The sequence below is a fragment of the Lipophrys pholis genome (genome assembly GCF_963383615.2).
Source record: "Lipophrys pholis genome assembly, chromosome: 9".
Lineage (NCBI taxonomy): Eukaryota > Metazoa > Chordata > Actinopteri > Blenniiformes > Blenniidae > Lipophrys > Lipophrys pholis.
In genome coordinates, this window is record NC_137639.1 from 25,875,488 (window position 1) to 26,137,269 (window position 261,782).

The window sequence follows — 261,782 nt, forward strand, 5'->3', positions numbered from 1 at the left end:
CAAACATTTTGATAATTCCCAATGATCTTAAAGTTTAATGTCAAAAAGGACACTCAGTTTCTCCCTTGCTAAATATTCATTTTTCATCCTTCGATCTACTGACTTTACTGGAGCGGTGCTGCAACAAGAAAAACATTACATTTATCACATTGCTTAGTAATGAAAAGTACAGAAGCTATACGAACCACATGGTTATTGAGCTTAATTTCCCAAATGTTTTGTGTGTTTGAGTGTAACTGTGCGGCAGGCTGAGAGATCAAACTCTACAATCACACCGGAGAAGCCAAAAGGCTTCAGAACCCAACAAGGGAAAAAAATATCTTTGCACATGAAATCGGTAGCAAACTTCTCTGCACGCACGCACCCGAGCACCTTTTGAAGGTTTGATTCTTCATTTTTGTCATTTTGCGCCCTTCTATTTAGACTTTTTGTGTTGTCGCACAATTTGTGAAGCACTTGGAACTTGATTGATTGAACCTGATTCCTGAGTATGATGACGACGAGCATCAACTCTTCCAACAGAAGTAGAAACTGAAGTGATTATAGGGCAGCTAAAGTTGAAATTGTTGTTTTGAGTCTTTTTCCTGCATGACATTTTGAGACTGTGTAGGTGGTGGATGCAGAGTAACAATCCTGTCGATCTTCCATCCTCCAGACAGACGCATCATTGGTGATGGAATAAAGGAATTAAAGTGTATTGATACCATCATCAATGAGGAAGTTTAAGGCTCACACTTATAGTAAGTCATTCATACACGTCAGAGACGAATCAAACTATTTTTATTGAAGAAGTTGTCAGTAGATTTTATTGTTTACCTGTTTTATTGGTTAATTTACTTTCATATACCTATTTTATGACAAAGGTTTTGCTTCAGTGTTTTATAAAAGAGAAGTTTGAGTAGGTTGAGTAAAGGTACATAAGTAAAAGTAAATTGGTGACAACTTAATTTGTCACTTGGCTTTATTAAAATCATCAAAAGGACATTTGGGAGCGCAGATTGAATCGTGAGGGCCTGGTAGATAACAGGAGATGAACATTTGATGTCTCATCATGTGAGTGTAGAGACATCCTGAAGGTTTCCGTGTGTGGATTTAGTGTCGCGTGTCCTGAAATCAAAGCTTTACATTGACGCTCAAAGTATTGTGTCACCTCTTAAATCTTTAATGCATTTATTCCCGCACCACTCACAAACACATCACTCAATTAATAATCCAGATTAAAAACTTTGTCCACCAATAGTTCAGGATGAATTGAAAGTTAAAATCTTCCATTCAGAAGCGCAAGGTGGCGCTATAAAGCTGTATATGAAACATCGGCTTAACAGAACTTTGAAACGATAAGACGATTTCCCCCCCTGAGACTAGAACGAAAAGAAGATAAAAAAGTGTTTTTAGCACTCGACCGTGTAGATGTTTTCACCGTGTGGGATTTTTCTGAAATGGTTTAAGTGTGAATGATGAAAAGAGCTCAGACTGTCTTATAAATTCAAACTCCGTGTGAATTTTACGCGCGACACACGTAGAAAACTGAGCTTTTCAAATCTGAAACAGGATTATACGAGTTTAACTCTGTTATCGAAATTGAAAAATAAAATAAAATACTGACCTCTCTACGATATGAAGAAACAGGCGATGTGTATACCGAGTATTTCAACATAAACAAACACATTTACAGAGGATAAAGGAAAATAAATACATAAAGCTTTCTTATATTGAATTGAGTTTGTGTAAAGTTTCACATAATCTTCAAGTAACCGACAGACATATTAACTAAGTTCAGTGTGAGGAAAACTATTAACGTCTATAGTTTCTTCGATTCCTCCAATAATATTTTTCCTTTATTTAAGGACGAGTGAACAAAAAAAAAACCTAAACATTTATTTGGAAACATAAAAATTGCCTCGTGTTTTAAACAGTCTATTTAAAGTGTAAAACTATATAAAACCAGTGTGTTTATGAACACATCGGCTGAACGCAAGAAAGTTTTGATTACAAAAAAAAAAGCTATCTTTTGGGGGGAAATTCCGTTGGAAAAAATAGACATAAAGTTACATTAAACCAGTTGGACCAACTAAATTACATGCACAAACAGTGATTTCTGTATAGCCGTGTTGGAATATTAACAAAAGTAAGAGATAAACCCTAGAAATTAGAAGCTCGAAATTAGATGTTAGTTTTACGCAAATAGAGAGATTTTGAATATTGCTTAAAAAAAGTCAAACTATCTATTCTTATACCGCTTGATCCTGTTTCCAGCTGAGGCTGAGGGCAGAAAACCAGTTTCCAGTCCTTAACAGGACAAACACACACTCACATTAACACGTATGGGTTATTTAGGATCACCAATTCACCCCACATGAAAAAAATAAGACATGGAAAATAAACTGTATCCTGAATGTATATTAAATGTTGATCATTATTTATCATTACGGCTTTTTTTTTCCTTTTTTTTAAATCAAGTGTCATTATTTGTTGTTAAATCAGGAAATAAGTTGTGGGTTCAGGCCCCGCTGTGGCTCAGGCCTCATGCGCTCTGATCTGAAAACCATAAAAACCACCAATTGAATATTAAGAAACACCGTTTTTTACCGCATTTATCAGTAATAATATAAATTCATGAAACATATTTATAAATTAAACTTTAGGCTACCCGTAATTTCAAAAAAAGGAATTTCATCGACTCAAAAAAAAAAATGAAGAAACTGAGTCGATCAGCTGCTTCTGAATTCATACTGACTTTATTGAGTGGCTTAAATAAAAAGCCAGTCTCGGAGAAGAGGAGAAAAAAATATCATTGTAAAATTAAAATCACTTTACAACATGCTTACTTAAATTAAACGAGTGGGTAAAACAGTAAATGATTCCAAAAAAACCAAACAAAAAAAAACGTACAAATAAATTCAAAGTGCGCCTAATGATAGACCCCTAAATACAAGAAAACTCGTGGTTAAATATAACTCCCCACAATACATTTCATATCATGTCAAAGGAAAAATCCAAGTACATATTCCGTATATTTTCCAAATATTTACTAGAGTCCATATACAACTAGAAATACCTATACAAAAATCGTCTCCTGGACAAATACATTGCTCACCTTTACATTGGGCTGTAATTATTCTAACCTACATTTTTCTTATTATATACAACACATTTTGCAGCGAAGGCGAGAGTAAGTAACCTCGATTGGCCTTTTACTTACAAACTTGGCGCACGTACTGTAGGCTGTGTGGCGTGAATATCAATATGTGATGATAATCTCCAACTTGCTCTCTCATCATCAGACGGATACAAAGAAGAAGGAAAGAAAAACACCACGTCCCTTATCTGGTCTCACTAAAACCGTCCTACAGGTATTTGTTCATATCGAGCGGTTCATCCACACTCAGTGACAGAAAGAGAGAGAGAGAGAGAGAAAAACAAAAAAACAATTCCTCCTGCTCGACAATAAAGTGCCAGTGTTTGGTTTTTTTGTTGTTATTTTTTTTAAACAAAATGTACGATATGACAGGAGTTTGCACAACTTTAGCAGGCCCTCGTGTTTTCTTTTTGTAATTGGGAATAAAAGGTCAGGTTGGTGGGGTTGGGGGGGGGGGGGGGGGGGGGGTGCAGGACCGGGCTGTGGAAAACTTTCCCTTGTGTCCTGCTCCAGTGTGTCACACAAGAAATTGATTACACTTACACACTGTAGATGTATTATTGAGAAGTTCCCCATGATACAGCTATGAAATAATGCAATTAGTAGTCTTAAACACTTAGGGAGGGGGGAAATAAAATGTCAAAGAAACGTTTAGGCCTATTTTCTCATTAGGTGACAACACTCAGTGCGAAGTTACGTCGCGTAAACCAAAGTGTGTCCACTTTCTTGTCCTCGCGGACGATTCCGTCATCACACTTTGCTGTTTAACAGTTTGAACTTCACTGAGGAGTTTTTTTTTTAGTTTGTTTGTTTTTTTAGAGGCCATTCATGCCTACTCCCTGGGCTGACTCGGGTGGGTGCAACAGGTCAGGGGAATGGCACTGAGGGCTCCCCGGCGCGCTGTGCTCGCTGTCGGTGTCACTCCCCCGCTTCCCTCCGCTGCCCCCGGAGCCAGAACCGGCGGACCCCCCGGCGCTGTGAGTCTTTACGTGTTTACTCAGGTGGTCACTGCGCATAAATCTCTTGTTGCACACCGGACACGCGAACCGTTTCTCCCCGGTGTGCGTGCGTAAATGTCGCTGCAGCTCGTCGGAGCGCGTGAATCTCTTGCCACAAAAGAGCCAGTTGCACACGAACGGCCTCTCGCCCGTGTGCCACCTCAAGTGCGCCTTTAGGTGCGACGTTTTCCCGTAAACCTTCCCACAGCCGGGGATGTGACAGCTGTGGAGACCTTTCCTCCGGAGGCTGGCGCCCGCCGGTCCCAGTCTCTCCGCCTCCTGGCAGTTCGGACAGTCGCATGTGGCTCTGCCCGAGTACCGGCGGGCGGATGACCTCGGAGACCCCGCTAAAGAGGCAGGCGGACCCCCGGAGAGCATCGTGCCCCCCGCCCCTGCTAATGGAGAAGGGCTTGTGTCCGGATAGGAGGATAACACCGGCTTGAAACCGTCCATCAGGTGCTGGCCGGTTGTCAACAGGTGCGGAGAGGGACTCGTACTGAACGCAGAGTGACTTAAACTCGAGTAATCAGAATTATATCCGCCCAGAGGAGAGTGCAAGGAGGTCTGGAGTCCACCGGAATGTAAGGATGTTTGTAGTGCTGCTCCATTAGAGTTCTGAACGTCTATCCATCCCGCTCCCACGTCCCACCACGCAGAGGCTCCCGTGGTACCGACGTCTCCCGTGGGGATGCCCGGGTGGGACGACTTGAACCAGGAATCGTAGGGATGCGCCACGCTCATCCTGGGGTAGATGCCCTGCAGACTGTCCACGGAGGTGTGCACCTTGGAGATGAACACCGGCTGGTGGCTGGACTCCTGGGAGCTGCTCGAAACGGAGGCAGGGAAAACAGAATAATCGTTTCCAAAGTGGGAACTGGACGAGGTACCAGACGTGAGGGAAAAAGCGCTGGATCCGGGGGAGCTGTTGGTGCCGAAAGAGTCCGAGATGCCAGATCCGTTCCGGGACACCCCGAATCCGGACAGGCCAGATCCGAGGCTGCAGCTGCTGGCGGCGGCTCTCTTCCACGGGTGGAAACCTTTTCCAAACGACGAATTATCCGAAATTGTTGAGGGTGAAGGGCTCGGACTCCCTATTTTATTACATGTTGCAGCTAACATGGCTAAAGGAGTCGATCCTAACCTCGGCTCCTCCTGAAAGCACAAGAAAAACTGTAAGTCAACATTCAAGACATTTTCTTTTCACAGCGGAATAAAAAGGATTTTTGAGGATGTAATATTTATCTCAGCTTTTGCTATTTCCCAAGTTCTTTTTTTTTTTTTTTTTCAATCATCGCAGTAGATCAGAATCACTTCCTACCTGGACGAAAAGAAAAGCAGACACGTGAAATGCGACACACGGAGCTTTACAAATGCATGCCAAACAAGGAAAACATGCGTGTTTCGAGCACCACAACAAACTTCTGTCCCATCTACGGGGCTGCAACTTTTCTCACACGAACCGCTTCCTGTAAATATGCGCAAGGCACTGGCGCAGCGGAGACTTTGCGAGCGCCCTAAGTTTAATCCCCCTCCGCGGGACAATGAGGAGAACTAATTAAACCCGTAAGAAAGTCCTTTCGACTCACCCCTAGAAGTGAAGTTGCCATCACACAAAAAAACACTGCCCTCCTCAGAGGATCTTTTTATATTTATGAATCAGAGCACTGTTTTTTTAGAGGTGTGCAATACAATGATGTGTTCCGCCCATTCTTCCACAATTGTAGGCTCCTCTCCGGCTTTGAAGTGCCGCTGTGACACGGGCGACCAATCAGGGGCCGCGTCCCGCCGCAGCGCCGCGAAGCACCGTGAGGTCATCCATAGCGCGCCTCAGACAGCCCCCCCCCCCCCCCCCCCCCCCCACCCATCCGACCCCCCCATCCCATCCCGTCCCACCGCCCCCGCCGTCATAAAAGACAGCGGAAGGAAGGTAAATGAGAGTGAATTAGGAAGGAGGAATTAGGAGGCTACTTATTGAAATTTTACAGAACATCACTTTCCATAAATTTAAAGAAAGGCGAAGAGGAGACCTGGTGATGCTGGAATACTTCTGGATATATTTATATATATATATGAATATAAAAAAAGGTCGGCAAATTACAGGCTTTACACCTCCACCACTACCAAAAAGCAAGAGTTGCTGTGATACTGTAAATAAAACCAAAAGTCCTCTAAAAGCTCCATTTGTTGTTTTCTCTGATCTCAAAGTTTTTACGCACGCGTTTTTCCTCTTAAAGCAAAGTTTTAACGAGTACACTTTGTTTGTGCTTCACTGTTAAATCGTAAATATGTCCGCGTGTCCAAGAACTTCTCTCTTTTTTTCTCTCTTTTCTTTGCATCTCCCTCATTTCAGAAAATGAACAATCTACTCAGAGATAAAAACATTTTTTTTTACATGTTTCAACTTCTTAAGAGTTAATATACACAAACTATTACACAAGATATAAAGGCTGCTTTGTTCTGGCCGAGGACCTTCTATTACATCGTCTCAAACTTTCACATTACTGTAATTGTTTTCAATTATCTTGACAGTTTTGATTAAAACGGCTACATGCTGCATTCCGCGGGGAGATTATTCATTTTATTATAGGCTGTATCAGTCTTAAACCAGCAGATGAAGATGATGAGGGGTCGATGTAGTTGACTTTAGAAAATTTACTGCCTCGAAATTACAAAATTCAAAAATGTAGATTTTTTTTTTTTCCCCCCTCTCCAGGGGTGATTGCCAATTTATTTAATGTTGGAGCCGTATGTTAATTTGAATTATTTAACAAAGTGATTGATTGCTCTCAGTGTCTGAAAATAAAATGATAAGCTTGTTTTATTGAATTGGTTCATCACTTTGTCCTCTGACATTTAGTAAAATCCACATTGAAAGAAGCTCTTGTTACATAATAAGAAGTTGTAGGCAAACCGCGTGTTGAACCCTGAAGACTCTTGCTGGATCCATTAGCATGCAGTCTGCACTGGAAGCATAAATTTCATTTGAATTTCAAATTTAATAACGCAGGAGGTTTTTAATCATCCGCAGTTTTATTTGTTTGATATTAACATGCTTATTGACCGGGTCTGTTGACCAGCTTGGTCATTACAGGACAGGGAAAAGTTAATTAAAACGACCAGGGATTATTCATCACATCATCTGCCTAACCCATGTCGCTTCCTTTATTACACAGCGTGATAGATGGACTAACTGATTAATTCTTGTGTTTCTACGATTGGACAACAGCTTTTTGGATTTACGCCGCTTTACCTTCACATGTAAATAATGGAGTGGGGGGTAAAAAAGATAACAGAAATTATAACAGAATATCACACCATGTTAAACACCGCAAAGGAGCTGCAGCAACATTATCCTTGGCGCTTTTGTGTTGCAGGTTAATCATTATTCCTACAGCGCATTATATAGCGTCAAATTTGTACAAATAATTTGGAACAATTACAACAAATTTCTAACATTTACTACGCGTGTAATTAGTATTCTCTCATGCTTGAATTGGGTTTGTTAACGCTTGTTCTCAAACTTCAACTTTAATGCGTCAGTTAAATGATTTCAATGAAAAATAACGCGTCACCATAAATAGTCTTTAAAGTATTCATGCAAAATAACAGATTTTTAGGAAGAAAAAAAAATACACGTGCATCCCCCCTGAGGTAAATCATCTCTATCAATTTGCTGCAAAAATAACCAATCACAGGAGAGTCACAATGTCACGCCAAGCTGCTAATATCGCTCGTATGAAGCGAATAAAATGTGCCGAAGTAATAAAAACCTACCGTGCGTCTCAGCTGCGCGGTGCATTGATTGACCCTCGACGTTTGCTCTCAGCAGAGGAAAACACCGCATCTCCTGCTGCCGGTGAGCCTGTGGACCAAGCAGGATAAATGTTACACTGGCAATTCAATTAGGAATAACTTAGGGAAAAGCCCAGTTTAAGCCTTGTGTACCCTCACCCCTTAACATATACAGGTGTAAACACCAGGATTGAACTCAATTTATCTTTATAATTTAATAGAAAAACAGAATTAAACGTAGATATCGATACTGCATTCCCCCTTGTTATTCTCTGAAAATGTTGCCATTCTGTCGTACGCAACAGGGATTTTACGCATATGGAGTACGCGGTGGGGACACAGCTACAGGGGACATGTTGGCCTCTGGTGACAAATTACCAAGTGATCATACCAGCAAAGACTGATGTCAGAGGTCAGTGTGATAACTCCCCGACAGGAAACACCTTGTTCCTCAAGCAACAGTGCCACAGGAGAGGTTTAATCACGTCTGAATCAATCGTCTAATTTATTATTGGCTCAGTATTTTTGAAAGAGGAGAAAAAAAAAAAAAAAAAGGTTTTGTTGCCTGTTGCGTTCAGTAAGAGTTAAAGGGTCGGTCCTGGTTCACATTGTGCGCACAGGTTGTCCCCATCGGCGCGGCTGTAACTGTAAGCCGCATTGAACAGATGTCCCCATTGAAGGCTTTCTTCTCCTGCACACATGGGCTATATTACCATCATGAAATCAAACTCAAAACCTGTCCCTTTCGCCACCATAATGACCGAGTTATTCTGGGCCGCTGAGCACGAACAAAGTGCGTTCGATATTGCGTGCTTCAGAATCACTCTGCGTAGAGAACAGGGGAGAAAAGATTCAGGCCGGAGATGTAGAAGTATATGCTCAGGTTTTATGAAGCACTTCAATAACCTGGAGACCTTCTAATCAAAGATATTTTTTTTTCCTACAGGGAAAGGGAAGGTAATCACTTGTAGCTCACCCAGTATTTAGATGGCTTAGATCTCTGGGGCATTTTAGTATTAATATTATAATCTTTTTACGTTTTTAAATGGTTGTGGTTTTAGGACACCACTTTTCTTTTCTTTTGAACAATTTTCAAAATCAGTATTTTTATTTGAAAGGATAGATGGATAGCACAGCGTAACAGCAGTGCACAATAAAGCGCACAAAGTATAGTGTAGGGGAGCAGGGTCTGTTGGTTGTTGTTTTCTCTATTCACCGGGAGGTTGGAAAGAGCAGATGTCTGTCTGCACTGTGGCTGCCAAGTGGGTCCGGAGGAGCAGGGCAGTCACAGACACAAGGGCCCAAATGGTGTGACAAAAGATGTGCAGGAAGCCCCTCTCCGCCTGGGTGAGCCACAGAGAGGGTCTCCCCTCTCTGCCAGCCTGCAGGGGCACTCGCAACACGAGCCAGAGGGGTGGCAGCAGAGCCATGTGTTGTCGGCTGGTGTGCAGGCTACACCAACACTCTAGTTCACACAAACATAAATACAGATTGCATTTGCAGGAATGCACACTTGTAGTCCAATTACGGCCAGTATACTGAAAGTACACTATCTTATCCATTTTACTTATGTTATTTATCTTACTAATGTTATCTATATCTATCTATCTATCTATCAATCTATCTCATGAGGTCATGGTGACGGGCTCAAGAGGCCCTGAAAGTGTTCCAAGCACAGGTGTGCAGCATGGCCCGTACTGAACGGGTGCGCTGAACCATAAACAATGATATAAATGTCTGGCAAATAAAATGGCTAGTTAACAATCTTTTGACTGCTCTAACCTCCGAGCCTTTGTCGGGTATCGATCAGCCAGCTGTTCCTGTCTTTGTCTGGCAGGACGGGAGCCTCTGGTTCCTCCGTTGGATGAATGGGCACGACCAGAGGAGGAAAAAAAGAACTTTTTTCTCTCCCGTTCAAGGTTTGTGGGGCTGAAACCAAAATCAAAACAAAAAGCTGCCCGTTGCCCTCCTCGTAAGTCAAAATGTGTGCATTTACTACAGTCACGTAAAATGAAATCATGAATCGGCCCTGTCTCCTCATTCGATTCAAACTAATGTCTTATAGATGACTGGCAGTGGCTCCTTTGTTCAGCATGTTGACGGTTTGCATGGAGACCATGTAAATGGTAACTTGGGTGGGCATAATTTGTCCCCCCCTATATTAAGATAATTGTATGTTAAATAACGAATATCCTCAGAATTACAGTGGGTGTCATGTGATGGGTCTGTCATACAAATATGTCAGCAGCGGGTGCTAATGATCCGCCTCAGCACCTGTCAGTCAAAGCATGCCTGAGAGCAGCAGCGGTGAATTTCTGTAGCCAGGACTTTATAGATCAGGTTATATAGTGGCTGTCAGTGCTGCCCTCCTTCTACTGTTAGCTCTCCGCCATCTATCTATACTCTTCGTGCTCTCTCCTCTCTCTAAAAGACTGCCTATCTATCAAAATGAAACGAGTCGAGCAATTTATTTGGGGATTTGTTGCATAGACTTATTGGACGCTATGATCTGTATGTCCCAGATCACTTGTTTTCGTGCCCCGGGGTGATAGATTACAGTGTTTCAAACAGCGGCTGTTTATGATAAACAGTGATAACAGTGTATTTTGCCACCATTTGGCTTGACTGCTACTTCTGTGGGCCATGAGGTCTTCTTATTGACTTTCACTGAGCCCAACATTGCACTTTGTCAGTGTGAGCGGCAGTCTAAGAGACAGGCGGGCGAGGCAGTCATACAAAGTGAAGTACTTAGGATTAGCCCTGGCTCTTCAAGTTTCAGTAATTATCCTCCTGGAGGCATTCTTGCTGTGTTGGATAATAATGGAAGTCCGGGTGTACGCCTGTCACCTCTCAAGTGTGGGTGGAGGAAGCCAACGAGAGGCACAGGACAGAGAAATGTTTGCTTTTCTGTTATGTCATCCGAGGAGCACAAGAGTAAGGCAAACTTGCATTGTTTGCCGAGTGCAGACGAAGCCGAATAACAATAGTGATTTTCTCCTGCAGCACATGAGGCACAAAACTCGGAGTCCCTTCAGTTCTGCATGTGATAATGAAACATGTTTTCCGAGGGTGCTAATGTGTCTTGAGATCAGGTGTAATTGTAAAGTGTCAGGTATTTGTTTTGATAATCAAATCTGTGAAAAACAGTTGCATTATTTGTTTAGAATATTTCCTGATTGGCACTGATTCCATTTGCAAGCAATACTAATAGAGATTTCTATTTCTTCCGTCCCCCACATGTCAGATCTAACACAGGAAGAATAACTGCGCAAATTGTTAGATTTAAAAAAAAAAAAAAAAAAAAATCCTGGCTTGTTGTGTCTGTTTACCTATCACTGTCTTCTTAAAGTTTCCGATCAAGTGCATGTCAGTATAATGGAAAGGCTTTTCTGTCCAGCAGAGAAAACACAATGCTTTAATTAAGAGTCAGTCCGATTTCCCAGAGGGGAGATTGTCTTCTTCCATTAACTTAGTTTATCATATAATAAAGAGGTTGCCTTGTCCTTCCCTACCCAGACAATTGGTTTTAATCAGCCAGCAGGCCTTTCATGGCTGATAATTTATGCTAAATTGACAAGGGTGGAGGATATCACTGAAAATCATTATGACAGGGCTCAGGTCACAGCCTGTCACCGTCTTGTTTTAGTCCGTCCACTGGGCTTGACGACACCAAGAAAATTCAGAATTGGCAGAATTGGCATGACCACACACCTCACACATCGTAAAAAATAATCATTGGACATGTTTTACAGAACATTTAGACATTGTTTGGGGAAATATTAGCTAGTTTTAAGCTAAATGAAAATTTTTTTATGTAGTAAAAACTCAGCAGCTGGCTGTAAACCATCTATCTGTTTTTAAATGTGAGTTCACACAATCTGCTGTTCGGAAGTGGAGAACCACAACAATCAGTGTAACGGTGATTACGGTTTTGACTTTGAATTTGAAGAACAGTCTACAAGTGTGAAAGTACAAATTGTGATTTGAAGTAAAGGGGGGGTGGGGGTGAAGAGAGAGAGAAGCAGGATGAGCACGAGGAGGAAGCCGGGACACACTTCTCGCCTGGCAATTTAATCACTGTATACCCAGGGAAGTATTGACAGTTGTCCTGTGGAAGCTATTAAAGTTGCTGTCCAAGGTTAAATGAAATTGCAGTTTATCAAGGCAGCATTGAGAAAATAAGGGAATCTGTTCATGGCTGTTGATTAATGTGGAGCGTGATCAACACAAGGGGTTCATTAAGCCATACATCACCGGGGTAATTTAACATGTCATCGTGCCTGCTGTCGCTCTCCTTCACACGTTTGTGCATTGTGTATGTTTGGTGTATGTATAAGTGTTTGTGTGTTGAAACCGGAGCTGTGACCTCACATTTTTAGACGTGTCTGTACTGGCATGCCTTTGTTTTTTGTTTTTGTTTTTTTTGTTTTGCTTGATTAAACTTCAAAACGAGACACGTTATTATTCTAAACTACACAGACTACAATCAAATGAGTCACTTACGTGTAAGTGCATGATATACTTTATGAAACATGGCACATTTCAATTCGTGTTCCAATATTGCATCAAACCACAGCTTTGAAAACGGATGATTTGTGTAAATCCATTTGCGAAATCATCATAAAACCTTATAAAAATGTGATGATTTAAACTCGTATTAGACCTCAACAAAGCCCAGTTTTTTTTCCCCCCCTGATCAATCGGGTCTTCATATCATTTTTCACCTTGCTGTTCATCACATCAGATCCCTGGTTTGATCACCTCTTGCTGCCTGCTGTAGCTGACAAGCATACATAGAGGTATGCTAATCAGGCCTGGGACCTGGAGCTGTTCTCTTTTTCTTTTTTTTCTTTTTTTTTTTGCCTGGTGTTTTGTTTACTGGTGGATAATTGATGGTGCTTGAGGGACAGGCGCGAGTCGGACATGAATCACAGGCGACATGGCTTCTGATAAGGAGCTGAAAGTCGCCTGTAATTAAGCCGGGCACTAGAGACCAATTGTTTGTAGAATGATTTGGTCGGGGCTAATTGACACTAATTGTTTAATCAGATTTTCTTCCCCTTCCTAGTGCAAGCAAGTGTGTTCTACCACCACTTCAACCAACGAGGCAGTGAAGGGAGGCCACACACTTGACATGAGATTTCTGAGGGGTCCGGGAGGGCGGGAGAGCTCGAGGTTTGCTCGAAATGTCCTCCCACACATCGCAGAACTATTCACATTAGTCATGCACCCCAGTGCTTAACGAAACCCACATGCATTAAATGCATTATTTGTTCCTTTAAAGAAGGTGTTCACCTTTTAAGACGAGCGTCATCAGATCAGCACATGATTGACAGGTCTGCAGCAGTAACGTCACACTAAAAGTATTTTTGGATGAAGACAAATTGATTTATCTTGCATGCATACCTCGCAGGAAGTATTCTGTAGTAGCAACGGTTCTGATGAGAACAGAAGAGATTTATGGCATTCGGGGGAAACTCATAAATTAGTGCAGTAACACCTGAGATCATCTCGTACCAACAAGAGGCAGTGTTCCTACTCGTGTGCCAAGTTTCACAATCAGATGCTAAAATATAACACAAAACACCAAGATTATGTTTTGAATAATGACACAACTGTCTTCTTTTCCTCCTAAATAATTTCACCAACACCGAGGCCTTTCATTTATTGTTCATTAACTAAAACTGTTGCAGTGCGATGATTTACGAGAGCAGGTTCTCCTTTATGATCCCTCAATTATGATACTGTGAGGTGTGAAACAAATTAGAGTTTTAGTACTCCCATACCCTTTATATTGGATACACCTACAAGTTTTAGTTTTAAAATATGCACCTGAGTCGACAACAGAAAAATAGATATTTTTTTGGGTGGGTTGTCACTGAATAAATTCTTAAAATGCTGATATGTACTGACTAATTTTCAGAGATTTCAAAAGTACCTGAATCCTTTATTTAAGTAGAACACTAATATCAAAAAGGGCTCTTATAAAAGTAAAATAAAGAAGTATTTGAGTCCAAAAGCCATCTTGAACCTTTTATTAATGTTTCAGTCACACACAGACAAGTTATAACTATTGTGATTGTCTCTTCTGTCTAGATACACCAGCTTCATCGACAATAACACAGATCACAAAGTGTCATAGTTTGAATCAGGGGCATTTTAGTTCAGAGGCCACAAACAGTCCACCTCGAGTGGGCAAGACTGATAAAATAGTGACATAACAACCTTTAAGCTTAAACTTTGAAGCTTTTCTTTGTCGTGGTGGAGAGTATACGCGATTTTTCCCCAAAAAACTATCAAAAATTACTGCAATCTCAACATAAAGCTAATTTTAATGATTTTTTTTCGAAATTCAAACAACAAGACCAAAGTAGACATAATATAAAACACCATGAATCACATTTAAAACTCATTTTGAAAGGAAATGTATAGATTTCCGCATCTTTTGCATGAATAACTAAATTAGGTAGGTGGTAATTATTACCTTTGCCAGCAAATGATGGAGAAAAGTTACGTTTTTGTCTGTGTGTATTCATTTATTCATTTATGTTTTATTCATATTTATACTATTCGCAAAAACTATTCACCCGAATTGCATGAAATCTTCAGTGATGATTTGTTATCATCCAGGGACCAGTCAGTTAGATTTTGTCACTTTAGCGGCTAACCGTTTCCAAATAAATCCCCAAAAACTGCGGCAGAAATGTCCAAACTGATGGGAGAGGCACCTCATGGAGGAGATCAGCGTCTGTTGCCATGGAGACGCTTCTTGGTCAGAGTTTCACAGTGATGTAGCTACCTGACAGGCTAGTTAGCAATGATATGAGCTAAGGGCTAACATGCTAGCGATGCTAACTCAGTTCCGCAGATAAATGTGGTGTTAGTGAAGATCTGCGCTCCACCAAGTGCCCGTTCTAGTATTAATACATGAAATAAATTGAATATGAGAAAGTCGGGCGTAGAACAGAGATATATTTATGTATAGATGTAAGAGCACCTGAAAGTCCTCTTAAGTCAATGAGTACAGATACTTTACTTACAACCTCTACTGATTTACACTGTACTCTCTGTGCCAAACAAGTGGTTGAGTTTTTTTTCTTCACGGCTTGATAAAACAAAGCACACAGTTCCCTCCGTGTGCAGCCGTACATATGAAGTGTTGCTCTCGTAAGATTAAATGATGAAGCGGAGCAGATAATTGGAGACAAGTCTTCCTTCTCTATCTGATTAAAACCAACAAGTCTGAGTAACGAGCTGCTGATGGGTGGAGCCGAACACATGAACGTGAGATCTAACATCATTACATTTAACGGCAATTAAACCTGTAGCTTTTTTTAATTAACACAAACTATGATGGGAAATTAATGGATATTACCCTGAGGCCAGCAGAGGGGAACATTGAACGTCCTTAAAAGTAATGGAAACCACATTGATGACTGGTGGAAGCCTGCACTGTCCTCGGGCTTAGGAAAAAAAAAAAGCTCTTCACAATGTCAAGTCTTGATTACAACACTCGTCTGATTAGAAGTGTGTTTGTAGTTTCATGGGATATATGGACGTCATATCGTGACACTGATGATGGAAAATATGAGATATTGTTCGCCTCAAATGGTTTATAGCTTTTAACTTGTTTGTTTTCAGGTCTCTAAAATGGGACTTCTGCAATAGAAATGCATAGAATTTCAATTTAGTTCATTTGTTTGTTTTACAACATAAAACGACATAAAAGCACAATAAAAAAAATAGAAGCATAAAGTCATTAGGATGGTCCTGATTTTGACAGGATCACACTGGAAACAGCATGAACTGAAGGAAATTAATGGACAGATTGTTTCCACTCTATTTGTAGATGATTGATGCCAAATGGAATTTCCTGGGTTTCCCTTTTCAATGCTGTTTGCACCACTGACGACATTTCAATCAGCTTCTTAGAAAATCTCAGTTATCGTTGATAATTTAGGGAAGGGATTTGTGCAAAGTAATTCTTGAATAAACCAATTGAAACATCCCACACCAAGGTGTGATGCAATGAGTTATGATCAGAAGTGGAAGATAACAAAGTGATTGAGTCAAATATTTAGGTAAGAAATCCTTTTATAGGAAATTATTTGAAAGATGATGATCATTTCAATTCTGTGGTTACGTTGAAAAGGATTTTAGGCATTTTCTTTTATATCATGACACTTTCAAAGGTCCAAATAGTACAGCATAAGCACCATTATATTTCATAACTCTTGTGAAGTAAGTGTTAAACACACAGTTTCAGAAATTACCATAATCGGATCAACAGTTTGAAAGAAATGTGAAGGATGAAGCGGCCAACTATGGGAACTTTCCTGATAAACGACTAAAAGTTTAGTTTTTTCCATGCTGCGTTAACCTCTGGAGTATTGGAACTTCAGATATTTCTATATTTCATGTTACACTTTGTTACTTTGACAGCTGCTGTCAAGACTTACTTTTCATATTAAGATTTTACACCAATGGTCAATAATATATTTCTAATCCAATATGCAAAGAAGTACATATAGTATTGCAAGAATAAATACACACAAAAAAACCCCATCTGTCATTACTCATGAGAAACTACACTGTTTGTGTGAATTCAGCTTAATATGCTTTTAATCCACAATTTGGTGAAAAAAGTTGCCCTCGTGCAGACGATCAAAGTACCATTTCAATCTAAAGAAATAAAACAAAACTCGGAAACATAGCTGGACATTTCAATAGCATTGTTTTAGTATTGCACATTAGTCACATTCCAATTAGCATTTATCTTGTCTGTGTCGCTTTTCAATAAAGTTTTCTGATTTATCGTGGAAGGCTGCCTTTACTTTGTGCTAATAATTGGATGCTATTGAAAGGATGGGTTTCATTGATTTTGTGGATGACTGGGAGCATTACTGGCTCAGACCATAGATTGTCAGCAAGGTCTGTGTTGAGCCGGGATCGATGCCGGTGAATCTTCCCCTCTGGTTTTTATTTACTTCTGTCTCCATTGATTGAAACATGCAATAGTTCAGGGGCTATTATCACACTGACGCTAAGTTTCTCTGTCTCCCTCTGTTGAAATAGCTCCCTCTGTTCCTGGGCAATATCTCACTCCAGCAAGTGCTCCCATCTTTCCCTTTCTAACTAATGAGTTAAGAGTATTGCTATGACCTGTAAACATCAATCATGGAGAAAGAGGGAGACAGTGACTAACTGCACCGGCAAGAGGGGCTAAAATGAAATGAAAGTATATAATAAAAGAAACATCCATGTTGATACTTGCAGAGGAAACTAAACAAATAATACCTGGAAGAGATTTAGGCGATCACTAAATGATTGCTTCAGTGAAAATGACGAAAAAAAATGGATTTGTATGATCAGTTTATTGGGGATAGATAATGATGCTCCCAGACTTTTGCTGTATCTAAACAGGAGACAAAGAAAATGAAACTTTTTTTTTTTTGTTCACCCATTGTGAATTCAGTGGTGTGCTCTTAATCCAATTTAGTGCTCTCTGAGTCTGGGGGTGGAAAAAAAAAAAAAAGCCATGGATTTCTATTCAACTGTTAAAATTAAACTTCTTTTCAAACGGATAACTTGCACTATTTGCTTTGTAGTGGCTGCCGTGCCTGATTGTTTCCACCATACAACACAGACACGGTCCTGTGCGAGTGGCCCATCCTGCGTTTACATATCTTATTTTCTGACGAGACGGCAGAAAGGTCAGTGTCCTATCCAACTGGGACTCTCATGATTGAATGTAATCAGTATGTACTTGTTATTCTGAGTGCCGGGCCTTTCTTTTATTTGCTGGCCCAGAAGTTAATTTCCCTGGTGACCTTTGTGTAATAAAACAGTATTATCTGTTTCTGGAGCCACAACAAGGAAGCAAATTAGCTTCCTCAGCAGTGTTTTGTCACCGAGGAGATCAGTTATAAGTTTATTTACTTTAATTAGATTAAGGGTGCAGTAAAGGCATGCGTCTGTGTGGGCATCGTCCCTCGTCTCGTTGCATTATCTGATTGTCCCAGTCACTGAATTGGACAATGGTTACGCATTCTAATGATTGTTCGCTCCACACATCAATAGAGACACTTGCATATATTGGATGGAATGTTTTTTTGTTTTTTTTTTTCTCTTTTAGTAAAATAAATTCAATTAAATTTCAATTCAAACAGCTCAACATAGTGTTTTCAAGTTAGCCTTGGCAAAAGTACTCGGCTCCTTTGAACTGTGCACAAACGTAAAAGAAAGTGATCTAGCTGTTGATTTCTCACACGTTTGCACGAACATTTGTCACCTGATACGGTGGAATTCTTCTAATCCTTGCCTCTACTTTTCGTGGGAGTGATGCTGGACGCAGATCTTTTTTTTTCTTTTAAGTGCACTCAAACACGCTCAGTTGAACACCTTGAGTCTTTCCTCTTAAGTGTATTATGTTCAATACACACCCGTGCGTGTACGAAGGCTGTTAATTGGTTCAAAGATATCACAAAGTAACATAATAAATCCACAAGTTGTGAAATTCTATTTGCTTAAAAAGCTGATATATATAATATAAGTGATGGCTATAAACTTCTTTAATGCTGATGTTCTTTTTTTTTTTTTTTTTCGGTTTATTTGGCGACAATAGAACAAGTCCTGCACTTCACAGGTTTGTTTGCTATTTTCAATTTTTCCAATAGCTGTTGCAGTTTAAGACTTAAGGTGAATGAACGAGAAGAAACTGTGAGCTGTGGAGGCCAGAGTGAATGCAATGCTTTACTGACCCGAGGAATCTCTTTTATTACGGGCTCTTTGTGCCTCTCCCTCTGCTGCTCTGTCAGGCCATTCAGACCCAGTGGCAGCCACCTACATTATATCCTGGATAGGCAGGACATTCATGCCTTTTTAACCCATTGTCCTTCCCCCTGGGGTGAGGGCCCAGAGCGGGATGTGAGAACCCCAGGCTGGGTATTGTGTCCCTCTGCGCTCTTCACACACCCGGCGGGGGACTTCCTTTCTGGTGTCACCGAAACCTGTGTGGTGTAATCCGCAGCTCCCTGCTGAGCAGGATGGGAAGGTTATTAAAAGTGCCTCTAATGTCTCGTTAATAAATCGCTTCCATTTTCCGCTTCATTTCTAAGTAATCGTGTTGGGAGTGTGGAATAGGAAGGAATGTGTACTAGTTCCCGTGTTTTCAGTATCAAAGCAGCATAAAAAATTAGCATTTCTTTTTATTGTCAGCTACACATATCGCAGACACATGAGTACAGATCCATTAGAGATGTGACCTTCGCATTAAAGGTCCGGTATCTGCGCCGCCGTGTGACAAGGTCAACCTACAAGGTGTTGATGCTGCTGTGATTGCTGGAGGAGAGATTTTTAAACATATTGAGTCCAGTCTAAAGGTTTGGGGTTAATGGTGTTTTATACTGTGACCCGATGGATGCAGCATTTAGGTCTGTTCTCCGGGTAGCTCCATAAAGCAGCAGAGGTCACTTCAGTTAGAGTGCCGCTGTGTTAAAAGGTTAGAGAGCAGAGGTCCCCGCAGCGTGGTAACACAAGCACTCTCCATGATGCGTTAAGGATGCTGATGCCTCTGATTGCCACAGTGGGACCTGGAGGTGAGGTTAGGGATGGCTCAGGACTGCTGGGGTAATCCCATTAACTGTGACTCCTATAGCCCTCTCCCTTAGTGTGTGTGTGTGCATGTGTATGTGTGTGTGTGTATGCATGTGTGTTTCAGAGAGAATGAAGGAGAGCGTGTCTGTGTGTGCTCGGCCAGGGGGGGTGACCCAAAAGACATTAGCTTGCCCTGAAGGTCAAAGGACACACGAAATTAAAATACATGCGAATCATTCATCAAATATGAGCGTCTCTCCTGTTCTCAGAAATCGCTTAGCGTGAGTAATTACCTGTCACAAGTTGCAAACCATCAAGCTCCAAGTTTGTTAGCGGTGACCATGTTCTCTCTACTTTTATCTTCTCACTAACTTGTTCGTCTTACTTTTAATGTGTGTTTTTTTTTTTTTTTTACTTTGCGATCTTTCATGCTCCACTTCATCACAAATAGGAACATAATTGTGCATAAGAAAACGCCTCAAGTGTTTTGTATTGTACAGAATATTTATCTGATGCAGGTATGTGACGTTTGACAGTTGGAAGTAAGAGTGACTCAGTCAGCGTGCGGGAGAAGTGGCAGACCCTTTGCACCGAACAGTGTTTGTCAGTTTCATGTGGTGGTACACATCTCAGTCATTAGTTGAGGCACAAATAATCACGAGAAATAAAAAGCAACGTGTTCAGCATGGCTTGTGAGGACAATACTTGTCATTGGTTAATCAGAATCAATTATCACGTGTGTCTTGACAACAATTAGCTTGGATTCTGCCTTGACATGCACAAAATATATATTGACATCCTTGACAGCTGCTGAGATGTCACCATTGAGCTGATTTTAACAGCATGCTAAAAGCTAAAAGATCATGGCTATTATGGGCTACACACGCCACTGGGCCGTATGCATAGCTTCCAGGCAGCCGGTCAATGCCGGGCTACGTCTGTGGAAATATAAGTGGGGCAGTTATGGCAAACAAAAAGCTATCAGTGATTCTGAATAGAGAAAAAAATACAGAGGGGGTCAAACGCCAAAACGTCAATGGCAGGGAGCAGGAGAGTGTTTGGTATTGTCAATAATGGATTCTCTGTTCGAGGGTGGGATATTCACAGTGAAAAGCTTTTGGTGGGCGGGATGTAGTGGGCCAAAGTCATTCATGCAGGGACACTATATCATGTACATACTGATAAAGCAGTGCAAACACATGATTAAGATGAACTGTGGAGTATCTTCCTTCCTCCTGTAGGAATAGATGAGATGCTCGAGAAATTTGAGCCTGGCTCAACAAAACCAACAGTTTCATTCTCGTGTCGAATATTTATCAGATAAACTAAAGAATCTGATTCCTCATCTCTAGTAATGTTTTCACTTGTTCATGTGTCATGACACAATGCATTGTTATATTTATTTATATATATATATATATACATATATATATATAATGCAAAAATGTATCTTCTGTTCAATTACATTGGCACATAGGATTGTCCATACTTGAAAGGATACTTTTAATTATTTGCCTTTAACTAATGCAGCTAAGACAGATATTCGCAGTTATCGGTATTTGGAACAATATGGTGAATGTGTGTATTGATTAGAGCTGAATCTTGTCACGTCTGTCAATAACAGTAGATGAATCTAATTATGGTACCTCTCTGTCTACTCAGTTAACTGTCAGCTTGGGAGCCCTTAAGTCTGAGGCCTGTACACACACACACACACACACACACACACACACACACACACACACACACACACACACACACACACACACACACACACACACACACACACACACACACCACACACACACACACACACACACACACACACACACACACTGGGCTTAGTGTCCCACCTCTTTAACATCCTGTCATAAAGCTTTAGATCAGGTGCAAAAGTGTGTAATAGTAGGAGTGCTGTAATGTCCGTATGTGTAATTGATTACAAGGTTTTATTGTGTTATTTTATTATTTTATCTTTTGTGTTTTTCTACGATTCTTTGTCTATAGTTTTTAAACTTTTTTGAAAAAATATTTCACATAATTTTTTTTTAATTGAACGTCACACAATAGATAGTTGTTTTCTCTTAAAAACTTTGCCGTGTGTGCTTTTTTTTTTTTTTTCCTTTTCTCCTTTATATGGCAACATAGCAATACAATGACAGGGTGAGCTGCTTGTAACATCTAACATGCTATGTAAACATCAAGCGCCCCCATCTTCACACTTTCTCACATAAAAAAAAAAAGGTTACACACACACACACACACACACACACACACACACACACACACACACACACACACACACACACACACACACACACACACACACACACACACACACACACACACACACACACACACACACACACACACACACAGAGACCAGCCCGTGTCTTTGTTTGCTCAGTTTGTCACTTGGCTCGGCCGCGTGTGGCCGTCCAGGGACTCCCCCTATCTCCACAGGTTTTTGAGGGAAAGTCATTCGAGTTCGAAATCTTCTCTGGCAAGTGCAACACTTCATCAAGGGTGAAGACTCCCTGGCTATCAGAGATGTATCGGTTGGTCTGATAAAGTCCTTGCTCTGGTCCCCACACAGCAACATCCCATCATAAATAAAAGCAGAAGAAAAGAGGCCTTTGTCACTGTTTATCTGCACTGCTTTTCTTCCTCGCCCTTGATTTCCTCTTCAGAAAATTGATGCACCCTTAAATTGAAGCAGAGGGCTTGACAGGTAATGGTTAGTGTGATAACTGCTCAGATTTCATCAGCTGGGGCCTTTTTTTCCCCTCCGTTTGCAATTGTTGGAACTTTCAGCTGGATTACTAGATTACCTGTCACCACAGTGCATCAGATAAAAATGCAGAGTTGAGGAGATGCGGACAACAGTGGAGCAGATAGGAAGAAAAAGATTTGGATGGAGACTGTGAAACATGTGAAAGGAACAGTGAGGACATAAATTTACATTTATCTGATAGTGAGGCAAATAGCACATATTACCATCACAATCACAGGCGCTCTCCTCCTGGCAAAGAGATTTGTGATTTATATGATGTGATTTAAATGGTGAACATGTCACATATGCATATAATTATCACTTTTCAGGAACAAACACGATGCTGTCTTGCCTGAATTGGTCTGGAAAGTATCAAACAATATAGAGTGATACATTTCAAAAATGTTTTGTTGCATCTTGTAATTTAAAATGGCATATGCCTGCACATCTAAAAATGCTTTAAAAAAACCCCGCGTTAAATTATATTTCAAATGGAATCTTTTCTGACGAGTGACAGTTTACTGAGTATTTGTCAACGAATCAGAGAATGGAAAAAAAAAAAAAAAAAAAACACCTCTCAAATCTGCATTTGGTCTTTTGCACTATCGATGTTGTGGTAACCAGTAGAGCTGAAATCTTTGGCAGATGTGTGGCAGCAATTTTTCTCAGCTATTATAGCATTATAAACACTCGGTTAGAGTTACATAAAACATGCATATTTTTGACTGGGAAATTTTCAGACGAGAGAAACAGCTGTGCTGGCCTTACAATGCATTAAGTATTTCATCCCTTTTAGATGGTTAAATTGTGCATGAAATGTTGCTGGCGCAGGGTTCCTCCGAGCTGGACTGATTAGGCAACATCTGTTACATTGGGAGAAATCCGTGTCGTTTCTAATTAGCTGTCAGGCTGCGGATACGTTGTGCCTGATGGTGCCGAGGATCTGCCACAGGTTCCTCTCCTCGTCCTGTCACCTGCTCGTGTGCACCCCCTCGTCCTTCCTCTCCACCTCCCCCACTCCAGTTTCCCTTCTCCTCCTGCCCCCCACCCACCCACCCCCCTCACTCTCGCTCACACACACACACACACACACACACACACACACACACACACACACACACACACACACACACACACACACACACACACACACACACACACACACACACACACACACACACACTCATCAGCTGTAATTAGAGAGCAGGGTCCATACAAAGGAGTGAGCTGGGAGCCAGGCTCCAGCCCATCTGTGCAGCCCCATCATCAGCAAGCCCACAAACTCCTCCAACGCTGGGGGCCGCTCCCGAGCCGGGCCCCTGCATGCTGATCGCCTGAAACTTTCCTCCTCCTGCCTGCCTGCCTGCCTCCTCCCTGTCTCTATCTTTCCTCTCCACTTCGCTCTCTTTCATTCTGCGCTGAAAGGAAATCTATCGGCGTTGAGCTAATTCATCTTGCTTTAATAAGGCTCAGATGCTGCAAATATTAAATACACTACAGTGAGGAACAGACAACACTCCGACCAGCTATTGACAAAACACAGCATTAGAGGGATGGAAGGGGTAGAAATCCATATGGACAAATTAACAAACACAGGAAAGTGTCAAAGAGACAGCCACAACTGATGTTGTTTTCATTCACACAGTTGCATAGTTGTTTTAACAGCACATATCTTTAAAACATCAGATTAACCATCTTTAAACCGGTTGTTGTTTGTGTTTGACCTGAAAGAAGATGGAATTTAACTTCTCGACAATTTATGTTATGTTTTGTTCATTAGACCATACACACTGTATGCCATTGCCATAGGTCAACTCCAGCACCATGTAACACAATATCTGTCAGGCAATTTGTTTCAACAGCTAATCAATAATTCTTGTTTATGTGTTCCCAAGAAGAAGAAAAAATGTCCATGCCAGTATGGATAAAAGCTTTCCCTGATTTTTGAAGGTTCATGTTTATTTGGCCATGAAAAGGTGTTCATGGACATTTTTATGACTGGCGTTGCCAAATTTAAAAATAAATAGAAGCAAAACTTTTTTAACATGAATATTAAGAACTCAAGAACACAAAGAAAGTGGTAGTTCCCGCCAAATTAGATCTTCAACCATGTTTATTTCCAATACAATATTATTCTTAGCATGTGTATTCATCCATAGGCAATAAAAAGTACAACTCTTCAGATGCTTTTTGTTAATTTCTCTATTATGGCTTTGCACTAAAGACCATTTTTTTAATTGTATTGTCAAACACTTCACTAAATTCAGTCCTATGAAGATGTCATTTAACAAATTAATAATGATTACCTTTCTTTTACTTATTTTTAATCACAAATTCTTCTCAAACATTGAACATAAAAAAAATGTTGAGAAAAAGTATTCCTCTGTTCCCCAGATTTGCACCGATTTGCACCAGTAAAAACAAGCAAATTCATCAAGACTGACTGTTTTTTGTGCCTTGTAGAATAATCAAATCAACTACACTTTGTATTTAGGCTTGAATTAGCTCGTTATCTCGCATAAAGATACGTATACAATTAGAGGACTCCTTGCCATTCATCCTGACACAGTATATAAACCCTTTTGTATGAATCATTAAAGCATACTCCTGCTTCCTTTTCCCATTCTTGAACCTCGCCGTCTGCCTGTTGCTCAGTCATGACGGAGTCAGACAGCATACACATCTGTCCCCTTTGGCTGTTCCTGACAAGTTCAACTGGAGAGGCTGTGAGACGAGGGGAGGAGCTGCCGGGCAAAGCCAAAACTTCTGCTGGAGTTCTGCCTCCGGGCAGCAGACGAGACACAAAGACGACGTGTCGCGGTTCTCGCCGGCCACAGCGGTTGTGGCTTCCTGACCATGCCTCCTTGAAACCTGCAGGTTTAGTTGACGGGCAGGATTTGTCGAGAGCGACAGAGTGTTTAGTAACTGGAGTAACGTCCAGGTGTCAGAAAGCTCAGATCTGCTCTTAAAACAGACACTCAAGCACTCAGCCGCCACGTCACTGATGAGACGGATTTGCTGATTGACTAATCCAATCATGTTCACTCAACATTATACGCTGAGTGAGTGTGAAACACGTCGTAGAGTTTTGATTGAGATTTAGAATATTAGCTTGTTTCACATGTCATGTATTCAGGAGGAAATTTGTAATTCCTGGAATTTATTAAAGACATTATTCAGGTGTAGCATTCACTACTCATCATGAGAAGGTCCCCGGGTTGAGTCCAGGATTAGAAGCCTATCTAAGTTGAGTTTGCATGTTCTCCCTGAGATGGATTGATATTGTCTTATGCTGCACTGTTAAAGATAGGAGGAACACATTCATTTTTTTATGATTTCATACTGCTTTCATACTACTTCATCATCAGCTTCAGTGAAGCTTCCTGATAATCCAGATTTCCTTTGATAATGATCACTTTTATCAAGGTAAAACACGAAACTTGTGATATATGACTCATACTTTTTTTTAAGCAGGTACATGTAGCAGTGCTGAAGTCAGAGACAAAATGTTTTATCTTATTCAAACACAAACATCCTACACTATCCACAGTTTTGACCAAGTCTTGTCAGCATTTTATTTGCCAAATTTGTCAGCCATTGAAATAAAAAAATAAAAAAAACAACAACAAAAGAACGAAAGAAAAACAGCCCTACATCCTGACTCGGAGATACGCAATAGTCACCTCCAGAGTGGAGAATGATGATGAAGAAAAATTTAAAAGGAAAAAAAAAAAAAAAAAGACTTTGGAGGAGAACCAAAGCTGTTGCAATTCTGCTGCAAGCAAATCAAGACCAAGAGAGAAAGAAAAAAAAGAAGAAAAAAAACAGTCTGTGACCGAGAATGACAGGCCTGAGAGAATGTCACAGCAATTGTGGGGCCATCACTGGCAAGAGATGATGGGTGATTGCTTCGCGTTCCACGGCAAGTCCATCCTGGAGGACATTGCGCACCCTTGCTCATCTGTGGCCCAACCTTTGGCGCTGACATTTAAAGTGTTGATTTTGGAGCACTTATGCTAATTGTTGTAATTTTCCTGATGAAGCGCCATTCTGATACCTTGATGTGGCCAAGATAGTTTTACATTTTCTATGTGGTCCTCTTTGCCATTTGCACCGTGTAGTGTCAGCGCAGAGTGCTACTGAAAGCAGACAAAATTGCAAGCAAATTGCATCAGATTGCCAACATTGTGAAAAGGTAAATTGCTTGCAAATCTATTTAAACCACTGGCCTATTTTCATCAGCTATGGTACTTGGTATTCATGATTGCTTAATTGGCGACCTTTTCTATTGTGTAGTGCTTTATGGTGCGATGGAAAACGATCTTTACCAAACCAATTACCCTTTTTTTCCCCCTCCGCACTACTACATTAGAGCTGTGATTGCTACAGCTAGTCCTTTGTAAATGAACTTTCTGGTTTCAGAGGAAAAAGTGTCATTTGTTTGATATGATGTTGTTGAGCGCGTCTTTATTTATTTATTTATTTTGTTTTTGTAGAAAGTGCTTCTAAAAGATAGTTATACCCTGTAGACTTTTGACAGTAATAAGCCTATAATAACCTTGTCCATGTGAGAGATTTGTTAAATACAGAAATATTTTGTCATACCGTCAATCATGGGCATTTACCTACTGCTTAGGCTTTTTGAAGCTTTGGATGACGCCGTTACAACATTTTTGTCAGCGAGACTTCTGTATTGCAGCAGGAGCCTGCTGACTTATTAGAGAATTGAGATGAAATACGTTTTTTTTTTTTTTGTTGCTATTCTTTTAAAATCTTCAATCACTGACGTATCTGCACTCTGACACTCGCTGAAATTTTAAAATCAAAATAATTTCATCAATCTGATCATAAACTCCAAACTTTCAGTTTCATTCTTTTTTTTTTTTTTTTAAAAAGTCTCATGAAATCACTCTTTCTAAGACGATCCCTGGGCGGACTTAGTATTCCAGTATTGACTGTAGTCAAGTACGGTCAGTCTGCTCGCTTCTCCTCTGCCAGACAGGCCAATAGAATTAACCCTGGATTAACCCACCAGGCCCGAGTGCAAGGTAATGGCCTTGGCTAATGGCTGCGGTCGTCCGGTGCCAGGTACCATTGACTCTCGCTGGCACACTTTGCACCATCTGAGGGGCAGTATGACAGCATGGCCATCTCAGTACAGCTGGCGTGCGCGGCCCCTGCCAGGCGGGTGTAATATTCGACCATGCGATTCAGCTGCGATCATAAGAAGCTGTGCTCTTTGGCCTCGCCGCCGTCTTGACAAGCATGGGAGAAGATCCTTGAGGAGAACATGAGTCTTTTTCTTTTTTTTTTTTCTTCCCTGTTTGCGTCTGTTCCAAGACACACAGTGTTACTCTTCAAAAGGTTATGTAGTGTAAACCCAAATAGTCAGAGACATTTATTTACCAGATTGATTCTCCACTCGAAGGACTTTGAGATTTTATAGTCGTCTAAAACATAAACTGGACACTTTCGAGGTTTTATTTCTGTCCAGTCATATTCTACTCTGGGGGCTTTGTGTGTGCAGTCACTCTTGTATATAAACAGCTCTCATCCTCAGTTCTTTTGTGCTCATGTCTTTGCCCGAGGCGAGGGAGTGTGATGCAGGCAGGGGGAATAAGAAACAGGACTCAAATCAGTCTGAACAAGGAAGCAGTCTCCTCCTTTCCTGTAGATTAGCTTGTTTTAACTGCAGCCAGGCTTTAACACCGACACGGGATGGGTTTAATGTGTGTATATGTGGGTGTAGGTGAGAAGAAGGGGGGGGGTCATAACCCCCCCCCCCCCCCCCCAGACCCGAGCTCTGAAAGAGAACTGGGAGGCTGGGAAGGGGGCTGTAAATTTTCTCTGAGTCAGGGCAAAGCTGATTGATCTCTGAGTGTAAAATCGATAAGAAGACACTGTCATTTTTGTAAAGGATGAGTTGGAAACGGGAAATAAATTAAGACTCCCCAGATCGGACTGGATGTGCACACACTGACGCACTGGCCTCATTAATTCAGTGCCGTCGGTATTTTGGTAATCCTGTGTCCATAGCTTCAATCTCACAGGTGCCTCGCCATGGCAGGCTGTGCTGCCAGCAGCAGACCCTTTATTAAACTATGTATATTTCATCGCAGTCATGCAGGGAAATCAGACACTTGCCCTTGCACCCCCACCATGTCTTGATTCCTGATTAATCTGTGTTGTTATTTTCAGAAGTACATCATGCCAGGGGTTGATTAAATCAGGAATTGAAAGCCATTGTCTTTCTTGCATGTCCCTTATCAGAACTAATGTACCGGCGGTGGTCATTTGTCTTGAGTTGTTATAAGGAATAAAGACCGGTGCACTTTTCTCTTCTGCAAGATATTGCACGAAGATTAATTTACTACTTCTCATCTCTTTGCTCCTCAGTTTACTGTCTGCAGTGTCTCCCGTGATATTTTTCATGCTTAGATATGCTGTTTTCACTTATTCATTCCTGTTTCACCTTGATCTTCTCATCTATTATATTACACTTCTTCCCAGCACTGAGAGAATATAGTCCTTGTGCCTTATTGGATTGATGGCTACAGAAACCATTGCATAATATCAACTTTCAGTGGGCCATTTTTCACTATGTTCCCACCTATGTTTTATTTGATCAGCGTTCATGATTTGCTCTGTGCTCACATCTCCAGCAAGTGTCTTTGTTTATACCCTTGTGTTTTGTGTCATGTAGGACATCCGTGTGTGTGTGTGTGTGTGTGTGTGTGTGTGTGTGTGTGTGTGTGTGTGTGTGTGTGTGTGTGTGTGTGTGTGTGTGTGTGTGTGTGTGTGTGTGTGTGTGTGTGTGTGTGTGTGTGTGTATGTGTGTGTGTTCGCCCAGTAGCTTTTTTCAGTCGGTCTCTAATGTGTCAGATGTTACTGAGGAGCCACTCATCATGCTGCTGTCTCCACAGTTCAGTGGGACCATTAAGGACACATTGGGCTATTAGGAGGCAACTCTCAGGGTATAGCAAGCATAAAACACCCCTTTGGCCTTAGTCTGAATAATCTACAGGTCAGGAGGGTTGTGCATATAGCTGCAGGGATTTGAAACAAGTGCTTTGGGACAGAAAGCTGACAATTGGAGACTAAAACTGCTCCATGTCATTTGTCTGGATCGATTTTCCTATAGTTTGCAATTCTATTGGATTTTGTTGGGGGAAAAAAACAGATGACCTTGTCCACAGACACTGTACACACAGACAGTAGTACTTTTTTCTTCTTCATATCTTCTTTGAAAAGACTCGAGAAAGCCGCGACTAACTAGGCCAGATTTATCTGGATGTTTAAAACAAAGCAGATCGGGGAAAAAAACCAAGAGGTTGAGAGACACGTGTTTTGCAAACCAAAAGAGTAATTCTTTGAACCTTGGTGGTGAAAGAAGATAATTTGTATGTGAAATACTCATTTAATTCACATTCACTAAGCAGGTTATCAAATTAAATCAGAGCTGTGTTAGGCCTGCCACTTCGGCTTTTGGGCTTGGCTTCATGTGTAAAATTGGCCAACAAGAGATTTGGGGGAGCGCTTTGCACACTCCTGTCACGTCATCTCTTGGCTCCCCTCAGGAGGCTGATCCCAGGGTCAGCGCTTGTGGAGAGATGCCTCTATGGACTGCCACAGGGCGACAGGGCCACAACACCATCTCCAGCTGGGCAACTTATTACAGCCCCGGTCTTTCTCAACCCCTCCTCACCTGCCCCAGCCATTCACAACATCATCAAGCCATCACATATTCATGAAGCTGGGGGCTGGTGGAGTGTGTGTGTTTGTGAGCAATGGTTGGGGGTGTTGGGGGGTGGTGGTGGTGGTGGGGTACCAGTGCGGTGACACTGTGCAGTGGTTGTGGCAATGGTGCGGTGGTTGGGAGAGTGCAGTTGAAGCCAATAGGGGGGTGAATCTGCAGGTGGCTGTCACATCCGTAATTGCCTCATACTTCCCTCTGCAGCGTAAAATTGTTTTCATTATGTGTCATGCACACAGTGCCAGGCAAGGGCCCCTTGAGAGCATTCCCAAGAGCCAGAGGGAGGAGGCACTCCACTTAAACAGCCGCTTAGCTTCAAATAAGAAAGGAGAAAAGGAGCGGAGAGAGGAGGTGGAGGAGGAGGAGGACAGGAGAGAGGGAAGGGGTGTGGAAAAAACAGAGGAAGCTCATCATTAACTGTGTTCGAACAACAGCAGACAAGTGTGAGCTCATGCACAAAACCCAGGCAGAGCTTATCCTAAACATCTCAGTTACCAGGGGGGAGTTGTGTGGCTTCAACCATACTGTGAGCTCCTGGAGGGCTTCCGTGGTCGGAGGGGGAGAAAAACAAGGAGCGGGAAAAGAAAAGGAGAAAAAGTTTCCACCTGACTGGAGTTCCCATGGTTTGCCATGCAGGAGGATAAGCAGGTTTCAGCAATAAACTCAGGCATTGTCAGGCAATAATGCTCAGTCAGGTCCCTCCATTGGGATTCAAGGGTGTCTTTTTCTCTGCTCCCTGCGCTGCACTAATCACAGGCCTACTTTGTTTAATTGCAGCAAAAGGGAGAAAATGTGTTCAAGAAGTCATCCTAATCCCTCCCCTTTACCCCCTGCTCCCTCACAACAGCCCCTAGCCAAATTTGCCTCTCCATACTCTGCCCGTCTCTTTTGCTCCCCACCCCCTTTTTCCTGTTTTAATGAATTGTGGGACTTTAAAGAGACAACAAACAGCAGAACTGTGATAAATAAAGAATGGACCCAAGGGGCAGTGCGATAGGTAAAAGCCCGAGGTGTTGGCTGGTTATCTGTGAAAAAAAAAAAATCACTTCCGCTGGTTCTAAGTGCTTGCAACAAGTGCCATTACAGTAGTTTTTGGATGAGCCTGATGCACAGGAGGTGGCGGGGTAGAAGGATTTAGATGGATGCAGCTAGCTGCTGGTAGCCCAGTAGGCACGCAGACTCAGAATTGCTGTAAAAGCACGTCAATGCTCCCTCATTTGACACAAATTCGCTTTTTTCTATTTTTCCATTGCAGATTTAGAAACTTAAGGTGCCGTGCATTGTACTTGATGACTCCGGGGTCACAGGCACCAGGGGGGCAAGGGAGGGGATTTATCAATCAGGACTCCTCGTCTTTCTAAAGCTGAATAAAAAGCGACTCACGAAGAGACAAACCAGTCCCCTTTTAACTAAAGGCTTTTCTTATTCATTAGATCCGGATTCTGGCTTCTCCCTTTACCTCCTTTTCGAGAAGCGGGGTATCTCATGCAAAGAAAACCTCTCAATGGAAGGACACAAAATTATTCAAAAACATTTCTGATCTAAGGTTCAGGAAAACATCATGGACTGCCTATTGCTTTGACAAACTTTGATTCATTTATTTAAAATGTGTTGACAAATAAAGTGCTTGATTTAAAATTCCGGAAATCAGAGACTATCCCAAAGAAAAAAAAATAGTGGCACACATAAGAAATAAAGACTTGATTGCGAAGAAATTACCTCTATTAGCTAATCAGTGACTTTAATTTGTTATATATTTTGTTAACAAAGACAAAAATCCACATTTTTACCATTATCTCACCAAAATAATGATAAAACTCATTTGGCTAAAATGAAGCACACTTTTTATTTTAATCTGCTATAAAAGGCTCATATCAAGTAAAGTTTAATACTTTGTGGTTATTCCATCAGTCCCACACTCATAGTTTCTCATGATTTAGGCAAATCACGTTGAAGTTTTCCCAAATTGGTGTAAATGAAAACAAAAAACAACTCCATAATTATACAAAAAAGCTTAGATTTTGATTTTAAAAAAACAAAAAAACCAAACCTCAGTTTCATTGAGGTTCTTTTGAACTACAGGGAGGACATACACTATAAAATCACATTATAAGTACATCATTTTGTGTGAATTCAATGAAACTATGTAAAGAGAAACGTGGTAGAAAACCCTTCTCTTCTAAGTGGATGAGGGTTCAGATGAGAAAATCCACCCTAAGTAAACGACTTCCCATGTGACCCGGGGCAAGTCACTTAACCTCTGCCTTCATGCCCGCCGCCCAAGTTTAAACAAGAGGATTGCTCAGTTCCATCCCCATACACTCCTCGAGTCCCCTTCGACCGAATCATTTTGCTCAGGGTGAAAAGCCCTCAGCACACAGCTCACACAGCAAACACTCTTAGGACAACACCCCCAAACATAAAGAAACCCTCTGACATTGCTAGAGTTACTAATTTATTTGTTTTGTATTTTATTAAATCAACTCTAAAATTACGCAAATTTCAATCACAAGCTGATTAATGTTTTTCTACTGATGTCTGGTGATCAGTTTGGGAATTTTTACTCCCATAAAAAAAAAGTGAGCCCTAATGCAGCAGTGATCTTATAATATTATTATAAGAAAATCACTTGATCATCTTATAATATTGACATTATATTTTTTATTTGTTCCTCGGTTTGTCCTATAAACTAAATCTACTAGAGACTGTTGCAAGCCAACCAGGGCCACTGCTGCATGTGAATGTAGCACTATGGCCCAATCTCTTTCTCACTCCCTGAAAGACTGTTTAAATGGTTTGGTTTATTATTGCCCGAGGAAGGCTAAAGGCTTCTGTCAGCATTTGGGAGAGGGAATCACTGCCTCTTTACTGGACAGCTGTTCCGGCCTTACCCCACTTTTCATATGGATATGTATGTTAATGACAGGCAATGGACTGGAGATGAAGAGGCCTGAGCGCTAGGCCCTCTCTTCAGCGCACTTCTAAAGCCTTCACAAAAGGAGCAGTAAAAGAGGCTGCAATGGTGAAGCTCCCACTTTTGTGCCCTGAATTAGTTCTGCAAGCAATGAAAGTGATCTTTTCTGGACGACAGGGGAAGTCTGCCGATGGCTGGACCAACTCATTAGCACAAAAGTCTGTTGGGACGTATAATTGACTGACAGAGATCCCCCGCCTGTCACAACACGACACAGACTGTGGGACGAAGCGCATGCAGAAACATACCTATCCTCTTCAAAACTCACCTCACAGTTTACATTAGAGCGGCCCTCCCCCGCCATTAGGTGCTGTTGTGTTTACTTCCTTCATGCAAATGTTGCGTCCCGCGGCCTGCCGACAGCTATGAAGCACAGCTTCCTGTTGCTGTCAACGGTGTTGATATCACAGCTTTCGACTTTCCTCAATGGGATATCACAGTGTTTGGGTGTGTGTCGCGCTGTATTTTAAGTGTTATACCTTTACGAATCTGATGAGATTGGCTGCAAAATGTAGTTGTAAAATGCGATCCTTCATCATTCGCTTGGACACAAATGATAATGAGTCACTGTTTAATTCATCTCATCAAACCCAGTTTCAGCAACAAATTGCTTGAAGTAAATTTTGTTGCAATGTTTGTTTTTTTTTTGTTTTGTTTTTTTCTCAACGTGCCTGTTAACTTTGCACCATTTTAGAGTGAAATAAATAAACTAATATGTGCACTCACCGGAATATCCGAATCATTTTCAGGATACGCAGCAGAAATCTTCCTTTTTCTCTTTCACAGACTGGAGTAACAAACATGTTCATTACAGCAGAAACCCCTAATGGCTGCATCATGGTTAAATTGACTGGAAAATGCTGTTTTAATTTCCATGTTAATTGAAATGGACTAATTGTTAATATATTCCGAGTGCAAAGTACCAAAATGGAATAATTTTCCCAAAATTTACTCCCTTTAGAAATGGTTTTGGAAATGATTGCCATTTTGGGGTGTTTGTCTGGCCACGCATTAGAACTGATTTGCGAATAACTAAATCATTCGAGTCTCCTCTGGAGTCATTCTAACTTTTTTGCGCTCCACACAAGAATACAATTTTTTTAAATTCAGTTTAGATTCAGAGACTTGGACAGTGCAAAAGAGTCCACTTGAAAACAATTGCCATTGTTTTTCCATTTTTAGGCAGGAGAATTTTGTCAAGCAGCTAAATAGGGTATTCTTCATGGTCTCCCTTCTTCACAGGCAACTATAGAAATTAGCCCTACGTTTCTCGGCTCTCACACATGGATACACACGCTTGCATGGACACAAGAAAAATTTCTTTTCTTCTGTCAGCATTCCTAGCCAACAATGGCTAGATTAGTGGACGTGAGGGCCCCCTCGGGGGCACGTATTGTGGCACAGAATACCCTCGGCAGGAACAGCTGGTAGGGGTTAATGGCTACTGAACCTCTCAGCCGGAGCCCTTTCTCTATTGTGTGTTCCGCTCATGGGAAGGAAGGAGGCCACTGACAGCTTCTGGGGTGTGAGGAACCCTTAGAACAGCACCCGGGTCACCCCAAATGGGGAGCAGGGCAGAGGGTGGGGGAAGGAGTAAGGGGGAGGAGGGGGCGTTGATGCTGAAGGTTGGTAGGATGATGGCAACAGGGGAGTCTCGGTGGGCCCGGGACCAAAAGCTGCACATCCACACAGGCAGCGCTGGAATTAGCATCAGTGTATATTCAGCAGGAGACAATTGGGGCTGGACAATGGGAGTGGCGAACTGTACACCGGCGGGGAAGGGGGCTGAAGATGACGGCGGGGAGGAGCTCTGCAGAGTGATATCACTTCCTCGTGTGACCTAATGTTTACATTCAATAAAACGGTTTCATTTATATCAATTCAGCTCCGCAGTCACTCGGCTTCTCAAAGTTCAGTAACCTCTTGACTGGAGCAAGTTGCCATACTGTGAATCTGTTCGCCCCAGTCCTCCTGGTGTGTGTGTGTGTGTGTGTGTGTGTGTGTGTGTGTGTGTGTGTGTGTGTGTGTGTGTGTGTGTGTGTGTGTGTGTGTGTGTGTGTGTGTGTGTGTGTGTGTGTGTGTGTGTGTGTGTGGCCTGTGTCGCCTTGTCTTGTCAGCATCAGGGAGCTTTAGCCTCACCACCCGGCGGCACCCCTCTGTCAGGCCCGGAGGAGCCACATCGATTTAATCCCTCTCTGACTCACCCCCCGCTGGGCAGCGTGGAGAAGCCCTTCTTCCTGATCCATCCAAGCCTCTCACACCAGCGGCCACACTCATTAGACGGCTGATTATGATAGTGCGCCGGTGTAATGTTTAATCGAGTCTGACACCTGATTTGCCATGTTACAAATCCTGTCATGCAAATTGAGCCATTTGTGTTGTTTGATATGGAGAGATGGGCTATGAAATGAAAGATTAGCCCTGAAATGAGGCACAGGGGACATGTGCCCTCTGCTCCTGACGCTGTGATTACATAGATGAGAACAAGCATCTTTTTTTCCCTCCGTTTTTGTGTGTGTGTGTGTGTGTGCGGATGTATCACGCCGGACCAGGACGCATTAAATTAACATGGTGTTTTTCACCCTACAGGAATCAGTAAAGCAGCCTATCACTGAGAAAATGTCTCATCTCCCCTGGCAAACAAGGGCAGGATAATGGGCCTCTGGGAGCATGTTTTGAAATCACACCAGCCGGTGACAACTGGTATAAATAATTCAAATGTCTCCAGCCTCTCAGGTTTGGAGTCTCTGCGTAAGAGAAGCAAGGTGGCGTCTCATGTGGCTGCAGCTAAATCAGTATAGAGATGAAATCTTTCTATAGCAAAGCAAATGTAATTCCAGTCTTTTAGGTGGTGGGGAAAGAGTCATTGGCATGCTGTCAGGAAGTATTTCAATTTCACTGTAAAGACAAAACAAATTGCCAGTATGGGTGCAGCGCTGAATTGAAATTGTTGGGGGTTGGTTGACATACAGACGGGGTAAATTAAATGGGGGAGCTCACAACTTGCCATTTTTCACTGCCCCCCTAATGACACCTGTTTTAAGAATGACCGCTCCGCATGTGTAGCAAAAAGTGACGCTCCAAACAAGTGCTCTCGAATGTCTTATGTGGCCTCACTTATCAGTCCCCTCACTGTAAACATTTCATTTCCTCATCCTGTCAGAAACGTCTTTGTTGCCGGTTGTTGCTCGGGCTTTAATCTGAAAGACAAAGTCAGCCCGATGGCTCCCCCGCTTTCTATTTGTCTCTTGCTTCCTCCTCTCTCATCTCTTGTGACAACCTTGTCTTTAGAGGCCTTTAAGTTCATGTACCAGTATTCCTTGGCCTTTATTGCGAGTGCAAAGGTCCTTTAAAATATGCTCTTTTAAGTGCTTGACTGCTTGTCTCTCCGTCAGTCTGAGATTAGAGCGCTGATGTTTATCTCCCGATCAACAACGGATGACATTACCACAAACACTGTCAGATGCTTTTAGCTGTATGGGGACTCCCCCCCCCCCTCTCTTATAAGCACTCCTGTGAAGATATTTGTGCAAATTAAACACTGCTCTGATTTCAGTGTCTCTGGGCAGACAGCCAGGGCTCGGTTGTGAGTTATTGCAGCAGCAGAGGCCTTTTATGTGAGTCACTTCACGTCTCATTGGAAATCTACCTGTTTTTACAAGTCATCTCCTCTGAGAAACACCTGTACTGAGAAACAGACTCATTGTTTTTCTCTCTGCTACATCGTAAAAGATTGAAAGACCAGAGAGACAACATCGGGCAGGTTTGCTGAATCACTCATCCTTCCTGGCGCCACTCGGCTGACTGAAGAGTTCCTGTCAGAAACACTCCATCATGACTGATGCTGGATTACAGATCCTGTAACTTGTTACTACCATTATATTGAACTGTCGTATTTCCTGTGAAACAGGCTCATTTTTTTAGGAAACCGTTACAATTAACAGATATTTGATTTATGACTGTCTCATACTTTTTGGGGCAAAATATAACTGATTTATTAGTGTATTGAAAGCTTTAATAAATTGGATTTTAACAGATTGACACACCACTTTAATATAAACACACAAAAAAAAAACCCACCAAATAAATGTGAATTTTGTAGTCCATTAACTGTTTTAGACAGAGTTTGTTTTCTTGGAAGTCATTGTGAAGGACAACAATTTCTCTGCCAGTGCAAACACAGCCTGACGTATTGTTCAGCTCAAGTTACAGTCAAGCTCCTCTTATCTGTGGTTTGTTCAACATAAGAGAGTGACTTGCTCTTTTCTGTTAAATATAAATGTTAGTGTTTTCCCAAACTGCCCAGAATATTGTAAAGTTATTGATTAGTTGTCATGTTTGGCGGCTCTTATTGATGGCACAAGAATGTGAAAGTAGCTAGCAACCTGGATGTAAAGATCAGGATTTATTGCCCTGAATCTCTTGAACAATTTTATCAAAAGCCCATTCCACTGTGACATTTTTTTTCTCCCATAAATCAGTGAGAGGAAATCTATCAGTGGACAGTAGTGAGAGATAGATGAGCGGAGGGATGAGAGGGTCAGCAGAGATTTTTCACTGGTCCTCCCCATCACAGGCGCAGCCCCACTTTTTCACCTTTATGAATTGGTCTTTTACTGACTGGCTCGGCTTTTAATTTGTTCCACACACTTAAGGGAAGAAAAAAGGAAATCTGAGCATTCAGACTTTGCACATAGGATAATGTATTGATTGTTAAAGCAGTGGTGCACTGGGTCCCTGTCTCGTATTTAGATAGCACAAACTTTAGATAAATGGTTCTTGGATGATGGATCAACCCCGATATTAATAATATCCCAGATAAATTCAATTTTGGCTACAAAGATATGAAGAATCAGGGGTCCTAACGCAATTAATTTGTGTGAGTGGGCTCGGTCCACTTTCAAAAAGGTTACAGAAAATAGCAGAAATGTCTCGTGTGAGAGTTAGCATTTTGCAGTAATCCCTAACCTGTAAGCCATGGTAATGTTTGTGAGGAAACATAACTGAGAGGTCATGTAAGCATCACTCATGTTTCCGTTTTATTTTTGTCCATAAGAGACTATACAAAAACAGATTCTATCAATTAGATGAATACGAGGAAAGAAAAAGCATGCCACATGCCTACTTGTTTTATTAAAATAATATATTTGGTTGTTTATTTAGAAACGATATTGACCCTTCTTTTTTATTTTTTATTTGATGGATTTATTCCTTCGTCATTACTCTTACAGCGTGTTGGTGCACCTACAGTCCATCCACCCAATCGGACTTGATTGAAGGCCTTCATTTGCTATGCGGTCATGTAAAGTAGAAGCCTTGAAATATCACACTGACCTTGGTGTTCCTTTCTGATTCATTTTTCCTTGACGTCTTCTCCTCGGATGTGATTCCTCAAGAGTTTGACACCCAGCAGATATACTTGCACCCTATTTCTTTTATTTTTAATTCGCTAATGAAATGCAGCCAAAGTTGTTGTGCATCTTCACAGTGTAGTTTTCACCTTGACAGATGATGAAGTCAAGATTTTGGATATGCCAATTACGTCTATGTGCAAAAATACAACTATGCTGATAAATTCACCTTGAGAGCGGAACTATAATAAACTATTATTTTCTTATATCTATAACAAATTCTTGACATTGGACAATTCTGACTTATTTTTTCTGTTTGTTATATCATATCTTATTCATCATGCATGATGTTTAGAAAGAACTAGAAAGCCTCCAGATTTGACTGACTTTTTCATAATTCTGAGAATTAGTCCAATACATTAACTTATACATGCGCTTGTGAACAGGATGATGGACATATAAACAAAAGAGATGAATAAAAGTTGTAAAATGAGGTTGATTTAAAAAATGTAATAAAAAAACATTTATTTGTACTTTTTTTCCACTTAATCCTTAATTGCTCTTAACCAGCTTTGATTTGTCTTCAAGCTTTGAATTTTCAACACTTGTCAGCTTTTTTTTTTATCATTTTGAATTTACACACATTTTTCTTCTACGATATATTAACAGTTTTCTTGTCCTCACCTATTATCACTTATTATCACCTTGTTGGAAATCTGTAAAGCATTTTAAATTGCATTTGCCTGCATGAAACATGCTACTGTATATAGATAAAGTTTGATGGATGCAAGCAAACCCACAAGTAATAGTTACGACGGCTCCTAACTATATATTTTAGAGTTTACGAATTAAAAGTGTCTAACTTAGCATGAGATGAATTCTGTTTTCTATTGCCTATGAATCCCAATCGCTGTTTGCCTATAATTCCCACTTTGAAAAGCTGTGGTTTATCATATAAACGGTAGAATATTGGTTTTGTCCACCTCTGTATATAAATCAAATATTTCTGATGCAAAGCTTTTTTTTTTTTTCCAGCAGAGAATCACGACTTGACAGCCCTCATCCTCAGCAGCCCTTTAAAATAGTTCTGCAGCAAAATGGCTCCATGATGTTGTCCGGTGACATTGTTGGCATACCTGCTTCCTGTGCCTCGGGGATCCCGCGCGGTTAACGCGGGAGATTGGAAAGCCGCCTGGTGTCGTCTACCTGTCTGATTTACTGTCCCGCTGCTTTTGAAGTAGGACAGGCGGAATTCACTTCACTCAGCTTCTTTGTGATCAGTCGTCACAGATTACAGCCCAGGTGAGGCCCCCTCGCCATCAACCACAGGATATAGGAAGTGCCTGTCTACCATAGCCTGTGGACATTGTCCCTGAACTAGCTTTCCAACAAAACACAGTGAAACTCCAATGTTTCGCTACACCACACCTTCTACTAATAAACGGATGACATGCAAATGATTGAACCAACTTTAAAAACAATGATTACAAATCAATAACTTGATTTAAATTTGCATGTAGCGTGAGAATAGCCCGGAGCTGGTGCAGACCCAGACGGCACAGCATCAGCTTGGCGTCAACAATGTTTTCTTTTTTTTTCTTTTTTGTTAGACCTGTTCAGCTTGTCGAAATACAAGCCAATACATGCGATGCGTTTCACTTTCCTGACAACACGCATCTCAACGACTGCACACACACACACAGGCACGGCGATGTGTTCAGCCTGCTGTTTACTGTAAAATGTTGACTGTTGGCAGCAGAATCTAAACCTCTAATGACCAATTCATCATTTTTAAACACTTTATCGACATTCACTCCCTATGGGCCCCCGCACGTTACATGTATGTTTTTATAAAGCGCCACGACGTGATAAATATTTATGTATTTTTCTGCTCTTCAGTCTTCCCACCTAATCAGTTGCTGGAGCATTCGGCTTTCAGGACGGAGCGATGCTGGCTTGGTGTGGTTGATTAGACTCAATCAGAGCGGGGCGAAACCAACATTTCTTTCAAAGCAACCAGAGAGGCAGAGGTCTGGAATTTCTCCTCTCGGCACATCAGCTAATGGCGCGGCCAAATTTTCATAGACTAAATGACAGCTTGATTGTGAGGCACCTGTTTTTGTGCTATTGGGACACTGATTTGGCGCCGTTAGAGGGGATCCGGGAAGGCAAAACACAGAATATAATCAACACCTCTAAAAGTTAAACGGACCACCGGTATCAAAGACATTGATTGGGGAAGATGTTGTAAGGGAGCTGATCTTTCCCAGGAACAAAAGCAGCCTTAAATCTGACATTTCAAAGTGCAGCAGGACAATCAGGCTGTGGAATCAACAGCATCTTGCAATTGTCATTATAGAAATTTGAAGCATTGGCAGAAGTTGATATTCTGATTGGGTTGAACCAGGTGCAGGGAAGTCAGTAACGCTGCAAGCTTGGAAATCCAGGGAAAGTACTTGAGAAGTCAAGAGAGGGACTTCTTAAAAATCTTATTTATGTAGCTTTTTGTACATTGTAGTAAGAATGAAATTGAATTGTATTTAAAATAAAACCCTAAATATTGAAGGATCTTAACTGATGTTAACATTTAACCAGATGTGGAAGAGTACTGAAAATGTTGAGCTTTGATTCTATTGGATAAATGTTAGAAGCTCATTTCTCTGACTAAAATAAAGCATACAAACTACTGCTATTAGTTTTTTTTATAAATAAATGTAAATATAACACAGTAATGTCCATAGTTAAAGGATTAAAGGTTACTGGAGGAGAAAATGCTGATCAAAGCATTTAAATAATATTTTAATGTCGTGGGCGTACTGAGGAGTGACTTAGAAGTAGTGAAGTTGATTACATGGTGTGTATGAGTGAAATTATAGACTAAATACCCCAAAGTGCACCAAATATTGCTTAATGACAGTAATGTGAGTACTTGTAATTCATAACTTTCACTCCAGCATGTATTTTAGTGATAAACACACCGACGCAGTAAGATCAACAGACTAAAACACTATTTACAGAATCGGAACGTTTATGCACTGAAATTTTCCTTTGATATACCTTAAGACAATCATTCATCCCGCCAGTTGGCTAAACGGCAGTAATGAGCCATAATAGTGTTTGAATGGGATAATAAGCTCTTGTAAAATAAAGTGTAACAACAATATTTTCTCTTCTCGGAGCGATGAGGTCAAAGGTTAAAGTCACAGTGGAAAACAATGCTTCAGAAGCTTAAAAACAAAGCAACAGCTTTTCATTTGACAGCCAAGTGGATGACTGCTGTGAAATAAACATCATTACAGTGACTTGCATTAGCATGTGTCAGATAAGAGACTTTTCAAGAGTCTTTAAATAACTAAATAACAGCCACTGGTATCTTAGCACTTCAATGGCGACCTCAGCTCTCCAAGCTGTCATTGTTTTTATTTAAGGCTTTTGTGATGGTATCAGTTAAGTTTGTCATTGAAGAGGAAATGTGAAGAAACCAACATTTAAATGACGGATAAAAGGCCTCTGCGTTTCAAGAGGCTGCCTTCTCTCCCGGCGTTGACAACAAAGTAGCAGAGGTTGCCTTCACGCACTGCTGCCAATGAATATCATAACCTCACAATAAAAGAAGAGACCATATGAGAAGATCTGCCTCTTGATGTTTTGACAGATTTGTTCTTTATCTTTCAGAAGAAAAAAAAAATGGCCACGATAATCAGTTTAAACGGACTTTAAATTGCACTTTACATTACTCGAGATTTTCTTATTGTGTTCTATTTAAAATCATTTAGTTTCAGATCAACTATCAAAGGTGAAATGCTAAACAGTAAACTTAATCAGAATTTATTGATGGGTGATTCATATTTTTTTATACTGAAAATGAAGAAAATATAACAAAAACACTCATATCTATGGTTAGAACAAATAAATCCAAGCTATTCTGTGCACGTCGGAGCGGTCTGCTTCTTCGGTATCATCTGTCCTGACTGCATGTGAACTTCCGGTGGCTCAACCGTGTGAGGGCTTGTGTGGGCTTCTTGAGGCAGCAGTAGATCCCAAATTGAATTACATGCACATTTCTCAGCCACAAAGGGGAGCCATCACTAATTAAAACCATGTGATTGATGACACTGACGCTTCACGTCAAAGGCGGATAAATCACACTCACAGTCACTTTGCTGCATTGGCTTCTGCCTCCACACTGTAAGCTACTGTAAGTCCAACACTTCCTCAGCAGCGGCGGGGAATAAACTACCCATCCAACACAGCTGTGTTTTTCCCCACTGTAATGTTTTGTTGAGCAATAAGCGTTTAATGCTGCAGCTTCTTTGCTGCATATGTGAAATAATCTGAGGAAACAAAGTCACCTGTGAAGGCCAACATCCTCATTTGAATCCGTTTCTAATGTATATCCTTCTATGAGCATACAGTACATGCTCCTAATTATGTAAAGCCGAGTGCTGCTTTGACCCGACTAAAAGGGAAGCTGTCAACCTATCCATCCAGGGACAGCACTTTGTGAGTAATCATTGTCTAATGGGTTTTCACGTAGTCGGTGTAATACACACACATAAACCTATATGCTTCTTCTAATGCACACACACTTAAAAGGCATCTGCTTCTTTCTGCTTGTAGCTTTATTCTCACATCAGAAGTAATGCGATGCTACCCAACTATAGTCAGCTATACACATTTATAACACAAAATAAGCATTGAATTATCGTTTATTTGTTTTGAATATAATCCTAAAGACAGGTGCTGGACGCTTGTCAGAGACACAAACATTTCATACTGTCATCAAGACGGCCAGATTGTGAACACATGTGTAAAAGGTTAAATATGTTTCATACATAGGCTAATCACATGCTGATTACATTTTTAATTTAATTCAGTCAAGTTGAAATGTTTCAATTCTATAACTTGGAAGGTCAATATCTATTTTCAGAAAAAGGCTCGTCACCCAACAAGAATACGGAACATGTTGCCTACAGCAGCCTCAGATTTTTGACCTATATTTTCCTCCGCAGCTTCATCTGCCAACACTCATATTCTAATTGTTTTCACATTCAATAAAAATGTTCCTCTGCTTATAGACTTGAAAGATCGTCAATTTCATGCTGGTAAAATGTTTGTAATTTTACAAGACAAAAGTAAAGCGCATCAATCATATTTTCAAGCTGAACATAAAACTGAACTCGCTACGAGCCGGCACATGTAATATTAACACCATTCCTCCTTGTTGTGTAATAAAAGAGTAAAAAAAGAGCCCCCCCCCCCCCCAACATTGTCAGCAGCTTGTTTCCTCTCTCTCTCTCTCTCTGGACTATTACAGTGGTTTAAAACGGCTGTCTTTGGCTTGGGAACAATTTTGCACTCTTAAGCTGCATACAAGTCAGATCCTGTCAGTGGGTTAGTTTTGTTCAAAGGACCAATTAGTGGGTCCTACCTTAGCCTGCAGCTAAAAGGCCTAATGGTGGGGGCATCCACCTGAGAGGTGCAGAGCTCTCCCCACTGGGCTTTAATTTGAGAGAGGGGTGGGTGGCAGCTTCTGAGGCTTTTACCATTACACAGGACTTCATTGTGGCTGCTGACCGTTTGATCTTAAAATAATTTACTTAATGATCTCACCACGGGAGCAATTGGTGCTGCTCGATTAGTCTGCAAGGTCTAATGGACATGGGAAAGAAAGAGGGGGAGTAAGGAGATGCGGGAGAGGGAGAGGGAGAGGGAGGCACAATAAGAATTAAATGAATCTGCTGTGCAACCTTGGGGAGGTAAATTTTTTACTATAAATCCAGAGGTGAAATTTTTACAGTGCCAAAGAAATTATGGAACTGGAACAGTTTGCAAAAGTTTAACAAGCACCTGGTAATTGAATAAGATTGACAAAAGCTTTCACATTTATAAAATATTTTCAATCCAAATTGTCATAATGTTTCGCAATTTATGTTTGTAATTTTGCTTCAATCTATACAGTAAAAAAGGTAACAAATTTAATACTATACTGAACATCCATATCAAAGTATATCAAAGCAATGATATTGACTTAATTCATAATTACATCAATATAATAAGTATTTCTTAGACTGTGCATTTCAGAAAAGCCTCGTGAAGGCAGCCATCATTCTGAAGAGGCATTTTTCTTAATGAATAAAAATGATCTTTTAACTGTTAATTAAGGAAATTATGATCAATATTTGTAAATCCTTTCAAAACAAACAACTAGTTGCAATAAAACAACCACAATTAAGACCCGTGTGCCCCCGGAAAAAAAAGGCAATTCACAACAGTTTCATGGATTCTCTGTGAAGAGTTGAAAAGGTCATTCCACCTCTAGCACACTCAGCTACATAACTGAAAGGCCTTTCTGACCTCTGCACCGAGATAACAAGTTAAAGTAAGAGGATGGGGGATGGTGATGGGGGTCTAATGCTGCTATTAGAAGATAAGGCGGTTGCAGTCAGGTAAGTTGCTGCAGTTTGCGGCGGCAGTCACTTTGGCAAAGTAAAGAAACCGGAAAAGGGAGGGTGGATGATTAACACAGATCACTATTATTAAATCATGCGGGAAGATTGTTAGTGCACATGAAGTTGTCTGCGACTTGTCATGACAAAATCTGGAGCCCTGGCAGGAAGAACCCGAATAAATCTCTAAATGGAATTTCTTTATGATGGGAAGACACAGCGTAATTAGTGTCATCACATTTAATGATGATCTACATCTGTTTCTGTTGTCAACATCATAACCTTTATTCAGAACGGTGCAAGATTATAGTAATAGTCCATCGGCGGTTCCCTGAGCCTATGGAGATTGGCACTGATACCACACGCTAAATCTCCCTAAGACCGATATAAAAGAAATATAGCATAACTGGACTGACTGCAGTGCAAATTGTCACACAAGCAATCATTAGCCTGACAGCAGCACCAGTGGGGAGTAATCTACACCCCCCCCCCCCCTTTTTTTCCCCTCCTCTTTAGTCTCCAACCAATACCATTGTAACTTTAAAATAAACCTTTAATGTCACAACACTCTGCATGACAAAAGGATGACCTCCCAAAACTTCAATTAAAATCAAATAAAGTAGAATGATGTGATGACCACAGAGACGACAAACACTTGAGCGTTCACTCAAGGCAATTCAGTTTTGCAGTCTTGATTTTATGCCGGGGCTTTTACTGTGGCATGAGCAAAGGTCGACCTCTTCACTTTTAAAGTAGGCATTTACTACACAATGCAGTAATTAACAACCACTACAGCTGGTGGCCAATTACTCAAGTTAGTAGTAGTTGTTTTAGAGATTTAATAATATGCTTTTTTTTTTTCCCTCTCAAAATTTTTGCCTTAACGGACAATCAAAAATGTGTTTCAATCAATCCACTGTAAAATAAACCAGACTAATAATGATCTACTGCGATACTGTACCTCTGCTTGAAGAAAACATACATGATGTTTATATAATGGGCATCAGACTGTAAGGCCTCAGATGAATTTTAAACATTTATTGACCCATCCAACCCCCCCCTCCCCCACTGAATGGCAGTAATCCTTGCCAGCGACCACGAGGTGTGCATATTAAAAGTTTTTACTGAGGCGCCACAACACCTGTGATCCTCTCACCATTGAGCCTTGCACCACACCAACATAAATCACGGCCTGTGAGTGGAATATCTCATGGAGAGCCAGCTTTCCACAGCTCGTGCTGGGATTAGGAAATCAAAAGGGCACGCGCTCTGCAAATGCTCCACAAGGCCCCTAGGAAGCCGGAGTGTTGAGAAACAGCCAAGGAGGCTCACACGGCTCTGCCATTTATAATGGTGCCGGACTGACAGAAGCCCCTGGGACATTACCGCGACAAACCCCAAACCACTGACTGTATGTGCCATCCAAACAAGTACAAATTATGGTCTGAGCGAAGCGGAAGAGCTACTGCGAATTGCAGAAAGCATTCTCCTGTGTCGTCATTATCTTGTTTTTTTTTTAGATGAATGTGTTTTCAACAGCATTGCAGGGCTGATGATCAGCATAACGGTTTATCTGCTTGACACAACAAGTAGAAATCACTTTAACATGATATATGCAAAATAACTTTAGAGCGTATGAATGTTTGCTTGTCTTGGTGGAGAAGCTATAATCTCACAACTGCAACAGGTGTATGTGTGATTGGCGTTGCACAGAGGACGTCTGCTGTGATTTGCCCTTCTGATAGTCCTATTATGCAGCCTCAAGGAAAGGAAACTGTACAGCGAGAAATTCAAGCATTTGATATGCAAAAACTCTCTCTGTGTATCCATGCCCTGTGTTAGTCAAAACATTGATGAGATTAATTTGCATTTATGGAGTGAATGATTACACAAGTACACTATATGAGGAATAAAAGGCCCAGCTCAGGTTAAGACTGATTGACGGCAGCATTGTCTGGTGGGGCTTCACTTCATTTTGAGAAGCCCAGAGTGACCCCGTGCATTATGGCCATGGGGGCAGTGCCAATCTCTCAGGATGCTGATTAAGTGGGATAAACCAGCCTCTCAGACACAAGTGGCCCGGCCATCCTCAGGGGAGCCCTACCCAACCGCCTGGACCCAGATTCACCCCGCTCTGCAGACATGCACAGATGCCACAGACATGAGGACAGCCGTGCATTAAAAAGGCCCCTATTTGTCTAACCTCTGCGATAACAATTTTTATTTTATTTTAGTGAACTTTAGATCCACAGCTTGGAGGTGAGAGTTTCATCCATGCAGCCACTCAAAGCAGTGGGAAAGCCTAATACATGACATATGTTCTAATACCTATGTGTGTGTGAACTGTCTGAACAATGGGGGATTGTACAACAATTGTAAGGTAATGGGGGCCCTTAAAGCTTTTGTTTCTCAGCCGGGGAACACTTAAAACAAGCCTTTCAAGATAAACGGCCGGCTGTTGTGCTGAGGCTTCCCAGGTCCCCCAGGACCACATATCCATCACCAGATACCCTCGGGTGTGGGCTAACAAATTTGTTCATTCCGGGGCTTACATAACACCCGAAGAGCTTTAAGCACTATCTGGTCGGATTTGGAGTGATCTGCCAGCAGAGATCAACTCAGTCAGGGCGAGAGGCGCGCAGCGGTCTCACTTTTTAACATTCATTACATGGGCGTTAATTCACTACGGGGCAAAAACCAGAACACGTGTTGCAGGCTGTTATTTGCCACCGCACATCTAAACTAGAGTTGATCCTCCCGGAGGCAGGTGGAGAAATAACTTGCGACGGGATGATTGACAAGATATCATTATTTAGTCAATGCGATCAATTATTATCTGGACGGGAGGTCAGCAAACAACAGACGCACGCTGCGCGCTCCCGTCCTGACACGTCTGTGTTTTTAAATATGGGTCGCAGATTAATTTCTGGACATTTATAAACCTAAAACATGCACTTTCAGTCTATCAACTCAAACAAATTCTGTTTTTCCACTTTAAAATCGAGTGCATACAATCTATCTATCTATCTATCTATCTATCTATCTATCTATCTATCTATCTATCTATCTATCTATCTATCTATCTATCTATCTATCTATCTATCTATCTATCTATCTATCTATCTATCTATCTATCTATCTATCTATCTAGCATATCATTTAAATACGTTTCTGAACTGAGTGTCACGTTAGTATATTCAGCTCTGTTGCTTCTGTATGGAGCTCAGTGAAAAGAGAAAAGCCAGTGCCCTCTACAGGACGCCATGGGGAGTGTCACTAAAAACACATCAACTTCTCAACCTTTGATAATCATGACTTCTAGGTTTATTGTAAACTGCTAAAAAAATCAATCAATCAATAGATAAAAATATTTCGCAGTTAATTTCTTATGTGTTCATTCAGCAGGAAATGTAGTACACAACTTTTTGAACCTTATTTAAAATCAAGGATGCCCGTTGTGTAATCTATTAAATCATAGAATCAAACATGAAATAAACAATACATGAAGATGTTGAAACAGCCCAGATGTAACCCAGTCCTGTAGAGGGCGACCTTGAGATGTGCACTCTCTGCCTGGTGGGGGGGCGTTAAACGTTAGATTCCCACAGCAGGTACCCTGGATTCATATTAAGCCTCCTTTGCCTGAAAAATTCAAGCACGTTCCTGTCTCCACTGAACGCACGCTTGCAGTGGCATTTACTGAAAACAAAATCTCTGTGAGAAGCTTCAAATAGCTGAAAAATATCCAGCAATTTGATACATTGACTACAGCCATCATTATATCATATGCAACATGTGTCTTATAAGAAAACCTCCAATTTAAGAACTTAAACATAATGTATGTAATGATCCTTATGGTATTCATTTAAAAACTAAATTATATGGCATTAGATGTCATGTAAGCATGTATATGCTAAAAAGATGAAAAGATTGAACAGCTGAAGCAGACGTCTGATTGCTCATTTTACTGATACCTTATTGTTGTCATACTGCACATTGCTCGCTTCAGAATTGCCACAGTGGGTCACGCTATCCACATGTTGAATTTGGAATAGTTGGGGGCGGGGGGGGGGTTCCCTCTTGACATTGGGACTCAAATCAGCAAGCTTTCAATTTCAATCTTGCTTCTCTAACCTGTTGGCCAACGTCAGACATAGAGAGTCACAATTACATTTGTTCATTTCAGAAGTACTCACATCTTTGTAAGATACCATGCAGCATCTTACAACTGTAAATCGTGAAGCTTTTTAGAACCCTTCGTGTGATACGTCATACAAAAAGAGAGCTCTATACAGATATAGATACAACTATACAGAGTTATAAGTGTTATTAAAATGAGGTACTATTAACAATGTATGCACAGGAGCAGAACACCAGTTTTGGAAGCAGGTGCAAGTGAATAATGAAAGTACTGACAGCAAGGTTGCAGCACATACTTTGTGGTGGCAGACTGCACAACAAGCACTGGATAGAGATATTTGGGACGCTAACTCAGCAGTGTAACAAGCCTTGGCAGGAAAATTGTTGAGGTGGCAGGTACAGTGCCAGGTCTGAACAGCGTTGTTTTCCTAAGGAATCTTTTTCTTGTTTGCTTGAGAGAACACAGTTGGCCCCAGTTTACACTGCAGCTCGGGGATCAGAGACAGATTTTCTACATAGACGGTTGGGTTCCGCCACCATGAAGGAATAAGTAACTAAACATGGATTTGATTGCAACATGTTGACTTTTGCATTCCTCTCTTTTGGTGATAAAGGTATGATCACATCCTATTTGAGGCAATTAGAGTTTTTTGGTCTTCAGCAAAACTGAGTGACTCATTTTCCCAACCATGTTAACATCTGTGCTGATTTTCTCAGTGAAATGTGTGTGTGTGGATTACATCAGAAGCCATCTCCATCTTAACTGCTTGAATGCATTGCTCCCAACTTGTTATTAGCACCATGGCAACAGGCAGGCAATCTCGTTCCCGTAGGTGGTCTCATCATTGTTAGTGATGAGGTCCAAAACGGTAGAGCCACCTGCGAATCTGAAGAGTTTGTCTCACTTTGCTTTCCCTCAATCACCCGAAAGAGGTCTGTTTGCAGGAGCAGCATGAAGTGTTATCAATGCTGTTCTCAAGTTGTCCTTAATGTTTAATACACTTTAAAAATACTAAACTTTAACTATCCACTATTCAATCTAATTGAATCACCAAACTACCCCAAAAGTGCAATTTGCTCTTTATTTAAAGCCATTTCACAACCACAGGACCCACAGGCTGCTCTGAAGTGGGGCGCTGTAAAATTCCTTGTAAATGGCAGTTGCTGGGTACAGTGCAGCGGTGCCAGGACAACACAGTCGCCACACACACATCTCACATATTTTACTACGGCCTTTACTCTAACACACATTCCTGCTGTCCATTCCTGCCATAAAAGTGGGCCACAGAGTTTCACATATTTAAATCAAGAATGTTTGCGGTTGCCCAAGTGACTGTATTATTAAAATGGAATATTTTCACTTCTAAGTTCATACCAGGTGAATCATTCCACTAGCCAACAAAATAAGTAGGGTTTTCCCAATGACCAAAATTACGTTTTAATTATATTTAATTATAGAATCACAATAGAAAGACAAGCTGGCGAAAACATAGCTGGATTTGTTTGATCTTGACCTATCTTGATTTCTATTCCAAGCACAAATCTGTATATTCTATATTATAGTCAGTGAATAAAATAAGATAACATAGGATTAGGTGGAATCACTCCAGCTTAATTACGACAAATATCAATGTGTGACATGAATTTTAAGCAGCTTATTTTCAAAAGATAATAAATGGAGACTGTCCTTGATTATACAACAGTCTCATAGAATATCCAGTTAGCTCATATAGTGTCTATGACTACTAGCATACAAGCATCAAAACACAAGCTATCATTGGATCACTGAATAGAGACTGGCTGTAAGACCACCATACGTAAGCAAGGTCTTCATGCTGATCTATGTTGGGTTTTTTTTCCAGCATTGCTGTTAATCACATTGATGAATAATGAATGGAATAATTTATACAATGTCCAGAAAACACAATTCAAACACCACAAATCAATGTTTTCTTTGAAATTTGTGGTGTTCGACGGCATAATATGATAACTTCTGTCTCATCTGAGTTGAGTAGCAGAAACATGCAGCTCATTCAGGCCTTAAATGTCTTTAAGGCAGGGCTGTCAAACACATTTTAGTTCAGGGGCCACACATAGCACAGTTTTACCTTGAGTGGGCCGGACCGGTAAAATAGTGCAATAATAATCCTTTAATTTAGACTTTAAAATGTCTTTTTGTTCTGGCGCAAAGTATACGTAGTAAAAATGTCTATATTTCTGCAGGACCAAACAATTACTACTGAAAATTACAACAATCTCAACATAAAGCCTATTTTAATGATACCTTCTGGTGCAAAATATGAAATGCCCAATAAACGTTTCCCATAACTATTTTTGCATTTTGCGTGTTTTTACAAACTCACTGTGACAGCATGACTTTGAGGTTAGTGTGTTTTCAAGAGGCTTTCTTGTCAGCATCACTGATATCTCAGCTCTGGTCTCAGTGTTGTATTGTGTCCACTGTTCTCAGGAAATCTATTAAAAAAATACATAATTGTTTTCTTTCAGCTGTGCAGTGTTCACTGTTCTTGCCTCACATTGAGAAGGGTCGGGTTCAAATACCAGCCAGGGCCTTTCTATGTGGAGTTTGCATGTTCTCCTCACGTTTCCTCCCACAATCCAAAAACATGTGAGGTTAATTGATGACATAAATTACACCTAATGGGAGGGTGAGTGTGTGTAGTTGCCTGTCTCTGTGTTTGTCCTGTGATATACTGGTTGCCTGTCCAGGGTGTAACCTGTCTTCACTTATAGTAAGCTCCAGCGTTCTGCAACCCTGCACAGAATAAAGTGGCATAGAAGAGTGATAGATGTTTTCTTTAAAATTTAAAACAATTTCCTTGGTGATGCGGTGCGCTGGAATGGAGCCTCTTGGGGGCCGGTTTTGTTCCACGAGCCTTATGTTTGCCAACCTTGCTTTCTTGTTTTTATTCCAATCGGATTGCATACTGTACAAAAGCTCAGAGTTATAAAAAAAACCCCTGTAAAAACACTAAAACATGTGATTCTCTTATGTATTAAAAACAGAAATTAAACAATCCCCCCCACCCCCCAATCCGGGTACTTCACAAAATGGGACACTGCGCGTGACACAGTAACAAAAATACCGTAAAGTCGATAATACTCGATAAATTCGCGACCCAAATAAATGCGTTGCAATAATAACTTTGACTTAAACGTAAAATAAAAGTGATTCAACGTGATATTGTGACGTCAAAGGCCCACCCGGTAGTGATTGATTAGTCTGTCTGTTGCTTAGCAACAGAACGCGGAAACGCCTCCCGGACAGAGCAGCTCAGGAAAATCTTTTACAAAAAAACTTTGAAAAAAAAAATACTGTATTTACCAGCGTGTAATTCACAGACAGATACCTGTCGCTGCGTTTTTTTCATTTTTTTTTCTTTTCCAGTCTTTCCTGGACCGCAGCGGTGCCCGTCATGGTCGCAGCGCCGTCATGTCCGACGAAGAAGAAGAGAGTGTTCCCTGCTTTCTAGACGACGTCCGAGTGAAGTTCGTGGAGGAGAAAGTTTGTGAGCTCCTGAGACTGCAGCGTCCGACGTGGGAGAAGAGTGCCGCCAGTGAACAGTTCCAAACATCTCTGAGGGACTTCTTGGAGAAAGAGGCAGTGGTGTTTTTCTCTTCGTCTAAAAAAGAGAGTCTGCTTGCTTCTACTGAGGTATGGTTGATTCAGACACCCTATGTGCTGCTTTCTACACACAAACATAAACTCTTGCAGTGTGGTTGCTTTAACATATCTCTATTAATAATAATAATAAAAAAAAATCTTTTTATTTCACATGCAGGTACCATCTGTGGCCTCACAAAAGCAAATTTACATCCTTAAGAAGAGAGTTGTTCCCATCAACCATGAGAACTACAGGGAGCTTCTCCTTTTTGGCCTGTTGTCTCCACCACCATTCCTGCAGCTGTCCTGCACGGTGGAGCAGGTGATGGGTGCATCCTCTCTCAGATGCATACATCACAAATATATGTGTTATTTTACATGAACCTTGCAATTATGTGTTTTCAAGGTATGGGTTCCTCTGTTATCGAACCATCAAAACCACCCGATGTGGCCAAATCTGATGTCTGCAGACATCATCCGTCATGTTGAGAGCATGTGCAGCAAGACGTTGGTTGTACGAGGACAGGTTTTTGGGGAAACCGTCCTCCCTCTCCCAGCTGCAACAGATTGGTTGGAAAAATCATACCATGCATTAGATATGTGAGATTACTCACAATGTTCTTGTGCCTTTTGAAAACGGTGCTGTTTGTTTTAGTGTCAGCTTATTTTATTTATTTGTTTTTTCACCCACTCAGGTATGAAAACTATGACAGGACACTGGCCCATGCCATAGAAACCCAGGTCATCAACTGGACAAATCTCATACAGAAAATCTTAAAGGAGGATCCATCAGACCTGCTTATGACCGGCAGTAATCCAGGTCCCAATGCAGAGCTCAAATTCTGGGCTTCCAGAAAGAGCAACATAGGGAGCATTTACCACCAGGTAGACCAATCCATCCTGCTTGCGATTTCTTTTATTTGTATTTGCTTTTATCGTGGTCTTTGTAAAGTGTCTGAACCTTTAATTTGTAGCTTCAGAGTCCTGCTGTTCAAATGATGTCAAAGATGTTAGAGGTAATGAATAGCAGCTATAGTCCAACAATCGGGACCCTCACTGAAAATGTGTTTAATGGTGAGTACAAGTGCTGTCTATTTAAGAAAAAGAAAGACTTGCTATACTATGTAGATTACTTGATCTTTAATGCAGAGCATATTGCCTTTGTTAAAACAATTCATCTTCATCGCCATTATATTTTCTGCATCATTCTGGAAAAACAAAAAGCACTTCAGGAAGCCCGGGATATTGACATTCATCTGCAGCCGTTACATGCACATCTGTCTCAGCTGGAGAAGCAAGGGTTTCCCTCAATGGAAACCAAAACAGCTGCACTCTTCCACTTGCTTTTCCTCATCTGGACCAACTGCCAGGCTTATCAAAGGCCGGCACGCATCGTGGTGCTACTGCAAGAACTTTGCAACATGCTTATTGAACAGGTAATAAATAATCATCACCCGAAACACTTAGGGATTGTTCAATGTTGCTTTTGTATTAATTCGATTACAGAAATATTTCAACACAGTTCACACTTGATGTTAGTCCCCAGCAAATGCTGATTTATTTTTTTCGGCTGTCTGCTCGGTCAACTTCAAAAATATAAAACCTTTGTACGCCGTAGGCCTCTGCATACCTGTCTGATGATCTGCTACTCCGAGACGATTCAAAGGAAAGTTTACAAATGGTGGAGAGAGCGATAAAAGTCTTCAGATGTTTTCAAGACAGTTACCAGACGCAGAGGGAGAAGCTGGCGAACCAAGTGAAACACGCACCCTGGGATTTCCCTTCTGCCATGATCTTTTCACGTTTCCACCAATTCTTAAACCGTTTGCTGCAGCTGGAGGTCAGAACAGTTTGTATTTTCAAAAGCTTTAAAAGTTTTATCATAATGTATTATATTTTATATGAGGCTTTTAACAGTGTTTATATTGCAGGACTTGTTTAAAACTGTGTTGTACTTTGAGCGCCTGGAAAAGCTTGAATTTGGTGGAATCAAAGGGAAACTCCACAGTGAGCAAGCTGCTAAGATGAACAAGGAGTTCGGTGACTGCTGCCAAGCACTGAAGCAAAGTAAAAACAATGCACTTGACCTCAACTCTCAGGTGTGTCAGATTGTTTTGGCAGTCACATTGCTCCCGCCTGAAATTCCATCAGAGATATTAATGTTTCACTACTATGGCTTTTCATTGAATAATGTTTGACTGTTGTTTTTGTCATCAGGGTTTTGAAAATGAGTTCCTGGATTTCAAGCGAAGGGTTGTGGACCTCGATTTCCGCCTAGCCAACCTTCTGTGCCTGGTTTTTAAGGATTGCTCAGGACTGGAATCAGCTTTGAAAGTGAGTTGGTGCATGTCCTAGTTTGGCGTTTATTGCATTTTTGATGTACTGAATCACGAGTGAGACTTCGACTTGTTTCGGTTGGTGGGGTTCGTTTCAGATGCTAATTGTTTTTGGACCATTTCTGGAGAAGAGACAAATTAGAGAGACATTCAGCCCCAACTTGGTTCTGCTTCAGCATCATTTCAAAGAGGAGTTGGAGCACTGCAAATCTCTGTTCAGATCCCAACTTGATCAGGTACTGACATATAACCAAATCTTGGCCAAATGCATTGAATGCACAAATATTGGTGAATTTTGTCACTGTACATAATTTCTTTCCCCTCGTTTTATCTACAGAGGGAAAGTGGTCTGATTAAGAATATGACACAGACATCTGGAGCTTTGAAATGGGCAAAAATGCTTAGAGATCGCCTACAGTCATCGTGGGAAAAGCTCAGATTGCTACTTGACATGTCTGTAAAACTAAGGAATCAATGGAGAAGTAGTTATTACAAAGACAAGATATTGATTTTCAAGAAATGTATACTCTCTTTCTAGGTCTGCTGAAGGCGTTGAGATGGCGAATGAGAGCCACGTCCACACAGAAGTGTTAAGTCTCCTGGACCAGTATGAGGAGGACATTTACTCTGATTGGTGTAATGGTTTGGAACAAGCCTGTCTGATCAACCTGAATCAACCCCTGATGTCCAGAACTTCATCATCTGGATTGATCTCAGTCAACTTCAATCCGAAGGTAACTAATGCATTGAAACAGGATTGCAGGTTTTTACTGCAGGCACCTTTCAGATTCCACCGATTTATGATTTTACTATTTACGAAACACTCATATGCTGCTGATTTACTTTCTTATTCAAAAAAATAAAAGGGGGGGGGGGGGTTAACGAGTACATTCATTTAATACCTTATGCTAAAGTAACAGCTGCTGCAATTCCAGTTGTATTTTTCATTATTTACTTGGAGGGTTTTTCAGTACAAACACTTTTCCCAGCACCTCACTGTAACTTTAAGGGTAAATCTCTTCACTTCTCAGCTCACTGAGGTCTTGAAAGACGTCAAGTGTATTCAGACGCTCAGGCAGATCAACATCCCTGCGGCTGCTCAGACCGTTTTTGACAAGCGTGACATGCTCACGAAGGTAAGAAACAAACATTTCATCACGCGAGACTCAAACCCACCTGTCTGAGTCAAACATGTCTTCCTCATTTTGTTCTTTTCTCCACACTTGTGATTTCCAGTATGTGAGCAATTTGCAGATGGTGGTAGAATGGTACAACCAGCTCAAACAGAGAGTGTTAGAGGTAGAGCTTCCACTTATCAGAGCTGAGCTGGAGTCCGTTGATGTGCAGCTCACCAGAGCAGAGACCGACCTCACCTGGCAGCACCAGGACTGCTGGAGCTTCATCAGCACCGCCAAACCGCTTGTCCAGGACCTTGCATGTCGTGTTAGTCGAGCCAAGGAAAACTGTGAGGCCATCCAGTCTGTGATAAAGCAATGGAGCAAACAGGTGATGTTCTCCAGAAAGGAAAACAAGAAAGGCTCACTCATCCAGCTGGAGGAAAAGGAAGACTCTGTAAGCAGGAAGTACAGCTCCATGCAGAAAGATGGAGACTCGATACACAAACTGGTTCAGGTGTGTATGGCTGTATTTATGATAATCAGCATTCTTATAATCATAGAGTTTCTTTTCTAATCTACTCTTTTGTTTATGAACATTTATTCAGGATAATCTGGCATTTTTCCGTGCGGATCCTGATTCAGAAGAATGGCTGTCTTACCTAGAACATGTGGATGAGATGGTGTTGGAGGGGCTCTTCAGCTACATCAGCCACTCACTTCAGTTCTTTGTAGACAACATGGAGTCACGGCCAAACCAGGCACCTCTGTTTGAGTCTCAGCTGATGCTGAATGGCTCGGAGTTAACCTTCTATCCTTCAATGGAGCGAGATGCAGCGGATGGCCTCTATGAGCTGGTTGAAGGACTGATCGGAGATGTATTCAAGACCTCGTTGAACATCAGGAGAGTGGCTGCGCATCTTGGCTTTGAGAACTATCAGGTACACGTTAAGCGAAACATGTTAAGCCTTTAAAATGACGCTAACCCAGCTTCTCGAAGTTTCATATGTACTGTAGCATTGAACAAGGTACAAAAACAGTTTCTTATGTTGCATTTGAGACGTTTCAATTACAATTCAGGATGGCGAACATTTCTATACATTTTCATCTGTTTTTAACCTGATTTTAGCAGTTTCATCCTTCCTTTTCAGCATTGTTCACACAGTTTTGACATTTTGAAATAGAAAATAAAATAAATATATTAATCGCTGAAGGAAATTCCTGTAAGCGTCGCTCCATACAGAATAAATAGAAGAAATTTGAATCCAAAATAAGACAGGACAAGAATTAAATATTATTTTGCACAATGCTTAACAGTGACTAATATCAGCACAGAAAGGATGAAATTAACTTAAACACAGAAACACTTTTTAGTCAGATCACCTCTTAGTTATAATTCCTAGTGGTTGTTTGTTTTATATAATAATGATTCGTGCATGATGTTATGAACAGAGACCATAGAATTGTCATTACAAGAGGGATTCTCTAGCTTCTCAGTCTTAAAGTGCCTAAGCAGATGCCTTGCAGAGTCTTAAAATGACCAGCCTGAGTTGAGGTTTTTTTTTAATTCACTGACTTCCTGGGCACTGCAACAGATAATACAGCATCATCTTTAATTAGGCATCACAGCACTTCTGGCCTTTGTTGGAGCCTTCAAGAAATAATCTTGTGGTTTAGATTGTTATATTTCTGTATTTGATCTGAAATAATCCCAAAAGAAGCATTTGATTTTGACACCCCAACAATGAAAGCTTGTCTCCCACTTGACTAAACTTGGCACAGTCATTATTCTTCATTCTTCTGCAAATAGTAGACACTCCTTATATTTATGTCATGTGATATAATATTACAGGATGTGATGGATGACATGGTGGATTTGTTGGACCTCAGACAAGAGATAATGGACCGAGTTGAGAATGTTCTGATGAAAGCAATAAATTACCAGAGGAAGTTTGACTGCTACACCCATCTTTGGCAAGATGACAGGGCCGAGCTTCTCAGCCAGTTTCTCCTGTATGGACGTAAACTCACAGAAGAGGAGATGGAGTCTTATAATACACTCCCCGAGAGCCCGCCTTCAATCAATAACTTCAAAGAAAAGGTAAAGTTTTTTAAACTTGTGAATCATATTTTTCCAGTACATTGTTTTCCCCCCCCCCCCCCCCCCCCCAACTGTAATATCTACCGTTGTCTCGCAGATTGATTGTTATGAAGATCTGTATGCTGAAATTTGTCAGCTTGAAGACTACAGAGTGTTTGATGGGTGGTTTCGGGTAGACATCAAGTTATACAAAGTGCGCCTTCTTAACACCATCAAAAAGTGGAGCTGGCTTTTCAAGGAGCACCTCTTGACTTATGTCACCAACAGGTACACTACATTTCTTCTTGGTTTTTCAATTCAGCCCAAGTCGGAGCAACAGATGTTCTGACTGTCACTTTTTACATTCAGCCTCGATGAACTTCAGAAGTTCATCCAGGCCACTGTTGGAGGGCTAAGTCATCCGATGACTAAGCTGGACCACCACCACTTTGTGGAAGTCATGAGTCATCTCCTGGCTGTTAAGGACAGACAACAAGCCACTGACAAGATGTTTGAACCTCTTCGAGAAATAATAACTCTTCTGGAACGATATGACGTGAACATACCAGACCAGTTCTACTCTCAAATGGAGGTAAAGAAGAGAACAAGAGAATAATTTTATATTTTGATAAATGTATTTTCTACACATTTAAGTTAAAAATACTAAGTCGGTTATCTTTACAGGAGCTTCCCGAGAAATGGAGTGAGGCTAAAAAGTTGGCCTTGAAAGTAAGGCATGAGGTGGCACCGATGCAGAGCGGAGAAGTCATGGTTTTACGCAGGAAATGTGTGGATTTTGAGGTGACGGATCATTTTTATCGGTATACTTCTGTTATATTATATTCTCTGGATTGAAGAATAATAAACAGATTTGTTTTTCAGGTAAAACAAACTGAATTCAGGGAGATGTTCAGAACAGTGGCACCTTTCAGTTACAATGCAGAGCATCCGTATGTTAGTCTGGAGAAAGTAAGATTTTATCTCTTGCTGGATTCTTTTTTTTTTTTTTTTCCAAGTATCGTTGTGCTCTACTGTGGGGGAATAACTGTTTGTTGTCTTTTCCAGTCTGAAAAAGCAATCCAGGATATGGAGAGAGAAGTGGCAGAACTGCAAGAATCCACAAATCTGTTTGATGTCATTATTCCTGAGTACAAAGACATCAAGCTGTGCAGACGGGAAATCACAATCCTCAAAGAATTATGGGACATTGTGGTTTACGTCCAAGTAAGAAAGTTAACATATTGTGCACTTAAATGTCTTTCTTCAATAAAATAGATGTACAGATGAGGTATTGTCACATACTCCCACAAAACTGCAATAGCTAAATGACTTGAGCCCCTTCAGGCTGTCGATGACTCTTTGAATACCCTGTAGCCCTTAAATGCCCCCGTTAGACCCCTTCAGCCCATTGACCCCTCTGTATGTGTCTTTATCTATACAGAGCAGTGTGGAAAACTGGACAATGACCAAATGGAGACAGATAAACGTTGACCAGATGGATGCAGAATTGAGGAGGTTTGCCAAGGTGAGGTCACCAACAGTGCTACATCACACCAGCTCATCTCTCCTGCTGTCTTACTGTCATGCACCATTGCTGTGTGTAACAGATGCCCCTAATAACTAATTCTGTTTACCTACCTTCTGTTTGTGTAGGACATACAGAAACTTGACAAAGAGGCTCGTGTGTGGGATGTGTATTCTGGATTAGACCTTTATGTAAAGAACTTGTTGACGTCACTGCGGGCTGTGAGTCAACTACAGAACCTGGCAATACGAGAGCGCCACTGGGTGCAGTTAATTAGGACAACGCAGGTGGATAACTCGACACAGCAGTGGTCTTTTTTTTTTTTTGCTTGTATGATAGAAATCTAACATTTTGTGTCCTGACTAGAGTTTTCTTTTAATAGATGAACTTCACGGTGACAGACAACACCACAATGGAAGACCTCTTGGCTTTGCATCTCCATCTGTTTGAAGACGAAGTTTGCAATATCGTGGATAAGGCAGTCAAAGAAATGGCCATTGAGAAGGTTGTTGATTTCAGTAGATCGTCCTGAAACATGCCTACATTGGGAGGGTTTTCTTTCCGACACACAGGCAGGGTTTGCGCTGAACTTCTTAGTCAGAAAGGTTCTGGGTCCTTCTATGCTAAAATAAACACACAAAGTACACTTAACCAGATGTTGTATGCATTTATAAACTTTGTGTGAAATACTGACCTCTATTAACAGGATGGGCCATAGTTTACTTCAAAGTGAGCACAATCAGTGAAACCCTGTGTGTGTGTCTGGATTGTGCTCAGTGTTAAAAATGTTTGAAATTCCATTTACTCTACTTGACCACAAGACAGCTCTGAAACTAAAGTAATCTATAAAACGTCTAATTAAGATTTAATATCCTATGGAAGAAAAAAAAAAAAGAAAGAAAATATAATGTTTTAATTTTTCTAAAATTCTAAATATAATAAGCCTTTAGAAATGGTAAACAGCATAAGTTCTCAACAGGATCCTTAAAGCAAACATTAAGCTTGAACTTCTTTATTTACCATGAAAAGGACCAATGCATACATTCAGTACAAACAGCAAAAACTGTGATTAGTCATTTTTTCTTTAAAAAAAAGAACAAGAGTATTTGCAAAGTAAAAAATACAACCCTTTAAAGATTAGGAAAATCAAAATCAAAAATAAAGTATCGATTATAAATTCAGCCTCATAGCAGCTGCAGCTCCAACAGCTGCTTAACAGGCCTATTATAGTGTCATTTGAATACAGCAAGACCTCTCTCTATTTTATCGATTCACAGTAAAGTGAAGTATAGTTAAAATCCAGATTGACTTAAAAAAACTCGGAAAATGAAGAAATAGTTTTTAAATAACAATGTACTTCTTTCATAACTCCTCTAAAATGAAGAGGCGCACTGGTTCTGTGCGTCATTAATGTATCATCAGTAATCTACAACGAGAGCCTAAAGGAGCTCCTTCAATCATAGAAGGTAGGATAACAAAAGTAGGATTTTACCTCTCTGTAACGACATCAAGCTATAAGATAACTTGAACATGGTTTAGTAGTAAATGTGTTTCTCTACACATTCATCAAGTAATGCTGTTTATTTTGTCCAAACCCATTCATTAAGATATGCTGTTCTTTTTTTTTTCATTTTAGGTTGTAACAGAGATAAATAAAACATGGGCATCAATGGAGCTTTCATACGAAGAACATTACCAAACCTCGGTACCCCTGCTTAAATGTGATGAAGAACTCATTGAAACTCTTGAGGATCATCAGGTAGATAACTACTTTCCTGAACGAGATTTTATTGTAAATCGCATGAAACTCTTTACAAGCATTGTTGTCTGAAAGAGGCACTGCGAACGAGTTGGCGATAAAAATGGAGGAAGGCCTTCCCCTGTCTGGGTGTCTAACAGCACAGCTGAGACTGGAGAGGTTCCTATTGAGTCCTCAGATTTATAGCCGTCGGAGGGACACGGGGTATTGTTGTGCCATGGCAGTCTAAACATTTACACCAGATGTATAGGGGGTGCAGTATTACAGCCAGCAATTAGAAGTCGTGCTACTTCTGGGTTCTATCCCCCACACTTTCGTCACTTGGCATGCTGATTTGGTGGAATATATTTAAATATATCACAACTTCTGAATGTCAAAGTGCAACAGTCTCGCATCATGGATTTGGTGGTAATCTCTTTGTACCTGAACAGATTCTTCCAATGGATTCTACTCATTTCTGTCCATTGTCTTCCTCAAGGTTCAGCTCCAGAGCGTCTTTCAGAGCAAGCATGTCAATCACTTCCTGTCGCAGGTCGTGGATCTACAGAAGCAGCTGATGGTCGCCGACTCTGTGCTGATGGTCTGGATCGAGGTCCAGAGGACATGGGCCTACCTTGAAAGCATTTTCAAAGGCTGTGACGACATTTGTCAACAGTTGCCCGCAGACTCACTGAGGTTCCAAGCTATAGATGCAGATTTTCAGGTCGGGATTCAAATATCTGTCACGGAGCTATTAATAATCCTTTACTGCCATCACTTTGTCATATTCTGGGATTTTATTTTCAGAAGTTAATGTTGGAAAGTGCCAAAACTAAGAATGTGATTGAGGCCACCAACAAAGCAAATCTTTTTGAGACGTTAGAGGATCTGCAAACAAGGTTCATGGTTTTTTCTACTAACGTTTTTTTGTTTGATGTTTCCTGCTCACCATTCCAATGTTTTATTCATTAGGTTGGCCTTATGTGAGAAAGCCCTTGCTGAATATTTGGAGACGAAGAGACTTGCCTTTCCACGATTTTACTTTGTCTCATCAGCAGACCTGTTGGACATCCTCTCTAAGGGGAATCGTCCCAGAGAGGTAAATTCATTTACAAGTTTTCTTCACTTTTGTTCTTATCAGATTTTGCTACACTTGGTATATTTTTCATGACAACGTGCTTCTTGTGTTTGGCAGGTGACTGTCCATCTGTCAAAACTTTTTGACAGCATGTCAGATCTGGAGTTTGCCAGAAATGAGCAGTCGGACAATCCTAAACGTGCTGTAGGCATTTACAGCAAAGAGAGGGAATATGTCCCCTTCCAAGCGGAGTGTTGTTGTTCTGGCCCGGTAAGATCTTATGCAAAAGAATGCAACCAATATGCATAGTCAGAAATTTACAAACAACATTTACTTGACATCAGGTGGAGGTATGGCTTTCTTGTCTGGAGGAAACCATGAAGGAATGCATCAGAGGTCACCTGTTTGAATCTGTGAGTGTGTACGAGGACAGACCCAGAGAGCAGTGGATTATGGAATTCCCTGCCCAGGTTGCACTCACAGGATCACAGATCTGGTGGGGAAATGATATGGAGCTTGTGTTTAAAAGACTGGAAGAAGGATTTGACTCGGCACTAAAGGACTACAACAAGAAACAGGTACATGTTTTATTGTTTACTTTTTAATGTTTCATGTGTATGTGGCTGTCGCTTCAAAGATCATTATTGTAATGACAGTTCACAAACTAAACTCAGAATTTTTTTTTAAGTAAATGGTTTATCTGTTCCATAGTAGGGCAAATCCATTTCACCATTCCATCACTGTTTTCACATTTCACATCTGAGCTTGTAGAGTCTCATTGTGTGATATACTCACTATTGTATTATTACTCTCGTCAGTTTCATCAGCACTATTAAAGGTTAACATGTCCTTGGCTGCTGTTTGTATAATCTCTCTTTGCCTTCAACCCACTGCACTGATTGGATCTGCTGTCATACAGGACAGGGGACAAATGGCACTCGGTGACGTTTCAGTCAAAACAAGAACTAAGGACCCTTTGTGATTGTCTTTAAAGCGCACATTCGCATTCTGCCCGTTTATGATGTTTGGCATGGATTAACTTTTCAATGACAGAAAAGTTGAATGGAGTCGGTTTGAAGTTTGATTTGACTTTTTTTGTATGTATTTTCCACAGCAATGCATGACATTTTGTATGTATTGAATGTATGTATTTTTGTTCCTGACAGATTTTTCAACTCAACCTGTTGATCGGGATGCTGCTGGGCGAGCTCAGCCCGGGCGACAGACAGAAGATCATGACTATATGCACCATTGACGTCCATGCTAGAGACGTTGTTGCCAGCCTGATTGCTCAAAAGGTTGACACAGTGACAATTTTTCTTGATAGATATCTTAAGATATATTAAGTCTGATTTAGCTAAAATTAGGAACATTTTGTATAGTTTAATATCACTTTGAGTCTTTTTAATGAAAAGATTATTAGAATTTTTTTGTTATTATTATTATTATTATTATTATTATTATTATTATTATTATTATTATTATTATTGGTGTTGGTGTTATTATTATTATACAGAGATTGTAATGTAATGTATAGGCTTATTAAAGAGTACAATTAGCTCCCTGTTTTACAATAATATGAAACATGCAAAATAATATATTATCATACTGTGCTTCTGTCTACTTCTTGTAACATAAAATCTGTCCATATTGTCTTATGATTGCTGTTTGTGCACACAGGTTACAAACTCGCAGGCCTTTCAATGGCTTTCTCAGCTTCGACATTCTTGGGATGAGCAGCTTCACCACTGCATGGTCAAGATCTGTGACGCTCATTTCCGTTACTCTTACGAGTATCTTGGTAACACTCCACGTCTGGTCATCACCCCACTGACTGACCGGTAAAGCAATGCCTCAGCAGTTATCATTTGAGTGTAATAAGTTCATGTCATACAATATTGCTAAGAATAAATGTGTGTTATCTTTGTGTTTTCACCAAGTACAGGTGCTACATCACCTTAACTCAATCACTCCACCTGATCATGGGCGGAGCCCCCGCAGGGCCTGCGGGAACGGGGAAGACGGAGACCACTAAGGACTTGGGCAAGGCCATGGGCGTCATGGTTTACATCTTCAACTGTTCTGAGCAGATGGACTATAAGGTGACCTTCAACAGATCAGAGTTTATCATTCCCTGACATCTATCAGTGTCCATGTTAAAAATGTGCGCTGTAATGCAAAATTATATATTTTTCTGTTTACTTGAAGTCTATGGGAAACATCTATAAGGGGCTGGCTCAGACTGGAGCGTGGGGTTGCTTTGATGAATTCAACCGTATCCCTGTGGACGTTTTGTCAGTTGTCGCAGTGCAGGTCAAAACCATTCAGGACGCCATTCGCTCTAAAAAGAAAAGGTGAGCAGCTGAAGCTGAAAACTTGCACCGTTCATCATATAACTGTGAAACTTTCAATAATAATTGTCGGGCACCTCGAAGGTTCTTTTTCCTCGATAAGGACATTGTCTTAAAAGACTCAATGGGGATTTTCATCACCATGAACCCCGGCTACGCAGGAAGAACAGAACTGCCGGAGAACCTCAAGGCTCTTTTCAGGTTAGAATAACACAGTGCTCTTCTCCATAATATGTTAAAGCATTTATTTACCACACACGGCATTTACTCACCACGGATATATGTTTTCCTGCTGTCTTTGTCCCTCTGAAGACCCTGTGCCATGGTGGTGCCTGACACTGAGCTTATTTGTGAGATAATGTTGGTGGCGGAGGGCTTCAGGAGTGCCAAGCTTTTAGCCAGGAAGTTTATCACTCTGTACACTCTCTGCAAAAAACTACTCTCCAAACAGGTAGGAGTAGCTTTGTGATTTCAGAACAAAGGGTATCACTAAAAAATAATTTGAAAAATACCATGGCATGAAATTATCTAACAAGTCTCATTGCTTTGAGTCATCAATTTCAGGCTAAAAGCAAAAACAAGAATGTTAATCTTCACTGTCTTCTCTTGTTTTTCTTCAAGGGCCACTACGATTGGGGTTTGCGTGCTGTCAAATCTGTTCTGGTTCTGGCAGGATCCCTGAGAAGAAGAGACAAGATGAGGCCGGAGGAGCAGGTGAGATCTGCATGTCACCTCACAGGCAAAGAAGAGAGAAGTTTCTGATTAAAAAGTGGGAATTTATTCCTAGGTGCTTATGCGTGCACTCCGAGACTTCAACTTGCCTAAGATTGTGACCGAGGATGTCGCCATCTTCTTGGGTGTGCTGGGAGACCTGCTACCTGGCCTTGAGGTGGATAGAGAGAGAGACTGCGACTTCGAAAAGGCAATCCGGAATACAACGCTGGAGCTCCAACTGCAGCCCGAGGAGGCCTTTATCCTCAAGGTTCTAAATTAACTGGTGTAAATTGACCTGAAAAGGATTAATGAAGAAATAAAACCACGACTTGTGATTCTCTTTACTTTTTTCAGGTGGTTCAGCTGGAGGAGCTCATGGCGGTACGTCACTCTGTCTTTGTTGTTGGAAATGCAGGAACTGGGAAAAGTCAGGTGAGACAATTCATGCCTCAAAAAACCAAAGATTCTTAATTTGTAATGTAGCTGACGCACGTGACAAACTGGCCTGTTTCCCAGATATTGAGAGTTCTCCATAAAACCTATGTGAACCTGAAGAGGAAGCCTGTTTGGAATGACCTCAATCCAAAGGCGATAGACAGAGATGAACTATTTGGCTTCATTCATCCTGCAACTCGAGAGTGGAAAGATGGTAAACGGCTAAAATTAAACGAGGAACACTTGATTATTGCTGCTACTTCTGTTTGTACTATCTGACCCCATGCGTAGTTAAAACTTACACCTTTTCTGTTTTTCCCTTGCTTTCCTCAATCTCGCTGTAAGGTTTACTTTCATCACTGATGCGAGAGCAGGCAAACATCTCCCACCTTGGGCCTAAGTGGATTGTGTTGGATGGAGACATTGATCCGATGTGGATTGAATCACTCAACACAGTGATGGATGATAACAAGGTACCTCCCTCCGGTTCACCCATACACTATTGTACAACACATACCAACCAAGGTGGTATACACAGAAAAAGATGTTTACTTCTCCCTCCTTTAGCAATCACTTCCTCGAGTCTGAGCACTTGGCGGCCTTTTTCCCTGAGTGATGAAACATGTCACAGCGATCTTGTCCCCTTTGAAATATTCTAAAGTAAATATGTCAAACCCGATGAGATGTGGACAGAGGTTTCCTTATCGTTTGGGTAGAGTCTAGTCCGTCTTACTGACTATACCGATGTCTTGATAGTTTGAAAACTTAATGCCTTATAATTTCAGGTTCTGACTCTTGCCAGTAATGAACGTGTGTCGCTTACTCCATCCATGAGACTGGTGTTTGAAATCAGTCATCTGAGGATGGCAACTCCTGCCACCGTGTCCAGAGCAGGCATCCTTTATGTCAACCAGCAGGACCTGGGCTGGAACCCGTGAGTTTCACAGAGATGTACTTAATCGGCTTTTACACTGCTGCTGAGTAACTAACTTGTGCAAGAAAGCAATGAAATAGCACCTGTTAAAGCTTTCTTAACTTAGTTTAATTAAGAATGCATTTTAAAATCCTTATATTTGTCTTTAAATTCGTCAATGGATAAAAACCTTTATGGGTTTCTGAATGTCTGATTAAATTTTAGTTTCAAATACTTCAACAAGAGCTGACAGAACTTGTGAACTTGGCTTCCGTTTTTGTGCACTGGAGATTTTTCCTTATTTGCCAGTCAATATTCAGTATCATCTTTTAGTGATTCTAAAAAGCATTTTGAATGTGTCCACTTTTTTTTGTTTGTCTCATTTTAAATGTTTTTGTTTTATTGTGTCATTTTGTTTTTGTGTTTGTTTAAATTTCTTATACTTTAAGTTGCACTTTATATTTAATCCAGATTAATAGATAATGATATTGTAGATGGTATTAAAGATTATTATTCTTATTCTTATTATGATTATGTGTAGGAGTAATTATACTAGTATGTATAAAAGGAGCTATGCAAATGACATAAAGATTATGTCATTACAGTAGTACTGGTCGTAGGACTAGTTGGTTCAGGTATTGGTAATTCATGTACTTAATACTTTTTGTTGCTTAGATTTGTTGCCAGCTGGGTCGACCAACGACGATGCCAGACAGAACGGGCCCACCTCACCATTCTGTTTGAGAAATACGTTCCGCGCTGTCTAGAACGGATGAAACACAACTTCAAGACCGTCACTCCCATCACAGAAAACTGCATGGTTCAGGTAAATAACACATACTCTTGAACGGTGTGGTTTTATTCCATTCATATAATTCAACACTAACAAAATTGTGATCTAATAATACATCTTTTCCTTTTTAGACGCTCTGCACTTTTCTTGATTGCCTTCTAACGCCAGAAAATATTTCTTCTGATTCCCCTCGTGAGATCTATGAGACGTATTTTGTCTTTGCCTGCATTTGGGCTTTTGGCGGGGCCTTGTCTCAAGATCAGGTAATTGTTTGGTTTGACATTAATTGTATTTATTTTTCAATTGTACATATTAGGGTAAGTATAGCTGATGCAAGTGCCTTTGGGTTTAATGTGATTATGGAGCTATTGTTATGATGGAATACTTCAATGTAAATCAAAAATCAAATCAAAATGTTGTGAATTTGTGGTTTTATTAAAGTGGGATTGTTTTTAGTTAATCATTAATGAGGCAAGTATGTATTCAAAAAACTGGTTTGCTGTAGTGTTGAAATCATTATAGAGGTCCAAGCACAGAAAGACAGGAAAGATGGTTAAGTAAGACTTATCAAGTAATAGAGTATATGTGTCACACAGAACTTAGGGCCCTTTCCTATATAAATTAGGGATAGGTGGGCTACAATTATCTTTAAAAGTTCCCTTATTATCTCTTAGTTAAATTTTACATTGTATACTACTGTTTTCAACAACAAAACAGGACAATGCAAGACATTGTTGAGTGTATCATGAAGAGTGACATGAGACCAAGTAGAATATATGCTCAACTGTGTGTCATTTGTGGTGATGGTGGGGTTGTCCATTTGAAATGATAGGAATTAATGCAGATTATGTGTGATGATCCGTACAGCTCTATGATTATCGGGTGGAGTTCAGTCGGTGGTGGTCCAAGGAAATGAAGACAGTGAAGCTTCCAGCACAAGGGACGGTGTTCGACTACTACCTCGACCATCAGACACGACGATTCCTACCCTGGAGTGAAGCTTTACCTCCATTTGAAATGGAACCTTATACACCATTACAGGTGAGGACTTATAAATGACTATAATATAAATGATGAATAGGACCCTTGAGAAAAGAAAAAAAAAAACCACAAACTTTTTAAAGTGATTTTGCAAATAATCACATTCACAAACACAACAATCTTTCTTCAGGAAAAATAACCAAAATGAACAATACAGTCATATTAAAAATGTATGCATGCCTCAGTACACATAATAAGAGAGGGTAAAGTCACATCGTGAGGTTATGGCAGGAGTGCTAGAATGGATGATAGGCTTGCCACTGTGTCTGATTACCATCTACTACTCTGTATACCAGACTGCGTGGGGGTGAAGGCACGAGCAACAAGGCTTGAGCTATCACCCACGCTCTTTTGTCTTTCTTTATGCTCTTGCGTACAGCTGTGAATGCTCCAAAGGCTCTTGCTGAGCCATAATTAGTGGGGTTTTGTTCTGAGCAAATGATGCTATTATGACAGAATAGTTGTGGTGTTCTGGGGAAATACAAGAAATTATAAATCACATACAATTCACTGAACACATGTCTGTCAATAAATCACCCTCAAAGAAAGCCATAATAACCATGTATGTTTCTGTTCTGTGTTGTCCTGCTGTTTTTATGATTGCAGGCTGTTCTGGTGCACACAGCAGAGACTCTGCGTCTTCGCTACTTCATGGACTTGTTGCTCAAGAGGAGACAGCCCGTGATGCTTGTGGGGAATGCAGGAGTGGGAAAGACTGCACTCGTCAGGGAGAAGTTAGACTGTCTGCCAGAGGGCTTTATCACCGCAAAAGTACCCTTCAACTATTACACGACCTCTCTAATGCTGCAGGGTGAGAGCACTCTTTGATTTGTGCTGTGGTGGAGTGAAACACATCAAGTACACTGTAGCACCATCTGCTGGCTTTGTTGAAAGTCAGAACAGTTGAAGAAGCAAAAAAAAAAACAAAAAAAAAACCAATCCCAAACTTGCTCTTCTTTATACATTTTCAATCACTTTCATGATATATTCCGATTTCTAAAGCAGATTTGACATTTCTATCATTGAGTTTTCTTTATCAAAGTTGTAGTTTGGTTTCTTCTTTGCCTTGCAATTTGTTTTAGTGAACCTTGAGCAGCCGTTAGAGAAGAAAGCTGGCAGGAGCTACTCCCCTGCTGGCAACAGACGGCTGGTCTACTTCATTGATGACATGAACATGCCAGCTGTCGACTGTTATGGAACATCGCAGCCTCACACACTCATACGACAACACCTGGATTATGGGCACTGGTGAGAAGATTTCACTTGTAGCAAGACAATCTGAGCAAGTTAATCTGCATAAGGAAGGCAGTAATTGTCATCATAGCATTTCACGGTACACCACATTTGTTTTTCCAGTATGTTTTTTGTTTATGAATTAAACTTTTAATCTCTACGCTCACTGTAGGTATGACAGGCAGAAACTGACCGTAAAGGAAATACACAATACGCAGTATGTTGCCTGTATGAATCCAACAGCTGGGAGCTTCATTATCAACCCTCGATTACAGGTATGGTACTTAAATCACTCAAAAAAAGTTTATTTTACAATGGTGTTATCTACCTGTGCGTTCATAGTCATGCCACGGACCAATCATTAAATCATATTTCAGATTTGAAGTTTTATGCTTAAAATTCACTGTGATAATGTCACAATCACTGCTTTTACAACCATGACTACTGCCCAAAATAATTTAGTGGCATGGAGTTATGAATAATTTTATGCCTGGTATTTCTGGATTTAAAATTTTTGGGAATAAGAAGAAAGTTTCCGGTAAGGTAATTTAATATGGTGTGCTTTCACTTTTGTGATCTCTGATTTTGTCTTTGTTCTTCACAGCGACATTTCTCAGTGTTGGCAGTGAATTTCCCGTCATTTGAGGCTCAGACGTTCATCTTCAGTCAGATCATGTGTGGCCATTTCAGAGAGCAGCACTTCAGTCCAACAGTTCAGAGGAGCGCTGCGTCTGTGGTCCAAGCTGCCACAACTCTTCATCACAAGATCCTTCACAACTTCCTTCCCACAGCCATCAAGTTCCACTATACATTTAATCTTCGAGATATAGCGAATGTCTTTCAGGTACTGCTCATGGTAATCGAATTTCATAGGTGGATTTGGAATTTGCAAATTCATTTATTAAATTTTTTTTTCTGTTAAGGGGATTCTCTTCTGTGGGCCTGAGAATGTAACAAACAGCACTGACCTGGCTCTGCTTTGGGCACATGAATCCTGCAGAGTGTACGCAGACAGACTGGTAGATGTCAGTGACCTGAAGCTTTTCCAGAAGCTACAGATGGACACTGTGCATGAGTGTTTTGAGGTGAGAAGCAAATGCTGATGATCAGAATGAAATGTTCAGATAAACTGCAGTGACCAAGTGATTGATTCTTTTGTTCGGCCTCTTTCAGGGAATAGAGAAAATCCAGATACAAACGCTGCCTCTCTATTGTCACTTTTCCTCCATGGGTGAGGAACCTTCTTATGCGCCGGTCAGAGACTGGTCTGCACTCAGGACCATCCTCACAGATGCTCTGGGAAACTACAATGAGCTTCATCCAGCCATGAATCTAGTCCTGTTCGAAGACGCCATCCAACATGTGTGAGTGTAGCTATTTTTGGTTCAAAGTCCACTTAATAAACTGGTAATAAACATTTTGTCAACGTCAGTAATGATGCTTGATTGTCTTGTTATTAGCTGTCGTATCAGTCGCATCCTGGAGGCTCCAAGATGCCATGCTTTACTCGTTGGGGTTGGCGGCAGTGGGAAGCAGAGTCTGACTCGCCTGGCTGCCTACATGTCCTCTGTGGAAGTCTTCCAGATTACTCTGAAGAAAGCTTACAGCATCCAAGACCTCAAGGTAAAAGTTGTGTTTTAAAAGAATAAACTATGACTTTCTGAAAATACACTGTTATAATTACAATAATTTTTTGTTTTGTTTTGTTTTGTTTTTTTATTATACAAAATGTGAATAAATTCCTAAGTGGGATCTTTGTGGGAAAAAAATGGATCAGTCATTATTCTGTGTGGATGCAGATTATTTCTGTAATTTAAATTTGGTCAGCTTCTTCAGTGATGCAGAGCACAATTGTCAGATACTATTAAAAGACACTGGGAAATAATTCAATGTCCCATTGATTTGGCAAGTTTAGTAATTCAATCATTTAACCATGCCTCAAAAATTAAGGGGGTACCATTGGACTTTGGATTTCAATTGATTGTCACTATATTACTGAGATCACAACGGCATCCATTCACAGCAGGAATCAGTTTATTTTTGTTTGTTTGTTTTGCTTTTGTTTTGTTTTTTTAGATGGATCTGGCCAGTTTGTTCATAAAGGCTGGAGTGAAGAACCAACGTGTGGCTTTGCTGCTGACTGATGCACAGATTCCCGACGAGCGGTTCCTCGTCATTATCAATGACTTACTGGCATCAGGTCAGAAATGATCTAGTTAGCAGTCAGGCTGTGTTGCACTTGTGTATGTTCCTTATAAACATACATTATTATACAAAAGTCCTTCTCATATTCAGTCTTTATGTATTACTCGTTGAGATTTGCAGTCTCTCTCTCCAGGGGAGATTCCTGAGCTTTTCAGCGAAGAGGAGATTGAAGGCATCGTGTTTGGTGTGAGAGCTGAGGTCCGAGGCCTCGGACTGTTGGACAACAGAGAAAACTGCTGGAGATTCTTTACAGATCGGGTTCGACTGCAGCTCACGGTGGAGTATTTAGAATTCTTCGACTAATGTTTTGTCCACCATTTTTTATTTGTGCTTTAATAATAAACTTGCTTTTGTTACACTTGAGGCATTACTTTGTTGCACTTGATGGTCTTCTTCAAAATCAGTTAGAACCATGTTCTCCAAAAAGATATCGTCTAAATGTTCTGAATTGGTTTTGCTAATTCAAGAGCAAAACAGAAAATTTGGAAACTCTTCTCAGCACTAAGTTACACACACATACACACACACACACTAACAGTTTTCAGCAAACTTTTGAAGCGAAGCTGCTCGTTAATGGTATAAATGAACATGTTGGATGAGCTGAACCGAAGCAGCCGGATGAACTATGGGGTCATAAGGAAGGAAACTCTTCTCAGGACACATGTATCCCATCCAGCTCAGTCTCAGTCTTTGTGCCAGGGCCTCTGGTCGTGTCACCGTCTGCTCCAGCCAACTGGGAATGTAGCGACTGTCCACATGCCAGGGGGATGAAAGCAGGGGATCAGAAAGCTGGCAGTTGTGTGTTTTCTTTTGGAAAAACATCACTTTGGTGTCTGTGACCTGTGTCTATTTTTCCGACATGAATTCAACATTATATTGAGTGGAACATCATGCTAAAGTTTACTATTTCACATGATTTTGTATCCCTGTTTTTTTTTTTTTTTTGTAGGTCGTGCTGTGTTTTTCTCCTGTGGGCAGCACCCTGCGTGTCAGAGCCCGTCAGTTCCCAGCCCTCGTCAACTGCACCACGATTGACTGGTTTCATCCGTGGACATTTGAAGCTCTGCAGTCGGTCAGCTACAGGTTCATCCAAGATATTGAAGGCATTCAGGTCAGTCCTTGGAAACTGCTTACCTTATTTCAGCGTAACTCACAATAACCGAGCTTTTCTCTGCCTTTGAAAATATTTAACATTACTGTAAATAACTGTGAGCTGTCTACAGTGTGTTTGAAGTCAGCAGTGTCTTGCAGAGGTTTGTCACAAACCCAAGTTTTCCAGATTGGGTTTGACTTTAATGAGTACCTTGCAATTATCGCAGTGCAGCTGGATTAACTTTTCCACAAATCCTTCATCATTAGTTCTCTGCTGAGGTTCTGACAAATTGCCGAACACATGCCTGGAGACTCACAGTGAGTGCAGGCATATCATTGTTTTCCATCATAGCAGTGGAATGATCACAACCCAGCATCATTTATGTTAATGAGAGAAGAGTGATTAAGCACATAACGACCCTCTAAGGTGGCACAGCTGTCACAACCAGGAAGTGTCACCACATATGTGAACATGAGCCAGCCTGTGCCTTTCTACTGTGTGTGTACATCTGTCCCTGTTGTTCATGTGCAGTGCTCACAGTGTAAAAGCTTAGAGGTTGTGTTATTATACGGCAACTTTAACCTTTAACATGAGGTGCAAAATTCAGTGATGGTTGCAGTTACAGTGATAGAATATATTCAAAATTTAAATATTATAACATAAAGAAGATAGTAAAATTTGGTGGGTGGGCAGGGCTTATCGTGGATTTTAAAAGTTGATATAAAGCAATATCAGACATTACAAATAAATACGTTAATGATTGTTTATCTTTTTGAAGAGGCTGGAGTGCAAGAAATGAAATGATCATTTATTTAAAGTTAACAAATCTGCTAATAGTTTCCGCACAAGGCCAATCAATGAGCTTCTTTCGCAACGCAACAGAACACGGCACGCTTTGTCAAAATACGTTATGTCAGGTCTTAATTAATAATGATTTTTTTTTTCTGCCCTACCAGCTCTATGATCATTAACAATGGCTTTTTGTGAGTTATGATCAGGTTTGATCCTTACATTCTCTGCTCATTTGTTTTTGCTTTAATTGATTGCTAACTGTGTGATTAATCGTGACAGTGAGTCATTGTACGCCACATGATGAATACCTAGTTTTAATGTAGCGTCACAGCAGCTGTAGACAGTGTTCAGAAAGTTGGAGGACGCCAGATGTAATGTAAAGAGTATGCATGTTTTACACGCTTCACGTCAGTGGTGCAAATGCATTATTTTCGCAGAGGTTTCAAAGCATAATCATTTCTGCTTGCTGCACCTAAATTTCAGATTGAGTAAGTCAGGGCCAGCCAAGTAAGATGGCAAAACTTGTAGATGAATTCAAAATTTATGAAGATAATATTTCAGTTCCCATCAGGTTGGGGATGTTAAACTCCACTCAATCCAGCTCGCCCTGTTCTGCTCTCTCCCCCCCTTGTCTGCTTATTTTTACAGCCTGCCGTCCAGGAATCCATCAGTCTTTTCATGGCCTACGCTCACACCAGTGTCAACCAGGCAAGTGAAAAATACCAGCGCAATGAGAAGCGGTACAATTACACCACCCCCAAGAGCTTTCTCCAGCAAATCACCCTGTACAGAAACCTGCTGGAGAAGAGCCGTTCTCAGCTTCGGCAGAAAATGAACCGGCTTGACAGCGGCCTTCAGAAACTCCAAACCACTGCTGCTCAGGTGAAGAAGAAAAAAAAGTCTTTATTCTGTGTTGTTATGGCCTAATATAAAAACTGAAAGAGGACAATCAAACGCGACAAATCAGTAATTGCTCGCCATGTTTTATTTGGGGAGATCAAGTCAATACAGATTACATTATTAAGTATTTAATTCCCACTTTTATTTTCCCATTTCAGGTTGAAGATCTTCAAACTAAACTTGCATCCCAAGAAGCGGAGCTGACCTTTAAAAACAAGAACATTGAAGCTATCATTACCAAGATTGGACTGCAGACTGAGAGGGTTAGCAACAAGAAAGAGGCGGCAGATATCGAGGCACAAAAGGTGAACTCCCCCTCTGTTTCAGATGGGGTTTTTTTGTGTTTTACTCTGCATGTAGTTAATGTGTTTCTCATTATGGTTACTTTTGCACAGGTTGCTGTCATCCAGGCAGAAATTGCTGTCAAGCAGAAGGACTGTGAAAATGATCTAGCCAAGGCAGAGCCATCACTGACAGCGGCCACAGCAGCTCTTGACACCCTTAATAAAGTGCCTCATTTTGTCAAACTAGACAAAATTCTACTGAATCTACTCTTTATAATTATGTAACACTATACAATTGTTTCTAGGTGAATCTCACTGAGCTGAAGGCCTTCCCGAACCCTCCGGCGGCGGTAATAAATGTAGCAGCAGCTGTGATGGTCCTCCTAGCGCCCTGGGGTCGAGTGCCTAAGGATCGGAGCTGGAAGGCGGCGCGGGCCTTCATGGGCAAGGTTAAGCTGTCATCATGTCAATCACATCTGCCTGATTAATGTCAGTCTAATTTGTGACTGGGCCTTGACCCTGGCCCTGCCCAACATCTCTCTGGCGCTCACATTACAGCTGGATGAATCCATGAATATGCTTCCTCCAGAGAATTGAGCGTGTATCTACTTCTTGCTGCAATCAGACCACAAATTACTTTAAATCCATGGGACATGTTTGAAAGGGTGTCGAATTTTGAATAGAGGCACGCTAAATCTTTTTCAAAAGTGAGAGATAGTAGAATGTAATATCACACAACAATTCAAAAGCATGAATCCATAATTAAGGAGCCATAAGAGGTTCAATTTCACAGATGTGTTCAGCTGGGTAAATTGTAGTAAGAAGGAGAGAAAAGGAAGGAAAATATCACTGATTTATTATATATACAGGATGTATTGTTGTTATTATATATTTTTTAGTTATTTCTTTACTAGTATTTTTATGCAGAGCCTGTGAAGCTGTCCGGAGTATAATTAAAATCAATCTGCTTTTCAACAAATTAAATAAAAGATAATGTATAATTTTCTCAAGTTAACTGAGGACAAAAATATTTTTTGCGTTTTAAAAGATTGCTTCTGTTTTTTAATGAATTTGTGTGAAGTGGCTTTGATAAGTTCTTGCTTTCAGACTGTACTGCAATGTACTGTGACGTTCACTAACATCTTGTTTTCTTTCTTGTATATTTTTATGCCTCGTCAGGTGGATGTTTTCCTGCAGGCCCTGGTGTCATATGACAAGGAGCACATCCCTGAGTCCTGTCTGGCTGTGGTGAAACAACAATATCTGAGAAACCCGGACTTCCACCCAGATCTAGTTTGGACCAAGTCTACAGCTGCAGCTGGACTTTGTGCCTGGATTATTAATATCGTCAGATACTATGAGGTCAGACGTTGACTTAAGAAAAGTTACCATTCTGATTCACGAGAGACTATTTTTTTCAACTGAAGTATGTCTTATTTTTGACAGATTTATTGTGAAATCATTCCAAAACGACATGCGTTGTTACAAGCTAATGCTGAACTAGAAATGGCAACAGTCAAACTCCAGGCAGTTCAGAAGAAATTGTTGGTGAGTGCAGTGTTTTTATTGTGCATATTTAATTCACTTTTTTAACTGTCTTATTTGCATGGCTTCCTTTGCTTTGTTTCACCAGGATCTGGATGCCAGTCTGCAGAGTCTAACAGCTCAGTTTGGGAAGGCGACAGCCGAGAAAATCAGCTGTCAAGAGGAGGTGGCACGCACCACCCAGACGATAGAGCTCGCCAACCGACTAGTCAAGGGCTTGATGGTAAACAAGGAGAAATAGAGGAGTTTGGTAGTGTCATTGAGGCTGGCCTGGATCAAAATCAACTGTCGGTTTGTTGGAGGGAGGCATGCTGGAGTGATGCTGGTAATCGAACTGCATGAGTAATCTGGACTAGAAGTTGTTATATCTTGGCAGGACAGGCTGACAGTTGTATGAGCAGATCAAGCAAAGAGAGATTTTACAGCCTTGCCCAGCAGCATACCGGGGACTTGTGAGACAGGTAGAGAGGGCTGGACCACAGAAAACGCTTGGCTGAACTGGGCAACTGGCAACTGGCAACAGTCGTAGTGAGCAGTTTCCAATATGACAAAGGGAAGAGGGATGGCAAGAAGGCTACAGTAACACTGCTCCTATTGCTCTGCTACAGAAAGGGTGTGGTTTTATTTTTACTCTACATTTGGTAAAATTATTAAAGTACCAATGAGGGAGTTATGATGTGCTATGGGTGCTGCATGTTTGCATCATAGATTATATTCCTTAGTTTGGTATTCTATTATTTTGTCTACAAACAATTCAGATATTTGTGGGAGCTAATAGATTATAAAAGATGATCATTTCAGTGGCCATTTTGCTGGTTCGACTTTCCGATTCCAGAAAATAAATGTGGTTTGCATGGAACAGCTTGGCTTTTAAGCATATCAAGATAAATGTTTTGTCTTTATGGCATTGACCTGGAAGCAATAGTGTACAGACTAATAAATCAGGCCGTCTATATTTAATCATTAACTTACCTCAAAGCCTCAACAGCTGTTGGAAATTAACAATGTCTCACCCCAGACTGAGTGATATTACAGGCAATCCATAATACATTAGAGTAAAATTATAGTGATTTTTAACTGTCTGAGAATTTATTATGTGACATATTCTAGATCCACAGCCCCTTGTAAGAAAATGCCGTACATGATTTATTGTTGTGGGCTGTCACAGTCATAGTATTGAAGGTTCAAATGAATGCTAAATTGATGCAGAGCAAACATGCAGGCAAACTTCCAGAGCTATTAGAATGGAATTGTACTTGCACGCTTTACTGTTTACGTATTCTTAGTTTTTGCTCAGATGAAGTAGGAAAGTTTCCAGTGTGTATGTTTTCCAGTAGCACTGATTCCATCATTTCTGGTTTAATAGGTCGTTAACTTCTTTGTGGGTTGCTTAATGTTTTACAGTCAGAGAAGGATCGCTGGTCCCATGCGCTGGTTCAGTATGAGAAGCAACAGAACACCCTTTGTGGTGACATCCTCCTCACTTCAGCATTTGTCTCTTACATGGGTTACTTCACCAGCCAGTATCGTGTGGAGCTTTATACTAACACATGGATACCCTTCCTAAAGTCTCAGAAGGTGAGCTCAAACCTGCAGAACAAATTAGACTGTGGATATTTCTGTAAATAAATAAATAGAAACACTAAGCCGTGTGAAGAGGAGGACTTTCACCGAAGCATCAGCATGAATGACATCACTTTTCTGTTTTTCTTCCAGGTCTCTGTACCCCTGACAGACGGCCTGGATCCAATACTCATGCTTACAGATGATGCCACTGTGGCTGCCTGGCATAACCAGGACTTGCCAAATGATAGGATGTCTACTGAGAATGCTGCCATCCTGACCACCAGTGAGCGTTGGCCTCTCATCATCGACCCACAACAGCAGGGCATCAAGTGGATGAGAAACCGACTGGGGTCAGAACTGAGGCTTGTCCGGCTGGAACAAAAAGGGTGAGCAGAGGCTGATTGTACTTTCTAATATATCATGAAGTGCTAAAATATTTTAAATTGTGCCTAAACCAGCCTCAATTATTTTTCTCCTTGTTTCTATTTTTCTACTTTCTTTTGTCCCAGGTATCTGGAAGTGATTGAACAAGCTCTTGTATGCGGTGGAACAGTATTGATAGAGAATCTGCCAGAGAGGGTAGACCCAGTCCTAGAGCCACTTCTCAGCAAAAAAACAATTAAGAGAGGAAGGTTAGTACAAAATCACCAAGGTATTTTCACTTTTATGTCAATGACCCCACATAAAAGGAAAGATACCACCAGGAAACATTTTGCTGTGCAGAAACGTGTTAGCATGGAGTGTTTACCTAACAAAAACATTTGAAATCAATGAACGGTTTTATATCCTTGTTCATATTTAAGTCAATATGACCACAACCTGTGTCTGTGTGTCTGTGGTGTTTGTAGTGTGAGACATAGAGGACAGATTTGCCAGATGGCTGAATCTCACAGAGCATTGAAACACCAGTAAGACATGACTGAATGCATTGTTATTGCTCACTCTTTAGATTATAAATGTATTTGCAGGACGTGTTCTGAATCCCTGACGCCGCCATATTGATTGACCCCTCAAGAAGGGTGATAGATGTATATTTGTGTGTTCATATTCTTTGGGTGTGATGAATATTGAACAGTTGAGCTTCCATAGAAAAGCTGAAATGAGGACAGTCATGGTTATGTATAAGGACTCCTGTCTTCCGCAGAAAGCTGGCAAGAATTAAGTGGTCCTCCATCATTATCAATGACTCCATTTAGCTTTAATAATTTCAAAACTGATAGGTGATTTTTTTGACGTGGTCCAGCATACCTTCAGCCTAACATCACTGAATCGAGTTTAGATTAAATGAAAAGGGCTTGTTGCATCCAGATTGTCTTAGGTGCCGTGTTATTATGTGCCATTCACTGGAAGGTTTTACCTTACCATAATTCTTTTTTTTTTCAATATATACGAATAAGTCACATCTGCCTTCAAAAATGACATTTGTTCGACACAAACCTCGCTGAATTTAAACACGTCTGCTTCACTCCCCACAGTGTAATCCACTTCACAAATATAACAGTACCACCAAAATATCTACTCCATAAAAACCACTTCCACTTATCCTCAAAAAGAAAGAAATCATGTAAATTTCATAAACTGCACAACTAACAGCGGAATAAATAGAACATACCACATATTGACATTCTGCTTTGATTTCTCCCTCAGAGATGTTTACATCTTGCTCGGTCTGATCCATGTATGACCATGAATATTGAGTGTCTTGTATGTTCATTGAGCTTTTTTTTGAAGTCCTGTCCATCCAGACCTAACTATTTATCTTTGTAAATCTGATTATAAGTTTATCCCTTGTAGATGACCCACACACTTGTTTCTGTCGATGATTAATACAACCTGCTGGGGCAGCCTTGATGGATCTGGTAGGGCTTCTTAGCTGAAGTTCATTAATAATTGGAATGTTGTAGAGTGTGAAGTAATGAATACTAATTATTCCTTTCATGGCTGACGGAAGACTACAAGCCAATCCATCAGGAAGGACTTTAATTTGGTGGAGTAATGGTTCTATCAATAGTACATTAATTCTGGCTTGTGAAGATATAGAGTTGAACCAGACCCAGGCCACAAGGAACCTGTGCCATAAAAATTGGGGCCTTGCCTGACACCCAAGGGGTAATTAGAGATAAATGAAAAGCCACCAGGTTCGTCAAGCCACTGCTAATTTAATTGAAATGCAGGAAGAGATAAATATTGGCTGGTGTGGTGATAATCTTTCATACTCACTCAAGAATATTTGTCTACAGTACAGGTGGTATTTGGAGCCCGTCTGAAGTTGGAGTGCAGGAAAGGTGTGATGCTGAGCTCAAATAGGATCGAGAAGTTTTTAGGAAAAGTTTTCTTCAAGAACAAAATGTTTAGCGGTTCGAGGCGGCAGTCTAAGAACAAGATAAAGAATGAGTGCGGGGCGGTTTGTTTGTGATGTGCGCTGCCATCCAATTAGTGATATTTCTAATCATATACTCATACATTTGCCACTTTATCACCTTGTAACTTGACGTGATAACTTACAAAAGAGAAGACATCACCGTCTCGGGAATATTTACTCTGGATTTTGTGTTGACATTGAGATGTTTTCTGTTCCAGTCAAGATTGAAAAAAATAATCATGTTTTCAACAAAGTGAGAGATTACAAACAATCCCTCAAACCATTCAGTTTGAGTCAGGGTTGTCTCTCGAAGAGAAGTTATGGCTTTTGCACCTGAATTGCTCTTCCAGTACTGTCAGGAGTGATGTTGGACATTTTGTTGTTTGTCAAATACTTTTTTTTTATTGATAAATTAATTCCTTTTATCCAGGTACATTCTGATTGCGGGAAAGGAGTGTGAATACAACAGTGACTTTCAACTCATTCTCCACACCAAGCTGGCCAACCCACATTTCCCCCCTGAGCTCCAGGCCCAGACCACTCTTATCAACTTCACAGTGACTCCTGTGGGGCTGGAGGAGCAGCTGCTGGGACAGGTGGTGGCCCGAGAGAGGCCCGACCTGGAGGCCCTGAAGGTGATTCAAGCATATTATTGCTAAACTTATGTAGACTTTGCAAAGCATTTCATTGTCATGATATAGTGTGGGTTTTTTTTTTTGTTTGTTTTTTTTAATTCTACCACATTTAAAAAAAAATAAATCTAAACTTTGATGTGTACTTTTTCATTGAAAGATGCAATTAACCACCCAGCAGAACCACTTCAGAATTGAGCTCAAGAGGTTTGAAGACGACCTGCTGAGTCGGCTCTCTGCGGCTCATGGTAATTTTCTGGGTGATATTTCTCTGGTGGAGCAGCTTGAGAACACCAAAACTACAGCTGCTCAAATCCAGCACAAGGTAAGGTTATTATGCCAAAAGAGAGCAATGCTGTTACTTTTTTGTCTCTCAGGTGTTTTTTGGGGCTTTTTTTTTAATGTCACACAACAGTAAGTGCCTAATTTTATTGCATCTTGCTGTAAATGACATGTAGTTAGGGATATGTGTAATGAGAGGGTTTTGGAGCATGACTGAGAGCCTAATAGCTCATTTTGTGCAATTGGAACACACAGGTGGTGGAGGCCAGAGAGAACGAGACAAAGATCAACGAGGCTCGAGAACTATACCGCCCCGCAGCTGAGAGAGCGTCACTCCTCTTCTTCATCATCAATGACCTCAGCAAGATTAATCCCATGTACCAGTTTTCTCTCAAGGTGAAACCTTTAGCCCCAAGCGATACATGTTGTTTTGGGCTGTTTTCCACTATGTGATCAAATGTAACTTTTTGGTGCTTTCTGCAAACTCTGTATATTAAAATAACCAATTTTGTTGCCTGTTTGTTCTGTGTGTTTGCAGTCATTATCAATTTGTCCTCATTTTATTTACTTTTCAGACCTTCAACTCGGTGTTCCACAAAGCAATGGAGCATGCAGAATGGGACGAGGATGTGAAAACCCGAGTGCACACCCTCACCGAGGCCATCACCTACTCTGTATTCCTCTACGTGAGCCAGGGCTTGTTTGAGAGAGACAAGTTAACCTTCTTGTCACACACTGCCTTCCAGGTGAGGGACTCAGGACCGCCTCAGAGGTGGGGCCTGCTGTCATCCTCATCAATCAAACTACTTTTCTGCCCCCACATTAACTTCAATTAAAAGCAGTCCGCAATACCATACGCTGCTATTGATTACCTCTCACACCTTGCTTCATGGCTGCTGTTCACACAGTTGGTTCTGACAAGGGGGTTGGTTCTGATGGCATAATGCAATTATCTGTCATTGTGCCAACTGTTTTCATCTTAGAAATTGTGCCACTCTGAAGGCTGCCCTTCATGTGACTATTTTACATGCGGAAACACTTATTCAGCCCGTGCAAGTTCACCTGATTGTTTTGGCAGTTTTCTTGCACTTTTTTTGGAAGTGACTGAACAGAGATCAATACTTCATAGATCTCTACAAACTACTTTTGATCCTTCGCCCTCAGATTCTGCTCAAACAAGGTTTGATTGATGTTCAGGAATTTGGCTTCCTTCTGCACTTCCCTGTGGAGGCCAACAAAGTTAGTCCAGTGTCCTTCCTCTCTCCACACGCCTGGGCGGCCATTAAGGTACCGTGTGTAGAGCATAAACTCCACATGTAACAGGTGAAAGGGTCATGTGATGGATCAGTACTTGTTGTTTCGTGACAGATGATTTCCACACTGGATGACTTCAGTGGACTTGATCGAGAAATCGAGAGCTCGCCGAAGCGCTGGAAGAAGATCGTTGAGTCCAGTTGTCCTGAAAACGAAAGGCTTCCCCAGGACTGGAAAAATAAGAGTTCCCTCCAGAAGCTCATCATCCTTAGAGCTCTGCGTCCTGATCGGGTGACCTACACACTCCGGTCAGTGAGTGACTGAGTTATATGCGTATTTCCACTTAATTTACGTCACTGAGCTTCTTCACGTCTCCCGGCAGGAAATTTGTGGAGGAGAACATGGGAAGCAAGTATGTGGAAGCTGCACAATTAGAGTTTGAAAAGTTGTACGAGCACAGTGGCACTTCTACTCCTGTGTTCTTCATCCTCTCTCCTGGAGTGGATCCACTCAGAGATGTAGAGAAAATTGGTACAACTCAAACCGTTTGTTCATAATAAAGTCTTCATTATGTGGCTTTTCTTAAATCTACTAACTACTGTGTCTGTGCAGGCCTGAAGCTGGGATTCTCTATTGAGCAGGGCACTTTGCACAATGTGTCCCTGGGACAGGGGCAGGAGGAGGTCGCTGAACGGGTCCTCAGGACTGCATCTAAACAGGGACACTGGGTCATTTTACAGGTAGAGAATATTATTCAACGAGAAGGTAACTGTAGAGATGTCCGGCTGCATTTCCAGCCTTCCTGTAATGATATTATCTGACTTCCAGAGCAGGGCAATAAACTCAATTTGGTTCAATAAAAGCTGTAATTGGCTACATGAGCTCTTTTATAGAGAAGTGTACCGCCAAGTGACTCGGGAAGGATTTCTTTTTTTTTTTTTTTTTTTTTTTTTACTAATGCAGAACATAATTCCTTTTTTTTTTTTTTAATGAAGCTTCCACATTTGAATACAAGCCTAGTAATAAACTACAATAATTAATATATTCTTGATCCTGTTTCATAATAAATTTTGTACATGTCTCTTTTTTCTCAGAATGTACACCTATTGGCTCGCTGGCTGCCTTCTCTGGACGCCCTCCTGGAGACGGCAGCCATCGACAGTCATCCCACCTTCAGGGTTTTTATGACGGGAGAGCCGGCACCGAGCCCCGAGCAGCATGTAATCCCCAGAGGCATCCTGGAAAACTCCATCAAAATCACCAATGAGCCACCCACTGGCATGAATGCCAGTTTGCACTCAGCTCTTAATAACTTCAGTCAGGTTTGCATCTTTCTAAATGTTATGAGGAAAAGAAAAAAAGAAAAAAAAAAAGCGCCTTACATTTAACATTTGGCATGTTTTGTCTTCTGCTTTCACTGCAGCCTCTGTTTCTTGTTTTGTCTCCTTGCAGGACACGCTGGATATGTGCTCCAGAGAACAAGAGTTCAACTCCATGTTCTTCTCCCTTTGCTTCTTTCATGCTTGTGTTACCGAGCGCCGCAGATTTGGTCCCCAAGGGTGGAACCACAACTATCCCTTCAGCACCGGAGACCTCACCATCTCAGTCAATGTGTTGTACAACTACTTGGAGGCCAACACTAAAGTACAGCATTTCAAATACAAAAATACATCTATTTCTTTTTATTCTTTCGCTTCACTTCACTTCTTTTTTTTTTTTTTTTATATAAATGGAAAAAAACTTTTAATCTGTTTTCAGTACTTCCTTCTCAGTTGTGAATATTTATAATGATAATGGTATTTGTAGTGGCATTATTGTCAGACAGCGATGTTGAATTACTATGCAGTGTTTCCAGTTACTTATTGAAATCTTTTGTTCCACTGTTATTTGTGAAAAATGTTCAGTCCCTTCTTTTTTACCGCAATTCTTCTCTTATAACTATGAACACGCAACATATAATTTAGCTTTATTTCATGAAGACAAAAAATCCATTCTTGGGGTTGCTGCACCCCTCACAACTCCTAATGCTTTTCTCCTGGAACTCCTATTACTCTGGTCATAACCAATTATGTCTCCTAGGTATTCTGCCCTCCAAAAACGAATGTCCTTCATTATGTTAACCAAACAGTAACCTGTATGTGCGTATACAGAGAATTCATTAGGAGGGCAATGAAGCGTTATCCTAAATGTAATTACATGCAGCCAATGTGACAGTTCACAACGCTACATAAGTGATCACTGCAATTAGAGCTGATGAAGGAAGCAATTTGCAAAACAATACAGGTACAAATGATTGTGAACCTACAGCTTTTGTAATTTGTTATGAATCACAGGTTCTTTTCTTCCTCCCTCACCCTCACGGATCATAATCTCCTGCTGAGGAAAAAAGGCTCTTCTGTCATACATGAGTTCAGTGCGTGTAAAGAAACATAATTCTGTTATATTTCCTTTCTCGCGTCATTATCAGAGGCGCTAACATGGAAAGTGATCCAAATGTTATTTCTTGACGTTTGAAAGGAAGGAAAAATGTCAATAATTGCTTAAACTTTCCGTGAGATGACTTGAAATTTTTAGATGATTCTTTCTGTAGGATTTGTCTAAACAAAGTGTCTCTCAGTCCATGCAGGTGCCTTGGGAGGACTTGTGCTATCTTTTTGGAGAGATCATGTATGGAGGACACATTACCGATACCTGGGATAGAAAACTATGTCAAACCTATCTGCAGGAGTTCATGCATCCAAAAATGGTAAGTCGGTTGCCATGTTAGCGGGATCTCTTCACTCATATATGTTTGGTTTGGTTTCAACATAGCTTTTAATTTTTTTGTCATTATTTGATTTACTTAAACAGTTTTAGCATTTAATAATAAAAAAAAAAGAATTGCAGATATATTTTATAAAATTTTATGATCCCACAAAGTGAAAAATAAATGGAGAGTTGCTCAGTTTCTTTGTATTGTTGTCAAGGTAAACGGTGCCCTCTTGGGATAAAAAACTAAACTGCAATTTCACTCTTAAATAGAGACATTGTTGTTGCCCATTGTAACGCTACATATTTGACTGCTTGCAGCAGCATGACACTCGACTGCATGGATAGTTTGGGAATTGTTTTTCATCCTGAGCGTGTGTTGAAGTGGTTTATCTGTTTCACTGTCAGTAGAGATTGATAGGCCTTCTGCCACTTCCCCCCCATTAGAGCAGATTGGATGATGAGATGGGAATCAATGTTTCACTGTCAGTGCTGCACAAAGCGTATGCATGTAGTGTTATCATACTGAAATAATTATTTTTACCACAAATAATTTTTTTAGTTTTCAGCAAAAGTCACATCAAACGAGGCAAACGGCAACAACAGTGATTCAGTGATGCGTGATATCTGTGTGTGATGATAATGGAGAGGGGGAAAAAACTGAACAGTGTATTTCCCATATTTGATATTACTGGCTATTGTCATGATTTAAGAAGATGATATAATAATTGGGAGAGGTATATGAACGCTGCAACCCCATGTGGACTCAGCAGGGGATGGATGGATGGATGGATGGATGGATGGATGGATGGATGGATGGGTTTTAAAAGATACTCGTTAGTCATTAATGAGTGTGAATAATAAAGCAATACTAAATAGCAAGCTGGAGAAATACAATGAATACACCCAACAGTTACACAAGAAATGAGCATAAAGTGATCTGAGGAGCTGATGGGGGTCAAGGGTCTTGCTCACTGGTGACCCGTCCACTGTGGGAATTGAACCTGTGAACTTCCGATCCCACCACTGCCCAAATCTGTGCACCACCCGGGAATTGAACCCGGGTCACAAAGATGGGAATCATGCATGATACCACTACACCAGTGGCACTGATGCAAAGACTTGGTAATTGTCAAATGAATTCCAAAAGTAACAGACCAAGTTCGCCTGCATCTGATTTTCATCCACAGTTTGAATCGGAGCTCCTCCTGTGCCCGGGCTTCCTGGCTCCTCCATTCTTGGACTACATCGGTTACCACAGTTATATAGACAGACATCTCCCACCTGAGAACCCGACTCTGTACGGACTGCATCCAAACGCCGAGCTGGAGTGCCTCACCGTCACCTCAGACAGCCTCTTGAAGACTCTGCTGGAGCTGCAGCCGCAGGACTCGTCCAGAGGAGAGGGGGCCACCCAGACCACAGATGAAAAGGTAATGGAGGTGGGGACCGGCAGAGATTACCTCCACATTACTTTGACACGCCCCTAACATGCCTGTTGTGTTTGTCAGGTGACGTCTATAATTGAAGACATCCTTGACAGGCTTCCTGAGGAATATAACATGATAGAGATGATGACAAAGACAGCAGAGCGAAGCCCCTACACCTTAGTGTGCTTTCAGGAGTGTGAACGCATGAATCTTCTGCTGGCAGAAATCAGGAGGTCACTCACCGAGCTGGATCTGGGCCTGAAGGTAGTTTATTGTGGGGGTGTATCGTAAACCCTCCTCTGTCTTGTGTTTTTTTTTTTTTTCCTGAAACTGTGTCTGTTCACAGGGTGAACTCACCATCTCCTCCAGCATGGAGGCTCTTCAGTCTGCACTTTTCACAGATTCGGTTCCAGACTCCTGGGCCAGATTGGGTTATCCTTCGACTAAAACACTGGCACAATGGTAAATTCTAAATTGGCCTTGTTTTAGTATTTTGATGATGTTTTCCATAACATATTTTCAAGTAAAAGGAATTTAAACAAATGAATAAATATCTTCAGTCATGATGATCTTCTGCTAATACAAAATAAAGAAATAAAAAAAATCTTCATTTTACAGGGTGAATGATCTAATAAGTAGCTGTCATGAGCTGGACAGCTGGACTCAAGATTTTGTTCTTCCTGCTGTTGTTTGGCTCTCGGGGCTTTTTAATCCTCAGACTTTCCTCACTGGTGAGCTTCAAGTTTGCTTTAAGTTTTTAAAACTAAAATTTCTACTTACTCGCACACCTGCTTGCTTGTAGCCGTGCTGCAGAGTATCGCTCGTAAGAATCAGTGGGCCCTGGACAGGATGACTCTGACTGTGGATGTGACGAAGAAGATGAAGGACGATTTTGGACACCCCCCACGGGAGGGAGCCTACATCCATGGACTCTTTATGGAAGGTCAGAAATCAATAATATAAGTTTTCATAGTGATGCGTTGGTGGAATAATAATCTCTCTGAGCGTCACCAGTCATGTCCGTCATCCTCTCAGGAGCGCGCTGGGATACTCAGTCAGGAGTCATCGCCGAGGCGGTTCTGAGAGATCTGACCCCCGCCATGCCGGTGCTGTACGTTCGAGCCGTGCCCGCGGAGGAGCAGGAGCTCAAGAGCACGTTCGAGTGTCCAGTGTACCGCACCAAGCAGCGTGGGCCCACATACGTGTGGAGCCTCCACCTCCGCACCAAACAGCCTCCCGCCAAGTGGATTGTAGCAGGAGTCGCACTGCTGCTGTCCGTGTAAGGCGACGCGTCACCGGCGATTTAGAATGTCAGTATTTGTAATATCAGTATTGCAAACATTTTATATTTATTCAGAACACTATTATGTTAGATAAGACACAATAACAATGTTGTATTTCTGTGATTGTTTGTGACCCGGGATTTGTTCAGGAGCGTTCCATGGTGACCTATAGCAGTGAGTGGCTCCGTTGTAGATCTGAAGTGGTGATACACGTTCAGCCGCTGTTGAACCTGTTGTGTCTGTGTCCGACGCTGTTGAACCTCTCCCCCGAGTCTGGCCATGATTTGTTGGGAGCTTATGTCTCCATTTTAGACCATGTAATTCTGGATAGGGAGCATATTTTATTGGAAGGTCAGGATTAAAAAAGCTCTCTGGCTGCCCTCTACTAACTGAATGATACACAATGCTGTCTGGAGGGTTCCCGGACAGAATTCCCAGGAGATGATGTGCATGGCCGCTATTGACTTTTAAATGAGGTGCATTTGACATTGACCTTTTTGTGCGGCGGAGGCAGAATACTAACAGACTAGTGTAATTCATTCAGCCGAGCCTGTTGGAAAAACCTATTCAAAGGCACTGATAGCTTTGTATGAGAAAGCAACACATTAGATTACCCATCCTTTATCTGTCTGCACTCTCTGTTAGCATCTGATTAAGTTAATACGAACCAAATAAAACCTATAACTTTGAATAAGTGTAAAAATGCTGATATCCTGCCAAAAGTGTTATCTTTTAGGACAGACTTCATTGAAGTTGATTGAAAACTGACCAGAGGGTCTGATTAGACTTTAGAGTTGTGAATATAATAGATTTGTCTTGAAGTCTTGTGCATTAAGAGGAGATGCAAAGTCAAGGTTAAGATTATGTTGCGCAGTATTACGCTCAGTAAGATACATTTGAGCAGCTAAAAATGTTTAGAGATGTTTTTTTGCAGATGTTGTCCTGGAACTATTTGAATCGAAACTCAATATACTCGCAGAAAAACAAAACAGGTGCGATGTAGTCTGCTAACTTAAACAAATGACATTATCATGTAGAAATTAGAGGCAGTAAGTTGCAGTTTTGTTTTTTGTTTTTTTTTTATTAGAGAGGGGTTTAAATCATCCCTCTTATCCGCTCAAATAAGATTTTCTCCAACGCTAATAACTGTTGTGTTGCTCTTAATTTCTCCCTGCAGACAGACAAATGGAGGATAGAGAATTGATTCGATGCATTGTGTCGCACAGGGGAAATGAAGAAGCAGTCTTCCTGTACTTTCTCTTCATCTGCCTTCTCTTCCTCTCATTAGTGTGACACAGCAGCCAGCCAGTCATTTGGTGACAGGGAAATGATACAGTGCCGGCGGTGTTTGGGAGGAAATTTCAGGGTACGGGGCCAAGCTCAGCGGGGGTCGTGACACAGATAGTCATGTTAAAAGGCCAAGCAGGACACCTGGTTAAAGTCAGAGAGGGCATCAGGGTCACACCTCCGCTACTTTTCACTGAGAGAGGACATTGTGTCTTTGCACAAAAAGCTCTTAAAACATACACAGAGAAGTATAGCCAGGGAGAAATATGATCATCTCTGCACAGTGTTATGTTCATATTCAACAAAGGGCGTTGATTAAAGACAAAACCCACAAGGGGGCGCCATTGCAGGCCGTAGAAGAGCAACTCCTCCATTTGACATTAATTTTGTGAAGTAAAGGCCATGTGAACAGTGTATACTGAAAAATGATTCTGTACCGTGTTTAGTGCCATAGCATCACTCCAGCAATATAGTTATAGTTTATATAATAAAGACTAAAATACTTTTTCACAAAGAAATGTGTCTTAACTGAATGTAGAACAGTATTCTTAGCAGATTATATTCTATTGTTTGTTTTTCAGTTAACCCTAACGCCTCCCCAGCAGTCCCAACAAGGAACAGGACATTGAGCCTGTTTGAGCCATTCTATCAGTTTGTGGACATTTCTCCTCATTTTTGGGTCATTTTATTACACGTTAAGCCCGGAGTGTCAAACATAAGGTCTGTGGGTCCAAACTTGCCTGCAAGAGGCTTCAAACTGGCCAAACCACCAAATGTTCAAAATTTCAAAGAAAACTTTTTTTGCACTATTTTACCAGCGTGGCTCTCTCCAGATGAAATTGGACCGTATGTGGCCTCTGAACTAAGATGTGTTTGACACCCCCGTATTAAGCAGTATTAAGTTTTCCATCTCTGCTCATTCAGGTCACATTTTGCCTTGAACATTTATTTGAAGTCTGCTTAGAGATCATTTTTTTTGTTGTTTTTTATCAAATCTGCACATTTCATGAGCAACTTTGTGGCAAATCTCTTTAATTAGTGTTTTATCAGTTTTCTTTTTTCAACTGTGACTGTAGCACTTTGAAAACTTTTAAATATATTTTCAAGAAAGGATGTTATCTATACATCTTTATCACACACACGCATTCGGCACACACACACACACACACACAGCAACTTGTAATAACAAGCTCACGCTGATGAAATATATTTTTATTGCATGCACAGTTGACACTGTGGTCCGTCCATGGTTTAACACGTCATGCAGACCAGCGGTAACGGTGCGTACAAAAAAACATTCAACACAACTTTTGAGAGGTCAAAAGGCAAATAAATAATTCTAAAATAAATAAATATCCATTTCCAGAATCTCAACATATATACACAGTATAAATAGGAGCAACTCTACACAGTTGATGACACGAGTCATTTGAAATAAGATACTGCATTCATGGTGACTGTAAGCTCAAAAATCAGAACTATACACATGAAAAGTAAAGAAAATAATGTACATTTCCATTTACAACACCTCGTGATGCCTACTTACTCTGTTGGCATGACACACAGAGTGAGTTTTCACCGATAGGAGAATAAATACTGCATCCTCTAAGACCACACACTACAAAACGGAATACAGCAGTGTCACTACACACTGCACATGAGCAGATGGCTTTTATTCTTCTTCTTCCGCTTTTTGTACTTCATCCAGAAGGTGCTGGAATATTGAAGTTTGCTATTGCTCTAATTATAGGGAAAGTTCAGCCAATACAATATATTTATCCTCACGTTTCCGAGAATAGTGGCTCTCAAGCTTCTTTTTTTTTCTTATACGGCCTCTGAAAAAGGCAACCAATGTGTTATTTGAAATGTTAATGTCTGTTACTGTAACTCTGCATTCAACTGATTGTCCACTGCTTTCCTCCATGGAGACGCTTTATCCGTGCTTCATAAAAAGATGATCTGTTCACACTGTTTTCGCGGTATTCAGCTCCAACATATGTAATTATATCTCACATGTCTGTAAACTACAGCACACTGGATGTTTTCTTTTTCTCTAGTTCTGCACTAATACAACATGGAGTAAAGCCTCACCTAGTACACTGCAATCAATGGGGAAAGAACAAAACGATGTACGGTTTTTCTATCGTGGAAAAATAATTTAGGTAAATATTCTACAATCACTTTGATGAATTCTTTCACTTAGTAAGACATCAGTTTGTTGTGCATCGACTGGACCGATTCACTTGAGACACTTTTCTGGCAAAAGACAACAGTTTGGTGGCGTTGAGATATTCTTTGGTCAGATCTGATGACACAACTTCTGCAGATAGATATCTAAATATCTTAATATAGAGCCGACATGGTGCATGGACAGGTTTTGAGAAGGTTCACCACAACGCAAAAGCCATGACACAAAAACACGAGTATACCAGAGAGCTTGTGTCGGCTTGTAGTTATGACAAATATGTTGTTAAAGGTGCAGTCGATGCATTTTGTGAATTCAGTAGCTGAAACAATCCTTCTGCTCCCTGGTTTATTATCAAAACTGCCTTTTTTTTCTCTGTTTAGTTGTGGCTTTTATAGTTGTTTTGTCTGCTTTAAGCATTTGTGTTGTGGCTTTTTAATTAGGTGACCCTCCTGTGCCACTATAGAAACCATTATGACTGAGATGGATACATTGGCTTCTTCTAAATGGAACCACTCTTACTGTATCTGCTCTCCATATTGTGGCCTGCTGGACTGACTGCAGGGTGCTGCTGCTGCCCTCAGATCAGTTCCTATACGGTCTAACTTCTGCCATCTGCTGGACAGGAAAAGAACAACAGCAGCATGTTTGGTTCTGACTTCACTCGCACGGTTTTGGGCCTTTTCTAACATTCATGCGTTCAACCATAGAGGTGCCTCTTTTTGCTGCTTTTGCTGACTAGTCTCCTGATTAAATGGCTCCCTCCTGTGGTGGGACAGGGCCGTGCAGCTTTCCTGTGAGTCCTGAGAGATAGATGACACAGCAGCAGGGTGTTTCCTTGGCAATCCAACAGAGAGGGAAGAACAGGGCGAGCCGCTCTCTAAGCTCGAGGCTCCAGCCGGTGCGACAGGTCAAACAAAGTCTGCTGATTGTCAATAATATGCAGATAGTCGATGTAGGCTCGCACTTCTGAGCTGCTCTTCTGGCTGATTGTGTTTCCTGGAAGAGAAAATCAATCGTTACTTACTGAACTAGGACAAGCGTGTCACAAAAACTTGTCTGTCTGATTAACGACAGTGGTTAAAGAATTATATTGTAAGCTCAATAAGGTAAATAAAGGATGAATTGACAATACTGAGAGTCCGATGCAAGTAATACTTTAGTTACTTGTCTTCTTCATTTACTTACTGTAAAATGTTACAGTAACTGTGCTTTCCAGGGACATATACCGGCACCGTCAAACATAACCAAAACCTTAACACACAGAACCAAATCTTTTTCCTCCACTAATGAAAATGCATCGCAAAAATCAGCAATGTGGAAGTTCCCACCAGGACATTTTTTTGCCACTAAGCAATTTTTACCTTGAATTTTTCCTTGATTATTTCTGTGTGCTCATATGTGTTTATATATTATGTAACAGTTAAATATTGATGTTAAAGGCGATCCACCATCAACAGCAGATATATTATTTCAAAAATGGTATCTGTCTCGATTAATCCGATATAGGTATTGGTATCTGTGTATAACTCGATATGATGTGCATTTTTATAGATTTAAAATTTTTATTTAACAGAATTAGTTAATTTCAATATGGAAGTTAAACACGAAGCTTCATCTGTTCCTAAAATGCCTTAATACATCAGATTATGGCCAAATTATAAAAATCTTTGACTATATTGTGCCTTTAAAAAGAGAAATCAGGGAAGTAAACACTGACCCATGTAATCTTTCTGACACTGTCGGATGAGCCGAGCCATATCCGCTATCATGTGCTGGAGAAACAGAACAACAAAACAATTCAGTCAGCTCCCTTCAGTGCAGTAACATACCTGTGCACCAACAACACAAACTTACCAGCTTTTGAAAATTGACCAGGTTGTCGTGAAACGTCTTGTTCCCTTCATGGATGAATGTAATATCTAAGAGAGGACGACATGATGTTAGCCTTCATCAGCGGGGATCAGAGGTAAAAGGCCACGTCGTTTTCTGCGAGTCAAACCCAACTGATAGAGACATCTCACAATAGTCTTTCCTCCGAGCCGTGCGGCCTGGAAGTGACAGAATAATGAGCGCACCTTTCAGCAGCAGAGGAAGAAAGGGAATCTTTGGAGCCTTCATCTTCCTGAAGGAGTCCCTGTAGGCCTTGTGGTTCAGCGACGGATCCTGTGAAGACATTCTCAGAATGAATGAGTGTATTCCTCGTGGGGGTGAACAAGTGTCTGTGCATGCTTGCTTTGTTTGAGCTGAATTATGACACCATTAGAGAGTAATGATCATCTGAAACCCCCGATGTTTTTTGTTTCCCTGGTTTCCAGATTAAAAAACATCTGTTTGGTTCAGCCATTCAACTGTTGTTTGTATTTCCTGTTATCTTGTGGATTAATGTCAGTCTTTAATGTTTTTATTCTAACTTTGTGTGCACGGGTTACACAATGTTGTTTATTAAGTGCACTTACTGTTAGCGTCTCCAGCTCCGAAAACAGCTTTTTGAATTTTCCAGGAATTTTCTGCAGGGACAGTGAAAGGATTTTATCTTATATTATTTTTTTCCTGAAACTCTAAAAAGATGTAAAAGTGGCACAGCTGAAAAGGGATTGCTCAAAAATTCTCCTACCTCCCACGTCTGGCTGAGGCGGCTCACAGCTGCAGTGTTCAGGCCCATTATAATGGCAAAGAAGCAGTTGAGGTTCCTCTGTGCTTTACAACTATAAAAGATCAATGGAGCGCACATTGCGGTTACTTGCACAGGCGCAGCACTTCATTGATTTGCCACTGGAGGGGGCAGCCCTCCCATGCAAGCCTGGCCTGAGCTGTTGACCCATCATTGTGTGATGACAAACATCTGTTATGACTGTGGAGTGGGGGTGTGAGTACTGACTGGGCTGCAATCTTGATGAACTTCTTGATGAGCTGGACTCTTTTGCAGAGCGTTGGGCAGAGCAGCACCTCAGTCGTCACCCAGAGCTGCACGTCGTTGCAGCGCTGCAGCAGCATCTCCAGCGCCATGGTGTTGCTGCTGCTGCTGCTGTGGCGGTTGAAGGTGAAGTAGACCAGCTCTTGCTGTCAAAGCACAACATGGGTGATTGAAATTGACTGATTCTCGCCGACGCGCTGTTTTATGCATGAGCTTTCTAGGTGTGAGGCCAACCTCGTGCATTGAGTCAAGAAGCATCTGGTCAAAGTCGGTGAGAGCAACAGCCACGTCCCACGTGTTCAAACTCAGCATGCGGACCGTTCTCTGTTGCAGCTCCGAGTTGTCAGTGAATGGATTCTGCAGAGGGAAAAATACACAAAGATTGATACTTCCTGTATTTAAAGGGACTTGTGTGAATCTGAGGGTTATGCCTTCGTTGTACATCGGGTGGCAGTGTTGAGACCCTGAGCACCAGTCTATCCTTTGCTTGGCTTGTAGAGTTTTTATTCTTTAGCTCTTTTTGGTTGATTGTTGCAGTCCAGATTGAGTCCAGTGTGTAACTGATGTATACTTGGTTATCACAGACTAAATGGGAAAGCACATCAGCCATTATTGTAAAAAAAACTAACAAAAAAATTATTTCTCCTGCTACTTCTTGGACTGACTAAATAAATTATCTTGTAGTGCATCTGTGAGATTAAACTGGTTGGGTAAGCTTGGAAAACTTCACATAATTAGTTTTGAGATGACATCGTCGCTGTTGTATTTTCTGATCCAGCTGATTATTTAATTTCCGACAAACTCAAATATCACACACTGTCCTTTTGGCAGTGCTCTATGTGACAATAGTCCTGTAATATCACATCATAACTCAGGATCTTGTAGTAAATAATTCTATCAATCCTCTCTCCTTCACACATGAAGCAGGAGAATCAGACGTTGAAGCAGAAAATAACAGTAACTCGCTAAAACACTGAAGGATATTGTCTCACTGCCGCCACCCAGAGTACAAGAATTGTATTACTTCAATTTGAAATATATTGTCTATTTCTCCACAAGAGCAAATGTGTGTTTATGTTAAACAGCAAATTCCAATTATCTTCTCACCAGGACTTCTCCGAGGTCCTTCTTGAATACGTGCAGCCTCCCCACAGGCCGTAACGAATTGGAGAGAACTCTGTCCTGAGGCTGCAGGAGGAGTCTTCCTACATTGATGAAAACATATCACAAAACAGCAGAATGCCATTAAAAACCTGTCGGGGCGGCGTGCGAGCGGCTATCAGTGGTCACAGATAAGAGCGTGCGCCAGGCTCCACTCTGAGGGAGCCAGTCACTACAGACACTGATAACAGATACCGACTTTATACATCACTGCCTTTGAACCGGGGAGACATTTCAACCCCGTTATGTGGATTGCAATCTCATATTTTATTATCAATCCAAGCATCTGACTCGGACTGTTATTGTCACGGTTATATATACTGTGTTTCTCGATACACACGGCGACTCGTTTATTGTCAAACGCCATCAGAAGACAAATAGCCTGTGTAGTTCTGGAAGCAGAAAGCAGACCGCAGCTGTTGTGTTTGCAGCTCGAGTTGGTTTGTGTAAAATGCTTCTTACCTCCAGGATAAGTGATGGCCACAAGTACCAGTTCCCCGTGGGGGACATCCATCCTCTCGGCTATCGCTTGCAGCAGCTCCTGGGCCAGGACCCCTGAATGGGCCCTCATACTCAGGTAGGAGTCCATGGTGATGTACACGTGACACAGCACTGGCAACGAGAAAAATGAATGGTCAGGAAAGGATGACTGAAAGCTGTGGCGCCTCCTGTTGACCTACACAAGTGGTCTTTGCTGCTATTACTCTACAGATACACAACTATGCAGGACTGTAACCCAGAACTTTTATTATTCACAAAACTCTAAAGTAAGCTCTAAAACCTTGTAATCAGGTGACACCTTTGCACTTGTAGTTATTTCAGTCTGCAATCACAAATAACATGGTTGGATGCCATTTTGGAGCAGTTGGCAGAGCAGGAAATAGTTCAGTCCTTGGGTTCATTTTCCCATCGTGCCCTTACTGTGTGTCAAAATGTCAGAAAAAAACATTTTTGAACTCCAAGTTCAATTGATCAGATCATGTAAAGCAAGTTTAGACTGATCGCCGTTCATGTTTTTGAATGAATATGTCATTTTTAAGCTTTTGGATGGCTTGAAAAGCGATCGATTATAAGAAGCTAAATGATGTTTTCCCTTTTCGATTATCAATGCTCAAAAGTTTTACATTACATTTTAGGAGAAAGGAGAACAACAGGGTAACTTGCAATACTTGCAAAGTGTTAATTTCATCAAAGGGAGGAAATGCGACCAATATGGGGAAACATTTTCACACACAGGAGCGATAACTGAATGAATGTTGTGTTTCACCCCAGCAGCAGCCTAACGTTAGCAGCTGATGATACTGCAGGTTTCATTTCCAAATGAGAACCGGTAAGAGAATTGATAAAAGAACCAGCGGAATTGAAAACGGAAGCAAAATCATACGGATCTTCCATGGCTGGGGTGAAGAGTTTATGTAGGTTTTATTCCACACACTCAATCTCTGACATGTAAAATTTCCATAACCTTTAGTATTTTAACAGAAGGTGATTCATATGAGGCAACTCAAACTCGTGAGTCATCCGCCAGGAACATGCATTCCCACACATTCCCTCTCTTTCCCTGGAAAGATTCTCATTGTTCTCCAGTTCAGACCAAACGTCTCCTTTCGGTGACTTTAGAAACGACGTGTGATGAGAGGAATGTAATACAGCTCACCTTCCTTGGTCTCCCTCTGCGTGCCTCTGGACTGGAGCCCGTTCTCCTTCAAGCTCAATTGGTGGAAAAGTGCTTTGCTCTATGAGAAAAGGGGAAATTGCGTGGGTTTTTGACACACATTTGTGCTGCCTGAGAACATCGGCCGTTTCGGTACGACTGAACAATGTCTGTCGGGAGGAAATGTGACGACAATAGACCGAAGGCCTGACATGCTGCAGAGGAGAAGCTGCTCAGCTTGATATTAACAAACAAGATATTTTTTGACTGACCTTTCGCTGAGGGGAATATTCATCCACAGTACTGGGAATAAAAAGGAAAAAACATTCAGTGATTATCATGTGCCTACACTGTCATGAAGACTGTGTAAAATGTTCTGCAGGCTGTGGTTAAACTATTTCCCTGCAGCCTCAAAGTCTATAATCAAGCTAAAGTGACCGTTTTTTTATGTATTCATCAGTTGTGCTGAGTCCATTATTTAGGCTCGGTGTCAAGGAGAGATTAGAGTGGCTGTAGATTTTAGACCTTCCAACGTGATCCCTTCATTTAATCACCCTTTTCTCATCGGTTAGTTCTGGATAGCATGATGGATAGGCCCATGTCCATTATCATCCCTCAGCTTTTACTGGGCTCTGCATCACAATAGGCATGTTGGCACAGAGCCTGTCCTGAGGGATCCCCCCCCACCCACCCCCACCTCAGTGGCCGCCAGCAATCCAGCACTAATGAAAAACCTGATTCCTGCCGTCATGTCAGAACAGAGCTTGTGATCTAAAGTCGCTCCTCTGTGCCTCGGAAGGCAGAATCGCAGTGAAGTCAGTGAGTTAAAGTGCTGCACAAACGGAGCTGTGTGCTCAAGCGACCAGGATCATACGGGTGGAGCTTCCTTTTCTGCATGAAGGCCAGATGGAAGTTGATGGGAGGCTTCTTTCCATAAAAAAAAAAAAAAAATGACACCTTTTCCCTCTGCAGCAGATTGCTCCAAAGCAGTCAACCTTGTCCTCCCCTGGGGTGGGACTGATTGTGAAAAGCTCATAAATAGCGGAGCATGTCAGTCAGTAACACCCACTCCCAGGTCCACTCCTCTAAAGGAGTGGCTGTTTGTGAGTTTCCCTCCCTGAAAATAAACACGAATAAAGCCAAGTCAGATAACAGTGGCAGAGTCAGGTTGAATTATTTCCACTGGGGGGGGGGGGGACTGGTCGAAGCATCCTCGAGGGGGAAAGAATCTGATGGGAGGCTTGGGGGGGCTGAGGGTGTGGCATTGTGTCTGGTGGTTCAGGACTGTTGAGGCTTAAACAACAACTAAAGGAAGAAGTGCAGTTAAATTAACTAATGCGAAAAGACGACAAGATCATTTTTGGATCAATTTTGAAAATAAATTACAGATGTATTTTAATTTTAAACAGAGATATTGAATTAGATCCGATATATACAAAAACAGATCAAAGTGTGTGTATATGAGAGTGAATAAGTGCGTGGTGGTAGAGGATGCTGCTGAACCATACACAGCTATGAAAAACTGGAACGACCTCCCCACGGTCATCTGCCTCCTCACACACTGCGGCCAAGTTAACCTGCGTCTGTCAGACAACATTGTTTTGTTGTTGACTGATCCTGATTCAATGGAGTTGCGGTCATGAGATATGGGGTTGGATGCGGAAACTCTGCTGCTGATCAAAATACAACTGTAGTACGATTTAAAGGGAAAATAACTTATTCCAAAGACGCATCGTAATCTACAAAACACACATTTTCTAACATATTGTGTTCAGTTTAAATGATGCACATGAAGAATCTGTTTGATTGTTGACATGTGTACATACATGAATATGTATTCTAGATGTATTTCTACATTGTCTTTTATTATTTGCTTATATGCTTACAAAGTGTGCGTGCAGCCGGCAGCACTGTATGTCCCCTGCGTGTCTTATCATGCGGAACTGGAGACACTAACACCGTATTTTGTATTCACATTAGGGAGTGTATTGCATAATGACTTGACGATGCCTCGTCTGTGGCGATACTGATGTGTGTTCTGTGTTTGGCACCTCTCATAGTCTGCTGGCGTGAAATAGAATCTTGTAAACAAGTGGTGACGCAGCAAATGGTACAGTATGTGCTTGTTCTTGTTTAATATTTGAAATCCTTTGTTTCTCACAGCGGGTCAACCACTTCTGACACTTGCCATTCACTCTCCGAACCAATGTGTTTGCCCAGTTTGGGGGAATACAGATAAAGAGCTCAGTGAACTTCATATGTTCGGGGCAGAAATCTCCAGAACACGGCGATGTTCTTTAATTTTCTCAATAGATTCATTGAGGAAGAGCTAAAGAAAGACAGCGAGCAGAGAAGAAGGTCTTCCTTTGTGTTCTGACACCATTCAGTAGAGTGTCTGCTTCCTTCCAGACCTCCAGCAGTTCTCGCTGCTCAGTTTTGAAGTACTCACTGTCTGCGATGCAGCTGGTACACCCTCTGCAGTTCCCCCACATCCTTCTCCAGGGCCGGGTGCTCGTAAACATCGTCCAACACGTAACGGTACAGAGTCTGGAAGGAAACGTCCGTTTTCACCACTCCCGTATTTCAAGTTCGCCTTCACACCCAGTTCCACCACCCTTTTCCCGTATACACCGCGTTCCTTACCTTCAGGAAGACTTTGACGTGCTCGTCCTCCCTCAGGAAGTCTCTGCACAGAGACATCCACTGTGACACCAGGTGCAGCAGCTTCTGCTTCCTCTCCAGAGTCTCCTTCTGCTCCTCCTTCCCCCTCTGTCTCTTGGTGCAATAGGTGGGATTCAGTCAAGGCTTCAGCACAGACCAGCATGTTTGCTGATATCAAATAAAGCTCACAATCCAACATGAGGACTGGAAAGTGGAGCCGCACAGAGTCGAGATGTGTTTTCATATAAGGCATCTATTTATATCTGTAGAATTATGAGGGAAAGGAAGGATATTGTCCCAGCAGAGCTTGACATAAATCACTGGTGGACATGAATACTGGGTAGGTGAGCAGAAAGTCATCCAGGAGTGTATCTGCAAAAGACAAAACAGTGAATTCTTCAAGTGATTCCACCACTATATCAAACTTGAGGAGAGAAATTCAAATACAAGCTGCACTTTGCGCACACAGAGCTCATTAGGTCCATGCTGGAGGGCAGGTGGACGAGTGACCTTGACAATCGCATGATGGATGTCTGCTGCGCTCCACATATTGTATGGTGCTCCAGTTTTTTTTGTTTTTTTTCCCCCCACTTTAATAATAGGAGCTAATTTGTTAATGTCAAAATGTCAGTTAACAAGCATTAAGCAGAGCCAAACAACGATTTGTGATGGACAAAAAAAAAAAAAAAAGTGGAATTTTCGATTCTATTTTTTTTTTTTTTCTTTTCCCCAGTAGGTTCAGACGAGCCTTTGCTGGCATTATCTTCAAGCTCACACGTTGGCCAACGCGGGCTGTATCAGTGGAGATAAGCCAATAATGTTAATGTGTCAGTTGCTTCACGGTGACCTCTGATGAAGTCTGTGTTTTCATCGGTATTATCTGGCTCACACAAAAGCAATCTGATATTGCTTAGCCATCTTCCTAATGTGTTTACAGGCCCACACTTTTTCCTCTTCCAACGTTGCACACAGAAAAAAAAAATGTTTTATGTAAAATGGAGTTTCAAATCGAGTGCAAACATGCTCTATCATCACCACATATTTGTTTGTTTTTTTTTTATCTCGTGGATGTTTAAAGAATGAGTTAAAAGAATTAGCCCAACACATTTTCCCTTCTTCATCCTTTCACAGAATATCATATTTAAAATAAAAGTTCATCTGACATTAAAAGGAAATTCAGAGAAGTCCCTAACAGAAATCTTCTAATAGTGTAACGATACAAGGAAGGACAGTGACTCTCAGACATAAAGCCCAGACACAAGCGGAAAGCTTTATAAATCCTATTACGTCCAGCCTCCACTCAAGCCTTCTGTGTGCTTCACACCCCACAATTGTAAATTCTTCCTTTTTAATTTCACACTGGCTTCCCAAGGCCTTTGTGTGCGTTCTGGTCCATGGGACTCCCTGACATCATTATGTTAATCCCTGCACAGCAGCTGGGGATACATCACTCACTCCTTATGAGACGTCACACATTGTACAGTCGCGGCTTCGGTGCTGAATGAGTTCAACTTCCCCAAACAAAACACAACAGGAGAGGTCAGGTCACACTGTATCTACCTGCACACTGCTCGCTCACAATGCTGTGTTTCTGCAGTCCTTTCTCTGAGCTATCAGAAGCATTTTCTCACGAGTAACAGCTTGCATTTGGCTCCACGGGCTCTACAGTTTTTTGAGGTTGAAAAACAGAATAAATATTTAATTTTTAGGACCTAAAGTTGTATTCTTGAGTTTTTTTTAGTTGCAAGGCAGCAAAAAAAGTTGTCCTGCTGGATAAAGAAGGAAAAAACTGGCTTCCCTCATAAACACACACACACACATTCATGCATAGCGTCAAGAGATAAAAGAAAGATCAAACAGATTGAATGATTCTCATTTTCTAAATGGAAATATTGGTTGTTTCTTTTGTATTTTATGCTCATAAAATTATCAATATATTTTGGTTGTGAACTGCTTGTTGGGACTAACAAAAATAATTTTAAGTAGTGAAATCATGATTCAGGAATTTACTGTTTTTTACATTTCAATGGCTAAACAATAGCTTCATTAAAAACAACTGAGAAGTTATTCAACAATGAAAATGATTGTACCTAATCAGCCTGATTTCTAGCAGGATGACCTGTAATGGGTGTACAGCAACTTAGTGGCTTTTTGAAAAAAACATATTAGGGGAAACTTTGGGCATTCTGAGAATAAAGAACAAAAAATATAATGACATTAAAATTTCAAGTATGAGGCAAAAATACAGAATACAGTTTAAAAAAAATAGCTTTCCTGTCCACATTTGACAATAACATCGTTTTAGCTATGGCGCAGACACAACATCTTGGATATTTGTTGTTATAAAACAGAACGTGTGACAAACGAAGTATCTGATATATGTGACGATTAACCCAAAAATCTTAAAGAAGCCTAAAAATGACCCCAAAAAATGCTTTGCTTAAACAGATAAAAGAAGTTACTGATGATAAAATTTGAATTTTAGTTTGAATTGTAAAGCAAGTTCTTTTTTTTCTTCTTTTTTTTTTTTAAGTAAAACGATGGCAGAGTAGAGGCTTCACATATTATCACTGAAAGATGAACTCTAAAACCGACAGAGGACCTCACATGCAGAATCCCGCTGCCTCAATAAGCATCCATACACCAAACTTCTCCAAGTGACTAGGTGGGTTGTTTTTGTGCTTTATTCCCACAGCCTGATCAATTTTTACTCTTTTATTTGTTCGGGATGTGGAGCTGTTTTAGATGTTGTCCAGATCTCAGGCTTGTCTTTCAGTGTTATTTTGGGCTGTTTGCTATTCTAGGCGCAAAAGCCAGACGTTTGTGTTGAGTTAGGCGCGTGATAAGTCTGCGAGAGAACCAGAGTGGTTTGGAAAAGGCAGATTATTTTCATTCAGTAAGCCTTGTTCATATTGAGTATGTGCGTGCATGTTTGTGTGTGTGCGTGTGTGTGTGTGTGTGTGTGTGTGTGTGTGTGTGTCAGGTGCAGGTGTGTAATGCACGTTGCCTGCTTCCTCTATGAATTCAACTACCAGCTGCGAACGATGCAAGGCAGTATCAAAGGAGTCTATGTCTTCTTTTTAATACTTTAAAAACACATAAGTCTCCTTCCAGGCATGGCGAGCAAAACAATAATTTCATTTCAAGAGGAATTATACAATTTTTTCATCCCTCTAGCCTGCCAATGCACCGTGACATCAATCAACATGCCAATCAAGTCGCCACCAAAGCAGCCTTTGAAATGGATGTGATAAAGTGTCTCATACTTGCTCAATAACCACAAGAAGTCATCATCCCGGCTTCCCGAAGAGCTGGAATATGTTGCTATTCACCATAAATGAGCATCAGCGTCCCTCCACATGGTGCGGCGCTAAAAGCGCTGGGAAATCCTTACATTAGGAACACAAATGTTCCATTACTTGTTTTTTTTTTTCCAGTGCTGTCAGAGTGCACTGTGATCTGTGCAGGCCATGAATCAATAGCTGTAGTCAGAGACTGGGAACAGGAAAGAATTGCAATACTGAACACCTGCGAGTGCTACCAGCACGTCAGGCATATACATACTCTGCACAGCCTACTGCAGTGGTTCATGATCGCTTTAAATCAAACACGCCTGTGGTGCTTTCTGAAAAGTGCCATCTCTTGCAGAAAGACCGAAAGCCCCTCTGCATTCTTAATGTTTTCTTCTGGCAAATATGGAAGTCAATGCAGCCATAATGAGATAAATTTAGACCTTTATTGTGCGGTATATACGTTGTAAGTGCATCATTAACCTGCTGCTATAAAATTCAAGAGGCATTCCTGAAATACAGACCAAATAGCCACTTCCTGGATGTTTGGACTTTTTTTTTTTTTTTTTAAAGAAATCTTGGATCATATAATATCATGCTTCTGCAGAGCTGAACCTCCAAGGACATGCTCAGTAGCAGAACCACAGCCTGCAGCTCTGCATTGACACACAGGGACTCAAGGCCAACAGGAGTCAGACAATTAAACATCACTGAGTGCAGATCAATTACTGCTCAAGACTCCAGCTCGTTGACCCTGGGATGTTGTTCAACTACATGCTCTGGTCGTCAGCTCCACATGAACCATCTACTTCAGTGCACTTATTGTAGGATGCAGTAACAACTAATGTATTGCCCTCCTGAACCCAAAGAAAATTAGCTGACTGCTTTAATGTGAATGCGGGAATAATGCAATATTTAACTGCCTTACCCAGTATTCCACTCCCCTTTACAAAAATATATGGCTCAACATAAAATATAACATTCTTGCGTATGTTATTCCACCATCTCACAACCCTGGGAGGACTTTCCATTGACTTCTTCCTCGTTATGAATAATCGTCTGCCTCCATTCTAATGAGAAATCGCCTGCATCCTCCTGCCATGAAAAATAATCTACATCTCCTCGCTTGTTTCCGCTCTCGTGCCTCCTTGTTTCTTGCATCATTCCCGTCCTCGCCTGACTGCGCTGCTGCTCTAAATCATCAATTCTCATAGTGCAATCTTCCTTCCCGGCTTCAGCAACGGAGGGTCTCCTCTGCCTTGGCAACAGTGTCACATTATCATGTACCTGCTGGGAAGAGAGGAACTCTGTTGATTTGTTGTTGCTGTGCGGCTGGACTTGCATGTCACGCAGTCCTTTACCGCCTCATTTTAAATGATTCAAGTGGCTTGTTTGTCTGTCGGATTCGTTTAAATGAAGGAGCTCAAACTTAGTAGCACTGTTGCCATCAGAGCGCATGACTAGCAGTGTAATACTGCCCAGAGGGGGCTGCTGTCCCAGCTGATCTGGAGAATACACAGCAACGGGGAGGGGATGATGAGAAAAGGAAAGGGAAGGCAGTTCTTTCACTTTCCCTTCTTCTCTTCTACACAGTAAGATGGGCGTTAACAAAGAAACAAAGTTATGTAATGTCAAAAACCCCACAAACTTGTGCTGACAAACAAGATGAGGACGGAAGGCTATTAAAGTGAGTGACTGACCTGAATCGTTGCCCTGTGTTGTCCCCTGTTCGTCATCCAGAGTCAAGTCATTCAGCAAGTGTTCCAGGATCTTCTCTGGAGTCCCTGACACGACCACGTACCTGTCGGACACAACAGAGTCAGTGGACGAGTCCTCCTCGATAGAGGACAGGGAGCGACTGCTGCTCCATTCCTCCTCGCCCTCCGTCCCCTCGTCATCTATGTAGCGGAAGTAGGGGACGTCAAAGGTGGGCATGGTCACCGGCTCTGCCCGGCTGGTGCTGTCGGCGCTGCTCTCCTCAGAGCCCTCCTCGTCCTCCTCGTCCTCCTCCTGCTCCACCAAGGCGGCGTGCAGCAGCCTGCCCTCCTCCCGCCGCAGGTTCGGGGGCTGCGGCTGAGATCCCATCCTTGCAGAGTCCCCGAGCCCTCACACCGGCGGCGCCGCTCCAGTTACTGCTGCATGACCCTCTTTACCCACGCACCCATCAATCCATCCATCCACCTGCAGCTGCCACGGCCGGTAGTCCACCGGCGACCGTCCCTTGGGCACGCTGAAGTATGTTCACCACTGACAGACCTCCTGAATGACTTGAATGGAAAGGCTGCGGGCAGAGCTCGGCTTTACAGTCCCATACTCCTCCACTTACTGTGTGTACTCAATACAGTCATATATGTGTAGGGAGTTGTGATGCATGCATGCCCGAGCGAAAGAGTGTGTGATCCGCAGAGACAGAGAAGGAGAATGATGAGAGGGAGAGTGCTGAGGGAGAGAAACAGATAGTGTAGAGAGGGAGGCAGGGAGGGAAACAGTAAAGGGAGGGGGCGAGTGGAGAGGCTTACCTCCCGTTCCTCGCCTCCTCCCTCCCTCCTCCTCTTGCCGAGGCAGCGAGGACTGGCAGCTGTGACGACACTCTCTGGAGAACCAGCACATCGCGGCCCCCCTCTCGCAGACACAAGCGGACTGCCTCGTCACTCTGGGGCTGGAGGGAGAAAAGGAGGGAGGGAGGGAGGGAGGGAGAGAGAGTGTTATCACCAAGGAGATTCCCCTGTATTTTCTCCCGCTCGCACAAATCGCCACTGATTTACATCATAATACTCGGTCAAAGCCAGCACTGTAAATGAAAGAGAATTTCCATATCATTATTCAGTCCTTATCTGCCCAAACCCATTCAGGGATTAACATAAAAGTCTCACACATTTTAATTACTGATTTATGTGTGGAAGCCTATTAAATTATGGGTGGTGTCCAGAGGCGGTCTATTTTCAAGCTGTCAAATGGTTAAAACCTCAAACGACGCTGTCTCATACCACAATGAGGGAACAGTGAATAACATGCCTCCTAATATCTGTGTCACTTTATGTTTCTTTGTTCCACAGTCATATCATCAAATCATTATGTTATTAAATAAAACAACACATTGTCTTCTAAATCCACATTAAAACAGGATATAATGGATTTTTTTTTGTTGCATATAGTCACTTGATATCATAAATTCTAGTTTTAAGGAAAAGCTGAATTTCTTCCAAAGTCTGCATTTAAACAAAGAGGTTTCTTGCATTGTTTTCATAGCATGAAAACAGCTGTTACTCTTTGACAGTGGAGGGTCTGGATCAGAGATATTGGTCCTAATGAGGAGTTGACTCTATGCTGCACACTCATGCATCCTGCATCAGTTACCCCCCCGGTCACCCCTCCTCCTCTGCTCAGCCATCAGTCAATGCAACACAAGCCTCTGTTCATGCAATTAGCCGGGCAGACAGGCTGGAAGTGGTTGCAGTTTGCCGCCCTAATTGCCTTTTGCAGGGACGCATCCAGGACCCTTCAGTTCGGCATGACTTCCTGGCACATTAACAGTTAACAATTATATGTGGACACATGAAGATAAACAGACAAACTATGATGAATTTACACAGCATGCAAACACTCATGAACCCTTTAGCATCAATAATCCGTCAGTCAAGCAGTTAATTTGAAAAAGACAGCAGAGACATTTCCAACCTTTTAGTAAAGGCAATCAGTGATAAAGTTTACTGGCAGTCCCTTCAGCGATGTGATTATTGGTCCATTAAAATCTGTGTCTCAATAACGAGCCAAACATATAAACAAATAACAAAAGTCTATAAGGAGTGTGAAACATCCTGTCACCTGACGTGGAGCGTCACGCTTACAGGCATGACGAAAAGAAAAGAATAGGAAAATTCCCTGGAAGGGACGGCTGTACTGATTAGCTTCCTGGTTTTTGAGAAAAAACAACAGAGGTCATTCTATCTTTATCAACACATGACGCGCACTGTGTACTTCCAGCTTCATCATAATCATAAAAACACACTGTTTTTGTCCCAGAAAAGCAAGATGAACTCCTGCCTATAATTAAAGCAACGTCTCAGTGGGTCAAACAGCAAACAAACCTTTCTTCACAATGAATTATTGATCATGGCTCAGCTGCTATGGGCCGCTGCTCCATGTGCACTAGGCTTTGTGGTTACCAGTGTCTCGATTAAAAAAACCAACCCAACACAATCAGGCCTCTGGAGTGAATGACTTTAGTGAGATAGAGCTCTGGGCCATTTCCACTGTGTCCTGGAGGTGACCTCAGCTCACGGTTACTGAAGGTGGAGTAAACATGACTTATCAGACCTCTGCTCAAAGTCATGTCCCGCCACAAACTCCACCGGCTCTTTCTGCGCTGCAGATACATTCCGTGCGACTGCAGCTGGTCTGGTACGCACCGTTTGGAGCACTAAAAGAGACCTGGAAGCCTTCAAACCCGACAGGGGAGCAGAATCGTCCTAATTTCTCCCGTGCAACGGTATGGTTTTCACAGAATGAGGAGACAAAGCAGAAGAAGCTCTCTTGCTAAACAAGATTATGTAAAGTTACACAAGAGGTTTCCTTCTCTCCCGTAATACTTAATGGTATGTGTGATATGGGAGTTGTAATTAGATATACAGTCTAAAAATATATACTTATTCCAACCCGCCACTACATTATTATTGTGCGGGCCATCGCTTTGCTGCCTCACAGCCCTGAACTGTCAAAGTGTGGACTCCACTGGACCACGAAAGCCTTGGCCACCCATGACCATGTCAGCCAATAACTGCTTTTCTTTTCCTTCCTTGGGAACACTTTAGACAGATACTGACAGCTGGCGATTGGGAAAACTCTGCAAGAGCTTTCGGAAATGCTCTCCCTCAGTCATTCACCCATTTTGAATCCCTCCCAACAATCCCTACACGTTTAATCCATCCCAAATATCCTGAACCAGGGTTTGAATCCCTCCCCACAATCTGTTTGTCTGCCCCATCCTTTTCTCTCCTTCTATCCCCAAATACCAGAACGGGAAAAGCGAGAAAGCTGAGTCTATATCTGCAGACAGTCCCCACCTCTGAATCTGATGCTGCAGGTTTCCGAGTGTTTGTCCTTTTCTACCATAACTTTTGCTTTCTCATGTGGAATTGTTCGGTTTTCCTCTATAAAAACATCTTGAAATGAATTGAAGTGAATTGAATTGAATTACAGTTTGTTAAACTTGTTTAAAACATTCATGTGTTTCCTGCTTCAAATCAACTCTGAGGATATATCAAGCCCACTGAGAGGTGCCTTGATAAAGACATGATTGGTGTTATCTATGCTCATAATGATATGGTTAATGTCACACACGATATGAGCAAACATCTCAAATGCAACTGAATATCTAATTCCTGTCTTAACTCCCCTGAATGACTGAAAACGGTCGAATAAAAGGACAAGATATGCAGCCAGCGCCACATAAGTCTGTCATGAATAACCTTTTAACTATCACACAATCTCCTTTTCAGATTAAAGGAGATTGTATAACATTCATGATGATCTCCCTGCGTCCGGACAGCTCATACACTCCTGCAGACATGCAGCCTTCTGTATATTAAGCGCGTCTGTTTCCACCAGGGATTTAACTGATTTCTGAGCTCTTTGATGTCTCAGCTTAGACATGTGTATAAGTCACATGTACTGCTGTATGTGCACTGTGACATCATTGGATTATTTTAAAAACCATTCTAAATGGTAAAACACTGCCACATAATCTCACATAATATGTCTAGATAAAGTATTAGATACAGGCTCAGCATATCTGGTTGTTATCACTGGGATTTTAAGTGATGTATGCATGTGACCCCCCCCCCCCCCCCCCTCTTTTTTTTTTTTCAAACTCCACACAACATGAGAAACCTGGCACTATTCATCAACGCACAATTGAATCATGTCGCATTAATATTTTATCACATGCAGGTTGGGGACATTGTGCAGGTGACAGATTGTTACTGAATACTGATGCAGATAAGGAGGCCCGGCCCTGTGATGGAGGAAAGGTCAGCAGCTTGACGTACAGGAATCCACCCTGAAACATCACAATGTCTTGGCATGGTGGTCCGCTGGCTTGCGTCAACTCTTCCTACAATTGTTCGACTGTTCAAATTACAGCTGGCAGGAAAGGGAAAGGTGGGGCTGAGCCCACCCTGAGGCGAGCCAATCCGAGTGCTGATGTGCTGCTGAATTGCAGGTGATGTCATTTTTTTTTTGAGGGCAGGCTGGTTTTAGTTTAATCATTGCAGATGCTGGTGGCACCTAAACATGAAGCTGCTATATTACTAATCTGTCATTAAATACTACGTGTGTTACTTTTTATCATGATGCACGTAAATATTTCGCCTAATATAATACATTTTGTATAATTACGGTCACATCGTCAATATATTTCTCCGTTCTCGTGTCTTTTCAAAGAAGTTATGACTATTTTGCAGGGGTGGAAGTAATATATTATAAATATAGTGTAATTATGTAGGACTTGGAGTATTTTGAATATCTTTGCAGCATTTGAGTATTTATTCCTATAGTAGCTACATGCATTATGCTACAATACTTCTAAAATCCCAAGCCGTGACCAAATGCACCCATTTTGAAATTTTATCAGTCCAAGCCATTTTTTTGTAGCCAATGAGTTTATTATTTTTGTGCTATTTGTGACTTGTTTGTCTCAGGAACGTGCTCTACGACTCAATATTTGTTGCAAGTAAAGTAAAATGAATGCAATACTGACAATTATTATACTGTGTAGAAAAAGTAATTTCAGATTAATTTGCACTCCTGTTAAGTACAAATTCTTGTGGATTGTCAAATTCAACTAGGACAATTTTTTTTTTCTGTCTGCACAAAATATAAACAAGGTCACTGGTCTTTCACGATAGCAGCAACATTAAAGACCTCAATAAAAACAGACTGCGAATGAACATCAGTTTGATTAATGGAGCACTGCAGGGAGTGCACACAATGACGTTGTGGCACAATAATTAAATAACAAAAGCCACATTGACTACCTGAATATTTAAGAGGGGTGCATGCTAATTAAGTCAGGGTTCATGATATAATTAATCTGACTATCTGAGAAGCGCCCTGCTAATATTTGCACTTGTGACTGTTCAGTGAGATGTGAATTGAACTGTAATATTTCACACTGCATCACTACAACAGTATACAACTGAATGCTTCACAGTAAAAATAAAACAAACAGCAGCATCTAAAATCATCCATCAGCATCATGCATCTCACCCCACTTGTCTTCTCCGGGCCCTTGCTGTGGTTCTGCAGGAAGCGGCAGCCATCCTTGGCCAGCCTCTGGACCATCTCCAGCCTGGACAGGTCCTCCTTGTCGTGCAGGATGCACTTGGTGCCCGGCTGCAGCGCAGGAGGCACAGAGAACATGTACCTGAGGCCACAGTCCCACGACATTGCCAGCTAACTAATTACTGGCCTTTAACCGGGGGGAAAAAAAGGCAAAAGGTGAGCTCAGGCAACTCTCTCTGTTCAAAAATAAATGTTGGGACAATGTTGTGTTTTCTGTCCCTCCTGAGTAAAATCCAGTGGTTGTATGTTCTGCAGCAAAGAGCCACACAGAGAATCAACTTTATCAGTTTGGACTTCAGGTATCTGTGTGTGACTGGCTCCAATGAAAGTGAATGACAGAGTTTCTCTCTCTCTGTCTGCCCTTCTTGTGCCTTATAGCACAACGAAGGGGAGGAGTGAGTGAGTTGGGAACACGGCGGGTTCAGGAAACATCTGGAGAGCCAGACAGTCCCGAAAAGGAAGTTTCAAAATCTCCCGAAAGCAGGAGAGAGTCGGGGCTGGGCAGGGAACTTCACACTAGAAGGTCAAGCACTTACAAGGGTGGAGATACGTGCAGGTTCAAGGGGGAAACAATACTTTACTATTACGTCTTCAGTCTGAAAGGGCCAGCAGAGTAAATGAATATTGCATAAAACAAGAAAGCTTGATGTAATCATAGAAAGTGCACAACCGTAGGTGTAATCATAATTGCCCGCAGAAGATGAAAACACTGGAAGTACTAACAGCCTGATTTTCTGATAAATGGCAGTGGAGAAAGTCGCAAATCTTAGTTTGACATGCGTTTAGTACCATGTATGAAGAAGCTTCTGAAATCAGATGATGTCCTAGAGATTTGTTTTTGCGTGAATTATTCATTTTTTTGAGTAAATAGTTATCAAAAATGAGCTTGCTTGTCATTTTGTTCCAATTGATATTATATGATGCTAGTCTCCAGTAAATCTAATTAATAGAATAATAAATGAAGGAGCTACTGATTTGAGCTGCGGGGCTCAACCCATCTATTCTTCATGACTGTGTAAGCTGCAGTGAAGCCTACTTTAAAGAACCCTGCGGAGTAAATCAGCTCTGTGGAGCTCATCAGTTGCTTACGGAAAGAGCAGCATGATCCTACATGTATTGATCAAGGTAAAAACAAGGACATTAATTCCTCATATGAACACTTTAGCCGTCGTTTTGCCCCCTGTCAGCACTGTCATGCCTCACTGGCTTCTTGCAAAGCCACTGAATTGTGCCGCAGCTCCAAACTGCTGATGAAGCAAACTGCAGAATGAGAAAGGGTCCCCCGTCTCTTGGTGCTGTTCCTCTTTTATATGAGGTTAAATCCCACTATTTTCCATTCCTTCCATTGGTTGTTACTGATTAGGAAAATTACATACACACTGGATTTAGAATACGGTGGACTAAGCATCCTTCTGAAACCTTCCAATTGGTTTTCCAAGGTGGTAAAATTGGTTTTACAAAGCCGACTGTCATCAGTGAAATAGGGGGAACTTATATTACCACATCTTTCCTCTTAACCAAACCAAACCAGAGCGTTTCACTGTTTTTGAGAGTGAGTTTCTAGATATACCTTTTCACAGAGGGAAGTACAATTCCCTCTCCTTGGTGAGACAAAGCCACGAGGACGGAACGCGCTTTAACGTGCCACCACTGACCCAGTTTCTCGAGTAAACGAATTACAAAGTGAGAAAAGTGCCTAAAGCCAGACTTGTTAGCACGTCTTTTTCTAACACTTGAACCGGGGATGCCATGACAACCACGGGGAGGTTCGCTGCTGTTCTGTAGACCTGCAGCACAGCAGAACAACAGAAGTGATGAAACTCTGTTGAGTTTTTTACGAAAATCCACCGATCTCCAGAACAATATACCCACTCGAGCTCAAACGACTAACAGCTGCACTCGATACCAGACATTTTATTACAGAAAGCACATAGAATGAGAAAGATTCTTTGAGAGATGGAGCCTGAATGGGCAGAAAATACAATATTGAAAATACATTAAACACTGAATCTATTTAGATGTTTTGTATGTCAGGGTGAACTCCTTCCTCTACTACTTGTTTTTCTTTTTGGTTTATTTTTCCTCTCTTCTGTGTTCCTGCATGAGTGTGTATGTTTCCTATATCTGAAGCTTAGCTGTAAATCTTTATGTTTCTTGCATCGAGCATCTGACCTGACCAGTTCAGGGTTGTGGAATGCTGAAGCCCTTGAACAATGGGTGAAGGCAGGATTCTCCCGTAAACACTCACATTCATACCAATCGGCCATTTAAGGTCGGCGATTAACCTCACATGCATCTTTTTGGACCGCGGGAGGAAACGTGATGACGTTATCACGTGAGAGCGCAGCTTTGTCTCTGAGCTTCTGTGGTATAAATACTACTTTTACTATGCATTTTTGTGTTCTGTGTGATGTATTACTGTGACAGAGCAAATCCATCTGGACCACATAAAAACAAAAACAAAAAGCTAAAATAGAAAGAAAATCACCTTAAAACATGGAGGAGAAGCTTTAACTAGAAATCCAGAAAACGGTAAAGTCATGTCTGATGAGTATCTGTATAAAAGTGTTTCCAAAAAGGAGCCTGTGCATTTTTATTAAATTAAAGAGTTGGTTGTTTTTTTTAAAAGTGAGAGAGAAAGTGAAATTAAAAGTCAGAGTATGTATGTAATAAAATCAAACACTTCAGCAGAAATGATTACTGTAAACAGCATTCATATGATTTCTATACTCTATGTATATGTAATTATGTTGAATGATGTGAATATGTAAATAGCTTTTTAAAAATGTTTTCATAAATATTTTACTCCAACTATGCTGTTATTATCAAACTGAAGTCCTTCTGCAGAGATGCGAAAATACTCTTTTCGTCATTGTTGTTGTATGTAAATTTGATGATTTCTTTCAGAACTTTAACAGAAGGGGAAAAAAAACTTGAGTACTGCTCCTTGTGGTGTGTCTGTGATGTGGACTAGATGACGTCCATGTCTTGTTGCTCAGAAAGTTCACGATCCAAGCTCACATCGAACAGATTGTCCAGCTTCTGTACCGTTAGGGCAGAGTTAATGCACACTTACAGATGTTTTGGTCCAAGTTTGTGACAGATGTGTGGAGAGCTTTGAAATCTACAGCAGCAATGTTTGATTTTCTAAAATCTCTGAGAGGAATTAACGTTTGAGAAAAATGACAACATGGGATAAAATGACATTATTATATTGATATGAGCAAACCAGCTTTACCTTTATGAAAGATTTGTGGAGTTTCGGATTAAACCATTGTCAGAAGGAGGAGGGAAGAACTTCCTGAAATGTATTATTTGATGTTTGTAAATGCCTCTCGATCTAAGGGTACATATGAGTGTGTTTTCATTTATTTTGCTTTTAAAATGATATTTTCGGTCATTACTTTGCTTTGTTTCACAGTAAATGGATTTATCCCCAATAACCTTATCATGATTTCCTCCCAAAGGTATGATGCACCAGTTTGAAATCTCCCAATTCCCAGTTTAAAGCGTTTTGGCCACCTCCACCAGAGTCCAGAAAAGACACAAGCAAACTTTCCATGTCAGGCGCCAATGGAATCAATGAAGCCCAGAAGGTACAATATATATATTCCCGTATAAATTGCATTCATGCACATTGATGCACATCGTCATTCTTTTTTTTTCTTTTTTGTGTGTGAAATAAATATATTTGTGCAGGAGAGTGTACAAATTCCTACGTTTTCTACAAAAACAGCTGCAATATTGAATAATCCCCAAACGTTTTCCCACTGGGAAGAGTTCTTCCTCCCATTTCCCAGATACTCGTGAACGCATCATGAGTTGCAGCTGTTAAATCACAGATTGCGGCACTGCTCTCTGAATTACTCCTCAAATGGGCCTCAAGCATTTGTAAAGGAAACCCCACATTGCAAGATTCATGCATGAGTGTTGCAAGCAATGGTAGGTCTGATAAGATTCACTTTGACTTCATTTAATTGCGTTTAGGTACATTAAGCATCAATATTAAAGGCAGGCGGCCAATGCACTGCTCTGTTTTAAGGCCTATAGATTTATTGGTGGTCTTGAAGGAGGCACAGCAGAAGGCTTAGTTTTCCTGCAAAGACATGCAGAGTACATAAATGAAAGTACTGCTCAATTTGTGCTGACTGTTTCTGCAGCTCCGGTTTTTATCTGGTGTGCACGGATATTTACTGCTTCCAGTTAAACAGCCTCCCACTCTTGAGTCCAGCAGCAGCTCCTCTTCCTGGCTACTTGCCTCCATCAGCTTATTCATATTGTGTGTGTGTGTGTGTGTGTGTGTGTGTGTGTGTGTGTGTGTGTGTGTGTGTGTGTGTGTGTGTGTGTGTGTGTGTGTGTGTGTGTGTGTGTGTGTGTGTGTGTGTGTGTGTGTGCATTGCCAAGAAAACTCACTACACGCTAACAGTGATTGTGTGTGGATGCAAGTTTAACCTTGGAGGTATATGATGATGAAGCTTGTGGTCATTTTGCACCATTACTCCAATGGAAACTTTGTATATTATAAAACTGATTGACTCCCAAGAGCCAAACAGAATGGGCTCAGGTGTACTGAAATTATATAGTACTAATGAAAATAAATCATGCAGAGAATTCTTTTCATGCGGCAATTTCAGAGATATCAATTATTTCTCTGTGTTTTGTAGATATTTACGTGTTGTTCACACGTATCCCTCCCCTTGTTATCCTTACATGGTAGTCACATCATCAACAGCCAAATCCAAATCTGAAGATTTAGATCATGCCTGAAGTTTCTGTGACTGCATCAAATTGGTGGTTTTTTAAAATTTTGGGATACTTTGACATGTGTGCTTAATGTGATGTTGACCTCTTCTGGCCACACGAAGCCATTACATTCGCATACATCTGCTGTGTGCAAACTGGCTGTGAAGTGAGTCTTCAATTAAAAAAAAATTATTAAATCACAGTTGCAAAGTATTATAAATAGAATATCAGGTATAATATCTTCATTTTACAAAGTTGCAAACTCCAATATTAAACTACAACACAATAAAATAATCTAGAATTGACATCACATGTCTCACTACACTCCAACTTGTCTCGCTGCCTTTGGCTGTTCCACTTTTTATTCAGGAGTTATTGAGGGCATTTCTTGGCAATAAAATCCCCCCAGAGCAACATGAAATGATTATATATAAATGTGTGTCATATACACAGTAGCAGCCTCTCAAGGGTTATACACCAAACCGTGTCACTGCCCGAGTTGTTGAAATGATTCCAGCACCAATTTTAGATTTTCAAAGCTAGAAATTATGACCTTTTTTTTTTTTTTTTTTTTTTTATTATTTAGCCATAACTGGATAAGGTTGAATGCATTTGCAATCTCATAAATTGCATTCTGCAGTGTGTTTACAACACGTTTAATGTGTATTTATTCTATATACATATGCAAGAGATGAAGCCAACGTCCCTCTTCAGTCACTTTTATTGTCATAAATATCAGTCTTAAAAATGAGGACAACATACATTACAGACATTTCACAGGAAAATAAACAAATATATTGAGATGTGATGGTGGTGGTATGACAAAGGTTTCAACTTTAATGGTATTTCCACTGCACATGTATGAGATATGAAAACATGCAATAGATGAGGATAATCTTCAAGCTGTGTTCTTGTTTTAAACTGAGGTGAGGTAATGTTTGATTCATCAGAAGTACAAAAGAGCGAGGCAAAGTGTAGAACAGTACTTCAAATGATATTGATCAACAGTGGTTTCAAACATGTCACAAAATCAAGAGTGGTTGAAGAGTTTCTCTTTGATTTCTATAAAACTATTACTATCACTCTTTAAATGGGAAGGGAATTTTTTTGGGCGGGGAAATGTCTTATTTTTGTAAATACACAAGCGATAAGAATAAAATAGGTTGTATTTAGGTTTGACTCGAGCACATGAAATAGTGATGATCGTGTTTGTGTCCATGAACCAGATTTACATGCTCCAAAAAAAAAATCTTGAATGTTTGCTTGATTCATCCACAGAGAAACAAACCAGGGGAAGGAAATACTTTCACTTCTGTCCATCAAAAGGGTGTTTGCCTCTCATGTTATGCATGTTAAACAATCTCACATGAACTTCCCTTTATTCTCCTTTCTGGACATCCTGGAATATTTCCAAGTGGACGGATCAGTAACATCAATGCCACTTGTGAAAGTACTGGTTCGTCTCTGTATTTTCGTGCATCACTGCACGGTTTTCTCTCACAACATCAGTTCTTTACTGAGAGAAGGTTAGAAAATCCCATCCATTCATCCGCCCTCCCATCCAAACAGCTATGCAAGCACGCAGGCTTGTTTGTGATTCTGCAGAGTTTACAGAGGCATGCGCCTTAGCCATCGGTGTTGTGTTCTGTATTACATTAGAGAGGGACTTATCCTCCCCAGAAGCGTCGCTGCAACATTTACTGCAGTTGCCTTGATGAATACATGAACGCAGAGCTTGTCTCCCACTCTACTTCAGCTGAAGAGAGGGAGCGGAGGTGGCGCAGGCTCTTGCTGTGTGTGGCGCCGAAATGGATGGCTAAGTCAGGAGAAGAGTGTTACACTGTTATAGCTGAAGGAACAGGAGGGAGACGTTCATCTCACAGGAGCAGAGTGGACTCTGTGCCGTTAAGGCTCATCTCTGGTGCCGCGCGTCCTCCTTATGTGTTGAGCTGGCTTTTTCTCTTGGCTTTGTGTGCGTACAGGAAGTACATAGTGTGCCCAGTGGTGATGAACAACACGGAGATGATGACTAGGATGCCAAAGTGGTGTGGCTGCGGCGCGGAGATCACCATGATGAAGTGAAGCAGGTCCATCAGGTAATTCATGGAGCTCTGCACCCCGTTGACCACTCCTCTCTCGGACTCACAGATGTTCTCCTGGAGAAGCTGAGTCACAGTCAAGTCGAAGGACCACAGACCTGAAACAGAGATACCATCACATAAGTCATCACTTAAAGCGGCATGGTATTTTTCAGCTCTTGTACACAAAGCTAGAATTAATGGAAAAGGTTCAATGGATCCTGATTAGGCCTTTTGTTGAGGTCGGACACAGAAATCAGAACATTGTATTTACAAAGCGGAACATTTCAGGGTGTATAATGGTGCCCTGTGGAGAGTCATCATGTTGCTTTCATGCTTCACAGTGTCAATATGACTTTGTCGATGATAAATGGCAACATATTCATAATAAATTGTTATTGGTATCAGTGTGTGCAGTCGAGCTCTACAGCTCACAGTATGCTATGCATCATATGCCAACGTATGGATGATTGGTTTTGAGAGGCCATTGAATGCATGCAGGCTTTGCGTGCCCCTCTACTCACCGATGCGTGCCGTGATGACGCCCAAGAACAGCAAAATAATGGAGATGTAAGACTCTGGCGCGGTGCCAGACGGCACGTTGTCGAACAGTACAGTGTTGTTGGTCCAGTGTATGGAGGAGCGGTCGGGGAGCAGCGGCTGATTGCTGCCACCCGTCAGAGGGAAAGTGTGTTTTTGCCTTTGGCTGGCCATAAAACCGAGCTCCACGGAGGAATTGGAGGTAATGTAGGGCATCAGCAAGCTGAGATCCATCGGGCTGCCCGGGGCAAACACGGAGCACACGCACAGCAGCAAGCAGCCCAGGTGGATGCAGCTTGAGATGATGCCCGTGTTCACCAGGCCGTAGGTCTTCCTGAGTCGGGTGAACATGACGGTGCCCATCAGCCCCGCTATAGCCGACACGCCCATCAGCAGGCTGAGGAGAGATCCGCTGATGCCCTGCGTGTAGGCGTAGCCGGTGGTGATGCAGTCGAATCCCAGGACCGTGGTGTACAGGAAGGCCAGTCCCATTCCTGCCAGGAAGACAGGCTGGCGGTAGTAGGCCCTCCAGCCGTCTTTACAGGTGCTAACCAGCCAGCGGAACCTCCGGAAACACAGGGGCAGGTTGGTGATTTCTTTCAGGTGCACTCCGGAGTTGCAGTTTCCTTCTGTCAGAGACTGAGGCCGTGCAAAGCTGCCTTCTCCTAATGAGACAGAGAAATGTCATCCAGCACTTCTTCTTCATTAAATTTAAGGGTCTGTTACTCAGGCCTCCACGAGCTGAAATTCCTTTTTATACTTTATACAAACTGAAGATTGTGTTTTCATTAACAAAAAAAAGACACCTCAGTGAAACCCTAAAGCTTGATCATTTATTGTAAATAATCAACTTAAAGCACTCATATTTAACAAAAGCAAAGCACTTAACAATTGACTCATAAAACTATTTCCGTCCATTGATGAGACTTAGATGTGCTGTTTTCATAGTTTTATAATTATTAAAGATCATTGCTACTGAATTTAATGAGATTTTTTTTCTCATATGTTCAGTGTATTCAGTGAGTATTATAACACTGATTTTGGTATATCTGCTTGATTATCTACTTCTAAATTTTATATATATCATCTCCAGATTGCTTATTTTAAACACTCATTATTAAAATCCATCAGTGAGGGATCGCGTCCTACCTTGTGACCCTCTCCTTTCTATGCTTGGCAGGAACTCCTGATCCACCTCCGCCATCGGTGGCTTGACTGAAAGAGCAGGGACGATGCGGTACACCCGTGACAGGAAGAAGAACTCCACAATGAGAGACACAAGGTTCCAGCCCAGGATGAAGCCACAGCCCACCACGTTGGAGGCCAGGGTCATGACCTGTCCCACTGCTAGTGGGGCCAGGATGTTAGTCACCTGATCTATCCGCCTCATGGTCGCATTCATTCCTTTTGTCAGGATCAAACATACAAGAGTTTAATGTGCCTCCGACGGAACCACTTGGGAGCATTAGAGAGAGGTCAGTACCATTTTAAATTTGTGCATTAAGAGAGAGCGACCGTTCTCACCAGCGAGATGACCGCGGTTGTAGCCTGTGATAACCACTATCCAATCCCTCTGAATGGCAATGGTCAGCGCTGTGCTTGCGAGGTTTGCCACATCTGCCAGGATGATCACCACCGTATAACAAACCACCTTGTGTGAGTTTTGCGATGCAACATGTTACTATGACAGCACAGAGTAGCCACAAGCTCAGAAGCAGAGACAAACACGGGCACAGGACAGAGGGAATAACAGCGATAACTCTTCTGGGCAAGAATCACAGTCGTCAATCTGCTACAAAGTCGTGACGTGTGAACGTTGTCTTAGCAAAACGCATCTACTCACAGTGAGCCATCCGTCCCAGATCTGTTCAATCTTTTGCTTATACGAGAAGACCAACATGAGCACGATGCTACACACTGTCACCGAGATGTTCTGAATGAAAAGAGACGCATGTGCAACTAAAACGGGGAGACAGAGAAAAGAAGTTTTTAGAGTTTCAGACATACATGGATATATTTTCTGCAAATTGAATTGGAGCCTCGACGGATATGAGTCAGTGGCTGTGAACCTTGTGCCTTGAGTCCTGCTGGTTGAGTCTAGCTATCAAATCAGGGACTGATTTACCCTTGAGACACCGAGTAAAAGGAATTCGCCACCTAGTGGGATATAGGAAACCAGCAAATTTCTTGGCCCAAGATTGAAATCCACTGATCTCTATCACTCTTCTGTCACATATACTGCTTGTTGAAATGTGAAAAAATTGTTGCGCGTACCTTTATTCCTGGGATTGCGATCAACCCAGTCTCCAATCAAAGCGCCAAGCAGGAGCACCGACCCGGCCACGACCAGTCCAAACACGGCAGTCAACAGTAGGTTCCGGCCGTACAGCTCGATCAGGAACACAGAGATTGCAAAATGCCACATGCGGTCGCCCTGTTAAACACAGAGTCGTCACTGTGAGTCGGTTTGTGACTTCTGGCCAGTGTGCTCGTCAGTAGTTCGACTATCTTAACTAGATATTGCTAGTCAGGTTTGATTCTTACCCACATTGACAGCGCTCCACTGACATAGATCAGAAACTTGGGACCCTTGAGGTAGATTAGAGCTGAACCTTGCAAGTGAACACATGAGTTTGGTAAAAGCAACATTAAATTAACTGAAAACTCGTTGCACAGATTGTAGGGAGAGTTAATGTCAAGTTCACCTGGTATACTCATGGCTTTCTTAGCTCTGGCTTCCCTGACGTCATCCGACTCGAACTCGACCACGACTCCACCACACTGGGAAGCATCTGCTCGCTGAGACATTGCCTGGAGAGGGAGGGAAGGTTAAACAGAAACAAATACAACTTTTAAACTCGCCACATATTCAATTTGGGTAATTGCCTCTGATGCTTTAGAATAAAATCAAACTTTGTTGGAGTCAAGTAGTCTTTAAGCTTTCATTTAATAGTGTTTTCTGGTGTTGGTAAAGGATTTATAAAAAGTTTAAATCAATTTTTCACACTGAACGACTGTTTATGAGCCACACACACCACTCGTACAATTAACGGTGACTGACTTATTATAGTCCTGGAAAGCAATTATAGGAAAGGAACAATCAACGTGTGGCAATTTTAAAACTAATTAAATACTTAATTCTTTCTGTCATCCATCCAAAAACGTTTACCAACATCAGGAATACGGAGGCTGTTTGAAGCAAACAAACAAACGGCGAAATCTCTTTTAAGCATATTTTTTAGTGTATCTCATCTAAACTCTCTAACCACCTTCACAAAATGTACACGAGTAACTAACAATGTTTAGCTTTATCATTGTGGTAAAGAAGCTATACTTTGCCATGTCTTTAAATTTGGCACTAGTGAAAATACAGTAATCGTTTTACCTTGCATGAATGCAGTCTTTGGTTGTCAGTAATGATTGTGCTCATGAGTCAAAGCAGGGTCAAATGTCACCTTTGTTCCAATGCTGCACTCGGTCCTTGCTGTTGTTCCTCGATGGTGTATCTTCTGCCATGTATCCTACATCGGGATGCTAGTCTTTCCGGAGAGCTGGAATTCAAGCTGTAGTAGTTTTGAATGGCTTAATAACATCGCAGTGTTCAAGTGCGCCATTGTATGAAAGTGCCAGAAAAGCAGAACAGGCAGAGAGAGACAACAAAGGCAGCCAGCATATTCCACAGCACGTGACCCTTCAGGGACAATATCACCGTCCACCCACACCACAAAAAAAAAGGGCCACCGCGTATGACTCAAAATACACACATGCACATGGTCAGCGAGCACAAGCATGCGCCGTTACTCTGGTACACCCACACGCACTCCTGATGTGCAAAAAGTCCAGATGAAGACACACCATGCAACATTACATCAGTGTTCTCAGGTTGAGCTGAAAGGAGGAACGGACAGCAAAGAAAGATATTTAGGTCATTTTTTTAACGTTAATAAATATGTGTATGTTAGCTGTGAACATGTAAATTCAGCACTACTACAAAGATAAGCTCATATGGCTTTGCTTGTTTTTATAATTTTAGTACAAATAGTTGTTTGTTCGGGGGTGTGGGAACTAATAATGTGCTTATCTCAAACCTTGCAGACAAGTAATCTCTCATGCTCATCTTCTACTATTCAAATCATCAACACAGGAAATTGATTTTTTCTTTTTTTTTTTTTTCAAATCATATAACCACAAATGTGATGTTCAATACCGGCCTTTTGAAAATCTGTCTTGCATTTATTACACCAGGCTATAAGTGTAGATTCACTATTGTAAATTAAGACAGAAGTGATTTGTGTTCATTTAGAAAGAAATCACAGCTGTGACACCCTACATGTAAATGCTCATGATAAAGTCATTTATTTTTAATTTCAGCTGCAAAATGAAGTAGGACGTGTGCAATACCTATATAATAACCAGATGTTGTGATTGTGTCCTTTTTTAAATATATTTTTTCTCTAGATCCACCAGAGGAGGAAGACAATAGGAAGGACAGGCGTGAGCATATGAATATAAAACAAAAAATCTAAATAGTTTTTTGTACATCAGACCACTTTTGCGGTTAATGAGGCTGAAAATTAATGTTGTCGCTTTGTGAGAGATTTAATGAAATCAAAACAATAGTGTGAAAAGTCTTATGTAACCTGGGTCTACATAAAGAGGTGCAGCTCGAGGAGTTAAAACACCATGAAAAGCATTAAAAAAAGGTTTACTCCAACTGATCATATTTGATATATGTGTCAATGTTTAAATGTTCCTTTCAAGCTAATAAATGTGACATCATCATCATCATCATCATCATCATCATTATCATAACAGTCATGAGTATAACTAATATTGAGGCCCTTTGCTTTGAGTTAAGTAACTTTTTAAAGAGACACAATAAATAGGAGATAATGAAATGTAGAGAAATGTTTGTAATGTTGAGAATATTTAAGGTACAAATACTTATTGTGAGTCACTTTAATCCTAATGAACCTTTAATGAACCTTTAACCTTTTAATCTCTTTCAATCACAGGATTGCAATGAGTGTCCTATGAGAGGTTATATCAAACTGTGAAACGTACATAACGTACATTTAGAAATACTTCAGCCATTTGTTTTGGATTAACTTGACCTTTGTAAGTCAATCATTTATATTTCAAAATAGTACTTTTTTTTATTTTTTTAAGTGTAAGTAGTTAGAACCAGATGCCGTTTTAAAATGACTATTTTTAAAAGTACTTGACTTTCACATTTTTAGATTCACCTGTATATTATACATGGGTTTGCATTATATATGAGTGGGTTCATTACTAAATATGATAATGATAATATTTTTATGAATTAGACACAAAACTGTTTTTGCCAAATGATTTATTTATATAGAAAATGTATTAAAGTGTGAACACAATGAGGTTTGGTTCAGCTGTATCGAATGGACAGTTGAAGTTGTACAAACCGAGTTGTTGTTCGAGATATACTTCTGGTATTAGGGAAGTTCGACTGTTTTTCCTATTCTAGTTTAAGAACAGCAAACATACAGTAAGCCAGTTCTTCCCTTGACATTATATGAAGGACTGCTGTAAAGCAAATCTTAACCATGGTGGACTTGTCACACGCTGCTTACCTTCATTTTTTAACTTAGTTTTAGTCATTTTGAAGAAAACGTTCAGAACTTCAGAACTTTTAGCTTATATGACCATAATTTGTTCACCTCTTGGGATTTTGGGATAAATCAGTATGAATGTTTGTTTAACTTCTTCATCCATTCAGTCTGAGTTACGAGGGAGGCTTGATGCCCTGCTGCATGTTTGTTTATCAGAAATAGAAGCAGCAACGTTTGATTTATCGGCTTCTTGTTGGCTCCTCCTGAAGCCGTGTAAACTGTGCAGTTTGGATATTGATTACGGTTAATAGGCACGTTGTGATGTTCAGTAAAAAAAAACAGTGGAGGAGTTTCAGTAAATTCATGATCTAGAGGCAAATACAAAAAGTTGAAACATGCATCTGCTTTGCATTTAATACTTTACCCACTCGCATCCTAAAAGCATCAGTCGATGCATCACAACAGTGACACCATCTGGACAAACAAGTCTACACATGACTGAGCAGCGCCTCCTCCCAGCCTCAGAGAGAATCTGTTAAAGCGCAAACCAAATGACCCACTGAGGGGTCAACCTGTTCCCTGAGATAAGTGAAACCTTATTCAACCCTCGAGGATTCATGGTGACGCAGCCATCACGTGTCCATATCGCCCTCTAGATGGTTACAAGCCTGTAGCACATGAAATGTTGGGCTTTTTCTTGAGGTTATGCAATATTTTTGTTCCCATTAGTTTCCCAAGCATCTGCCAGCGAAGCATAACACATGTGAAAGAGTGGGAAAGAGCTTCAGAGAAAGAAAAGAAAATAGAATAAGTAAAAAAACGGGATGGTAGTTTTCAGTTTATGTAATTTCAAATATTTCCATATAATATTTCCAACATTTCAGATCATTGTCATGTCTACTGTATCAATCATTATTTACCATGTCAAAGACATGAGTTTAGTTTCTTAAGGGTTAATTTTCCATTTTTAATTTTAATATTTTAGGAAACGTAAACACAAACATGAACACATACTCAGTCAAGAGTTGAAAGACACACCAAAAAAAAGAAAGAAAAAAAAGCAGAATTTCAGTTAGCTAATGTGCATTTTGATTGATGTTATCCTACAAACACAAGTCCCCACACATCCCACATTATTATGAATACACCACCGTCACCACATAATCGTGCCTATTAAACACGTGAATGTGAAAAAGGGCGTTTTTCATATTTGATGGAGTCAGTCAGAGAGGCGTCCACTTAATTATGCTGTTTGAGGTCGGATTGCTGGTGGCGTTCCTCCGTGGATGTCATTTTTTTCTATTGAGTGCTAAAGGTGGAGTCCTGAAGAAAGCTGCATCACTGATTGGCAAATATGTTAATGCTGGTAGATCATCTGCTGTGAGGGGAACATAAGGAACAGGGTGATCATAGAAACAGTTAGCTTTCTAACTGTTCTCTAGTGATTCATTGTTTTGGAGTAAGGCATGGCCTCACAAATGCAAATGGGGGAAAAGGCAGATCGAGTTTCAAAGTTCAAACTTGCAACTTAAGCACATTTAAACTTTCATGGAAACAAGCTGTGTTAAAGGGTTATTTGTTAACAGTTTGGACACCTTTCCTGAATTATATACCTGCAGATCTGAGAAATCAGCTATTGAGAGGCAGACAGTTTCCTGAATGGAATAAAATCTCCGCCTGTAACTCTCAAACTCAGTTTAACTGACTGGTTGCACTTTACTCATGATTGGAGACAAACTACAAATGTAAAAAAAAATTTAAACCCTTTGTATTTTTCACCAAATCTAGTTTTATAATTTTTTCATTATCATTACTATTCTGGTCAATTGGACTATATTTTGCATTTCTTCTTGTTTAAATGGATAACTTGCTGTGTGATGGGTTCGAGTAGGGGGCTTTGTCTTTGTGTGTTGTATTTTCTGTGTGCATAAAAACAATAAAATGTGTTCAGAAAACAAAAACTTTAATGGTATCAAATACTGGTTCTACAAATTTTAGGATTTTTGGGCCACATTAACTGTTCGATCTTGCTGTGACATGGCAAAGTCATGTGGTTTATCCCCCCTCTTCCTCCGTACACATTTCCAGACAGCAACAAGTGGCACCGCAATGGTCGGTACTCCAGCCAGTATAAAGATGACCACATTGACCCAAACTGGATACAACTTTTCTTCAAGTGTTGGGAATTTGTCCTGCAGATAAAGAGAGGGAACAAGATAAAATTGCTGCGGTATAGTTTGTCATGATTGGTGTCCTTGTAAAGATCAATATAGGGCGTTTTAAGTGCATATTTACTGAGTTAGGGTCCCAGGCTTTGTAGAGGAGCTCTTCGGAAACTTGGTTGATGAAGTATAAAATCAGAATGAAAAGCATGATGAGCGGGCTGATGACTCTCCACGACGCTTGCCAGAAAAAGTTGGGTTTGTGTCCAATCATGAACTTTATGTCGTCATTGAATCTAGAAGGGCAGCAAACACGGCGTGTTGTCGTGAGGACAAAATAACCGAGCACCGCATAGAAGTGTGACGTGTGACCCAGAAAAATCCTGCTTTTTCATGAATCACGACAACTTGTCTGTGTAGGAACTGAGCATATAAGCATTTTTTTTTTCTTCTGTCTTATCACCTGTCAATCCCATATATGTATACGATTGAGAACATCTCACAGAATGCGATGACCAGCAGGGGGATGGAGCCGCCGAAGGTGTCAAACAGTGAAAGCCAGTAGTTTCCTGAACCCTGCAGAAAGAGCAGACCCACCAGGCAGCAGAAGACGCATGCGACCGCTGAAGAAAAGCAAAGAATTTACATGAAAATACAAATGTAAGATTGGAGAATACGGCATATATTTTCAAACATGTAAAGGTGCAGTGGTGGACTTTAAGGAAGCAAGCAGGTAACCAGAATATTGCTGGTGCTTATTTCCTGGTTTTGCTTTTGCTATAACTGGTGTTTTGCTTTATTTCTGTGGCAACAAACTGGATCGCAGTGCTTTTAAGATTATTTAGAACAAGCCCAATAACAAGCTCAAAAGCTTTGAGGTGTTCGATTCGTGGATGTAATGTTCATGTAAAGTTACCACTGGTCACTTCTTTTGGCCAGATCTTAGAAAAAACCTTGAGCTCTTGCAGTGGCACCAGAACCCCTTCGATGTTTCCAAACATCGACGACAGGCCGAGGCAGAAGAGCATGACGAAGAAAAGCACCGACCACAGTGGAGAGAGGGGCATCTTGGTGATGGCCTCAGTGAACACGATGAAGGCTAAACCAGTTCCTTCGACCCCCTAGAACCAAGCAGAGCGCTGGGATACTCATTGAAGTGTGACCATACACATTTTGCCTGTGTATTTCTACTGCAATCGTACCTCATTGAGGAACGTCTCCAAGTCGCAGGCTTTCAGATCCAGCTGTGGAATAACATCCGGGTGCGTTTCGTTAAGATGTCGAAGGACCTGCTCATAGTTGCTGTCGGTGACGTTGCCCTCAGGAAGGTCAAATGTATTCAGTAATGCCAGGATGTTTCTAGAACCAGAAGTTAGTTGTTAAGAAGAATGTGTTTCTTAAGTAGAACATCATGTGATGTAATGAATATAAAAGGATACCCAGAAACACAGTTGTCAAATCTCTGTGTTGCTCGGAAGCCAATGATGGTATAAATGACTGTGGCGGAATACACGGACGTGATGCCATTGATGACGGAGATGATCACTGCATCCTGTTCACAGTTATTACTGAAGGACAGAAGATGGATAGATGTAATTTGTTGTTGGTTTTTACGATGGAAAAAATGTACAAGACCCAACTTACTGTACAGAGTTGTAGCTGGAGAACGAAATGAGGCCGCCAACAGCCAGAGAGAAGGAATAGAAAACTTGTGCGCCAGCATCCAGCCATGTTTTTGGATTGGCCAGCTCCACTAACTGGAAAAAGAATGAGCAGATAGTCAGTGAAACAAGATCAACGACTACAACGGCAGGATCGCATGGGTTTTATGAGCTTTTTTAATTATACTACCTTTTGTTTTATTCTGTTTTGTATTGCTTTATGTAGAATTAGTAACTTTTGTGAGGCGATCTTGAGTTATTATTATAATTATTATTAATATAGGTTGCAGTTAATACAATTATTTGTCAATCCAGAGTGATCAATGAACGTTAAAAAAAACAAAGTGCAATGCAGCTTACGTTCGGCGTGAAGAGAAACTTTATCCCATCGATTGAGCCCTTCAGGGTCAATCCTCTGATCAGAAATATTGTGAGCACCACGTAGGGAAGGGTTGCAGTCACATACACAGCCTTGGGGGAAGAAAATTAACTGTTTAAATGAACTGATGAATACACCTGGAACGGTGGCGGACAGCGCTGTACCTTCCCCGTGGTCTCAATCCCACGGATGGTGCAGATATAGAGAACAGACCACGCACATATATGACATAACAGCAGCCACCACTGCAGCCCGCCGTCCTCTTCAATGGTCGGAGTCATGTTCAGGGTCTCGCGGTACCAGAAGTAATCCACGGGGGAGCTCCTCTCACACTCCGAGATAAATCCTGACGGAATTTATAGTGTGTCACTGGAGATATGAGTTCCCCGCATCATTTAACATCCTGCGGTGATATAACGCGGTCTCTACCTGATAAGTTGGCATTCATGGGACATTTGCTCCAAGGCAGCGGCTCCTTGAAGGAGTTGAAGAAGTACCACATGATCCAGGCGATGATGGTGTTGTAATAGAGGCTGATCGTCAGAGATACGAACATGGATGCAATACCTGCCATGACAGTTTTATAAATGTTTTTTTTTTGTTTTTCCTTTTGGGCAACTTTTAGTTAGATATTCTGCAAACTAACTGCTTACCGATCCCGACCAAACAGGGATTAATAGAAGACCACATGCGCAAGCTGCCGCTTCTTAAACGCTGACCAATGGCAAACTCCAGATATAGAAGAGGGATTCCTTCAAGAACCAGCAGGATCAGAAATGGGATCATAAATGCACCTGATGGAAAAACCGCAGAAACATTTATGACGCCACTGTGAGGATATTGTTGATCACTTAGGTCACACGTGAGGACAAGGAGAGATACATCAGACGATATATGAGATTGATTTTACAAAGCAAGCCTCTGCACAAAGCATTTTACAAGAATTTCCACGTGTCTTATCTTTCCACGTCTCTATAAGCCACGTTTTTGAGCCTAAAGTGTAATTCCACCTGCTTTTAATTATTACTGCCCAACCAGGACCTGAGGCAATATTTTGTTCTCTGTCTCGTTATGACTGCTTTCAGTGTTTTAGGGCCTTTTTAATTTGGTATTCACCACCGTTTACTCTTATTTCCATCTCGCTGGCATTCTGTCGGGTCAATATGCATTTAATCCATTTCATCATATGAGCTTCCTCACAACACATCTGCCTCTAAAGGGAAGATTGTGGAGTTTAAAGTACAAAAAATAAAAATTATAGCATAATTAGTCCTTTTTTCCTTTCGTCTGCCTTTGTTGGACAAGCTTCTTTTATTACCTCAAACTCAAAAAATGGGCAAAGAAAAGTTATCACAGCGATAATCTGTGACACATAGATTAAAACATTTGTAATCTAAAATAGGTTACTGATCTGATTAAGTTATTATGGATTTAAATAAGTAAAAAATGGCCAAGAAACACAATGTTTGCATATCATGATTAGTTACTTCATTCTTTCTGTGAATATAGCTTTAAGTAAGTATAGAGTATAGGTGTCGATTATAAATGTAGATTATAGGACCAAAATATTGGAACGTTGCATTTCAGCGAAAAGAGGTTCAGTAATCGAACAATCTAAATAAAGGCTCAAGAGATTCTTTAAAAAAGTGATTCCAACAAGGTTATTAATGGACATGACATGACAATGCAAAGAAATGACTCAGGAGAATCAAAGCTTTTTTTTTAAATATAACTGTGATATGAAACCACTTTCACTATGTAGGCGTCTTGGACTTCATAGTCATTTTATTTGTTTGATATTTGCTGTTTGGTTTTAGTTTTCAATGGAAAGTTATTATTTGAGATAAAGGGGCGGAGTATCTAAGGTATATAAGTTAATCTTCTTTCTGCTCCCATTCGTTTAGGAAATTGAACTTTTCTTCTGTATTGTATTGAAATGTTTAGATTTATTTATTATTTTTTTTAAATGAATTAATTAAACTAAACTCAACTTAAAGTGAAGAGGTTAACGCTACCGCTTGTCTCCATAATTCAAATCACCACTCATGAGGGCCTTGAACTTTGTTCCTCGGTCATTCAGATGACAAAATCTAACCATCTGTCTACAAATAGTTTTTTATTTTATTTTTTAAGCTATTTACTGACAATCGGTCAACCACAAAGGAATCACTTGCCTCCTCCGTGACTCTGACACAGATAAGGAAAGCGCCAGACGTTTCCCAGTCCCACGCAGAAGCCCACACAGGTCAGCATGTACTGGGCCTTGTTGTCCCATTTCGGTCTATCTGCGGCCTCCTCCTCCTCCAGCTTGCCCAGCTGCTGATGGGACAATATCCTGTCCTCCAGGCCCGGGTTGGGGAACCTCAGCTTCATGATCCGTCAAACAGTGTGGGATTGTAGTGAAACAGTAGCGCACTGTACAGCCCGGGGAATGTCAGTTGTGGCTCACGCTGTGAGGTTTTTGTACCGGGCGTCTGTAATAGATTGACTAGTCTGTGGTGTCACTGAGCTGGAGGTGTGCGGTCTTGGGATGCCGAGGCCTGGCAAGAACAGCCATGGCGTTTAACTGGAGTCTTATCTGATGGAGAGGAGTCAATACACAAAAGTCACAAGTTTTATACCTTTCATTGAATGTACGTTGGTCCACTGTAAAGGTTTACGTCAAGCGTTACTCTGTGTAGTAAAGCCAGAGTATTAAACCTCGGGCTGCTCCATCAGTAAACCTGACACATGTATATCTACTCTGAAGTATTTATGACAATCTGTAACGACTTCTGGGTTCATCTCAGTAATCATAACTTGGAGTTTGAAGCGGCAATGAAAATCTCCGTATAAAGTCATAAAGCGGCAATGATGGATTAAAAGGAAATAAAAATCAAGGCCTTTTATGTAGTGTTTATTTTAGGCTGGTTTACATTATTGAAGATAAATGTGATGCCGATGTGTTGAAACACTCATGAATTATGTTCGTTAGACGTTTTTACAAACTTAAAGTGTCAGATTTTACTCTTACTGCCAGTCACTATTACTCAGCAGAGCTCCATCCATCCATCCATCCATCCATCCATCCATCCATCCATCCATCCATCCATCCATCCATCCATCCATCCATCCGTTATTGTTTTGTCTCTCCATTTCTGTATATTGCATCACTTTGCATACCTTTTTATACTTTCTGTGGTGATTTTATTGGTAACTTTGCCTCTTTTTTTCCCTCAGTTGTTTTATTTTCTCCTTTGGGTGACTTTATAGCTCCTCGGTGTCTTTCCATGGCCCCAACTGTGGTTTTGTGTTTCAGTTCATTTTGTCTTTTTTGTCTCCGTTTTTGTCCATTGCTTGCCTTTCCCTCTCTCGCTGCGGTCATTTTACATCCTATTTTGGTTATGTTGCATGTCTGCATTGCATCACTTTAATGATCATTTCATGTCTTATTTCAGTGCTCTCACACTTCTTTGTCCTTTTTAAAGACTCTCTTGTGCCTCATTTTCGCTCTCTCTTTTTGGAATATGTGTATATGCATGTATATATAGACATTTTTGAGGGGATGGAGAATACCAGGGATCCCTAAACTCCAGAGGTACTGATACTCAGGCTAGTTCTTTTAATCTCTCCATGTAAGTACTTGACAGGATTGACTTTGTGGTGTATTTTATTGTCCTTCTCTTTTAGTTGAAAGTAAGAAACATGACACCTAAGCAGGTAAAGATGTGCTTCTCTATTCTCTCAAGAAGAATATGTGTCACAGTTTACTTTTCACCTGCCAGGTGCTTCTTTCTTTCTGTGGGGGATTTTTTGTTTGTTTCAACAACAATTTTCTAAGAATCAGTGGCAAGACATTGTGTCATTGCCATTGTCATTGTGACATAATTTCTGCTATATGATCTCTGCCACCTTCACAGCGTGAGTGTGGGCCCGGGTCACCTTATTTCTTAAGACTGACAGGCATGTTGTTCTACTTCTCTGGCCAGATGCTTGAATTTCAAAGTTCATCCATTTTCTTAAGAGTGATACACCATTATCGGGGGGATTAAGAAGTTGGAAATGCAACGCTGACTGAAAAATAAGTGAGAGATTGTTAGATGGGAGTCGTATGACATGACCTGAACAGTTAAAATGGCTGCCTCCATAATTCAGTGTCTCTACTGATTGTCATGCCATAATTTCATAGTTTATGCAACATAAACTTCAGTGATGTATTATTGGTATCCATCTTGCCTCACAGTGAAAGATTCTGACTTCAGTCTGGGATTGGAGGGCCTATCTGTGTGAAGTTGCATGTAAGGATAATTTGAAGTCTTTAAATGTCTGTTTCTTTTTTGCCCTGTGATGGACAAGTATTCTGCCGTCATCCAAGACACTGAACCCCAAACTGCTCCCAATGGATGGACTGAGCACCTTGCATGGCAGCCGCCTCCATTGGTGTGTGAACGTGCGTGTGAATGGATGAAAGTCATTAATAATGTAAAGCACTTTGGGGACTGTTCAAGCTGTGGAAAAGAGCTTTATAAGTCAAATCCTTTTACCGTGTGCTGTCATAGAAACAATGGACACTATTAGAGCTTAATGAAATGAAAGTTTGGTGAATGAAAGTTTGAAAACTCTACAATCTGAACTGGCTCCAGTCCACTGCCTCACAGCGATAAGGTCTTGGCTCAAATCCTGGCTGAGCCTTTCTGTGCGGAGTTTGCATGTTTGTGTGGGTTTCCTCCGCGTACTCCAGTTTCCTCCCGCAGTCCATAAACATGCATGTGAGGTTAATGGTGACCCTAAATTGCCCCCAGATGTGAATGTGAGTGAATGTGGTTGTTTGTCTCGGTTTGTTGGCCCTGTGATGGACTGGTGACCTGTCCAGAGTGTATCCGGCCCCACGAACCGCTATAGAAGATGGATGGATACTATGAAGTTCCTTCAACTTTTTATTTAAATGGTATAGGGTGTGATGGGGTTGCCTCGGTTTACGATGGTAAAACAGTGGTTTGCAATCGCTGCACTGGAAGATGGATGAAAGGATGAATGCCCACTGCACCAGAATGTTTTGGTGGTGCGTCTCTTTTCCTCCACTGGAGGTCACTGTTGCGTCTGTAATCTGAGCTTGTCGGACGGAGCAGGTCTGGCTGCGGTGTCCCCTGGCAGGGTTAATGCATGAGGAGGGAGCCTCTTCATCTCTGCCTCAGACCAGGAGCCAAAGTGGAGCAGTCCGATGCGCAATGCCCTTGGATTCAGGCTCGTCTCCTGCGCGCTTCTGACTTGACCGCGTCTCTCTGCGCACGAATCCGGATCCACACTTTCAGGACTGTTGTGCGCACCGTGTCCCGACCCATCCGCGTCGCCGCCTGAGACTAATGGAAGAGGTCCAAGGATAACAGGCTGCAGGATTTGCGCTACTGCAGAAGACTTGCCGGTTGCTGCCCGAGGGGGCCGCGCGTCTGTCAGCGGCTCCACTGACGCATCCACGACTCTGATGGTCTGACAGTCGCTGTGCATGGATGCGCCATGGCCACGTTCATATGCAGGGTGCAGTTCTTAGATGACACTGATCCGTTCAACAGCACCAATTTCCCCGAGCCCACCAGACCACCTCTGTACACCTTCAGGGAGGATATTCCTCTGATCAATCAGATTGCTGGAGTCCACAGACTGCTGAAAGCCCCACAGAAGGTATGCTGCGCACTCTTTATGTCTTTGTTGTGTTGGTGTTATTAATGTTTCTATGAGGTTAAAAAAAAAAAAAAAGTTAACACCCACACTTAAATTAATAATGCGTTGATTAGGTTACCACCAAACAAATCTAATGGACCAATGAGGTTTGGAGCAGTTTGCTGATGGGATGCTGATGGAGCTTGAACGTGTTGTTGCATGCTGCAGTCTGTCTGCATGACTGGCCTAATACCACTTTGTGTTGTCTTTAGGAGATACTGGAGTGATCACATTATTGGACTGAGGGGGGCAGTTAATGTTTACGTGAACGACAACACCAAGCCACTCTCAGTTCTGCCCGATTTTCTTGGCAATCATTACCCAGACTTAAGTGGATCCTTTCAAAGGACTTTTATTTCATGTGTGTCAACCAAATGAAAACAACTAACCTTGTGCACTAACACTGTTTGGATCAAGAGGAAACTGGAGAATGTCCTAGCTGACATTGAGCTAATTCAGAATCCTGAAAGTCATATTTATTTGACTTTTCTTGATAATGCATCTTTCCATCTTCTATTCATCTGTTATACCATTTTATCCATCTTAGGATCACAGTGCACTGACGCAGAGTACACCCAGGTTGCCAGTTCCCCAAAAGAAAAATTATGTGGATAAGAGAGGGCATATTGTTTGTTTAGTCATGAATGAGAATATTTTGAACTCTGTTTCTTCTACAGTCTTCACAATCAGAGTATATGAGGTCAAATGCTCAGTTGGTCAGTTCTTACAACCATCTGTTCTCAACAGTTAATCCAAATTACACACATCTGCCTCTTAGCTTGCATCTTATCACTTCTACTTGGGATAAACCATGACTTTCCTGAGTCAAAAACAGAATTCCTGGTATAGAAAAATTGTTCCAAACACTGTAACATTTGTTCAGTTTCATTATGTCACTGTACATTAAGGTGAATGTTACGCTTTGGTTCCCAGAGTTTGACATTCGAAGGTCCACAATCTCATGGCCTGTGGGACTAAACTAATTGACTGTTTCTCTATGGGCAAACAAACAATTACACCTTAACAATGAAAGCCAGTGACAAATAATATAATATAAAGGCACTGCTCCATGTTTCTCCCCTGGAAGCCACATCTCTTGAGCGACGGCCATTTCTCCTGTCAGATTTAACCACGTGCATCCAAACACATTATTACAAAGCTGCGTCTGCCGACCTTTAAATTTAGTCGAACTCAACGACGCCGTATCATCTGAGGTTAATATTTTTTATGAAGCATTCATCTTAGTCTGTTCGGAAGTCATGTGAATAGAGTTAATTTGGGTCTTCCTTCATCCTGTCAGATCAGTGGCGCTCCAGCTTGTTCGAATTGGGCTTTGTAAGATAAGTCACGGGAGCCTCAGGATGCTGTGGGTCACCACAAGCCTGGCTCTCATTCTGCAGCCCACTCAGTCTGACCGGCAGGACGGGACGGGGATGCGCTCCACTGTTGGAGAGAGGCGGGGGAAGCGGGCCTAATTAAAAACACAAACAAAGAGCTGGTGCACTTTGCACAGGCAACTGGTTTGCGTTTAACCGTTGGCGAGCGAGACCGCAAGCTAGACAAAGAAGGAGTACCAGTAGTAGTCCCTGTGGTGCCTCGCTCGAACCATTTGGTTATTAGCGGCCAGCAGTGACTTCAGGTAAATCCTCCTGTGCTTCATATAAACAAATATGAGCAGATGATGAGACTGTGCCACCAGCTTCAAGCGTATGAGCGGCCCGACCCACCCCGACTTTAGGAGGTGACCCCGTGAACGCCTTTAACAACAAACCTGCTGTCTTTGAACCCCGTCTGTGTCTTTGCTGCAGGACAAGCTGATATAAATAGCACACTGCTAACACATGGTGTCGAGGGAGTCAAAACAACAAGCATATGCTGTTCCTGGGCTGTTGCTGTCAGTTTCAGTCTGCAGTCTCAAGAGAGGAGACCTGCACATGTGTGTGGGGTTTGCACATTTACTGTATGTGTCTGCATTTTCCTGGGGTGGCAGGTTGTCTTTGTTACTGTACCATCTGCAGGGTTCACATTCTTGGAGCAAAAAAAACAATCACTTCATAAATGATTTATTTATTTATTTTTTGCAAACTCATATCCAAGTAAATTTTCTGTCCTTTGGCCTTTTGGGAGAAGTCAGACCACCATGTAACTTTAACTCTGCTGCAGTGTTATAGCACCAGTTTTCATTATTCAGAAAATGTTGTCGTAAAATTGGACGTTTCTTTAGTGGACCTGATGTGGAGCTATAGCATCCTCTCTGGGAGGAAACCTCTCTGTTGCGTCAGTAGAGGGAAAGTGTGACTCAGCTTTTTTTCACAATGATAATGCTTTGTCATTGTCAGATGGTGAAGTGTACACGCTGTTCAAAATCAGCTGGATTCATTCCAAAACTGAATTTTGTGACCACTAATCAATACTTTTGTCCTCTCTATATGGTTTCTCCTCTGTAAGTGCTTTGCGGGCATTGCATCAGTTTGCTTACTCCCCCCAAAAAATGAAAGGAGGCCTTGGAGAGGAGACTCTCCCTTTTGTTATTTCAATTTTTTGGGAAAGTTGTTTTTCTGCATTTTTTTTAGTCCCATAATGAGAAGTTATGTTAAATGCTGTAAAATACAGGTTCCTCCTTTATGCCTGTCAGAGCTCCTTTGAATTCTTTTACACATTGTCATGCAGAGTTGAGGTTTTGTCGGCCTCTGCATTTTGTTGCAGCACAAGGCTCCTTTCAGTATAAGCAGCGTGTGGACAGATACACCCTTTGTGGTCCATATTGTTGTTCCAGGTCATCGAAGCTTCAGGTGTGACGAGGCCACAAATCACCGCAGCCATCAAGCAAAGAAAGCTCTAAAAGTGTACCTATGTACGTGTGTTTTGTTGAATTTTGTGCCACCTGCAGCCGGAAATGTGCAGGATGACTAAGATGTACAATATCAAAGACAATGTTATTAAGTTTTGAACTTCAAATGTGCAAGTTTGGCTCAATCTCATTTCTGGCTGTGCGATATCCAGACATTTGGAGTGAGATAGCAGTTTTAAATGGGAAATTGCATGGTGTTTATTTTTAGTCCTTTCTTGCCTTTACTGCCTCCCTGGTCAGTGGACCACAGTATGGTGGTTGAAGGGAGAGGCCAGACCTCAGTGTGTGAGCGGAGCTTGTGGTTGCGTCTCTGGACTCGGCCACCGCAGGGCCACTGTGGGTTCAAGTCCTGGGCAGGGGACAGTGAGAGTAGCCTCTGCTTCTGATAATCTGGTACCACTGCTTCTGGATTAAAGGCCATCCAGGAATCTTGTCATGTGTTGCAATAATCCATCTTGATCGTGTAATGAGCGTGCGAATTGGCGGCGGTTGGAAGATGAATGTGTGGATGTGTACGGTTGATGTACAAAAGTGGACAAGGGCAAACCTTCCTAATTCACTTTGACATTTCTGCTTCTGTTGATTTTGGTCTTCAAGTTATTTCTTTTGCATATCTCGGTTCCCCAGTTGGACTAATTATTGGTTGCAGCTGCAAAACCAGCTCATAAGTTTGTCTGTTTTCTGTCTGATACACAGTGAAAACCTGAACGAGTCCAAAACTTTGTTTACCTTTCTTTTGTATCCACAAATTGTAGTACTCAGGGTAAAACAATAGTTGTAATGAAAGTATATTGAGATGTTTCATACGTTATTTTTACATGTCCAAGTGTTCCAAGATTGTTGAATTAACAACTGTTTTCAGAAAGCGTGAGCAAAAAAATGGAGGGTTCATTGTAATTCAACGGCGAGTCGGACTGTCTTTGGTGGGAATAAGTAAATAAAAACTGAAGTATTTTCTGCGATTATTCAGAAACTTGCTGATTATGTAGGATGCAACCAGAGATCAGTAAATCATGTATGATTTACTGTAGTGATTTTCAAAGTGTGAGCTTGCAACCCAAATTTCAAGTCACACATCACTTCTAGTTATCATTTGATGTTGAATGTTGCTCCTCCTAATGTTAAGATATTGTTGGGATGTCTAGCAGGATTCTTATGTTATTTCGATGCTTTAAACTTAATATACTTGTTAAGTCTCATATATAGCCTGCAACTGCCGTGACCTTCATATGTACGATTTTCTACTGAAGCTTCTTTCTTTCATTTCATTTGTTACCATTATGGTTCAAATGAATTTTGTTCTTAAAATGTGTGTTATATTAGAATGATCTATAGAGTTCCCCCTTCTCAAAGCTCTCTGGCGCCCGCCAAGAAAGGCCTGCCCCCCACTTTGGAAAAACCACGGACTTCTCCTCTATGGTACATTTTGTGTCTCTGTTTCACCATTTCACAGGGCATCTCAGTCCATCGACATGGGACGAAGTCGGTCCTCTCTGCTGGGATTTCCTGTCTGTCCAGAATCTGTTTTGTAATCCGCTGATTCACTTTATTTCCTCCAGAGACTGCAGTGTAGATGTGTGTGATTTCCTTCTCCTCTCGCGACATGTTGCGTTGTTGATTTCTTTTGCTGTCTGCATCACTATAAGAACAACAGCAACAGTTTAGACTGTCTGTGTTAGAAACCAGAAATCTCCCGAGCTGTGTTGTGAGTTGGCCTTGAGCTATACATCCAGCCTTCTCCTGAAGAAAAAAAAGAAAGATAATTTTCAGCTTTATTATCTCTACAACTTTCATATTACCAATAATCTTTTGGTTTACCATGCTTGGAAAGCAAACAAGACTTCTCCGAGTCACGGAGCGAATTGAAGGGAGAGCGAAAGTTTTCCCAACCGACCACATGTTTTGTTTCAGTTCTCAAATGTGACACAGTCCTTGAGTGCTGCAGTGCAGTAATACAAACAGAGTGGCTGTACAGATCAAAGCCGTAATGTCTTTCCCAGTGTTTTTCCTTCATGTTTAATTAAGTTACTGTCATATGTGGAAGGAAATTGAACTGTATCAGACTCGGCAATAACTGGTTTGATTCAGAAAGCACATGTTGGATATATGTTTACATGTGTTGCTCATTAAGAGTGCATTAAGTCTTGCAGGGCTCCTCTGTGGGATGTGCAAGTAACATTAGTGCCAGTGCATCACAGAGATACTGACTTCAATGTATTTACGAGCGGAACAGTGCAACTCTCTCCACTAAAGTCGTACGTTCGCCCTCTCGTGAAGGTATTTATTTTCCTGTCCTCGGCTTCACCGTCAGAACCACTTTCCCGCAGAGCTGACAGACTCTCGGTAAAAATAGGTTAATATCTCCAATTTGGAGGTCAAGCAGACAAGCGAACAGACAGACTGGCATTCTTCATGCGCTTGAACGCAGCCGGGCGACGACAGCCATTCAAGACCAGACAAATCATGCCTCCTCTGCAAAACCATCTTGTGCATTGATAGTTAATCAGACGGGGGAGAGGAGAGCGACAAGAGGCCCTAGGCTCTGAACCTGCACCAGCTCCCTGCAGCCGAGCATGTGCACGTTTGTCATTAGAGAGCACTGACAGGAGCTGATAGAAGGACTTTAGAAAGTTCACTGCAGATGATGAACCTAAGATGTGTTGCACATTCGACCGCTACACAATGAAAACTTGAATCGCCACCTTGCAACGTTAAGGTGAAATTATGTTCTGTTGGTTCGCATTCTTTTGTGTTACTTGAGTGAGTTGCATGTGATTGGCTGAGAGTGGCGAAGGGGGCCGGGGAGCAGACTTAGCAGTGTGCTCGCAGACGAAGCTCCAGCGTGTCGACAATGGAGTAAATATCTCACCTAATCTAATGGATTGGTCCTTGGATGATGACAAATCATCCCTAAAGCGGTCATGCAATTCGGGTTGATTGTTTCTGCAAAAAGTTGGTAAAATACATACATAGATACATACATATTGTGCAGGGAGCGTCTCCATGGCAACAGACGCTGATCTCCATTGATCTCCTCCATGAGGTGCCTCTCTCGTTTGCTTTGTATGGGAAATTCTTTTGCAGTTTTTTGGGATTTAGTCTAAGACGGTAAGCCATTAACGTCCCAAAATCTAATCGATTGGATCTTGGATGATGAGAAATCATCCCTGAAAATGTCTTGCAATTCGCTTGAGTAGTTTTTGTAAAAAGTTTTAACATACATACTGAACCTTTGTTGGCGTGGTCATAAATTGATATGCACGTTGGGTGTTTTTCCTTTTTTAATAAGATAACTTTTAATCAAAGCCTTCGTCCCTCTTCTGTCTCACGCTCAGCCTCTAAATGTTTGTACCATTACAGCAGCAGACATGTGGCTCCCACGCTGATAAAAGCTGTAACCTTCAGTTGAATCGCACCTAAATGGCTTTCTCATGTCATGCGATGATACATTTCTTCGTTTTAAAGTCTTTTGAAGCACTCGTCATTCATGCCCATGTGTTGTCTCCCCGTTCAGCCCGATGACTGCGCCCTTCAGCTGTCCCATAATGGAAGCTACTTGGACCTGGAGTCGACCCTGGCAGAGCAGCGGGACGAGCTGGAAGGTTTTCAGGAGGATGGAGGGTAAGATAGCAATCACACGTCTCTCTATTAGCCTCTCTCTTCACTATCTCCAAACTTGACTAAAGTTTGCGCGCATACCGCACGCTGAAATGAAAAGAACATACGAAACCACGCTGAACCTAAAAAACTGGAACAAACTTGGATGCCGCCATAAAAAAGTTGCTCATATATCCCTCACACTTCAAAAGGTGCTGCTGGGCGTGGTGCCAGTGCAGCCCAGGCTGAAAACACGAGAGGGGACGGGCACGGCGTTGGCAGGTGGACGCAGTAATGGATGTTGCCTGCCAGGCTCTGATTGTCCACCAATGGCCCGCTCGTATCGGCTGTGGTCACATTAGCCGTCGTCCAGCTGAAATAAAAAGTGAAAGATTTAAGAGTAAGCGATTTAAAAAAAAAGGTTTTGATTGCAACAATCTGGCTTTTAAAGACCGCAAATATTTCCCTGCTTTTAACAGGCGGACATAATCAGTACAATATGATTACTATTTGTAGAGAGAGAGGGAGAGACGTACATTTGAGCCTCGATAAGACGGAACAGATAAATTATTTAAATCGTTTGCTGTGGGGATACATATTAATACCCAACATGCTGTATTCCTTTGCCTAATTTGATACTATTACAGAGATTTGAATCATAATGATCCCTATTGCGATCCAGGGTGATTTAGTTAAATAATCCCCTTTCCGGGCCTCAGCTGACGGAACTCTGTTGGGAAGAGAGCGTCCGATCTGGATCTGTTGAATGGACAGACATTACTCCACCTTGAGGGGCTCTCGGTTTAAAAAAAGTCTCTCAGCACTTTGAGAGAGTCCGTATGAATCAATATCAGTGCTATTATCATCATGGTCACACTCAAGACAGAACATTTTATTATCTGTAGATGGGTTTTTTTTATTTTTGGCTGGACAATCGACTGGATAATCATTTCTAATATTGGTATTTACTGTAAGCATGAAGTATTACAACACTGGTCAGCTAAATTCCCAATGGTGTAACATGTTTCATGTTGTAGGCTCTCATGTCAAATTGTTAAGTTGTTGCAAACATTGGTACTCCTGAAATATTTAAACTTAACATATCTAAAAAGCTATTGTCCAAACTTTTCTTTATTATTTATTAATATTCTTTATTCAGGCAGAAGTGACCCGTCTGGTCAAAGCATCAAATACTGATTTTATTCAGTTGTGTTCTCGCTTTATTACGGCATTATTTATTATTTTTTCATTTTTCAGTAAATCATTGTTTAAATCCTGATGTTTTATTAAAGATACATATGGTAGATGTTGCAGGAATACATCTGATTTATATATAATGCATCCAATATTAATAACGTGACATTTTAAATCAAATCTAAATCCCCTTTAACAAAACAAAAATTTATTTTCTTGCCATTTTATCATGTCGTAACGCATAAAAGCTCTATAGTAAGAGTAACATTTTCTTTAAGGCGCCTCCTACCTGAGTGCAGTTTTCTATCTCATCACCTTTTTATGAGTCCAGAGCTTTTAGGTCGGACTTCAAAGCCCTCTCGTTTCATACACAGTCCAGATATTTTCGCCGATTGGACCATATCTGGAGGTGTTTTAATGTGTGGTGTGTAGACGTGGTGGTATAGCATGAAGTCAGAGCTTGAAAAATGCTTTAAATCATTTCAGTACATTAATACCTCCTGTGTAGCAATTTCCATGGCATTCATCCATCCGTATTCCTGAAAAGACCTGGCCTCCCAGGTCAAGCTTTAGCAATGATATAATCTGAACCACTTGCGTTGCAGACACGTCTCGTGAGTGATCACCCTCATTGCAGCCGAGTGTGCTGTTCTCATTAGAGCATTTAGAAAACTGCAGTTGTACAAGCTTTTACCCTGGCGGTGTTGTTTCCCTGAAGCATGCGGCTGTATGTGATACTTTGCCTTGACATAACTCCTGGACCCAGAAGAAGAAAGAAAAAGAAAGGCTTAAAATTGTGTTAGTTTAATTTCAGTTTCGTACACTTTCCCCTGGCCCTTTACTTTATTGACTCCATATGTTTTTTCACGCACTGCGGACTATGTTGATATATCATTCATGTACCGCCTGCTCGAGATGATCACAAACCAGAGGTTGGCATGAGAGTTCCTGGTCAGCTGGACCACAGACATGTATGGATTTATTTGTCTAACTTGGAATTCATAAGCTGCTCTCTGGCTCGGTGTTTCTATTGGACGGTGGGAGTGCTGTCCTTTCCCAGTTCCTGCTGAAATTGTTAGGAGCTTATGGGAGGCTATTGAGAGCTGTGAGGTTAAAGTGGTCCACTTCTTCTCTCGTCAAAGGCCGAGACTGCCAAGGCTCGTAACGTGCCAGCTGGCACAGGGTGGTATGGATGTGTGTCATTAAACCCTCGCAGTGTTGTCTGAGGAGGCTGGGGGTGAAGGTGGTTAGCCAATTATTCCGTAAAAATAGGGCAGTTCTGCTTGCTGGCTTTTTATGATGCTGATGTGCCCAAGATTACACCCCCCACAGCTCGGTGTTGTTGATTTGATGATTGTTAAGCTAATAAAATGTCAGATGGGGCATTTCACCTTTACTTGTTCCATTTTTTTGTTTTGTTTTTTCACTCTCCTTTTATGGCGTGCAGTCTACGAGCGGCAGTCGAAACTCAAGTTTCCAGTGTTTCCTCTATGGAGTACAACTCAAAGTATCCGTGTGCTCTAATAAGATTAATTACACATTAGATCAGAAATTAGTTTTTACTCGAACTAATCGACATAACCACCTCACAAGTGGAGTGAAATGTTCATATTCTGTTCCAGTTCCCAAACTCTCCTGATCATTGGCAATTGGAGCCATCTGTAATTGATATTAATGACAGGTTACATTCCAGAGGCGCCTGTGTCATACCTAGTGTCTTTACAATCAGATTAAAGTGTGATCCTCTGACAGAGGGCTGCAGAGCCTGAAGATATCCATGTCACGGGAGCTTAAGGGCCATAATCACTTCCACACTATGTTATGAAGCTCGGCTATAGCAGATTGCGACTCGTAAATCCCCCGTCCCTTCACTGATACGGCCTGACTTCAGGTTATAAACTGAGCGCGGAGCCCAGACGTGTCTGCACAGTTTTAGGTAGTCGACTTGTCGTTGAGGTTCGTAGCTGTGATTGATTGAATCATATACACACAATTTCCTGCATTTGTAGCCCCCCCCCCCGAGGTGGAGCGTGGGTGACATTGTTAGGATCAGATGGCCTGACATGTGCTCATACACTTGTACAGCCCTCGGAATATTTTGGTGGATTACATAGCTTGAAGCGGAGGAGCATGCACTCATGTTCTGGAGAGTTTTTGTGTTGAGTGTGGCATTTTCCTTTCTCTGATGTGTGACATTGATTGGCAGATTATAGGTGAAGTTATAACTCCTCGAGGATATGTGTTTCCTGGCTTTTCTTTAAAAGATAATGTAAAGTGCTGTTATTAGCTTTGTAAGTGATTCAGCATGCAAAGTGTTTGAACTGCCCTGTTGCATCTAATTTATACAAGAAAGCCAACTGCTTTCAGCTGAAAATGCCCGTCTTTAGTTTTTATTGAGTGTTTTTGATGTGTCTGACAACCATTTAGAAGTCAAGCATATTAAAATTCAACTGTTCTCAGTCTGCGGGCCTCAACTATTCAGAGTTTTCTCATCATATCCTTTCATCTCTCCGAGGACAGCTCTGCTTTCATTATTTTCATTTTTTTCTGACCCACTTGGACATTGTTTCGTGGATGCTCACAGCACACGAGATTTTAATTTGAAGGGGAAAAAAGTCCATTTGAAGAGAACCAGAGGAATTGTCAAAGGCGGTACAAGCCCGGCTGCAAGAGTGGAAATAAAAGTTGTTCCCACTGCATTTGCAGTCAAAGGGTATTACTAAGAGAACGGAGCGGTTTGGTGACTGGATGGCGTTTATACATGCATGTCTGTGTGTGCATGTGTGGCTGCTTCACTACTGTCCCGGTATAATATAGATGAACCTTGTTGATTTATTGAGCCCCACATGTTTTAATCAGAGATTTGGAAGTCCCTTCTTTAGACACTCTTGACCCGGGGTGTCCACAAAGTGCTGCATCAGCAGATCTTTGCGGGGCCTTCTTGTCTGGCATTAATTGGTCTTTGAGGGGAAGTGCTGGCTTTACTGTATTCCAACTATGTGTGTTCGGTTTCTGTGGGTATCCTTTTTTTTTTGGTCTTGTTTTATAAACAAGGCCAGTAATGCTCCCCTAGATAAAGCCAGAGAACAGTGGAGCTGGCGGACGTCCACCAGTCCAGTTGCTGCTGCTGCTGTTTTCTGGATGAGGATTAGGACACAGCTTTATGAGGTTGCTGTACAACTGAGCAGCAACGGGGGAATAGAGACAAATACATAAAAATAATGTGAAATGGCAACATATGCTTGTTATTTTTATGCGTTGTTCTGCTGTGTAACACTTGAGGTGAAGATAGTTATGAAATTTTACTGAGTTAATGTTAATTTATCTTGGACATTAAAAAAAAGAAAAGAAAATGACATAATAAGTTGGATTAGCTCAAGAAAAGTGTATGAATCAGACATAATGTGACAGACCAAATATTCAGTAGGTATTATATGCCAGCATTTTATCAATGTGTAATTTGTCCGACATTCTTTAAAGTCACGATAATTTCACAACTTTTGGCTCCAGCGTCTGATTTTCATGTTTAATTGGCGAAGGGGAGGGTCTTAAAAACCTCCTTCGTATTGCTTGCACTTTTGTTTAATTTGATAATGAGCATGTTGGCCTGGGTTGCCTCGGGTTGTAGTTAAGCACAGGGATCCTGTTGCAGCGAGGCGGAGAGAAAGCAGACATTCGTGACAAAATGGCTCTAGTTACCGGTTTGCCTCAACGGCATTGCAGCGGATTAAATTCCGGCGTGCCGCCTCATCACACCAGTAAATGTCCGTGCTGACAGACATTGCTCCCGTGTCGCCTCTTCTTGTTGTTTGATATCATATTTGATAACCAGTGAGCATGAACAGACTTCCCCCTGCCGTCATTCTGCTCGTGTGCATATCACTCCGACTAGTCGGAATAGGAAAGACGTTAACGTCTGTGTGCCGGCGATGCACTTGTGCAGTATTGATGCTTCTTGCCCTACGCAGTGTTGTAGACGCAGAACTTCTCCTGCCCGATGGTCACTAACAGCGACAGTCTGCTGCTGGCGCTGAACAGTCCCACAAGCCTTTGTGCACGGCAGCATAAAAGCCCATTTGTCAGTGCGTAGGTTTACTAAGGTGCCTGGGTGGTGTTGTGCAACTCTACCTGCTGTTCTCTTGTCTACGTTTGTGTCTGCTGCCTTTGTTTGGACGGCTCGGTCGCTAGTAAGGAAGTCAATGGCACAATCTGTGATCCCAAACAGAACTATGACCTGCAGGCGGACATGACTGGGATTCAGTACAGTTTCACTTGTTTGGTTTGATTGCAACAAAGTCATCTCACAGATCTTTACATTAAAAATGAATGAGACCAATAGTGAGGCCACGGGGGCAATCGAGTGATTCATGCAGGGTGACGTTGATATCATGCTGTCTCTGATCATCTCACACACTCCAAGTCTTCATGACTACATTTAAATGAGTTTCTTTAATAAATGAGAGCGTCACAGGATAGTTATTATTGTATGGAGCCCCTACAGACATTTTCAAAAAGGAAAAGTATGCAATATATAGACAGACTATACACATTTAGTTCCATCTGCACGATAATGGAGATGGTAGTAATGAGGAAATTGATTCACATGCTTTTATAATCATCTGTTCTATGTGGTTGTAATAATGAAAATGCTCAACTTTTGAATTTTGTTAAGTTTATTGTCGCACCGTCCATCCCATCCATATCCATCCCATCCCAACAGAAAGGCTTAAATTTCCATATTTTGCTACTTTGGTCTTCATATGACAGAAGTAATACTGCAAAAATTCTTCAACAAGTGTGTCTGTCATGTTTCTTTTCAGAAATCTCAACACACTTTGTGCAAGACGCAGCTGTCGTTTGTTTTTTAGGCTCTGCTCTGTGAACATTAAGACAATTTTCTTTCAAATATTTTGGCTTAGAACAACCAGAAAACCTCATATTTGATTTCGAGAGGTTTTTGGTTTTTTTTTGCGATGTCTAAGAAGAAGGACTTTCTAAGCAGGCAAAGCATCCTTTGTCAGCCTACGAGCTGCACTGCTCTCACACTCGCTTTCCCCACTGAATAGAATCAGGCTGCATTGTTGTCTCTTTGTTTTGTGTTGACATTCAGACATTGTGAACGGCTGACAGGGTCCTGGCATATCTCCATTAACGCAGAGGGCTCCGCTGACCTCCGAGTCACTCCCATCCTTCAGTTTCACAGATGAAGATCTTTTCCCTGTTGTGTTCAAACTACCAAACAATAAAGGTTTTGGATAAAGCCGGACTGTATAACACACTGGTCCTTTATGTTTAGTTTTTTTTTTAAATTTTGTGCATGATATGTATACAAGCATCATTATTTTTCCAAAGTTGCGCTTTAACATAGACATCAAACTAGAAATTGTGATTCTGATCCGCACTGCTCATGACATTGCTTTCTTTCTCTTTCCTCTTAACAGGAGAGGGAAGAAACACAGCATTATTCTTCGGACTCAGCTATCTGTCAGGGTTCATGCCTGCATCGGTGAGTAATGAAACTTTCTGTCACCTCTTACTTTATGATGATTAATCTGTCTTCCTCCATCTATATTACAATTGGAACAAGCGTTAATTCGCTCTGTCATCACTGGATTAATTGTTATGAATTTTTTTCTGTGCTTGTCGAACGAAAAAAAGAAAAAGAAGAAAAAGAAAAGAGCCAAGAATCTTAATTTGACTGACAGTCAACAACATTTAAGTGGCTGGCTCAGAGCAGAGACCAAAAAGCATTTGGTGTTTTTTAGAGTTTCTGTGTTCTGTCACTTTGTTTAATTGGGCCTCCCAGTGTATAACGAGCACAACGAGCCGAGTGAAAACATATGCAAACATACACGGGCGGTGTGCTGACACACACACACACACACACACACACACACACACACACGCACACACACACACACACACACACACGTCAGTGGTTGACTTTTGATTAGACTGAGGACGCCTGAATTTTCACCGACAGAAATGTACACAGTCTGACTTTGATTCAGGTGCTTTGATTCTTAAAGGAATATTGCTGGATTCAGTTACAAAGGTAAATATGCAGATTAAACATATTTTGAATTCCTTATTTGTAAGAATTACATAAACTGTTTTTGTTAGCGTCTCCATAGAACAACAAGACAAGGAATATCACTCAGTTTGGCTCTCGCAAATATTTAGTGATGTTCTGAAATATATAAAAAAAACATCTGAAAACACTCCAGAGGACATGACAAAAGGTTTGCCTAGAGAGACATAGGGCAGGTATTTTAACACTTAATCTGTTAACTATCTTCAGCACTTGTTGACTCACCTGATCGTGTGTCTAGTGTACAGTAAGACCATCAGAACGTAGATTACATTGGGTGCAAAAACTTGAACTTTTTTGTGTTTTTTCTGATATATGTACTACTTCTGTAAGTACTGATTGTGTGCGTGTTTAAACAATCTTTATTTCAGTCATAAGTACTCTGTGTGCTTTGAATTTCATTGTATCTTCCTCTTCAGTGACAATTAAAGTAATGTTATTCCTGATTATAACATTATATTGGATAGTCCTCTCCAATTATATTTACTGTAGTCTCAGATTAAGACATGTAGGTTTGGAAACTCCAGCAGGTCTCCTACAGTGTGACGACAGCTATTTCAACAATTGATGAAACACGAGTGAAAGGCAGGTTTTAACTGAACGTGATGAAGCAAGTTTGCACACGTTGGCTACAGTGAGGATTTTCTGTTTTGGATGTTAATATTGTGAAACCGATACAGTAAACATCTCACAGATCAGACACGGTAAAATAAAATCTCAGTGTTCTCTCATTATATAACAGTGGAAAGGACCGTTTCATGTTGAGACAGTACTGGTGAATATTTTGTCTGAAGGCTACTGTGAACTGGCTTTACCCCGTTTGTTCCTCCTGCTGCTGCTCAGCTGAGCTTAGCGGAGCCTGGGGAGTGACAGACAGGCTCGCCGCTCCTCTCTAAGTGGATGATGACCCTCCTTCTCCCTAAGTTGACGGCCACCTGTTGCCCTTCTTCTTGTCTCTCTCGGCGACTGCCTGTGTGGCTCGCTGATTTATTTCCTCGGGCTGTGGTGGTCACCGTTACTGTAACTTGTCCAGACATTTGAGCCTAATTTTATCTGACGAGCGAGCTTACATCGCCGCCCCACGAGTGCAGAATTACTGGACGATTTTCCGACTTGCACATAGGGGGTAATTCGTTAGTCGTTGAGAGACAAACGGTTGGGTGTCCTTCAGGATTTGCGCTTGTTTTTCTAAAAAAGGGACTGAGCCTCGTCAATTCCAGTGAATCGGTTCCTCTTCTAGTCTGTAATGAGAGATGTCACATAAAGGAAAGGAAAAAAAACCAAAAAACTCCACTCTGTTTCAATAAATTGCCTTTTGGTGAAGAGCCAGTACAAAATGTGCGGAGCCGTCACGGTGACTTATATGCTGTGAATTTGTAAAACTCTGGAAATCCTCTTATTTCACATGTAACCTCACTCAAGATTGTGTGCCAGATTAGCACACCATGTTGTTTATCCCAGACACCCCCCCCACCCTTCCGCCATGAGAATGAGTGATGAGTTGGTCGCCGCTGTGGGAAACATAATGTGATTTTTGCACCATTTTTAAGGGAACCTCAATATGTGCGTATGGACTTTTAATTAAGAAGTTCATCTAACTGTTTATGTTATCTCCCACTTTGGTTTACACATCACAGCACCAGTTTTCTCTTTGTCTCACTGTGTTTGTCCGTGCAACTGCATGCATGTAATCCAGGCCTCTAATCAGAGTAATTCGTCTCTGAAGAGATAAGGCAGAAATCTATGCAACAGAGACTATACGTTTCAGGTTCTGAGAGAGTTGTACAATAGATTCCACAGTGTTTGTATTTGGAAGATAAATCCCAAGAGTGCTTTCTTCTTTATAGTGACTCTAATAAAAGCCCTGCTGCTCTCAGTTAGTGGAGCAGGTTGTCTTCTAATGCAAATACTCAAGCATCTGTTGACAAAACACTAAACCTTGAGTTTCTCTCTATAGAATGATAGCGCGGAAGATGTGAAGGTATTAGTGGTGAAAAGGTTATTGAACACCTGTAACAGTGGAAGTTGTAGTTAGTGTACAGTGATTCATGTGTGTATTACTATGTTTCAGGTCAAATATTCAGAGTTGTGTACTTATTTTTAAGTTTAAGGAAAAGCAAGTTTGAACAGGTGGATTTTCAGTAGTGTGTTAAAGTTCAGTAATGAGTCTGTGTTCCTGATGGGTTGTGGCAGTGAGTTCCAGAGGGTGGGGTGGCGGCAGCGAGGGCCAGGTCCCCCAAGGTGCGGTGCTTAGTGTGGGTGTGAGGAGGTTTGTGTCAGCAGAGCGGAGACGGCAGGCGGGACGGTGTTGTTGCTGGGGGTCGGTGAGATACGGAGGGGCAAGGTTATGGAGGGAGTTGTAGGTGAGGAGGAGGAGCTTGTATGCGATATTGCACAGGGAGCCAGTGGAGCTGATTGAGGATGGGGGTGATGTGTTCTCTGGACCGGGTGTGAGTGAGGAGGCCGGCAGCGGAGTTCTGGATATATTGTAGTTTTTGTAAATGAGTGGTGGGGAAGTCCATAAAGAAAGCTATTGCTATAATCGAGTCTGGAGGTGATGAAGGCATGGATATGTATTTCAGCTGTGGTCTGGGAGAGGGAGGGACAGAGAAGAGTGATATTCCCGAGGTGGAAGAAGGATGTCTCTTTGTCAGTGTGTTAAGTGATGGAATGATGAATTTGTAACACACACACGCTTTCCAACATTTAATGTTTTCCACATCATAATATATTATTTTAGATCCTTAGACAGTGTGACTCTTCTTGCAGGGTCAGCGCAACTATTACCTTTCTACTTTTGCACTAAAGCGTATTTCATTTTTCAATTTAGCTTCATCACACTTACAATAAATTCTATTTAAATGTTTGTTTTATTAGAATATTAAATAGTGGTACCCCAGATTGTACCTGTTCCTCTGAAGGTCTCTGGTACTTGCCGGTTTAAGGCTGGCATAGTAAATACACGGTTGTCAATATGAGGGAAATCCAAAGCTGAGATTTACAAGATGCGTGCGATGGTCCTTGAGTGAGAGCAAACAATTCACTTCTTAAATGAACATGTTTCTGTAAATAGATTTCTAGAAGTGATGATAGTTTTTTAGTTGTTTTTTTTTTTATACATATTTGTATGACCAACAAACCCGTTTGGGAACAAACTCTTCCTGCGTGTTAGCATTGGCCGCAGCCCGTTTAAATTGCCGGCTTCTTATTGTTGTCGGTGAACTAGATGTGGTATCGGGGGCCTGATTAAAGCGCTGTTGTGCTTATTTTAGCATTGTCTGCAAGTACTGTAGTTTTGTGAAGTTGTTTTTTATTTTTTTTTGAAGCTTGTGACGGTATGAAGAAAGTACAGACAGACCAAAGGCCACGGACCATTGCAACCCGGACACGAACCCGAAAACAGGATACGTGTGCTTTGTGATCATGAGCAGCTCCTCCAAACGAGAGAATGGAACCACAAATTACTTTTAATTTAAGCTCATACTGTATATATGGGTTGTCAAGCTAAACTGACATCCAAGTGGCAAATCTTTCAACTACAAGAACATTTCTCATTCATCCCTCAAAAATTCTATATTAACAGTAACGCTCATTCACTAAATAATGAAACTTATACAAATTATTCTCGAAATTGACATTCCCGCATTTGAAGGCTGAACTTTGCTGGTATTCTCCCTGTAAGAGCAGATTCATGTGTCAACGCAGTGATCCCATCCGAGGAGTGACAGCTGTAATCAGAGGTGACACATTCTTAGTGGATTAACCGCCTTGTCTTTTACAACCTCCGATAATCCGGCATGATTCATCGAGACCGCAGTTGACTTGTGTCTCTCTTTCATGCTATAATTTGACCAAATTGGTAGTTTTGATGTTCGGGTTGACGAGCAGTGAGTTTCTACAAAACAAGCCGTACCCGGAAGACGAATTGCTGGCAGCTGAAAGCAAAGCGCCGTGGTTCCCGGTGTTTGTTTTTCTAATTAGTGTATTATCGCGTGTAGGTGTGTGGGATGTCAACACTTTGCCTTGAGATGATAAGATCACTTGCGGGTTATCGCGGTACTCCAAACCACAGTCTTTTTCTCTGCACGATTTTTTTCACTCATAGAAAAAAATAAAATAAAATAAAATCCCACTAAAAAGCATGAAATAGCTACCACTCATAAGACAAGTCATTTTAAATACACCTCTTGTTGTGGTTTTTTTTGTGTAAGGCTGATTACATCTCCATTGTGGCTTGCACTTTTGGATGAATCCCCAAGAAGGTATGAAGATCCTCAGAATAACATCGCACTCTGGACTCACAACAAAGCAGTGAAATCAAATATGCCAACTAGAAGGGGAATAATTAAAAACAGACATATCACTTGGCCCTCGGGGGGGGGGGGGGACGACCCCAGAGGAAGATTAAATGTCCTGGACTCTCATCACTTTGACTTGATTAAAAGAGAACTCCAAAAATGGGATCATGGAGTTAGAGACATCCCCGGGAGTCCAACGTAAGCAACACTCCGCCAAGGCAGAGAAATCCGAGGCAGCAAACAAGAGAATCGAGTGAACTGGGCGTTTGTTTAAAAAGTACAGCTGATAGTAAAACTAGATCATTGGAAGGGTTGATGGTATCACTCGGCTCACACTTGCTCTGCTTTATTTATATATCTTTTATTTCTGGGATTTGAGCCCAACAGCCACATGGAACACAGGTGAAAGTCATTGGCGTGTGACGTTGGTTATCTTATTTATTTAGCTATTTGCTGGTTTGTATGCAGGTTTACTTGACATACAAAGTCATCATCTTAGTGCATTAATTCATATAAGCACACTCACACTCATCCGAAGGCATGCACATAGTAAGAAGCCATCTGTTTCCAGTTGTAAGGCCCCTCAGTGCTTCTCCTCATCCATCCAGAAGAGAGGAGAGCTGTCTAACGTTTTCCTCCACCAGGGGAGTATTTTTTTCCTTGCTGTGTTTACAGGACTGAGTCAGACAGACGAGCCTGCTGCTTGACCAGCAGAGAAAACTCAGATGAAACGAGACGCCTCTCCATTGAGAACTATTGCAATCGATTATCTCCACTCTTTCATTCTCCTCGTTTTACTTGTGAAATCCAGCCAAACTTTTGTCAGAAGATCAGATACCTTGTAGAGGTCTTAATTTGCCTACTTCATATAGTTTTAAAGGAAGCACTGCTTGTCATGTGATTTGAATAGGATGCCACTCTGGGCTTCGCCGCTGCTGTGGGAACCGCTGCAGGCCTGGTTGAAGTGGACAGGTGTGTGTAACCTCCCGAACCACCAACTTTAAACAGCTGAGGGTTGTGAAGGAAAGACAGCTTTGGAAAAAGTCTGAGCTTCGTGGGAGAACATTTATTTGTTGTCCTCACAGAATTGTTTATTTACGTTCTACTGGGGTCTGTGGCGAGTTCGAGCTGAGGTTTGAGGAGTCTCTGCAGGATGTGTGTTTTCTGTGCTCAGTGGATGGACGTGGAGGAAGAAGTCATTTGGCAACGATTCATCTATTGACCATTTATCATTTTCTGTCCACCTTTGTCCAGCTTATTATTTTGCCTGGCTGAAGCTGATCAGGAAACACATTGGGTACACAAACAATTGTCAGGCCATCTGAGGGCAAACTAAGAGAGACGCACAATTACACACACTCTCAGTCACACCTACGGTCAATTTAAAGATAACAACTCAGTTATGTTCCCTCCCACAGAACGAAAACATGTAATAAATCGTCTTTTGTCTTTGGCTGCTCCTTTCCTCAGTAAACGATCAGTCTCTATCTCACTGTATATTCTGCCTTCTTCAGTGTTGCGCCATTTTCTCTTCCTCTATATTTTTTAAATATTTCTCTCAGGTGGAGCAGCTGATTTGTAGTGTGTGAATGCCATACGACTAAATGACTACCTGTTAAGAGTTTATTCTGCTTTTGGATAAATTCAGCTGGAATCAACCCCAGAAACACTGATCGAAGATGGACGGATGAAATATTTTTGCAAATATTATTAGTTTAATTCTTGAATTCAGTCATTTAAGTAACTAATCACTTACTTTTTGCTTCACATCTGTGGCTTTGTTCTTTCAATCCAGAACTTTTTGTGCCTGTGTGAATAAGTTTTTTTTTTTGTTTTTTTTTCAGATTGGTATTAATTTATCATCCATGTCATATTGGAGATCTGAGTTTGGGATTACAGTTATACTATATGACCTGGAGGAATCTGAGTGCTTGTATTGACTGGGGATGAAAAAATAAAAAAAACAACCTCTGACCTTTAACTCAGCACCTTGTTGGCCTTCTGCCAAATCCCAGTGTGCCATGCAATACATCTCACATCCTCCCTCACATGTCATGCTGGCTCCTTTTCTTTCCCCCGGCTTTGATGTCAGTTCCTTTGTGAGGAAACGTCTCTTTCACTCTCAGCATCTATCCGGAGAATATGAGAAATTCTTCGCAGAACCAAAACACTTCACTTTCTCTCTGTTCGTCGTTACAGTATCTGTCACTCAAAAGATGCTGGATGAAACAGGCCTGTTATTTCTTCTCCCGCTCAGGATCATATGATGTTGCCACAGCTGGTCAGCCCTGAATCATTTACTATTATGGTTTTTTACTTTGAAGGAGGTTTTATTGGATTTCGGTCATATCTGTGTGCTGAGATTGATCTAGTCTTCAAACTGACAGAAGCAAGGGAATAAAGTTAGATGTGACTTGTTTAGGCCTGAGTTTAAAGGTAAGTGAGGGGTGAGTGTTTTAACCGTTTTTTTTTTCGTGTTCTGTTGCCTTTGACTCGATTTAAGATATTTGGTGTCAACATCGCTCCTAGAGAGTTTATATCTAGAAAACAAAAAGGGTAACTAGAAAAATAGCACCTCTTTGCCCTGCATTTATTTCTCTCAATTCACAGTGCTTCACAAGAAAATAAAGGAAATACATTAAAACAAGGTCGATTAAGAGTATTAATCTGAAGAAATTGAGATTAGTACACTGGTACCGTCAACACTCATATCGAAAGTTACTTAAAAGGTAAAATAGAGCTGAAGTGTTCCCTCAATGTACATTTTTTTTTAAATTCTGCAGCCATAAAATCCCCCCCCCCAAAATCCAGTCTGTATAGTTATAAAAGGGTTACATGCTGAATTTGAAATTTGACCAAGGACACTGTCAGAAATGTATAAAAAATGTCCACAAAAACATGAAAAGTTTGCTAGTTTAGAAGTAGTCTCTAAGCTTTTCTCTAAGATTTCTTTTTTTTCCAGTTTTATCCCGTAAACAGTAGCTTTTTTTTTTTTTCCCCCTTTCACAGTGTGAAGCAGATTAAATCTCTACACGACTTCTCTCCGGGTCTGCACACACCTGCAGCTTCCAGTGTTTCACCCAGCCTTGTGGTGACTGGCTCCGTGCCAACAGAAACTAAAGCCATATTCATTATGAGCTATTTGGAGAAGGCGGCGACTATGTGGCGTTTTCTGGTGACGCGTTAATGATTTGAAAGCTGTCCACTCTTGCCCGGGCTGACTGTAACCACCCGGAGTGGAGGCATGCAACCCAGCTGTGGGATGATTATGGATGGTGTCGACTATATTGTGATCCACGATAAATGTTTGCCGTCTTGTCAGGTATCTGTTTCTCTTTATCATCTCCCAGTTTGTTTGAGGCCAAGTTGTTATTTTTAGAGCTGATGTGAGCCGGAGTGCGGGCCAGCCCAGGGATAAAGAATATTTGCACTTCAGAGCCTTTAATCAAACATAATATTCTTTTGCTGTGAACCCCACAACAAGTCGATTTCTCTTGAGTTTGTCCTGAACACAGTGAGGGGAGGATTTAGAAGGGCACTCGAGTTCTGCAACAATATTCACAACTCAATTTGATGGAAACAAACAAAGTAGAAGAGTGAATATTTTACAGAGATGACATTACCGGGATTTTTTTTTTATTTTTTTTTTCCGCCAAATTAAAGAAGCTAAAATGGCAAAGGCCATTTCAGGAACTGAAAGACTCTTCTCACCTCCATTTCAGAAGTTGTTGGCTGATTGGAGAGCACGGTTGAAATGAAGAGCTCAAGCACCAGGAGAGACTCCTCTTGAAGCCCACCCATGGCTTTCGAGGGGATCTACTCAAAGTGGCCTTAACAGGAGAGAACTGGACCAGCTTTGTTTCATTCTTCCAGGCAAAAGAAAAGAACCATAGATAGAGGAAAAAAAAGAGAGAAAGGCATTGATGCATTGTGTGAATTTGAGCCAGAAGCCTCTTTAATCGGTTCGGGCATGTTGGGATGGCTCCATCTGAACTGCAGGTGACAAGAGGACTCAAAGCGTCTGAGGCATGTGATATACGTTGAGGTTTTAATCATGAAAAACAACACAACTGACAAAGCTCTCAAACTGCGTTCTGAATAAATTGCAAGAAATCGGTGCTAATTTCATTTGAGCAAACAGGCTGAGCCCATCTGCCTCTGTGGTGAGAGCAAAAAGAAACACTGCCTGCTTTTGCTTAGTCTGGCTCATAAAGAGGAGTGAAAATCCTGATTGGTGTAAACCATAAGGGATGTTTCCTGTAGCTGCGAGGAAAGCGAGCCATGTTTACATCATTGTTGTGGTTAACGCTGTGTAAAGCCGGGTCTCATCTTTCAGTGGATATGTCAGACTTTGTTGTGATCCATTCAGATCTATTCATACGTCCTGTATGGCGGTTTTCTCGGTGGTCACTTAAGGATCATTGAACACACAAAGCACTAAAATGTTTTGCTTAGACTTCTTGTTTAGAAGATAAAAGCCGGACTGTAAGCCTTTAATCTCTGTGTTTGGAAATTCAAAAAATGTCTTGAATCTCTCCCAGTGTCCCAACCTCAGAATTTAATGACATCAGTGGCTGTTCTTTCTACTTGTCCCATTATGAGTGCCTTTTGTAGCGGCCTGGTTCCGTACAAAGCTACGGTAGGCCGTGTCGAGTTTCAATCAGGATTGGCTGTTACCAGATACATTGCATTATTCCTCATCTGTATTTCTCAGATGAAATGATTAGTAAGTTTCACAGGTATCAAATGGAATATCACCAAAGACTGCAGCATCAATCAACAACTTTGTGAAACGGTGTCAACAAACGTGACGGGAAAATTTTTAACATGACAGCGGTCAGCTTTTTTCCTGTGACATGTTCAGATCAAGCGTCACGGCAGACATGTTGTTGAAGGCTGTGTGGAGTTTGCATGTTCTCCCTGAACATCCGTGGGTTTTCCTCTGGGTTTTAAAACTGTCCCATAGTGTGCGACTGTCTGCCTGCGATGGATTGATGATCTGTTCAAACTATACCCAGCCTGTGCCCAGCTGGGATTGGATATGAAGCTATTCAACCTTGAAAAGACCTCTGTCAATCACCGTGTAAACAGTGCAGATAATCTGTTTAGAAACGGAACACTGTTCAGAAATTGAAGCGGGGTGACGATGAGCAACGGGTGATTAAGGTCAGTGCACAAAGTAAGTGAAACTCAAACAAACATCCAAGAAGCTGAATGGAAGAAAAATCAATAAAGACTGAAGTGAGAAAAAAGAAGCTGAATGGCCTTTCACCATTGTGTGAAAACACAAAGAAGAGGTATAACATTAAGAGTTCCTGTTGACAACTAATAACCATGATATTGGATCTATAACACTTTGTGTCGACCCGTGACGTGATGATGTTTGTCCAAATATTTCACTGTTTTTCAATTAACTTAAAGCAGCCAATACAAAAAACTGCAGTCCTGTTTAGTTGACAGCGATTCTTGGAGCCACTGCAAACACAACTTTTTGACAATGACCAACATGGCCACCACGTGCCTTGGCATGCTAACGACATCATTTGCTGTGTTTCTGCCGTTTCCATGTAAACTGACACGTTTTCTGAAATGAAAATGCAAAAACAATGCATTTCACTTGAAACATTGTTGTGTAAACGGGACCTGGGAATGCAGCTTCTTGCACATGGCGTGTTCATTATAATATATGTACATACTATATACTGTATATAGGCTTTATGTCTCAAGAAGCATATTCAAGAGCTTTCAGCTACAGACCACTGCTGACCTACTGTGGCAAATATGACAAATGGTTCTCACCATGATTTCCCTCATGAAGAGTTTAAGTTGAATACTATGCACTAAAAATTTCATCATCAGACCACACATTAACTCTCTCACAACTTTCCGCTCCTGCAGCCGAGAAAAGGTCTACAGCGGGAGACTCTGCTGGACTAAAGTCACGAAAGACTGTTTTCCACTCTGAAAGCAACTGATCTCCAGGTTGACTGAAAACTGTATGACAAATGGTTAAATTCGTTACAGTCTTTGAGTAACGCGTTGCAAGACGTTCACTTTTATTGCAACCAAAAACCAGCCAAGTCAATTTCTCTGACAATAACAACAAAATGCAGCTGCATCTAAAATGGTACCTCAACTTGGATGTTTATTTCAATTGTTTATTTATTCCTTGCGCACACACACACGCACACACACAAAAATCTGTGCATGTGAAGTCATATTTCTGCGATCACATCATAAAGCAGTGGTTGTTCAACTGGCTGGGGTCTTGGCCTGCCTTGGGGCTGCGCTCTAAATGGACCAGCTCTGATGTTGTGAAAAAGAATTTATTTGGATCCGTGAAGGTAAACCAAGAGTCAAATGCTTTCTAGAGTCTGAAACAGACCTTAGAATCGGACCTTTGCTGCTTTTGTAGAACGATGGCCTTGTGCTTCTACTAGTGTTTTCATTGAAGAAAGGTTTGGATCCACTGAGAACTGTATGTGTTCTGTCTAATATTGAATTTAATCAGTCATATGAAGCTTTGTTGTACCTTTAGTCAAAATCCGACATGTGAAATTCTACAGTCAAACCTGCTCATGTCATTATGATCAGACCAGCTCGATGATTTACTAAGAAATCTGTCAAGGTGCTTTGCAGGTTTTCACTTCCAATATCACGTTTACTACATGTGGTCAGGTTTAAACATGCATTTTGAGACAAAGCATAAACACATACTGTTTCTGCATACATCTGCAACAATTATGTGTTTTATTAACCAGCAACTTCCTCTATTGTTTACTCCCTCTTTGAAGCAGAATATCAGTGGGATTTAGCATATTCTCAGGCTTAAAATTGCCAAATGATGGAATTGGCTTTTCAAAATATATTTATTAAAAGAAAATGTTTGCTTTGGCCTTACAAAATAATAGTTTGGGGATTTCATACATTAAATAATCAACTGAGGACTTTTGCAATCCTTTTTTATGTCATCCTTGCTTGAATAGACATATCCCGGGATTTATTTCTATATTACAAGTGTGGATTTATTTTATTTTTTTTAGGATCACACCTGTCTTCACACCCCACCTGTAGGTCTGTACATCATTTTGCCTCCAGATTTTCCAGCTGAGCTCCTCTCAGGTGGTTGACTGCCTTGGGGCACAACGAGACGACCTAAAATGACACTGACGAAAAACCCCTTTTCCTCTTCTCCTGCCATGTGTTGTTATCTGAGACCTTTGTGTCTCAGGATTCAGAAGAAGTGTTTAACCTTCACCTGCCAAACCAGCCATGTGTTTCTGCTGAGGCTTGCCATGAGATATTGGAACAAATACAGCAGGTATCATCTTCAAACTTGGTAATAATGAGAATGAAACCGATGTAGGAGTTGGGGCTTGTGGACAAATTTCCACCCCGACATCAATAGACAGTTTATAGAAAGGGGTGTAATTTAAACACAGAGTTTGATAAATAAATGCAGATAAATTACTGCTCTAGTGTCATTTGGTATAATAGAAAAAGGCTTGGTGACATTTCCATGATGAAAGACTGAAATCGTTGCGGCTCTGCTCAGTTACATTTTTCAAAAGGCAGACATGCCACATTGTAGCGATTTCCTTGACAGGCTCGGCGTAGATCACCGGGATCAACTGGGGTTAACTCTGGCTAACCCTCTGGGCCACCTGGAGACCCCCTCCCTGATCCCACAGCCCACCAGGATTATCCCACACCCTCCTACACATGAGCGGCGCACATATAAAGGGTCATGGAGGTCGTTCTTCCTCTTTCTCTTGCACTTTTTTCTTTCTGTGCCCTTGCCTCTATCTTTGATGCCTGTGTTTCTGGACGCTGATGATGTAAATGCTATAGGATGAAAGGGCCGGCTTGGCGCGGGCCCGGGTGACCTCTGTAGCTTCGGCTATGGGAGCTGGCAGTACTCCCTCTTGTTTGGGTTGACACTTGAGGGGAAGCCGTCGCCCCTGAGGTCAGCCGGCGGGGGTCGGCTGACTGACTGGAGGACCACCTCCTGTCACCAATAAGTGATTTATGGAGAAGAGACACAATCCCAGCTCCTGTAAGCTCCGTTTGAATACTGGAGCCATAATATCAGCGCAGGCCGACTTCGCAACGTAATGTTTAGTAGTTCATAGCCGGAAAGAAAATATTTTAAAAGAGGCTGTAGACATACTGTAGATACCTGCTGCTTAGATTCTGTTCGGTAATGGTAATGTTTGGCAATGATATAACCTTCAGCCTTTTATTTTTTTTGTTCACTGGCACACAGGAGAAAGGGGTTAAGTGGAATTCAGTCTCATGTATTTCTTTCTGTGGAAAGTTCCTGAATAGGGGAAAAGGATTTTTTTCACTCCCAGTCTGGGACATTTCACATATGTCAGTTTTTTTGTTTTTTTTTTAACGGCTTAATTTTACATTAATCCGCTGCCCCATATTTTTGCTCTAAACCACTTTCTGTGCACCCCCCCCCCCCCCCCCCCCCCCCACCCAATTCTAAATTGAGAAAGATGGTTTTTAGAGGGAGAGGAAAAGACACGGAGGAATGTTCCCTTACCAAGACGTCATGTGGTGTATGACTGTGCACACCGCCAGGCCCGGGCTTTCCAGACCCTCTCTGAGGAACACGTCCCTTCTGGAAATCTCCATTTACCTTTGATTAATAAAAAAGGGACAATATATCACCTTGATGCACATATAGACGGACCAGGGAGTTCATGGAGAACAGGAGCTATTAGTGAAGAGTTATTGAACGATCAGGAAATGCACTTATAACTGCGCTTGATTTGTTTGCTTTTTTTATACAAGTCGACGTCCTGATTATTCTACCTTCGGTATCACGTTATCAACCCAGCCGAGTTCTACGCCCACTCCTCTCGCTTTTGTCGGTCCCTGTTTATCTCATCTGTTATGACTCTGAACTTTAAAGCCGTATCAGATACTGCGTCTGAAGGGATGTGCCTACTCTTTTTGGTTTGTTCCTCCCATCAGGCGTTTTGCCTCAGCAGGGCCTCAGCCTGCCCGTGAGTGGAAATCTTTGGCCCATGTTATCTTTGGAAAGTGTCGAGTCCACAGAAACCCGGGAGCTCGGAGTCCAGTGTCAGCGAGACGTCCCTGGCTCGCGACTAGCGAGGAAAGATGAAGACATTGGGCTGCGTTAGAAATAGGATTTTCTCTTTTGATTTTTTTTATTCGAACTATTTTAATTTTAGGTAGTCCTATTTAGGTCAAGAACTTCTATCAGCCATTACAAAGCTACAATCACAGTCTTAATCTATTAAAACAAAAGAACCATATGAACACATTACAACAGCAGCATTTCTCCTTCAGCAGATTACTAATGAGCCGCTCACATGTATTGATATCCGTTTGTAGCCTGAGAGCTTTTTGATTCCACAACCAGAGCGCAGATTTGGAAGTTCAAACCAGAAGTGTCAAGCACATTTTAGTTCAATGGCCACATAGAGCCCAATTTCATCTTTAGTGCGCTGGACCGGTAAAATAGTGCTGTGATAACCTTTAAATGTAAACTTTAAAGATTTTCTTTGTTGTGACGCAGAGTATGCGCGATGAAAATGTCTATGTTTTTGTAAAAACCAAACAATGAAAAGTGACTTCAATCTCTACATAAAGCCAATTATAATGAAAACTTCTGTTGCAAAATAAAATGAAATGTCCAAAAAATGTTTCCTATAGTTGCTGCGGTGTGCATGTTTTTACAAACTCATGGATTTCAGGCGAAGGCTAATCTGATATCTCAGCTCAGGTCTCAGCGTTGTGTTGCGTCTGCAACGCTTAAGAAAAAAATCTATGGTTTCTTAGAAATGTTTACAATTTTGTTGGTAGTTTTAGTCGGATTAGAGCCTCTTGTTGGCCGATGGACTTTATGTTTGACACCCTTGATTTAAAAGGAAAAGTGTTGCTGGTAGCTTTCAGAATTTAAACAGGTAAAAGCGCCAAGGCGTTCACCTGGTATCCTGGTAATCCAACACTCTGACAATGTGTCAGAGAGTCACAATGAAAGATGCACAGCATTTTAAATCCTAAGAAGAACTGGATGATGCTACATGACACCAGTTTTTCCTTGGCAGCAACAGTAAGACAATATTTATTTAGATAATAAAAGAGAAGTTTCACTTTTTTCTCCTTAAATACGTTTTCCACATGTTTGTATGATGAGACCCTTTTGATGGGCTGAAGGCAGCCGTGTAATAAAGGACAGGCCTGTCTGTCCATTTGGAAATGTTCAGTCTCCTTATACCCGCAAGAACAACAGAGCATTGTTGTAGTTTAGTAATCCTTCTGAGACTAGGCGACACGACGGTCTCTCACTAATATCGGGAAGTCAGAATCTCTTAACGTTGGTCGTTTCGTTTTAGCTGACACAGCTTTGGGATTTTTTTCTGTCATGAAAGAGCTGAGGGAATGTGGGACAAAGAAGTCCATATGTGTAGTAGACTGTAGTGTAATCCAAGTCCTGGAGTGAGCAGGGCCTCATCCACTTAATGCAGGAATCCATATCATTCTGTCTGTCTGTATTGCTCTGATTTTTTTTATTTTTTTTTTTCGCTCTTCATAATGACCCCCAGGAGCCAGCAGGAGGTTGGATGGCCTTCTATACATTCGGGGTGTCGTGGCGGGGCATGACAAATTAGCACCCTGCTGAAATTCTGGATTTCTATGGATGTTTGTCTCATCATAACAGCATGGCCATTTCCTGACTTGGCAAACAGGCAGTTCAGCTATAATGGGACATTCATGAGGCTTTCAGTTTGGGACAGTGTCACGTCAGATCTATTTTTTTGTTTTTTTTTAGAGTGAATGTCATTAGTGTTGTAAAATTCTATGCCTTTTGTGTGTGGCTGCCGTTGCAATCAAATCAAAGTCTACAACATAATTAAGTTAAGCAGATAACACTGATTAAAACCAGTTTTTAAACTTATAAATGAACTTAGAATTCTTCATAATTTTATTAGTTTTGCCTATAAAACCTGAAAAGGGAAGTTTTTTGTTTTTTCTTTCTCCCCCACATTATGTGAAGCCACATACTGTCCAGATCCAGAGGGTATTAGACTCAACTGAATTCTTCCATGATGTTATTCACTTAATTGCTTAATTACATAAATAGCCTGAGATTTGTTTGGAAGCACCGTCCTTAAGTACGGTAACTTTTTCCCCATTTTCCCGGAGAAATTATTTGTAATGTTAGACTCGCTCGCAATTTATTGTGACTATTATTCTGATCATCAGCAGACCAAGACGTCCGTGTCATTTGATCCGAGTGCGTGACTAAAATATCACATCAGCTGTGCTCATAGAGCAGTCGATATTCCGAGCGAGATAAAGAGCGGTAGTGAAAGAGTGACCTGAATATTAACAGAGGGGCTTTGTCATCGTGTCTTATTTGCCTTTTAGGGGCGAGCCGAGCGATCAGGAGAAGAAATCGCTGTTTACTGACGTCAACACATGTGACGACCCGCACACGTCTGTCTTGTTTCTCCCTCTCAGCTTTACATGTGCTCCTGTTTATATTTAGCACAACAGCCGTCTGTTTAACCTCCAGTGACTCATTAAGAGTGTCTGCAATGGTGTTAATTTATTTTTTGATCTAACCCACATATATTTGAGGTGTAGACAGGTCTCACTTTCCCGTTGCACACATACAGCGTGCTCCAGCTGTATCAGCTCTCCCCAGCTGATCAGATTAGTGCCAAGCTCTATGTATAGTGAGTAATCTGAACACCAATATGTCATAGTGCCAAGTATAGGTCAGTATTTTAAATTGCGTAATGTCAGCGTCCATTTCTTTTTTTGTTTTTTAATGATTTCAGACTACATTTACTCCTCGAGTTGAACCAGTTCACTCCTTACCCTAACAATGAAGCCAGAAGATTAAATGAGGATCAGTGAAGTGACACAACATAAGAAGAACATTTATAGATTTGTTGCTTTTTCTCCAGAGTTATCAGAAATCCAGCCTTTAAACTGAAGCTTGTGTTTTGTGTTTTTTAAGCAGCCAACAGCAATATTTACCAATATAATTACATTGACCCACACATAAAACTCACACTTGACTGTACTGCAGTTTTACCACCATATAACCAGGATGCGTGCTGAAACTCTCATTGCTAAACAAATTACAAATACACACAATAATGTAATCAAGTAGTATCTTTTGGTGCTTGTACTTTTATAAGTATAATTGTCAAATGTGCGCCTTTACTTGTGGAAGTGCAATTTATCCCATTTAATTTACTTTATATCACTACAGCAACGGTCCCATGTTAAGCAGGTTTTCAACAATTTCACAAAGGTGTCGTTTTCTTCTTCTTCTTCTTCTTCTTCTTCTTCTTCTTCTTCTTCTTCTTCTTCTTCTTCTTCTTCTGGGTTTTATTGGCAGTTTGCATCCATACTGTTGCATTACCACCATCTGCTGGTTCTATCGATCTACGTTGTTTCCCACCGCTCTCGTCATCCCTGATGACTGTTTTCCTCAGCAGCTTTTTCATCCCTGATGACTGTTTCCCCTCTTCTTCTTCTTCACTTGGGTTTAACGGCAGTTGGCATTCATAAAATTGCAATACCGCCATCTGCTGGTTCCAGCTAGTCCATACCATTCCCACCATTACCCCCCAAAAAAACAAGAAGAAGAAGAAGAAAACACCTATGTGAAACTGTTGAAAACTTGTTAACCATTGGTGTCAGAGGTTCACCAACATTGAATTCAGAGTGTATTTCCTCAAATCCGGCCTTGGTCCTGAATTTGAGCCCGTCTAAAAATCACTCTACTGAGCTCGACTGAGAACAGGCCGTTTCTGTGTCTGTGCCTTTAAATGCTGATGAGCTGTGTCTATCCACGCCTACACCATGTCTGTTTTCCATTAGCGTTTGCGAGGCAAGAAAATGGCACCCGCTCGTAATTTTAGAGGCCAGAGCTCAAAGTGAAACTACCAGAGGGAGTGGTCATTTCCCCACGTGACATCATGAAGGGGAAAATCTCTGATTCGCCTGTATGAGCACACATTCGCTAAAAGGGGAGCAAGCAAGTGAGGAAGAAGACAGACTTTCTTCACTTCCGGGGCCTCATACACAGACTATGAGGACACATATTACTGTTGGAAAACCATTATAAAGTAAATTTTGCCTAATAAGGGATTATGGAATGAATGAAGTAATTCTATTCTATTCTATTCTAAATCATAAGTAGTTATTAAATTCACCCAAAATTTAAATTCTATGCTTTAAATTTGATGTTTTACACAGGTAAACTGGATAGTTTGTCTGCTATTGACAATACTATAAAAGTGATGAAAAAGTAATACTTTGAGTACTTTGTGCATTTCTTTTCTGAAATAGTACATTTACTTGTCCGCTTTCCACCTCTGCATTTCACCACTGTTCATAAAATGCATCCCATGCAGACTTTTAGTAAATCATACAATCTACAGGTTACACACAAGTCTGAGAGAAAAATTTTTTAATCCGCATTTCTGTTCATTTACCAATCGCTACCGGGGAAAGAAATGAATAAATGATTTTCATAAACATACATCCACATATTCATAAACATATATAGAGCAAATTCTCCATTCGACTCTGCTTTTATCGCAGCATTTTTGTACGATCCCCATTATGTAACATAGCATCAGTCCTTCTAGTGTAGTAAAGCTGCTTACACTGCTGTTCACGCTGCGAGTGGTGCAGCCTCCGTCGTGTGTGAATGTGCTCTGCTGCAGTATTCCACAACCCATTAACTTGTGACATGAGGGGAAATCAGGTTGATGGTTTTACAGGATGTCTGAGGAATTTGTGTCATGCTCAGTAACGCTCAGAAAAGGAGAGGTGCTGGAAAAAGTGGTGGAGACGCGAGTAAATTTTGTAAATATGTCTACATATGGTAGCCTAGTAATTAGTATGGTGATGATTGCTAAACCTGTCCTGACTTTGTTTAAAAATCACATTTATTCCATTCAGGAGGCGTCTTGTCTATTTACTTGCAGCATTCATCAAAACTCAAATTATGTAAATATACCATTACCATTACCAAAAGAGATTGTACTAATTACTTAAGAGTAATTACTTTCAGTCTATCTGAGCACTGAGGTTTGTGAATGAGGACATTTGACCGTGAAGCTGCTGGAATTCACCCCCAGTGTTTGCGAAACTACACTTGAATGTGTTCAGCCGTGTGTTTTTGGGGGCTTTTGCCGTCTCTTAGCGCACTCGGGGAACAATGCATCAAACGCTGCACCTGGTCCTGTAAAAACGCTTCATATTTCTTGGCGGTCACACTGCTGTGCGGAGCTAACATTAGACCGAATGCCTGGCAGGAGAGGTCTACAGATCCACCATGTAGGGAAAGGGTGAAAACTTCTCACACTTTTTCCAGCATTGTGGGGTGCCAGAGCAGACGTCATTAGATGTTATCCTTGGACTTGGGCCTAGAGTAAGTGATTTTCAAATGGCTCGACAGCTGTAAATATCGTCTTTGTAAAGCTGATGACATTTTTTTTTTGTTTGGAAACTGCAAATTGTAGGCTACTGTGTATTTTAAACAACCATCCCATTAAATGTGTCTGTCTATGGCACACAGTGTTTCTGCATATTTGACTCATGACGTCAGGGTTTTTATTTTTCATCTACTCTCGCGAAATAACTTCTTTAAAGCTTAATCGCCTGTAAATTCACATATTGAAGAGTTGCTCGTCAATCCTCCTGGTGCCACGCTTATTTGATACCTGCCTGTCTTTGGTACCAGCTTTCATTACTATAATTTAGGTACTTCAAAAGGTAACATCTTTTAATTTTAGGGGATTTGACTTTCGTGAACTCCATCATCAGGCGATCACCCTGACAACAATATAAACACGTGGTGAATGCGGACATGTCGTCACTTGGGAACAACGCACGCTCCCACTGCTGCAGCTGGTCCCAAATATTACTTTTTAAACCTCACTACACTTTTTTTTTCTTTTTTTTTTAACACAAATGCAACAATGAGGATTTGAGATGAACAGATGTGCGTGGAGAAACAGAAAGTAAGACCCCGCCTTGTATCCCGCTCTGGGGAATAAACAATGCAGCCGCACAGACAAATATGGGTCAGCAGAATCAGATGATTGCATCTCATGGCTCTGAGAACTGTGAGAGATCTTTATCTTGCCTCAGTCCCATGAGCTGTTACAGCTGTTTGGAAACCTCGGCGATGTCCGCGGGGGACACGGTTTGTGATGCCACACCCTGCGTTGCTACTTGCAGTCAAAGTTGAAGTAGTTCATTGCTTAAGCATTCAAGACTGTTTGTAACTGATTTTGCTTTTTCAAGAGATAAATAACGAGAGGTGTCAAGCGCACACTCTCACCGCCTTGAACTGAATATCTCAGGAGTAAAAAAAAAACGGCAGAATTATAACCACATTTAGTTGATTCATGAGGCTTCACTGGTCTTAGAATGTAATAATTTCATCTGTCCTTTTTTTGTTTTTTTTGTTTTTACATTCATTTTGTTATTTGTTTGGCACATGATTGTGGTCACAAAATACTAGCTAGACATTTTTTGGTGATATTCTCATTCACTGTAGAGTACCGTCATTTTCTCTTGATCTCAGCTGGATATCCATTTAAACAATATAATCTTGTCAGAGAAATACATGTCTCCTTAGTTTAATAACTACGTTCGGTGTTTCCCCTGTCATTTCTGGTTTTGCCACTCTACACAGGACAAACATAGGGACTCCTTGAATGAACTGTTATGTTCATTTTCAACGTTTCTTTTATAAATCTATTCTCCGTGAGAGCAACTTATAATGAAACACAGTGAAATACATGAAATTTGAAATACGTCCACCCACCCGCGGTCGACCTTGAACCTTTGAGGGGGATGTCACGCACATGATGTGTGGAGGGCTACTGGAACCATCAATCATGCCCGAATCCCTTTCACTCTGCTTTTAAACTTTTTTAATGAAAATTTATCAAATTGGACTCCCAAGTCTAAACATAACCAACGTGTAAATCAGTGGGTTAGGGTTAGGCCTGAACCTGCCCCAACTGTAAGCTTTATTAGATAGAATAGCTTAACGTAACCTTGACAATAGAGACTGTCTCCCGAACTGAAACTGGGAGCAAACGATGCAGCAAACATGTCTTTGAATTGTGGGAGGAAGTCTTGATACCCAGAGGAAATCCTCTCTTACTATGAGGCAACAGTGTTGACTGCTGTCCCAACAGCCTGGTTAAGATTTGTCCATCCAGCTTGATCTAATTCAGTGCAGATTCCAGCTTATTCTGGGTGACGGCAGGGCAGACCTCGGGCAGGTTGCCAGTCCATTACAGGGGTCAAATATCTATGTGATAATAATACAATTTGTCGGACATGTGTTTATGTTAGTATTTAAATCAGTCGTCTATCCAATATAGCTTTCTGCGAAATGCAGAATTAACAGTGAACATAAGGAAGACCTTAAAAAGCCCCCATGACTTGTTTGGTCATTTGACACACCGCAAATTCAGATAAGACGAGCGCGCTCAGAGACTTCTCCATGCTCCGAGAGTCTGTTGACTGTATGAAGGTTTATCAGTAAACATGAGGAGGAAGCAGGCGAGGGAACGGCTAAAGACATTCACCTGTGCCACCTCCATGCTTGACAGTTTGGGTAAACAGCGGCGGGCTCGGGGCTGACCTCACTGTCAGACGAAGACTGATATGGATCACCTCGTACTGCAGAGAGCGCCTCCAGCCAGCGTCGTCTAAATTACTTTACAACTGAGCGATGTGATGCAGTAACATCCACCGCTGCCAAACGGCTTAGTTTCTTTTTTGTGAGCGGCTGCATGTTGGATAAATACATTCGCATTACTGAGGCGCAAACACAGACGAGTTGAAGGAGAAATTTCGCCCTGGATACGGTAATTACAGTTGAGGGTTTGTTGGCTGGTGTGACAGAGTGGGCCGCAGTGGCTCTGTGAACCAGGCCTGCAGCTGTCACACACACATCACACACATGCGGGCTTCACTTTTCTCCTCTGTGTTCCCCACTGATGTGGCCCAGTCAGCCCAGAGACAAATGGGCCCAGACATGGAAGACATTAAGACCAGCTAAAAACAACATGTTAAGTACAGACTCGCTCTCCCGCAATGCAAACACAAAGTGTTCACTCTGCTGCAGCGACATGGATGGTGGGGAGAGACGGTTCTTCTTTATATTTATGTCAAAGCTTCTTTTAGGGAAAGTCCAAGATGGAGAGAAGTCAAGTCGCTGTAGCAGGAGGATGCAAGTATAAAAGACAAGATGACATGGAAGTCTATTTAATGTATATAATTTGGAGCGCGTCCTTTAGTTTATTGCAGTCGTACTATAAGGTCCCAACCATCTAAAGACACATCCATAGTCCAGGAAACGCACCATGACCCTGCTCCGATTTCAGATCAGATTTTAGTCAGTGACCTTTGTAAATAGAGCTATTCTTAACACCTGAATTGTATCTAAATTAGAGAGCGACGCTCCGCCAACATGCCGCTGCACTCAGGGAACTGCGGAACACATGGCGTAAGGAGCTGGGTCTGATTATCTGGTCTTCATTGTGCAAGAAATCAAAAGCTTGCACAGCGCTAATTCAGAAAGTCTGTTGATTTTACTTTTAGTGAAACACACTTGCTGTCTCTGTCAACACCGTTTTCTGTTCTGTATTCTCAGAGAATTCACGAACAATGTAAGTAGCAAAATAAGTTTAAATCAAGCTTTTTAAAGTGTCCCAGATGGTTTTTAACAGGGTTGTATTATGGAGGAGCACAAGGATTTTATATGATTGAGAACAAATGTATTGTGCGGGGATTCGATTGGGATTCTCGCTATGCATATCATAGTGTGTGTTCGCTTACAGGAGACAATTGATGAGGGAGCCTACAGCTCTGGCATTGTGGTTTTTGAAGTTCGCTCCTGCCAAAGGCTGCACCGGAGAACTCCTGGTGTCAGAGGGATGCCTGTTCTATGGATTATTTTGTATTCAAACATTTTATTTATCGCAAGTGTAACAGAGACAAGCTAAAATCACAAATCCATAAGTATGAGAGTTGCAGCGGGTGTCTCAGTTGATATGCGATCTAGAAATAGAATGTGACGATAATCAGCATTCAACCAAAAGCTATTACCTGCACTGAAGCAAAGCTTGCAAAAGAGACATCCAGTCAAACAACGACAAATACAGTGTATGACGTTTTCTTTGCGTTCTGAGTGTCTGTTTACATGAAGAGGTGCTCCGTGGAAATGGGGAAGACGTAACTTTACTGAAACACTACTACTGCACAGGCGCACCAAAGTCGTAGTAAATAGTTCTTCTGCACATGCTCAGTAGGAGGACAATAGGTACAATGTTGGCCTCCAGAGTGTCATGACTCCCAGTCCATATTCTCCTGGGACTTGGTAGTTTTAGAGTTGACAGTCACCTGGAGTAGTATTTTTCTTTTCTCCTATATATTTATTTGATTTGTGCAAAAACATTTAGTTGTAATGTATTATACAGTTCATTTTCTAAAGGACGATCATTTTATACTTCCTTCAGACATTATTATCCCCGTGGTTCATGACTGATGATGAATTTGTACAAATTAGGGTAGTTTACAAGGATTAAATACATACTGGGGTTTAACATCTGGTATGTAAATGAAAACAATGGAAGTTAATCACTCCTAATAGTGTTTCAAACATTGGCCTTTAAGAAAGCCTTTAGTTCATATTTTAGATGTATTTATTCATAGTTTTATTTGTTTAACAATATTCATGTGAGAAAATGTTGAACGACTAAATGATGACCTTCTCTTTCTCTCTAAATCTGTTTACTCCGATCCTTTTGGTGTCTTCAATTCATCAACCTGTTTCAAATTTTTTGACCTTTGAGTTTTGGCATCATTCAGAAAACAACTTGTGTCGACTGGTATTTATTTAGTTTGTTCTAATAGAGCTGTCAAATCGCATGCAATCATGGAAAAATTAGAGGAGCAATAATAGAAACAAAGACTAATCCTCCTCCCATCGCCGTGATCAAACACATCAACAAGGGTCCGCTTGAAAGAGACCAAATGAAATGATCCAGCCTCTGCCCTGACACTGTAAACAAACATCCTGTTTCTCCCTCTGGATGCCATTAGAACTGTTTCAATGTTTGTTTTAGTCATTGAGTAAAATGTGCCCTTTCTTCCTCTTTTTCCTCTTCTTCTTCTTCAATAGTATGCAAATTGCAGCACTCATTCACAAACTGCCATCCTTCTGAATACAAACACACTTTGTGTTTGTAACCGTGATTGTGTGGTATATTCTACCCATCGAACCTCACCCCTCTGCAATCACGTAATATTTAGAATGCACGGCGGTGGTGTTGTCTGCTAGTTAAAATGCAGCCGATTTTATACAGTGCACAGGATGTTTTTCGGCCTTTATGGAAACCAGCTTGCTCCCGTCACTGTTTCCAAAGTTTTACTGTAGTTTGGTCACTTTAACATTGGCAACAGCAGCTTTCGTAAAAAAAAAAAAAGAACATCTGGATCATGTGCTCATGTCTTTTTCGATTCCTTTATTCTTTTCCTTTAACATGATCAAATTCCATCTTTATTTCTGAGATTTTCTTAACTCTTATCAGGCTGTTTTAATTTATGTAATGTACAATTCACTATCCCAGTGACATTGTGATATAAAGCTGTAGCTTCACAGAATCTGTCATTACAATGCTATTAGGGTTACGGAACGTTTTAAATTTAAAACGCAAAACATTTGTTGGTTTCAGTACAAAAACAAACAACAGTGCCCACTTCTGGCCCTAAATGCTAACTACATTGTTTTCCCCTTTTCTGCCGTCTCTGTAGAAACGGACATAATTTTGAATACATTACTGTGTAAATGCAAAATCTTTCTGAAACGACAACACAAAAACAATGCATGCTTTTCATTGAATTTTTTTATTCTTTTTGTGTTAATTTTACACTTTCATCTTCATCTCACAGGCTGGATTGAACCCTCTTGTTGCTCGTCCTAGCCACACCAGTGATCCCCAGTGCTTGTCCAATCACATGTGATATTCAGAGCCTTCACAAACTCACAGTAATGTAGAAGTTGAAAACATCCTGAAAAAAAATGGAAGAAAGACTTTCCTATTGCACTTTTCTTTTTTTTCTTTCTTTTTTTAATTTCTACAGCTATAAAATCTAAATAAAACCCGGCCTGATCGTATGATGTTTTGAAAACTAAAGGTTATAAATCTCGTTGAAGATTTGCATTGCATGAAAAGTCACCCGACTATACAGTCAAGTATTGCAAAAAAGAATCCTGTGTCAAGTCAGGGCACATAAACAAATATACATCTACAGTGACACAGTATAAAAGTTCGATGTATTATTCAGAGTATCTTTTCTGTCAACGTCTTCCGTTCCTCTGCAGCAGTAGTTGGGAGGTTTGTGCTGCGATTGAGCCTAACTACTAGCAGGTGTGCTTTAAAAGAGGTTTTGGTGAAACTGGCACAAGGTCAAGTCAAGGTGGGTGTTGGAGGGGTGTGTGTGTGTGTGTGTGTGTGTGTGTGGGAGGCGGGGGTAGAAGAATGGAGTTGCTTAATGTGAAAACATCAAACGACCTCAGTCTGGTACCAGAGTGTTAAGCTTAAGTGTCTGAACTCGTTATAGTGCAATCATGCAGGACTGTTGCCTACTGATTTCTCATCTTATTCCCCCAAACCCCCCCCAACCACCACCCCCTAAACTCTGCATTAGTGCAAGTTTTCCTTGCCCATTTCTGAGAGGTAGGTGTTAGAACGAGCAGGTCTGCATACGTATGTGGGTCATATAATACAAGAAAATTGTATTTTCATTATTTGGCTTTATGAGTAAATCAGGTTGATCAAAATGAAAGACGTATGAGGTGAGTTATGAGATTTATGATGTGCCGTGGCTTCAACCGGCCCACCAGAGCCGAAAATCAGACTGTACCCTGTGATACACCCACAGCGTCATATCTCACGTGTGGTCATGTAGTGCAAAAGAGTTAGGGTAAGTAAGATGGTCATGCAATGGCTGAAACTCTATCTTGAAAAAAATAAAATGTCAATTTTGTGTCTGGCAGTAAGGATTGTGAAATATGTTTCTTAAACTATAATGAGTTTCTGTGCAGAGCAGTAAAAATGTTCTGTGTAATCTGTGGCACACTAGTAGTAGATAATTATTGACTTAAATTACTATAGGAGGAGGAAAGTTAAAATACCAATACCTCAATGTCAACTCATTGACCTGAATTATGCAGGAGCTTTTCTCTACATCGCCGTCTCCATGGACATGATGCAGCCATGCATGAATTTCACCCCCCGCCGTGCAAAAAGCTCCACTGTTCTCTTTTCCTCCCCTCAGGCTTTAATAACGCCAGTCTTACATATTGTTGTGACCGTTAAACCTGTTAACTCTCTCTTTTATGCAAATGCGATAAAGCTAAAGAACAAAAATGAACCAGTGACCTCTAGTTGATTCGGAGTTAAAACACTCACCAAAAAGCTGCACGAAAGGTACAGGTATTAACGTATGAGATATGTGTAATAAGTAATACCAAATCTTTTCCACTGGGTGGCAGTAGTGAGCCGTTGTTCTTCAAGTCTTCCATAGTTTGCATTGAGTTGTTGCCAAGCGCTTCAGCACTTGTTAAACTTTTTCTCTTCTGTAAAATGCTTCTTCCGACTGGGTTGAAGGCAAGACGAGAGGTGGAGTGACTCACTTTCCCACCTGGTGGTGAAAAGTGGTGTTACACAACAGATTGACGTGGCTTGCCGGTTAGCTTCTTAACTTTTTTCCATTCCTATGAAACATTCTGATGTTAATATTTAAGCTGTTTTTGATTATAAGTGTTACAACTGTGCCTTCAAAGTCAAAGTGGAATTAACTGGGTTTATTATGTATTATCTTTGTTCCCTTTCATGTTTTTTGTTTTATTGTAAAATGTTTAGTTCCCAGCTCCGCATGTCAACAATTTTCCTTTTAAAGACATGCCAGGAATCTCTTATCACTGTCATCCCAGGAAACTCGCAAATACCTATTCATCACATGGAAACATCCACACAAGTAAAGGCCCACATTCACTGTGAGATAATAGAGATCGGTACTGTTGGACAAAATGCTGTAGGAGTGAAAGCCATACTCTTTCAGTCACGTTTTAGTCTTATTTATCATTAGCTGGAAAATGGACATCTCAGTGGATTCATAAGGTTTCCACCAGATGAAGCTAATCTGGCTTTAGTCTTTGAAAAACTCCCCATTTATTAAAACAACATGAGGTGTCGTCTCTCCACTGAATCCTCTGAGTTGAAAATAAATGTTACAGCAGAGTCTCTTATCCCCCTGGCATGTGGTTCCTCCCTGATGTGAGTGTGGGGCAGAGCTCACATCTTGTCATTCTCATACCACAGATACCTTTACATTACCTCAAGGTATGCTTTGTTGACATTGTTTTTTATAGCTTTGGATCATAATCTTGGCTGCATCGCCCTCCTCCCCCCCCCCCCCTTTTTTTCCCTCCATCACACACTCTGTTATATGAAGGCTGACTTTGGCTAAATAAGGCAAGAGAGCACTTCTGCATTCTTTCCTGCCAAAAGACGGCTGATCCTCTGTAGTGCTTCGAGCCAGAACGTCTTTTTTATTCTATCAGACTCTGAGGGTGCGTTCGGTGTGCCAACCAATCCCTCTGCACCTTGACAGTGCTGCCTGATGCATGACTGGCTCCTAATGGTGGTTTTACCATTTGAATTTATATTGTTGGGGCATGTTTGTTGAAAGCCTGGTATGTCAGTTTTCAGTGGGCAGCCGTTTTGGGTTAAAAAGAAATATATAAAAAACACCTTCACCCATCTCGGTTTCACTGAAGTAGTTTTATTTTTGTGTGCCAACGCTGCTGATATTGTGATAATTTGCCACAGTTATTAACAGTTTTATTTCAGTATTTCAGTATTTTACCTGTATAAACTAAAAAAACAACTCTTTGAAAAACATTAGATTCTCAGCAGCATCTCATCTTATTACTGCAACCTGAAGCCAGCAAAGCAGGTCGTGGTTAAATTCTGTCATTAGGGATTACGCATAGTAGAAACAGCAACTTTCCTTCCAATGAAGTTTAAGTGCACTTTTTGGAAAATGCAGCTGGTACCGTCTCCTGTGACAGAAGAATAATGAGAGAGAGGCCCAGCACATTAACAAAGAAATAAGCTCAGGAGCTCTGGGCGAGCATGGGATCACGCCGGGCATTCGTATTTATCAGTGGGCTGTTTGTTTTTTTTATCGCAGATTAGTGGAGTTTGTCCATATCTCATTTCTGCATAATATGGATTAATGTCTTCTGGAGGTGTCAGACTGATGGATTTGAGCTACACTTACAGTACTGTTACTCTGTGAGACAACATGATACTGTGATGTATGTTGCTGCATGTCAGCTGAACTATAAAGGCCGGTGACACTGAGGAAAAATGGCAGTTGACCTTCCTCAACAGGGCCGCGGGGAAAACGTAATACATGAATAATCTGGGCATTGCTCAATATTTCATAGCGCTGCACAAGAAACAGAAACAGGAATTTGGTGCCTCTGATAGTGTTACATCTTGGAAATGAAGAACTGAATAACTACATCAAACTGCATTTTTCATGCCAGTAGGACACGTTGAGAAAAGGTGCAGAAGAGCCAGGAAAAATATTTTTAATCTAGACCCACGAGAAAAAAAAAACAAAACAAGAGAAAAAAGCATTTATTAGGCCAATAAGCGGTCGTTGACCATACTTATTTGGCTTGCCAAGCAAATATTTAATCCTTATCTGCCAGTGCTAACATGAGTGAGAAATCCCTGATACGATCCATGAGGAACAGAACAGCAAACACATCAGTCATTTGGCATTGTTAAGTTGGATTTTTCAAAAGAAAGCAGTCAGTCATGCTGATTGTGAGTTTGTTCCAGTCGGGCAAACAGTTTGGCCCCAGAGGACAAAACAGGTCTTTGAATCCTTCGGCTCTCTGTTGCCAAGCCTGAATTAAGTTCATTTCAGTGACATCCTATTCATCAAAATAGCACATTATCTATCCAAACAAAACACCTTCTTGACAACCGAGATAATTAACAGTTTAGGGATGAAGCCGCCTCATCTGAGTTCGACAAAGTGTTTTTGTGCCTTTCTGGCCGAGCGGATTTGACTGTAATTACGTTGCGTTTTATATTCAAAGTGTCAGAAACGTGAACATCTATTAAATTTTTCCCTCTGTGGGTGTTGATGATAGTGCTGACTTGACCCTTTTCTTGAGCTCTACCACCTGTCAGCAGTCAGTTCACACTTCACGCCCACCGTTGGCAAAGAGGCAAAGCCGGTGCAGGGTGCAACGATCTGACATGACAGGGCACTCATGCATAGTTCTCACAGACGTGGCAACTATTTATGATCCCTGCAGAGGATCAATTGCGCCCCATTTTATGTCCACTGACATGTTGGAGAGTTTTTCTGATTAGGCCTTCATCCCTTCATCGCACATCTTGTACAGATCCGTTCGATCTTTTCACAGCCGAGGACTTTCCAAAAGGATCAAAACCGTTTGTGATGGCTGTGGAGGCGACGCCTGTGCCATTCAGATCGTGGACCCGGATCAAGGATAATGGTTTAAATATCACCACACAGCTGAAAATGTGAGGAGTGTTTGGAGGCTGGTGTTTGTGACTCGCCAGCTGTCAGAAGTGTTGATACTTGTTTAATCCTCCGCTTAACTCACAGCGCAGCTTGGGGCCGTGCTGGTTCCACGTTCCGTTTTATTCTAGTAGGTAATTCACAAAGCTTCTGTGTGATTGTGAAAACAGAGAATACCTTTGATCTGGTGACAAGTATTCATACTGCATCAAACAGGTTTTCGATCATATTTTCTAAAGGGTGAAAAAAAAGTTGTCAATTCACCAAAGGACACCCATAAATATTGAGAACAATCCCTTTCACTGTCAAATCTGTCTTGACTGGTTGAAGAAAGTACGCAGGGTCATTAAGAGCTGAGAAAACGGTGATGACATAGCCGGCACTTATTACACCGCATGTCAGGTGAACCCGATTGTGTCTTTACGGGAGCTGCTGACAGACATGTGGCAAAGAGTCCTCAACTGTTTTTTGACTGAGAGAAGAAGAGGAACCACAATGCAAACTGCAGATTTGGTCAAATATTGGCGTCAGCTGAGCTGGAGGGAGACCCCAGTGGATTCAGAGACTAAGTGCATTAACAGGGTGGCCTGTATGGAAATGAGGTGGTGTTCTGTGACACATGTGTTTGCCTCCGCATCGGTCCGCTTCCTATTCCTAGAGAAGAGTCTGAAATAGATGTGGTCTCAGCACAACTGTGTTTATTGGAAGGAGTTTGCGCTGGTGTAGTTCCCCACGTGTCAGGTTGTTAAGAATAGGAGGGAGAAAAGCCGGGGAGCCAAGAGGAGTGAGACGAGAGAAAATGAGGAGCGAAGTAGGTTGGGGAAGAGTCACTGAGGTCATTCTTGGAAATTATTTCCCACCCAACTTTAGAATTAACAAAAATAAATAAATCAAATTCAGTCGCAGTACATGGGACGAAACATTTTGATTTCAAGGGTCATAAAGTCTAAATTGAGAAAAGCACTTGGGCTTTGTGAACCTGTCTTTTATGGATGAGGAGATAAAATACCTCAGATAAAAAAAAATAACCTGCAACATATGTGCACATATGTGATAGCAGTGAAATATATGGTATGATTTTAAATCTTGTGTTTTCAGCATCTGGTTTGGCATCTGCATGCTCATTTCACTGCAGTTACAAAACCTGTGGGCTGAAACAGCTGCCAACCTACACATGGCAACGCGGCCTTGACCCAGACTGTATATTCAGCCATGATTACACGCACAAATAAAGCTAATGAACATCCCCCCCCCACCACCACCACCACCACCCCCACCCCCTTGGCAGCAGTTTGCATAGCTATATGGTAAGTGATGTCAACCCCCCCAGCCTCAACCTTCACTTGTCGATCCTCTAGTTTATATCTGTGTCAGTCTTTTGTCTGGTTGGCTGAATGGGTGCATGCCTTCACTCTGCTCTCTGCTCCACTACGTATCTGTGTCAGCAGCAGGGAAACCCTGCTGAGGAGGTGAAAGGGTGGGCTACAAAAAAAAAAAAGCAAGACAAAAAGGTATTTACTTGGGGGGGGGGGGGGGGCGTTGTGAGGGTCACTCCACCTGGTAGCTAAGGAATGAGTCATTAAATAGGCAGGCACTAATGAAAGATTTGTCTGTCCTCACATCGGCCTCGCTGTCATGTCTCTCTCCTTGTCTTGGATTCTACAGATTCCTCCTTCACTTTCCTCTCCCGCTTCTCCCTGACAGCGTCAGATAGCATCTTGACGGCTACTTGGTATTCAGTTTATTGACAAGGCTTGCACTGAGTTTAATGGCCAGCACTGGCCTCCAAAGTGCACAGAACAACATATTTAACCTCTAAAGTTTAATGAAACCAAGGCCAAGCGGTAGGATTTGGCTCCAAGGTAAAAAAAAAATAACTTACACCAATACTCCCATGACCAAAGATGGACAATGAATGCTGTTCAGCTCTGAAGACCTGGATTTGTGTTTATTGGAACTTGGTCCTGGTATGTCTTGGTGTCAGATGCCTCTGCTAGGATGTCACCGTCCTTAAACCTGATCCCCACCACCTCTCCCAGGAGGCTTTGGGTGCTCTGAACTCTGCCCCACGTGTCACGGGCAGTCCAGGTATGACGTCTGTGAGGGAAATCATATTAGAATAAATTATTCGTGGTTTACTTGCATGCTTCTAACGCACGACTGCGACAAAGACCTGTCTCGATATACTGTACGATATAAGGCCATTGATTATAAACGATGATCAAATATATCTCCTAATGTTTGCTTTAAGATGATTTGTATTGTTTTTCTTCATTCCTCCGTAACTTTTTAATATACAATTTTTTTTTATACAGTAATTTTATGCGACATATCTTTCAATTTTGAATAAATTTTAGTTAAGGTTGTTGGCCATATCATGGCAAATCTAATCCACCTGAAAGGGGGCTGGTGATTAATCCCATAGTTCCGTTTGCCGCCGTTTTGATTTGTTTGATATGTTTCAACTTATAGCTAATGTAAATTGTATCATAATACATAAAAAAAAAAATCTAAATATGGATTCATGCCATGACCCAAACTCATAGTCGAGTCATCCGATGTCTTTGAAAGAACATATGAAATTCCCAAGTCCAGACATAATAAATACGAGTCTTACAGGATTGTTGCTTAAAGCTTTTCGGTATTTTCCGTGTTAATGGCGGCAAACATTTGACTTGCAGATCGCACTGCACCGCGCTCTTTTTCTCATCAGTGGATTAACCCCATGTTATTTATTGGCTGCGCTGCTGATTTTGTTTTTGTTCCATGCCTTCGCTGTCTGCCTGCTGAGAGACTTTCGCGCCCCGTGGGTCCATACCGGCCTTCCTGTGAGGCTCCCTGCCAATGACACAGGCTTCTCCAGTCTGTGTGGCCCCGACTCAGTTTCCTCTAATCTAAACCATCATCTCCATATGTCTTCTATCAATGCTTCCAAAGCATTTGAATAAACTCCAGGCAACAGGAACAAATTAATTAATGTCGTTATTCCTCTGTGCACTTTGTAAACTGCCTGTGTGAGTGGATGCTTATCCCTTCATGTGTGTGGCGTGTGCAGTGTGTGTTCATGCTGGTACCCCATCTCCACGCACACACATGTAGAGACACACACACACACACACACAAAGGCATTTTCCATGTAGTCATTGGGAGCCACTGTTCAGTTGCTTCAGAATCCAAACATGTTGAACTTGAGCTCACTTTTACCTGCATTCCCGCTTAATGATTTCCACCCGAGTGCAATAATCTTCTTTTATTGACCCATCATTCACCTCATGTTTTTGTTCGCAGAGGAGAGGATGAAAAGAGCAGAAGAAGCCCCGGCGCACAAGAGTAGCATGTCGCAATCCGCTGCACGTGTTGGGAGGTCTTCCACGTTAATTACTTGTGTTTTCTCTTCATAAATTTTTGAACACACGGTTTGCCTTATAGGCTGAGAGCGGAGAGGAAAGAAAAAATGGAGAGGGGAGGCAGTGTTGATGTTGTTGTTCTGTTGTGTTTTCGTGACTGCTGAGGGCCATTGTGCGTACTGTAAACTCAAGGGTTTCTCATGAAAAAATACCACGGGATGAAAATGAGAGATGTTTCCCTTTTATACATGGCAGGCAGTGATGTGGCGATTCTGGCACACACGCCGCCTTCCTCTCGCAGATGGTTACAGTTTGCCTGACCTCAGCCTTCACCTCTGGCAGAGTTTGTGGCCTTTGCTGACCAGGGAAGCAGGCTCCTGGCTCGCCGGGACAAGGCTAAATCCAGACATAGGCAGGGCACTGGCATGTGACTGAAGGTCTGACCAGACCACTTCACTGCACAAAGCTTTTATACTTGCAAGTACTGCAGTGCATGTCCTGCCATTGAATCAAAGCACAGGCAAATCACTGATGAAAGCATCTTTATATGAAAACTAGTTCAGTCTGACAGCTTGAGTTGCATGACTACACAGACACATGTCAGATTGTGTTATTGTATTGCTATTTAATCTGTTGCTATTTGATTTGGCAATCTACCCATTCTTGTGCTGAGCCAGTCCAGAAACACGGCTGCTTCTGTCTCTCCTGGTGTCCATTTTTAAGCTCAAAAATTCAAATCAGGAAGAAGTTTTCACAATGGAGGTGAAAGCATTCTACTTTGTGAAAAAACACAATTATGAATGAAGAAAGAGAAAAATCCAAGTATATTGGTTGTATTTTGGCTCTAAGCCGAATGACCCCGTCCTTTCACTGCTGGCAGGATTTGGCATGAAAACGCATTATAACTCCTGGATTGTTTGATATGTAGAAAATGTAAAACCACAACAGAAAACAGAGCAATAGATTTATTGTGACCACAGGGACTTCTGTGGCACGACAGACAAGATTCACCAACTTGCTTGCTCATGCTTTTGTACCACAGGCTTCTCAGCATCGTCAAAAACTCATTGTAATATTGAAAAGTTGCCAGATTGTAAAAGTTGATTTTTGACACATCCACAACCATAAAACCCCAAACTGTCCAGTCAGTTGAGGGTTAACTTGAGTACTAATGAGGTTATGTGTTTGGATGTTCTGTGTTTTTGTATTTTTTTCCCTATCTTCACACTTTTGGTGTGCTCCTATAAGCTTTCTCACTGTCTCAATATGAACATAAAACCATACAGACAGTGTTTAAGAGGGTGATGACTGTCTAATGACCTGAAAGACCCATTCGTGAGAGAGTCATTGATTAAATTGATTAAAGTGCTGTTTTTTTCTAAACCATTTATTGCTGTTTCCACTCAGGTTTCATGCCGATATTACTAGTTTTTCCCTGCTTCACCACCTCCGAATCCCTCATGAAAGCTGCTGATTTTATTGAGCATTGTGATCGAGTTTTATATGTGCATACCGGCACAGTGTTAAGGATCCTCCTCATCAACTTCCAGCCTGACACACCCACTCCAGAAAGAAAGAAAGAAAAAAAAAAGAAATGAAAAAAGCAGTTTAATTTACACCAGTGTTTGCGGGGTTGTCCTGCCCAGTGGGGTCTTTGTGGGTTTCCTGGCTCTGCTTTGGATGTGGTTTATGTGCTCCGCCTGCTGCGCAATGCATGAGCAGCGGTAGTCATCTCTTTTTCATTTTTATTGCACTTTCTGGAAATTTGGGGATGTGAACAGATGCGTGCGAGCATGTTCAAGGTGTTTTGCCGTCGGAAAAAAAAAGAAAGTCAAGTTAAAAGCTGTGCTGGCTGAGAATTAAAAAATCCTCCTATCTTGAATGGTGTAAGTGGTGGTGACTGGTCTTTGGTTGAGATTGACATGTGAATATAAATAAAATGTGACCCATGACTCATACAAAACTGGAATGTGGAACGGGAATGCGTTGGCACTGACCCAGGCCAGCCAGAAGGTGTTTGAAGCAGCAGAGGACAGATTTGCTTTTAATAGTTGCCTTCCTCAGCAGCGGTGTGTGTACCCATGAAGTCCTGACCTGTCTAAATGCATCAGCCCATCAGAGCAATTTCTTTTCTCTTTCTTTTCATAACCCGCCTGCTGTGAGTAGTCATGTACATTCCTGATGATTATGGAAGTTCCACTGTTACCTCTCTGATTATTATAATTACAAATCCATTACATTCCTGTAGGTGTTTGAGTTGAAAATACCTGACAGCAAAAAGTAAAGATTTGCTCTCCATGGTAAATCGAAACAAAGAGGAATCCTCCCACTGAAGTAAATGTTAGGATCTATTTAAATAAAGCTTGTCCTACAATGCACTGGTGCATTGTTTTTCACTATTGCTTTGCGGTGAGAAAAGGTGTGAAGACCAATCTGAAACGTGATCCGACGGCTCTGCTGCGCCAACAGCAGCTGCCATTAAAACGACGTATTGGATTGTTCTTGAAATGAAGCTGAGGAGAATTCCTTCGCTGCTGCAGTTTGTTTGTGTTGTTATTGTAGCTGTAGCTGAAGTCCAAATTGAAAGGTGTATCTCACGTGCCCAGAATGTTTTACAGTACCCAAACGATGTGCTATCCATCATATATCCCTTTGTTCTCTCAGTACTCGGTTTACTTTGGCCCAAAAACAAATCCATGGCAAATGTAGTGAACTATTGAGTTTGAAGTTTCAGGTGGTTTCAGGGTTTCATGTGAACATGATTTGAGTTTGGTCTCACAAACATTTCCTGCGAATAAATGAGGTCCCTGGTTTTTCTTTCTTTTCTTTTTTTTTTTCTTTGGTAAATAGGGAAATGCAGAGGGTCCATACTTCTGGGTGCATATCTGTGCCAAACGGTATGGAACTAATCTCCACTGAGTTATTTCTCATTAGAGATGGGCCTCTGGGAGGTGCATCGGTGGATGGACTGCAGACAGGGACAGCCAGAGGAGCCGTGTGTCCCTGCAGATGGGCTTCATTTAGTGCTGGGCAGGAAAAACCTTCAGACAGTTTTATTACACACCAAACTACAGGGCTAAGTAGAGGAGCATAAGTCTTTTGTGCAAACTGTGCGTAGAGGAACTCTCTGCATTGCTGTAGTGGATCCTTCAGCACGCCCATACACACAGCATGTTACATGGATTTATTTAAATTTAGATGCTGAATGGCAAGACCCATCACTGTGAGGAGGGTAATTTATCTGTTGACCGATTAACACTGAGTGTCCGTGCGGAAATGCACTTTAGTCTTTCCAAACTCAATAAAGAGAACCACAAATCAAGCCGGCTTTGTATGGCTAAGGTGTGATGAGTAACCCGGAGTCACCTCCCACTGTCTGTCCGCTCCACTGACCAGAGAGTCAACTCAGATAAACTCAGAGACAAACAGAGTGGTGGTCAGGACGATCGCTGTGTCTCTATGTTGACCCACTGAGAGAGTTACATCGCTTTTTATGTGAGGTGGAAACACTTACAAGCTAATGGATGTGTTATAGTTATCAGATACTGTTTTATAAGTTACAAGAGCTCTTATCTCATCGAGTCATGAAAATAAATACGGAAACTAACATGATATTCAGCTTCAGAATGAAAAAAAACAATGTTGACTTGTCTTGCAGTGATTTGCTCAGGTTGTTCCACGACTGGGGGGCCCAATCCATAAAGACCAAGTCACACTTCCTTCCTGTTATTTATCAAGACATAAATTACCAGCATTACGCAGCCTCCCCTCTTTAATACCTCTGGACTTGTAGAGATTTATTCCTTGTGGATGTCCTTCCCTAGTGCAAAAAGCAGCAGTCTTCTCGCCCGCCAGGCGTCAGAGCCATGTACGGCCCTAAATGCGCAAAACATTCGAGGCGCTGCTCGACTTCGTACCAAATACCTTCAAAGTCATAAGTTACAAACAAGACATTCTCTAAAGATAAGACATTCAGCTGTAACTGGATTGGAAGGTGTGTGATATCAGTTTGCAACGTCCTCGAAGCCTCTTAACCACATATGGCCGAGACCCGGCTGTCTGCGTTACAACTGCATCTCCAGTGTCGTGTCTGTCTGTAGCCCACTGGATTACACCAATATAACATGTGTAGAGTTACTGTTGACAACCTTTTCCTGTAATGACATGTCCTGGAACGTGGCAGCAGCTTTTAAACCAGGAATACCACTTAGAGCAAATTTAAAACCAAACTAAACATTACTCATGTAACATTTGACATATTATTTATGTGTATTTCCTTTTTTTATATATATATATATGTATTCAACTTGTAGGGATGCTGTTGTTTTTTTATTTGATCTTTACCACCAAAATATTGAGTACAAAGATGTCACATTTGTTGTCATGTGGGCCGCCATCTGGTGACTGTCACTGCGTGTGAAGTTGTTCGTTGTGTGTCACTGAAAAGCCACCGTAGACCACAAGCGCTCACTCTTGTCTGGTCCAGTGTTGTGAAGTCGCCTGTGTTTGCCCACAGACCTGGCAGGCAACAAACACGCACGCACGCACGCACGCACACACACACACGCACGCACACACACACACACACACACACACAGTCTCGATCTACCTTTGTTTCTCTCGCTTTCTTTCTCACTTCATTCGCTGAAGGCTCACAACAAAAACAAATAGCCTGTAGAAGCCTGCTGCTCGGTTGCTTTGTAGCCCAATTGTATGACCTCAGTGTGTTTCTGACACAAGTAATTCAACTGTTCGAGGCGTGCTTTGTCTTTGTGTCCAGGAGGGATTTAAACCTGATTGCACAGTGGACAGGAACCTATTTTCCTACAAGGGAAATCTCAGGGGCTTTTTTTTTGTTTGAGAATCAGGCGATGGTTAAAGTTAGGATAAGAGTTTGTAATTACAGCTGACTTCAGAGTAAATCTGCTGGGAAATAATTCAATTAAACTTCTCCATACGGCATAGATAAATAACGCCTGTTGTGGATATGCATTGATTATTATTGTAGGGAGAGGAATCTGTCGACACACACCCCACAATGAAAACCATCACAATTTTAGGTGGCGACATGTTTCGATGATAGGCTGTGGTTTGGGTTAGCTTAAGGTTAGGGTGATGGTTAGGGTTAGGCAAGTAGTAGTTAAGGCTGAGGTTAGAGTTAGTCTGAAGGAAATGAATAGAAGTCGATGCAAATCCCCCCAGTGTGCATCCAGATGTGTATGTGAGAGAGCAATATGTACATGTGTCGTGCTTTCATTGCTGGCCAGGTCTTTTATGTGAGGTGTGTGTGTGATAGTGGGGGAAACTGAGAAATGAGCTGCCTCATCAGTTGTGTTGCACGCACGCCAGTCTGCTGTCACATCTTTTGCTGACTCAAACATATAATCATGCCCTCAAGGAGGAAAGAAATCTGTGAAACACGGGCGAGAGTGCAATTACACACCACATGGAAACAGCAAATGAAAAAGAAAATGCGGAGAGTGGATCCTTTACCGCACTGCACTAATCTGCATCGGGTCGAGCTGTACTGAATGCTCCTGTATCTGCAGCAGCAGCAGCAGAAGCAGCAGAGAGTTTTGCTGAGTCAGAGAGAGTTCACACAGTGATGACTGAGCAGCTGGGTTTGTGCTCAACGTCGCCACTGCCTGGCTTGTCAGACTAGTTGCAGGAAATGTACGCCTTCATCGCCGCGTATGTGTAATTTGTCACGTGTCTCTCTTACTGCACTTCACAGTTTCCATAGCTGATTAATGAGTGATTTGTTTCTTGGCGTCTATGGAGCCTCTTGGCCTGAGATTCTGCCACGACTTTGTGTTGTGGTGAAGTACAGATTAGGCTTTGTTAGCAGGAAACATCCTCCGTTCAAACTAACTGTCCACAGATGTTCTGTGATTTTGCTCCTACTGCTTTTTTTTTCCTTTTTTTTCTTTTTTTTCTAGTTTTTATATTTGGCTACTTGTAATAATTGACAAAGACACAGTAATGCACGTGTGATGCAAGTGAAAACCCATAGACTGATGTTTTCTTACTAAAATCCTGTAATATCATAATACACCGCATGTGTTGACTTTCTGCTGATTTTTCCACTCTTTGTTTTTTTTGTTTTTTTTTCTCGATACAGAAAAACTCTACAACTCGACAGGACGTGAGCTACGCAGGGCACTCTTCTCCCTCAAGCAGATTTTTCAGGTAATCGTTCATCATTTTGAGCTCCTTTTAGCAGCTCCTCTATTAAAACTGCAGCTCCTAAGATTCACACACTTTTGCGAGTGTTTTATGCCCGTGACAATCTGTCTCATAGAATCTTTCCAATAATGCATTGTGGTTTTATGAATGCCAGAATGCAACACAGTGCAATGCACATATGCAACATGCACACGTTCATCAGTGCTCACACGCACGCCGGCTCTTGGATGAAGCAGCGCTGGTCGGAGCCAGAACTTTGCAGCTGAGAGTCTGCTGCCTTCGTGGCAGCCGTGCAACGTTCAGGTCTGGTCGTACTTCATACGCTGGGCCGGGCTCGTGGGCAGCCGGCCGCTGAGGGGGAGGGTTAACTGACAGTCAAATGGAAAAGAGAGCTACAGACACCGATGCAGGCCCAAGCAGATTAAAATACCTCAACGTTTACAAGACGAGTGTCATTTTGTCAACATTCGTTGTTTCGCTTTGACTTGGTCTGATACCAAAGTTGCTACTTTACATTTCTCTGCGTCAGAGCTGCTGCTTGCCGTTTCTTCAGCAGACTCCTGTATATTTAGACTCTTGCCAAATGACTGGAATATCCATCACAGATCTATGGTAAAGATGTTCTGGAAGCACTTAAACGTCCTCCTGGGAGAGAAGAAGCCCTGACCACCCCGCAGTGTTTATTGCTGCCTTCCTCTCCTTCCCATCTCCACCCGACAGTGCATCAGAAAATGTTGAAACCTTGCGGAAAGCCTCACGCCTCGACCTTAAATTAAAGAGTCATCGACAGGTGTGAGGGATGCAGGTGGTTTTGCCATCAAGACGCTGAGCGGGAGAAACAACAGAAATCTGTTCGACACGTAGAATGTACAAGATTACATTTTTTTTCCCACTTAAATGTCTTTGGGAGTTCCACCAAGAATGTCCTGAGTGCTTCTCACCCTCATTGCTTGTTTTTAACCAGTTACATCAAGTCTTTACTTTAATCACAACCAGCAGTTTTACCCACTGTGGGCATTAAACACATAAACATCTTCTTTTATCACAATCCACATGAGTTCAATCACCTTTTCCTGACAGATGGAAATGATTGTTGCAAAGATTACACAATGATATGTTCAGTATAAATGAAAAGGATACCTTTACAATTCCCACTGCACAGTAAAACAAGTATTTGGGCGTTTGAATTGGCAGCAACATATTGCAAAAGCTTTTTGACAGCTGCAACAGACGGTTGAACAAGTATGAGGATGAGCGTTGAATCCAGTTAAATCGGCCATTTTCATTTTCTAGAAAACCTGTATCTGTCTGATGAACTAAAGTGAAGCGATATGAAGAACTGAGTGTTTGTGCTTTCTTTCGGCTCAACGCACGCAATATTGAGAAGGCAGTGGATGAGTTTGGCAGATGGATGCAACATCAATATAGTCAGGAAATAGCTCTACCAACAGAAAACATTTTCCCGTCCTTGAAATGAAATTTAGAACAATCTTCTCTCAAAAAAATCTTGATACGTCCCAATAATTCATTGTTGCCATTGAATTGAACACCTGCTAGGTTGTGTATGTTCAGTTGTAAAGAAAAAATGGGTTTACAAGATTTAGAAAATGACAATAAAATGTATTACTTGTTATACTCATGATCGATTCTGATTGTTTTTCTTTTCCCAGGATGACAAGGACCTGGTGCATGAATTTGTGGTGGCCGAAGGACTGACGTGTTTGATAAAAGTCGGAGCTGAAGCCGACCAGAACTACCAGAACTACATCCTCAGGGGTGAGAAACGCTGTACAACGGCGCAGCTCTGCTCCAGTAAATCAGCAACATTCTTTCCTCATCCCTCAATTTACAGCACGGGGATGTTGTTAATCAATCCTGTAACACTTTCCTTTCCATAACGCCGCTCCACAGCCACATGTGTTCGTATAAACTATGGAAATTGATGATTCCGCTCGATGACCTTCTCACACTCGCACACTTAAAACATATAAACAAACTGAAATGTGTGTCGCAGGTAATGTCAAAATTAGACCAAGTGGAGCAGCAGCTTAATTTATCGGTCCCATGTCGGTGAGGTGAAGGGTCGTATGTGTCGAGGTCGGGGAGGGGCAGGGACGGCGTGTTCGGGGACACGGCTCTCGCTATGAGGTCGCTCCTATTTAACCGTCTGCTGTGAGGAGGCAGGTCACACATGCTTAAGTGTCTAATAAAATACCTGACAGGATGTTACAGATCATAAAATCAATTTCCCCGCACCTACTTTTTGACTCTACTTTTTTCATTTTCTTTCACTGTGTTACCTCACTTTTTCATTTGAATCTGTTGTATTTGCAGTTTATAAGTACCTATTAGGTTATTTAAAAGTGACCTAATATGCTTGATTTAAGATGTATTTATTAATTTATTTATTATCGCTGCGACTAAGATCTACTAGCCTTTGAAAGCCCTCCACTTTTTTCAGCCCTATATTCACTTCCAGCTCTGAAACAACTTCTTTTAGCTACTGCATCTTTAAAGTCTTGTTTATGAGATTGCCTTGTTGTCTGATTGGTCAGCGTTGGTGATATTAAGATTGCTTAATGAGATAGAAAAAGAAGAAACAAGAAAAAATGGGAGAAAAAGAAGGAAGGAAGATGAAAAGAAGAAAAAGAGATTGCTTGATTAGTCACATGCACATTAGTACAGTGACATAATTACGTATTAGTATAAGATTTAGACCCAAACCCTCCAGTAACAAACCTGTCCCTCTGCCATCAGGCCGCCAAAGTGTTTGTGATTTTACACCAGCCTCATAGTCTTACACTCTGTTACTGTGATTGGAATTATTAAGAAAAATCCTTCATGAGCATCCTTCTACTACTCAGCCATGCAGTTAAACTTAATGTTAATGTGGATAACCTACAAAATAATACACCTGGAGGTATGAAAAAGTAATTATTCATCTGTAAAAGATCATTTTGTTGTATCCTTTATTAAGCTTTGGTGAACTCTTTGCATAAATCCACCAGGCATCACTTCTTTTGAGTCTATTCACTGAGCTGCAGCCTGTTTCAGGTCAACTCCTCTCTGATTCCTACTTGCTCATTGTTGAGCTTCACTTCCAGTCAAAGAGCAAAGGGCGGATGTCTGTGACAATGTACTGCCCCCCTGTTCAGGTTGTAAACGTGAACGTGACCCCTGGCTGGACTGCCTCTGCAGTCTGTGATCCTGAATGTTTGTTGCTTCGTCTCAGCGCGGCTCGGTCTCTGACTCAGACGGATAAATCAGAATGGTTAAATGGTGGAAACATGACGAGGGAAGATAACATCTGCCTTTTAGAAACTCCAGATTCGACCACATGTAAGAGTTGTTAGTGTCACTGTACTGTAAATGATGGGACCACTCTTCATATCTGTTCACTCCCACGTATTGTGCCATCCTTTTTTTCCTTTACTTTCCAAAACTCTGGTAAACTTACATCTGTGTGCATTTCCGCAGCCAGGACTCTTTTCATTCCTTCATGTGCCAATTTATTGCTTCATCTCTGTGGACTACAGACCCCCCCCATCCCCAAAACATCGTGTATCTCTACGCCATCATGAGAAACTAAACCAAACTACAAGTCTCCCAGAAGCCCCTTTAACCTGTTTCAACTCCTGACCTAATTTTCTCCTGCCCGGCGGAGGAAATTTGCAGTGTAGTAGATCACCTTCCCTCGTGAGCCATGTGTTGGAGAACACAAGCCGAGCATGTGCTGGAGCCCAGATGCACAGGTCAGAAATGTATATAGATCTGGCTGCTTTACTGTCGATGACTTCCAAGAGGAGCTATGTCATCAGAACTCCCTAGAGGGGAGTAAATTAGTTCCCTGAAACCTTCACACGTGCACACAGAGAACTAGAGAGAGAACTAACCAACACCAGTAATTGTTTTTGGATCAAACTAATCACTTCTAATGTGGGCTTTCTTTAAAAAAAAAAAACAACTCTAATGTCTTTCAGGTTTTGCCAAGTGAAAAAAGTAGCAGGAAGAATGTTGCTTTGAACCGTTCTGTCTGGTGTACATTAAAAAAATCTCCTGACGAAACAATCCCGCGCTCTTTCCTGAATAAAAATCAACCTTGCGAGTCTTTTTGTAGTTGAAGAAGGTACAGTCACATGTGCAACCCAGTCCGCATGCCTTTTACAACAACATGTTTCCAGCCTTAATGTATTATCTTCATTGTTCATGCAGCTTTTCGCTTTTCTTATGCTCCTTTTTTTTTCTCTTTTTTTTTTTCCCACTGGACGCCCCAGAGGTGTCTGTGGCCAGTTAGTGCTCCCTCAGTGATGTGGGTACTTTGTGGGTCTGGCTGTTTGGGGGTCGGGCCCCTTCATGGCCCCTCACACCTGGCTCAGAGGTCTTTCAGACTTCGCTCCTGAGAGACGGGAGCTTTTTTTTTTTTTTTGGCACAGGGGAAATCTTGGATGCCTTTATCACCCCATCAGCATCAAGGGTGTGAGGTGATGGATTTAGAAGTGCCTGCGCCATCTGGGCCTCCTGTAAAATCCTAGTTAAGAACTATGGTTGGATATGGTTAATTAGTCCATATCTAAAGCCATCTATTCCTCCCTCTTTTCCCTTAACCTTCACTTTTTTTCAAATTAAAAAAGAAAATCTTTTGAAGCCAAAAATCGGTGGTTGATGAAGTGAAAATCTGAGCAGCGTTTCATAATGTGTGTTGTTCTAGCTTTTCTCAAACTGCCACGGTCTCAAGAGGCTTCTTAAGTATCCCTTCCTTATAAAATATGTTACCATTCATCTTCATGTTTTCAACTATTTTCTAAAATGTTTGGCCCTGTGTCTCCATGTGGAAAATGGATGATGTCTTGTCTTCGACTCCAAATATTTAATGACAGATAAAGGAAACGGTTTCTTTTAGCGCAGAACAAAATTCAAAAGGAGTTACAGTAAAAATGCAGTCAAGTCAATAAATCTGTTATTGAGACTAAATTCAGGACTTCAGACAGTCTGTTGTGCTATTTTTATGGAGAAAAAAAAGTGGAAAAAGAACCCTGCATATCTTTCTTTGTTCCATAGCCTGCCTCATAACATAATCAACAAGTAATACTTTAAACCTCACGGATTATAAATGACTAAGTGAAAAGGAAAGGTAAAGACAAAACAAATGTCTCAGTCCCAATAAAACCGCATCCCAGCACCCTCACATTCTTGCTATTAGGTCTCATTACACGACAAGCTTCTAAAAATGAACTTTATGGGTTTCCAGGGAGCGTAAAATTTTGTTTTAGGAATGACGAGACGACACGCAGCCAGGAGTTACATGCTGATCCAGCTGGTTGTTGTCAGGATTCCTGCTACGCTTGAAAGTAGAATCTATTTAATAGTTTATTTTTTTATGATCTTGAACACAAAATCACTTACTATTGAGGGACATGAGTTGTTTATTAGAGCTGATGAATATACAGTTTGCGAGAGAGGCACAGTGTTGTAGTGGGTAGCATTCGCAATCACAATACCCCAGTTAGTCTGTGTGTGTGTGTAAATACTTCTTTAAAAGTAGTGGCGTTAGATAAAACACTAAAAATGATAGCAGTTATTGTTATGGCTAAACAATGGAAGTCCTGGAGATGAGATGCCAGACTTCGACACACTCAGCTCGTGAGTATGTTGTTTTCAGGTTTTATGTAAAAACCTTCATATGACACATTTTACATTTAGGTGTGCAGCTAAGAAGGGGGAAAAAAGCAGTAACAAACAACTGGGATAAACTACAGGCAACAACAGAGAGCTCATAAAAATATGTGTTCAAGGTTGAAAATGCATCATATGTTTGAAAGGTTTTACTCAGTAGGTGTTTAGTGTTGCTGTTGGACTGAGTTAGTTCAGATGAGGCATTAATTCAAATACGCTTTGATAGAAAATCTTCAGCTGAAAATAAAAGCTTATACATCGAGTGTGCGTGTAAAAATAAAATGAAAAGATGTTTTGTCTATCAAGCACCAAATAAGAGGGTTGAGATTTATGTAGTTTGCATAATGACAACAAATGTAATGAGTAAAGAGCTAATGGAAACTCGATGTAATCTACTTCTTACATATATCATCAGTTTTTGACGCCGTACCATGAACTGCGCCTGTTTTGCCCCTCTTCCAAAGTGCTAAAATTAAACCAGCTTGTGCAAAAGTCCGAAGCAGTTTCAGCACAGAGCTCAAGTATTTTTTAACTATGATTATGAAAAAAGATCCCCCCCAGTGTTCTAATCATCATGAACCAACCAGGGAGATTTTCTGGAAGAAACAAATCACAAGATTTATTTTTAGTTTTTTTCCAGGATCTTTGATCCCTTTTCAGAATTTGTAATGAGTACAACGAACGGCCATGTTTAATTGGTTACCGAGAAAAAACGGGAGCGTCATGCAGAAAGGGCAGATTATGGACGGACCAATTACAGTCGACTTGAAGCAATTATTCTCCACTTTGAAATGTTCGCTGTTGACATTCCTGCTCATATGCCATGTTTTCAGCTGCACTTTCTCTGTGTACACTTCTTCAGGGGGCGCACCATCGATGGCTCCACACCGCTGTTGACAAAACACTCGCCGTCTCTAAGCCTCAGCAGAAACAAATTGGAAGTGAAGCTTTAGTTTTTAATCTATGGAATTCCTTTCGAAAGACCTTTGGAAACATTACATGACTTATATTCACAGTCAGAAGACTAACTGCTATGATACAGAGGATTTACATGCGAGTGCTACTTAGTATTGCAAAATTTATGGCTTTCACAGATGAGGAGTTTTGTAGTGAAGAGTCAAGAGGTATTACTGCATGAAATAAGTCGTGGCCATATTTCATCCGATGCTTTTATCTCCTCTATCTTCCTCTAGGCTTCTCACCGTGCAGCTCTCTCCCCTGCTACCGTTTTATGCTCTCCTGTTTCTCGTGACACGGCTGTTATATTGCCATAAGTCGAAGCGCCCTCGCTTCCTGCTTTCCGCTGGGGGGAAAGGGGGAGATGTGCTCTAGTCAAGTGTTTCATTGCCTCTTAAACTGTCTGAGACCGGGATGGTTCTCCGAGTACCGTCTCTCTCTCTCTCTCTCTCTCTCTCTCTCTCTCTCTCTCTCTCTCTCTCTCTCCAGGTCTGTCACACTGCAGTTTTCACAAAGGTCCCACTGCAGCTGAGACTCGTGACACTTTTTAAAAAAAATATTTTTAGTTTTTTGCTGAAGTCGTTCTTTGTCCCTGGAGCAGCGTTTCCCAGTGTATTGGCATCCGATTTCATATGTGGCAGATCAGCAGGCCAGATCCATGGACACACATCTGTGCGATGGCTTTCCTGAGTGCCAAGACTGCGTGTGTGATCCAGAATGTACTGTAAACAAAAGAGCATTCGAGCCATCCGTCCATCCGTCTTCTATGTCTCTTCGGGTTGGAAGGCAATCCCGGCTGACTGCGGGTCGGTGAAAGGTCACCGTTACAAGAGCGTTTTGGACTGTGTGAAGAAATCGAAGTAAAAAAAAAAAAAGAAACTGCGTAGAAAAAGAGAGAACATGCAGACTCCAGTATTAAACGCGACGCCATCGAGCAGCAAATGAAACCTGCAGACTTTATCTCCACTGCGCTGTGTCGAATGGCGACAGGTGGCTGAGCCCACTAAATCACATTTGTCTGATGACTTTTCTTTAGATTTAAGATATATGACAAAAATAAGGTGTAACACATACTAACATGTTTAAAAAAAAGAAAAAGTATATTTTCCATTACACCAGCATTTCAGTTCTCCTAATTCAGGATCTGGAGCTGTGTTTTGACTGTTGTGCGAGGCTTTGAGTGAAAACCCAGGCACGACCCGGTTAACAGCAGTGTTGGAAGCTCTTCTTGGAAACAGTGTGTATTGTGTTGTCTGGCTGTGTTATGGGCCGTCTGTCCGGGAGCGGAGACCTTTACGATGGCCCATCGTCTGGATAAACATTTCCATTCTGTCTGAGCTCAGCCGTGTGGCTTTGTGTAAATGTGCCGCTGTAACGGCTGCTTATTATAGGTGCAATCACGTCCTCGGTTTTTTGTGTGTGTGTGTGTGTGTGTGTGTGATTGTGCAGGAATGACGCTTGGGAGGACATAAGGTAATGCTCCGTTAATTCCTCTCGGATGAAGGAAATCTGAGAAGGAAGCGCAGGAACTGCTGACACACACACATGCAGACGGGTTTTGGAGTGAGAGGGAGAGCTCCAGGAATGCCCTCGTCGTACCAACAGAAACCTGAACTCCTGGGGTGTAATGAGATCTCATGGGAACACGTGCGTGTTTTCCTGCACAACCTCAAACATTTTTCCTGTGACGCTGCTACTGTTTCCACTTTTCAGTCTGAGGAACAGACATGATGCATCCAGTCATTATCGACAGGTTCTAATCTCAAGGTGTTCGGTTTCTTCACTTTTTGTTTTGTTTACTTTCTTATTCCTGTCCTGTAAAAAAAAGCACATATGAACTCATGCATTCACTATTTGCACATTTTGCACAACTTCAGTCTTAATCAAAAACAATCCCTGCCAATTAGAGGTTTCAACCAAAACGCCAAGGCCAGAAAAAGACCTTACTTCCATTGTGTGGAAGGCTTTGCTCTTTAGAGAGTGCCGACGCTATTTTTATTTATGATATTATGTCTTTTTCCTTTTTTTGGCATAGCAGAAATAACTTTGTTTGGTCAGAGGAAATTTAGGAAATGAGTGTTACGCATGGTTTCAGTCCGCAACCTCTCATCTCTCTGCCCCACTGGCAACTTTTTGTTTTTACTTCCCATCTTGGCCTCCTTTTTTATAAATCAAATCACAAGCTTTTACGGTGACTCACACGCCCAGTGCTGCACTTAAAGATATACACATCTGTGTACTCTATGGAGTTTTGATACCGCCTGTGTCTCATATCAACTTACACAAACAGAAGCTGGTCTTGTGTTTTTTTGGTTAAACTTTTTGACTTGTTCCTTCCGGATAAGTCCCACTCCGTCCTCCCTCTGTGTCAGACCCTTCCGGTCCTCTCATGAACCCTATTCAGCCCCACCTGCCTGACCTATATTCTGCCTCCCCTTACGCGTTTCCTACATCTGTAGAGGTTTTCAGCCCGAGCAAACCCCGCTGGCACTGACATTACAATCTCGTCCCAGAGTCTGTTTTACTCTAACAAAATTAACTATAAAAGCCCATTATATTTAAGGGATGTTTGATTCTGTTTATTTATCTTGCTCGTATTTTCCCATGTCTGACTTTGCGGCACATAAACTGTCATTTGCATGAAAAATAAATCAGAATTGTGCCGTAATGTGGGCAACTCCTGAACATTTCTGTGGATTTTACGACAGATTTTCATTAGCTGGCGGCTTTTTGGGGGATTGCATTTGGCATCCCACTGGCCAGAAAATGGTCAAATCACACCAGTATTCTCCTAAGAGTTGTCAGAAATTACCGCAGCTCATCTTTCAGTTCAGATTAAAAGTGGAAGGATGTCATGTCGTGGCTTTTTGCCAAAGTCTTCCCGACTTGGAGAACGGGTGAAAAACTCATCCGTTTTACTACCTCCAATTGTACATTGTCTTCAAGTAATATTCCTAAAGGCTGCGTCTTCAGCGGCAACCAATACATATTGGAAATTCTAAATATTTTTGTCTTTTCATTCTCCTTGAATTGTTATAACCTACCCAGCACTGCAGAAGTTCATGAGCTTGCAAGTTGCAGCAGCTTGCTCGGCCAAATCACCAAGAGACTCCGACCTTACTTCATGCTGCCGTTCCATTAGGTGTGTTTGTTTGTCTTTTGGGGATTCGAATGGGCCCGAGCCACACAGTAAACTGTGTCAAATCCTGGCAGACATATAGTTGGGTCTAGAAAATGGAAGCATTCCCCTGTTGTTTTACTGTATGGAGTGCAACTTAAGTCTGGCAGCCGGCTCGGTGACTGAAATTGGCCTGGCAGAGCCAGTTTGTCTGGCTCTAATGGTCTGGGTGATTAGCTGACTAACAAATACAAGGTAACCCACGAACATGTCTTAATTCTCAGCATACAGTGTGAAAGCTGAGTCATAAATGCATCTTTGTATGGGAGACAGACTAAAGCTGAGCTGGAAGCTGAGACATATCAACACAGTCACCAAATACAGTTTGATTTTAATTTTAATTCCATATCGTGCAAAATGAACACCATACTGTGCTGCATCCTATGTGTTTTTTGGGAAATTGCAAGACTTTGCATAAATGGTACATCAGGGGAAAAAGTGAGTTTTTTTTTTTTTTTTTTTTAACTACTGCCTCTTAAAACGACTCATCTAATTGCTCGTCATAATCTAAAACACAGGTAATTGTTTAACGTAATCGCAGCTGTTATTCTTGGTAGAGCAGGATATTACTCTATTCTGAGAAAGCGTGGTGGAGAACGTGATGACGGTGAATATGTGACAATACGTGATGCATCAAAACAGCAATCAACATGGAAAAATATAGCAAAACATTAGAAAAAGGCACATTTTGCAAAATGTGGTAATATTTTAATTAGAAATTTGTGGCTTTCTCCTTTCTGATGTCTTTCTTTTATAGGATAAAACAGTTTTATAGGTGGAATTTAGTTTTTTGTGAGAAAAAACCAATAGAAACAAAAAAAAGGAGAGTTAAACTGTACAATGTACCACTCGACTTGAACAAATCTAAACCTTTTGCTTTGACTACAGATAACTTGTTCCAATACAAAGTAATCGTGTGAGCCTCTGCTATTCCCAAAAGAAAATCTGTGATTAAAGCTACTTTAATTATTCACTTGTTTCTGTGGGTGAGATCCATCCCTCATCCATTCAGCTCAGGGTCACAGGGAGCTGGAGTCGATTCCAGCTGACTGAATGGACGAAGGCGAATACGCCCTGGACGTGTCATCAATCCATCACAGGCCAAAACTCAGAGAGACAAATAAATCCACACATACTCATATTCATTCCTGCGGGCAATCCAGAGACACCAGTTAACCTCAAGCACATGTTTACTGTAGGAGGAAACCGGAGGAACACACACACACACACACACACACACACACACACACACACACACACACACACACACACACACACACACACACACACACACACTCACACACTCACACTCACACACACACACACACACACACACACACACACACACACACACACACACACACACACACACACACACACACACACACACACACACACACACACAGAACATGCAAACTCTACACAGGAAGGCAAACAATCGCAGACCTGAACCGTGAATTTTCTTTACATGAGGTAAGAGCGCTAACCACTACACCTCATTGCCCAGTCCGGAAAACACCGGCAGAATTTCTAGAATCTTAATAAAAACCTAAAGATTATTTGTGTTTTTTTGTGTTTTGTTTTGTTTTGTTTTTTTATGGGATCAATGGAGAATGCAGTTGGTCCAAATCAGCAAAAGACTATCATATAAAATACAACCCAGTCAGTATCTGTGAATTCCAAAAGCTAGTCTTTAAATAAATGTAAGTCATTTACAGTAAATATCTATTTAGTATCTCTCTATTAAAAGTCTTCACCAGATCCTTCCAGAGAGGTTCACCCTGCTTGTGTGACGACATGGAGACACACTTCAGTGCTGTGAGTGCAGCTTCTGGCTAATGCAAAGCATAATAAGATAAGATTGTCAGAGTTGCACTGTATGGGATGGAGATCTGGCCCTTCTCCCAAAGTCCTGGTAAAATAAATGTTGCACGCTGACAGACAGTTTGGCTGACCCAGTTTAGATAAATTCCAAAATGTAAATGAAACCAAAGAGGGCAGAGAGTGGTGAGTGGGAGAGGGGCACACAGGTTTTCAGACTGAAAGCTCTCTAAGTAGAGTTTTCTTGCAATGTTTTAGATAAGCTGGTCTTTTTTTTTTCTTTCTTTTTTTTTTTTTTTACATCATGTATGTGTGAGTCAGCTGGCTTGTCTCGGTGCGGCCTCGCAGACCTCAGAGTGCTTCTCACCTCGGCAGTGGTCATAGTGCAGCCCTTCCTGCACATTCCTGGGTCTGTGGAAGATAATTGCTGTGGTTTATGAGAGGGAGAGGCCCTAAAGAAACACTTCCACCAGACCTTAGTTGTTTAAGTTTTTGCTTCTGCTTCAGACTCGGGGACGGAGTCCGACTTCTCCGGTCCGATGGTCTGCCGGTCCCCTCCGGAGGTTGACGTCCATCAACTGTTGTATTTACTCCTGTGATAAATTGAAAGAGTGTGAGAGTGCAGTACAGAGTCCAAGCTGCTCGTTGAACACTTCCAAGTTTCTTTTAAACTAAACCTTTCTCTCTTTGTTTTCCTTTCACCCCAGAATGGATAACATCTAAATTCTAATCACTGCACTTTGAAAGCAGCTCATTGTCTGCCAGCAACTTATTACGTGACATACATGCAAAGGGACCTGGCAATGTTATTGTTGTACTTTGTGTGAGGCATTGTAAAGCTGCGCATGATTATTTGAATGGGGGCCCACATTTCTGGTCTTCTCTCACACGCTCCTCTTATTAACCCTCCTTCAAAGTTATTGATGTCTGTCTGTTGCACAGTTTGAAAAAACAAAGCCCACAATCTAGAACCACAATATAGGATATTATCAACAAAGGTGCAACACTGGGAAGGCCTGCCGGGAATAAAAGACCAGGACACAGACGATCCTTATTAAGATAGAAGTTCATCAAAAGAAACAGAAGCCTTGACCTCACCTAAACAGAGAGTTTGATAGAGACAACATGAAACCGGACATGAACTTGAACATAGATATCAACCTCAACATGAACTGAACGGACGAGTGCAAGTTTATGAGTTAAATCACCATGAACAACCCAAAGAATCACAATGAGTCATGGGGGGAAGATTAAGCAGAATAGTAGCACCCATGGAGATATAAATCAGGACAATTTCCATAATCAAATACCAGGTTTTAATGTTTTAATATCAGATGTAATCAAACGTTCAGTTCATGAAGAATCAGACACAGTGAAGGTAAATGTTGCATTTAGTGAATACATGATATGCTGCATTGATTCATCCAACTTTTTATACAAAGGAACTATAAACATTGCACATATATGAAACACCAATAGATCATTTTCAAGACGCAGCCCGCTCTTCTTAGAGCACCTCACCAACCAGACATGAGACATGACCAGCATATCGTCCAGCAGTGAGGTTGTGACCGACTGAATGGCGCCGCCCTCTACATTTAGTGAGAATGAAACAATGGGGGGAAAAAATCTCTTAAGCTCTTTTTCGGGTTTGTCTACTTTAGGCTACTGTAGAAATATCAAACATGTGTCACTTCATCCGTCCATCTTTAATGCCCAGTTATGTTATGGTTGCAGTGAAGTCACCAGTCCTTCACGGGGCAAACAGTGAGCAGGCAGGTACACACTCACGACTGCAACCAGTTTGTGGTCACCAAAGAGTCTTTGCATTGCTTTAAAAAAAGCCCATAAATTACAGGGAGAACATGCAAACTCCAGAAGGATGTGGGGCGGCTGTGGCTCGGTTTGAAGAAATGGCCGTCTCTCAGTTGGAGGGTTGCAGATTTGCTTCCCTATCACTCCATGTCCACATGGCAAAGTGTCCTGAGGCAAGACACAGGATGGATCTCGTGCCTTGCATGGCAGCCACAGCCGTTGGTTGCGATTAATAAAGTATTTCTATTCTATTCCATTCTGTTCTATTCTATGTGCCTCCACTTTAACCACTACCATCCATCCAATCTGAATGAGGGACGTTTTTACTGTGAGAGTGCAGTACGAACTACCAATTGCAAGGAAAGTTAAACCATGATGAACACAACAGGATTTTATCATTAAAAGAAAAGTAGTTATTAATTACATATTTCTATTTTTCTAATAAATGTACTCCTACAAACTGCAGCATTTAAAATATATCTATGATTAGCTTGTTTTTTTTTTTACTTATAACCACAAAAAATAACATTTTGAAGCTCAAGCTTGCAGATAAATCTCTTCCAGTGGACAATATTTGACCTTGAATGTGTAAATCACACTTTCAGAGATGGTCTGTAACACAAATTATCTGAAGTGTAAGTAAATCAGTTCCCAGGCATGATTGTTCAAAGAGTAATTCAAAGTTTCCCTCAAACTGCCTTTGACCAAACCCGAAGAGTCACTGTTTCGGATAATGAAAGGTAATTTTACTTCTTCTTTTTTTTTTTCTAAACAGTTACAGTATCATTTTACCTAACTGCTCACAGAATAAATGCAGTCCGTGTGGTTTCTGGTCCTTTTCAGTTTTACATAAGTGGCCACTGGCAGTGAATTATTTCATGAAGCAGCAGTTTTAATGAATGTGAGAAAGAAAGTAATGACTGTGTGGTTTCTGGCCTGGTTTGTAACTGGTTGAATATCACAGGATTTCTCTCTCTTCGCTGTTCAGTCGCTTAAATTCACATACGATTCCTTCTGATTTGGCTAAAAAGAGCCACTGCTTTCCCCGTTGGTAACATTTTTGAAAAACGTTCTTATCATAATATGTCAGAGTGATCCAAAAGTCATTTCATTTTCCGGCTGACAGATAACGTCCCATCTGTCGTCAGTTTAACATTCATGTTGTGTAATGACACTCTTAAAAGCCTCATTAAGTCCACATATTATTTTTTTCTCACCCCTGTTTTCAGTGGACATTCCTTTAAAGAGCGTCGCATTGAGGCAGATAACACAGGTGCATGCAAGAGATAAAATTTTTTTTTAAAAAGAATTCATTGCAGTGATGATATTGCAGGTCAGTTATGCATCTTTTCATCCATCCGAAGTTTGAACTGTTTGCATGAATGTGAAGAATTACAATAAATGGTTGTTTTCGCTGTTTTTTCAGTGCTTCTGCACTTTTTAGTTTTATTTTTTTGGCATCCAGTACTTATTGCTGTGCATCGTGTCATTACTCCTGTCAATCATCTTTTTGCAGTTGTGCCACACAACACTTTGTGACTTAGAGACGGGTGTGTTCACGTTTTGATGCCCTGTGTCATCCAGACCGCTGACTGCTGGGACATGTGTCTCATTTGGGCTGCAGCAGCGAAGCACTGTCAGGAATGCAATGGCCTGACATGTTGCATGTAATTAAACCGCATTGATAAAAGATGAACTGTTGCTGCTGGTTTCTGCTGCAGCAGTGGGCTGTTGGCATGCACACACTCATACACACACACACACACACACACACACACACACACACACACACACACTCTCATGTGTCCACCCACACGGTCTCACGCATTGTGAACACACAGCAGCTGCACCTGGGAATTTTGGCTTATCTACAGCACATTCACAATTTTCATGCCTCTTTAAGGATGCAGAGGGAGAAAATATGACAGGAATTGCAGGCTCCTGTCATCAAGTGTCAAAAGAAAGAGTTAGAAACGCTGCAAAAGTGAGACGAGATGATCAGCATTCATTAAACTTGTCAATTGAGCGATAGCTCATGATCACGGTAACTAATATACTGATGAATTTTGGGGGTAAATTGAGAAAAATTTTGACTTATTCAGCAAATCTTCTTTTGCACTGATATCAAAACAGTCAAACAGGACGTCCACGTCACTTGTAGTATGTTGACCCGGACTCCTTTTTCTTCTCAGTTGATGCATCATTTGAAGTTCATGAAGTTGCCGTCCTCTTCATGCCGTGCACCGGCTCGTCGGCCACTGAGAAGCTTGTAAATTGTTTTGTTTTTTGTTTTTTTCATGGGGGGTTTTTTCCTCTCCAGTGTGTTTATTGGCCTCTTCTTCCTCCTCCTCCCATCTTCCTCTTTCATAGAAGCTCCACACTTTTACTAACCTCTCCCACTGAGATCACTTGGCTCTTATTGTGTTCCTATGTTTGTATCCTGCTACAGTTAGAAGTCATGTCAGCATCTGCTCAAATACATTTCCAGGAGGACTTTCCAAGAGACATGACTGGATGTTTTTTCTTTGTAGAATGCCAGTGATTTTGAAGGTTTTATTCCCACTTTCTGTGTGCAATGTCTGGTTTAATAACTGTGCGTTGAGGAATGTCACCGTCCTCTTTTAGTAACTCTACATTGAGACGTGTGAGAAATTATGTGTGACTGCAGCAAGAAGGAGCTTTTCTATTGTTTGTCTTATCCACAATAATATGAGTGTGGGCGTTTTATGAAGCAGTAAAAGTAGATATTTCAGGCTAAACTGTGAGGTTTGTCATGGATACACAGAGCTTTGCCTTAAAGCAGCGGTTCCCAAACTTCTTTTTTTTATATTTTCTTGGAGCTTCACCAGAAGGGCTGGGGACTCTCCAATCTCTGATTTGCCAAAACAATACAGTGAAGCCAAACACCTCACCAACACACAACAGTAGGGGACTCAAAATAAATGAAAGGGGCAGTTTTCATCAAGCCCTGCAGAGCCGGATAATGAGCCATTCATTTGAATCTGGTGTGCTGGAGCCAGGGGACATGCACGAGTTTTGACAACAAATCACCCTGCATCATAAGCAAAGATCCTTTAATCTACCGAATGAAGTGAAGTAACGGAGTGTGTCACTTGATAATCCCGCCATAAATTCAACAAAACTCTCTTTTGTCTCTCTCTTTGTGCAGCACTTGGTCAGATAATGCTGTACGTGGATGGGATGAACGGCCTTATATCTCACAATGAAACGGTCCAGTGGCTCTACACCCTGGTCGGATCCAAGGTAAAGATTGTGCACATTAACCTTTATGGGATTGTCATATTGTAGATATACCGTACAAATCTACTCGGCTGTCGCATATGGGCTCTGACAAAGCAAATAAAGTGAAGCACTGCTTGGTCAACACTGAGGAGATCCTCTTGTCGTCATGGACACCTCGGCCCTCTAGTGGCCACATTGTGTCACTTCAGCTGATGATAGAAGTCTCTTCTCTCTTTTTCCTCTGCTCTTATGGATGTCTTTTCTGTCTTTCTATGTAAATACTTCTATAATATTAGGCATGTGATTTAATTATTAATATACTGCCATATCTATCATATGTGTACAATTTATAGCAAGTTTCATCTTTGCTTATCCTGTCATGGAGCAGATCTGTGCAGTAAATGAATTAACTTAGAATAACACGTCCCTTACAATCCCACTTATTTTGCAAAACATATAGTTTAATTATATTATTTCTTTCTTATTTTTTGTTGTGTCCATTGCTGAAAATAATTGGCCAGTCTTAGTTGGTGTTTTCACCCTCTGTATTATGCACTTTATTTATGCATATTGGTTTGTTTGTCTGTTGTCAGATTATGTACAGTTTGTTCCAGGGAGCCGTCACTCAATACTTCTTATCAGAGCTTGTAGACCGGAAAAGGGCTTTCACACAATAATCTTAAAGCTGAGAATCCTCTCGTGGCAGGAATAGTCAAAGAAAAGACATTAACCTCACAGTGAAAATGATGTGTCGTATCCCCAGGACCCAGTGATGTTTCTGTTTTAACAGTTTCTTTTTCCTCTCTGCGCAGTTTCGTCTGGTGGTGAAAACATCCATGAAGCTGCTGCTGGTGTTTGTCGAGTACACCGAATGTAATGCCGCCCTCCTCATAAAGGCTGTGAATGCTGTGGATACCAAGATAGGTAAAAACAAAAAAAAGAGGATTTGGCCTGTGGGACACTTTACACAACTGTCACAAATCCAATTTTTTATATATGAATGGCAGAACGAAACACTTTCAGAGAACATTTCATTCCTTCTTGTCTGTCTTTGCATACCTGCATCTCATACCAGCTACAGGTTTCTGCTCCCCAGTAAAAGAGCTAAGCAGTAAAACTTAAGAGCTGCTCAGTTGTCTATTTCATACCTCTGCGTGACACTGGCATAGGAAGTCCTTCTTACTGCCGGGTACTGTGGCTTACGGCAGGGCGCTGGTCACTCGTGTGGAGGGGTCAGGTATCCGTCTTTCTCAGCTCCGTCTTTCCCCATCACTTCTGCTGTTGCGTAACGAGAGTAAACATGATCTCCAGCCTCTGGTAAGAAGGAGATGACGCTGACCTCATGGCTGCAGCACAGAGGTGCTCCTTTCTTATTGGAGATCAAATCACTACTGTCCGGATTTTCCACCGCCTCTCGCCTGAAGGCAGACGACTGTCTAGAAATGACCGGAGCTACAATATGACGCGGCAGTTTTTTAGTTTTTTTTTTATACTTCTTTCTCTTGCCGTGCAGTGGAGCTGAGCCAGTTCTTTTTGCTGTGTGATGAGCAACTGGATTAGATTGGATGTGTTTGGTTTTGTTTGATGTTAAAAAAACTATTCTTGAAAGATGGGGACTTTCTGCTGTCGTTTTGTTTGGACTGTTTCACACAATGTCTCGCATGCCTTCCGGTGACACAGGTACAAAACTGTGGTCAAACGTCATGGAGATCCTGGATGAGAAAGATGGTGTGGACACAGAGCTGCTGGTGTTTGCAATGACGCTCATCAACAAGGTGCGTGAAAATGCTGGGTAGTTAGTGGTTGTACAGAAATGACTTCCGCTGCATTACCACTGCATGTTTGTTTTGATTGTTCAGACTTTCATCAGCTTCTGGAAAACTTCAATACAAAAGCATTTTTGACAGAGTCTTAAGTTGCTAAAATAAAAATTGAACTGAGAGAATGGCTTGGATCTGCTTATAATATTTTCATGCTATGAATTGTTTTTGTTGAGGAAAATTATCATTCTGATTGAAATGCTATTGATTATTTCTATTTATGTCAGACTACCAATTGACATTAGTTTTCCTTCTGTTAGACAAAATATAAAAAATTGAAGAAAGACAAACCCCTGTAAACCTTTAATCGTGCTTTCTTGTTTTTGTGTGTCAGACTCTGGCTGGCCTCCCGGATCAGGACTCCTACTACGACATGGTGGACGATCTGGAGGAGCAGGGCATTGAAGCCACGGCTCAGAGACACCTGAGCAGGAAAGGAACCGACCTTGACCTTGTCGAACAGTTCAACATCTACGAGGTCAGCAAAACGTCTTTTCATTTCAGGGGCCACATACAGCCCTTGTCAGTAAAACAATAGCATGTTTTCCTATGAATAACCGAAAATCTTTCTTATTGTTGTCGTGCTAAGAAAAGGAGTACAACTCGATACATGAAACATGAAACGCTCTCTACTGCAGCCATTCTGAATTGTCTGGAAAAAAGGAAGTTAGCGCACACTGCAGCATCTCACTGTAATGTTCAGTTCAGTTCTGGGTCTGAGAGGTGCATTCCTCCTTCTCAAGTTCTTTATACAACCCGGGGCTGCTGGAGCCGAACGCAGCTGGACACCCAGTACACCTTGGTCAGGTTACCAGTCTGTCACAGGAGAAACCCACACTCACATTCACACCAAGGGCCAATTCAAAGTCCACAATGAGCAGTGGGGAAAACCTACAGGTGGATCTGGGAAACTCCACAGAGTATGAAGCCCAAGCTGAACGTTTACGGTGCGTCTGAACACGTCTGCATTATTTTATTCCACTTTCTCTGCGTCTGTGACGCAGGTGACCCTTCGGCACGAGGACGGCGACGATGAGACCCAGTTGCCCCCAAGTGGCCGAAAGGACCGCCGACGAGCCAGCGTGGGCGGCTCTCACGAGAGGCGAGGCCTGGAGAGGAGGCGCAGCCGGAGACATTCGCTTCAGAACGGCAGAGGCCACACCTCTGCGCCCACGTCTCCCATCAGCCCCCACTCCCACGCAGGTGGCCTGCTGCCGTTCGGCGGCCAGCGGGTGGAGGACATCAGTGAAAGGTGAGGAAACGACCACACCGAAGCAAACTCGTGCATCCATTTCAGCCTGGTGTTTTTTAAAGCATGAGTTTTATCTGCAAGTAAAAAATGTTACACGTTTTTCTTGGCATCACTTCATTTCACAGGAATCAGCCAAACTGCAACTGTCTTATAGTCCAGTCTTGGATAGATATGTCAATTCCATCCTGAGTAATTCAAAGAATGGTAAAAGTCAGACTCCTGCTGCAAAGTTGTGACGTTTAAATTAATTTTCCCACTCTGGAAGAAGTGGCCCTGTTTCTGATGGAAATAGGAAGCTTCTGTGTCCACATGATATGAGCCATCGTCTCTCTATCCTAAATCAGACTTCCTAAGAGTGACATGTTGAATGTACAAAATAAATCCACGTGATACAGACTTCAGAAGACAACTGCTGGTAATTCTCACTGCAGACAAATTGCAAGCATGCATATTCAGTAAAACTCTAGAAAATCAATAGTTCTCTTGGTATTCTGTCAATCCTGAAGTCACTTTAATTGAGGACAGTTCTAGAACAAAAGCAGGGCTTTAATTTAATACTACAATTAACATAGGGTTTTTTTGTGTTTTTCCAATCCGATATTCCCGGTAGCACTCGGATTCTTCAGGTTTACTTAAATTCAATCCAGCGGGTCATTCGATACCAGACGAGCTTCTCTCAGTCCACCGCAGGAAATTCGAGCCGCCTTTGAAGATCACAAATTTTCCATATCGTTAATGAAATCCAGACAAGCGAGCGTCATCCAAGAGGCAAACCGGCCTCAGTTCAACCGCACACGGTATCTCCTGCAGGCCTCACGTGGGTGACTCGGTGAAATCTTGGTGAAGTGTTTCGTGGTACATTTATTTCAATGCTACAATCGAACCTGAATATAGTTGTGGCTGTCACATGAACATATCCATTTGAAATGTTTTGAGACAACCTTAAACCAGTGTTTTGAAACATACTAACATCTCATGCATGCTTGTGTCTCTGCTCTGCGGTAATAAGTCTAACACTTTATTTAAAAATCATGTCTGTGACGTCTCTCAGCTTGTGTGTCCACGTTTCTTCATCGTCTGCTGTGTGGTTTCATGTTGTCTCTGTCCAATTTCTCTCTCCCCTCGCCTGCCCACATCTTCCCTTTCCTCCCTTCAACCCTCAACCCCTCCTCTCGCCACAGAGAAGAGGAAGAAGAAGAGGAAGGGGAAGAGGATGATGAGGAGGAAGAGGCAGATGATGAAAGTCATCCAGTTACTGAGTCCTCTAGACAGGGTGCTTGCAGGTATTTTAGGAAAACTAGTCTCAACGATACGGTTTTCCCCATTTTCCTCCACACAGTTTCTCCCACATTTCTCTTCCTGTTAAAGGTTTAATTCTCTTTGGGCTCCTGCTCTTCTGTATTTTGTCGTCCTAGTGTGGCTCCAGCTGTAGCAGGCTCTCCTAACATGTGTTTGAACTTAAAGTGTATGGCCAACATCCTCCCTAAACCCCGTGACCCTGAAGGGCAGAGAGAGTATCGCGGCGTCAAGGCCAGGACGTCGTCTCCTGTGTCCGTCGCACCTCAAAAGAGGACCTTTAGTCCTTGGTGTGTTCCTCTCAGCCCACCTGACTTCATGTTCTCTGCACCCCCTCAGTGTCAGTCAGTCAGTCCCCCCCCCCCCCCCCACATACACTGTTTTCCCTCCCTTGGAATCAGAGCCAGGTGTGTTTTGCTGCTGCAGAGGTAGAGGTCAGGAGCTACGAGCTGCACCTCATCTATTTCTGTTCCCTCCAGCTCACGATGCATCTCAGTGTACAAACAACAACATCCTCTCCCCCACTGCTGCTTGTGATTCACCGTAGATCACTGTGACCCCGCCAAGCATTTTAAAAAGACAAACACACTTAGTAGATTTAGTGAAATGTGTTTTTGTTCCGGCAGCCTTTTGATGTTAGACATACTTGCAGTTAATTCCCCTCTGACTTGTTCATCCTTTAAAATTTAGTGTGTTTTTTTATGTTTGTTTGTGTTGTTTCTACTGACCAGCAATTAGTTTGTTTCCCTTGGAGAAAAAACATTGTTATTTTTGAGGAAATATAAAATTTTGATTGAGTTCATGGGACATTATCCTTCTTTTGGCTACATACAAAATGTCCTACACATATAAGAATTATGGGTAACTACCTGTGGGTGAAAATAGGAGTAGTTTAGTTTAGTTTATTTTAGTTCATTCATTGACAAAAGAAAATAAAATAAATACAATTATTCAATACAATACAAAACAAAACAAAAATGACCAAAGTTATGAATGACAGGGATCAGAAAGAAGTATGAACTGATATAATTAAACAACTGTGTGTCACTGATTGCGTTTTAATTTACATGAAGAGAAAAAAAAAGAAATTATAAGACAACCCACAAAGCCACACAATGTTATGATAATGACTTATGGATAGTGATTCATAACATTAACAAGCTCTACTTCTTGTAATTGATTCAATAAATGTATTATTATGGTGGTTTCCACCTTTAAATGCATACATTTAAACATTTACAGAGTAAATGTTTTTGTTGTCTGGTTCAAATTCCAATTCCAATAGCTGGGTGTCTGAGATTTTCAATACAGAAGAATAATTCACTGTCTGAATAAAAAAATATATATATATTACTTCTCCTCCTTGGCCCAGCATGTGTTTTTGATGTTATTCAACCAGAATGATTAACTGATTTAGACTGGACAAGAAATATAACCTAGTAAAGCTTTTATATGCTTTTCTTTTCTTCTTTTAATAATTGCACTCAACGAGTAAGATAGCCAGAGATCTCGTCTTGCACTTGTCTGCTCTCTTGTGTTGTGGTCTTGCAGCCCTCTCACCTAATAACTAACTAATTGTTTTCATCTTTGGAGTGGGTGACCTGACCTTGTTTCTCACTTTCATCTTCAGTCTGACAGATTCTACATCTCCTCCCTCTCACACTCCTAGAAAGCCCTGCTGGGCAGAAAGGTAAGAGTGAGGAGTTAGAAAGTCAGGTGTAATGAGATAAATGATGTTTCAGATAAGTGCTGAAGACGTATCTCAGTCTGAGCATCACGCCACACATTCTGAGCTGATGTTCAGCCATCTGGTCGTCTTTGACTTTTTATGGGCTTCTATCTGGAGAGAGAAAAAGCACTTTTCTTTCTTTTTTGCCTTCACAGAATCAGTACCAGTGGCGCTCCATATCCCGGTAAACCGCAGACTCCAACATCGCCGACCCATCGCTTGACGCGCTCATCACCTGCCACACCAGAATCCAACAGGTCGGCACATACCAACTGCTTATATTTTCACAAATGTGCAAAGATTCTCACATTTCTTCGTCCTGCAGACCTGCTTTAGGAGGCTTGCTGACGTCGTCCTTCAGACAGCATCAGGAGTCTCTGGCTGCGGAAAGAGAAAAGAGACGCCTGGAGAGGGAAGAGCGGCTGCAGAGAATCGAACGAGAAGAGAGGAACCGCTTTAGGTGAGTCTCTCCATAGCTCTCAGACAAAACACAGCATGACTTCACATCATCGAGGATGTACTGCATGATATCTTTACTCTCAACCACATGCAGCTGTCCAGTGAATGAAGACATGGCGGTTAATCACAGGTGGTTGCTGGCACGATTCAGTCCGAATGTCCACAAATCTGCCATGAGTCTAGGATCAGCTCGGCCGTCTTTTATGAGCTTCATTATACAGCAAATACCGAATTCTGTCAAGAAGCAGATGGTCTGCTTTTCTGTCATGTCCAAGCGCTGCAGTTTTTTGGTCTATTAATGGTTGCATGGATAGAAATGTCATGTTTTCATCCAATGAAATCGTTTAATCTCCTCTGTCTTTGTCTCCCTCTGCCTCAGTCGAGATTACATAGACAAACGGGAAGAAGCACGACAGGCCAGAGAAGAAAGGTGAGAGACCGACACGGGGTGGCTGTAACCGCTGCAGCTATGAGGATGCTTTGAGATCCTTCACTGAAATTAACAGCAGATGTAAAGAGAGCTGCACGCGGCCTCAGGGTGAATTATAGGTGTCGGGGCCCCTTTGGGCCTGCTTGCCATTAAGACATCCCGAAGATAACAGAACAAGTGTGTAATTGTGTTTTCGCATGCATGTAGTTCAGACTGTATCTGCGTCCGAGTGACATAATTTATATTTATTTTATGCCCTCGCCCATTTCACCCCTGTGAACCAGACCATGAACTTCTTTTACGATATGTGCTGAGTCCAGAATGTTCTTCAACAAGATTGTCTTGTTATTGAAGTCTCTGGGTAATCAGATTGTAACTCCATTTTTCATAATTACTCTGGTAATGTGTGTGTACGTGTGTTGTAAAGATGTATAGATTATTGTCAAACCATTAAAGTTTGTAATTGAATGCAATTAAGTGTCAGTTATACATTTGCATGTATATTTACAGTTCTATGCAAAAAAAAGTTTATAAAAATGCTACAAAGATTGCTCTTATTAAATAGTTAAAACAATTCAGAGTTAATAAACAAATACAAGCAAATAAAATCAGCATTCAGCTAAATAATTTTGCAGGACAAATGTCTAAGCAAGATTTTTCCATCTATTCCTTTTCTTGTTCTCGCAGGTACAAGGCGGTGGAGCGGCTCGCTGCCGAGGAGTTTGAGCGAGAGCGTCCCAGAGCGCCCCCACGAGGACGCACGGAGATCACTCTGTGTTTGAGTCCTAACCCACCCAGCCGCTCGGCATCGCGCTGCACCACCCCGTCATCTGTAATATCTCATGAAGACACGGTCGCCACTGCACAGCAGGCAATGGGTGAGAGGAGCTTTAACGCACAGTCACTGCAGTACAGTCGCACACTGGACACTGAGAGTCTGTTAGTGGAAATATTCCACTGAAATGAGCCTTGCCTGCAGGAAGGAAGCACTAATACTCAGTAGTGTTTGTGGGTTAACCTGAGGAGTTTTTTTTTTTTTAGGTTTGCTATTTTATTCACACTATAAACTCACAAAACTAATCTCTCTTAAAATCACAGGTCGTCACTGACTGAAGCCACAATTACAATTAATATTCAAACATTTGATCTGCATTTTCTTACCCAATTAGTTTATGTTTTTTGTGGAGGAAATTCCTGCTTTCACTTTCCATTTTTTTAAAAAAGGAATTGCCATTGTTACATTTGTTTGTTTCTATATCATATATCTCATGATGGTAAATCAAATGCCTTCTAATAACTTGTAACTACTAGTTTTTGAGCGTATGTGGTACTTTTCTTTTTACAATCAATCAGTAGTTTGTAATTGAGCAGACATTATCAAAACTCTACTCCTTTGAAAATACTGAAATATTTCTGAAATATTCTCAATGTTATTGATTGTGTGTGTTTGTTTAGAGAAGGGGAGATGGAGGTGAAGGTATTTATGCAAAAATATCTAAAGGTTGTACTTTGAAAACGGTCTAATGAGGTTCAGATTAAACAGCCTCAAAGATTTAAAGATATATTGTTGTTGCTGCAATCACTGAAAATAAGATATTTTGTAGTTTATCGTTTAGGAATATATTTCTTTGGTGAGTTGATTTTGATTATTCCTCCTAGCCATTATGGATTTGCTTGGAAGTTGTTTCAATTCTAAACAAAGATTATTTCCTAAATACTATGTAATGATATGAGTCAAACTGGACTTAATTATTTGCAATAACATTTTTTTCTCCACATTGTTTGGATTTCTCTTCCAGGAACAGAACAAGTTTCGGAGCCGACCAGAAGTGAAAGTCCGGCAGCAGACTTATCCCAACCTCCCCCCGCTCCCCCCTCTGACCCAGACAAATGGCGAATGGCCACAAAGTCCGAGACGCAGGATATCACCAAGGCCCGGTGTCAAGAGGAAGTAGCGGCAGAGCCGACGTTAGACGAACAGGAGGAGACAGAGGAGGTGCAAGAGACCCTGGAGCATCAGGAACAGTGCAGGGATGAGGCAGCAGCGAAGCAGACTGAGGTAACTGATGAAGCGGAGGTGGAAGTGGAGGAGGAGTCGGAGAAGGAGCAGCCGGCGGAAAGGGACGTTGAAGATAGCGTACTGTTAAGTGAGAAGGAGAGACAGAACGAGGAGGTGAACGAGAAGGACAATTGCTCTGCGTCCAGCATCTCGTCTACGAGCAGCACTCTGGAGAGGGAGGAGCGGGAGGAGAAGCTCACCAGCGACACTGAAACAGGTACACCTTCACTCATTCAGCTCATTCGTCTAATTCCTTCAACCTGCTGGTGTGTTTCTCTCACCTTCGATAAATTGTTCCATCAGGCCAGTGGACTCCGTGCATCAAAGAGGCAGATGTGGACAACCAGTGCAACAAAATTCTCAACAGCAAGCGCTTCATGTTGGACATGCTCTACGGCCAGAAGGCAGCCGCGGAGGACGACGAGAACGTGGAGGAATCGGAGAAGGAGAAGTGTAAGTGTGAGAAGGAGAGTGACGTCGGTGACTCTGTGGCCAGCCTGGCCAGCAGGATATCCACACTGGAAGCTCACAGGCAGGCCAGAGAGGACAATGTGAAAAAGATGGAGGTGGGGCATCTGGACAATCAGGGCAGCGTCCGAGCAGTGGCGGAGAAGTTTGGAGATCTGGTCAAAGGCCTCGCGTCCCCCCCTGAGCTGGAGACGTCAAAAGATCAGCAGCAGACGGACAGATTATCGCCGGCCGCCTCGCCGGCCGGACCCCCAAAGAAAGAGTCGGATCACATCTGGGACCAGCTGCTGGCGACGCCCAGGGAGCTGCGGATCAAAGAAATGGACTTCACCGACCTGCGGGAGGACGACGACATGGACATTTTAGATATGGACACTGTGACGGGGTCACATGACCTGACGCCACCCCTCCCCCCGCCACCATTCAGCGCCACCCTGCCCCCGCCGCCACCTTTATTCGGGTGCCCGCCGCCTCCGCCCATCCTTGGCAAAATGATGCCGCCGCCTCCACCGTTCATGGCCCCGATGCCGCCGCCCTCGCCGCAGCTGAGTCGGGGGGAGGCACCTCTCTTTCAGAAGAAGAAGAAGACCATCCGTCTCTTCTGGAACGAGGTGCGTCCGGTGGACTGGCAGTGCAAAAGCCACAAATTTTGCAGGGAGTCTCTGTGGTCCAAACTGGACCCCGTAAAAGTGGACACGTCCAAGCTGGAGCAGCTGTTCGAGTCCAAATCCAAAGAGCTGCCTGTGACGAAGGTAACGGGATGCTGCACTGCTGCACTCAGCGATATTACAAAGTTCTGCACCAGGTTTAAAAATCGCACTTGTTTCAATTTTCCTCTTGTAACTTGTGACTTTTGGCTTTGTAGCATGAATCGTCAGGAACCCAGTGAGCCAACTGACACATTTTTGTGATTTTACTGAGGACAAAAGGGAGCACGTGAAACAATGAGCTTTTATTGAACAAAATATTTGCCACAATTCCAATGAAATATTATAAAACAGGATGTTTATATAGACACAATTTGAAAACAACATAATTAAATACATAAATACAAATGGAATTGTGATGTTTGACAGATGACAAATTAAAGCATTTATGTATTTATTCAATCATTTAGACCGCACTTGCATATTAACCTGACTGCTGATTTTATACTGACCGATTCACCAACTTACTGCGTAACTTACATAGTGACTGAGTTACTTCCCAACTTACTTTAGTTTATTAACTTACTAATTCACTTCGACACCGGCTTAGACACCTGTAATGATGAGGAAATGCTTCAGCGCCTAAATAATCCGATTGTATCCTACAGAAAGCAGCTGTTGATGGCAAACGACAGGAAATCATAGTTCTGGACTCAAAGCGCAGCAACGCGATAAACATCGGCCTGACCGTCTTACCTCCTCCGCGCACAATCAAGACGGCTATTCTCAACTTCGACGAGTATGCACTCAACAAGGAAGGCATTGAGGTGAGTCGTCTCAGGACTCGGTCTCCATGATTGCATATATCTGAATCTGTCCTGTCTGTATTGGAGGTGCTATCAACTTCTAAGCCTTCGAATCCATTTTTGAGGCTGTTTGGGTCCAAAATAAACACGGTTTTCTGGGGGTGATATATACCGAACACACCAAAATACACAAGTGGATTTCCTCATACCAGAAAGATATGTCTGAGGTTGCCCGTCATGTTGACATATCGCCTGTTTTTTCTGGCCGGACGGCGAGCTGTCGGGATGTTTTCATGTGATTAATCACAAGTGATGATTACAGGTTATTTTCAGCTTATTTTGAAAAACCGCGCGATTTGAAGGACTTCACATGAGCAGATAATGTTTAGTGTTGCATTCCTGTGGTGTTATACAATCTATAGTTTTCAGAGCTTCTCCTTGAGGTTGTCCTCAGCATGGAGGAGTGTTCCTCCCCACCTTTGAGGTATTTTTCTGCCAGACAACAAAAGTGAGGTTGAAAGTTCAGATGTCACAAAAATTTTACAAGAAGACTGGAAACAACTTCAAGCTCCGAATGTCAGCCTCAATTCTCTTGATGTGTGATTTACTCATGCACATTCGATGTAAAAAATGTTTCCCTGGTTGGGAGAAAAGATTTGATATGTTTGATGAATAATCCTCTAAGCCTGTTTCTCTCTCTCTCTCTCTCTCTCTTCCCTGTCGTAGAAAATCCTCACCATGATCCCGACTGAGGAGGAGAAGCAGAGGATCCAGGAGGCTCAGTTGGTCAACCCTGACATTCCCCTGGGCAGCGCCGAGCAGTTCCTGCTCACCCTCTCCTCCATCACAGAGCTGTCGGCTCGCCTGCAGCTGTGGGCGTTCAAGATGGACTACGAGCTTATTGAGAAGGTCAGACACATTCCTGTTCCCATCTAATCGCAGGCAGACACGCCGGTTACATAAGCACAGTGTTTACATCACAGTGCATCGACATTCCACTAAACTTGGAAGCAGGTCAATATGATCACCTAGTTTCTCCAGGATGTGAAACGACACTATACATCGTCGGATCTTAACTGTGAATTTAATCATCGGTAGGACATTTTACAGTATTTATCACTGAATAGACAATAGAATAACACTTATGGCATTCATGTTTTTTTTTCCACAAATCTAATTCCGCAAATCTAAAAGATTTTGATTGAAAAAGACAAAACAATTGATTACAGCAGGGGTGTCTAACATAAGGCCGGCCTACTAAACGGTCCTACAAGAAGCTCCAATCCGACCAAACCACCAAGCAAATTGGAAAAATCTCAAAGGAAACATTGATTTGTTAACCAATTCATAAGCGTCACAAACACGACACAACACTCAGACCCGAGCGCCTGAACTAAAATGTTCAGGCGCCCCTGGATTACATGAAGAAATAGCATTCGCATGTCAAAGAAATTTCACACTCAAAGTTAGTCTTTTTACTGATTATTAGCATTACTGTGATATTGCTCCTAATAAAGCTCACTAAAGATTACATATTACAGCTTGTTTCTAGTCTTAATATCTGCTGTTTTACAAAGGTCTGTATCCTTCCCTACCTCACTTTGTCCTTTTTGTTTCCACACCAAGATAAATAGCAGTTTGGCTTGAAACCTTGTTTACAAATGTTTACAGATGCTGTCATTGGTTTGCATGGGATTGATTGCTTTGGGATTTTGAAGAAGCACTCATACATTCGCTTTCCTCAGAGATAACGCAAAAGTAAATTTACGACGTAATGTGTTTATGATAATAAATCTATTCATTTTCTATAACGCTCAGTCCAGTACAGGGGGACTATGGGAAAAAGCAGATAGACTCTGGACAGATGGCCAGTCCATCACAGGACAAACACAGAGACAGAGAAACCAAACACACTAGAACATTCACACCAAGGGGCAATTTGGGGTAAATTAACCCCGTATTGATATTCGGGGTTATGGGATATACCTGTTTTTAGACTGCGGAAGGAGTACATGCAAATTTAACACCAAAAAAAAAATCCTCCGATCAATAAAGAAATCCAATACAAAATGTAATAAACTCCCAACATATGAGAAGCAATACACCTTGTAATTGTTCAGATGAGAATTCATCAACTTCACAAGCAAACACATAACAAAAGGACATATTCCGACCATCATACCATATAATGAGTCTGTGGTCTGCGCAGGCAATGATATCTCCTGTATCTGTGTCAGTTGGTCGAGGCAAACCCATTCAGGACAGCATTGCTTCGGTCTTTCAGGAAGTCGCAGAGCCTCTGCAGGACCTGAAGGAAGGAATGGACCAGTTAGAGAAAAACAAGACGCTCAGATACATCTTGACCACATTGTTGGCCATCGGCAACTTCCTCAACGGCTCCAACGTGAGTAACATTCAAGACTTTTTCACTTCTTTATTTTTAATTTTTTCCCCTCCTTCTGTCTTTTACTCACCTACTGCATTCCCTCCAGGGCTCCTTTTTACCCAACTCCCCTGACAACATATTAATTTGGCAACGATAACAGTGGCCTCTGTGTGTTAAAGAATGTGCTGCCTTCCTGCGGCCGACGCTGTCCTACAGTAAAGTTCAACCTGGCCAAGAGGAAAACGGGGAGGGAGGTTTTATGATTTAGGAACGATTGTGTTCGTTTGGCTGCCTTTGAGTGAACTTACACCTGGGTCTTAGTTTTCTTTTCTTTGTCGTGCTATTCGTGGGTGTTTTTCTGTGTTTCTGTGGCCCGCCGATGGCCTCTGTGTGTACATCTGGGTGAACCTCTGGGATAAACATGCAAAAAGGAAGCATAAGTCATCAACATCAAAACAAGTGGTTCCCGTAAATAATGGCAGCTTTTATATTTTGCAGTAAGCCATTTAAAAAACTGGCAAAAGAACAAGGGAGATCCTGTTAGGATTATGTCTTTCATGGTGCGTTGGGGCATTTTTTTTACTTTGCTGCGGCGAGCCTAATAATCGGCCGGTCCTGGAAGAGATGGAGGTTTCGGATAATCGCGGTCTAATGAATGTAAATATCTCACTTCATTGAGCCCCTTTTTTTTCTGACTTTGCCAAAAAGGAAATTCACAGCAATTTTCCGTCTCTCCTTGTGTAAAATCGGATGCTTGTTTCCGCACCAGCTTCTGAGTGTGTTCCTGTGCCTGTAGGCGAAAGGCTTCGAGCTGAGCTATTTGGAAAAAGTCCCGGAGGTGAAGGACACGGTTCACAAGCAGTCTCTGCTGCACCACGCCTGCTCCATCGTGGTGGAGAAGTTCCCGGACAGCACTGACCTCTACTCGGAGATCGGCGCCATCACCCGCCTCACCAAGGTCCGTTCAGTCAAAACTCATCCGGCGTCGTCCAGTTTGTCCCGTCCTGCAGAGGCGGTGCTGAGCTCGCTCTGTTGCTCTTGTCCTGCAGGTGGACTTCGACCAGCTGCAGGACAATCTGGCCCAGATGGAGCGGCGGTGCAAAGCATCATGGGATCACCTAAAAGTCATAGCGAAGCACGAGATGAAACCGGCGTTGAAACAGAAAATGTCCGACTTCCTCAAAGACTGTGCGGAGAGAATAATCATTCTTAAGATTGTACATCGACGAATCATCAACAGGTACGTCCACTGAGAGAGAGAACAAAGTTTATTTCACTTACAATGAATTCTTGATCTCTACTTATTTATTTTTATCTTAAGTTCGTATAAAAAACTTAAAAGAAATCATTTCTGGGAAAAGTCATCCTTGTGACACTAAAAGCTTTTTTTGTCTTTCTTACTGCATGTCTTCACCGGCCTCTGGAGGGCTCCCGTCCAACACGTTAAAAACCACTGCAGTAGATTGAACCACTCATATGACATACATTCACAACACACAGATACTTCTAGTTGAAAATGGTAAAAGTGCAGAGTTGTTTACTCAAGAAAAATCACAAAAGTGAATAAAGTACAAATTCTGACCTGAAAAAATAACAATAAAACCTTCTTAAGTACATATCTTGTGCCAAAGAATCTGTTGAAATATCTTCCTTTTGATCCCTGTCGCTTGGTTTTAGGTTTGCAAACAAATATTCAACAAAAACATGAATACATTTGGAGAATTTTACTTTATGCCGCCCGCTCTCCTGTCTTACAAAGATGGTTGGAGGAAGAGCCACCACATCTCGAGATGTGGCGTGACAAGGTCATGTCAGTGATGCCTTCAGAAAGGCTGTCCTACGTCCTTAAAGGTGTTTTAGATTCTTAAAAAAGTACAATAAAATTGGTCTCCCCTTGCATCAAACTTTAAAGAGGAATGGAAAAAAGATTTGAATTGAGCTTTTAGATGAACCAGAATAAAAGATTAATGAAGAAGATGAAGGAAGATATTAATTATTGAAGATGAAATTATAAAACACAAACACAACATACTGCACTCGCCACAAGGGTAAATGCAAATGTTTCTGAGTTGTGGGTCGACATTTTGTTGTATTGTTATTATTGATTTCTTTTTCTTTTCTTTTTTTCTGTCTTTGTTTTGCATTATCCTTTTGTTTTGTTTTGTTTTTGCTTTGTGATGTTCTGTGTTTGTTCACTTTGTGGTGATATATTATTAAATGTTAAAAAATTATATATATTAAAAAAAAAAAAATGTATATTGTGCCACCAAATAATGCTGAAAACTAAAGTTTGACATCAAGGTAGGCATGTGATTGGCATGGCATAAAACATTTACTGCTTATCTGCTTCAAGTATCCAATGTACATGAAGTTCAATGATGTCTTGATGTCAGGAAGGCACACAATGAGAAAGATATTTCAATCCTAAGTAAATACAACATTAAATAATGTTTCCCTAGATGTAAAAACAAGAAACTGTCAAAGATGTAACGAGATGAACGACCTGATTTATGTCTTGTCAACGGGCAGCCTGAATTTTAACTTAAAAAAACCTAAACATGTGACGGGGAAAAGACAAAATGTTTGTACCTCTTTAGTTTCCACCTCAGACACACACTCACTAATTAAATTCTAATTAATTAAAGCCCCTCCAGTGGATTACGCCACTTTTCCAAAGAGTGTCTGTGCATTAATGTGGTATTTGTGTGTGCCTCCGCAGGTTCCACGCCTTCCTGTTGTTCCTGGGCCATCCGATCTACGCCGTGCGTGAGGTCAGCATACATCGGTTCAGCAAGATCCTGAGTGAATTCGCCCTGGAGTACCGCACAACGCGAGAGCGCGTGCTGCAGCAGAAACAGAAGAGGGCCAACCACCGGGAGAGGAACAAGACCAGGGGAAAAATGATAACAGATGTGAGAAGCCTTCGACATGCACGCTTCATCTCTCAATCCTTTTGTCTCCGTTTGTAGAACATTATATGAGTGATCTAAATCCTCAGTGTTCCTAAAACAGCCTTTTCCGACAGACACAGCTTGCGTTTGTAATGACATCAGCACAGCTCCTCGGTATTCAACATGTGTGGGTTACTGTAACAACAATCAGTGGACTGTTTTTAGTGTGGGACCATCCTGCAGCTCCATCGGGCTAAAAAAGACCAGAGTAAACACTTCGCTGCGTGATTAAAATCCCCGGGACCCCGGAGGATCCGCCGTTCAGAGCCGACACCCCCCCACCCCCCCTCTTTAAAAGCACCCTAATTCAATCACTGTGTGAAAATTCAAACCTCTGGACGTCCCCGAAGGAGAAAAAAACAAGAGACACGCCTGAGCAGCTCTTCTGCAGAGACATCCAGTCACATCGGCCTCTTCTCCTCCGCAGCGTCTCCTTCATGTTGCAGGGCGCTGAAAAGCTTTTGACCAATGATGCATGAACTAGCAAAGAGTTTGGAGTAAAACGTCAGTAACCTTGTATTATAGTTGACAGTCGTTAGGATCCATAGGTAATAAAAAGTACAGCTTTTTCACTGCCACATATTTTCTTTAACTTTGATCCCTTCTCATTACACTTAGAATACAATTAGGTGACGATACAATGAAATTAAAAAGTGAACAAATTCCAACTCTGAAAGGTCTAAAAGTAGAACTGAAATAATAACTGACTGTTTTTACTGAAAGGTTTTCCTTCCACCTTCTTTTTCATTTCTCCTCAGAAATTGAAATAGAAAAGCAAAATATGTTAGTTTTCTTTCCTCAAAAAGTGTCAAATCATTCCTGTTGAAGTTTATTTACATCAAAGCTGAACTTTGCTCGTCTTCATTTCGTTCTCCTAGAGCGAGGATGACGATGATAGCGAGGTAACTTCAAACCAGTGCACGTTTTGTGTCGTGACTAACACATGACCTTTTTTCTTAACAAACACCTGCTGTGTTTCCACCGGCTGATGAGTGACGAGTCATTAGTGAGACTGACGGTGTGTTTGTGTGCGACTCCTCGTGAATGAGGAAGCCGAGCGGCGATGACAAGCGGAGACTGAGGCGTCTGCTCCGCCTCACTTTGAGATGTTTCCTGGTAGAAAACAATGGAGGTCAAAAGTCTCAAGGCGGGCATGTCTTCATTGTTGCGAGTAACAGTCACAGGAGGACGAGGATTTAGTTTTTCTTTGTTTGCGGATTTTCAGAATGAACTAACCGTCTTTGCCAGAAAGTGCTGTGTCACTAGTGATTATTAACCAGTATGACACGTATAAGTTATACAACAGGTCACGCATGGAGTTGAGTTTCTTCATATTCGTCTGATGAAATCTTCCAAACTGTAATCGTGTTATTGTGAAACCCCTCTCCGCAGAGTGGTAAGTTTGGCGGCGCCCCATCAGATGCAGCAGAGAGCCCGCCTCAGGGGATCCAGGACGCTGAAGACGCCGTGGAACATGAGAACATGAAGGCCGTTCTGAAAAGCAGCCTGCAGAGCGGCGAGGGCGGGACGTCGGCCGTGCCGGGCCTCCGTACACGAACCAGAGCCGGCAGCACCAGAGGTCAGTTAGACTGAGCCAACTCCCCGTGCAGCTTTGATGATCGTGATCTGTTCCAGATACTGAGATTTAGATTCCTGCATGGCCACAGAGTCTGTACTTTATGCACTAAAATGTCACTGGTACTATTTGACCGTGAGGATGGACGTCTTTTATGTTCTCTCTCAACAGAGAGTGAAAAATAGTGACTGGCGTGATCATGGTGCACGACTATACGCAACCTTATTTTATTTTAGTTTTTATTTTATTTTATTTTATTTCATTTCCTTTTGGCACCTCAATTTCATATTTTCAGGAAGTATGAGTAGATCACGTCTAAGGCTTTTTTTAATGCAAAAGTGTGTAGAATAGTAAAGAAAGAAGCATGAAGGACAGAATTTAAAAGGGGGATACATCAGAACACTACAACATCGTGAATAAAGGCCTGCAGACAGACACCTAGAAGTATGAGGCAGGCAGGGCACTCAGACCAACATTTAATTTTTATCTTTTTCATGCATTTCCTTTAAACAAGTACCGCCAAACACCGAACACGACTGAGAAGCTATCGTTACTCTGCTCCCAGATGAGCTCTCATGTATTTTAATACAAAAATGAACCGATAAATCAGCTCACAGTCGAGGAGGGAAGGACGTCCATGCATATTATTGGCCTGACATCTTTTATTAAACTTGAGCAGAAAACATGAATTTATTTTACTTATAAAAAAGCTCAGTTTACAGCCTCAGCAGTCCAAATGTGATCGGTCACATTGACCCATTGGTTCACACACCCGACAGTGACGACTGCCACTCAAAGTGCTCACGCTCTGCTGGAGGCGACTTGGGGTTCCAGTGTCTCGCCCGACAACACACTTTACCACAGGTCCACAGTGAAACCGTTCTTGACGTGTGTCGAGCCGTTGTGCCAGACGAGTTCCCGTCCTTTATGAGTTACATAAGCGAGTCGTCAGCCGGTGAACCAACTTCTGCAATAATCCCACTGGGCACAGAGCCCAGAACACAACATAATCCTGGAAGTTCAGAGCTTTTATTGCATAATTCCAGATATGAAATCTCCTGATAATCCCTTGTGTTTACATGTATTGGTTCATCGGTGGAAACAGAAAAGTAATGTGAGCAAACTGAGAGCGCTGCACAGCGTGAGTGACCCCACCCCCAACCCCCACCCACCCACCCCGAATGTCACGTTACCCCGTCATCGGTTTCCTCGCCTCTGATAACGACTCTGTATGGGATCATTAAGATGAACTCACAGCTGTAAAACTGCATTTACTCAAACCGGTCCCGCGGCGATGTTCTGTTTCAGGGCGCGTGGCCCCGTGGTGCCCCGCCAGCGACGACCCGGTGAACGGCACAGACGACACGGCGGATGAGATCATGGAGAGGATCGTGAGGTCAGCCACTCAGGGGCCCGGCCAGCGGACGCAGCCTCGGGAGAGGAGGCGGTCGAGAGTCAACCGAAAATCACGTGAGTGTGGCGAGTGGGCAGGAAAATGGGATAAAGTACACTGATAAATTATCATTTATATTGAAATTACTTAATTCTTTCATTCTTTCTCTATCCCCGTCAAAGATTATTGAATATTTTCATCTAAAACTCACAATAAATATCTATATTTGCACAACGTATTTGAATATATTAGTATGTATGGCCACATTTTTAAGACACAGTTGACTATTGTGAGCCACGCACTAAACCACATATTCTGATTATTTTAATTGTGAATGCACTGGAGCAGAAGCAGATCGCAGGCGTCAACTTATCCTGTGTCAAAAGTAAAGAAGTTGAGCGTCTGTACGTGAGTGAAGAGTGTGTTTTCTCCCTGATTCCACAGTGAGGAGGACACTGAAGAGCGGCTTGACGACTGAGGAGGCGAACGCTCTCGGCTTGTCCAGCTCAGAGATGCAGGTGTGAGCCGGATTCTGCTGGAAATGCTCGGACATCTGGAAGCCCTTTCACTGCCCCAGCATCCAACCTGGCAACCCACCCGCTCCACCCCGGCTTGGCACTAATAACCCCCACCCCCTTAGGCTTTGATGAGTTGATCTCATCTTTATGTGTTTGGTTTACAAGTGTTAGTGGAAGACAGTGGAGGAAATGCTGCACAGGATTAGTTAGTTTTTTTTTTTCTTTTTCTTTTCCATGAAGTGACGGGCAGAGAGAGCACAAACAGATTGCTGCATTCAAACCACTAAAGCTTCGCTTTTGCAGGGTAAGCGTCAACAATCTGCACTCATTAAGGCTTTATCACAATCATCCTGGGAGCGTGACTCTGCATACAATCGGTGTATTCTGTCGAGGCGGAGGGCGTCCCGGCTGCTGGCAGTGTGCTGCTTGCTTCAATCTCAGTGGCCTTTGACTGAATCCAGAGGACTCCCATGTGCGATACACTCAACTCCTGAGAACGACCACGTAGCTTTTCACTCACAAACTGAACTCATCTATTGAGTACATGTGAGAGAAGGAGGGAGTCCTGTTAAATACTACTGTTGTAGTTTTTTTATTATTTTGTTTTTGTTTTTTTTTTTTGTTTTGTTTTTTTGCTCGACGAGGTGCTCAAAACAAGGAACATTTGCACTGGATGTAAACGTTGGGTTTTTGGAGGGAACGCCAGCTCCTTGACACTGATGAAACCACTCGACGTCTGAATCTGAGAACACACGCTCAACGGTTAACCAGCAAGCACGCAGTAGCACAGTTTCTAACGTCTAATAACAGTCTCGGCAGATTCTATCGGACGTGCGTCAGTTCACCAGAACGGGACGATTCAGTGAAAGGCGGGCGGTACTACTAGTGTCAGGCGAGACGACGAGCAAATTCTTTTCCTCCGTTTAGTAGCCGCACATTTAAGAGTGCCTTTCAGAGACAGTTATTTATTAAGACAATTTCAGGGACATATATTCAAGATATTACTACGGGCGCGAGACACGAGATAACTGCAAGTGTAGATCATTCATGAGCTGTGACATATTTTTAACCAGTGTTTTTAAAAGTTGTCTTGGCAAGTTTTTTTGTTTTTTTTGTCCTGTTTAGGGTGAAATAGTTTATGAAGATAGCTTTTAAGTATTTATGACAGTGTAGGGACTGGGTACGCACATTAGCTAGATCCTGTTGCCTTACTGTATAACATGGGCATGCATTATTCCACTCCGGTTGTGATGTAGGTGAAAATTTTATTCAATTTAAAAAATAAAAAAAAAACAAGCAAAATGTTTTGTAGCGCAGCTGGCTTCTCCGGCAAGCAGTCGGTTTCTACACCAAGAACATTTGGGGATAACGTCGTTATTAATATTCCTATATTCATAACTTGCTCATTTGAAACAGATCTGGATGGTAGTGAAGCTTTTTTTTTTCTTTCTATAGGTCCATTATTAAACTGTTATGGAGCTCATTGTGCTATGATTCAACATGGAATGGCCTTGACTTACTTTGTAACGCACGAATGTCCGGTTTTAATGTGGCTCGCAAAATTTCACTGTGATGGAAAAATAAGCCATTGATAGTGAGAAGAAAATGGCATATCGCAGCGTCGCTGCATGAAAACTAGAAGGAAGCATTTTGCATTCACACAACAAACGTGCAGTTTTCTTTTCTGAATTAACGATATTTCAGGATCTGATGGGTTTTTAACTAATACTACTTACGGAAAACATGTTGCATTCGACCTATTTATGTGGCGTCGCAGGAGAAAATCAGTCAATTAAAATCACAATTCATGTCGTTAATTGAGAAAAAAAAACGTGTTTGTGGACGCTTCCGTTAAAAAACCCCACCAGCACTAAGTTTTGTTTTTACTTTAGAAATTACTGGAAACTATTCAGCACCTTAGACTCGTGTGTAGCATGCCACTCTGCAGGAGGAGCTCATTGTGTTAACAAAAGATTGTACAAAACAGACAAAAAAAATAAGCAATATTGGGTGGGGTGCTGTAAAACAATGTACATGTCTTTTATGTTTGTTTTTGGTCAATATGTTGCATAGTGTAATCTAGACTAAAAGCAGTGTTATTATAATTATAATTTAATAAAACCAAGCCATGCATGGTTTACAAAAAAAATAGTTTTTTGTTTTTTTTAAAGCATCACTTCTCCTCGGTACAAGTAAGAGGTGCTGTAGAGTTTCTGTGCGTTTTTCTGAGCAGCACTCACATTTACCAGCTACCAGTGTTTTTCTTTTTTTGGGTTCTTTTAAATCTCACTGCACTTGAGCGTTTCTTCTTTCAGCCTGTCACACATTGCTGCCTGTGCCATAACATCGATGTGGCACTTTGAACACAAGTGCTCTACACAACCACGGCTTCTCTTTGTGCCCACTGCAAATCCTATGTAACAACAATAAAAAAATAAAAAAAAGAAATTAAAAAAAAAATGTTAATAAAAACAACCTTTTGGCTAAGTTTCTTTAATCTTTTAATTGTGCTGGTGTGTCCGAAATAGACCATCTTTTTGGGGGAGGTGGGGGGAGGGACAAAAAAATAAAAAGAAATATCACATGTAACACTTGGATGAGAAATAGCAAGCAAAAAGAAAAAACTTAAGCCTCTTTATTTTTAGTCCACACAACCCATGCTTCAAGTCACTTAATGTTCAAGAGCGTACAGAGGTCGAGCTCATCGGGTGTTTCCACATCACACAGACCTCCTTTGGTCTTGTTTTCAAAATTTGTATACATCCACAGGTGTTATGGATCTAAATGTGATTATGGTATGCTTTTTTTTTTTTTTTTTTTTTTTTTTTAATACAAACTGCAGAGACATTACGATGAAACAAGACAGCTATCTAAAAAAAAAAAAAAAAAAAAAAAAGGAAATACAACCAAGCATCAAAAAAACAGCACAAAAAAAAAAAACAAGCTGAAACAGTCTCAGCAAATCCAGTGCAACCCAAGACACGTTCTGCTTTATACTAGCTGAAAAACTAAAAACAAGGGCACATCTTAAGAATTATATAATTTGTATTTCCTGATTATAATTCAAATTTATCAATGTACATGTTCCCTGAACAATTACTTTTACACAGTACCTTAAAAGATAAATTACAAAATGGAGTATTCCCTTTCCACTGGACATGATTTACTTTGTAAAACCCCTGAAAGAACTTGACAGGCTTACGCAGTTTACACTTGATATTGCTACATTTCTCAACAAAGATTTTTAACAAAAGGAATTCTTTTAGTCTTGCATATATTCTTAGGTTTTGTTGGGTTTTTTGGCGTGCGTCTGCACCAGTAATGTCAAATTATCTTCAAATAGCACCAAAAAAGACGAGCGCCCGGCCTGCGAGCGGCCGGGCGTTCGTTAGACGTCGCTTTTTAGAAATAGTACGTAGCAAGTGTGCAGTGCAGTCAAATCATCAACCACAAAGAGATTTGATTTTTTTTTTTTTTTTTTTTTTAAATGGTAAAGAAGTAAACAACGCTATCTGTAGATGCACAAAGCTGACCCTCAATTGACTGACTTGACTTCACTTTGAGATCTTAAAATGTTTCTTCGGAGTTGGACACAGCGCTCACTGACTTGTTTTGGTACAATAATGCACTTTTTAATCTGGCTTGAATTTGACATTTCTACAAAATATCTTTGCCCATAATTCAGGTTGCCTGCCTGTTTTAAAAGGAAGAAGGAAACCAAAAAAAAAAAAAATAATAATTATAAAGCAGGCTTGAGGCGTCTAAAAAGTCGATATAAAAACATATATCCAAATTTTAGCTCCTGCAAGTGAAGTATGTAAATGTTTACGTTTCCAAAAAAATAGTTTCTTTTACCATAGTTACTCGTGACGTTATTTCAACATATAGCACCAGCTTGTAGATCATGCCAAGCCTTGGGTTTGGTCTAAAGAGCAAATCTGTGCTGCACTAGAAGAAGTGCAACGCAGACAGCAGTGAGACAAACTGACAAATCTTCAAAGAACTTAAAGTGCCACTCCAGTCCCACGCCCGCTTCCCAGACTCCAGCTATCTAACACCACAGTATGTGTTTTCCTATCTAAGACAACTGATGAGGCGCTTCAAGCATTTCCATGAGGAAAGTGTCAATAGGCGTGTCGCCGATCAGCTTGAAGAAGAACAGATGCTCCAAACACTTCAAGCCAATGGATCTCAGTGCCGGCAGTCGAAGGAGGAGCTTTGCAAACCTGCGAGTGAAGGCGGGAAAAAAAAAAAGATCATTTCCATTGATTGCATGAACGATGCACCAGATGAGATGCGGCCCGAGAAGAAGCGTTGGATCTTTACCTTCCCTGCTGCTCTGGATACTTCTGTTTGCAGTAGGCTTCCAATGATGCATAGACCTTTTCTCTGAGCAGCTCCACCTCGCTGGTGTTGGACAATCCTTTAGCATCTGCAGGAAGAGATCATTAATGAACGCAAAAGCATCCAAATATCCGAATGTGTCCTGGATGTGACTCTAGTCACGCACCTGGGTTGAAGAGGACGATGGCTCGGAGGCAGCCCAGCTCTGTTTTGTCCATTTGCATATCTCTCATTTTATTGACGAGCTCGGTGAGAACCCTGAATCAGGAGGGGAGAGGCTATTGTGAGACAACAACTAATGAGGCTAATTAAATGTTAAAAAGTCAAAGTTGATAAATACCTGTCAAATATGGCGCCGACTTCTGCACTCTGCACGCTCTCCCTGTGTGTATACACGACATAAATCAGTACTTATTCAGATATTTGCTGTGACGTTGGGTCGAGTTTAAAGGCGGTGTGGACGCACCGGTCAAAAATGGCTCCCACTCCTGCGCTGTGCGCGCTGTCGCGCTGCAGCTCCGAGGCCAAGAGGACGCCGTCCTTTAAGGGGATGGAGCGATGGGAGAACGATGCAATCAGGAGCTCATTCCACCCTGACAAAGAAAAACACAACAGGTTAACGCGGCAGCGAAAACAGAACATTTCAACTGGTCACCTGCACTTTAATATTCTTTTACTCAAGTGGAAACGAGCAGGAACACAGTCTTATTTTGATAAAGGATTTTCTTTCACCGTGTCCTCAAAGTTTCTTTTCCACACATTAATATGAACAATAACTCAGACTAATTAAAGAATAACTCAGAAGCAACAACAGTGGCTGGAACATGTTCTCTAAGATCATCCTGCAGATAGTTTTAAAAAATAAACTCAGCAAAAATCCTGCCAGTGGATTCACAATTAAGTCGTTTTATTTGATTTCTCTTCATTTTCCGAACACTCCACTCTTCTAGTTTCCATCAAGTTGAATAAAGACTTGTTTTTTTTTTTAAACGGATATGGTTTCCTTTCTGCTCTGATTTTCAACACGTTGGTTAAATTTGGATTTTTTTTATTCACACAATATAAGTATGATCAATATTGTCGGGAGGCAGGGATGTCTGTGGTTCTCTGCTCGCCACACTGTGGAAACGTTAAACAGAAAAGAGGATAAATTGATGGAAGGCTCACTGTGTAAATCAACTTGAGGTTGGTTCATACTTTCCACGTGTCCATGTGAGATAAATCTCATCATCCACCCTGCGTGAGGACGCCTCTGCGGTCGACCGCGTGCTTCCCAATGTTTGGAACTGCGCCGCCTGAACACCGACCGTGCATGCGCCGGAGCAACAGACAACAATGGACGCTTGTTTGAGGAGATCCACCGGCATTCCCATCAATACGATCCCAGTTTAAAATAATATAAAGACGGCAGATGGCTCAGATCTCCTGGAGTGAAACGTCAAAAAACTTGTCGCCGGAAGTGGAAACATCTTCTTGACCGCCATTTTGATTATAAATCCACACGTGTGCAGCGTGCTTATTGACGGAGATGTGTGGACGAATGTGTATGCATGGAGCGCGTACCGACGTGAACCCTGTAGTATGAATGGAACCACGTGTTCGCCAACATCTAATGCATGAAGTATGGAAAAGCCTTCACAATCAAAGCTTCAATCATGGTTGACGTCCCGTTGCTTAACTTCCCAACACCCAAACATTTTTTTGTTGTAGCTCACAGATGGTTTGCGCAACAATGGTGAAGATGGTCCACGATGTGCAGCCGCGTGTTTGTACCTGCACGCAGGAGGATGACCTGGTCATCGAGCGGCAGCTCGGAGAAATGAGGGATCCTCTTGGCCCACTCCACCAAAGCAAACAGCTGCTTGTCTGCGGTCTGACAGATGTTGGTGACGGTGTCATGGGGCTGAAATCGAACCAAAAAATAAACACGTCAAATCTTCCTGATGACATTCAAAGCAGCTTTGATAATGTACAGAGTGCAGAATCAGCGGTCAGACACTCACAGAATTCCCCGCAGAGCCTCCGTCAGAGTGAAGCTCAGTCTTCTGGTCCACGGCCGTCTCTGCCTCCAGAATCTTCTCCACCGGCATCTCGTCATTTACTCCGATGCTGAACTCCATCTCTCCCTCGCGCTCTCGGTTCCTCTGGCGCTCCTCCTGAACCGCTGCGAGAGGGAAAAAAAAAAAACACACACACACACATACACAAAAAGAACAACTTTTAGGACTAGAGAACTGAAATCCAGAAGTTTCAGTTGATTAAATGCAAAATGTATTTTCAGGGTTTATGATGGGAGTGAAAACGTCAAACTGAGACATTTTCAATTCAGTAAACTGTCCATTTTCAATGAAACGTCAGTCCTTTAAAAGTAAGTGTGTGTGTGTGTGTGTGTGTGTGTGTGTGTGTGTGTGTGTGTGTGTGTGTGTGTGTGTGTGTGTGTGTGTGTGTGTGTGTGTGTGTGTGCGTGCGTGGGTGCGTGTGCGTGTACGTGTACGTGTGCGTGTGCGCGCGTGTGTGTGCGTGTGTGAGAAACAATATCAACATTCTCCAAATTACAATTACAAGCAGAGTTTTGCTGTCAGAGATAATTAATGATTTAACATTCTGGATGCTCGTTAAGGTGCTGGTCAATAATCAAGATCTTTACGGAGCGTAAAGGCTTCAGATTGAACAACACTGTCATTCACAAGACTCCTCCTCCAGCAATCGCTAAGCCAAAATAGTTCTGGATTGTTTCACAGTCCACAATGTCTCTTAAATGTTTAACAAGAGCAAAAAAGGTTCACACAAACAACACGTGGTTAGTTCAAGCTCATCTGTAGAAACCTGTTCTGATCCTATTTCAGGAGAAAAGGTACTTCTGAAGGTTTTCCACTTTTTCTCGTCAAAGTATATGAAGGTTGACAAGAACTTCAGCCTCAGCAAATTTGACGTAATTGTTTTTATTCTGCACCGAACACTCATATCAGCATAATTTATCAAGTAACTGGCAGGATAAAGTGGAGCATGATGTGTGTTACATTTAAAGAATAATCTACAACTTCAGATTGAAGAGCTAAGTGTGGCTGTACATTTTATATAATGAGAATTAAGTCACAGATTTGTAGAAACTGTTCTCATAATGTTAATCTAGTTATTTGTATACAAGTCAAATTTGTACTGGTTTAAATATTTCATTTGATTATATTTCTCTATTAAAGCATTAAAGCCGTCTGTGATCTGGACTCCTGCCTCAGTAACAAACAAATAATGATTCTGCCATTATTCAGGTTTTTTTTACAGTCAATGTCTTTCACTATGCAATCATATTACAAAAAGCCTGCTTTTAAAGTGACATTAAAATCACAGTATCTTAAGTATTTCAATGACATACTCATCCATCTCTCATCTTTTCCATCTTCTTCTATCCACTTTGCATGTTTGATCGCTATTGAAAAATGACAAGAAGGTAGAATTGGAGAAATGAAGGGAAGCTGCGGAGAGAGGATCGTTCTAGAAGCCAGCCCCAATACACTCGTCTCTGCCCTTTCGTTAAGCTCATCTAATGGCTAGTGGCACCTGTGTCAAAAACAACCTCAAAATCACTTCACTGGGCTTCAGTTCATAACTATTTACAACTTATTTTAATTGTTTAAGTCATTGTACAAACATTAATTTAGCCAAGTGTGTCACCTCGCTGTCACTGCATGTCAAATAACTCACAACAAAACATGAAGCTTTAAAGTTACTCTACCAGAATCCACGCAGGAAACATTTTAAATGTATGAGCCAGTTTTAATTGTTGATGTCCATCTCTAATATGTTGTCAATAACTTTCTGAGGGAAATTCGCCATGGCACGCATACAAACACGTAATTCCAGCATTCAAATTTTGCGGGAAAGCCCCAGGTTTGTTGACATCATGGCTGGCCACCGAAACTCCCAAACATTCCCGAGGCACTGTGTGCACTCGATCTCAACTTGCAACTGTAAAGACGATCAACGATCAGTTTCACCACATTTAAGACGACTCCTGTGGCTTGAAAACTCTTTGCTTTGAGAAAGTCTGGCTTTTTTCTGGGCTGAATCGTTCAAATTTTGTTGTTATTTTCTCCGTGAGCTGTCACAACGCCATCTTTCATATCTCAGAAACCCATGTGCGCAGTTTTTCGAAGCTCACGTCACTCAGCGAAACATTAACACAGTTTGATGGCTACAAATTCCAGTTTGTTTGCAAACATATCGGCTTTGGTGTGATCGATTTAGTGGTGATGGTCTTGTTTTTATTCTCTGTGCAGCAGTGATACCTTTTATAAGAAGTACGTTTTCGAGATTGTTTTCTGGTAGAGTAACTTTAAATGCCGAACAAGTTGTCAGTGTGCTTCGCATACCTTCTCTCTTCATTCCCATGGCCAGGCACTTCTGGTAGCGGCAGTACTGGCAGCGATTACGCTGGCGTTTGTCAACCAGGCACTCTTTGTTATCCCTGCAGGTGTAGCTCAGGTCTTTACGTACGGTACGTTTAAAGAAACCTTTGCAACCCTCACAGCTGTACACTCCGTAATGTTTACCTGCAAATCAAACAGAGAAACGCAGCCACATTTAGAACAAAAAAACAAAAAAGGAAACAAAGGCATCTGACAGTAAAGGATTTAAACTAGCACGGCACAAATTAGTCTCCTGCTGACCACTAATGGTAATCCCGTTCGTAGACAGTTCACTCACCAGACGAGCGATCTCCACAGATGACACACATTCGTTTCTGAGACAGCATTATTCCCGGGCTGTGAGCTGGCATGGGCCTCAGGCCAAACGGAGGCTTAATATCTTCTGAGCTGCTGATTGAGTGCATCGCTGATGTGGGCGCTGAAGAAGAGATCTGAACAAACACGAAAACACGGCAGAATGTCATGTAGGTGTACTCAGGTAGTTTATTCAACCGTGACCTTTTCTTTGAGCAGATTACACTTACTGATAATCACAACTTACAATGATCATTTTAGCAACACAGAAACAATCCAAATGTAGATTATTTGTTTTATAACACTGTTAAATGCACAATAAGAAAAATTTAAAAAACACATAGGCTTAAAGTAAAATTAATAAAATAATTATTCTCATGTCTAAAATGTGGATAATATCATTAAGTTGTAGAAAGACTTAACATTTTTCGTTATATTTGTTGGTTTTGTGGACAGTAAAGAATAAAAACGGTCTCCGCATATTATTCAAGCAATTAACCACCTAAGCTTGCTCTTAAGGAGAGGTTAAGAATCCCAAACAGATTATCAGTAAACCCCACAACACTATGATGCCATCAAGACTAACAAGCTACATATATGATAAATTCCTTATTTTATCAGTAACCCTTTCCGAAAGCCGCTCAAGAAACAAGTTTAGTTTTGTCTTATCATTATACATAATGTGCATCTCACATTATGACCCTTTGCATAGCAACTATGTCTTTCCTCCTTTGATACTCTAGTTCCCATAATTGCTATGTTGTCTATGAAAAGGAGCTACTGTTTGGCCGATTGTGATCGTTTCCATCTTATGTGTGCATCCTTTTTTCCCCATTAAACGCCATCTGATCGTTACAGATTTTCCCTTTCGAATCTGGACTCATTATCTACCTGGCTGTTGCTGATGGGTCCAAATCCCACAGAAGGTGAGACGACGGAGGAGTTCAGAGAGGGACTGATGACAGAGAAAGGAGAACCCAAGACGGTGGCGGAGCTGTTAGCGGTTGAGCTGTTGGGTTGCTGTGAGGACATGGCTTGTAAGCGGCCGGTTGAGGAGAACGTTTGTCCTGTCTGAAGGATATCAATCTGACAGGGACAAAACAACACGTCAGAGACAATGCTTCATATTATCGAGCAAACATCTTATTCATTGTGTCTAAACTAGGTTTGACTGTGGGGTGCAGGTGAAACAAAACAGACGTTTGTCACTTTTTAACCGAAGCTGCAAAACATTACCAGCCTCTCTGCAAGAAGGGATCATTTTGTTCTTTGGCGTTTATCATTAATTTTCTGCAACTCTGAGTAAAAATTGGAAATATGTCGACTTGGATAAGGAAGCCTTTAAATGAAGCCTTTATTTTAATTGGAGCAGAATTAAAAGGAAACGTTGTTAGAGCCTTTTGGCTGCGACACACCGAGACTAACAAAAGTAGCAGTTAACGTTAGATAGGCCACGTATTAAACAACTACGGCAGGAAGAAAAATGGCCTTTAGACCAACAGACACCACACCGGTTTAATAAATGCGTTACACCAAAGACACAACACATTAATAATTAAACTGTGTCTAGCTGGGTAATACATTTTGTAAGTGGTATGTGAACATTATTGTGTGGTTTGTGTTCGTGAGCCTTCGCGTTTCACGCTAACGAGACGCAATAACGTTACATAAAAATAAAAGAAAATCCGCATGCAACCGCTTTAATAAATGATTGAAATGCACCGTGAATGTCAATATGAATGACCATTTTTAATCATTCAAATCGAATGTGTTGATTTGTGTGATTTGAAACGAGTGGCTCGGTGTGGAACTAAGCTAGCCTGCAAACCCATAAAAACTCGACGGAGCGGAGGTAGCCTCAGTTAGCATGAGGCTAGCTGTTACTAATGCGTCGTACATATTTAATACAGCATAAATACAGCAAATTTAGAGTGAAAAAATATAAGTTTGGCGATTGCACAGTCATTAAAAAAATCACCTGGATATTATTCCGCCAAACAAAAAGAAAAAAAAACGTGTTTTCTATCTTACGAGCGTTAGCCTGTTAGCTCCGGCCGCGGCTAACATCGGCCCGACGCGCAAGGTTCACGCTGTTAGCCCGCAAAGAAGCCGACGAAATAGTCCAAACAGCCTCGTTTAAAAAAAAAACTCAGATTCACTCACCAGACACACCGTCGAAGCATTGTCGATAAGCAGTTGTCCGTGTGCGTGTGCGGATCCTAAACGGGCGGCGGACAGCGGCAAGGCCGACACTCAGAGCCGGTTCATCCTTCGGTTTGACGCTGCTGTTGTTGTTTACAGGCCATGTTGGCTCCGTGCCACTCTCCAGCAGAGCCAAAATGTCTCATGGGACCACCCATAACACAGTCATATGACACCCCGCAGCACTCCCTTCATTCCTTTATCACACTCAGTCTCATTCTGCTTTTAATATTTACTCAATTGTGCGCACAGTTTACTCTGCTTTCCCCCAGCTCGTGTTACTTTTAAACTGGTTAAATCTTCCGACAACAGTTGACACGAAGTGAAGCTATTTTTAGACTGATATGATATGTCGGACATGTTCCTGAAGTAATCTATCTATCTAATATATATATATATCTATATATATCTATATAGATATATATAGATATAGATTTAGATATAGATAGATAGATAGATAGATAGATAGATAGATAGATAGATAGATAGATAGATAGATAGATAGATAGATAGATAGATAGATAGATAGATAGAAATTGTTATTGTCAGCACAACACCATTACAATAAACTCACCAAATACATCATATTGCCAGACATGCCAAATAAACAACTGTCAAAAATGAACATAAGTACTGTCTAAAAAGAACGAGAATAAATAAAATATGTGCATCTTATAATAATATATCCATAAATATTCCTTTGTTTGTCCCACAATAGGGACATTTAATTCATTACAGCAGCAAGTGAACTGTAAATTAATAGAACAGGAGCAAAAGAAAATAACATGACCAATAAATTGTAAATTTGTAAAGCAATAACAAATGGTAAATGGATTTCACACTTATATGGTATTTCCGCCAGGTGAGTAGTTCCCAAGGTGCTTTTACACTATTAATCACAATAGACTTAACATTAACGTACACTGTAAATATGATTTCTTTCTTCTTGAACTCACTTATATATTTTCTATTGCTACTGTCTTTCTTTCTTGTTTGCACGATTTTACTGTTTTGCACCAATCCCACCAGAACGTATTGTGAAAACTATAACGTGCAATAAATGCCTATCTGATTCTGATTCACTCAGTCACGCATGCACTCACTACAACTGTTATTGTTGTGGCTGTTGTAGCAGTGAAAACATATAATCAAACATTGACTGTGACAGTATTTACATTGTTACAAGAGTTAAAATTGCAGTGTGAGTCATCCATGTTGGGGTATGTGAGGAGGTGGGGGGCTGTTACTGAGAGTACAGCTTGTGTGCCATATAAGAGACAATATCTGTGCAAACAGGCTGTCACACCTATTAACCGAGGTGGTATGTTTTTTTTCCTTTAAACAGGAGGGCTCCTCACAGTATTGCGCAACTTCTTCTTGCCTCACTGATTTTTGTTCAGTAATAGTTTCCACTATCCAAAATATTCAACCCAATGTTTTTCAACCACTGTGATGAATGACATGCTGTTTGGGGTATGAATGCAGTTTGGGTTTTTTTTTAACCACATTTGCAGCACAGTTTTAAAATAGAATTGAACGTTTTCAATGTCATCGCTTGTTTTGACAAAATTACCAATCGTGTAAAGAAAGAATGAAGAATTACAATTTTTTCCACTATTTCTATGTATTTTATTTGTTTTTCCACTCGGTTCATCGCTGATAAATCGTTGACTGAATGTACTTCAATACAGTGTATCTGCCTCCCTTTGTAATGACATCTGAGCACATTTTGATATGATCTTGACCTGGCAGCATTGCACCATGCACACATGACAAGGAAACTTGAAAAACTGCCTTGTCTATATTTGCTCCTCGGAGGAGTTTCTGAACTGGCCAAGTGGCATTCTTAGTTCAGACACTGAGCCGCTCAGAGCAAACAGCACATCGTGTTCGGGGCAGAACCAGAGCAATACGCTGATATTGTATTTTCTTGATTTGCCATTAATTATTGTGTTGCTGTTTCCCATCAGAATGACTGAAAACAGATTTATTGTGATGAGAAGGACTTCAACACAGTCTTTAATTCTATTTTCAGGTTTGTACCACGCATGACTTTTTTAAAGTCTTACAATGTTTTTTACTATTGTTAACTGCTGTGACTGCTTCTTATCCCACAGTATTCTGTTCCCTCACCCTGGGATCTCTAGAGTACCACTTCGTTGACCTCTTAAGAAGCTACGAAGACGCAAAGAGCTATTGCAGAGAGATGTACACTGATTTAGCAACAGTTCCCAACTCTGAACATATGCAAAACATAATCGCTTTGGTTTCGAATAAGACGGTGAGAGCCTGGATAGGACTGGAGTCCAGAGGAGTATGGATGTGGCATTGGTCTTCAAATGATCAAAAGACTGACTTTTTTAAGTGGAGATCTGGAGAACCGCAAGGAAATAACCAAGATGCCTGTGCAGCAATGGATTTGAATGGCGAGTGGTTCGAGAGCGACTGTGGAACTCAAAGAAAGTTTGTTTGTCAGAGTGAGTAAAGCGATGACCTCTCAGTGACGCTTTTCTTAAGATCACAGGCATGTTTAAATACAGCATAACAACACTGTTGTTTGCGTTCAAAGTGCAAAACTTTGGTCTTGCAGATAATGGTGATACCGGCGGTCACGTTTTTGTTGCTGAAGCCAAATCGTGGAGGAACGCTCAGAGCCACTGCAGGGGCTTATCGTCAGATCTCGTGAGCATACACTCAGCAGAAGAGAATACAGCGGTGCAAAATGTGTCCGCTTCACAAAACGTATGGATCGGCCTCTTCAAAGATCCATGGATCTGGTCGGATGGCAGTAATTCATCATTCCGCTTCTGGAAACCCGTTCAGCCCAATTACCTGACGGGTCAGAACTGTACAGTTGCTGTAATCAGAGGTGGAGGCCAGTGGAACGATCTAAAATGCAGAGGGAAACGGGATTTTGTTTGTCATGGAGGTAAGTTTTTTTACGTTATATATTACTATTAGAATCTGATCGAACAGAAAATCATTACTTAAACACAGTGAAGAAAAATAACTCTTTCAAATCAATCACTGTGAAAGTGTAGAACTTGTAGTACAACATTTCTTTCTCTTCTTCTTATATGTAAATGAGGCCTAATAAGATATTGGAACTATTCCAAATACAACATTCTTGTTTCTCTGTGTCGACACATTGAAATGAAAGGTTTTTATTGTGGACATTTTGATAATGTGCCCAAATCAGAATTATCTACTTAATAATCATTAAAAAATATATATTTTAAAGACGATTTCAGAAATGAAACATGACATAAATACTTAAATAAATCAATCACTGAATTACTATGTAAGACTTCAGAATGCAGATAGAAATAAAACTTAACCGTTTATTGTCTGGAAATGCTCCTTAAGTATAGATTTTCCAATTTGCATGTTAAATTGAATAGCTTTGCTGTCATTATATGTCATATATAATGAAATTACAGGTGCTTTTCCCTTTATAAAGTGTTAAAAAGTAGACAAATTGTACACAAGACAAATTATAAGATAACATGATACAGGATTACATGGCTAGAGATTAAAACACTGATGTCCAGGTCAACAGTTATTTAATGATCTGATAGTTTGATCATCTATACATGCATCATTCTTTTGAGAAAACAGCCTAAATACTAAACATTGTCACAATGAAGATTGTTCTTGGAAAAAATTGAGTGAGACAGAAATCCATACACCAGCAACATTGGGATATTTATCCTCATAGTCTGAGATTTCTATGTATAAAAGCTTAACAGCTTCAATCAAGTGACAATTAAAATATACAAATCTGATGATATTAACGTTCCAAAATCACAAAATGAACTGCACTCAGAATAAGGTTGATAATATTGCTCAAAACATAATCCAACATCCATCCCTGTCTTCACTGTGTACGCTAATAACTGTTTGTTTTCCACAGCAAGGAAATCAACAACAACAACTGCAAATTCAAGAAGCACAGCAGCAACATTCACCACAAATTACACCATCACTCTCACTCCTCCTCCAATGACTTCTGATCCCTTTATGTCCACTGACGACCCGGCAACCTCACCTGAAGTCTTCACCACAACGACAAGTGCCACGGGACCCACGGTGCCGAACACCACCCGGTTTGCGCCAAGCACAGACCTCAGCGATGCAACGACGCAAACGCCAAATGTAACAGCGAGCACGGAGACCGTCTCAGCTGCAGCAACACACATGAAGAATACACAACCCACAGATCAAATGTCCACCATGAACACTTGGCATTCAGGTGTGTTTACGCTATGATGTGCTCTTTGTGTCTTCGTTGCTGCATATGAATATAAAATAAAAAGTGTGTTTGCTGTGTTTCTGTAGGAAGTGTTATTTTGATTCAGAAAAACATGACATGGATTGAAGCCATGAGCTACTGCAGGGAGCACCATGTGGATCTTGTCCACGTCATAACCGCAGGCCTTCAGGACGAAGTGGCTGAGAAGGCAAAGGACGCCTCATCTGCTCACGTCTGGCTGGGTCTGCGCTACACCTGCAACTTCAAGTTTTGGTTCTGGATCAGGTCGCTCCCCGGCTGCTTTCAGAACTGGGCCCCAGGACATGGACCTGAGAGGGAATATGACTGCGGCGCGAGTGGCGCTGCTGAGGCCACTGGGAGGCAGCGATGGGTCGGTTTACCGGAGACAGAAAAACTGAATTTTCTGTGCTCCGTGTGTTATTAATGACAGTGGAGGTCCAAGTGTCTTTTCAAATCACAAATATATTAGAACTCATACCTGGTGGAAAATAATATATTTGTAGTATGTGTGTTGTTGTTCTGTTGTTTTAAGAGTTCGCCACAGTCAAGTCTTTTTGTGTGTGTTTTTTCTCTTCAGTGTCACCACATGATGTCATGGCTCTGGCTTTGTTGAAATACATCTGCCTGCTCCATTGTTGAGCCTGAATGTCATTAGACATAAAAAAAACAAAAAAACATTATGCGATGTGTAGGCGTGCACATTCACAGTCATGGGCAGCAAAGAGTGATGTGAGAAAATTGATCTGCTCAGGGTTTTTCTTCCCAGAGGTTACTATTTGCATGTTGACCCCCTGCGTTGGGCCCCCAGATAGTCTTCTTTCTTTTGGCCGCTTTGGCCGGCGCGGCCCCCGGTCCAGACTGCCCGCTGCCCTCGCTGACCTGACCTTCAGAAGACACAGCTTACAGACTCTCACCTTCCTGTCTGCAGCCTTGAGGGACACAGAGCATCATCCAAACCAGGAGGCAGGATAAGATTCGACATGTTTAATACGAAAAATCTTATGTGCGTCCTCGACGACAGCGTAACTGAATCAATTCAAGCTGTGAAATGAAAAAACTGTTACGACATGACACCATTTGTTGTATTAATGTCATTTTTAGTAATATTTTTCTTTTGGAATCACTTTTTTTTTTCTTCTTCTTTTTTTAAGTTTCAACGTGCCAGTGGGCAAATTTTTGTGATTCAATAAAACAATGTGCAAAGAGTATTACTGCAAGATGTCAGAAAAGTGAATATCTAAACCAAGTATTAACATATGTTTCTGCATCACACAAATCAGTAAAGATCCTTCTTAAAAGTTTAACATTATTCGATCTAAAGGTTACTTATTTAATGCTTCTCTGGCTTGGCAGGCTCAACTTACTCCACACAGGCCTGAATGCCAGAACCCACCGCTTATAATGCCCCGCTGCATTTTGATAACTGCTCTTGCATCCGTAATGAGGGTCTTGTCACTTGTCAATTACTACGGACCATTACACGAGTGCGTCGCAGCTTAGTGATCCCCCTCCCCCCCAACCCCCACCCCACCCCCAAACACACACACACACGAGAGTGGGTATTGGTCAGTGAGCCTCCCGTCAGTTCAATGTTAATGTCCCATTGGGTCCAGTCTCCCAGCCTCTGGACTCCCCCTCCCCTCCTTTTCTCACCCTCCGCTCCTCTTGTGTGCTGTCCAGCTGGCTCTGACCTTTGACCCCTTCACCCTCACTCCCGACCCCTGGCCACATTCCCACGCCACACCCTTTTGTGTACTTTCTCTCCTTGCTCGCCCAGTGGTCACTCCCTCTGAATATTTAGAGATTATGGTTAGACATAACTCATTTCCAATGGGATCAGTGTAATGCCACCTCATTCAGCCTAATCCCCCAGCTACGGGATGAACCAAAATTTGAAACTTGTAATTAAAAATGTGTGTCGAAATCACAAATCCAGATTTAAAAATATATAGTTTTCACTAAATATTTAATGCATAGGGTTAAAGTCATTTTCACCCAAATGTACAAATCAGATGATCAGATAAAACACTCAATGCACCAATTAAACAAAGTAACATGAAAGGAGAGATCAGTAACATTCAAATAAAACCCGTGCTTCTGAATTGCCAATTGTGACTAATCATTTCTGAACTTGAAACTAAAATGACTTGAAAAAAAGATTCAAACTTCACATCTCACTACCTGCCATGCGCACTTCTCCCTTTCCTCTAACGCCTTTGTTTTTTCTTTTTTTTTACCCCGGGCCTGCACCCCTCTATAGAGCCCACCCTTCTTTTCCTTCTGTCACTTTCCCAGTTAATTGTAGAAAAGGAGATTTTCTCCATTGAAGGCCGGTCTCTTAGGTAACCTCACTACTGCATGAAATGAGATGGATAGTCGGAGAACATAGAGAGGACAGGCAAACTGAAGCAGTAGCAGTCGAGGATGGACGCAGAGCGGAGTGGACTTCACACGACATGCTTAGAAAACAGAAGAGTTTAAGACACAGGGACGCCGATTAATATCCCTGGGACTATCATTACTATATTAGTGATTGCTCATCATGTAAGTATTGGAATAGTTTACACTGCTTTTAACTGTTTATCAGTAAGTCATATGGAGGGAGAATCAACTTTCCAGGTCTGCTGTTGAGCAATGATTGAAAACTTCCACAGATTTTACAGCAGATATCGCAGCACTTGTTTCATTAATATTTGAATGACGCTCGATCTCATCATCCATCTGTTGCAGGATTTGATCCCCGGGCTAAAGGATGCTATTGCAGCTCAATCTGCCTCCAACTGGGAATCTGGAGCTGATTGTCCAAACGCAATTCTTGTAATACTTCTCTGTACTCAGGAGTTGTGGATGGACATCATGCCCCCGGCTCTCACAAACTTCCTCTGAACTGTTTAGATTAAAAGGAGGATTAAAGGGATCAGACGCAATACAACTCATGATGAAAAACTTCATAGATTGTTTTGGGGGTCTTTTCTGGATTCAAAGATGTTTGAACTTTCATATTTTCATTACATAGCGGTCAAAAATTATTTAACTATCCGATACCCTATTAGATAGATTTGACATTTTTTGGGATTGTGAAGATTTGGGAATTCTTGCATTTATTTACATCTGATTCAAAAATGACCACTTATATCAACCTATTTTATCTCAGTTTACTTTTTTCTTTTTCCACTTGTGCAAGAGTCTCACATTCATTAAAAGGAGGGGGTTTCTGCCGCCACTGTTGTCCCAGCGGAGGGTTACGTCAGTGTTCTTTTATTTCAAATACTCATACTGTTTATTAATACAAACTGCAAATCAAAAAAAAACTAAACACTTTCTTTGCTCCTGCTTTCGACAGCCTTTTTAATTAAAGAATTGTTTTTCATCATTTAAAAATGGTTATTACAATTGTTGTGGGACAAAAACAGGAGCAAGTGACCAGGAATGTGAGACTCCTGCCAGGGTAAGACTATTCATAGACCAAGCTCGTAGCTTGGCAAAGAAAAATGAAGCCATACGTACAGATGTCATCACATTATATTCACCACTTTACCAAAACTGTCTTCATAGCGTTGCAGCACATCTTTGATGTTAATGATGAATGTGATAAAAAGTGTCTAGAAAATCAAAACCAAACTCCCGCAGCACTTCCAGACCTTTATTAATGACCTCTGTTTAAAGATCAGAACTTCAAATAATTACTTGGATATTAAAATGTATTCAAGTGTATGTTGGCATATTTAAAGTATAACTAATTGAGATATCTTGTTGCAACCATATTTTATTTATTCAAAATGAAAAATACAATCGATGTGCTAAAAAATGAGCAGTAATTGAGATGAAGTGGTTAGTGCTGTCACCTCACACCAGAAAGGTTCCCTGTTTGAAGCCATCAGCCAATGGCCTGGCCTTTTCCCAATGCCTTTCTAAGTTGTTGTTTTTTTCAGGTACACAATTTGAAAACATGGTAGATTGGTTAATTCACAGCTCGAAATTGTCTGTATATGTGTGTGAGTGACTGTGTCTTTCTGCAGCGATCTGTCATCTATAGCCTGTGTCCAAAAGAGGAGGTCAAATATACATGGATTCATGTTTCAAGATGCTTGATTGTTTTAAAAAAAGTATTGAGTTTTCCCCTACTTTACCTTTTTAAAACGTCTATAAACATACAAACATGCTGGAAACAAGTTATATTCAATGTGTGTGTGGGTGTGTATGTGTGCACTCTAGAGAATTAACATTTACATAACATTGACATTAACCAGGATTTGTTTTCAGCCTACTGGTGGAGTTGTTATCAATGAGACTTTTAAAGATAGAAACCAGTGAAAACAGATTTCAAACGTCACATGGTGACAAGTCTTCAGGACAAACATACGGAATGCCCTACAAACATTTGTCACTTTCTTGTTTTCTGCCACTTTTTGTTGAAGGGAAATAAAGTTTAAACATTTTGTCTGTGTGTTTGTCTGTTCTCTTCAGTCTGTATGGAAAACATGACACGATGCACTAAATAGTTGATAAGGTCATGAGAAAGTCAGCCATTCTATCATTTTCTTCTTCTTTTTTTCTTGTGTTACTTTAAAATCCTCCCCTTCACTATTTCCTCACCCTCTCTCACAAATCCAGAAAACAAAACCTGATTTCTTATAAGTCACGTGTTTTAGGGGAAAACTGACCCACTGGCAGTGACCAATGAGAGTTAGTGAGGGATGGTAACATATTGTGAAACAGAAAAACACACTTTTCAGTGCTGCAAACCAAGCAAGGATAAAAGATGGACAAACATGTGTTGGCTGCTCCATTATAACCACATTTTTCTTTGTTTTTACACAAATCTGTAATGATTTGATCCTTACTCTTTTTTTTTTTACTTTATATAGTTTTGAAAATTAACAAAAACGTATTATATGCAACTTATCTGCTGTTATATGCATGCATGGTGCAGTATACCTGGCATATGTCTTTTATTATCATTTTATCAGCAACATGAGACAACAGACTGTTGAGAAATGCGTTTCTATGTTGGATCATTTTCAAAGGGGAGGGCAGTGAAAGAGCCACATACTGAGAAATCCATGAGACTTACAAAACTCACAGTCAAAGAAAAGCCTGAGTCAGTGCAGGAGTAGAAACAGATCCTGCACAATGGAGGGATACACCATGTGGCTGCTGCTCCTGATCGTGGCTGTGGAGGCATCAGCACAAAACAGGGACACGTAAGAACACCTGAATGCGTCTTAATGATGAGAAGAATCTGATTCGTGATTTCACAGTTGTTGGGTTTTTTTTGTGATTGATACAAGATGCTTGCAGTCCAAATGGAAGTAAAGTCATCGCAAAAATACCTTTTAACGTTGATCAAATCTTTGCACTGGCCTCCTGTAGCTCAGATAATTCATTACTGCGTCAACAAAGCTGTGAATGGTTGAATGGAAGGATATGTCTGTGATCATTGTTTGTGATAATGTATTTCCGATATTTCCCTGCAAAGCACTGTGACCTGCCTTGTGTGTGAAAGGTGCTATATCAATACATTTGTCTTTGTCAATGTAATCATTTTACTCTGTATTAGAGTTTCACATACATACATGTACTATAGTGATGTTGTTTAGGATGTTACATATCCTTCATATCTCAATGAGTACTTTAAATCCAAAAAGTTTTTTTTTTTTTTTTAAATAATGATATAAAATTCCACTGGCAATTTGCCACCTGCAACTTTGATTATAAGTTTAAACTTTTGCCAATTTCTTCTATAAATACTTTACTCATATGTGCATTTGGCTTTTATTCTACATTTTTATTTATTTAATTTATTTATAGTATTTGTCTCAATAACCTACAGATATTTATTTATTTATTTATTTATTTATTTATTTATTTATTTATTTATTTATTTATTTATTTATTTATTTATTTATTTATTTATTTTTCCTCAGAATTCATTTTCAACACAACGAGCCAAAGATTTTCATTTACGTTGCCACACTTCCAATCATCAGTATTTCCATAAAGTTTCATTCGTGGGATTATTGAAGCTCATATCTGTGGTCATTTTCTGAATAAACCTTTAGCTATATATAGCTTAAGAATGTTTTTACCTATAAGAAGCCAGTATCTGTTTATCGAATGCAAGTTTGTTTCTTTTCCTCCCAGTTCTACTCAATGTTATACTGTTTTTAAGATTGAAACTGTTTAAATGACCTGCTGAGGTGATGGTGAGCTTTATAAAAGCTCTTCAGGCTTCCTGAAAAAAAAAACTTTATCATTTTATGTCAATGTGTCTCAATAAAAAAACAAAAACAAAAGGAAAGGAAACTCTCAGCTCATCTGGATCAAAAGTGCTTTTCTGTTCCCGGAGTCAGAACCAAACATGCAGAAACATCTGGAACAGACTCCTTCGAAACCTGCAGGGTGGCTCCAAGTCAAGCTCATTTTATAAAGCAATGCATCTTTAATTCTTGTATCGCGTTTGCATTTTATTTTTTTTCACATTTGAAAAAAACTACTGCTAATGTAAAGCATTTGAATGTCTTGTATTTGAATGTAAATAAACTGTACAAATAAAGTTGCCTTTCCTTTTCCTATGATTATTCATTTGAGACTATAAGTGACTCTAAATTGCCCCTCGGTGTGAATGTGTGTGAAATCTGCCGATGGACTGCTGACAACTGTTAAATCACAATCCTAACTGCCGGTGAGTGTCAGTAATAATGGGAAGGATGCATTTAGAGACATATCTCTGCTTTGTGTGCAGATTCTTCATCTCAGCGCCGGCTGTGGTTCACCGGGGCGTGAGCGAGAAGGTGGCCGTACAGATGGGAAAACTTCACCTGGGAAATACCGTCTCTCTTTACCTGGAGGATGAGATTTCTGGTGTTGTTGTATCTGCGGTCAAAACTGTTACATGCCAGACTGAAAAAGACATCAAAACTGTTGAACTGATGGTGTGGAAACTTTCCAACTTCGAACAAAACAAGACACCCAGATGTAACATGTCTTTTAATTTTTTTTTTCCATCTTTACAGATAAACTGGGAGGCTTGGTTGAATTCGAATAAAAAGAGACAGACCCACTACCTTTTGCTCGTGGCAGACTGTCCGTCTTTCACTGGCCGGAAAATAACAAAGGTCCTGGTATCAAAACACAGGGGATACATCTTCATTCAGACCAATCAGCCAGTTTACAGCCCCACACAGGACGGTGAAGTCAACACACATAAGACAAGACAACACACTTTGAATACGTTTTCATTATAATCCATTTTAAAAACTGTTTTGATGTGATTTGTGTTCTGTTAGTGAGTTACAGGATATTCACTCTTGACCACACAATGAGGCCTCACGAGGAAATGTTCTATCTGTCAGTATTTGTGAGTATTGTCTTCACTGGTGTGAAATAAGATAAACTCATCAATAGCTAATAGAGAGGAATCAAGAGCCATGTTAATTATGTTTTGTTTTCAGAATTACTTCTTTGACCATCATGATTTAAAAAAAAATTTAAATAAAAATTATTTTCTTTTTATAGTTGACCTTGTTGGGTTTTTCTTTTGTTTAGTTCTTTTGTTTTTTCAATTTGGTGATCTGTGTTGAAGATTGTGACATTCAACTTTTCAGGATTTTCTTTTTAATTTATAAAAATGAGGATTGATGAGTCAACACACTTGTTTCATCTCTCAATAAAGCAACTTGTGCTTTAACTGACAGAATGCTGATGGAAACAGAGTATTGAAGATCTTGAGGTCTGCACATAGAGGAATTTACAGGGGAACGTTCCCCATACCCAGCGTCTTGGAGTATGTTCCAACATATTTGTGATCATCTTGACAAACGAAGCATTTAATTTGACTTTGATAGGTTTGCTTTTCTTTTTCTTGAAGAACTGGAACATGGAATATAACGGCACATTATGAAGACGATGAAGCAAGTGCTGCTTTCCGAGAGTTCAGTGTGCAAAAATTTGGTAAGCTATAAACAATCCTCTGAACCTGATCATATTTTCTCCCTCTAAAAACATCTTTACTGGTACACTCTAGTTCTACCCAGTTTTGATGTGAACATCGAAATGGAGCAGAAATACATTTTGTTGGGAGACGAGGAGCTTGTTTTCACCATCTCAGCAATGTAAGTGTTGTCTCAATACACATTTACAAGAAACTGGGTAAGTTTCCATCATTTCCCAGTTAAGTGTGTTCACATAACAACAAATAAGTCATTACGTTTTCTCTATGAAAATATATTCGAGTCATCGCTGAGCTCTGAATAATTTCAATTCATTGGAAAATCCCAGTTATCTTTGCGCTACTTGTTTTGAATCAGGTAGCTGTAACTATGATCTGAAAAAATATATATATAATTTCCATCATATGAAAGAACCAAAACATGCTTGACCTTTAATGTCAGCAAATTCACAAAGTACAAAAACTGCATTTTAGATTGCATTCATGAAGTACAGACATTATATTGTAGTTTCAACTCCACAGTTTTCCTTGTTTTTTTGTTTTTTTTTGTATTGTCAATGGCTTTAAGCTGTTTTAGCTATTTCAGAGGTTTCAGCAGCGACATTCAAATGGTTTCAACTTTTTTTAAACAGCTTCAGCTGTTTTGACTCTTTAAGCCACAATTTTTAGACATTCAAGATGGTTCCTCTGTGCAAAAAACAAATAAATGTAAATGTTTTTTTCTGTTTTACCTCCTTGCATGGAATATATGAGTTTTTGTCTTTGTTTATAAATTCAATTCACTTGAATGTTTCAGGGAGCCACGAGGCGACGAGGAGCACAAAAAGTGGCCATATGTTGCCAACCACTGACCTAAATGTTTAATATATGTTTGCAAGCTGTCCTTGTGTCTGTTCCGACTCCAACACTTAGAGCTATTTTCTGCAGGTATTCGTATGGTGAGAAAGTTATGGGAGCATACCACTGTCAATTCGGAGTGGCAACAAAAGATGAGAATAATAAAATTAAGCATAACATCATAAAGGGGATGGAAATGGCTGGTTCGGTGAGATTTGGATGCATCTTTCTCGAAAATGTCAACATCCGATCACCTTGTATTATTACACTGATAATAAAGCATACAAATTCTTGCAGGTCCAAAATGGAAAGGCAACAGTTTCTCGCCGGGCAGAAGACATAGACTCAAAGCTCCGTGAGCACAATAGGAAAAGCCTCGCTGAACTGTTGAGGAAGAAAGAAAAACTCTACGTGAAAGTGTTTGTCACCAACATTAGAAGTAATGCACTCACCCTCACTGAGTTGTTTTATTCTTGTAAACCTCTCAGAACTGATGAATGAGATGTACATTTTTGAAATCATTGTCAACTTATTAGAGGAAATCCAATAACATTATGAAGGGAAATGATAAATCATTCCATTTGAAGATTTAACTATATAAAGCATCACTATTTTATAAAGTATAATTTCTAGTGTATAGCAGCATCATTTAATCACATGAAGTGCAACAGATCGGTGTTGTGCATCTCCTTGTCATTCTTAGTCTAGATTGATAATGACTTTGCAGAATATTGAGAGTTCAACGTAAAAATTTTTTTAGAATTAGAGCATGTTTCATGGAGTTATATGTGAAGCTGAACTGAACTGAAACTATAATTCAACCAAAACATTTCTATAAAGTGACTGTCCTGGGTAAACAAGAACAGTTCTGACATATCAGAAGTAGTAATAGGCAATTTATGATCCTACAAACATATTCCCAAGAGTAACCCCCCGTATTTGTTTAAAAGGAAAAAAAAAACATACATTAAGAATTCAAATTTCTTTTCCCTGTCATTTTTTCTTCTAATAGGCGGTGAAATGCAAGAGGCAGACATTTACCTTCCTGTTTTCTCCCACAAATACACCATGGACCTTTCTCGAACTCGTTCTCATTTTATTCCTCGATATCCTCTGGAAGTGGTGGTATGGCTGAAATCAACAAATGGGCTTTGCTCAAGACTGTGATAACATATCTCTTTTAAATGAAAGGTTTCTTGTTGTTGTAGGTTTCCTTGCATCTTCCAGACGGCTCCCCAGCAGCTGGTGTGCCTGTAAAAATTGAGCTACAAGTGTCAAGGGAAATGAACGAATACACCACTAATCAGGAGGGGGCAGTGTCTGGGCTCTTTAACATTCTCGCTGATGTGACTGAGATTATACTTGAGGTAAGTATCCCCAAACTTACTTTGGGGACACTTTAGGTCTGTTTTGATGATTTTCACCTTCTTTGGCTCCAATAGGTGTCTGCTGGTGACCTTCAAGAGAGGAAACTAATAAGAAGGCTCTCGTCTCCAGGAAACAGCTACCTTTGCATGTCTGTCTCCGATAGGAGCTACTCGGTTAATGACGCACTTTCTGTGTTGTACCACACAGATAATTCTCCTCAGGAGGGGTACATTTACTACATGGTGAGGAAAATACGACTGAGATGAGTTGTAGGAGTGTGTTTTCCAGCATGATTAAACACTTGTACTTGTGTGTGTGTGTGTGTGTGTGTGTGTGTGTGTGTGTGTGTGTGTGTGTGTGTGTGTGTGTGTGTGTGTGTGTGTGTGTGTGTGTGTGTGTGTGTGTGTGTGTGTGTGTGTATGTGTGTGTGTGTGTGTGTGTGTGTGTGTGTGTGTGTGTGTGTGTGTGTGTGTGTGTGTGTGTGTGTTGCAGGTGCTGAGCCGTGGGGTCATTGTTAAACAAGGTTCTTTACAAATTGGCAGATTTGTAAAACAGGTCCTGCAGATAACACATGAAATGGTTCCATCTTTCCGTCTGATTGGCTACTTTCACAACCTGGGTGGAGACATCATAGCCGACTCGGTGTGGGTCGATGTCAGGGATGAATGTGAGATACGGGCCGAGGTGAGTAAACAAAGCCGATAAGAGCGAGGCAGTAAACAAACAGAACTTTACCTCTGCGGTTTCTGAGATTGAATTCCTTTGTCACATCGGTGTGGTATTTGTTTTACTGTTGGGTTAGGTCAGAGAGAATAATGCCAATACTGCAAAATGTACTTTATCTTTGCAAGCAGCATCATTTGCATGTTATTTGTCATATTCCGAAGAATTAACAACAACGTTATCTTAGGTGTATCAATTCAGAGCACCCATTCCGGGACACTCATCGACACTGGAAATTGATTTGACAGGACAACGAGCCACAGTGGCTCTGCTGGCTGTGGATAAAGCCTTCTACGCTCTCAATGCCGACAATAAGCTCACTTCTAAACAGGTCACTCTTACACACTTCAAGTATTCTCACTTGTTTAGCATATACTTTAAGAACGATAGAACAATCCTAGTTTTTCTCAGGTGTTTTCCAGTATGAAGTCTTATGACCTTGGCTGCTCATATGGTGGAGGCTCTGACATGGCGTCAGTACTCGTGGATGCTGGCCTGTCTTTTGTGTCTCGGGGCCAGTCAGACTTCAGAAAAGGTATGAAAATTTTTTATATATTTGATAATTGAGTCACTTTTAAAGTAACCTTCTTTTTGAATTTTACAAGTTGCTCTTCAAATCAACAAGAGACTACACTGCAGATACATTACAAGAAAAAACTAAATTACCACACTTTAATCATCAAAAATAGATATAATGGATAGGATGGTTGTCATATTTATTCATTGCAGATTGAGGATATTTTTTAGCATTTTGGTATATTAATGGTTATTATATTATTGGCCATCATTATGTTATTGTTTCGTCCATTTTTATAAAACATTTCGTTAAAAATACCACGAACAACATCCAAACTCCGTCAAAAGACAGAAATCTCCTCATTTAATCCTCACTGATGATGTTTCTCCGCCACACGACTCTTCCAGATTTCAGCTGTAATCCAGCGCCTACCCGTCAAGGTCGCGCGATAGACCTCGAATTGGAAAGGATGATCTTAAGTGAGAAAAGTTTCTTACTTTGCTGTGAAGCGACTTGAAGTCAGCTACGTTTGATGAAGTGAGCGATCAACGTGTGTGTTGTTCTTCTCTGAATGTCACTTTCAGAATCAAACTTTAACGACACACAGCTGCAGGACTGTTGCTTTCGAGGGTTCTCTCTCATCCCGATGCATCGGACCTGTGAGGAGAGGATGGCGAGGGTCCTCCTGGTCGGGGGGACTCGCGCTTGTGCCGCCGCCTTTCTAAGATGCTGCACTGACGGAGAACGTCTGAGACAAAAAAAGATGCTAGAGGATTCTCAGAATAGCTTTGGCAGGAGTAAGATGATACTGGGGTTTTTTTACATTCAGAAATTATCTGACAGGTTTGGTCCGATTGTAGTGATTGAATAGTTTTTATCTTTCAGCTTCAACCGAAGAAGACATTGAGCAGTTTTTTCTGGATACAACAAACCAGTATATCCGTCAAAAATTCCCACCGAGCTTTGAATTCAAAGACTTCGAGGTGGACGGCAGAAAAAGGTTAGAGACGGACAGTCAACATTGAGTGCATCGTTTCATTTGATCACAATCTCTTGTTAAATCCATGAAAATCGTCGCATGCTCAAATCAGTATAGTTGCATATGTGACATTTGTGATAGAGTAATGATTGTCTTCATTAAAAACTCTGACAGTCATACTTTGAGATTGCCGGACTCCATCACCACTTGGGAGATTCAGGTCGTTACTTTATCTGCAGCCACTGGTAATAAAAACCCCCAGACCACCTCATACACCCAACAATGACCGAACGATGAGACTCAATGACGTTCTCTGTGTTTCCTTCAGGTTTTTGTGTAGTTAAACCGACTGAGGTCAAAGCCTTTAAGCCGTCATTTGTTTCTCTGAGGCTCCCATATTCAGTGAAGAAATACGAGCAGCTGTCCATTTCACCGGTTGTGTACAACTACGGTTATGAACGACTAGAGGTGGATGTAACAAACAGTATATAAACAGTAACTACCGCTTCAAGAAAGGAGAGAAAAAAATCATAATGCTGATGCTTGTTTTCTCCCTGCATGTGTATAGGTGGCCGTGAATATGGAACAAACCGAAGGGCTTTGCTCTCCGGGTTCAGCCTCCACAACATCTTTCGTCAACATTACTGTGGAGCCGCAGTCTTCTCAGTTTGTCTCCTTCTCTGCTGTTCCCATGAGAACCGGTTCAATACCCATCAAAATACGTCTGTACAACATAGAGCGGGAGATGGAGGAAGACGCGATTCTAAAAACTCTGTTTGTGCAGGTTAGTGCTGATGATATTAGTTAATGTAATTAAATAGTGCAAATATAATGATTTCTCTCTGGGAGGAATTGTTATAATATGATTACATCAGAGCAGGGGTGTCAAACCTGCTGCAGGGTTCAATTCTGTCCATGAGGTAACTTTGTAAACTGGAAAAAATGAACTGGACTTGTTTCATAAAGCTATGTAGTAGGGATTTTGTTGTTTAGTAAGATCTGCAGAATATACCGACTCAAGCAGAGAGATCACTGATGCAGCACTGCAAAAACTCAAAATCTTACCAAGTTCATTAGTCTTGTTTTGTTATTTAAGTTAGATTCACCGAACAAGTAATATATCAGCAAGATTGAGGGACTTGTTTTAAGACAATGCATCTGAAATATCTTGTTAAGTCAAACAATCTTGAAATCATCTTGTTTTGAGTTGTATTTTAACCAGGTTTATTTTAGATTTCATAAACTTCAAACTGAGAGGTAATTTGTATAGGATAGATAATCTCGAATTTAGCATTTGTGGCTTCTTCTAAGGCATCAAACAGGAAAATACTGGTAAAATATAGATTGAAATATTTTTTCTGTGCAGATTTTAAGATCTTAATATTGAAAATCATGTCTTATTTCAAGAAATCTTACCAAGGCAATTTTTATTTTTGTTTTTAGAAGGGCATTTTTCCCATGTTGTTAAATTATGTTTTGTGGAGAATCATTATCACCACACATGCAAAACACCACATATTGAGGATCTGGTTTGGTGACAGTATTAAAAACGGCTCAATGTTGCACATGTATTTCATTAGAAAGTTTTTACTTGTTCAGGTTTTGTGACAATATATTAACATATTTGTAAAATTTACAGAAAGGAAAACATGATGAAAAAATGCTGTAATTTGAAGCTGTTTGCCATCAGGTTGTTGTACGTTACCTCCTGAGAGAACGGAGCCGTATATTTATATGTTGCCCGGGCTGAAGTGAGTTTGACACCCCTGTGTTCGTTAAATATAACCAAGCAAGTGACATACAGTTGTTGTGTTCTTTTCTACTCTTGTGTAGACTGAAGGATTAGAAAAGAGAGAGGAGCAAACCCAGGTCATTAAACTGGATGGTGAGTTGTTTTAGTAGTTCTCAGTGACACACACTTGAAGGTTTGTCATTGGTTTTAAGTTTCAACCCTTCTCCTTGTGGAAACAGGAAAGAGCGCAAAGAATATCACTCTTGATGGAACTCTACCGAGCAACACGGTGCCTGACGCCGACTCCAACATCTTCATCTCACTGGAAGGTAATGGACGCACTGGACTCGCACATAATTCAACACCACGTCTTTCTCACCAGCGTCCATGTGTTCACCCAACAGGCAACGGATTCAGCAATTCACAAGTGAAGAACCTCCTTTCTCGTGAAAAGGTTGTTGGTTTGATCGTGCTGCCTGATGGATGCGTAGAACAGACGATGAGGGGACTGGTCCCTACAGCTTTAGCCATCCGATACCTTGACATGAGCGAACAGTGGTTCGACCTGCCTGCTGGTAAAAGAGATGAAGCTCTTGATAATCTGGAGAAAGGTAGTGACATAAACCGATACCTGCAGAGTTATTTGTGTTTTTTAGAATCATGCTTAGATATTGATAATGTCAATACTTCTGGCAGTAACTGATCACCATTGAGTAATTAGTAATGAAGGTCCGGTTACTGACGTTTCTGTGATCTTCTTACTCGATACTTCAGTCAGGGATTAAATCAGTTGCAGAGCGACTGCCTCTCTCTGTCCTGCTGATGCAATGGTGCCTGAGATGTGTTCACAGCCACAAAGTTCATCTTATCTCTATGAAAGCTGTCTGCTGCTGTCTGTCTCTTGATAATGTATCTGCCAGCTTCTGTATGGCTGCTGAAAGGTGCTGTGCTTACGGTTTAAAAACTGGACTTTGATAGTGTGCAGCATCATTTGATGATACTGATGGAACCTCACCTGAACATAAAGGAGTCAATTTCCAGTCCAGTTCAGCATTAAGCGACCAGGGCTTGAGTGTGCATAGGGCAGAGGGGGGAGGGAGGACATAGCCTATAAAGAGTTCAACTTCCTGACAGCCTGGTGAATGATGCTCTTCCCTGATTTCAATTCAATTCAATTTAACTTTATTTATAGAACACCAAATATAACAAAGTCATTTCAAGATGCTTTTAACAGAGAGAAACCCAACAAATCCACATGAGCGACAGTGGAAAGGAAAAACTCCCTCTAGCAGGGAGAAACCTTTGCAGAAACCAGATTCAGAGGTGGCGGCACTTGCTTGCTGTTTGTGATGAGAGGATAGAGGAGAGAAAAGGATAGGGCAGACAGACAGATTGGGGTAGATCGGGATTCAGACCCTAGCCCGGGCACGGGTAGGGTGAAGGGGTAGGGATTCACACCCTGAGCGGTGTAAGTAATTATGTAAGTAAACGTTATTTATATAGCACTTTTCACAGACAGTGGTCACAAAGTGCTTCACAAAAGTAGGTGTTGGTCGGGGTAGGGATACAAACCCTATCCAGGGCATGGGGGTAGGGAGACAGACCCTGATGGCAGTAGACTGATGGAGGTGTGTGACGGGTGGGTGGGATAGCCAAAAATGGAGTAGATGTCCTGGAGGGAGGGGAGAGAGACATCAACGATCTTCTTTGCTGCTCTCACGTTGCGCTGGCGTGCCCTGCGGCAGGAGGCGGTGCAGGCGCCGTACCACGCAATGATGCAGCTGGACAGGACGCTCTCGATGGTGCCTCTGTAAAAGGTGGACATAATGGGAGTCAGGGTTCTAGCTCATCTCAGCCTGCACAGGAAGAATCTCAACTTCCGCTGTTGTGCTTTCTTGGCCAGTATTGTAGTGTTCATGGTCCAGGAGAGATCTTCTGTGACATGCACACCCAGGAACAAGGGTACATGCAAGATTCTTACTGGTATGACTGTTAGGCATGTGTTGATTGGCTGCAGGAACTGTCAATCATGGATCATGAAAAATTAAATACAGGCCACATTTATATCATGGAGTTTAAAGTTTATTCTTGTCCCTTTGGTGGTTGTTAGCTGTTAGCAGTAGGTGGCTAACCGCTAAATGGGGTTTATGATAATAGCTTCCCGTTCTGATGATAACATAGGAGCACAATGAAAATCTCCCGTTTTGAATTACTTCATTAATTTCAAAGATGTTATTACTGGGAAAGTCCATCTTGGTATCATTGGTGAGAGTAGTAGGATTTTTTTCAACTTTTGTTTTTCAAGTTAAAGTAGTTTTTTTTCCCACAGGTTTTCTGCACATCATTGATCACAAACACCAACAAAGCAATGGTGCTTATAATGTATTCAAAGGAGTGCCCTACAGCAGTTGGCAAGTATTTGTTTTGTTACCGTAGATATTCTTAATAGTTAGCTTTTATAAATATATTGTAAATCATCTTGCATCTTTCGAGGAATCTGCAAGATTCCTCCTCAACCTTCCCTTTGACTTCTCTTTCTTGTTGTATCTTCTTGTCATCAGGATAACTGCTTATGTCGTCAAGGTGTTATCGCTGGTGGCGCAGCGTCAGACTGTGGCTGTTGGACAGCAGGGCCGGAAAGGTCGAGTCGTCCCACTAGAAGGGATCAGGAAACCGGTTCGATATTTACTTTCAGTGCAGAAGCCTGATGGATCGTTCAGTGACCCAAACCCTGTTTTACACAGAGAAGTCCTGGTAACCTTTTTTAAGAGTTAAAACATGAAATACACTTTAGACATGATGATAATAAACTTCTCCGCTGCGATTTTTGTGTGTTTGATGCAGAAAGGCAAAGACCAAGATGCATCCATGACTGCTTTTATAACTATTGCACTGAAGCACTCCCTTCAATTTCTGGACTCAGAAATGCGGAGTGATGCGGTGAGATAACACAAACTTATATTGTCCCACGTAATTCTTTAGCTGCATTTCCACAACAATCAGCTGTCTAACACTGATTAACAAGCATGCTAACATGCCAGGATAAGATCCTTTATATTAGTAAATATTGCACATGTTTGCATCACTGGTGACCAGAATGTTTTTGACCAACTTTTACGGCTGTTCTCCAGGAAGCAAGCATTTCAAGAGCAACATCATATCTCATGTCCCACGTAGACAACCTTCAGCATCCCTATGCTGTTGCTAGCGCAGCATATTGCCTCTCCATCTGCCTGCCGAAGGAATCAGATCTTTCGGCTATTTGGACAAAACTCCAGGGAATGGCCACAAAAGGCAAGTATGGTTGTTACAGAGTTGAATCTTCTTCTGTTATGTTTATAATTTCATTGAGACACTCTGGATATATGTAAAGATGGAAAATCAATGAAAGGTAAGATGAAATGAGTGTTCGTCAACCGGCTGTCAATCAAACTTTTGCACTGTGCAGTAAATAAAGATATTCAGGAGTCCAACATGTATCAGAGTGAGAATCATCTTTATTCTCATTGCTTAATAAAAATATATAAAAAAGAATCTTTCATTATAAAAACTTTCAGTTTTTAAGTATTTCAATGTGTCTCTTTCAATTAATTTCATCATGTTGCCGCCCACATTTTGGTCGTAACATTTCACATTTTCGCATTATCAGCGGAGAACGACTGTTATTATTGGACAGCTGATAGCAGTAGGGGGTCAGCGGATGCCATCGCTGTGGAGACGACAGCTTATGTCCTTCTGACTGCGGTGGAGCTGGGACACATGAAGTGGGCTGACGAAACAGCCTGCTGGCTGACCACGCAAGAAAACTACGCTGGAGGCTTCAAGTCAACACAGGTGACTGGACATTGCTTGAAGTGGACAAAGTCCCTGTCTTTGTCTTATTGTTTGGTGTGAACAGGCTGTTAATAGTTTCTTATCACTCAGGATACCATGATGGCCCTTGAAGCAATTGCAGAGTATGAGGTAAAGAGGTCAATCAGTCTTGAAGGTCATGTAAAAGCAGAGTTCACAACGCCATCAAAGAATAACATCATAACTCTCGAAATGGAAAATAGGAAAGAGAAAGTGGAAACAGACCTGAAGGTATTACACAGCTTTCCTGGCAGCATTCTGCAGTACACACTTGTCATCATTCCATTCTTGTTCATTTTTCCTGCGTCTCGTCTCAGAAATTCACGGGACATTCCATTAATGTGCAGCTGACAGGAAAAGGAGAGGCCAAGTTGAAAGTGAGTCTAATTCATGTGTGAAATCTGTATATTATGAATGCAGAAATAATTGAAAGAATCCTCCTGGCAGGTTCTGAAAAAGTTCCATATCCTGGAAGCCCAGGATGACTGTGCTCAGCTGTCTATCAATGTGACCGTCGAGGGAAAAGTAAAGTACACTGGTGAGCTTCCGTCACCGCCAACAAATCATAACAAGTGATAAAAACCTTCAGAGTTACAGTAATCTCTGTCTTTCTAGCTCAGATCATGGACAATTATGACTACCACGACTATGGTACTGATGAGCTGAAACAGGATCAAGTGCCACAATCAGCAATCGAGTGGTTCGACGCTCGTACACGGACCCGGAGAGCTGTTGATATCGGGCTGAATAAGGAAAAGGTTACCTACAAAGTCTGTGTCAGGTTAGTTGAATGAGGTCCATTTGTTTTTATGAGACGTGCAGAAAAAAACTGATGGATCATGTATAACGTCTGCGTTCTTTTCTTTGTTTTTCCTGTTTGTGGTCACAGTCTGAGTAGCAGGCTCACGGGTATGGCGATAGCTGATATCACTCTGCTGAGCGGGTTTGAGGCTGATATCAATGACCTGGACATGGTTGGTAGTTTTCACTCTCTCTTCTCTACTATCCTTGATATTTGAAACATCTGTGGTTGTAGAAGAAGCTGTTTGAGTGATTGTGAATACGTTGAAGGTGAGTCATTGAAGAAGATTACAGACAATATCTGATTGGTTAAAGGTGCGAATTTATGGACATAAAAAGCATAACTAGAGACAACTTGTTACTAAGTCATCAATATCTCAGCTTTAATGTAAATATATTAACATGATTCTGTTTGATGAACGTTTTACTTTCCCAACAGCTCAAACAGCCACCTGAACAATACATTACCCATTATGAAGTCTCTGATGGAAGAGTGATCCTTTATTTTAATGAGGTAAACCTCAAATCCACAAATCCATAAAACTGGAGCCTACATGTCCATTATTGATCTATTTTCTTCCTTTGTAGCTCTTTGAACAGAAGCAATGCATTGAGTTTGACGCTGAGCAAAGAGTGCCTGTCGGGCTCCTTCAGCCTGCTCCGGCTGTGTTTTATGATTATTATGAACCAAGTAAGCTTGTGTTTTGTTTTAACATTTGTTGTTGGGATTGATTTTGTCGGAACATGTTTGCTTAAACCGACAGAAATTCAAGGGTCATTTGCTCTTTGCTTGCAGGTAAAAGGTGCACTGTGTTGTACTCGGCTCCACTGAGAAGCAAGATGGTCTCCAAATTGTGTTCAGAGGACGTGTGCCACTGTGCAGAAAGTAGGCCATCCCTCTTTAGACGAGATCTTCCTCGAACCGCTAGAACTTTAACGGCCATGAAGCTTAAAGCCAAAATGAAAGTGCATACGTTGAGTCTGATCATGTTTTTGGTGGTCAACTTCACTGTTTGGTGACTCAAATTGTCAAATTGGTGTTTATATTAATGTTCTGCTGTCAGTCACCTGAATGACAATCAGAACCATATAATAATAATAATAACAACAACTCTCTGTTACCCCCAAGCTATAGTGCTGTTGGTAAGGTAGTGTTTCCTAAGACCAGAGCATCCAAAGACTTTAAGAGGTCAAGACAAAGACAAGACAATCCCAAGACCAAGACAAGACCAAGACTTTAAGGAGCCGAGACTGAATAATGACCAAGATTGCTTTTGAGTACTACAACACTAGATCCCTGAATATTGCATCAGCATTATATGACAGAATTAACTGGAAAACAGAGTGTGTAAAAGATTAAACTTTGTCTTTTTACACATAGCGCCAGTCTCTTAGTGGTCCGACACGATCAGAACCAAACGAAACATTACTGACAGAATACGGGGTCACACTGACCAACACTTCATTTGTAGTTTTACCTTTCAGTAAGTATTTATTTAATCTGTTCGTATTTTCTTCAGGACCATGTCATAAACTTCAAGAAACCTTTAAGTTACACAGAAACCGAGATCTCAACAAGTATGTCCGTTTTAGTCATGCCTGTTTCTCACCTACAGTGGATTACGGTCAGTACCTATATTTTGAGTTGCACAAATATGGTCATTCATAATAATGATAATTACCAGTCATGCAAATGAAATACGTTATTTTAAACTTGTCTTTCAGCATACATTGTGAACGTCCTGAGTGATTCTGTGGAGAGTAACTTTGTACTGTACAGGACCAGTGTGACTGAGGTCCTACGTTCAAGTGAGTAAGATAAACATTATCATCATCAGATGCTGTAAAACGAACTGAAACTAAACATTTCCATCAATTTCTGCTAGACATACTGATGAGTGACAATTCTATTCGAGTGTTTGTTGTGAGGCTTCATTGCAAAGCTCGGTTAGATGTGGGACAATCTTATCTTATCATGGGCAAGGATGGTCTCACAACGGACTCAGATGGAGCGTAAGTGTCTTCAAATAATCTGAATGACTTATGAACTTGTGAATTATTGTCAGTTTGTTTACACCCTTGATTTCTTTTTCCCAAAATCTTTTTGTAGGATGCAGCATCTGTTGGAATCAAACACCTGGGTTGAAAAAGTGCCTTCGAAGGAAGAATGTCAAAAAAGTACCCGCAGATATTCTTGTGAACAATTTGATCAGTTCACAGATGAGTACAGGACTGATGGCTGCAGGCAGTGAAACAAAACATCTGTGTGACGCAACGTTGACCTTCAGTTTATCATATCACAGTTACACAAATGCTCCTGTTGTATTGCTTCTAAAATCAGTTTCCAGACAGTCAGGGATCGAACTACCGCCTGGTGGCTGGATTACCACCTGGTGTTAGAATTGTTCAGAAGTGTTCAGTACATATATAATGAGAGTGATAAAAGCCCAAAAAAAAATCTGCATCAAATAACAAATACACAGACGTAACGAGCCTCAGTCAGACGGCGCATAAATGTCTGATTCAGCATGATTTCATTACTATTATAACTACTAACGTCCTCTTTTTTTTAACCGGGGAAATAAACACTCTTTTACTTGCCACTGTGTGTATATTCATTATATGGTCTGGTCTAGTTTTTTTTTTAGATAATCACTTGAAATGAATTTAACACAACAACATCAAAAAAGGGTTTTTCCCCAAAATGTGTATTTGTTTCTTTATGTATCCCAATAGTGTGATTCAGTTTGGCTTGATTTAGCTTTCCTGTCCAATATGTTTATTTTTTAATGTTTTCTTTTTTCTTCTTTTACGGGCAGCAAAGGATCTGAGAGGAGTCTCTGTACTCAGTCAACCCAAGGTGAAGCTGCCCCTCCCCTCCCTTCTGCTTAACATCTGCAGGCTGAGGAGTGATGGTGGAGGGAGGAGTGCTTCTGAGCACATGAGGCTGATTTGCTGCCTTTGTGTTGGAGTTGCAGGGTGACAAAATGTGGATCGATCAGCACTTCGTAGACCCTCAAGCAGATAAATGTTAGGAGAGGCTTGATACAAACGCTCTGGTCAGATCAGAAATGAGCATTTGAAGGTCCCGGGCGCACACATGTCATTCAAAAACCGAAATTCAGAGGGAGGTAATGGGAGAAAGCAAGGGGGGGTGAGGGGGTGAGGGGGTGGCTGAAGACGCCAGGAACAAGCAGAGGCTTATGTGCTTATATTATTCTAATCTCTGAGGCCAGGTCCAATGTAAGCAACACGGGGGTACTGACCATCACTTCAATCACAGCCGGATCAATGGCAGCACTGTTTCAGCCTCACCATTAGACATTTCATTAAATCTGAATCAATAAGGACTACATAAATACTGAGACTTCAGCAACACATATATTCATCTGGCTACAAGCAGCACATTTAAAACGATGATCTTTCTACTTTCGCTGCCTCAGAACTAGTCAGCGATGCGTCATGACTAAGCAGTGTGGACACGTGTGAACACGGACTTAAGTGCAGAGCAGCTCCGGTAGCAAAAGCATTTTTCAGGAGCAATACGTGCAACATTTATTTGACATTTGACAGTGCAGCTGGTTTGTACAACACTTAAAAGTACATGCACACAACAAAAGATGCTTTGACATCAGTGGTGCAACGATGGTTTCGGTGTACAGCCACATACACCAGGTCCAATACTGATGGGCCGTCACATGCCAAATGTGCTTAAGCAGCAAAAAAAGACCTGCCCAAGGGGGAAATGCTCTTGTATGATCAGGCATATTTTCTCAGGTGTGCATTCGTCTGTCGAAGGTGTGTCCAGCCATCTTTCCAAAGGCCATGATGGGGTCAGCGGTGTGAGGGTGGTCAAAGGCACAGGAAAGGGTAAAGTGAAGGCGGAGATGTTTCTGGCAGCCGGATTGGGACCACCCACTCAGGAATACACAACTCAAAGACAATCACCATTTGTTTTTCACCTCAATATGAAGGCTACTCAATCTGTTATGTGAGCGCCTTCATTCATCCACAATATGTAGATCGATGATCAATCTTAATTCAGACAAATAATGATGGGTGTTACCCTTTTATTAACAGGCCACAATATGTGACACATTTGTCTCAGTGTATTTAAGTATTACTCTCAATAATTTCAGAATGATTTACAGCATGAATTATGGAAATGAATTATATTAAGTGTGTGATGCAGGTCATTAGTAATCTGTCATACAAGCCACACAAATCAGTGGTATGAACTATAGTATGTAATAGTTTTTCTGTTTTTCAAGCCATTTCTCATTTTGGAGGATCTTCTTTGCCTTGCTAAGGTGTGTTCTTCATTTTGTTCCTTCTGCGTCCAACCAAACTTATCTTGACCACAGCCTACATACAAATGTCCCAAAAAGTTGCCACCGGCTCTTTGCTTTGCGCTCTCACTGCGCTGACTGGCTCAGCGTAAAGTTTCGGCCCCCACAGACTTGGAATGACCACAAAACCTACATTTGTATGGTTCTTTTATGTAATCATTATTTACTAGATGGCAGTGATGCAACAGTGGACTGTGGCGTACTTATCTTTCAAGCTCAGAACATGCAGTACCAACAACAAATTCAACATGTTTGCAGCAAAAAATATCCAGTGGTAAATGTTTTAGTGTGAGGGGTTTTTCACATGCCCACACTGACACATTTAGACATAACAGCAGTAGAATATGAGTATTCATCACAGTGGCAAAGCTGCTATGGGGAATAGTTAGCCCTACTGTATCATATATATTTCTGTGTAAAAATTTGCAATTATATAAGCTATTGTTTTTGCACAAGGAGAATGTCACTTCGACATGCCCCGTTTGCCCTGAAACTTGATCGACTTGTCTTCATGTGGTTTACAAAAGGTGGGATGGTGGGTGGCCATTTGGTCAAAGATGCAACGTCTCCACATAGCATTCCCTAAATCTGGTGGATATTTGGTCACTTACATAACTCCCACGTAGTTACATCTCATTACCTCCAACAAACAGTCAATTCATATGGCGAGAGGTTCCTGTCCCCCAGAGTCAGCACTGAATACCTGCAGTGTTGCAGCGTGTATTCCAGCTGAATCATAATTCTCAGACCAGGGCTTTA

The 261,782-nt window shown here is 41.3% G+C and overlaps 9 protein-coding genes across 11 annotated transcripts; 4 read left to right on the plus strand and 5 right to left on the minus strand.

The window, feature by feature from the left end:
• Positions 1-2,718: 2,718 nt before the first annotated feature.
• Positions 2,719-5,754, minus strand: sp8b (sp8 transcription factor b). Its single transcript, XM_080472162.1, has 2 exons — positions 5,724-5,754; positions 2,719-5,289 (listed from the first exon to the last, which is right to left on the minus strand). The coding sequence occupies exons 1-2, from the start codon at positions 5,742-5,744 to the stop codon at positions 3,955-3,957; spliced, it is 1,356 nt and encodes a 451-aa protein (XP_080328288.1). The 5' UTR covers positions 5,745-5,754; the 3' UTR covers positions 2,719-3,954.
• A 46,664-nt stretch (positions 5,755-52,418) lies between these two features.
• On the plus strand, positions 52,419-88,317 carry LOC308114433 (dynein axonemal heavy chain 11; the record flags this gene model as incomplete). The annotated part of the gene is made up of 82 exons (XM_080471306.1): positions 52,419-52,640; positions 52,768-52,911; positions 52,996-53,189; positions 53,285-53,474; positions 53,564-53,663; positions 53,814-54,025; positions 54,208-54,429; positions 54,521-54,688; positions 54,807-54,923; positions 55,024-55,161; positions 55,263-55,378; positions 55,464-55,659; positions 55,957-56,061; positions 56,162-56,557; positions 56,649-56,981; positions 57,893-58,141; positions 58,239-58,408; positions 58,490-58,712; positions 58,805-58,921; positions 59,003-59,089; positions 59,186-59,344; positions 59,562-59,645; positions 59,774-59,932; positions 60,028-60,150; positions 61,282-61,404; positions 61,883-62,107; positions 62,191-62,282; positions 62,356-62,482; positions 62,579-62,731; positions 62,806-63,039; positions 63,628-63,759; positions 64,142-64,302; positions 64,407-64,563; positions 64,670-64,815; positions 64,897-65,013; positions 65,125-65,263; positions 65,434-65,526; positions 65,600-65,794; positions 65,881-65,958; positions 66,043-66,175; positions 66,307-66,434; positions 66,747-66,895; positions 67,550-67,700; positions 67,799-67,930; positions 68,535-68,708; positions 69,315-69,519; positions 69,791-69,956; positions 70,114-70,216; positions 70,546-70,785; positions 70,865-71,026; positions 71,115-71,305; positions 71,402-71,564; positions 72,018-72,141; positions 72,280-72,422; positions 73,096-73,257; positions 74,680-74,913; positions 75,090-75,236; positions 75,327-75,440; positions 75,521-75,664; positions 76,395-76,577; positions 76,662-76,763; positions 76,849-76,983; positions 78,165-78,338; positions 78,477-78,712; positions 78,836-78,958; positions 81,119-81,323; positions 81,481-81,645; positions 81,858-81,998; positions 82,178-82,348; positions 82,767-82,889; positions 82,971-83,164; positions 83,239-83,387; positions 83,469-83,596; positions 83,951-84,178; positions 84,309-84,500; positions 85,474-85,602; positions 86,795-87,037; positions 87,116-87,298; positions 87,381-87,496; positions 87,653-87,765; positions 87,837-87,977; positions 88,070-88,317. 82 exons carry the CDS (start codon positions 52,419-52,421, stop codon positions 88,315-88,317), a joined length of 13,383 nt encoding a protein of 4,460 aa, XP_080327432.1.
• Positions 88,318-91,378: 3,061 nt separating this feature from the next.
• Positions 91,379-111,186, minus strand: LOC308114031 (rap guanine nucleotide exchange factor 5-like). Its single transcript, XM_080470656.1, has 18 exons — positions 110,739-111,186; positions 105,992-106,131; positions 105,173-105,273; positions 100,476-100,554; positions 100,165-100,309; positions 99,971-100,068; positions 97,794-97,824; positions 97,525-97,603; positions 96,330-96,479; positions 95,814-95,911; positions 94,941-95,063; positions 94,671-94,852; positions 94,407-94,497; positions 94,249-94,299; positions 93,868-93,955; positions 93,647-93,711; positions 93,510-93,564; positions 91,379-92,788 (listed from the first exon to the last, which is right to left on the minus strand). Exons 1-18 carry the CDS (start codon positions 110,916-110,918, stop codon positions 92,670-92,672), a joined length of 1,875 nt encoding a protein of 624 aa, XP_080326782.1. The 5' UTR covers positions 110,919-111,186; the 3' UTR covers positions 91,379-92,669.
• A 6,307-nt stretch (positions 111,187-117,493) lies between these two features.
• Positions 117,494-120,982, minus strand: LOC308114434 (ferroportin; the record flags this gene model as incomplete). Its single annotated transcript, XM_080471307.1, has 7 exons — positions 117,494-117,753; positions 118,159-118,839; positions 119,324-119,578; positions 119,699-119,825; positions 120,018-120,133; positions 120,449-120,608; positions 120,719-120,982. The coding sequence occupies 7 exons, from the start codon at positions 120,980-120,982 to the stop codon at positions 117,494-117,496; spliced, it is 1,863 nt and encodes a 620-aa protein (XP_080327433.1).
• A 4,771-nt stretch (positions 120,983-125,753) lies between these two features.
• Positions 125,754-130,334, minus strand: slc6a19b (solute carrier family 6 member 19b; the record flags this gene model as incomplete). The annotated part of the gene is made up of 12 exons (XM_080471308.1): positions 125,754-125,951; positions 126,055-126,217; positions 126,385-126,544; positions 126,838-127,042; positions 127,124-127,280; positions 127,361-127,489; positions 127,566-127,678; positions 127,943-128,053; positions 128,126-128,307; positions 128,391-128,528; positions 128,615-128,755; positions 130,136-130,334. 12 exons carry the CDS (start codon positions 130,332-130,334, stop codon positions 125,754-125,756), a joined length of 1,896 nt encoding a protein of 631 aa, XP_080327434.1.
• A 2,804-nt stretch (positions 130,335-133,138) lies between these two features.
• On the plus strand, positions 133,139-224,793 carry fhod3b (formin homology 2 domain containing 3b). Its single transcript, XM_080471271.1, has 27 exons — positions 133,139-133,619; positions 140,024-140,130; positions 146,742-146,806; positions 185,833-185,900; positions 187,568-187,673; positions 202,511-202,605; positions 203,397-203,508; positions 204,265-204,359; positions 204,739-204,882; positions 205,409-205,656; positions 206,838-206,939; positions 208,583-208,642; positions 208,837-208,938; positions 209,007-209,141; positions 209,520-209,570; positions 210,258-210,448; positions 211,370-211,846; positions 211,933-212,849; positions 213,413-213,571; positions 214,277-214,459; positions 215,835-215,954; positions 216,733-216,894; positions 216,986-217,176; positions 218,656-218,848; positions 220,280-220,466; positions 221,772-221,933; positions 222,301-224,793. Exons 1-27 carry the CDS (start codon positions 133,455-133,457, stop codon positions 222,378-222,380), a joined length of 4,677 nt encoding a protein of 1,558 aa, XP_080327397.1. The 5' UTR covers positions 133,139-133,454; the 3' UTR covers positions 222,381-224,793.
• Positions 224,794-225,825: 1,032 nt separating this feature from the next.
• LOC308114977 (retinoic acid receptor RXR-beta-A-like) lies at positions 225,826-233,933 on the minus strand. Of its 2 annotated transcripts, XM_080472256.1 has the most exons (12): positions 233,603-233,932; positions 232,331-232,525; positions 231,423-231,576; positions 231,089-231,268; positions 230,092-230,145; positions 228,722-228,882; positions 228,492-228,621; positions 227,185-227,311; positions 227,059-227,100; positions 226,885-226,976; positions 226,701-226,806; positions 225,826-226,600 (listed from the first exon to the last, which is right to left on the minus strand). In XM_080472256.1, exons 2-12 carry the CDS (start codon positions 232,469-232,471, stop codon positions 226,453-226,455), a joined length of 1,335 nt encoding a protein of 444 aa, XP_080328382.1. In that variant the 5' UTR covers positions 232,472-232,525; positions 233,603-233,932; the 3' UTR covers positions 225,826-226,452. The 2 variants fall into 2 exon arrangements, with proteins under 2 accessions (XP_080328382.1, XP_080328383.1); XM_080472257.1 differs by lacking the exon at positions 230,092-230,145 and having other exon boundaries at positions 233,603-233,933.
• Positions 233,934-235,486: 1,553 nt separating this feature from the next.
• On the plus strand, positions 235,487-239,128 carry LOC308114978 (uncharacterized protein). 2 transcript variants are annotated; one of them, XM_080472259.1, is made up of 5 exons: positions 235,487-235,676; positions 235,759-236,118; positions 236,232-236,570; positions 237,555-237,893; positions 237,980-239,128. In XM_080472259.1, exons 1-5 carry the CDS (start codon positions 235,613-235,615, stop codon positions 238,336-238,338), a joined length of 1,461 nt encoding a protein of 486 aa, XP_080328385.1. In that variant the 5' UTR covers positions 235,487-235,612; the 3' UTR covers positions 238,339-239,128. The 2 variants fall into 2 exon arrangements, with proteins under 2 accessions (XP_080328385.1, XP_080328384.1); XM_080472258.1 differs by having other exon boundaries at positions 235,490-235,676; positions 236,211-236,570; positions 237,980-239,121.
• Positions 239,129-242,648: 3,520 nt separating this feature from the next.
• Positions 242,649-259,277, plus strand: c4b (complement C4B (Chido/Rodgers blood group)). Its single transcript, XM_080471425.1, has 41 exons — positions 242,649-243,118; positions 244,660-244,849; positions 244,931-245,105; positions 245,204-245,274; positions 245,612-245,700; positions 245,785-245,867; positions 245,941-246,028; positions 246,793-246,910; positions 247,000-247,141; positions 247,715-247,827; positions 247,911-248,069; positions 248,145-248,312; positions 248,563-248,754; positions 248,981-249,124; positions 249,205-249,328; positions 249,718-249,789; positions 249,895-250,107; positions 250,196-250,310; positions 250,464-250,534; positions 250,618-250,757; positions 250,858-251,073; positions 252,123-252,174; positions 252,261-252,350; positions 252,426-252,632; positions 254,351-254,432; positions 254,583-254,775; positions 254,866-254,961; positions 255,153-255,315; positions 255,671-255,855; positions 255,946-256,104; positions 256,191-256,250; positions 256,321-256,411; positions 256,489-256,654; positions 256,763-256,847; positions 257,114-257,188; positions 257,263-257,365; positions 257,471-257,560; positions 258,195-258,299; positions 258,400-258,483; positions 258,561-258,687; positions 258,785-259,277. The coding sequence occupies exons 1-41, from the start codon at positions 243,048-243,050 to the stop codon at positions 258,924-258,926; spliced, it is 5,109 nt and encodes a 1,702-aa protein (XP_080327551.1). The 5' UTR covers positions 242,649-243,047; the 3' UTR covers positions 258,927-259,277.
• Positions 259,278-261,782: the final 2,505 nt, after the last annotated feature.

What these genes read in the sequence shown, in the direction of transcription:
- sp8b (XM_080472162.1), bottom strand. Translation starts at nt 5,744, where the DNA reads ATGGCAACTTCACTTCTAGGG. An exon ending in TGGCAACTTCACTTCTAGGG is followed by an intron (nt 5,290 to 5,723) that starts GTGAGTCGAAAG and finishes TTGTGCTTTCAG; the next exon opens with GAGGAGCCGAGGTTAGGATC.
- LOC308114031 (XM_080470656.1), bottom strand. Translation starts at nt 110,918, where the DNA reads ATGTCGTGGGACTGTGGCCTCAGGTACATGTTCTCTGTGCCTCCTGCG. An exon ending in AATATTCCCCTCAGCGAAAG is followed by an intron (nt 97,604 to 97,793) that starts GTCAGTCAAAAA and finishes CTTTTCTCATAG; the next exon opens with AGCAAAGCACTTTTCCACCA. An exon ending in TGGTCAATTTTCAAAAGCTG is followed by an intron (nt 93,565 to 93,646) that starts GTAAGTTTGTGT and finishes CTGTTTCTCCAG; the next exon opens with CACATGATAGCGGATATGGC.
- fhod3b (XM_080471271.1), top strand. Translation starts at nt 133,455, where the DNA reads ATGGCCACGTTCATATGCAGGGTGCAGTTCTTAGATGACACTGATCCG. An exon ending in CCAGAACTACATCCTCAGGG is followed by an intron (nt 187,674 to 202,510) that starts GTGAGAAACGCT and finishes CTCTTTGTGCAG; the next exon opens with CACTTGGTCAGATAATGCTG. An exon ending in TCAACAAGGAAGGCATTGAG is followed by an intron (nt 213,572 to 214,276) that starts GTGAGTCGTCTC and finishes TCCCTGTCGTAG; the next exon opens with AAAATCCTCACCATGATCCC.
- LOC308114977 (XM_080472256.1), bottom strand. Translation starts at nt 232,471, where the DNA reads ATGTCCTCACAGCAACCCAACAGCTCAACCGCTAACAGCTCCGCCACC. An exon ending in GACCCATCAGCAACAGCCAG is followed by an intron (nt 231,577 to 232,330) that starts GTAGATAATGAG and finishes GTGTTTGTTCAG; the next exon opens with ATCTCTTCTTCAGCGCCCAC. An exon ending in AAAAGATGAGAGATGGATGA is followed by an intron (nt 228,883 to 230,091) that starts GTATGTCATTGA and finishes TCCCTCTCGCAG; the next exon opens with CGGTTCAGGAGGAGCGCCAG.
- LOC308114978 (XM_080472258.1), top strand. Translation starts at nt 235,613, where the DNA reads ATGACTGAAAACAGATTTATTGTGATGAGAAGGACTTCAACACAGTCT. An exon ending in AAGAAAGTTTGTTTGTCAGA is followed by an intron (nt 236,119 to 236,210) that starts GTGAGTAAAGCG and finishes TTGCGTTCAAAG; the next exon opens with TGCAAAACTTTGGTCTTGCA. An exon ending in GGATTTTGTTTGTCATGGAG is followed by an intron (nt 236,571 to 237,554) that starts GTAAGTTTTTTT and finishes TGTTTTCCACAG; the next exon opens with CAAGGAAATCAACAACAACA.
- c4b (XM_080471425.1), top strand. Translation starts at nt 243,048, where the DNA reads ATGGAGGGATACACCATGTGGCTGCTGCTCCTGATCGTGGCTGTGGAG. An exon ending in GTTTTCACCATCTCAGCAAT is followed by an intron (nt 246,029 to 246,792) that starts GTAAGTGTTGTC and finishes TATTTTCTGCAG; the next exon opens with GTATTCGTATGGTGAGAAAG. An exon ending in CCAGTCAGACTTCAGAAAAG is followed by an intron (nt 249,329 to 249,717) that starts GTATGAAAATTT and finishes CGACTCTTCCAG; the next exon opens with ATTTCAGCTGTAATCCAGCG.